Source organism: Pseudopipra pipra, chromosome 1 (genome assembly GCF_036250125.1).
Source record: "Pseudopipra pipra isolate bDixPip1 chromosome 1, bDixPip1.hap1, whole genome shotgun sequence".
NCBI classification, from domain to species: domain Eukaryota; kingdom Metazoa; phylum Chordata; class Aves; order Passeriformes; family Pipridae; genus Pseudopipra; species Pseudopipra pipra.
The window spans coordinates 42,398,871-42,642,663 of NC_087549.1; the positions used below are offsets into that span (position 1 = coordinate 42,398,871).

At 38.9% G+C, this 243,793-nt stretch overlaps 4 protein-coding genes and 5 non-coding genes across 13 annotated transcripts; 4 read left to right on the plus strand and 5 right to left on the minus strand.

Annotated features, from left to right (window-relative positions):
* Nucleotides 1-6,136: 6,136 nt before the first annotated feature.
* On the minus strand, nt 6,137-90,243 carry LOC135409016 (chloride channel protein D-like). Its single transcript, XM_064644396.1, is given in 22 exon segments — nt 6,137-6,398; nt 8,501-8,596; nt 9,644-9,684; nt 9,687-9,730; nt 28,798-28,977; nt 45,935-46,101; nt 63,732-63,903; nt 66,287-66,458; nt 66,922-67,022; nt 70,420-70,511; nt 75,686-75,880; nt 79,173-79,339; nt 79,342-79,513; nt 79,681-79,745; nt 81,503-81,675; nt 83,232-83,484; nt 83,487-83,532; nt 84,543-84,615; nt 87,534-87,671; nt 88,652-88,921; nt 89,914-90,108; nt 90,218-90,243. Coding segments are annotated over 22 exon segments (3,087 nt in total). The 3' UTR covers nt 6,137-6,149.
* An 8,658-nt stretch (nt 90,244-98,901) lies between these two features.
* UBE2V2 (ubiquitin conjugating enzyme E2 V2) lies at nt 98,902-133,052 on the minus strand. 4 transcript variants are annotated; one of them, XM_064653564.1, is made up of 4 exons: nt 133,031-133,052; nt 108,808-108,953; nt 105,427-105,552; nt 98,902-99,767 (listed from the first exon to the last, which is right to left on the minus strand). In XM_064653564.1, exons 1-4 carry the CDS (start codon nt 133,035-133,037, stop codon nt 99,621-99,623), a joined length of 426 nt encoding a protein of 141 aa, XP_064509634.1. In that variant the 5' UTR covers nt 133,038-133,052; the 3' UTR covers nt 98,902-99,620. The 4 variants fall into 4 exon arrangements, with proteins under 4 accessions (XP_064509634.1, XP_064509644.1, XP_064509620.1 ...); XM_064653574.1 differs by lacking the exon at nt 133,031-133,052 and adding an exon at nt 127,140-127,161; XM_064653550.1 differs by lacking the exon at nt 133,031-133,052 and adding an exon at nt 126,312-126,467.
* Nucleotides 128,836-128,908, minus strand: TRNAA-AGC (transfer RNA alanine (anticodon AGC)). The gene has a single exon. It is a non-coding gene; the product is annotated as a tRNA-Ala (tRNA).
* A 2,773-nt stretch (nt 133,053-135,825) lies between the features above and the next one.
* TRNAA-AGC (transfer RNA alanine (anticodon AGC)) lies at nt 135,826-135,898 on the plus strand. Its single transcript has one exon. It is a non-coding gene; the product is annotated as a tRNA-Ala (tRNA).
* Nucleotides 135,899-136,828: 930 nt separating this feature from the next.
* TRNAA-AGC (transfer RNA alanine (anticodon AGC)) lies at nt 136,829-136,901 on the minus strand. Its single transcript has one exon. It is a non-coding gene; the product is annotated as a tRNA-Ala (tRNA).
* Nucleotides 136,902-139,045: 2,144 nt separating this feature from the next.
* TRNAA-AGC (transfer RNA alanine (anticodon AGC)) lies at nt 139,046-139,118 on the plus strand. Its single transcript has one exon. It is a non-coding gene; the product is annotated as a tRNA-Ala (tRNA).
* A 408-nt stretch (nt 139,119-139,526) lies between these two features.
* On the plus strand, nt 139,527-139,599 carry TRNAA-AGC (transfer RNA alanine (anticodon AGC)). Its single transcript has one exon. It is a non-coding gene; the product is annotated as a tRNA-Ala (tRNA).
* A 5,219-nt stretch (nt 139,600-144,818) lies between these two features.
* Nucleotides 144,819-158,407, minus strand: MCM4 (minichromosome maintenance complex component 4). The gene is made up of 17 exons (XM_064653630.1): nt 158,264-158,407; nt 158,030-158,130; nt 157,716-157,874; nt 156,818-156,981; nt 156,632-156,730; nt 156,391-156,486; nt 156,213-156,308; nt 155,635-155,773; nt 154,966-155,186; nt 154,321-154,441; nt 152,633-152,892; nt 150,526-150,891; nt 150,193-150,320; nt 148,651-148,858; nt 147,887-148,115; nt 147,647-147,780; nt 144,819-147,280 (listed from the first exon to the last, which is right to left on the minus strand). The coding sequence occupies exons 2-17, from the start codon at nt 158,097-158,099 to the stop codon at nt 147,188-147,190; spliced, it is 2,583 nt and encodes an 860-aa protein (XP_064509700.1). The 5' UTR covers nt 158,100-158,130; nt 158,264-158,407; the 3' UTR covers nt 144,819-147,187.
* A 932-nt stretch (nt 158,408-159,339) lies between these two features.
* Nucleotides 159,340-243,424, plus strand: PRKDC (protein kinase, DNA-activated, catalytic subunit). 2 transcript variants are annotated; one of them, XM_064653585.1, is made up of 86 exons: nt 159,340-159,499; nt 160,033-160,109; nt 160,210-160,302; nt 161,100-161,174; nt 162,090-162,198; nt 163,857-163,969; nt 164,604-164,703; nt 165,228-165,283; nt 165,375-165,405; nt 166,405-166,562; nt 166,781-166,927; nt 169,030-169,194; nt 170,041-170,209; nt 171,249-171,298; nt 172,446-172,583; nt 172,870-173,019; nt 173,452-173,567; nt 174,299-174,458; nt 175,487-175,573; nt 175,956-176,075; nt 176,469-176,628; nt 177,131-177,237; nt 179,103-179,193; nt 180,225-180,388; nt 181,050-181,202; nt 182,349-182,456; nt 182,925-183,151; nt 183,575-183,669; nt 184,638-184,737; nt 185,711-185,844; nt 186,342-186,596; nt 187,618-187,844; nt 188,473-188,681; nt 188,822-188,954; nt 190,007-190,165; nt 190,470-190,673; nt 192,506-192,691; nt 193,602-193,706; nt 194,692-194,859; nt 195,135-195,262; nt 196,258-196,465; nt 197,494-197,672; nt 198,681-198,849; nt 199,387-199,452; nt 199,875-199,947; nt 200,170-200,318; nt 201,468-201,605; nt 201,806-201,925; nt 202,804-202,947; nt 203,166-203,317; nt 203,908-204,039; nt 204,459-204,570; nt 205,924-206,048; nt 206,142-206,291; nt 206,699-206,872; nt 207,754-207,852; nt 208,535-208,745; nt 209,305-209,494; nt 209,841-210,056; nt 211,309-211,421; nt 214,101-214,232; nt 215,395-215,574; nt 218,980-219,188; nt 219,649-219,787; nt 220,368-220,556; nt 221,066-221,290; nt 221,920-222,028; nt 222,674-222,785; nt 224,346-224,535; nt 225,643-225,817; nt 225,905-226,095; nt 227,053-227,233; nt 227,749-227,909; nt 229,283-229,494; nt 230,149-230,236; nt 230,965-231,108; nt 234,496-234,700; nt 235,245-235,312; nt 235,583-235,803; nt 236,106-236,198; nt 238,077-238,166; nt 238,638-238,709; nt 238,794-238,995; nt 239,415-239,603; nt 240,098-240,237; nt 241,276-243,424. In XM_064653585.1, the coding sequence occupies exons 1-86, from the start codon at nt 159,370-159,372 to the stop codon at nt 241,478-241,480; spliced, it is 12,399 nt and encodes a 4,132-aa protein (XP_064509655.1). In that variant the 5' UTR covers nt 159,340-159,369; the 3' UTR covers nt 241,481-243,424. The 2 variants fall into 2 exon arrangements, with proteins under 2 accessions (XP_064509655.1, XP_064509664.1); XM_064653594.1 differs by having other exon boundaries at nt 225,908-226,095.
* Nucleotides 243,425-243,793: the final 369 nt, after the last annotated feature.

The window sequence follows — 243,793 nt, forward strand, 5'->3', positions numbered from 1 at the left end:
AGTAGAATACACAAGGGGAGGCAACTACTCTGACCACACACCTGCAGTGCCAGGCAATGGAAATTCAGGTCCCTCTGTTCTAAAAGGAGAAACAGAAGAACTCAAAGCTTTGCAGAAGTCTGGAAAAATTACTTTGTAACAAGGAAAAACAAGGAGAGATCAAAAGTGATTCATTTTCTATGCTAATATCCTGGCTCTGAAAGTAAAGCAAGCAAAATTTCCTGACTTTCTGCAAACAAAACAATTGTCAAGCAAAACAGTCAGTAGCAAGGGTGAAGAAATAATGCCCAGCAGGGGAGGGCAGGGGAGGAGAGGGGAGGGGAGAAGATGGGAGGGGAGGGGACAGTACATTGCAGCTAATGCACGACTAATAGGAACTAAAAAGGTGCTGCATGAGAGAGAAACAGCAAATGCTCACAATACCAAAGAGAGAGCCACAAAGGAGCTATGAATTGATCAGATATAAAGGCATCTGGCCTACAGTACCTAAGAATAGTTTTAGCAACCTTCTCCATGCACCTATCTGAGCAATATCTCAACTCCATGAGATGGTATGTGAGCACCAACCCTACACAATCATTTGGACTCAGGAAGAGAAGGCAGACAGAGAGGCCAAAATGGCCCTGCAGAGCTCTTTGACCTGGCCTTCATCTATGCCAGTATCTTGCTTTTCAGAGAAAGGGCTTTACAGTATTCAGATGGAGCCATAGGTCTTCTTCCTCTTGAGGTGCTCTCTAAACTCTTCTTCTGGCTTGCAAAGCTGTTGTCACCCCACTGGAGATCTCCCTAAGGGTGCTTGCAACCTTATTTTCCATCCCACACACTGGATGGACCCCATTTTCAACATTCACTGTGGATCTCTTCTTTATTTTCTTTGGTCTTCCATCTCTGTTGCCACTAACATGCAAACAATTTAAGAGAATTCTTTCTGGCTGAGGGAAGCAACATAACAAAGCAGGGAATAATAGATACAAAATGAGCTTCTCTGGCTGAGAAGGGTTCCGTGTTGGGCAGACATAAAAACAGCAGCAAACAATTACAAAATCAATTAACCCGTACCAGAAAAATTACCAGGGACTAAATGAGAAACAAGATTCAGAGGTACAAAGCTCAGTTTGTCCTAAGAAAGCCAGTGAGGCTGTTGACAAGTAAGTTTATCATTCTGTGTCCCGCCAACCTCCTATTACAGCATCCAGCAACCATCAGCCCACCCAAGTCCTACTGTCAAAAGAGCTGTATGTTCTCACTGACAAATGTAAAGAGTTCTGGAAAAACATGTCCAAACCCCAAAGCCTCACACGCAGCACCTTACAGTTTTTAACTGTTATAAAACCACCCTGAGTAATTTCCAAAATCACGGCCAGACCCTAATGAATTACTTTTCATAACAATGTTGTGGATGTTTCTGTTAACATGTTGAGCATATAAATTTTAATTTCTTCATTTGGAGTTACTCTGTGCATAGACTTTATGTTCTTTTCAGGAGACAGCAGACAACAATGCGGCTGCACTCAGTCAGGGGGCATCTTCTGGATGGAGAAGGAAATTGTGCTTTTCCAAGAGCAGTTGAGCAACTTTTTGGGGAAAAGGTTTCTGGAGTGCAGAACAAGTCTGACAGAGTGGTGAAATGCACAAGAAGTAGAAGAGCAGAAAGATGCAGAAAGAAGAGCTCTGAGAGAGGCAGAGGAGACACACAACCAAGAGCCCAAGCTGATATAAATACTTCTCTCAGGATGCTGAGAGGGGGTTGTGAAGACTTCCTTACAGTGCAGGAAGCCACTGAAAACTGTGGGCTGAGAAAAAGACCAGAACATAAGGACACATTGCTTAATAGTAAGAAAGGCAGAAATGGGTTAAAAGCCTTAAATTTCCACTGTCTCCAAATATCTTCCTTTTAAAAAGTTAATGGTTCTGGCTTATCCTCTAATGAAATCATGTTCTTGTTGGCAGCATAATGCTAAAATTTGAATGATACAGAGAAGATTAGCGTGACTCTGCACAAGGTGGTTTGGGGATAGCAAGAAGGCTCCACAGTACAGTAAAAATATTGACAAGTCCAGCAAAAGGCCACCAGACTGGTCAGGGGGCTGGAGCACAGGCATGCGAGGAGGTGCTTAGAGAGGGAAGTTCATTCAGCTTGGAGAAGAGGAGGCTCAGAAGAGACCGGACTGCTGAAACTACCTATCCTTAGGCTACAGATAAGACAGAGCCAGATTACTCTTGTGTGTGCCCAATAATGGGCAGTGGATGTAAGGTGGAGCATGGGAAGTTCTAATTAGTCCTCCCTGTCCTCTCACAGTCCTCCCTGTTGCATGGGTGGCTTTACTCTGTATTCCAGGGACAGCCCTATCACACTAGAAACACTTCTCTCCTGTATAGCAAAGCTGATAAAATGCAGGAGGACACAACTTGCCATACCTTCCCTTACTGCTGGCTTTTGGGTTTACTTTACAAGAGATTAATATTGAGAAGAAAAGAAGTCAAGAGTCTGAAGTTCTTTTTGATCAGCCATTTAGATCACTTTTAGATCACTTTCCAGTCCTCAGTAGGCTACTTCATATCCACATCTTGGCTCCACCATAGATACGAAGGGCAATTATAGCAACACCATAGCAGAAGCTGTGGGACTTCACATCTACAGAGCTCTTTGCAAATATAAACTGCACAAAAACATAAATTCTTTTTTGTAACCGCTTCAAAAGAAAATATGCAGAAGCTGGTAACTCCTTACAGCTTCTCTGCTGGCATGGAGTAAGGAGTAGCATCAGTGGCAGAATGTTGAGTCTTTACATAGAATCTATGATCTCAGGCAAGCAAAATTTGTCAGTTTAATGAGATACTGCAAGTTAGTCAACTGTTTCATTGCTTTGGCCCCTCAGAAGTGTGTTAGGCATTGATTACAATCACATAGTGTAAATTATTCTAGTTTGTTCAGTACCTCAAGTAAGCAGCAGTAACTCCTCATGTGTTTGAACTCTGATGCTGGCATTCCCATGCCATACCTTGTTAGACATTCAGACAACTGTGCTGATCACATATTTCCTCTTACTTTAATAGGCCTTTCAGGAATGAACAAGCAATCCCTTGTATACTACTATGGTTCCCATCACTTGATGGTCACACTTAATTAAGCACTAGTTTAGTAGAGAGCTGGTTACACTTCATTTCATTAAGTGATTTCATGATCACCAGAGGTACACTGACAGCTCTGTTAGCTGAAGCTATGTGAAAAGGGGCAGCAGAGACAACAGTAACATTTTGCAGCACTTCCTCACCAGTGATTTTCCAGGCACTACTCTTGCAGAGCACATCAAGTTACATTTCCATTAGCATTTAGCTTTTTGGCTCAAAGCTATCTCAGACTTGAGGTATGATAGCCCGTATCGTATTACTGCTACCTTTAGCAATGTTGGTCACCAAATCCTTAAAGTCATCATTTTTATATAAAGTAGATACTAAGAATTTCTTCATCTCTCTTCCCTCCTTTAGGTATTTCCGTTCATGATCAGCAAATAAATGTGATTAAAGGACAACATCTCATTTTAAAAATGTAAGCAACAATCAATTGTGAAACAAGAAAATGTTGAAAGGTTCTCCAGTATGATAAACCAGGCAGTTTAAAAACACTGGGCAATTAACTCTAAAGTATATAAGTATCACATGACAGGAAAAACACAAGCAATGTTACATAATGGACATTGCAGGATATATGTAAAACCACATATTAAAGCTGTATGCAACAAAAAACTTCTCACAACAGTTCATGTTCATTCATAGGGATATATAATGCACAGATGCTTTAATGTTTCTAATGTGAAAGCATTTTTCCTAATTGAACAAGGAAATTGAAATTGAACAAAAAGGGGGGATTTTGCATGACTGTACTTCAAACCTAGATCTAAAGTTCAATCTGCCCGTGTTTTAAGACATATTTCTGTTTAAGAGGGAAAGAAGTATTAGGAAAACATCATCATAAGGGAGAACGAGATGAAAGAGGTACAGATGCATAGCAAAAGCCAAAAATAACGCCAAAGACTTGATTTTTGTTGTGAAGCCCTTTGTCACAGAGATTTGCATTCAAAAACTGTGAAAATTGATAAAGGTTATCTCATATAAAAATAGCATCTTTGTTCTATCTGGCCTTTAGTTCAAATTATGTGAAGACATAGCAGAACATTTATGATACACTATAAGCAGACAAGAAGAAAAATAAAAATACTTTGTGCTGAAGAGCCAAATGATATGACTTCTTGTTACTGTCATTCCTGTTCTATATGAGTCATGAGACTGACATACTAATGAAAAGCTTCCTACATATTTCATCTGTTTTCACTTTCCTATACGAATTACGCTATTATCATTTGTGATGAGATGGGTTTGTCACCGGAATCCAGAATATAAGGGAGCCACTCCATTCCTAGGTGGAATTCTGTTTTGTGTGTCTTCACAAACACACATACATCACATAAAAACAAATTAAAAACCAAACAAAAAAACCCCTCATCTAGCAATGAAACCACATAACAATGTATGGAAAAATGCACCATGCCATCCCCCACAATTTACAACACAGTTATGAGAGGTTTCATGTAAATTGTGTGAACTTTTGCTTAGAAATCACACTTGTACTAACATGGGGGGGAAAAAAAAACAAACCTGCACTGATTTTTATGACTGGACTACACAAACTATTGTTCTAAATAGTATATATTCTTATAACATCTTTCACACATGTAGTCTTCACAGTAACTATATCCCTGTTCCAAATTTCAAGGCAGAGTAAATGATATGCCAAGCATTTAAGTGACCTGTTTGAAGTTGTTTAATGAGTTAGAGTTATCCTGACTGTCTCAAGCTCTCATACTACGTAAAGCACACCCCAACTACAGTTTGTACTGAGTCATTTAGCCACAGATACTGTAAGCAAAAAGAAATTACATTACTTAAGTCTTAGAAAGGTGATATTTTGTACACTCAATAAATAAAGGAAAAGGAAATCAGCAATGGGCTTTGAACCAAAAATGCAAATTCATGGCAAGGTTACTCAGATTTGGTTATCAAGAAAAGATATTCTCACTGTCTTAAGAGGAAATCTCTAGATTAGATCTCTAGATTAGATCTCTTGTTCTGCTAGCACACAAAACCTAATTCCTTCAAGAAAAACTTTGCATTTTTCAGGTAGGTGAAGCATAGTTCAGTAATAACAATGACTTTACTAATGTACTAATGAACAAAAGATTACTAACTGTAACATAATCTAAATAAACATCCACCTCCATATCTCTTGAATGGATGACTTGCAGAGCATTTCTCACCCTTCATATCACATATTTTAACCCTACCATTTAACGAGCCTGTCTCATGTACCTTCATATGTTACTTGGCTGCCAGTTATATGCATTGACTGGACACCTCAGTTTTAAAGTGCTATGCATTCTCTGTGGTACTACAAAAGCAACATTATTGATAACAAAGACAAGTTCCAAAAGGGAAAACAGAAGAACATCCAACTATAAATCTTTGATTTACAGGAAACTCAAAGCTGCATGATTCAAATACCAGAAATTCACTTTCAGGAATTTTGGCAAGTTCGTATAACCAATAAATTGTTACTAGTTTTCCTTGGTATTCGTTATAACATTAATAGTAGTGGATTTCTTCATACATGTTTGATTTTAATATCCAGATCTGTGCGAATCCCTCTGCTATTTAACAGAACAAAATTAAACATCAATTACGAAGTCATAGAAGGAAATCTAAAACATTTTCCTTTTTATTAGGCAGATACTCAGAGGTTGAAGATTTAGTCTTCTCTGAAAGGCTTTGCCAGCATAACTGCCGTTAATGGTTATGACATTTTTTCTTTGAGTGGCATAGGCAGAGCACGACAAAAGCATTCTTGACATCCATCTTTCACATCTGATTTTATGTATATCTTCCACAAACTTGATATCTTGTCTCGCAAGCATTTAAATTAATGAATTTTGTAATCACCAAGCAGCTGAAGATACACAAACCTGGGCTACAATGCCACATGTTTAGATACTACAGCTTTTAAGTGTCTCTTCTCCAGAAAGGATCTGGAGAAGCAAAAGCTCTGATTATTTTTTCCTGAAGATGAACATGGGCTCAAAAAGAAGTGACAAAGCCTAAGAATACATGCGTGGCCTTGAATCTGGGGGCAGTTCATCAGCACAGGGGCTCTGTGGCACCAGCTGGAGCCTCAGCCTCTCCTCCAGTGGGAAAGACGTCAGGTCCTTCCTGGTGATCACCCTAACCACTCGGCTCTGCAGGTCGACAGTGAGGTGGCACAGCCCCAGGGTGTGAAAGATGACATAGCTGCACTGCAGTGAGAAATGAGCTCGGACTGACATTGAATATTTGTTTATGTGTGACTTCTGTAAGGCAAAGAGAGAAGACAAAAGTACAAGCACTCCCACTGCCACAAGGGTGGGAAGGAGAGGCAGAGGAAGGAGGCCAGGGAGACAGGTAGCAGGCTTGAGGGACAGGAGCCAATAAGAACATGGATTCTTCTCTCCCTGCTCCCCATCCCAAATTATGCCTAAAACATCAGGAAATACCATAGTAAAAAAGCACTTTCTTTTTTTGGTAAACCACCAGGTTCACTCTAAATAAACTATTACATCTGGAATGTACCCAAATTTCACAGGCTAGAAAAGCTGAGGTCCATTGATATGGTCTGAGTTTTTACTTGGAAACAGTCAGTGACCCCAAGGTTTATTAAGTCTCAAGATTTTTTTTATAGCTGCTATCTCATTACACAGCCATTTATGATATCCTATAATATTTCACAGTAAATGCTTATAAAAAAAATCAATTCACATAGAAACAGGCTGCAAGGAAGAGGACAAAGAGAACAATCACATGGCTCTGAGAAGAAGAGGTACTAAAGTCTGGTCACTGAAAACCATGAGGGCTATAATGGTTTCTTGATAGGAACAAAGCTAAAGACCATTTTATTGTTAACTAAGCTGGTCTGTATAGAGTATATAGTGGTTCAGTAAGTTTTTACTTTTTCCATAATTCCACAGTATCCTTCTTATGACTTGACCAGTTCTATCAAAGAAGGGGTATTATGCTTCCCAAGTGTATGCTTCCCTAGACAGAGTAAAACTGAAACAAAGACTTGACAAAATAATATAAATAAATGCAGAGAGTAGAAGGACACATCTCTTCTCCGTCTTTCATTTACAGGACAGACAAGACATTCAAAGACATAAGGAGGAAAACAAAAGTAAAAAGATTTTCTCTTTCCATACTGCATATAATTTTGCTGTGGAACTCACTGCCACAGGAAATCATTACATCCAAGAACTTCACAATGGATATTTATGTGGATATCAGAAACAGAGCTTTCATGAGTGATAGTAAAAAGCTGTTGAAAGGGACACTTAACTTTGTGCTTCAGGAATCACATCAGATACTAAAAAGTTAGGTATTAATATGAAACCTCATTGGGTTCCATAAGTTTCTCATAATAAAAAGTTGTGTGGCCCAATGGCGCAAGCACTGGACTGGGCCTCGGCTGAGCTGGCATCTACTCCCATGTATGACCTCCTCCTGAACTTCGGAAAATCATGTGTCCTCTCTCCACCTCAGTTTTCCCATCTATTAAAAGGAAACTCTTAATCCAAACTAGATAATGGATATTAGGAGCATTATTGGGTTTTGTAACTTTTCTCTCCTTCTAGCTATTCTCAAAGCAAGAGATTTAGACCAGATGGATCTTGAACTCAGTCCTATCTTATTTACACATAAGTAAACAGGAGCAGATTTTATATCTTTTTAAATAAAACCCATCTGAATTAGGCTTTCTGGCCTGGATTTCTCAGTATCCCCCCACCTCAGCTTCAGTGACTGGAAATTCACTGAGGCAGAAACTACATTTATTTTGTTTATAACATATTTATTTTAGGCCTTATTTAGTATACTAAAATATTATTGCTTTTGGACCCAGTATTTTAGTAGTGCATTTAGGAAATAAATGTGGCAATGTCATAGCAGGGATTTAAAAAAAAAAAAGAAAAAGGAAAGGGGAAAGAAATTTAGTTTTATTTATAATTTGATGTATAGGCACTGCACTGTAATGGAGTCTAAATCTCAAAAGTGTTGCTTTATATTTGCTTTATAGAACTATAAGAGCCAAATAATGACATTTAAATGATCTATTCCATTAACATTGTATCATTTTGTCAATCTGGAATGTATTTTAATCAAAAGCCCCCTTGAAATGGTCTCCTTTGTTGTATTTTCTTTTTGGCTCATTTTATCAACATCTGTTATGTTTATACAATATGAATTAAAACTTTGGAATGCTGTTTGTACTCAGCTACTTTTGCTGAGAATGTAACGTCGGAGGATTGGCAGTGTTTATGTAAATCAGTGCAGCTGACACAGCCATCATAAACAAATGAGAAAATATAACAAACACATTGTTCATGGAGGAAATGTTTGTTTTTAGAGTTGGCTGCAGTCTTACCAGATTGATGAAGAGTTGCTGATACCGGGGATCTGTAGTGAAGCGATTCAGCAGCATGGTTAGGCACGACAGATTGGGCAGCTTCTCCACTGTTATCTGGAACAGGCAAGAACTCATTTCTCTTTCCTTCTGTGCAGCATATTAGAACCTAGGGTTCAAAAGCTTCCCATTTTGACTCCTAACAAAAAGATTTCTAGCAGAGCTACACTGGCAGAGCTTGTCCAAACTTTATAAATTCTTTTGCCAATAAGGCTTAAATTAGCAATTTAAATTATAACACTCTTTAGTTACAAAAATATGTTTTTCCCTTACTGTAACTGTATCTCTATTAAGACATTGTAAGCTGTATTGGCTTAGGGGTGAGGTTTTTCCTGCTGTTAAAATTCACACACCAAGTGGTAATTATATGATAGCATAGGACAGGAAAATGCAGCAAAACTCGTATCAGCCATCAGCTGAGCTTCAACCATTTTCCATAGGAATACCTATTAGTGTCCTGGCACCTCATTGTACATAATTGCCATGCTCCTTCTTAACATTAATATGCCAGCCACATTCCCATGTGCAGACCAAGTTTCAGTAATACATGATGACTTTCCAGTCTGTATAAGTTGCTCAAAACTACATTGCTAGTCTTGCCTTAGTAACACATGATTTTCTTCCACCACGCTTAATGTTTACTATTCCTAAAAGTCCTTTGGTCATGTATCAAAGAGAAGAATGCTACATGCTTTTCAAGTTTGAAAGCTTTTATAAACACTCATCATTCAGAGAGGTGCTATCCCGTAGTGAATTAAATATTATAACAATTCTGCTATCCGTAGAGAAGTTGTGAAACAGAAGATTGGAACAGCCTATCTGAGCAAGGTAATTCTTTGCCAGCAGTCTTGTACAACTTCCAGTCTCTGAGTGGCAATACAGTTTATGAGAGCTGTCCCTGAAAGGTCTCTGGTCATCCTTAAATTTGAATTGTACCCATAAATTTAAATTTAAATGTAAATTTAAATTGTAAATTTAAATTGATCACTTCTTTATCTCAACCACATATATTACATAATTTCTTCGTTCATGGAGTACTCATCCTAAATTATCCAAACATGCATGCTTATTAGATAAGGAAAGAACAGAAAGAAAACAGATTACCTTCTCATTGGAGAGAGGATGAGAGGAGGAGAAGGACTCTCACCTTCTAAGATGTGCTCATTCTCCAGCAGCATGCACAGCTCTAACCTAAGGTTAGAGAAGATGACCATGTTCATTGTAATGGATGAATTTTAAAAAGAAAGTCCACAATGCTTTAGCATCAGAGATATGATGGCACCACAAGTACTGTGTGTGATCTGGGGCTCCTGATATTAGAAGGACATCAAACTATTAGTGTGTGTCCAGGGGAGTGCAACCAATGTAGTAAAAGGACAAGATGTAGGAGGAGTGGCTGAGGCCACTTGGTTAGTTCAGCTTGGAAAAGAGACAGCTGAGGGGTGACTCCATCACAGTTTACAACTTCTCCAAGGTGTGTAGCAGAGAGGGAGGTGCTGATCTCCTCTGATGACCAGTGATAGGACATGAGGAAAAGGAATGAAGCTGCATCAGAAGTTCAGGTTGGACATTAGGAAAAGGTTCTTCACTGAGAGGATGGTTGGTCACTGGAACAGGCTTCCAAGGGAAGTCATGATGGCTCTTAGCCATATGGTTTAGTTTTAGGTAGTCCTGCGAGGTACAGGGAGTTGGACTTGATAATCCTTATGGGTCCCTTACAACTTGACATATTCTCTTATTCTAAAGTATTAGTGGGATGACCACATATTTGACTTCCCAAAACTTCTATCAGCAATAGCAGCCTCACACAGGTGTTTTCTGATTTAGGTTCAGCTAATTAGATTAAAACCCATCACCTATCCTACATGTTCTTCCTGACCTTGATCAACCTGCTTGGCAGGACCAGCTCATACACTCTCTAGTTTGCACCCAACGAGACAATACCAGTAGTAAGCAAACACAATTATCTGGATAAAGGTAGATAGACTGTTGTTCCTTCCCTCATCCTTCTTCAGGAAAATCTACAGTAAAACAAGACTGCAAAAATTTAATATCGTATTTTAAATTATCTGTGAAACCTTCTCTCACAATACTGCACTCTACAGTTCACTAAGACATTTAATGTTATTGCTGACTGTCATGTGAAAATTGATATCTTTATCAATTATTATATCATTTCAAACCTTTCTTTAAAGTTCCAGCCTTCTGCATTGCACATATAAAGACCTGACAAACAATATACTTTAAATTACCATTTATATCTTAGTGTTTCCTTGCTACACTCACACACATACCCACACACTCCATCCTTATGATCCACTTCCAGACTCTCAACTTATATTTTGATAACAAACACCTTGGGGATCACCACAAATCTTTTTGGTTTTAACATACTTAACATCGTGTTAGCCCTATTCTAGGGCTAGGACCTACTACAGTAGTACAGAGCTGTTCAACACACTGAGGAATGATATGCCTGAGGAACCCAGAGGAGAGCAGATACATAATCTTTTTAGGGCATCAGAAAAATATAACTGACATAAAAAGTGGATTTTGTGACTGGAACAGCAAGTATAACCTGCGAATTTTTAAAAAAAATATTTCTGTATCCAAAAATATTGATTTGTTCAAAACAAAACTTGTTATAGGAATTTACTAGTTTTAACATAAATGTCTCCTAGGAAAGGTTAGTCTGCTTCAGGGTGCTATTAGCACTCCACAGCAGAGGACTTCCACTAAGGTCTTTTCCAACTTTAATGATTCTATGATTCTAAGACAACATGTTTGCCTGATCCAAAAGATCAAGGACAGGATACAGAAGAGCTAGGTTCAAGTCCCTTATTATGAAATGCCATTGAGCTCTCACACATGAAGAGGTAACATTAAACTAGTTTCCAATTACATTACTGCATTATTACCTTAAACTGCAGTTTCATCTTTTGTGTCTGTTATATAGTCCACCTTTTCTCCAGCTTAAAAACAAGATATTCTGCGAGAATCTTCCTCTGCATCTTAGTACAGATCTGGAACACACATATCTGAAGGAAACTATCCTATCACTTCTACCTCCTGTGATTTAGCATTGTAGACAGTCCCTTTTCTCCTGAAATAGTCCGCTGTTGCACTACGTAGTCTCAAAATCTGCATTTTGTCAATGCAAACTTGGCTTTGGTCTGTCATCTAAGGTTTTCATTGGGATTTTTATAAATAAGTATGCCTGTGGCTGGGATATAGGTATCATCATCTTACAAGTGAAGACCTGAGTGTGAGTATAACTTATGGAAAAACATCAGTTCTTAAGGAAATTAGTGGCACAGCCAGAAATACTAGGAGTCTGTCACCTGCTCCTACCTTTAAAGCACATCCCCTTCACAGGGCAAAGAAGGAATTCAGTATCTTTCCTAAATATTGAAGCTTTATTTGTCTCAATTTAATATCTGACTGGCTTTGGTTTTCACAAAATCTCTTTCAGATTACTAATGTGAGTGCAACACTGTAGCAGAGCTACCTGCTGAGAAAACTCCAGTGAGGAAATACTTTGTCCTGGGCTCACATCTCCCCTCCAGGGAAAGTCACCGACTTGCCCTGAGCCTCTTGCCATGTGCTTGCCAACACATGGGCATGTCGCTAAACAATTAATGGACTTGAGTTTGAGGACAATGATGAGAATAAACTAAAAGGAATAGTTATAGGCATGCTACAACAGGCAAGATCTATTCCCTTCAGGATATATTTGGAAGAGGAAAGGGAAGAAAACACAATATACTCATAATATATTCACTACAGCAGAGGATATAGAGAAGAAATTAATCCAGTCATGCCTTATGAATTATCTTTTGTGCATTACACACTTTGTTCTGCAGGACTCTCTAAAGGTTCACATTTTATGGTCTTTAACAAAAAGGTCTGTAATCATTCTAAGTGAGATATAAATACACAGATGTAAATTCTGCCCCCAGATCACCATGCACAGCTCCAAGAAATCTATTTCAAGAACGATCGCTGGGCCAGGAATACTCTCAAGACTTTAATCCTAACATGAATAAATAGACAGCAAGTGTGAAAGTTATGATCCACCCTGACCCTCAGACAGACTCTATTCTCAAGTCCAAAACACTGTTCAGGTCTGTCTGTTGTCCAGACTTCACCATTTTCCACTTGAATATGACATTGGAATTATGAAAACAGTAACATTCACCATGAGCTGAAAGAGCTCATCACCAGTGGTTTGTTGGCTGGTTTTGGCAGCTTGCAATTTGCTTGGCACTGCTCTTAACTTAACTCAGCAGAGAGTCACTTAACAGGACTTGGGGAAGTGTGAGAGAAATTTGGCTAGTCAAAGCACACGCAAACACAATGAAGGAAATCATTGGAACATTTCTGATAAGAATCCAAGCCTATTAAAAACTGCCATATTCAGGAGAAAAATGAACATACATTATTTCACTTGGACTTCCAGAAGTCATGCTTCAGAGGTATAACAACATCATTCTTTGATGTTACATACAACATCCTTCCTATCACATCATCAAGCCTTAGAAAGCAGACCAAACATGTTTCTTGCACTATTTTGTGAGGTTTAACAGGAAGTGCTAGGATTCAGACTTGGACTCTGCAATTGTTCGTTTACTCTTTATTTATTTAAGAAGGAAGAAAACTCTTAAGTAGGGAATCTCATTTCAAAGATACCCTGGCAAGGCATTGCAGTAGTTTCATATGCTCTATCTGTTATAAAGCATGTATCACGAAGATACACCTAATTAAGATAACACATTATTATCCCAATATCCACATGTCAGTTTTGGCATGGAAGTCAGGAATGAAAAGTATCTGACAGCTGATTGTGTCACTCTTCTTGTCAAGATGGCCAGCTATCTGAGGAAGCTATAAATTCTAAATATTGGGTGAGTGACATAAAAGGAACTGCAACTCCAAAGTAGCTGCAAATGAACAGAAGGGAGATTAAAAGGTGGTGTGACTGGCAAAAGCATTCGGGGCAGGACTGTCCTAAATTGAATGGACAAAATAACGACACAATAGGACAAGGGATGGAGGGAGGATTAAAGAACCTGAAGCATCATTTTTAGCTTACTTTAGAAAGCTGTAGGCTTATTTCTCCTGTATTAATCCACCAAAGGTACTCGCATTGTTTTTATTTTTGAGCTGATTATGTCTGATATTTTGGCCAATATCCAACTTAGTCATTTCCCTGGCCTCAAATAGTATCGTGCCTTTTTTTAACTTGTAAAAAAGAGTATTCTGCATGTGGTGAGCTAGAGAGTAGATAAGGACTAGATCATCACATATCAGGAACTGTTTTAAATCAACCAAGTCTTCATCTTACACAATAAAATGTCAGGGTTACAGGGTTGTTTCAGGTTAGGCAGCCTAAATCATTACTGTTTACTTAATATTTTGTTCCTCAGATGAAGAGGGAGCATTACATGAATTTTTGGCATTTTACCTAGAAGATGATATAAAGGTCATTATCAAGTACTAGACTGAGGTTTTCCAGAGCAAAGATCAAACCCTGTCCATGCCACAGTCTTTCAAAGGATGCTGAATAAACACTTAATCTCTGTACCTCTGTAGCATGTGACCCTTGTATAACAAGGAATAAGTGATGCTCCTCGTGCGGTGGTGAGACAAAGAGATTTTATTCGAACTCGCGCGCCCTTTTATCCTTACATATCATGTGACTTTCTTAACCAACCAGTTTACTAACTCTGGGGCATGCTCCTTGGGCTCTGTACCTGGCACATCCTCTGTGCCACCTTTGGCCCGCCCCTACACATCCCCTCTTTTAATTATATTAAGAAGTCACAAAAACAGTATGAACAAAAATGCAAACAACAATGCAAACAACAATTTTAACAATCAAAACATTATAAAACTACCAAGCTTCGCAGTGATCCGGCACATTGCTTGCTCAGTTGCTTAACTCTAATGTAAACCTTTTAAAACCTTCTTATATTCCTATAGGGTAGTGCAACTTGGATAATTACTTTATTAACTTGGGGCTTATCTTAACTGTCTATAAACTTATAACTTTTTAATCTGAGGGTTTTTATAACTGGGGATTTCAAACTTTATTTAAGAACAGGGTAATCTTAGCAAACTACAATTTCTCAAAAGCGACCTGTGGCTGAGGTAATGTTATTTGTGAGGTGTTTGGTTTTTATTATTTGACCAATCACACAACCATTTTCATTCACACACTCATATCATACATCGGTGGCCACCGCACTGAACACACACATGAACACACACACACACACACATTCCAGAGATTGCTTTTCACCACGTTGGTCATTTCCTAATGTAAACTTGAAAACATAACATAACTCTTTTCCAAACTTCTGCGTTGCTCTGGTTCCTGTTGCTGTGGTCACATATTTGAATAGGGTTTTACACACCTGGAAGAAACTTGCTTGAGTTCTTTTCTATAACTTTTAGGCATAGCTTTCTCTCCATGTCACAAACCTAGGTATCTCATCCATCGTCCTGAAATCAAATCTTACTATGATTAGCAACTTTGGAGAAACAAACGCCTGAGGTGTGTGCTGCTTATCAGACCTGCTTCTTTCAGCACTGTCACAACTCAAAAATTGATAACATACATAGCTTTTTCCAGATGTTCTTACAGGTTACACCAGTTCTCCCCCCTTTTGTTTAAACTTAGCACGTGTTTCAATATGTGTCTTTACTGTTTTATGGATTAGTGTGAAATACTTGACGTGAGAATTTTCCTATTTCATAGGAAGTTAACAGCTTATTATTAATGTTAATCCATTTTAGAGTACCAAAGGTTTGCTAAGCAACTAACTTATGTGTTTTACACCTTTGTGTTTTGTCTAGTGAATGTAGTGGCAGTTATGTTTTGTGAATGTATATCTATTTGCATGTACAATTTCAATACGTCCAATTCAAAATGTATATCTCTGATCGCCAAGCCTCATTTGCATTTAACTCTCTAGGGTGGTTTCCTGACAGTGTGGCATACTTTGATGATGTAGCTTTATTGATTGTTATTTTGAATGGTCTCTTAGAGAACCTGTATTCTGATGGAGAATGAATGAAGCAATTGCTTGCTTTAAAACTCTGGGTATAGTGTTAAACATTGCTGCTTTAGCAGCTTTCTAGTTTCTGTCAGTCATTGGCTGTGGCAGGTCAGGATGTGATTTTGCGTGCATTTGTGTACAAATCATACCTTTTGTAACTCACAGGAACCAATCAGAACGCATTTCAAAAAACAGGTAAGGGTTAACAATATCTCAAGGAAATTAACTTTCAAAACAGATTATCAACTTCATAGCATAATAAGCACAATTATAACATCAAAGGATTGTTTTAAAATTTTCCCAAGGTAATGACAATCAGTCCAGAACTATACAGAAGCTTAGTTCATGGCTTGAAGTTTTCTCACTGTTCTGTGGCAGGATTTATTTAAGTCTATTGCAGCATATTGTGTTTTCCTAGATGCATATGTGAAGGCCCTGAGGCCTTTCATTGGTTCAGTATTGCATCTGGTGTGGCCTTTAAAGGTAAACTGTTGAATTCTGCCACAATCTGTGTTTAAGGAGATGGATTAAATATTACCACCAAAACTTGCCAGGGCATCTTGAAATCCAGCGTCCTCAGCTGTCATCCTATCCAAATTGTCCTTTCAAGGCTGGAATGTTGGTAAAGGCAGGATTTCTTCCGTCCAGATCCTCAGTCGTGCTCTGCCCTAAATGACAAGCTTACAAACTCAATAGCAACTTACACAGATTTAGGTGGTGGGGTATGACTGAAAGAGCTGTTTTAGAACTAACAGCGGCTTCTCTCAGTTTGATCCCACTGAAACAAAGCTGCAATGCTTCATACCTGCTGGAAACAAAAACTAGGCAGATTTGCCTTTCAGGATCTCCCCTGTTTTGTTTGCTTTTCATTACCTCGGTATAATTCTCTAATTTTTGGTTTGCCTCTGTAATCAACAATTTGTCAGACTTTAAGTTGGAGTTCTCTCCTAGCAACACAAAGAGAGGTTGTAGGTCCCCTCTGTTTATGGCTAAAACCGGTTTTAAGCAACTGGTAGCCTTCTGAGGTTTCTGCAACTCGTGTAAATACAAGTGTTTTTTACTTCGAGCTGCGTCACTTGTGTAGAACTTTTTTGCTGTGTTGTCTTTTCCATGGCAAGTCCAGAATTGTGGTCGTTGGATCCTTCCTGAAACAAACTGAAGATCTGCACCTTGGGCAGTTTTAGTTAAAATAGTAGGAACAATTAGCAGTTCATTTCTCGTGGCATTGGTTATTAATGTGTCTTCTGCATAATGATGTATTATGGCTGTCTGATACTTCATTGAGGTATTTTGCATCTCCTGAGGAGGTACAGCCCAGCAGTGAGTTTGAATAGTTTGTGCACTGCTTAAAACCATGATGGGAAAGAGGGGTTTCTGGGCATCCTCAGGGTGACAGAGAATGGTAAAGGAATTGTTTTTTGAATCAGTTACCACTTGTGACAAATTTGCTAGAAACCCTTTAAATAGAGGCAGTCCAATCTGCAAGGCTTCTGCATGTGTTTTGACTGCGTGTTCCGCTGTTAGCATCTGTAATGTTTTCCACCTGTCACCCTTCTTTGGGGTACAGGGTACATGGTTATTTTGGGGGCTGGTTATTGGTGTGTGGCTTGCCTTAAGTAGTTTTCTCTTTTGCACATGAACAGTAGTGCTAAAAAAGAGTACAGCTAGCAATGCTATTACAAGCAATACAATACTTGTAGCATATCTTTTGTTTTGCGTATGGCACCCTTGGTACAACTGAGTCATTTCTCTGCTGCTAGGGTGTTTACGGAATGTTGCAATTAGGGGTTTCCAGGGACAATTCTCCTGATAGTGATTCACTTCTCCACAACTAAAACAACTAGTTGTGTGTCTGACTTCTTTGTGTGTTCTTATTTGGGCATCTAAAGCTGCAGCTAGAGAGGCAGGTAGCTGCTTCTCAGAGCTAGCTTTTTGATAGGGTTGCACTAGCTCAGTAAAGTCACAGTTCTCTCTTGCAGGAGAGCTCTGCAAAGCTCTTGCATTTTCTCTTTCAAAAGCTAAATGCTTGTACAGCATCTCTCTGGCTTCATTGTATTCAATTTGCTTATTTAAAGTCGACTGTAGCTGGTCCAAACATCTTAAATTCAACTCAGTATAACTTTGTAACCCTTCACTGATGGATAGATAATCATTTTGATCTGCAGTGATAATGTTTTTCATAGCTTTTAGGGCTTGCCTGGCTATCTCTTTATGGTATTTTGACTGTGAATCTAAATTATAATTTGCTTTCCCGCCTGATTGATGTGCCGTGGTGTCTGCCTGTAGGTATTTCCTATGAATAGAACAATTTTTCTGGAATTCAGCTAACCAGACTGTATATTGGGTGTCACTGAGAACTAGTTTTATCAGTTCTTTCCAGTCAGATGTAGTGAGTGGGTAGGTGTAACTCAATGCCTCCAAATATTTAAATATATTGGTTAAGGACAGACCAGATCCACTTATCAATTGCCTCAGGATTTCTGCAGCCTCACACAAGGCCTGACTCTGAGGGGGCTGGCTTAGGCTCATATCGCCTGGGCAAGCCTGAATAATATTCAGGTTTTCCTTTCGTATTGCCTCGTCCAGACATTGCTCCCACATGTTAGCTGAAATCTCCTCCTGTGCCCTATTGATCCCTCCCGTTGGAACTATGTTTAGCTCTTTCTCCCCCTCCTTCTCCCCTTCCTTCTCTCCCTCCCTCCATTCGTCCCATTCCTCCCCCCTTTTGGTTTCGGCAAAACCGGTTCCCTGTGGGGGGATGGTGGTCAGTGCAGGTGGCGAGTGGGGGGCGGGGCTGGGCTCTCGGCCGGAAAAGAAAGGTTGGAGTACAGTCTGTGTGGGGGAGGAAAATGGCTGCGGCCATGGCTGTGCACGTGTTCGCTGTTCATTCGCAGTGAAAAGGGATGAATACATTAAATTACTCTCCCCATCACTGTAACAGGACTGCCTTGTGTGGACCCGGGGGTCAGAAGTTCGCATGGCAGTGTCTGTCTCTTCCCAGCGACTTGTTTTACGTGGCTCACGTGTCTCCCGGTATGATCCCTGAGTTTGTATTATCATGTTGTGCTGTGCTTGCTTTCAGCAGTGTGTGTGGGGGGGGTGTGGTGTGGGTTGTTTGTCTTTCTCTGTGTGCCTCGTGCAGGCAGAGTTTATCAGAGTAAAACTGCTTTATGTTGCAAAGTTTAGCAAAGCTCTAGAGTCTGAGTTTTGTTTCAATGTATCAGAGGTTTCTATGGAAACAGGTGTCTTATGTTACCTTATTTCTAGCGGCTGGGAGCACACGTTTTGAGTCCCTTTGTAGCAGATTGGGCTAACTGCAGTCTTTTTTCTGCGGCTTTTGGGAGGTCCGGGCTGTGTCGGCTGCGGCGAGGGGGGTGCTGCTCCGGCGGCGTGGGCGGTTCTGCGCACGGCTGGAGGCGGCTGCAGCTCGGGGCAGGTCCCGGTGCGGGGGCAGGCTCGGCAGATGCTGGTTCGGCGATGGCAAACCGTGGGGCTCCGGCGCTGGCGGCTGGTGTCCCGGCGCAGACTGCAAGCTCGGGACAGCGGCGGCGGCGGCGGCGGCGGCGGGGGGGCTAGGACCCGCGGGGGCGGCTCCGGCGGCGTGCTCGGGGCCGCGCGGTCCTAGCGCCCGGGCCGGGGCCGCGCGGGGCGGTCCTAGCGCCGGGCCGGCGGCGAAAGGCGGCGAAAAACGGCAGAAAGTTCTTTTGGGGTTTCCGCGGTTTCTGAAAGGTTTTTCCTCAACTTGAAGGGTCTACACTATCGTCACTAACAGGCAGGGGCCGGCAGGAGTTTGGCCAAGTCTCCTCCGGTGCGCAAGACGCGCAGGGGCGGCCAGCACACGTGCTTGGCTCGGCCGCTTCTCGGGTACTTTCAAACTACGGGTTTAGTAGTTGCTAGGCAACAGGCACTAGGTGCCGGCCGGCGGTGCAGCGGCACGGAGTTCTGCGCTTTCCGCTGGGCAGAAAGGCAATGCGGGGGTCGCGCGGTGGGGCTGGGATGGTACGGGCGGCAGCGAAAGCTTCTCGCACATGATCCAGCAGCAGTCGGTAGCGGAATACCGCATTTACCAAATGACCGACACTTAGGGAATCAACAGGCTTTTCCCTGACGATCTTAAGGTGCTCCGCAGCTCGGGGCTCCGAGCTGCAGCCACGTCTCGCCCAGGGATCAGTCTTAGACATGCGGGTTCGCTCCAGACAAACTCACCGCCTTTGATGTTGCATGGACCCACTCCGCTCTCTCCGGCTGCCTGCTCTGACCTCTCGGCTTCTTCCTTAACTCTTTCTTCTCTTCTTCCGTGCACTACCTAATCTTTTTTGAGCTCGCTAACTAACTATCCGTCTCTTAGATGCCACTAAGACCACGGGGTTTACTGACGTCAAAGTTTTTTGCGGTAAAGACTCCCATCTCCGAAAAATCGAGACGATCCCGGAGTCACCGGCTAATCTCCTGATTCAGGATGAAATATCTCGCTTAATATAAGCTAAAATTGTCCCGTTCGAGCGCCATATGTAGCATGTGACCCTTGTATAACAAGGAATAAGTGATGCTCCTCGTGCGGTGGTGAGACAAAGAGATTTTATTCGAACTCGCGCGCCCTTTTATCCTTACATATCATGTGACTTTCTTAACCAACCAGTTTACTAACTCTGGGGCATGCTCCTTGGGCTCTGTACCTGGCACATCCTCTGTGCCACCTTTGGCCCGCCCCTACATACCTCAGTTTTCAAATCTACAAAACAGGGATTTCTTTCACCTCACAGCTATGTTTTGAGGTTACTATTCATTACTTAAGTTGCCAGCTGTTTGGTTTGATGGGCAACATCATTAGTGTGAGTGAGCAGACAGTAAGTCCGCAGCCTTAACATGAAAATGCAAAGGCAGCTGTTAATAAATTGCAAATGCAAACTTAGTTTTCAAATCTACAGAAAGGCTAGACTTTAGAAAAGAATTAAGATTTAAAATCAGATTTGTATTTCCCTATAATCTGGCTTGCAACTAGGCAGACTTTCAATTTCAGAGGAGCCTACCGCACATTTAAGCGACAGGACAAGTATGTGATCAGTCTTTCCATTCACACACCAGTTTTCCCCATGACTATATTTGATTTCGACATTTAACAACACTCTGCACTTGCCTAAAAGCCACCCACATGCTGCAGCATGGCTGCGTACGTTTTTAATTTGGCTTTTTGTGTTAGCACACAGCCTCTGCAACACTCCAGTTTTCCCTCCAAAGGGCTCCATCATGAAGTCCTACAGCACCTGCACAATTATTTGTAAGGCCAAACAGGTCTACTTATTTTAAAAGTATCATATAATGTTGTTTTTTGGAATAAACTTTTCGCACTTCAGATATGAAATAAAACCACTGCCACAGACTCTATAAACCTTCCTCCATCTGTGTTATTCATGAACTGCAGTGCCCCAGGATCCTGACAATACATGGGAGGATCATAACGTCAAGGGCTTTTGTTGAAAGTGCTGGATTCCATTTATTTTAATAGGCAAGATTACTGTATAGTGTATCATTGAAATTAACTAGATCAGCTTTTCAAAAGCAGGAGTCCAGACAGTAAAAGCAAACAATGTGCTGACATGCTCTACACTCTAATATGAAAATCAAGTAATCACAAAGGCACTTCGATATTGTCATCAGATATTGCCGTCAGCTCCCTAGTCTGCACACCTAAAAACAGTTTTCAAGTCCCCAGCGTGCTTCCCCTCCCCTTTTTTCTCCTTTGCTGGCTGAGTTCAGATGAAGCCATCAAACCACTGCCAAAGGTATTTCTAGCTTTGATCAGACCTGGTTGAATCACCATTGCCCAGAACTTACAGCAAAGGCACGGGGAGGAGGAAGGGGGAAAGCTGACCATGATCCTCTAGTAAGAAACAAAAGCTCGTTTTTATCTCCATTTATTGCATGAACTTTGCAGACTTCTGTGTTTGATTGAGTAAGTATGCATTCCTGTGATCTAAACTTAGCAATCTCTCCACGACAGTGCCAGAAGGAAAAGGCTCTCCAAAAATCTTTCAGATTCGTATCAGTTATTTTGAGAGTGCCAACAGCGAGGCTGTCACAATATTAAGGTAGATATCACTAAGCTCAGTAATTAACTTATGAATTAAATGTTTCAGGTCTCCATTCATCTTTAGCTTTCTTTTCCCTAAGAAAGCTAAACTACTGAAGGCAATCACTACTTGCATCACTACTGAAGGCAAGTACCTCTCCTCTTGCTAAGGAAAATAAAAGTATTACCTTATTAAAGCAGTGTGTGAGAACTCTCCACACACATGTGCACACACACGCCTTGAGAGTAGTGTTTCATTAGTCCCAACTGGGAGTGCAGATTAAAGAAAAATGCCAGAAACCATACCTACAGTCTGACATATCTATGATATGTTGCAATGCTTGATATGTGCTGTGGGAAAGGAGATCTATATGCTATGCTCAGTTTCACTGAAGTGCTTGGCAGAAAGCACTCTTCACTGGACTGACCAGAGGCGAGTCATACCTAATAAACTGCCATAAAATACACATACACACACCACTTTGAATCATTGATTTTGCTGCTAAAGGATGTTACTGTGTATTACAGCTTTAAGTTTTCAACTTTGTCATATTTTCTAAACTCTGATCTCTTCAATTTACTTTCAGTTATGTGACATTCCCCCTTAGTAGAGTGAAAGCATGCATTAGCTAAACAATGTGGTTTGGATTTAGCGTTCCCATGCATCATTGTGAAAATGTTTGTCTCAGCAATAGTGTCATTATTGTTACTGGGAACAGCTGCTCTACCATGTCTTCTGAAAGCAGAGTATCTCCCTTCCCATACCAATTTACAAGCAGGGAAATTAAAGCAGGACCATTGAGTAGAAGGTTCATGAGCACACTCTGTTCTGTACCTGGCTTCCTCCTACCACAAAGGAAACAGAAAGTGCAGCAGCGCAGCAAGAACAGCAGCAAAATAAATATTGCAAACAGAAATGTAGTTTGGCTCCCTCCTCTGGCAGTTCTTCTGGATCCAGACCAGAGACTAACCTGAGGCAGAAATCCTCCTCTCTCAGGTGCAGCTCTCTGGCAGTTCGGCTCCATTAGACATGACATCCTTGGAGCAAGAATTGGATCAGGGAGTTAGCTGCTGATCAAGCGGATGTTTAATATCTCCCTTGAGTTTCTGAAGTGGAAAGATGTAACCCTCAGCGTTCTTGCCAGTGCTCCCAGCCTAACTGAAGTCAGTTTCCACATCCAGCTCTACGTGAGCAATGGGGTCCCGCTGGGGTAGCTGGGAGCATCCCAGCAGCAATGCTGTGCTCTGCAGGCCCGTGCAGCTTGGCTCAGGCCAGCTGGACATTTTTAATGAAAACTGACAAAACACATTTGTGTGATTACACAGAGGAGCAGTCTTTAACCTACCTTTCAGAACAAGATCTTCAGAAGTAATTAGGTTTTATTTTAAGATGGATAAAATCTGTTTTCCAGGGTATTAAACCTTTTGAAATGTCTTTGGATGGGAAGCCATGTTTTCAGTCAGTAGGCGTTTTTGCAAGTCCAATCTTTTGGAACATTTTAGCTACATGAAGACCACAGCTTTTGGATATATTCTGTTTCTTGAAAGGATCTTATATTCCCAACTATGTTCTGAAAATGCAAATTAAGCACTGTGAACACTTCATTTGTATCAAACATACTTAATTTGAGTAAGGCAATTACATAGTCAATACAGTCTCACGTAGCATATCAATAATCTGCAATCATAGAATCATAGAATGGCACGGACATCTTCCATAGACCAAATTGCTCAAAGCCCCATCCAGCCTGGCCTTGAACACTTCCAGGGATGGGGCATGCACAGCTTTTTTGGACAACCTGTTCCAACCCTAATAAAACAGTTCAAACAAACATGGTAACCTACAAGGATTTTTGACAACTTTACCTACAATATTTTTATTAAAATTTCTTTTTGGCCCCAAAGTAACAATTTTGATCAACCCCAAATGCTGAAGTTTCAGTAAACTTGATGGGTGGGAAGAGATGGGGTTTTCTAGGTGACAAAATACACACAAAAATGCAGGCACAATGCCAAAAATGTCACATCCCATACACAACTAGCATAAAACCAAGTTTTACCCATTTCTGCTTAGACAGTTATAGTGTCTACAGTCTGCTTACCATCAGAGATATTGCAGTTTCTGCATAATTACTTTATCCCAATCAAATTAAATCAAGAAAAAAACATTCCTTCAGCTAAAAGATAGACAAACAGAATGCAGAGTAATGGCTAACAGCTGTGTAGGTAAGAGTGCAGAGGCAAACACAGGGAACCCAGCCCTCAGCCTTACAACAGGAGAGCTACGTAGGGTACAGATCTGAGAACTCCAGGTGTGAACAAAATGGCTTATTTCTTATGGTAAAATTCCCAAACAGGCTACTCAGTTGTATTTGTCAACCTAGTAGTTTCTCCAGGAAAATTGTCTCACGGCTGTGTTCAAGGCAGAAATTAAGGTTGCTGTGCAGCACTCCAGTTTCTGACTCTCTGCACTATTTCTCCTCAAAGGACATGGAAGGGACAGATCCTAGTCTAACAAGACATCAACATCCACCTGCTTTTCTTCAATGAATACCAGGAGGATTTAACCACAATACAGAAAAGCTGCTCTTTAATTTTCCTTGACAAAACGGAAGTAAAGGCAAAAAAAGCGACCAACACCAGTAGAGTCCCTGGGAAGGACATGGTATTCGTCAGTCACAAATATGCAGGAAACCTACATAAAATAAGGGACAAAGAGCATCTCAGAAAAAAAGCACCTACGTAGAGAGCATGATGTCATCCATTACACACACATGTGGAGGGAAGGGATCATGGATGGGAGGATGCACATCATGGCAGCAAAGGCATTGCTGCTGGCCATGGAGTACCATTGCCCTCCGTTATATCCCAAACATGTCCACAGCCAGGGAAAAGAAATTCATTACCTACAGACTCTCTCCTCAAATCCTCCATGTCTTCTGGTTTTATTGTGGTTTACATTATAAAGTATCCTCTGGCAAAGAAGTTGGAGCAGCAAAACACAAGAGATGTCTAATCTCTTCATCAGGTCAAAGAACCACTTCATTGCCCCACAATGGCCCTACACCAACACATTTTAACATATGTGGAAATGAAAATAAAAATAGCTCTTTTTTCGATTATGGTCTCACAGAAATTAGGCAGAAGCATAACTCTTATCTTTTCCCTCTGGAGGAGGATCTGGAGCTGCAGACTAGGGCAGTCAAGACAGAAGAGAGCCAAGGGACCTCCCAACAACTCCTCAATACACATTTACAGCCTCATGCCGTTTCTCTGGCAGAAAAATCCTCGGAAGGAAGGCAGTGGTCCTATCCTCAGGTCACTCTAAAGAATGAATTCCACCTAGCCAGGAGGGCATGCCATTTAGGGCATGACATTTATAGCTCTCAGTGGGCTCCAGGCTAACACATTCATAAAAGCCCTGCTCCCTTCCTGCAGTCACTGGGGGGCAACAGGGGAGGCATTTCAGCTGCAGTGAAAAAGAATAGCCTGGTTTATTCTAATGTGCAAGTATCATCACTACCGTGGGAGAAATGAAGGGGGTCAGCCAGTCCCTCAACCCTCTGTGCTGCACACAGTAAGTCAATCATCCCCATCAATGCCGAGCATCAAGTTCACCAGCCACACGTTCCTCATATTGAGCTCTGTGAAGGTTTCTCATACATGCACAGAGCTCTGCCTATGGCAAAGTGTCAAATGTATTACTCTAAGGAGATCTTTGTTTTGGAAACTTGCTTCTCAACTACAGTTTGCTTCCTCTTTAACAGTTTTAAAGCCAAGGAGTTTTCTTTAGTAGTTGCTTTTGTTTTTAGTTTCTACTGCTTGCTCAGCTGAGGAAGATAACAGCTTCAGATTTAGGTCACCCATAGAAAAACATGTCTGGTGATCTCATCTTGATCCCCAGTGGGTAGCCATCCAGATCACAAAGAGCAGGAGAAAAATTTGGCCCCACTAAGCAGATCTGGAAGACTGGGGCGGGGGGGCAGGTGTTTGTGTTTTCTTTAATAAAGTAGGAATATCTGGGTGTTTGCTACAGGCCAACACTAAGGTGCATTTGTAGGCTTGTGCAAGTTCCAGCCAACATTGCTTGGCCACAGTCCTTGCTTTTGTAAGAACTGACATTGACCTTTTCTCTTCAAAGGGTCATAATCATTCATTCGTATGTGTTACAAAACATAACAGCACTTTGTCCTTGTACAGCAACTCTCATCGCTACAGTTTCCAAGTGTGGGCAGGTACTGAATAACTTTTACATTTGAACCAAATTTACAGTGTTTCATCCATGCTTATTTCATGACAAAAAAATGGTACAGGAAAACACATAAATGAGAAACAGTATCAAAAAATTATGAGCTGCTGCTGCCTTCATGCAAGCTTGGCAGATTGTTTGCTTCTTTCCCTTCATTAGTTGGTTGCCCCATTCTTTCTAACCTAATAACAACATTTTTGCAGTAGAGGAAAAAGAAGGGGAAAAAAAGGGAAAAAAAACCAAACCAAACCAAACAAAAAAAAACCAAACCAAAACAAAAAAAAACCACACACACACTTGAGAATCAATAATTACGTCCAAGGCAACTCTCAAGAAAAAAATGGTGGCAATTATTTTTTGCATCTTCCCCAAGCTACCTTTTTAAAATACGCCAGTCAAGCCACATATCCTTCACTTTAACATTATTGATGTACAAGATGGAAAAATAACTTATCGTTGTTCTACCTGCAGTCATGTCACCTCCATATGGGATTTCATTGGATCCCATAGGGCAAGAGGTTGAACAGCACCCTTCTCCTTTAAGGACTTCACAGCATTTGTCATCTTGTTCTTAAGAGTTACATGCTGCAAGATCTGCAATTTTATGAGTAAGACAGAAAACCCAAACCCTAACTGCTTATGGTTATGAATACATTAATTCCATGACACATTACATTTCTGGAGGTTTGTTTCACAAGACGGCTGCAGAACATTCCCTTCCTAGTGTTGGTGAGAACAGCAGAACAGCGAAGTCACCTGTGGTCCCCTGCTGGGGAAAAGGCACTCAGAACTCATCATGCAAGTACTCAAGCCACTGAGCACACACTGGGGCAAGAGGAGGTGTTGTCAGAGCACCCAGAGTACAGTGTTTGCTCCCAGACAACTGTTCTGTATGGGTTTCACTGGAGTGAGCAACCGACCAGCCAAAAAAGCCATTTGCTGTTTCTTTGTAAACCATTTAAAATATTATTTTGGTTTTATTCAAAGTAATCTAACAACAACTCATTTATGCTGAGAGTGTTAGGGAAACAAAATTCTTCCTTCATCTCTTTTAAAAGGCTCTAACAGAATGTATCATAAAAGAGCTCTGAGGATTAAGCAAACCATAAGCCTGCCAGAATTGTCAAGGGAGCATCAACTTTTCTCTGAAGGCACATCTCTTTTGGATGTCCTAGTGATCAGCCTTCTGTTCCCCCTTTTTGCTTCCTTCCACAACACTTTGCTCTGCATTACAAAGCACAACAGCATTTTACATGAGCTCAGCACACTCAGCAGCAGCCTGGGACACTCAATGCAAGGGGATTTGGTGAATTAATAAGGAAATTATGAGACTGTAAATGGAATTTAAAAGAAACTTTGGCTGTATCAGTTGTTAGTGTGCTTTCTAGTTTTATTGCCATGGACGGCTGAGAACTAAAAAAGCATACTAGTTTATGTTCTATAATATCTTCAGATTGGTACACACTGCAGACTATCACTCAGAAATTTGGGGTTGAGTGCCTTAGCACATTTTGTATTAATTATGTTTATGATAGTATTACTGTGTAAGGGAATAAGTATACAATACTGCACTTATTGATGTCATTACCCATGCAGGCCACTGCAACCCAAAAAATTCCCACTGTACAATTCTCATTTGTCTTCCTAAAAGGTTTATACAAACTGCTTCACTTGTCACTGAAGCAAGTGCACAATTTTTATTAAATATTCACTCTTATTCACTATCTTCCCATCTCCATGGTCCAAAAGAGCAGCTGACCACATTGTTAATAGGTAAGGTAGTGTGAACCAGCTGCCAGTAGTTCATGCTTGGAAATTTTTTATAAAGCAGGTAAGCAGACAAGTCCTAACCAAATTTGCACTGATGATGCACAGATAGCTTTTTACACCATCCAGATCAATAGAAGAAAATACTTTTATCCTTGTTTGCTCGCAGGTAGGTCCCAAATGACATGTAGTTAAGACATTAAAACAGAAGTGGATAAAAAACAAACTGTATAAAAGAAAAGGTGTAAAGTACCAGCCATTCAGGATAAAAGACACTATGAAAATTATGGAAAATTATTATATTACGAAACAAAACCAGCCATGTGTTTTTATTACAAGTGGCCAGTTTTATTGTTGTTGGAAGCATAATTCATCGGGCTTTTGCTGTGTGAACTGCAATGCAGTAGGAGTTGCATATGCATCTTCTCCTTTCCTCCAGGATGCTCAAGGTGGAAATGAAGTCACTGCCTCTCCCACTCATGACCCTCCACTCAAAAGAACAGAGTTAATATACCTTTCTGAAAGGATGAATTCACTCTTGTAGTCGTATGAAATACAGTACCATAAATACTTCATTTATCAGGAGATTTTATATGCCTTTTGAGAGTGTCCCATATGGCAAAAATTCCTGTAGTCTAATTCTTGTTTACCCTAGCATGTTACTTCCAGTGACTTTGTTGCTTATCTTGTCTGTGATATGATTTATGTTAACTCATTTCCTGTAAAAGCATACACTAATAAAATGAAAAAAATGTGAAGAAAGAGCAGGCCAGCTTTGAATTGGCATGGGAAATTGTCATAAGTAACTGCATTCAAATCCTTTTAAATTACTGTTTCAGTGAACCTTTAAGGTTCTAAAGGGCATTTTTTCCCTTTTTGTACAGTTCCCAGAAGATCATTTCATTGGTGCTGTTTCAATAAACCCCTGATGCACTAGGCAACCTTGTACTAGAAAGGACCTTGGTCCTTTCTTTAAAGGACACCTGCTGTTCATGCTAAAGAAGGTAGGAACAAGTTTCATATACCTCCCAAATAATCTTCACAAATAGATGCTTAAAGAAAAAAACTCTGCCAGAAACATCCTGTGACAGCAATTTGATAACGTTTTTGCCTTTTAATAGTACCTTGGAACACCTCTACGTGCTCTGGCTTGGGACTGCAAACCTCTGGGGATCCGCCATGGCTTGTACTTGCATGAAGTCAAGCCAAGGAGGCAATGTTCTCCTTCAGGTGAAGGACTCTGACACCAGTCTCCATGACATCCCTAGCAGAGAACAATTCCAGGTTCAACCTGAAAGACACAAAGCAGACAGCCAGAAGATTATTTAGTAAACAGGAAATGAGGCGTACCATACCATGTTAGTGTTTGATGAGTTTATAATGTGTTAGTAAATTACTTCAAGATGGAAATCAATCTGCTTTATTTGCAAATGTAAAAAAAAAAAAATGTAATTACCCAATAAAACTGCTTATCAAGCATTGCCTTGCTTTGTGTGAGATATGTGATAAACTCTTATCCTGTGCATGACTTGGTCATCCTAGACAGGATATCATAAGACTCATTTATCAATTTACATGACTTTTCACATTAAAAAAAGATTTTTAATCTGAGCTGAAATCCTCTGGAATTCTGGATGATATCAAATAGTTTAAAGTTAAGTACTTTGGAGAAATTCAGGCTTATGCATATCATTGCAATAGGGGTTTTTTTTGCAGCATTAGCAGCTAGAAGGACAGACTTTTCAAAGACAGTTCACAAATCACATACGGATTTTTCCAGTATTTTCTAACACTTTTCAGGTTCTAGGCAAAGTTTCAGGAAATGTATATGTATAAAATTGAAAAACATGTACCCACTATTTCTGACACTGGTGAAATGAAAAATAAAGATACTTTCTGCAAAATTCAAGAATAATTTTATGGAACTCTAGTAGGCCAGAATCTTACAATTGAAATCAATGGACTGCTGTAGTTACAAGCTTGTTTTATAGTTTCTCTTTTTGAAAAAAACCCCGAACATTAATTATTCTGACTATGACCTGGACACACCATAAGCCAGAGTCTCCTGGTCAGACACAGGCTTACACAAACCACAGAGACAACTGGAGCATACATTTGCCCACATCCTGTTTTACCAATGTACCTTTCATCTCTGTGGTAAAAGTAACTCTTTCCATATGTTGTTAATTTTTGTCCTCCCTCCTGACATACAAAAGATTGTTTTTTCAAGCGAGTTACTCTGCTGGTTTTGTGATGTGACCACCTGACTAAGCGTAACTGAGCTGAAAAGACAATGCACTTCATGCATGGCACCTACACAGCTGTGAGACAAGTTTCTTCTTCTAAACTGGGATGGATTTAAATGAATCCCTAAAAAGAACAGTCATATGTGCACCAAAACACATCATACCCATCCCCAGTTATATGAAACAGACTGCAGGCAATGAAAATTTGGAACACCATCTTATTACAGATCCACGTTTCAGGGGACCAGAACACCAATTTATAGAAAAATTAGCCTCTCTGAACCGCTCTTTCCTTCTGAGTTGAAATGAGCAGTAATTTATCTTACAAATCAAAGTGGCTGAGTGCAGAATTTAGTATCGACTAGTGAAAACAAAACCTAAAAATCCCAGAGAGATGGATTTTTTCATTCTTAATCTCACTGAGTGCTACCACTTAATGAAGTACAAGCAATGGAACTCAGAGGGAACCACAGATCCTGCTCAGGACAAGCTGCTGTCAGAACTGTGCTGTTTGTTACGTAAAACACTCCAGCAGAGGAATTTTATTCTTCCTAAATGAGCAGATTCCTTTTCAACTCTGCCTCTTTTCCATCTTCATACATCAGATAAAAATCTGTATTTGCCTGCTTTAAGCTTTGTCTAGAAATACTACACACTGTACTACTATGAAAAATACTGTACCTAGCACAGTGGACCCAATGTGAAATTCATTTCACATGAATAATGATAATAGCTACTTCCTGAATTACATGAAATATGTGCAGACACCAAATAATTTTTGAATAAGGGTAACGTGAATGCTGTTGCATTCTGACAGATCCTCGAGTATATATCTTGAGTATATACAGCAGTACATAGGTTTTCAGTTTTTACAACTTCACAGTTTTGCTCTGTTGCATAGAAAGCAAATGTTCTACATTATTGCAGAAGCCTATGAAATATCCTTATGTTGTGTCAAATCAGCCATTTGTAAAAATGCAAGGCATAGCTCATTATATGCTTCTGTGATCTTGGCTTTGTCTGGGATAATTAAGTGTGTGCATTGTCTACATCCACTATATACCTTACATTATTATCAGTGACCTTCTTCACATGTAAGAACACACTAAAGGCTGCCCTGATTCCCTGCTCATCATCAGTGACATTTCTTTCAATGAGTCTTTTGTCTGTTGCTGTAAAGAATAACCTTGCTTTTGGGAGGTGGAGGAGACAGGCAAAAAAGTTGTTTTATGAAAGACTGTTATAAGGCCAAGGCATCTTTAAATAGAATTGGCTAAAGAAAGCCTTTATCAACATATTGCTTCTCAGGAAAACACCAAGCCAAACTGTAGTTGTATCTATGAGATCATAAGAATCAAGGATTGTTCAAGTCAGAAGGGATCTCAGCAGTTGTCTGGACCAGCCTCCTGCCGTGAGCTCAAACCACATGCTTGGGCATATCTCGAGTCAAGTCTTAAAAACCTCCAAGAATCAAGGCTGTGCAACCCCTCTGGACAGCCTGTGCCACTATCCCACTCTCCTCATGGTGAAAAGGTATTTCCTCATATTCAGTATGAATTCCCTTGTTTCAGCCTGTGCCAGTTGTTTCTTGTCCACCATGCACAGTTGTGAAGACCATGGCTCCATCTTCTCAATGATCTCCAGTAGTTATGGGGGGCAGGGAGGAAGGGGCACACTGTTAGGTGCCTCCAAAGTCATCTCATCTCCAGGATAAACAAGTCCCAGTTGTGCAGCCTCAAGCATGAGTGGTGATCATTCCAGTTTGTCAACATCTGCAATTCTGTTGAAAGTACACCCCATTGTGTCCTCCTGTCATTTATGGAAATGTTAAACAGGCTAGTTCTAGGGATAGACCCTGCAGTGCTCTCCTTTTTAAGCCTCCACCCTCCAAGGCCAACCACCCAAGGAGTTATTTTACCATCTTGTTGTTCAGCCTCTAAACTGTACCGTCTTATTTTAGATACAAGAACAAGATGAAAGACAGTGTCAAAAGCCTTGCTAGAGTCAAGGAAAATAGCATCCACTGCTCCCTCCTTAACCACAAACCCATGCATTTCTGCATAGAAGGCAATCAGGTCAGTCAGGCACAGTTTACTTCCAGTAAATCCATGCTAATATAACCACTTTTTCCTTCATGTGCCCAGAAATCTGTTCCAAGAGGACTCACTTCATGATTTTCCCAGTAACTGAAGTGAGGCTGACTGACCTGCAGCTCTATAAACTGAACTTTTGGGTTATCTTGAACATAGCTAAAATACTTGTAATTCTGACATCATGCGGGCATCATCCCCAAATCTTCACAGCCTTTCACAGATGAAAGACAGCAGCCTTGCAAAGACATTGGCCAGCTCTCTCAGCATTCTGAGACGCAGCCTATCTGTTTTCATAGACTTCTATGGTTCAAGTTTTCAGAAGTAATCCCTCACTCAGTCCTTGGCTATTGCTGGTGGTTCCCCTTGAATCTTTACACTAACTTTGGAGTCCTAGGAGTCCTTGTTTGTAGACAGTGAAGCAAACAAAGCATTTAATGTCTTACCTATGGTTGCTGTCACCAAATCTTGTGTCCTCCTCCACCTGCCTTCAGACCCCTAAACCTATTCTGCAGTCGCAGACCTGAGAGTGGAGGAGGAGAAATTGTTTTCTTACTGCCAGGACTCACAGGTCCCCAGCCTTCCCCATCACAGTCCCCTAGCACCCCTCCTCCTGTGTAGCTGGGGGCTCAAGCTGTTGTTAAAGGCATGTTTAACATAACTTTGTCAGGATCAGCCTTCTCAGAAGCATCCAAGATCCAAAGATGGCACAGGAAACCTGCAGAAGAGCCAGAAGGAGAGTACAAATGGTGAACAGGAGCCTGTAAACCATCCCAGGCACCTACATGTGCACTAGCCCACCAGCAGCCCTGCCAGCTGCCCAAGCAGTGCTCACAGCTCTCCAGGTTGTAGTGCTGCCCTTGGGGCAATTAGGCAGCAAATGTACACCATGCCCAGGCACCAGCCCCTGCAGGCACATCCCCAACATTGGTGGGTCCTCCCCTCCTGCACAACCATGAGCCTCCCCAAATGCCTCACAAAGACACTTTGTTAAGCTGGTGACTGCGACTGCTGCTGAATACTTGCGTTTATGCAACAAAGCCCTCGGTTTCAAAATGCAATTTCAAGCAAGGACATTCATTTACCATCTTGAAAATGCCTTTTAGTATGGAATAACACAGGTTGCTTACATTTGGATTTTATCAAGTAGATCTTTCTTACACTAATAGATTTACCTCAAGGAGAGACACAGAGCTGTAGCCACACTACAGAAATAGATCTAGCATAAATTTTTCTTTTATAGGGCATGTGAGAACATTTTCTCCCAAAACATAATTCATTATAGTAACATAATATGTTAAAATATTAAGGCTGTTTCACCAAAGTTATGATATCCAAGTTTCAGGTTCCTTTCAAGACCACATCCATGAGACTAGATATAACATGGAACAAAGACGATCTGCCTTATGATCTAAATAAGACAGTCATTTGGTAAAAAGCCAATATCCCTGAATGGTAATCTGTCTTGAAATGATTCATGGAAATGTAGTTCAGGCCCTGTTGCTATTAAATCCAGTGGAAGTTTTCCCACTGAAATAAATTGTTAAGGATCTAACCATAACAGATCTAATCATAACACAGAGGTTTTCATAGACAACACAGTACAAGAGAGCTTTTCTTCAAATAGTTTTACTCTGTATTTTATGTAAGTTTCAAATGACTGAAAGGACTTAGAGGCGGGTGGGAGAGAAGCATAGTCCTAATTCAAACACGCATGAGGGACCAAGGTGCATGAAAACACAGGCAATGTTGCTTGCTTGGATTTATTCACAGATTTGCCCTCTTCTGGTTTAGGTTGTTACTCTCATCTTTCCCTCTGTGCACTGAGAATGTTTACCCATCAACTCGCCACAGGCCATCTTGCTTGGGACAGCCCTAGGTTTTATTTGGGCTTCTTGTAAACCACTGTTTTACTACCCTGACTGACCACTGCATCTTGTATAAATAGTTCTCAGGAGGATGTTTTGGGGGTTGCTTAATGCTTGTGGTGTGGTTTTGTCTGAGCATAGTCAGGACTGAACAACTGGAAGGACAGGCTGGTTCGTTCACTGAGGGGAACATTAGAACATTGGAGGTCATTAAAACTACTTACCTGTGCTATAAACATTGGCAAGTATTAGAGCTATTCCATTCTAGTCTCTACTATTTATTCATTTACTGAGACTAAAGCATTCTTTTTTTTTCTGTACATTTCATTTAGCCAGAAAAATTGAACATATTTATTTTATAATATCCATTCTATTCCCAAATGAGCTGCACTGCTATGAAGAAATGTAGATGTTACTACATTATAAATACAGTTGATTTATATTAGCTTTTTTACTCTCTGTCATTGTTAAAGTTAACTCATCGTGATCAAACTCACAACATTGCAGGAAAGTGCTTACATTTAAATACAAATTCTTTTTTTTTGGTCTTAGAAAGTCAAAAAAGATTTCTGCATACTTGTCACAGGCCCACCAATTTTCTTTTCAACAAGACATTTGGTAAAAAAAAACATGAAAAAGCTTATCAACAAGTTACATGCCAATATTGATCCCACTATAGAACAGTACATATGTACTGCAGAAATGTTAATCATGTGCAGATGACCGAATTCAGTAGTTTTGCAAGTGAATTTTGAAGGGAAAAAAGTGTTCATAGAATATCACTGAGATCAATAAAGGGAAACAGGAAGGTCTATAAGACCTTCTTACACCGGAAAAGGATACCACTTAAATTAAATTAATTTTAAAATTGATTTGTTCCACTCAGTACTAACTCCTGAAATAGACACATTTAAACTGATTTAAAGTTAAATTAAACCTATAAAATCACTGTGAATTTGATGTAAGTGCATGCATGCTAGTGGTGTGCTTTTGTTCAATTAGCTCTTTTGAAAATCACTCTTCAGTGGAACTTTGCATGGCAGACCAGGCCTATGACTCCTTGCTGTCTCTATATTAGTTGAACACCAAACTGAGTAAGAAACCCTTATGGTTAAATCAGGAGCCAAAATTTTGCAGGGTTCAGACTCCCTTCAGTATATCTACAAATATTTACATTGACCGTAAGACAACAAGCTTCCCAGCATTCCCTGGTCCTGGCTCCCTCAATATCCTTAAATGAGAGGACATTTAGCTATTCAGTCTAAAGGCCTTTTGATAGTACAGAACTTCCTGGGGAATATGTTGCTTGGGTTAGTTGAATGTTAGCTCTGTTGCTTATTTCCCAGAGAGGATTTGAAAGTTATATATGTTTAGCAACTACTGTACACAAAAGAAAAATGGATTTCCATGAGGTCTCATAATCTGCTGGGAAACTGTCTCTAATGCTTGAAAAATTGCAGAACAAAAAAGAAACAAAGACAATAGATAAGAAAGCCTTTGTGTTTTGGAAAAGAGATGGATTGGGGCAAGGAGGGCAAGGAGAAACAGGGAACATGTGGAATGTTTGGTGGGTTTCTGCCAAGAGTTCACTTCTCTGTTCCTTCACCTTTCTGTTCCTTCATTCTTATTAAGTTTTTCCCACCATCATCATCAGTATAAAATACTATTAAGTTAGAAAAACAGCAGCTTCTACCCAGTTTATATAGATGCAGTTGTTTATTCAAGGGCATTTAGCTACAAATAAATGAATTAGGTTGTGCATGAGACCTTGGGGTAAACAGGTAAAGGATTGTGGAAGTGGATCTACACGCTTGAATTATACAAACAGTAATATAAACACCACAGCCTCAACTCACCACATGCAAAACCTGCTCTCAGCCCTTACACATATATCAACAGCACTTCAAGTCCAACACGAGGTGCTGCACCATGGCCTTGAAGATTGGTATCTGGAGGACATGACCTCTAAAAGACTACATATGGCGGAAACATGAGAGATCCGAAGTGGCTTCTCACCTCAGCCATGGGGATTCTGAACCTTCATCTAGGATCTTTAGCATCCCCTCCCTTTAGCATCCCGGGGGCCAGGAGCAAACGCCCTCCTGCCGAGGTTGCTCAGTTGAGTGGTCAGGAGAGGAGGATCCCTGCAAGCAACGCCTAGCCAGCTCTAGAGAGAATATATATAAATGTGTATAAATGTACACAGAGAGAAAGAGCCAACAACAGATTAGCTCTCTTGATATCTAACAGGCTAACCCTGGAACATACTACTAATTATTACTGTATTAAGAATGGCAATGATTCAGCTATCCTTGTATTTTCCAAATTATTATCTAAGCCTGTACTAATCTTTTGCAAAAACAAGTGTATTACATCTGCCCTGGCATTATAACCAACCAGAGGCAAAGAAGTAATTTCTCAAAATTACACCAGCACTATCTAAATTCAAGGAAACATTTCAAACAAACTTCCACAGGACTGGAGAAAAGGGAAGTGAGAAAAGGAAGTAAATTGAGCACTAAAATAAATGTCTTGTGATCTTGCTTATAACCAAACAGGAAAATGCATCTTCTCTGGATAGAGCATTGCAGAGCAATTTCCAAGGTAAATTCACAAACTCTTGCCATTTGAATGCAATGACATAATGAGTTTCTCCCAAATCGATGCCAAAAAATTTAATCCAAACTGGAAAAAAAAAAGAGAGGAAACCTCCTATGAGACAGCTTTTATAAAAGCTTCATTCAGAGCTCCACCCTTATGTACCGTACCAGCCACCTTAGCTTTTCCACTCTCTCTGGTCCAAGAAAACATTGACTAGTACATTAAAAATGTTTGGAAATGGACAGTGACAGCAGTATACATTTTAATAATCAGGCACAGATTATCAGATGACCTTTAAGTCAAAATGGGGTACAGAAATTTAGGTCTAATAGATTGCAAACCAAGTAAACTAAAGTAATACAGATGGAAAAAAATATGAAAAATATTTCAGATTTCTCAGTCCCTCCAAGAATCAGGCACTTTCTAGTGGAAAAGTGTATTTGGGTTATTAAAACATGACATTAGTTACTTGGAGATAGAGATTATAACCTGTTCCCAGTCCAGTAAATAGAGGCATTTGACACTTTTAACCAGGATTTCAAGCAAAAGCACTTCTCCTTCCAGCTGTACAATCATCTTCATTTGGAAAGGCATTTAATCCCTCAAACTTCAGTATTCCCCTTTCTATAATAAATCTATCCCTCTTCTTACAGGCCCAGGAATATCTTCTCACAGGCACATTTGGAACCATAATTAATTTTTCATAAAAATAACGTAAGCTACAAATTTCTACAAACATTCATAATTTTAAAAAAAATTTCTTTACCTAAGCCCCTTGCTTTCTACATACCATTCATGTGCAGCACGTGTTTTTTTCTCAGTTATGACTTATGGCAAGGACCCTCCACTACAAGTTCAGCATGTGTTAAAAATGAGACCATGAATGCTGGTATTACTTTCTGCTCTTACAGGCAATAAGTTGATGTCTCTCTGCACCTGACGGTGTATTTATAGTGAAATGCAGTCAATATATACACCCACAGCTGGGAATGAATTTTGGGGGTGTGTGACTTGCTCTTTCTTTCTCCTTTTTTCTTTCTCCCCAACACCAGGACTCAGCTTCCTCTGGTTTTTTCTGTCTAATGTCACTTTCATCTCCCATTCACCTACTGTCACAACTCCACATATTGAGTGGCACCAGCTAATAAAACTATGCTTGTTGCTTTATGGCTTTTTGGGTAACTACTCCACTGTAGCCTTTTTCTTTTTTTTGCCTTACTTCCACTGTGGCTCTGCATACACAATGTACTGAAGAAAAAAATCTCCCTTGTAATTGTGTGAAATAACATTTAACAGTTTCACAAAACTGATATTATTTCTAAAAAGGGATTTTCATTTCTCAAACATGCTGAAATTCATTGAAGTATTTGGTGCCATCTGTTTCTTCCTTTAAAATCATGGCAACCACTATGACAAGCTACCAATATTTATGAGGATGTAGCAACACTCACACGAACAGAAAAAGTGACATATATGTGAACAGCAAAGAGAATCCACTTCAGATTAAGGTGAACTTGGAAGGTGCCAGAATGAGGATGATATCCTTACATGTAACTCAGGAACACTGAGGTATAACTATTACATCAATGGATGTCTGTATTCCCACATCCAGCAAAGACCCTCAGGGGATTTCAGCCTGCTTAGAGTCAGACCCACCATTTCTTGAATGAGTTCAAACAGTTGTTCAATGACATCTTCATGAGATCAGCCGCACAGCTGGCTTTCTGGTGAGGTTGGCTGGCTTTAAGTGGAAACTGTCAGTATCTGCCAAATGGTGGCCAGACACCAGAACAGACTTTCTAATTAGTGGAATACCCCATCTGATGGCTGGATGTGATTTGTCTGTGTATGTATGTGCATGCTCCACCTGTGTGCTACCACATCTGAGGGCTGAGGTGATACCCATACAGGCAGCTTGTCGTCCCAGGTGAATGAGAAGGGAGTCAGTCAGTCTCCTTCTCACTGGGCCAGCAGAAGCCACTTCAAGTTTCTCACAGCTGAAAATCACTGTGTGCAGGTTTTACGTAAGGGCCTGTTGGAGCCGGAGCGGCTCGTTTGCTGCCCACCAGTGAGCTGTGAAACACAGGTTATTAGTTCCAGATGCTGCTTCAGCGCCTTTCCTTCTGCAGAAAATGTGCAGAAGTCACTTCTTTTGGTTTCACGGGACACCCCAGAAATGGAAAACACCACCAAAAGTCACTGTGGATTTATTATTCCTCCCTCAACATCAGGCAGAAAGTCTTGTCCGTGAGCTGAAGGGATCTCTGTTACACTCACTATGGATCTTACAGTTGATTCACAATGGACCTCACAGCAAGAACCAGAACCACATATTAAGTTCCAATCCGTTGTCACTGCATGTCCAATACATGTAACAGGTGTGCCAATCCCATGACAGTCCCATTCACACTCTAACAGGGACCTTGCTTTGGACAGGAAAGAGAAGTGCCTTGTGACAGAAACCAGAGGAACACAACAGCTGCTTCAAAACTCACTATATTTGATCTACCTGTTCATGTCTCCAAACTTTCACCCTAAGGTTTTGACCAACTGCACCAAACCTTTCAAACTTCTTATAAGTTTGTTTCTCTTAAAAATATCACTACAGGAAAGTAATTTTTCTTGCCGCTTCTGAATTATAATAAAAGCAAATCCTGTAGCTGCATCTATCTGACATTTATGGTACAATACTCGTAAATTCAAACCATTTTCTTCTTACCACACTGCAATTACAATCAGTACATAATCTTGGTAGAACTCACCATTTTCATTTTGCATATTTGGGGGCAGGGGCAATCCAGCTTTAATTGTTCATGAAACAAATGGGGCAACAGAGAAGCTGAGCCTGCAGTTTTCAGACATATCAGAAAATATAATTTCCTAGAGCCTGAACATTCCAGTGTAAAACGTTTTGGGCTCACGGAAAGGTAATTGTGAAAATATACAGGCCCTGTGTAAACATAAAGTATTTACGAGGTCCTTCAAGGATTTCTATCCGACAGATTTTTGGCTTGTCTTCACTATCCTAGTATTCATCCTTCTATTGTATATACTGGTAATGAGGACTGCAGTAACTACCAATACACTTCCAAGTGCAGTAGGTCAGCAGTGAGCTATTACTCAGCCTCCAGCCTTTTCTATCAAAGGAGAGTGGTGCTGGCCAGGTCTCCATGATCCCTCATCTTGGCCAGCTCCACACTTGCTCCTCATCCTGCAACTCCAAACCTGGAGAGCACAGCACCAGCTCCAGCTGTCATCCTGGATATTTTAGGAAAGGGACTGGTTAAGTTCGGGAAAGGTTTATTTTAGGTTAGAGGAAAGGTTATATCTGGTGGTATTTACTGTAGCATGGGAAAAGCAATTTATTTGTTCAGAATCTGATCTAAAAATAAACAGTAATGCAACCAGAATCTTGGTCTTCTTTGTATGGTTTCACCAATCTAAATAAATAAAGTCATTTTGATTCATGTAGTACCTTTAAGTAGTAGCTTCATTAAATAGGTAAAATTAGAGAAGGTAAAAAATTGTCTTCTAGGCTTCTCAAAAAATTTTGCATTTATATAAGGCATTTTGTTTAAGACATTGACAATACTTGGAAAGAGACTCTGAAAGCCACTTGAAGTATATAGGCACTTTTTTCTCTCCTGTAACTGAGAAGATTGAAAAATGAATTGGTCTGGCCAAAGCAACACAAGGAAATGGGGCAGATCTAAAACCAGAACTCCTCCTGCTTCCCTCCATCTAGTCTTCCTCTTCCTGTCTCCTCTGAATATTCATAATAATAAAGATTTGCATATGACTTTTTTTCCTAAGAGACATTATTCAGATTTGGACACTGAAATCACTTCATACTAAATTTGAAATTTTGGGTTGAAATTTAACAGTAGAAAAGTCTGAGAAAATAGTGTCTCTGGTCTCTGAGGATTAAGGCTGAAAAGGCCCATTAGTTCATCTTTGTAGATCATTCAGTGTCACTGAGTCTTGCTTTTCCCCAAAATCACATAAAGAGAGAGAATCAGATCTCCTGAAAACTACAAAGCAAGCTGGCATCAGCCTCCTGCTAGGTTGAGATCGTGAAGGGAAACAGGCTGGACTGTCCCAGAGAGAGCTGTGGGAGCTGCTTCAGGGACAGGAGGGAGCAATGAGTCTTTTTACCCATCCCGCGCAGGCACCACCAACACCACATTGAAAACAAGGCAAGGCTGTGCCACTGGTCTTCCATGTACATAAAGTGGCACCTGGCTCTGCCGTAGTATTTTTGTCAGTGACCGTTTCCACTGTTTATGGCTCCCACAGCTGCTTCTCAGCTAAAACTCAAAATCCAGCACAGGAGAATAGGCAAAAAAAGGGACTAAAAATGGTTCTTTGCCATGTTTTCTTAAACCTGACATAGAGGCAACTTAAAGCCCAAACTTGATTTTAATAAATCTAACCCACATCTCAACACCTTCCCTCCATCTTTTCTGTGGCAGCCAGGGTTTTCCCCATACAAAGCATGGCCTTGTTACAGCCCCTTTTTCCTTTGTACAGGCAGAACAGGATCCAGCTTCTACCACAAGCACTCTACAAAAGATGGGCTGGATGCCCTCTGATGCAAGTATATTGCCAAGTCCACCCTCTAATGATGTCTCTCGGGATGAAAGCGCCAAGCAGCCATGAAACACACTGGCTTCTCAAAGAGGCAAGACAGGATGTACCACATGGTGAGTTGTCTTTGAATGATCACTTGTGTCAGCAAGATGAGAAGGGAATCTTTTAGCATAGTAGTTGCTAGCCTAGGCCCAAACCAAAAGTACCATCCCCAAAGTCTGGTGATTTTCAAAATCCAAAGCCTCATCTAAAAAAAAAATCACTAATTACCCCCAAATTTAATTACAGGCCAAACCAGGACCTTGGAACCCAAATAACCCTCAAACTTGGGTTGGCTCAAATTCTGGATCCAATGTCTGCGGTGTGGGCTAAGGCAAAGCTAAAAGGGAGAAAGAAAAAAAAATTAGCCATGCTCCATGGATCTTTAATACAGGGCCACCTCTGATGCACTTTAGAAAAATATAATGAGACCACTATAATATATATTCCAGCCAAAATTCTTGGCTCCCAAAACCAGCTTTATATGGTATGCAATAGAGAAACACCCAGGAGACACTATAAGAACTTTGACAAGGCTAATATTAAGCTAGAACAAAACAGAACTACTGGCACCAACTCCACTCAGCTCTTAAGTAAACTTGTCCCATTAAAAAGTAGCCTCTAAGATATTTTCTCTCTGAAGTGTATAGTAGCTTATAAAAAGCAGGAAGGGTTGCCAAGTCATAGATGTGTTCAAGTACTCCTTACCCTCATTAAAGAACATTCCCTGGCAGCCAGCAGCTTTGAGTGTTCCAGAGAACCAGATTTTATAAGGGGGGTGTTTACAGTGGTGTGCAATGTAGCTGGAAATCACAGTCCACTGTAGCAGCCCTGTACTAGATACAGCTGTGTTTGGAGCCTTATCACCCAGAGCACAGAATAAAACAGGCAGGGTGATCAATGAGGTTCCAAAAACATAATGAGTATTAAGAAAATAAATCTCAAGCCTTCCTGCTCCATAGGAAGCAGAGCATCCAGAGATGCCAGTGCCTATATATAAATTAGGCAGTGAAATACCACTAAGGACCCAGGTCTCACTTCCACCAATTTTGTACATAACACTATTTACAGAGATGGCTTCAGAGTCAGTATGTACATAATGTAGCTTCTTAATGTACCCATTGAGTTAAATTCCTTTGTGGAGCTGGTCCTTAATGCAGCCCCCACCTTGTTCATCTAACATCTATTTTCACTTCTCCATTCAGTGTCTAACACATCTTATGCCTGGGGATGTTATCCAGCCATGTAACAGGAATCAACAAAATTATCATATACAGAAGGTCTTTCCATTCTTAATATCAATGAAGAACTGGGAAAGGGAAGATCCACACTTTCTCTCTAACAGTATAAGTGCTGAGGACATAAAAATATGTGTTCTCTTAAGTCTCTCCTTTTTCCTCTCTCATTTTTCCTCTCTGCACTGTTTTCCAAAGACTTCTCAGTTTCAGTTGAAGAAGGATCCCAATTTATGTGGCATTTCTATGGCATTTAAGCAAGCTGTTAGTTATCTGAATCTTTCATTCTGCATACACAAATAAAATTTATCACCTGTTTATAAATATATGCTAGCTACCAGTTCCCACACAGCTGACCCCTGTCCCTGTTATGATTTGGGGAATCCAGCAATGCACAGTTTATACATTTTGTGATCTTTCAGAATAATACTGAACAAAGGGGATGAAAAACCCAGCACAAACATAACTGTGTCACCTAATGCTTTCCCAGAGCAAACTCTCAACCAAGCTGACACAACAGAAAGAGGACAGTCTCTGCAAAACGATGTCTGGGTATAGGCATTTGAAGATAAAAATACTCCCAAAGTGTACCAAATAAGCGTAACATAAAAACAGCAGAGCCTTATATACACTGGGTGGTCACTCTGAGATAAAACAAAGACTAAAGAAGCAAACAGGCAGGCTCCCATAGCATCTTATTAGCTGCAGGATCAGAGAGGAAAAAAAAAAAGAAATCTTGGTTTGCAGGAAAAACACATGGAAAGAAAAGTCATTGCCAGGCACCTTTCTGTAGAATTTCTGCTGAAGAACTTCTGTTCAAGTTTCGAGGATGCTCAGAAAAGTGATGAGGAAAAAAAGGTAAGGAAACATGTAAAGAGACTAATTTTTTTTAACTGTCTTGTTTAATCTGTGTATTTCCCATGCTAGGTAAAGCAATAAGATCTTGGTTTGGGAATTCTTACAAAGACTGCATGTTAGGCTTCATAATTAATTTCAATTATGACAGTTTTTACTTTAAGAGGCAGACTGTAAATCCAGAGTTCCCTTGAGTCAATATTCAGGGTTTGAGATGCCCAATCTATAAGAGATCAAGGGATCGGTCCAAATCCCAGAAGTCTAAGATGGCTGAATGGTGACACTTCATTTGTTTAACAAATGAAGGATTAACAAATGTTTGGATAACAAGGTAACAGAGTATCCAAGAAGTGTGTTGAAGAGACAAGTGTCATAGAATCATAGAATCACAGAAGCTTTTGGGCCAGAAGGAACCTTAAAGATCATCTAGTTTCAACCCTTCTGCCATAGGCAGGGACACCTTTCACAAGACCGGGTTGCTCAAAGCCCCATCTGACCTGGCTCGGTTATGTCCAACCTAACCAATCATCTTTTAGTTTAAAACTGTTCCCGGTTATCATATCACTACAGGCTCTGATAAAAAGTCTTTCTCCATCTTTCCTATAAGCCCCTTTAAGTATTGAAAAGCTGTAATAAGGTCTCCCCAGAGTCTTTTTTTCCAGGTTGAACAACAACAACTGTTTCAGCATTTCTTCACAGGAGAGGTGTTCCAGCCATCTGATCATTTTTTTGGACCTCCTCTGACCCGCTCCAATAGATCCATGTCTTTCTTGTACTGAGGACCCCAGAGCTGGATACGGTGTGCCAGGTGGGGTCTCTCGGGGGCAGAGTAAAGGGAGAGAACCACTTTCCTCAACCTGTTGGTCACACTTCTTTTCATGCAGCCCCGGAAACAATTGGTTTTCTGGGCTGCAATTATACATTGCCAGCTCATATCTAATTTTTTTTGTCTACCAATATCCCCAGTTCTGGAGGGCTGCTCTTAGTCCATTCATTACCTTGTCTCTAGAGATCCCAGTGACTGCCCCAGTGCAGGGGCGGGACCTTGTGGAATTTCATGAGGTTCAAAATGGCCCACTCATCCAGCCTGTCAAGGTCCCTGTGGATGGCCTCCTTTCCCTCAAGCATATCAATGGCACTACTCAGCTTTGTGCCATCCACAAACTTGCTGAGGGTACAGTCTCACTGTCTATGTCATTAATAAGGATATGGAACAGTACCAGTCCCAGTATGGACTCCTGAGAGTTACCACTTGTTACTAATCTCCATTTGGACATTGGTCCGTTGTCTGCAACTCTTTGGATGCAGCCAAACAGCTAATTCCTTATGCATCAAACATTCCATCCAACAAATCCCTATCTCTCCAAATTAGTTAAAAGTCCCTTCAATACAGGATTGTATTGAAGACCTTGCAGAAGTCAGTAGATGATACCCATAGCTCTTCCCTTGTCCAGTAATGCAGTCACTCTATCGTAGAAGGCCACTAGATGAGTCAGGTGTAATTTCCCCTTTGTGAAGTCATATTGGGTGTCTCAAATCACTTCCCTATCTTCCAAATGCCTTGACACAGCTTCCAACAGGACCTGTTCCATGATCTTACTGGGCACAAAGGTGAGGCTGGGTGGTTGGTAGTTGCTGGGGTCTGCCATTTTATCCTTTTTAAAAAATGGGTGTGAAGTTTCCCTTTTTCCAGTCACTGAAGACTTCACCTGACTGTCATGACTTTTTAAATATAATGAAGAGCAGCTTAGCAACTACATCTGCTACTTCATATATGTATCAGCCTATTCAGACTATGTCTAAGCGGATTTAGACTGAACCTTGACAGTCTGTAAAGTATCTTAACCAAGTTGTGATACTACATTTTGCTTTAGAGTACTGGTATAGTCTGACCAAGTTATACAGAAACTTACTTTAATGAGTTTGGAGAGAAAAAATAAAGGAGTGGGAGGAAAACAAAATTATATATATATATGCCATATATATATATATTTGTAACAAACGTGGGTAGAGCCCTTCCCAAATCTTCGTTTGCGAAGCCTAGCCATGATGATAGATAGATAGATAGATAGATAGATGATAGATAGATAGATAGATAGATAGATAGATAGATAGATAGATAGATATGTCGTTGAAGTGAATAGGACCTCACTCTGAACTAGGAAAGCAGTTATAATTCTTTCCATGGGCTTGTCATCTAATTGGAATACCATGGGAAACTTTATGGCTTCTTCCCCTCTGTTTTATCTGCCATGGTACATATAGAAATCACCCATAATGCCACAGATTGTTTTTATTTCCTCCTACCACATCCTGGCAATTTTTCCTCTCATTATAAATACAGTTAGATTATACCTACCATTCAATGGGCCTGTTAAAAGCTTTCAGATACGGCCACATTTAGAAGAAAGTGTGGACAGTCACCAATATTTTGTTCTTCTAAAAGGTCATTTGAATCTGAGATTGTCCAGTAGACCTCAATACTGGGAGAAAAGACAGCTAAAGTGTTCTGCTTTGGCTGTGGATATATACTATTCAAATATAAATTTGAAGAGAAAGGGAGTCTCTTTTGTTCTACTTTTACAGCATATCACACCATGAGGAAGTTGTTCAGGATCCTTCTAGTCCTTTTTCCTCTAAGCTCCGCATTTCAGAGAACCCATACAGCCTCTGTGAAGAACATGAGAGAGAAAATTTGAGGATCAGCAACATGAGAGACCTCACCATTTGACTCTGTAATGAGAAAAAGATACCACATCCAAGTAGGGAATGCATTTCAGCTTCAGGAGGGAACTGTACAGGGATATGTTGAACAAGTCACTAACCACCTTGGCCACCATGACAGCCAGCATTTTCAGTAGCAAGGACTGGACATCATTTGTGATCTCTACCTAAGGAGAAAACAGAACAAAGGACTTTCCCTTTTTATTATTATACCTGCAGATGAAGGCAATGGTTGCACAGGACTGTATTCTTTCACAAGGGAATGGGAAGCAATTCAGTCCACTGAAAGGGGAAGAGTATTCCCCCTCCATCCTAGGGATAGGTAATCAGTCAACACTTCCACTAGAGAGTCTTGGCTGATGAAGTAACAGCTCCCCCTCCCATCCCTATCATCTTGAAGTGCAACATTTACATTAAAACTCACATCTGATTCCCATATTTCAGGTGGCTTGTGATAATTTTGATGTATCAGAGAAGGGTAAGTAGAGATGGAGTAGCCAGATTGCTTAAAATAGCTTGGCATTGTGACAAATACTAAAAAATGCAAACAAATCCAAATACTTTTTCTTTTTTGCTGAGGTCAGGAGATATAATATTGTTTTCCCATACTTCTGCTTCCTGACAGAACAAGCTCCTTGTACAAACACTGTCTTGAAGGATGCCAGAAAAGGGATGAAGCAGCTTTCAACAGAAGTCCAGCTCAGGAGATCAAGCAGCAGGAACATCAGTTACCATGCAGGGCAATGTTTGGCAGTACAAGGCATGGTGCAGGCATCCCTGTCCCTATCATCACAAATCCATGAACTGGCACTGGAGCACTAGTTTTAGAAAATAATAGGCACAAATGATGGTATCTCACCTAAAACATCTTTCCTGAGTATACTTGTCCTTTCTCCCTGTGTAGTGAGGGTATATTCAGATGAGTGGAAAAGTATGCAGCATGTTTTAGTACTTTATTCTCCTTGAGCTAATTGTTTTACCTCTGTGGTTGGCTACAACCACCACAACTAAGTGCAAAGGTAGACCAAGTTCACCTGACCTACTACTGCAAATATCTAACAGGTGTGGTAGCAATGACTTAACAAAGTACACCAGTACAATTGCCTTTGAATAAAGGATTCATAGTGAATTCTCCTACAAAAAACAGAGAGCAATGTGAATGCAGTTAATGTTGTTTATGCCCAACTCACAATAAAGTCAAATATTTTTCATGGTGAAAATGACTGCACAGAAATATTCCCTTTACGATACCTTACTAAGACTTTTTAGTAAAAACTGATGTCTCCTTTCACATCCCACTATTTCCTCTATCATTGCATCCTATTAAAAAGCTACATTCTTTAGCAATTACCCTGGGACTAAATGAAAATTTTCCTCATAAGACTAAGAGGCTTTTGAATAGAATTTTTTCTCCAATTCAGACAAAGTGAATCACAGCACATGGCCATTTAATAGACCTCATTAGTTTGAGATTGTTAAGTACTCCAAGTATCTACATTCAAAGAATGCCAATAAACACATTTCTTCATGATAAGCTGCAGCAAATGTATCCAGACTTACATTTTAACCCTCATTCTGTCTCTGTTCTGGGTTGGGAAAGATAACATTCAGGATGATTTACAGCATATCCCAACAAGGGACTAATATGGCATAGTTAGCCATGTACGACAGGGTCATGCAACTGTCCTTTCTGCTTAGACATAGTCAGGGATTTCTAATAACACAACAGCATTCTTTGAATGTCTCTTTAAACCTAGCATTCAACTGTTTTATTTAAAACAGGAACATGTCAGTTAAAAGGAAAACAGCAACTGTGGGATTTTAAGAATTACTTCATCATATCTGCTGCAACTCATTCACACAGACGGATACTCCTTTATTATGGATTCCTTCTAAGGTTTTTTAAAGTATCTTGCTACAGGGAACTCTTCCACAATAAAACCAATATTAAAAGTTAATATAAAAACACTCTAAAAAGCTATAAAAGCACTCTGAAACTTTAAATATAAAAACTTTTGAAACTTAAAAAACATTCTCTAAAACACACTCTGTCTAAAAAACACTCTCAAGTGATTGTTTTAACTATACAGAATATCTTTAGAACAGCAAAAAACAGCAAGAACCAGTCTTGCTTTCCAGTCACCTCTTCTTGGTTTTCATCCTATTTTATCCCTTCCTACTACCCTCCTATCCTCTAGGAGGAACAGTAAAGCTGACCTGGCCCAGATCGTCATTATTGTTGGAAACATTCAGCAGCATTTTACACCTGCAACTGAGAAACCTTCAGGCTTGTGCTGATTTTCCTCAGCCCTGCAGCCTTCCTGAGTGCTGGCATCTGGGGGCAGGATGGCTCCTCTTTACAACAGCCCACTGAATGCTCAGAGCAAGCGCCTCTGGGTTCAGCACTGGACTTCACTTCCTCCAAGAGTTAATGCCTGTTGAGCAGAAATGCTGTTTATCTTTGGCAGGCTAGTATGGCTGAGGTCATTTTAAAAAAGACAGGTTAAAAGCATTTTGAGCAATATCTTTTGTGTGTAAGTAAATTTAAACTTGGGCCAAAATAGAGCTGGTGGAGCTGGGCTGAACTCTCACTACAGATGGAAACTGGAGAGGCAACTTCTGTGAAAGGAAATTTTCTTGGAAATAGGCAATACTGGAGTGAAAACATGAAGCAAATTTGCAGATGACGTAGAAATCAACGATATATTTGAAGCGTAAGCATAAAAAAGAGATAAAATCATTTATAAAGTTCCAAGAAAACTTTCCATGAAAATTTAACTCATTATGTGATCTTAAAGTGAAGTTGTACACTAATTATAGATCAAGTTATTTAAAGCCAAGCCTAATGAGAAAGTCTTATTTAAAAATTAACTTGATTTTACATCTAGGTACTTAGAGAGCTAGAGAAAAATCTTATTTCCTTCTTACTGGGGGTTCTCAAGCTGTGAGGGAACATTTATTAGGCATAAAAGCATATCAAAAACTAGAATTAACTCGAGAGATCAAATAAGAAATGCTAGGGAAGGGAATTGCAACAAAGAAAGATTCACACACAAAAGATGCAGTCACTCATATATTGAAAAGAAAAAGTATGCTGCTCTTAGTGCTGAAGAAGAAGAAAGAATTCAACAAAACCTGCAGCTAAAACCTCATTCTATTAATGACAAGGATGATGGCAATTCAGCAGCAAAGTTCTCCTTAGGGTATCTTGACAAAAATCAAGAAAGAACAAGTTAATCCAAGAACTGTGATAGATTCAAGTCATCTTATATAAACATATGGACAGGCATGAACCTACACACACATATATGTGCTCTTCAGAGGGCTTTATTAGTATTCCGTGGTTAGAGAAGGGCCATCTGCTCCCTGCTGGGAGAGACAAAGTGCAGAGCCTCGGGACTCGGCTGCATGAGGAAGTTCATGCTTTGTGAGCTTGGGCGTGAATTTACTGCATATTAGCTACTCTGCACTAACTGTCCATTTGGGTACCCTTGGTGCCTGGAAAGTGAAAAACAGCATACTTTACCTTCAAAAAGGAGCCCACCTAACTCACACAAAAGTACTCTTAAAGCTAACCTGCACAAAAGCACTCTTAGTAAGTACTAGAATCATTCACCCAGGGAATTAATGCCAAGTAACTAGCAGGCTGTAAATTTACACTGAAGCTCCCTGCATGCTAATTCTCCCAGCAGACAGGTCCTTGTGAGCCCAGAACAGCAGCCAAGCAAGCTCAGCCACAGTCCAGCACCATCAGGAGCCCATGTGGTCCAGGGCTGCAAGCTTATGCAGCCTCTCCTTTAAAAATACCTATGTGTTCAAACCAGTTCCTAAAGAATCTCAGAAAGGAACAAGCTATACAGAGTATTACAGAGGGAGAGATAAAATATGGGTGGCAAAAGCAGAGAAAGAAGAGGGGGAAGTTAGGGGCAGCCATCAAATGCCTACAACTCTTCAGCCATTAAACGCAATGTTTCATTTATCGATACTCGTTCCAAGACTGAATTGCAGGGGCTGCTCTTTAGAATGCAGTTTACTCTCTGTGCATATTGCCAGATTTTTTTTCAGTTTCTTTTGGTCCTGTGGGTGAGGCAGGCTGTGCCAAAAATGTCTTTGCCCAGGGCACCCGCCTATGCAAAGCCAGCAGCACTAATAGGCACTGGAAGCACTTGGCGCTGACACTTCATACATCAGCAGCCTAGTAAACTGTACCTATTTTTTTCAATATTCTCTCTATATACAAAATCTAGAAAAATGTCATTTACACACAGAGAGACTACAATTTATTTATCAGCACAGTTATTCAAACCTCTTTAAACATCTTCTTTGTCACCAGAGGCACTTTTCAACAACCCCCATGGTCCTTAGTTTCTCAGGCCTCCACATCATTATACTCTATTAGGCACCTCCATGTTAGTTCTGTTTTATTATATAACACATAATTATGCATTTCATTAACAGCATCACCAGGCACAGTACATCAAAGGGAGAAAGGCAGCTGCCCAGGAAATTTAAAAAGATGCAATTTACCTAAAGCTCACTGTTAAAAAATCTCCCCCACTTTCAGTTAAATTTCAACACATTCCAAAGATTTTACTCCAGCTCAGAGAACAGTGTCCAAACAACCTCATTAGATACCAGGCTGCCGATACAGTGAATATTCCGTGAACCCTTGATATTTCCAATAATGTAAAAGAAAAAATCATCAATCAGCTACATAGTGCAAAACAATTTTCTTTCTTCTACTGCAGCCTACAGTGACAAATGCAGAAGTGTCTATCAAAAATAGAAAAAAATACATTTATTTCGTAATCTAATTAATTTCTCAAGATTTGTTTAAATAGAAGAGCTGTCTGAACAAAGAAAAAACCAAAATCTTCTTCCATCACATGGTATAAAAACCATCACCCTTGGAAGAAGCGAACTCCCCAGAAGAAATAATTTTGTCATTCTTCACAAGGTTATGCACACTAAACTGAAAGGCCTGGAATTAGGAAAAAAATTGGGAAAAAAAATGAAGTAGCTGCTGGACAAAGGTACAAGGCAGTACGCTTGAGAGTGAGTTTAAAAAGGAGGTGGATGGGAAGTGAAATCTTGGTATTAACAGTCATATCAAATAGTTTTGGAGTTGAGGCTGCAGCTGTCACAATACACCAGCTCTGAGCACAGTTTCTCAGTCTCCACGCCACCAGATTTTGTGGAAGAGTACACATGGCCCCAGGAAAGCACCTTTCATTTCTCTCACATGCAACTAGAACTTCCCTCAGTTGAAATTTTTGCTACTATTGATTAAAGACACCAAGAAAATATTGTTCACAGTCAACAGAACATTTCCAAAGAGTGGAGGGCAGAAAACTTTTGATCATTCTTTTCCTGGAGCAAATGTGCACAGGGTTGCAAGCTAATTACTTCATGTAAAGAATGGAAGGAGACAACAATTCCCTACTCACAGAAGTAAAAGAACTGTTCATGCAGCTTTCTTGAAAACAGGAGTTTATGAAAGTAATGTCTCTCAGAATTAAGTTACATATATTGTCACAGCCATTTCATAACAATGCAGATCTGCATTTCAATGTCTTTAATCTCTGGATTGTCATCTGCTAGGCCTCAGAAACCTGTGCTTTGGAACACTTAAGTCACTTTAATTGCCACTTAATAATGTCCTGACAAACTATGAATTGAAATGCCTTTATCGTGGTCCACTATTTCCATCTGGAATTATGCCAAAAGAGGCACCTTCAGCTGAATACTCCCTTCCTGAACTTGCATTAATCTCTCCCTTTAAAACTAAGTGAAAAATACTCTTTTCCTGTGCACTTCACCTTTAAACAAATTCTTTATAGTCCCAGAACTACATTCATTAACTCAACTCACTTTACTGTGTCTCCTTATCACTCACCACCATCACCGCTGGAAATTTTTGGAAAAGTGGGATGCTGCAATACAGTAAACATAAATCTCCTAAAAAGGCACGATTGTCATGCTAGCCCCAAAAAGTTATGCACTCAAGTTCCCTCACCCTGCTGAAAATGATTATTTCTTTCAGCCTGAGGCACATGAAGCTGTGCATCACACTCTACAAAGGGCGGCACACCCAGCATAGGTTCACTGTGAGGACATGCGTCCTGCCAAACCCCAGTGCCAGGAGAATTGCACAATTAGTGGGATTCTTCCTCTTCCAGAGCTCTACCCCGTTAACTATTCCATGCCTTCACAAGGAGTAGGCAGCCTCTAGTACCCTAGAGCTTAATTGCTGCCAAGACAGAGCATGAAAAAATCTTAGCACACGGCACATACTCTTTAAGCAAAGTAGCTCCAATTAATCGCACTGGTGCACTACTTCTTAATTTACCTTAATTCCTCATATTAAGTGAGCTTTTGTCATGGTTTTCTCTGATGTGAATTTAAATATTTTTCTGAATTTTTCTGAAGCCAACCTGTGAGTTTTTCTGAAGCATTATGTTGATGATTTCCTTGGTAGAAGAGAGAAGATTTTTTTCTAGTTCCAAGACCTACTACAGCAGCAGGACATTGATTACTATAGAGAACATAGAAATACCCAGCACAGCCAAGTAATCCCTGGAAACGTGTCAAATTCCTTTGAGCCCCAGTCCTTGGGAACTTGATGGAAAATGCTATGCAAATGTTTGATCTCTTGTTTTAGTCCCCCAAGGCCTATAAATACACCTGTTTTGACAGATCGCTGCAATGGATGAAAGTGATATCGGAAACAGTATTGGTGATACCAGTGACTCTTGCCAAGATCCCCTGGAAAGATATCTATCAGTGACTTTTTCTGTAATCTGGCTCTTCATCTTACATATACAGCAGACATGAAACACTGAAAGGAGGTTTCAAAGCTGTCTAAATCTGTCGGGAAGGTAACACTGGAGCGTGTTGTGTCAGGTGAACCTTCTATTAACAAAAAAAGCAGCATTGTGTATGTGTGTTGCTGAATATGCCCAAACATTCAGCAGGTTCACATATTACATCTTTTCAAAACAAGCACTGTACTGTATAATAACCCAGTCAAGCAACCTTGTACTTTTTTAACGCACAGTATTGCAGAATGCTTTAAATTATGATTCATGACATTTTTTAAAAGTAAGATAGACAACGGCAGTGAATCTGTCATATTAAGTGATGCTAAAACCAACACCTCCAGAATGACACAATTCTTGTGGTCCCAGCTCCTGAGGTCTATAAAAGGCTGGAGAAGAAAGAGCCACTTGAATACAGACAGCTGCAGACTGAAGCTATTTGATAAACACTATGCCACAGGCTGAGAACTTCATTTCAGGTCTAACTTCAGTAGGAGATTATACCTTGAATAACAGAACAGAAACCTTACAAAATCTTGCTGTTATTGAAACGAACATAGGTATTCATTCACTGAGCCACCAGTTTCTTAAAGAAGTGCATTACAAAATCTGAGGTTCTGAAACTGTTCCCCATCCCCTTCTCCATGAGAATAGTTTCACTTATTTCATTTTCCAGACAAGCTACTGCCAAAAAACACACAGTGCTCTTCCCCTAGTTGGCGTAAATTCAACAGAAAATAGTAGGATCTAATGTATTTAACAGTTTGCTGATTATGCATTGTTACTCCAATTATTTTGGGATTAATTTGAATAAGACTAGAATTAGTACAACACTACTCTGTATCTCTGCTTATTTGTAAAAAGGTTGCAATCAGGTTCTGAAATAATGTTAAACGTACAATTTGAACACATTAGCTCCTTCTGACAGGCAGTGGAAGCAGAGCGAACACTTACCCTGTTAAGTTAGCTTGAAGATTTTGAAAAACTGTTTTGACTAGGGTTTAAACGCTTCATTAGAAAAAAAATCAGGCAGTTTAGTAACAGAAAGTTAGGCCCTGTCAAAACAACTTCTGTGAACCATCTCAGGTGTAATCAAAAACGGTAAGTAAGCCCTAAACTATTTAAGTGTGACAGGCTGATGCATTAAAAAGCCTAGCACTGGGAAGAACCTGCCAAATTAATTTCCAAATAATTATGCACTTCCTCTGCCTGCTTTGAAGGAAACATGGTGCGAAAAATCTTGAATACTATACATTTTCCCCAGCTTCTGCAAAAGATTTTCCTTTCCCCACCAAAATCAGATAGAAAAGCAGCCATGTGGCATTCTCTCCTGGGGAGTTAAAATGAAGACTGTGGCCATGGGGAGAATCCAAAGGCTAAATTCAGTATTGAGTAATCCTGCTGGAATAACAGTACTTAAAGCATCTAATTTTAAACTATTTTTAAGCATCTAAGGAGAGAAGAATTTGAACTTGGCTGTTGGGTGGGCACATATGCCTTCCTGCCCTTTTGGTAAGGACTCCATAGCACATGCCTTATTTACCATCAGAGCAAAAAAAATGCTCCCTGATCCAGACCATGTACATGTGTACTCATTCTAAAGCAAGGGTCAAAATCTTCTCTCATCTATGCCAATGTATCACAAGAGATGCTGACATGATCTATCATGCATTTTCTGTACTACATTTTCACACAGCAGTGATTCTCTTGGCAGAGAGAATGCTGCTTATCATTTTCTCTCCATGTTTGCCCCAGGAACCCAATGTCCCTTTCACGCCCTTCCATCTTGAGCAAGTCAGAGGAAGGTACAATCAGTAATCTCTCAAGGTCTGCATTGCCAAAGTGTGCTGTGAGGATGTATTCATTTTTTACAGCCAGTTCTCTCCCTTGTCTTCGTCTGTTCCCTCCCAAGTATTGCATACACTCTGCTAAACAAGTGGGAGAAAGGGAAAAGTATGACTCAAGTCTTCCAAATAAATTCTCTTTACTTTGACAAAGGGTCAGGCTGAGGAACAGGGTGAAATGGGAGCAGTATAACCAGAGTAATCTGAGGTCAACCTTCATGCTCGTATGATCTGAAGTGCCAGACAACTCCACTCCAACTATTTGCACAGTCTATGCAATTTCATCCTTCCTAAAGTCAGACACTGCTGTTTCACAAGTTGCACCAGCAACTGCAGAAATCACATGCTGCTGCATAACTCACCAACGAACAACAGCCTGGATGGCCACTGCCAGTTTGGGGTGTTGGTGGGGTATTCCTTTAGAGATGCAAGAAAGCAGCTCAGGTCTGACTCTGCAAGCTTGCCTGAGGCACAGCCAATAAGGCACTGAAGAGTTTTTCTGTCATCACTCTCTCACATTTCAAAATGAGAGGAGAGCCATCATTATGACAGGTTCCACTGGGTACCATTTTTGCTCCACTTTTCTGCAATGCTTCTACTTCTTCATGTGCTTTCATTGCTTCCCCTTGGTGCCTTCCTCTGTTCAGTCTTGTTCACAAGAGCAGCACACCTTTCACCAGTGTTCACCGTCACCACCATGTATGTTCTGGATCCAGTCTTATTCCTCTTCCAAAAAAAAACGGAGGACATGTTGAAACTGAAGCAACAAAACATGTCATTCTGCCCATGTTAAGCAGAGGGCGGGCCATGGTCTTCCTTAGGGATTTACCTCTCTCAGGAGAGAGGTAAACCTACAGTAGGAGCCTCCTTCCCACCAACAGACCATGTCCAGCCCAGCAGCTGCTGGGTTGTGTAACCACTTGCTCCTGTTTCAGTAGGGTCCAATAATTAAATGGGGATCTCTGGCCCCAAGCCCCCATTCATTAGAACATCCGGTTACATGGAGTTTTAATTCAAAATGATTATAAAACCCTCAGACGGGGGGGGGGGGTGGGGAATAGAGAGATAGGCTTATTGTGGTAGCTTTCATCCCAGAGATAAATCATTTTCTCAAAATTTGGAAAAAAACCCACTATTGGCAGCATTAGGAAGGTTTTAAAGTTAAAAATATAACAAGAATTAATGGTTTTCATGACAATGTAACTGAAAAATGTCTTTAATTTAGAAACAAATTAAATTTGGCAAAGAATTAGTACATAAGACAGCCCTATTGCATTTTGTACTTTAAAAAAATTGAAAACAGATAAGATACTGTGAATTAAAAATAACTTCTGCAAATTAAATTCCCATGAACTTTCACTAAGGTTTGTGTTACATGTCCCAAATGTACAGTTGTATGTTGGAATACACTAGATCCCTTTATTTATAAAATACCTTTAAAGCTACTGAAAGCTAGAGCCAGAAAAATGACTATATAAAAATGCTATCTTCTCGAATTACAACTTAATTTCCAATGTGCGTATTTAAAACAGAGATGCAGTCTCAGTTTCAATATTTCAGATGCATAACTGAACTTTCTAAAAGTTCAATGCCAATTGAATCCATGTTGAATTCAGTCGTATCCGTTTATTTTACTGATAAAACCTGCTACCAAAGCTGACACAGCTATATTAGAGATAGAGCTGGATCTCTTCTAATTTAGGAATTACCTACAGGCTAACCAACCGTCCCACAGTTGTAGTTCTTCTTTAGAGATGATGAATACAGGAATCAGAGGGGACTTGTTTTGACTTTCTTGGGTTGGGTTCACAAGGCTACTATCCAGAAAGAAAAAAAGGGGTTTCTTTGGCTTTTCCCTACAAGCATACATTTCTTACGGAATGTTCCATTGACCTGACAAATTGCTTATCATCCCTACAGAGCAGTATCTTTTAGGTTAGAACCCAAGAAGCTTTCATTTGGAATGCTATATTGTCATCTCTTGCAAATTTTAAATTTGGATTTGCCTTGGCCTCTCAGATTAAACTACACCTCCCACGATGCACCTCCCCCTCCTTCCTTGAACATACCAAGAAAGTTTCTTTATTTTTTCATGGGAAACATTTCATTCCTTAAAGGAAAATGATAACATGAAACAACCAAGTTTTATAGCAAGACATTTTAAATATTTTTTATTTATTTCTGTTTTTCAGATGTTCAGTTTTTTGATGAAATGTTCAAGGTTTTTGTAAAAACAAATCTGAAGGCCTCATTTTCAGACAAAAATAGAGGAGAAGTAAACTTTTTGAAATCATTCTAGCCAGGGTGGTGGTGAGAAAACGAGCTCTTGCAGACTACCATGTTTATAGTCACTCCAACTACAAAGGTATTTTATTGTATTTGACCATAGAATCATATTAATCTTATTTGACCATAAGATCTTTCCTAAGAAGAAGAAATTCATGTATTTCAAATCAGCCTGTTCGGCCTGTTCTATGCCAAAAGCATACTCAGCACTCAGAGAAATATTCTCCTTACGCCACAGCAAACCATAATCCTTATCAAGGAAAGGATCACACTTTGGATGGCACTATGAGTTTGGAAGGGAACTCCCTTCTCTTCAAGTAGCCAGATCTAACACCATGTTTTATGGCCCGAAAACAAGACTGGTTTCTTTTAAGACCAGAAGGACCAATTAAATAATTTAATTTGACATCTTGCAAAATATCCTGCTTCCTGTAATCACTCATGCCGTAAGACCTGCCCTGAAAAGCTGTCATGGACCAAGACCCAATAGTCTCCATATTCTGAAGCTCACAGTACAACTATGCAGCAGCTCGAGCCCTGTCACTCTGGGGTCAGCTTCTACTCTATTTGGAAAGAACATCAGGTACACAAGCCCAGCTTTGTGCTAGCACTCACTTTTTTCACTTAATAATTTACCCAAAAAAAATATGACAAACTAGGTGGAAACTATGAATTACAGAAAGACACCTACAGTCTAGTTGGTGTTTTAAAGTCAGATATTTAAGGGGTACTTTTATTGCTTCCTTTATGGAATCACAGAATGGTTTCTGTTGGAAGGGACTTTAAAGATCACCTAGTTCCAACCCCCCCACCATGGGCAGGAAGACCTTCCACTAGACAGGATTGCTCAAATCCCCATCCAGCCTGGCCTTGGCCCTTCTCTTACCAGAGCAAGATCTAAGAAGACAGCAAGCACATGAATAAGTGTCACGTAAGGCATAGTTTGCACTGAAAACCTTTTGCACCTCTAAGTCCTGCCAGCTCTGCCAGAGCACCTCCTGGAGTAACATCCAGCTCCGTTTGCAGGCTCTCCTCATTGCCTACATAACAGTCACAGGCATTTATATACCAGAGGAGGACAAACCATTTCATACCATGGACAAACCATAGTGAGCTGCTTTAATCCTTAGTTTCCAGCTCAAGGAGAAGAGGGAAAAGCAGAAGGTCGAGGCAGCAGAAACAGCCACCACCCAAATGGACGTGGAGGCTGCTCGAGGCAAAAGGGCACTATGTGTCACATAGTGAGGAATAATGAGGTCTACCTTCTCAGGGAGACCTTCCCCTGCTAGCAGCCAAGTATAACAGCAACGTCATTCCTGTTCTGACAGAAATGCAAAATATCACAGGAAAAGCAGTTCACTGGGCAACCCAGCATTTCTACCAAAACAGTCTCTACTTCTAAAACAACCAAGACCCAAACACAGCAGCTGCCAATCCAGTCCATGGCTCTCCACCACTACAGAAGAGGAACCTGAAGAGAAAAACACTACTCTCAGCATGCTGAAAGGCACAGCTACACAGACTTCTGCTGGCATCCCACTAGTCAAGAAGAAATCATAGAATTTACACCCATTAACATTTACATTTAATTCAAGAGTGATACATATCACAATTTTGTTGCCCAGTTAATGTACAATTTATCCATCTTCACCTGCAGATTAGAGCTATCATCAATTAGATCAGGTCTCACTGAAAAGAAATTTGATTTAAATCAATGAGAATTCCTGCACCCCTTGCTCTTCAGCAGGAACAGAGAAAAGCAATGCCATGAGCAGCCAGGATTGTTTTCGCTGTTAGGTCTTCAATCACCAAGGAAAATTCAGAATTCATATTTGTGTCAGCATTTTCAAAAACATCCTTTGTGCTTGCATCATCCTTTCTGCAAATGGTTTCAAATGCAGCATCTTGTATCCTACAACCACTGAGGAACACAGCTCTCTTGTGAAAAACTTGCGCTGGTACCAGGCAGATTTGACATCTATTTAAGAAGTCTTGTGCTAATTTTCTAACATCTTGTATCACCATTCTGCTTTTCTTATAACTTCTCTCTAGTTATCTGGATTGAGTGGTTGTCTATGCTGTATTCTCACATCACATCTGTAAAACAACGTGTGTCTGTCACATCTACAGCCCCCATCTAAGGGCCCACAGCAAACGCTCTACTGAAATTTCCCGTGAAAGGACTTAAGTTTCTTGAGAGCCAGTTTCTCAGAGAAAATGAGAAGGGTAACCTCAGAATTTGCAACAATACATCCTGCCTATAATTTCAGGTAAGTACATTTCACCTAAAATAGAAGTACTGAAGGAATACACAGACAGAGAAGAGGTTAGGATTTAGTTGTTACTACCTGCTGACACAGCTATTTTATTGCACTTATTCAAGATGACCTGTAATATTGCTGTGAAGCATGTTAGAAGTATACATTACAAAATATTTGCAGATGACACTAAGCTGGGGGGGAGTGTCGATCAGCTGGAAGGCAGGAGGGCTCTGCAGAGGGACCTGGATAGGTTGGAGAGTTGGGCTGATTCCAACGAGATGAGGTTCAACAAGGCCAAGTGCCGGGTCCTGCACTTCGGCCACAACAACCCCCTGCAGCGCTGCAGGCTGGAGACAGAGTGGCTGGAGAGCAGCCAGGTAGAAAGGGACCTGGGAGTTTGGATTGACAGGAAGCTGAACAGGAGCCAGCAGTGTGCCCAGGTGGCCAAGAAGGCCAATGGCATCCTGGCCTGTATCAGGAACAGTGTGGTCAGCAGGTCCAAGGAAGTGATTCTTCCCCTGTACTCAGTGCTGGTGAGGCCACACCTGGAGTGCTGTGTCCAGTTCTGGGCCCCTCAGTTCAGGAAGGATATTGAGATGCTGGAGCAGGTCCAGAGGAGGGCAACTAGGCTGGTGAAGGGACTCAAGCACAAGTCCTATGAGGAGAAGCTGAGGGAGCTGGGGCTGTTCAGCCTGGAGAAGAGGAGGCTCAGGGGAGACCTCATCACTCTCTACAACTCCCTGAAAGGAGGTTGTAGCCAGGTGGGGGTTGGTCTCTTTTCCCAGGCAACTATCAGCAAGACAAAAGGGCATGGTCTCAAGTTGTGCCAGGGGAGGTTTAGGTTAGGTATTAGAAAGAATTTCTTTACAGAGAGAGGGGTCAGACATTGGAATGGGCTGCCCAGGGAAGTAGTTCTCCGTCCCTGGAGATTTTTAAAAAGAGACTGGATGTGGCACTTAGTGCCATGGTCTAGTAACCGCAGCAGTAGTGGATCAAGGGTTGGATTTAATGATCTCAGAGGTCCCTTCCAACCCACCTGATTCTACGATTCTATGATTCTATGATTCTAAGTGAGGTATTCAAATTATGGAAAAAAAAATGTTCATTTTTGTTTCTTAATGGAACGTGTATAACAAATATACTAGATTTCCTAACTATAGGACAGTGGTCACTTACAGCAGTGTAGTTTATTATATACAATGCTCTGCCAGCATACCTCTCTTGACTTAGGCATTAAAGAACAGAAAGCACAAACAAACCTCATGTCTGAGTCTTCAATGCCATCTTAAAAACCATTTTCCATACCGCTTGTTATTTCTGCCATATTGGAGACTCAGAAAGACATCAACAAGCAACTTTTCATTATGTTCTGAACCCCCATCAGATGGTCATATTAATTCAGGACTAACATCATGCCCATTAGCACAACCCATTCATTCACAGCAGCCACACCCACCATTAGCAAGAGACTCTGGGACAGACCTTGGGTGATTCAATCCCCTAAGAAGATTTCCCTTTGGTTTATATAATGACATTGCATTTCCCTTTCCAAATCCTAAGGAAAACTCTATTTTCTCCTTTAGTCTACATCTGTCAAAAGGCTGGTATTTCAGTGTTTCACACTCAAAGGAGTGTCGTGAGTTTAAACCTTTTCAGAATTAATTGCATTCCTCATGTCCATCAGAAGAGATTTCTTGAAGAAATAATTTAGGCCAATAAACTGATATTCTGCTTTAATTCTGTTTGAACAGAACGGGCAAGAAAGGAGGTGAGAGTCAGGGTTATTTTCTGTCATGTGTAATAGAAAGAAAGACAATTCATGGGACAAAGGATCCAAATTTGTGCAAATCAAGCTTCTTTCAGCTTGCACACAAGGGCATCAACAGTACTGTACAAGAACACTAATACTAGGCTAGCCTAGAACACTAATATATATATATTATATATATATTTTATATAGAACACTAATACTGAGCCAGCTTTCCTCTTTAACACTTGTGAGGCATTGTTATTGAGAATCAAAAATAAAAGAATGATAAAAATACAGAATTAGCCAGAGAGCAAACACACTGTAGGAAAATGCTATTCCTCTTCCACATCTAGAGCACCCCTAGTCCTGCAAGCTCAGGATACATGACACTTAAAAGACGTGGGAGACAGAAAGCTGTGGGAAGGCAAGTCATAAGGCTATTCCTTGTACTTGCCAAAGAAAATGTCACCACATCTACTGTTTGCCACAAAGAGCTGAGGATGAGGGTCAAATGTCAGCATGGGGGGTAGAAACTGGCAGCCAAGAAAGAAGAGGTGGGCAGATGCCTGTGGGGTCTGCCATGAGAAAAAAAAAGAATCTTACAAACCTGTTCACTACAAGTCCCACATTCATAACTGTTTCCAAATGGAAGGCTGTGAAAAGCCAAAGCAAACATTCTCAATTCTTTTTGAACCCATCACACAATATAGGAAAAATATGTGCATTTTATGGTTTGAGGGCACAACCTTTTAATTATGTGTTTGCATTGTCATGTCCAAGACCTTTTTTCTCCCCAAAAATTAATATTTCCTCAAGCAATGCAGCTATTTATCTTGGATGAACATGAATTGAAACAGAATCTGCCTCTGCAGAGAGAGGGACAGAAGAGTTAGAACATGACACCTAGGGGAATTCAGAACACACTGCAACACAATCCTCATCATTTTTCCAGCACCTTTTCAACTCAATTTCCTCCAGTTCTCTTAAGAGTTTCCAGCTATTGTTTTGCATATGCTGTATGTGCACGACCACAGAGGCACTTTGAAAACAGAGTATAAGTGCAGGTAATGGGGCAGGTAGGGAGAAACTGAAGCAAATAAAATGCAGGAATTTTCTCTGTACTAGAGCTGAATGAAAAGCAGTTCTGTCATCCAAGACCAGCAAGTGTTCTGGCACATAATCACCTCTCACTTCTCTGTGATAAAGCTCAGCCTCACAATCTAAGGAAGATGCCAATCAACTGCTTTTGCCACTAACAACTTATAGGTGCAGAAAGACCGCAAAGTAATGGTTCACAAATGATATTTAAATTAAACTATATTGAGCCATTGCAAGAAAATTCAGGCCTATTTTGGAAAAGACATTACATTTAGTCATAATTGGGGCTCTCAAAAAACTTACATCTAGTGTTCAAGCATCAACTTTCCCCCCCTTCAAGTCTTAAAGACTTGAAGGCCAACAATTGGCCAACAATTCATACAGTGACTTCCAAAAGATGCATAACACCAAGGACAGAAGCAGAAATACCAGAGTCCATTTTTACTTAATGGATAAGTAAGTGCTAAAGCACCAAGAAGATACTGAAGGAGGACTGTTTCCATAACCAATCTAATTATTATTTCACAATAGAGAAGTGAACATACAACACCTTTCAAGATAGAATGTAAAATAAAAAAAGAACCACACAACCAAAAAACACAAAACAAAACAAAAAAAAAAACCAAACAAAAAAAACCCAACAAAACAACAAAAAAAAAAAACCAAACCAAAAAAAAAACTTCCTAAGCAATTTACACAACCTACCACTAACATGGACCCAATTTGGCGTGAGTGCCAATAAACAGCTACTTAATCAAACACTGTGCAACAGTGTACTAGGAGGGAAAATCCAGGCTTAGTCACTCCGTGTGAATTCTGACATCTGCAAAGATTTTAATGAGATCCTTTTGGGCAAAGCCAGGTGGGTAGCCAAGTCTGGGTTTAGTCATGAGTGAAATTTCCACACACACTAATACTCACAGGCCTTGAATGTCCTGCCGTGGAAGAATGAAAACTTCCCCCTTGTGACCTCAACTTCACTTCTCTGTTGACTAAGCTGAATTGCAGCTGTGCCTTACAACTCACCATCCCCAGGTGTTGCAATCAAGGAGAGCAAAGAATATCCTCTCTAAGTATAAGAGTATTATGTGCAAATACTTTAGCTTCCGGAAGTTTGCCTGGGAAGTATTGTAGTGCAGACTCAAGATGCTCTGTTGCAAGAGGAGGGGACCAGGAAACAGAAATATTAAATGTGTTCCAAATGAATTTCAAAATTTTGAAATCTATGAGGCATAACTTGACCAGAGAGACCTGTGAGGCTTTCCATTAGATCACTTGCCTATACTACTGTAAGTCCTTCACTTACTCCATCCAGAAACCCATATTCAACCCCAGCATTAATAGGTACATTGTACAAGGCCCTCATACCTCATGGAAGTCAATTCACAAGGCAAGCAGTGTGATCTACTATTGTTTTCTAATCCAGAAGAAACATCCCTTTTCTTGTTTGTAAACCACTGATGGCATTATCATTTCTGTAACCTCAAAAAAATTAAAAATAGGAGAAAGAATTTCTCAGTCAAAGTCTTACTTTCAAACTTACACTTCACAGGTAAAAGTTCCAAAAAAAAACCAAAACAAAACAAAAAAACCTTTTCAGGCAAGCTTGAAACAGACAGGCCAACAATTTATTTCTCTCTGGTTCAATGTGCATGGGACAGTGGTGTTTTATTTAGCTCCAGCAGCAACTGCTCAACTCAATCTTGGCTACAAAAATACCTGAAAACTCAACATACTTACCATTATCACAGTGATGGAAATGGTAAGTCTTGACACTCCACTGAAAAAGGAGGCAGCTCCAATGGCAGTAAAGAAACCTAGATCAATCCACACTCCATGTTCATTGGTTTGAACACCAAAAATGGAAACAAGGATCAATCCCATTATCCTGCCATACAAAGCTCCTGTATACCTGTACATATGAAGAGCAATCCTCTTGGCAGTTTCCTAGAAATGCTTCTAATATTCTGCTGATCCCAGATTAATTTTGTCAACTTTTGTAGAGACTCCATCCCCACAACCTTCCTTAGTGTGGGCATTTACTTAGCACCAATCAGCTATCACAAAGCTGCCAGATTTACCATATTTTGAAGGAAAAAAGACTAATGGTATGTCTGCCTTAATGTCCTTCAAAGCCAAATGAGGATTGACCTTATAGCAATAGTCGAAACTATAGGTCACTGATATACACACTGGGCTATTTCAGTTTGTAAGGCCACACTTCTAGAGCTCCAGCCTCATATAATTTCTTAAAATTAAGTCTATCTGCACTCCATAAACCTGGCAAGTAAAATATAACAGCCATGTAACAAATGGGCGAAAAGAAGTAATAGGTATCAATGATCTGCCCAAAACTAACCAGGAATGAAGCTGTGAAGAGAACTCAGGAGTCCTCAAACCAACCAACACCACAGAGCTAAACCAAAATGTAGCACAGTTGAGCAGGTAATTGCTGATGTAATACACAAAATTTCATTCTATATGCAAGGAATTAAATATACATATTCAAGTGTCAGACAACAAACCAGACTTGTACATTCACTTTCCAGAAATGGTAAATTACTATTATTTATACAATAGCTATATACATGATATATATTATCTGATTTTTTTTTTTTGATTGTGCATGGGGGAATTACCTCAAACGGTAGAGTGCTCGCTTAGCATGCAAAAGGTAGCGGGATCTATGCCCGCATTCTCCAGTTTCATGTTTTGATGTATGTACTGGGGAATGAGACGCTGGAAAGCAGTGCCATGGAAAGGGACCTGGGGATCCTGGTTAATGGCGAGTTGAATATGAGTCAGCACCCAGGAGGGCCAACCATGTCTGGGGGGCATCAGGCAAAGCGTCGCCAGTTGGTCGAGGGAGGGGATTGTCCCGCTCTGCTCTGCACTGGTGAGGCCTCACCTTGAATATTGTGTGCAGTTTTGGGCACCACAAGATAAGAAAGATATTAAGCTGTTAGAGTGTATCTGAAGGAGGGCAACAAAGATGATGAAGGGCCTTGAGGGGAAGCTGTATGAGGAGCAGCTGAGGTCACTTGGTCTGTTCAGCCTGGAGAAGACTGAGGGGAGACCTCATTGCAGTTACAACTTCCTTGTGAGGGGAAGAGGAGGGGAAGGCACTGATCTTTTCTCTGTGGTGACCAGTGACAGGACCTGAGGGAATGGCCTGAAGCTGTGTCAGGGGAGTTTTAGGTCAGATAGTAGAAAAGGGTTTTTCAGCCAGCAGGTGGCTGGACCCTGGAACAGGCTCACTAGGAAAGTGGTGATGGCACCAAACTTGTCAGAGTTCAAGAAGCATTTGGACAATGCTCTCAGGCACATGGTGTGATTGTTGGTGTGATGCAGGGCCAGGAGGTGGACTTTGATGATCTTAGTGGATCCCTTTCAGTTCAGGATATTCTGTGACTCTATGATTTGAGGAGGATCGTCTTGCACCATTACACAACTTTTTCCAATTTATTCATACAATGGACCTATTTGATTGATGGATGCAGTTCTGGAACTGTTTTTAAAACTATATACAGTTCTACAACGGTTACAAAAATTAGGTTATCAGTTAAGAAACATGAGTGCTGGCAGATAGACTTGACCATATCTATTCAGCCAAGAATCCCATGTTTCAACAAACACTATATATTAAAAATTGACTTAGACAACATTTTGGGGAGGGCAGGAAGTGAATACACAGGGATAGGGCAATGGCAGAAAGCTGTGCACACAACTAATTCTTTTTAGACTTTTTTTCAGTATTTGAATTGCATTATGCACTCTTCAGCCATGACTCCTTGCTTGCTGAACATTAAGCCTCTCAGCATTACTGTAAGAACCTTGCTCTACTCTACAACAGCTTTCTAAAAACTACAACAAAAGACCCAACTGTAGTTTTCTCCAAAGTCTAGGGTGTTGATTTTCAAGATTAAGGTTCAGGCTATTACGTGCATAAGAAACAGATGAAGAGTCTGGATCTGAACCCGTATTTTTACAGTTACAGAGATGGAGCCAGAAACTGAGGCTCCTTCTGGGTCCCCAAAGGATTCAAATGCTCTATACTTGGAAAGACCACAGTCCTGGCTATGGTCCTTGCACAGCTATTCTCAGACTATATTTCTTCATTCTTTTCCACAATTTTAGCATCTCTTTCCAAGCAAACCATCCTATTCTACCTATACAGCCTCCTCCAAGCACTCATAGCTTTGCTATTGCCAAGCTTTCAACCTGCAACTCAGACTGTTACTATTCAACACAGGCCTTTTGTAGAGGAAGCGCAAACCAGGATGGGTGGAGCTTACAGCATAGGAATAATCAGGCCACTGGCAACTGCAGAACCTGCCATTCAACAGCTAAGGATGAAATAAAATGCCAAAGCACTGCACAGGGATATGTATCCAAATTTTTCGCGAGTCCCATGTTCAAAAAGGTATGTGATCCCTTACTTCCCATTTTCAACTGGAAGTGCAGCAGCTGCACAGACAAAGACATGTGCAGAGATACAAAATATTAAAAGGTTCCTTTACAAAAATGCAGTTTGTAGTAGTTCTCATTTGCCTAAACTTTATTAAAAAAGCAGAGTTTTCATTACAGCTTCAGCATCTGGGGCACTTCCAGGAAAATAAGGAATATATGTTCTCTCCAGTCTGGTTCTCTGTGATGTTAATCCTGATCTAAATAAAGAGAAACTACAGCCATTTAAGCCAAAGAAAAGCAATAGTACTACTTCAGCAGGGCTCTTTCCCCATTCCTTTCAGAGGCAGTAACTCAGGATCTTCCCAGCACATTTGGCTCAAATATGGAACTTAGTTCTGATATGTCAGAAGGGAGCACTACATTACTTTAAAGAAAACCTGTGTTATGAGCAAATATACCTTGATATCGCCTCAAGTTATTTCACTTTCTTCCCAGGTATCAATCACATAGCTCCCCTTACCTTGACTGAAGGTTTGATTAGAATATCTGACTTCATCTGGACCAATCCATGTGCTTGAGGAACAGCTATATTCTGAACTTTCCCTCTTGAGCTGATTTATGCTTAAATATTAAAAACAAACAAAAGAATTATTATGGATGAATATAACTTACCTTACTGCCTGTCCAGAATGTATCTACTAGAAATACATCTTATACAAGAAGCCACCTTTCCCTTATATTTCCCAATTAAGTTGTTTTGTTAACTAATAAATCTATTTTACTAGATCAGTTTATTAATTATTCTACTAATCTATCTGGTTTATTACATAAACTTCCTCATGCCAAAACTCAAAATTCCCCAAACAAGGAATCACTTTACGCTGCCTAAACCCAGAAAACAAGGGAAAAAAAATATTAAAATGCACAACCTGGCCTTGATCTCTTTGTCCACACAACATTGTAACACTATAAAACAGGATTATCCGACCAAAAATGAAGCATTGCTGACAGCAAACACTTTGGTGGGTAAGCTTAGCATCCCAAGCTGATAGAAGCATTTGCAGTTAGAAAGCTTTGCACTGGAGAGCGCCATGGAGAGCTGGAAGGACTTAGAGGTCTCCTCTTCCACAGCAGCACAGGCTATACTCAAACCACACCTAAAAGATGTTTGTCCAACATGTTCTTAAAGCTCTCCTTTGGTAAATACTGGCACCAGTTATTTCAACATTTTGCAACATAGACTGCCGGTTATCATGCTGACCACAACCAGCATTTCTGCACAGCACTACTATTCCTGGACACTTTCTCAATCTCTGTCATCTGGAACAATTGAACTCTCCAAGCAGGTATGACTTCCTTCTTCCAGTTTGGAAAGCCTCCAGCATGTTTCGGACATCACCACAACCTAAATAGTAAAAATATAAACTCTGTTCCTGGAACAAAGAGCAGGAGATCTCTGTTATTTGACCCACCTGATCCCCACTCAGAACTACAAGGAAAACTTAAAATGCAGCCAACATCTAGTGCTTAAAAATTTCTTCCAGACCCAAGATTGGCAACAAAAGGGACATAAGATACTTCCCAATCTTGTATTAGCTTTTTACATTATTCCAACCACTCAAACAAGAATATATTCCAAATTCATAATAGTCAATAAAAAACCAAAAACCTGATTACTTTGTCCTGCTTTAGAAGTCACATGACTGTGTAACTCACTTATATCAAAGACTCAAGTTCTATACATCTTTGCTACCAGTAAAGGATTGCATACACAAAAAACAGCACAACTGAGAAGCAATTTGAAGCTTGCAGCAATGCCAAAATAACAAAGAGAGAAACAATAGAAGAAAGGTTGTTTTACAATTAAAGTACAAATGGTTGAGCAAGAAGAACAAAGCACAGAGAATGGAGGTGTAGGACTTTAGTTTACACACGGGGGTTTGTACCACTAACTCTTTCTGTTCGAAATCAGTATATTTAGTAGAGACAGATTTCTCCCTGGTGGAGGACTGCACTGCCACACTGCAGGAATACATGTGCAGTACTGAGACTTGCTGATGGAAGAAGCCCACTGCTTCTCTACCTCCTTCTCTTGCCTTCCCATGACCTCTTAGTCCTCCTTCTCCAAGGAATCCAGGTGCTTCTCCAAGTGCTACAAAACGCTACTGAAAGAACTGTTCAGTTTAAATGTATGAGGATAAGCTATGATAGAAGTGCTGTCATACTGGCATAGCCATATACAGACCCATCTGGAGCTGCAGGTCTTTTACTATCACAGTTTAAGAGCAAAACCATACACTTGACTGAGTCGGATCACTACAAAAGACAAAATTCAGTATCTTACAATTATTTTTTTTGGTTATATAATTCTTATTGGATCTCTTAAAGTAGCAAGGGTGCTTATTACTAATCTGTTGGATCTCCGCTTCTGGAGCACTGACTATCTCACATCATGCTGAGATGAGCCAAATCTAAATGATCCTAACCAAACTCTTACAACTGCAATCATAATTCCCTTTTTCAACTCCTAAGAACAGGAGAGCAGTGAACAAGCTTCTTTTCCACATTTAGTCTTACTACAAACTTATTAGAGACATTGTCACTACTTTCAGCATTTGCATGGTCTTACAAAACCCAGAACAATTTGGTGCTTAATTCCTTTTCAGATCTATCCATTTTCAACAGGATATACTCTTTATAACTTGTAGCCACACCAAATAATAAATTGGCACTGAGACCATTCAGCCTCTAGGCTGCATCAGCATGACTATTTTTGATTCAGAAACAGAAAAAAAAAGCCATGAAATTATCGTGGTTTCAGATGTTTTTCCTTAAGAGCAAAAATAGTTTTGTTTTGAAAAATAACATTTTGCTAGCATTTAGTCCTTAAAATAAAAAAGGATGTCAGGGTGAGGAAAAAGGCTCTTCCCACAACAATCCAAATAGGCATAGACACCAAGTCCTGGTACCAAGTGACAAAGTTTGCTTTTATAAAGAATACGTAAATACATAATCTAGCAAACAATACTGAATCAGGTATTGCAAGTCAAATAACAGGCTAGAATTGCATGTCTGCTTTCTATAAACTTAAATAAGCTGTTAAGAGTCCAATCACCAATGGCAAGTTATTCAGTATTTAAAGTTTGTTTTAAGCAACATAGAAATGATGCTGTCCCCTTGGAAGGAGGAGTTCATAAATTTTCCAGATTTATGAACTTGTAAAACTACAAGTTGGTAGTGACAACTGTGAAATCAAGTCATTTAACCTCAAACTGAGCAATTCTTTTTCTACTTCCTCTGGATTCCTCATACATATTTTTCAAGAAAGATATTTGTACTGCAAAACCTGTATCAGATTCAAGGATCTCTTCAACAACACAACCTACAAAATCCTTAGCCATTCAGTCATATATTCCCTACCTGTTTATTAACACAGTATTTGCCATTTTAAGTCCCGGGATTACAGTTTCTGCTGTAGCCCCTGATGGGTTGCCTATTCATGTTCCTACAGAGAGGACTGATCAATTATGTCCCTCAGCCAATAGCAGCCAACAGGAGCTCAGAATAACAAAGGTTTTTCACCAGCTTCCAGTTCCAGTTTTCCAGTTCGAGCACAGCCTGTCTCCCATAGGCTAATATACCTATCTAAAAGGCCTATAAACCTTTAAAAGCAAAATCAGGATTCTAAATTGAAAAAGTGCTCATGTGATACATACAGCCATTTTTCAGGCTCTTTTCAATTTTTTAGCTCCCTTTTGTTTGTTTCTTTCTTTCTCTTTTTTTTTTCTTTAATTTGACATGATAGCAAATTCCTCTCACTGGAGAAGTTTAAGTGTGATTAAATTTCAATGATTAAAAGATAAGTATGACTTTTGTCTCTACGTGAATTCATTTTAAACACTCAGCTCTGACACACCTTTGGTTATTTTCCATCCCAAATCCTTGTAACAGCTAATTGGAAGAAACAGTTAATAACTGTATTCACATATATATGCTCATAGTGATCCTCCCCACTTACATTTCTGAGTTGTTTCTCATCTGGTAGCTTCTCACAACAGGAATGAAAGAAAAGAAATATAGTAAATACGCTGTAACAGTTGTCATACATACCTGCAGGCATTGTGAGATGTAAACTATTCTGAGATGTAAAAACAGACCAAAAAAAAAAAGTGAAGTGTCTAAACCGACTAATGCCAGCAGTTACCACAAGGACTCTGTCCTTTTGTCTTGCCCATGTATCCCAAAAGATCACCATTTGCTCATAAGCAATGAGTAAGCCTAGATTCATTCAGTCTAACTTCAGGGACTCAGCTGTTGCAACTGGATAATCGGTCTCCGACTCTGTGGCCATCAGAGACCACCGCTACCTCCAGAAGGACTTGAAGCATGTGGAATCCTCTACAAATGGACAGCCTCCCCACCATGCCCCACAGCAGGCAGTGGAAACACAGCCAGACAGAGTTCCTTGCAGGCTGCTGGCCCCTGACTGCAACTTGAGCACAGCAAGGGCTCGGGATCTGTGTCTTTCATTAAGGACCTGTTTTTCTGGTTGGTACTTAAAATTATGCTGTGTGTCAGAAACGGTCCACTGTTTCAATTTAAATTCCTCCCTACTCATGCAGATTTGAAGTCCCTGGTCAGTATGAACAGCTAAATACTTGTTTCTAACTTGCCAACTTATTACTTCCCTTCTCTCATAGGGAAGATGTTATGAAAGGACTAATATTTAGTTAATCAATGGAAAGAAGTTCCTAGACATCCTAGCAATATTAGACAGCTACAAAGCCTAATGTTGATTAGATGCTAAACAGTAGAGACACAGACATTGCAATCCAAATGGATGAAGACACTTTATCAGGTCCTTCTAGTTTTCCACATATCCATTTTGAAGGAAGCATGAATGAAACCAAAAACATTTGAAATAGAGCACAGCAGAAGGTGTTTTCAATGGCCACTTTGCATTCACCAAAAGCAAAGGGAATTCTTTCATGAGATGACTACATTTCAGTGATGCTTATTTTTCAGTGCAACATAGTTCAATATAACACAGTTATATTTCATTAAAAACTAATGTTCATTTTTTTATCTTAATTGAGGTTAATTTACATTTCTGTATAAATGAAGATATACCCAAAGTTTTAAAAAAAAAATTAAAATTAGAATATATTTAAGAAGACATCTGCAGAAAAAGTACTGGAACACACAACCGTAGTAGTAATATATTTTCCAAGCACAAAGTTTCATGCACTCTGTGGATCACTATAAAACAGCTCAGATAGCACATTTATAGAAACCTTCAAGCTGAGATTCAGCTCTGTGCAGTTGTGATGAATTGTCAGACAATTCTACTTCAAGCCTTTGTTTTCCTGTATCTCAAAGATTATAAGCTTATGGGCAGAACACATCAGATAGATGTAACTGGGAGTAGTTCAGCCTTCACAAAGCTCAGGTCAGGTTTTATTTCTGAAAACTTGACTCTGGGACAGTTCAAACCCAGGTCAATTTTTTGCCAAAGCTTCGAAGTCCAAAGAGAGCTAGGAGGACAGATAGCCTGGAGCCAGTGGCTACATATTTAAAGCAGTAGCCTATCTTCACAGCTAGGTAGAAAAGAAAATAATCCTCTCAAGTATCCTTTTAAAGTTTTGACAGCTTATATATTAAGTATATATGCATATATTCTTAAATTGTCCACCCTGCCCATGGAAACACTGAGCTTTTGGAACAGAAGCATTAGTCAACGTGATTAAAAAAAATAGAGAAGAAAGATAGCTCTGCCAGATTCTTGGCAAAACATTATCTACATCGTGATTTCCTCACAGAGAGAAAGGTGATGAACTGAGGAGAAGCAAATAAAGGCCAAGGAGCAGAAGGGCACTTAGGAAGACAGCTTTGTCTAATCTATGGGCTGAAGATTAGATATTCAATTCCAGTCAAAGGAATGGTACTCCGGGTTATGTTGTGGGTGTGGAAGATACCATGATGGGTTCTTTCCAAGTTTAAATGCAAACTGGTTTAAACAAGATTATTTTTGGTTAAAGTCACTGTGACATAGTTTCTTTCAGTTGCTTGATTATGTGAGTTTATTTTTAAAAAAAAAAAAAGTATGGTTCTCTCAGATCAAACAGTTTCTTTCCTGCCTTTTTCTGCCAAGTTATAATAAAATAAGGACTGTGACCTGAGTAGGATCTTCTAGAGCTAAGAAAAAAAGGAAAAACAGTCTGAATAAGAGTTCATGCTACAAAGTTAAGGTAAAAAAACAGTATTAAAAAAAATACAGGATTAAGGTAAAAATATATAAACAGAAGAGCTCTTGTACGCACTACAACCCTACAAAACACATGCTGTTCTCCCAGTTTCAGGTATGATCTGGCAAGGTGCTAATGGCCCCATGAACTTTTGGAGTCAGTAAGACACCACTCTTAAACAACATAAAATAACTCTTAGGAGGTGCTTTCTTTATATGTGACACTAAATCTTTGCTAGCTGATCTTACATTTAATCCTATAGTGTCTTCTAACATACTGGCTCTTACTGGCTTCTGTTGATGCATGTTTTGGTTTTCATTCCAAAGAGTAATGAGTGTTTTTTACATGCTTAACCAGTTTAGCAACGTCTTTGTAATGTACGATGAGAAAGCCAAAGCTTTCCCAATAGTCGGGGAAACAGCTGTCAAACACAGCACTCCGGCTCCAAACTGTTAAAATAAAAATTGTTACAAAGCCAACCTCTTGCAAATAGAGGTACTTTGGAAACTATGGCTTTTCTACAGGACTAATGGGAGTCACACGTGGGACTCTGCACCTCGTCCTGCTGGTTTGAAAACTGGATTTGGGTTAGGATGTCTCTTTGCAGTGTTCAACAGCACAAAGCCACAAACTCTTTGCAAGACCTGGGATTAAAGCTGTAGCACAATGTGAGAAGGCTGGTCAGGGGAAAGGTTCTCCCTGGAGCCGAGAAATCCTATTTTTCCTACAGTCCTTACTCACTCCTTCAAACATGGAAACAAAAAGCTTGAAGTTAGCTTCCTTGGGGTGTCTTGCCTCAGCAGATGCTGAGCCAACACAGCTGCCAACATCCTGCCGCTAAGAGGAGCTGAAATTCAGCTGTCATCGACAGCACAGGCATGCTCCAGCACAGTCCTTTCACCAGGATTCCTCCTTCTTCTTTTCTTCCTACCTGAGGTCAGATTTCACCTCTGATGTGCCAACAGAGAACCCAACAAGTAAGGTTGCTGTTCTGAGCAAGGAGCAGGACTAGGCAGAGGAGGAGGCAGACTGCCAGAGCACATACAGAACTCTTCTGACCCTATGTATGGAGAGGCAAACCAATGGGAAACAGTCTGTGGAGAGCTTACAGAGACTTAGCCATGCGCCTCGACCTATGGTTATTTACGCTTTTAGCTCCAACAGTTTCCCCTCTCATATTTAAAATACTAATTGTTTTCTTCCCAGTATCATCCATGTTGTTAATGCAAGTCAAGATGATTGCCTTTCCCTGAAATTTACATCTTTTTGCTGGCTTGGAGTAGAAGCTGCTGAAGGAATCCCTAGGGCTGACAGGAGAAGAGCATCTACATGGCCAACTCACTGGTTTACAATCAAGCAGCCCTCTCTCCAGGAGAGAGGGAAGAGAAAGTACACAACAGTATTTACAGAAAACATATGTGAATACATAATACACACTGGCAAGTCTGCCTAAAAGAGGGCAGAAGAAAGGGGTTTCAGTGTGCATCAATTTCGCTAAAGATATGTCATCTCAACACTTCAAAGGATCAGAAAACTCCTCAGAAGCACTTCATCAAAAATACTGGAAATAAAGGAAACTTACGACAACCAGGTATTCATTGGAAAAACTTGCAGAGAAGCTCAAATTCACACAATTTACTAAAAGTGCAGTAGAAAAGTTCTGAAGGTTTCCTTACTTCAAATTTAATCATAGGATAGTTTGCACTGAAAGGGACCTTCAGGATCATCTAATTCCAATACCTCTGCCATGGGCAGGGACATCTTCCACTAAACAAGGTTGTTCAAAGCCCCATCCAACTTGGTCTTGAGCACTTCCAGGGATGGGGAGTCCACAACTTCTCTGGGCAACCTGGCTCTACAACCTTCACAGTAAAGAATTTCTTCTCAATATCTAATCTAAACCTACTCTCTTTCAGTTTGAAGCCACTGTCACTTGTCTATTACTAAATGCTCTTGTAAAAGTCCCTCTCCAGGCTTCCTGCAGGTCCTCTTTAGGTACTGGAAAGCTACAAGTTCTCCTCAGAGCCTTCTTGTCTCCAGGCTGAACAATCCCAACTCTCTCAGCCTGTCTTTAAAGGACTATTAAGTTCATAATGTTCTTCATAACAAAATACTTAAGTTATAACCAAAGCATAAAATTGAAAAGTATGAAAATGATAAAAATATGGGAACCTTCTGTGTAAGATAAAACATAGGCAGGTATTCTTCCCAAGAATGCCAAGGCAGTGGAAGGATTAAAAAAAAAGGTTTATTTCAGATGCGAGGACCATTTCTCAATGATGCTATGCAGCTGGCCTCCAGAGAAAAAAGGTAATGCTCTGCCTTCTCCAGGCCTTTTGTATCTTCTTTCTCTCCTCCCCCCTCCCTCTCTGGCCCAAGGAGGCCTTAAACATGTCTGCAAACATGTTATCTCTGTGCATACTCGGGAGAGAGAGAGCTTGCTCACAGCTTTGCCCTGGGACTTTCTCTGAAATGCAGAAGGAAGGAAAAAAAAAAAAATCTAACCCATTTGAGAACGCATTTTGCAGTCTTCCTAAGCAAAACCAGTTCTAGTTTTGCGTCAGAAATTCTTCCTAAATTCCACCTATTCCTTATATTTTGCCTATACCCTTCTTCTTCCAACAGCATGACCCTCCCCAGAGCCATACAACACTAAACAGAAACTCCAAAGCCTAGATGTAAAGTTTTATCAGGACATTTGAGCCTTCCATAGACTGCAAATAAATGGAAAAGCACACCAACATAACTGCTGCATATCACTAAGCTGATGTAGTATCATCAGAGTGAAACAGCAGTGAGGTAAAATAATTCAAGCATGAAAACCAAACTAAAACAAACAAACAAAAAATATCTTCTCCATTCTCATATAACCACCAACATTAAATACACGTATGTATTTTGGAAATCTATATGTTTGCTGTACTTTGTTGCAATTATCAAGTACCAGCAGGTGAGATTCACTTTTCAATCCAGCAATTAATGACCTACATTAGCCACCGTAAATATTGTAGAATCAAGAGAAACATATTATTTACTTACTAGGATAAGCACAGCCTCCAACAGCTTGCTTGTTTTTCTAGGGGATAATTTTGGAATTGAATTAAAGAACTGCATATGTAGTTTATTAACCTTTATATTTAGGGAAACAAAGAAAGCTCCTAGAAGACCTCCAAACACACCAAGGAGGATGGTCAGAATGAAGGCCAAGATGTTCATGTCCAGTAAGTTCTTAACCTGAGTCAAAGAAAGGAGAAAAAATGTCCTGAGCATCCTGCCAGTGACACGAACTATTGCACCCTCTCTCACAAAACCCGATACTTCAAAGTAATTTCTATACAGGAAATAAATCTCTCCTTGTGGTTTAGGTAATTCAGCTAATTAATTTGAAGCTGATCCCTTCTTGCACACCTCATAGGAGTGGAAACAAGCAGGTGTGCACTGGTGCTGGCAGACATAGCAGAAACCTCTGTGATGTAGTTCACTTACCACTAGCACTCAGCACTCAAGTTACATCCAAATAACATGACATGATGGCCTTAATGACCACTTCAAAAGACTTTGATGAACCCGAGCTTTGCTGAATGTTCACTTATTAAGTGTCAACTTGCATCCATGTGCATTGAGATAATTTATAAGTAAATTTATATAAGTAAAACTGTGGAAATTGATGCCAAGCTAGAACAACTTGCAGAACAACAAATCACAAGCACAGAACATAATCTGGCAGCAGTAATAGTAATTGAATTTTCTGCTTGACTCCTCAACAAGCAGCAAGGATGAAAGCAATATCATGTTTTAATTTTATCTTCCAGCCAACAAAAAGGGGTCAACAGGTTGGTGGCAATCTATTAAAAGCTGTGATGATATTATTTCCCTAGCCCAAGCTTAGGGTTACACAGCTTTTTGTTATGATTGGGATCTGGACAACGTAAGAGATCATAAAATGCATAAAAATCTACATGGCAAGAAGCAGGAAGGGCACATGTCAAGGGTTGCCTGCAATAAAACCCCCTAAACTGGTATAATCTTGGGGGTAGGGGATAGGAGAAACTGTCAGGTGTCAGTCTGCCTTGAATTGCTTCACCTTGAGCTCCTCTTACTGTTCAAACTCTTTTTTCTTCTTCCTTCTCTTCTTCTTGAACCTTAATCTTATTCTTGGTCTTGCTACAGCTAGCCTAGAGTTTAACAAATTCACCAGGTCTCTGTACTAAACACGGGTGGTATTTCCTGAGAGGAGAAATGCCAGGGTCAAAACCCACCCAGGCTTCAAGGGGGGGTTCACAGGGTGCTGCAGAAACTGGGTCTGGAAGAGGGAGAATCCCAGTAGCCATTCCTAGTCACCAGAAGATCAACACCTGCAGGCTACACTTGCAGGGACTACAACAGGACTACAACAATCATATGTGTAGGTACTCCGTGTACTAAGAAAAACATTAATAATGCTATTTTTAACAATAGCTGTAACAATATCCATGTTTTTCCAAAGAATTTAAAGGGATCTAATGTTTAAGGCGTTGAAATTCCGAGAGAAGTAGCCTAATTTGAAGTAGAAAAACATCTGTTTTATTTACTGCAGGATCGAAATATCTTGCATTATATTCTTTCTAATTCCAATCCTTCACTAAAACTAAAAATAGACAGCGTGATTTTATTATTTTTTCTCCCTACCTCCATTTTTCCAAAGGAAAAGATATACTGAGGTATTTCCTTTAAGGTAATATATGCACATTTCACTGCATGTGTGTGGCAATAAAAGTAAAGTCAAGACAGCCAGCATGTTCTACATGCTGGGAATGAAAGGTGGCACAGTATACTGTTTGTTTTTGTTGTAATATCAACCATGAGCTTTGGCCAGTCATCAAGAAAAAACTGGTATCTACAGAGCAAATTTCACCTTTAGAATTAATCCAATGGTCTAAGTAAAAATAAAGTGAAGTTTCCTGAAAATCTCCTGCTCTGGAGTACAATAAAATCCCCTTGTAACATTATCCTAGGTAGAATGAAACTAAAAAAAAATAAAATAAAAAAAAATCATTTTCTTGAGAAACATAACCCACAAGCTTTAAACTCAGAGTTTATCTACTGTAAACTGTGTTTGCTTAATGCCACAAAATATACAAGAAGTAAAATTTCCCCTGAGCCCCATGCCCAAATATTTCTGGTTATCTGTACCACATTGAGAGCCAAAAACTACTGAACCCTGACAGAAGTTATGTTGTTAATAATTTTAGCTAACTTTTCCCTCTAAGATAGAAGGAAAGAGAATCCACTGCTCTTTCCAGAAAACATCCTGAACTGAGTGTTAAAAGAGCAATGCTTATTGTAAAACAGCAACTGAAGTGAATCCACTTTCCCCTGGGTGTGCAGCTGTTAATTACAAAACGCTTTGGCTTCAGCAATGAATCTGGCTTCAGAATGCCTGACCTCTTTCCTGCCCACATAGTCTCACCTTTCTGCCACAAACTTTTATCTTCTTGGTGTGTAACTGCAGCTGTTCGGGGGCTACACTATGAGTTGGTTCACAAAAAGGATTTGGGCTGAAAACCCATGTCTTCTCTATTTTCCCCTGCTAAACTAGTGGTAAAGCAAATATTTCAGGGAGCATGCACACAAAAAATATTGCCCATTTTCCCAACCAAGGTATAGTTACAGTGAGAAATGCCATAATCTTTTTAGTTTCTGCATTGCTAGAGATATACAAGCCAGAAGAAATTCAGAGATAATTGAAAGTGCTCAGGCAATTGCCATAGGAAAAATTTATATAGTAGCAAAAAGTGAATTAGGATTCAGAATACCAGAGTTTATTTCTAGCTCTCTAATTGATCTCCAAGTCAAATACAAAGAAGAATATTTAGGCAACAAGAAGGGAAGATCATGATACTTGCACATCACTATTGAATATTGCTATCTTGCAATGAAAATGAGTGAAAGACATGATAATAAAAGCAACTACTTTCAGGTGGACATAAGGTAAAATCCAAAGATAAGGTTGTGTCGTGCTGGAAGGAATAAAGCAAAGGTAGGTGAGGCTGAAGGTCACCTCCGTTTTGCAACCAGGAACAAACAGTGATTACAGTTTTTCAAATGTTTAATCTGGGAGCACCAAGGAACAGGGGCACAGTACAGCACTGTCTGCAGCAACAGCTGAGAGCCAGATCCAGCCACAGGAGAGGACAGCCTATTTAAGAGCTTCTCTGCCTTTTCCTTTACTTCGAAGTATCCCTCCTCTATCCAGCACCAACACAGAAAGTTATCTTAATAACCAATATGATTGGTTAATAAGCAAACAGTAGATGCTTTGTCTACTTGCTTGCTATAATTTAGAACAAAACAAATCTTTCTCGTATTTAAGTGGTCACCAGATGTAAAGTGTGAAGACATCCATATCCACTGATCTGATAACTGTACATATCCCAGCCTTTCCCCTTCTCAGTCCCCCTTTCCTGCTTCTCCCCCAACAATAATGCTGAAGGAGACAAGTCTAAACTCCTGCATCTATTTTCTCCCACATCCACACAATATGTACCCAAAATAGAATTCTTTTCTCTGCCTCAAAAAATTCAAAATGGCCCCTGTAAACAAACCCATAGAGTTAAGAGGACACTACACCCGTGGTGAAGGTGGCCATCAAGCAGCAGAATAAGCCTTGCCAGACCAGCCTTATGTCCCCGAACGAAGCCATCCTTCTCAAGCAAACAAGAGCCCACCAATGGGGGCATGAAATACCAAAGTTATGCCTGCTTCTGCAGCAGCCATAGTAAAACTGCATCTGCAACAGGTAGAAGAGTCAAAATTTGGGTAACAGACGTAAAAAAGAGAAAGAAAAAAACATAACCATAATTTCCTGTCAAAGCTGGGTTTACGTGGCTGAATTTAAACACACGATGGTTTATTATAGGGTCATTAAAGTGCCTTGCCTCTCTACAACATGAGTTCAGATGTGTCTTGACCTCTGACTTTGACAAAATCTCAACCCTGTAACATCATTTGGAGACCACTGTGCCATGACAGTGAGCTGCTGAACTAGCACCAACCATACTAAGGCCAGGAAGATGTTCCACTTCACATCCTGCAACAGTGCAGTCACAGGAGTGAAACACTGCAGTGAAAAAAAAGGTAAGAAAGCTTACAATTCACTAGAGAATAAGAGTACATCCCTGGAGCCTGCAGGCTCAACATGCTGCCTCAATTTATAAATGTCTGATAAATCCACAGGGAACACTATACCTTGTCTTCCTCCCTGCAAAGATATGGAGCCCACATATGTCCCAACTTCTGTTGCTGTAAGCAGCACAAGGAGTTCAAATGCTGGAGATCTGCACTATGAGCCACTGCCAGTAAAGAAAAAAAGGAGGAAAAAGAAGGAGAAAAAAGAGGGGGGAAAATAATTACACTATTATAAAAAGGCACGAGAACAATCTTCCTTTATACATCTATATTATATATTTTCCCATACACAACATAATTTGCTTTCCAAAATACCTATTTCATTCTATTAAAACAACATCCTGAATCAGACAAATGTTACATTTTTAATGGAGGACACAGTGTACAAAACAGAGAGAGAGATTTAGAAAGAGGAAATAAAATTATGCTTGAATTCTGTCTTAGAAAAATAGAATCAAGACCAGCCATTGCAGGAGTTACTGCAGTAATACTGATACATCTAATGCACTAATCAATAGTGCTCACAAGATTATAAAACTTGTATCCTCTGGATGTGCTACCTGAGACCTCAGGGGTAATTTATAGACATGCTGAGCACTCAGTACTATCTGTAGTCAACAAGTATACAGAACACTTGAACCTACTTTAACACCAAAAGACACTAGGGGAGTGGGAGTATGTCATCCTGGTCTTTGTGAAGAAGTGAGGTCTCAGACTGAAATTTGTCTCTGCTGCTCACCAACAACCCTCTCCATGAAGGGGACATCCATACAACCTGTCTCTCCCAGGATGGTTCCTGACTGTAAGCTAATGCTTCTTTCTAATTATACTGTAACTGGATTCTGCACAGAAAAACAAACATTTTCTATACTTTTCTGACTGCAATTGCTGATTTCTTCCATGAGTAACATTTTGTTTAATCATCACATCGCAGGTTTATTTAAATGACTGATCTTAAAAGCCTAAAGGCAACGGAGATCCCACATCATCCCTTTGGTGCTTTTTGATTTACTTTTAACCTACAGATAGTTCACAAGTGACTGTTCATTTGAATTCTTTCTATTTCTTTAGAAAATTAACACTCAGGAGTCTTTCTTTTTATCTTTACTTTAAAAAAATAAACAACATTGTATAGAGTTTTATATGTCAACATGACAAAAAATACCATCCAGATGACATAAACTGGTTGCAGTTTCTTTTTCTGGAAACTAATCTCATTAATTTCAGTAGAATTGTTCACATGAGAGAGTTTACCAGCATTATCTCACAGACATGCATGAGCAGAGAAGAGCCAGACTAAAAAAGTGTCACAAACAATTTACTTTTTCCAAACTTGAAAAATAAAGCAAGGCCCACCCATGCACATTGTGCAATTCCCATCATCTCTTTTTTCCTGGGACAGCATCATTAATTTAAGGGTAAAGTCCATGTGTAAAAATCTTTCATTTTTCTCCCTCCTTACATAACCCAGAAGGCAATGGGAAAAAAAAGTCTTCTGTATTAATGTATTAAACAACCTGTGAACTTTGTTTTAATTAAAGAACTCTTGTTTAATTAATCAACTTTCTTTTGATTAGAGTGGGTGGCTTTTTCCCTATTCCAAAATGACAAGGAGCAGAAAGATTTAAAGATTGCAAGTGCAGCATCTCTGTTTCCCTTCCAGCTGCAATGGGCTCACTGATGACTCACCCGACACTCTGGGGCACTGAAGACATGTGGCAGGGCGGCCCTTGCGGAGCCCAGGGCCACAAAACCAGGAGAGCACTAAAAGTGATGTCATACAATTGAAGGCACTCTTTGGTAAATCAGACGCAGCTAAAGGCAGAGGAGGACAGAGCCTCAACCTTCGTGCAGCAGCAGAGCTAGATTGGTTTCAACAGATTTAAACATGGAATATGCTGAGCATGTCTTTTAAATATGCGAAGTACTGTTGACATAAAGGAGGAAGCTACTAAAGACTTTCAGATTCCTGACTCAGAGACTTAAATGTCTCTTCTGCAAGGGGTATTATGATGATAGTCCCTGAAATGCCTTTGAATGTTAATGTCTGCCCAAGCGTGGTGACATATCAGACTACAGCTTATCACTTCAATCATCTGTTCCCAGGTTAATGACCACAGCAGCCAGAACAGCCCTACTGCTAACAAAAGATGTGTAATGATTTAAATATTACAGTGTGTTCCCAGGCAGCACTTCAAACTGCATTTAAATGGGGTAAAAAAAATCCAAACCCTTAGTGAAATGAAAAATCTATTCATTGTATAATCTTGGAAGACTTTTCTACAAGACTTAAATTTGGAGCCTTTACAAATCTCTCAGAGGCTTTTAGCAACTTACGTGTGTTTATGTTTAATAAAAATGGTGGAGGGTTCCAACTAAATTAAATTAAACTAGCTCTTAATTCCTATGTTTTGAAAAGGCATCACGTTGATACTGTGATGACTTTATTCACGGAAAAATGATTCAGCTCTTTGGCTCATGCATCATTGTTACCAACCCAGCACAAAGGAAAAAAAGAAATCACAGCTGCAGTCTCTGAGCTCCTGGAGACAAATGTCTGAAAGCAAAGAAAACAAAAGAAACCAAAAGGGAGAGATAAACCTTGTTAAGCATTGTCTAGAAGGTTTGTGGTCACTGCTGACTAACCATGCATTCCTATTTTTGAACATCTGAGTCATCCTCTACGGCGCTACACCTCTGTGCAAATAAATAAATAAATAAATATAAACCCACTGAGCAACAGAAAATGTGAATGGATGGTCAGGAGAGTAGCTTTGGTCAGGGTGGTGAAGAGGGAGAGAACAAACCTCAAGGATGAATACTTTCCAAAACCAAAACGGATCAGAAATAAAACAGTAAAACAGCCAACAAACAGTCTACATCCTATTAGCAGAGATCAATTTTACCATCTCTACTCAAGATATGGTTCCAAATAGGTAATAAAGTGCAGCAGGATTCTCCTCTAAATGATGAATAAAGGAAATTACGTCACTTTCCAAAACAAAAAAGCCCAAAATCTGGCTTGCAGTTTCCAAGTTTGGTTATACTGCAACATAGTAAATTTTAAGATCTGCTCTGACCTAAAGAGCTGGAATGGGCAACCCTCCTCTGCCCCCTCACAAGGCTCTGACCACAACAGGGTGATGGGATTCTCTTCCTTTGTACATAAAAAGGCATAAAAACATTATCCTTCAAAAAGACTATGAAGTCTACTTTTCCCCATATAGAAACCTAGTATTACATTACTCCATGAACAACAAGCAGCTTCAACCCAACTTGCAATCTGCCACCTGCAGAGCAGCGCCTGGTTCCTGCGGTTGCCCTCAGCTGGCATTGGTGTCTGCTGCATTTGCAAGCTGGAAATACAGACCCCAGAGGCCTGGCTGTCCATCACTGCATGCCTTGCACAGCCACTTACAGTATTTCTGCAGGTGTATGCAAAACTATTGCTGCTGTTGTGTGCAGCCACTTGAGATTGGCTACAAACTTTGCACAATTAAAAGCAGTCACACGAGATGTAAAGCAACCAGCAGGCCATAGCTGTGGGACAGATGGCTTGTCAGAAACAAAACTGACTGCAGTTGTCCAGATAACTGCTTGCTGAGCATCACGGGGAATTGTGCTTAAAAAGACTGTGTTAAACAGATGTTGAATAGAAGTGCCATTCAAACACCAATAATTTTGGGCAAGCCAGATGATGAACATGCTGAGCAAAACGACTGCAAAGAAAAAAAAAAAAAGAAAAAAAAGAAGACAGAAATAGAATCAACAATTATTAGATGTTGATGTGCTAGATGCATCTATGGACAGTTTTGCAGTCTGGCCCTCACCTTGCTCTGTTCACAAAAAAACTTCCCAGAATTAACAGAAAACATAGGTACACATATAACTTCTGGCTATGCACAAAAATTCAAGCTCCCCACAGTGTTGCTACACACATATTGAGGGTAATGAGAGAGGAAAACAACTGACAAGGGCCTCTCTCCCAGACCCAGAACCCTGCCAGCCCTCCATGATGCCTGAAGCCAACTAGACTCTTATCTTGGCACAAACTAAGAGGCAGGGTGTACATGTGAACTTGTGTGATCTGTTCAGTCAGTTCAGACTTTGGAAAGCTTAAACCTGGTTAGTTATCGTATGTATAACAGCAAACTCTGTTTTCCTGTTGCTGAATTTCAGGGTAAGTCCAGTAAAACATTCACTTTTTCTCTCACCTATGCTGTTAATTGCCTGTCTATAATTAAATTGAACACAGTAGGATAGTAAATGACAGAACAGCTCAATGTTTTAGCCTTGCTGCCTCATAAAAGTACTAAACTGAGCTACATGCAATATCCACATAGTACAGCTAAATGAACAATCTAAAACCAACAGGAACTTTTATATGGACTGATGGTCTTTGGCTTAGGCCCCTTCCAAACACTTCAGTTTTCATGAGTTACACCAGCTGCCACTTATATTTATTTTATAAACACCACATGCTAAGTGTAAATTGCATCGCCACCACCGCTGATTTCACCCCAGACACCTTTATACAAGTTACGGGTGGTGGAATCCAGCTTTAGGCTGAAGTCCAAGAAAGACCCTTCCAATGGGGTTGTATAACTGACGGGGGAGGGAATGGAGGGGTGTGTTAAATAAAATACTGAATCAACCAGTATATGGAAGAGCAAAAGATTCAGTTTATCACCGTGTTATTGATTTGTTGCATAGGAGATCTAACGCTCACCAGCACTGAGCCTGAAGAGAGAACCACCAAGGCCAGCCCTGACCAAAGCACACACAGCCAGGTCATGTGGGTGGACAAACAGATTACTACATCAGCACTCACAGACCAGGTCCTGCTTTTCAATCATCTTTTGTTCCACAGATTTCTGCGGGAAGAAGGTGTATGATAGGGAAAAAATCAAAACAAGCAGCACAGGCTCTTTAGAAGGATGGGAGTGAGTAAGGGTGAGGTGAATGATGACTTTCAGAGTCAAGTAATTTTTTTTTTTCCAGGATTTCTTGCCCATCTCTAAAAACATTATAAAGGATACGTTGTTACTCATCAAGACCTTTTTCAGGTCAAAAGCAGAGTTCAAGGACTTTAAGAACACACACAAGAAAACAGAACGAATTTTGCCTGAATGGAGGCTTCAAAGTCTTACATCAGTAATAATCTTCATGAATTTGCAGCTATATTCTGTAGACAGAATATACGTGAGCAAGCTCTTTCCTGGTTTATTTTAGCCAAAAGGATAGCTCTCATACTGGGCATTCCAACATTCAAAAAACACGTCCTGGTCATCCTGGGGTTTCGGTTGGTTTGTTTGTTTGTGTTTGGGCTGACCGCAGCAGTGCTGTCTCCAGAACTCCTCAACTCCCACGTACTTCACTGTGATACATTGCGGGTGCAGTTCAAGCACATCCCTTGCATTTCTGAGGTCACCGTGTCATACCCAGACACCGCAGCCTTCCCAGCAGCATCTGCCATCAAGTGTTTTGTAAATGCATTGTGCAGCACAGCCAAACAGCAAAGTGAAGTGCACAAAAAAGAGGTTTGCTCATCCGCAGCTGAAGGCAGTATTTAGATGGGAATATGTTCCAGAGCAGGAATTACATTTTGTAGTTACGTCAGAGCTCAGCTCCTGTCTCTCTGTATTAGCATAATACAATAGGACAAATTTTATAATACAATAGGACCAACAGTGTGTGTGTAACAGTGGTTCTGATGCCCTGGAGTCAAATTGTGGTTTCTTTCTATATATTATTTATTTATACTTTGGTGTGTATATATACATACATACATGTATATACATACAAATGCATATATACACATTTGCACGTGTATTTATTCCACTGTTTATATATTTTATAAACATACACATAGTTTGTATAGAAAAAAAATCAGGGAAATAATATTCCAAAAGCATTATATATGCTTTCCCCATGTAAAACCTAAACTTGTTCATTTCTTGAATATTCCTGCTGATATATTCAGCTTCCATCTGCTGCACAGAATAACCCTTCCCTTGCATTTCTGTGAAGTGATTGAGATCTGTCCTTCAGCAGTTGGCAGCAGTATTCCATTTTCTTGATTTCACAGAATACTGGAGGACACATCCACATAACCACTGCACTGGAGAGCCCAAAACTGGACCCAGTACTTCAGATGTGGCCTCACCGGTGCTGAAGAGAGGAGAAGAATCACTTCCCTCAACCTGCTGGCAATACTCCTAATGCAGCCCAGGATGCTGTTGGTACCACAGCCTTGTGGTCTATCAAGCACTGCTTCCTTCCAGTTTTGCTTTTGCCCACAAGTTTGCTGAGGGTGCACCACAACATTGTCCCACCATCCAGGTCACTAGTGAAAATATCCAACAGCATTTGGCCCCAGTACTGACCTCTGGGGCACACCCATGATGACCAGCCTCCAGATGGACTTTGTGCCACTGATCATAATGCTTTGAGCCTAGGAGTTCTGCCAGCTAAATCCATCTCACTGTCCACTTATCTAACCCTTACACCATTAGTTTGTCCATGACAGTATTATGGCAGACACTGATGAAAGCCTTGCTAAAGCTGAAATGAAAACATCCACTGTTCCAGTCATCACATTGTAGAAGGTTGCTATCCACTGTAAATCCATGCCGACTACTTCTTGTCCTTCATACAACTCCCGCTCCTAACTATGGTATGTTCTCCCTAAAGACCCTCTATCCAGCTACTGCAGTGCTACAGAAGTGTCAGCTATCCCACCACATCTGTGCAGACAAGGAGCTCATCTGCCATGCTCCACACTCAGTGAGAGACCCCAAGCACTGCCCAGAGCCACAAATCTGCAGACCTACACTCTCCCTCAGCAGCTTGCTCTGGGCTGTAGCCTTCGCTGAGTCGGGGCAATTTCTCTGCTGGCTGCTGGGGACCCCCAGCAGCTCCCTGCCGCTGCTGCTGAGCAGAAAAGCACTGTCAGCCCAAACCCTGGCCTCCTTCTGCACAAATTGCTGGCTGCATTCTGTGCTTGATGGTTATACAGGGTTCCCCCAGCACCCACCGATGGGATTCCTGACCCTCCCTGGTTAGGATTCAGCTGGAACAAAAGCTCAAAGCCCCTTTCTCATAAGAAGCATTTTGGTATTTATACCATCTACCATAGATATTACAAGCTAAGTGAAAATTTTACCACCTGCTTCTCTCTACAGGTGAGAAAAGCAAGCAGTCAGAGTCAGTGATGCCTTAACATGTACATCTGGTTTACCCATTCAGTGATTTTTACTATCACCATTATAATTATCACAGAGACAATGGTATCCATCAAGGACAAATTAATAATTCCACAATATTCTATTACTGAAAATACAGCGTCCCCAGACATAGAAAGAAATAACATATCTGATACCAGGTCCACAGTCACTAAGTACCTTTATGAATCTTAATCCATTCCCTTGGATATCAACCATACCTAAAGCAGCATGTGCCTCTTGCGTACAAGCAGAAGGAGGAAGGCCACAGTATTTTAAAGTCTACTTTTATCAATCTCATAACAGGAACACCATCAGACATTACACTGTACTGGAGGCCAAGCTGTAGCAAAGGACACCAACGTGTGTGTACACAAAGGACTGCAGGGTATCTGATCTCCGCAGTCACCTAGACTGGCAGCACCTTTGTGTAGTTACAACTTTACACTGTTGATTTTCTAATAAACAAACACAGAAAACGTCTCTCTGACTTTTTCTTGCTCACCTGCAGGTAATTTTCCACCAGGTTCCATTTCGATTTGATGAGTAAGTCAATTACCTGATGAATCAAAAACCCCGGCACCCCCACTGCTGTTCCAATTAGCTCCATCAGCAGCCATCGATCCCACTCTGTTCTAGAAACAGGAAAACACAGTTCTCTCTCAGATCATAACACAGGACTATTTGCAATGCTACCTCTCACAAACACGCAAGCTCCATTTTTAGAGCACTTTGATTATTAACTGTGACTGCCTGATCAAGAGGCTGTTCATGCCAATCTCTCTTTTAAAAGTGTACACTCAACAAAGTCCTACCTTCAGGTGAAAGCCATTTTCATTTGGGTAAGGAACATTGTTCGATTTCTTGGGTTTGGATTTGTTTTTTTAATATACATGTAGCAGTGCAATCTGCTTTCAGATGCTGTTTGATGTCATGTCAAAATCTTTACATGACTCAGTAATTAAGCATTCTGTAGAGCACTCTGAATACGTTTCAAAGTAATCCCTGTTTTCAACTGCAAGTAATGCACTGAGCACCTATCATGTAAATGTGCAAACCTTTACTTCCAGTTTCTATCTTTCCTAACTTCCACTTCTAATAAAAATCATGCACCAATAATAACAACTGATTTATTTCTAGTATCATCTAGAACTAGAGCAGGCCTACTGAGATTCAAACACTATGGTTCCTCCGATTATACTAAATTTTTTTTTTTTACAAACTCCATTAAAATTAAAAAATTAATTACTTTTTAATTTTAATTTAAAAATTAATTGTATTTTTACCATTAATTGCAATTAACTTCAAGAAAAGTCTCAGTAAGAAAACGTTCTCGCAAAGCTCTGCAAAGTCTCTTCCTCTTAAGCTGTATACATTGAGAAGTTAATGATTTATTTTTTTTTTGCATATTCAATAATCTGTGAAGAGCAAAGACATAAGCACTTACAAAAATGCTTTAAATTTCTTGGGCCCCTTCTACATTCAAAATATTTTCCTGTGTACAGAAACAATAAATAACATTTTCTTAATTCCTTCTGCTATTAGGCATCTCCCTGGAATGTCCAAATTACACATAGCTTTAGAGGCAACTTGACAGTACTTAAGGTAAGTTTACCTGTATTTTTTTTGTTGTAGCCACTTTTTATTAAGTTTACTGTGTGAAGGCAAATAATCCAAACTCCCGTGAGCTATCAGGTGTTCTCTCTTGTCCTCCTTGCAGTGATAATATGCTAACCTGCTTCTGCTGATGCTGCATTGACTCCTAAAATCATGAGAATTAATCAAATCAGGCCCATGACCTTTCGCTATTAACACCTCCTCGTCACCATTTCCCATGTGTGTCCTATGGGAAAAAAGTGATGATATTACGGTGGCCTCCAAGAATCTTTGGGATGCCAACAAGAATTATGTGAGCCCAAGATCAGTCTCCTTGAGACTGAGAGAGGGAGGAACAGGAAATCACGTGAAGATGGAGTAGTTGTGGTGTAGTGATTGGCTGCTTTGTGTTTGGTGTTGCCTTGCTGTGGCTGTTCATGAACACAGCATTGTCAAAGCAATGAAAACCTGCCCGAGCCAGTGCTCTCTGGTGAAGAAGTCATTCTAAGTACAGACCAACCACTGCAGCAACATTATTGCACCAGCTTCTTGCTGACTGTTCAAAGGACAGGGACATTTAAGCCATAGGGGCTTTGTCTGTTTCAAAGAGATGTTTACTTGCTGTGCTTTGGGCTGTCCGTAGCTTTTGATCCACTAATCTAATCACACAATTAAATAAAACAAAATCTAGACTGCAGTGACGTTCAGTTAAACCCTGGATTTTCAGTTTGTTGCATAGGCAATCTAGAAAAGTTTATGCTCTAACATGTCAAATTTCTTTTTAGATAGACAAACCCAATCTGCTAGACTACCAAATATACTACAGCTTGGATACTTTACTCCGGTACTTTGTAAATTGGCAGTTCAATCAGAGCAGAAAAAGACTTGATGAATGTCAAGTATTTACTATAAAGAAAAATCAGTAACATGCTGTGTGTTTGCCACCTCCAAGGCGTGGCTTTCGTTACCAAAGATAGAATAAAAAGGATTTCTGCTGCTCTCCACTAACTGGCATTTGGAGCAATTTGAAAAGGTCTCATCTCAAATAATCATAGAATCACAGGACCATAGAATGGTTTCGGTAGGAAGGGATCTTAAAGATCATCTAGTCCTACCCCCTGTGCCATGGGCAGGGACACCTTCCACTAGACCATGTTGCTCAGAGCTCAATTCAACCTGGCCTTGAATACTGCTATGAACAGGGCATCCACAACTTCTCCAGGTAACCTGTTCCAGTGCCTCACCACCCTCACAGGGAAGAATTTTTTCCTAATATCTGACCTAACCCCACTCTCTTTCAGTTTGAAGCCATTTCCCCTTGTCCTGTCACTCCAGGCCCTTGTAAATAGTCTCTCTCCATCTTTCTTGTAGGCTCCCTTCAGGTACTGGAAGGCCACAATTAGGTCTCCCCAAAGCCATCTCTTCTTCAGGCAATGAGGGAACATAAGTAACTCCCGATTGACATTTTTGTGAGTACTGAATGAAAAGAGGGAAGAAAAATCTTCATGCAAATTACCCAAAACCAAGTCTTTTGGACCTACGGTTTTGCAATGCTGAAAATTTCCTTGTGGCCCACTACTCACACTTCTCAAATGTAAGAAAACACGCCATGAAGGCAACACTGCCCAGGGCAGGGAAGCACCTCCATGTCAGGATATAGTAATGGCCTAAATCCAATTTCTTATACCATGACTGGTGTTTTTTTGCCAGCTCAATCAGGCATTTCATTCTAGAGATTTCAAAAATACTATGCAAACTGCAGACCTGGTAAAAATCAGTCTCAGAAAAAAGAGAAAGAGTTAAGAAAAAAATTGATCTAGGTGGAAACCAAAGACTTCAGGAAAAAATTGTTGCTGGAAACTGTGTGAATGGCTATGAGTGACAGTAAATGCCTTAGAAAAGTTAATGTTACTTTCCTCAGATATAGGGAAATAAATGTATCTTTGCGACCTGTACACCATAGTGACCTTATCTGACAACAAATACACATTGTGTCATCAATTAAATCCCTCCAGTCAAAGGTGAATTGAGGAGTACTAGCAGGATTCTGACCGATTATGTACATATGTTATGCAAAAAGTGATAACTGCTTCACAAACTGCTTCACATAGAAGCTCAGACCTCAAGTTTTGGGTTATACAAAAGTTGGGTTTAACTAGTCCTATTCCAAGTTTAAAATGGAGCAAAAAAAAGCAGAGCCCAAACAAGAAAAGCAGGCAACTGAGCAGAGCTCCTGGCTGGCACCCCACCACTGCTTCATTCAGGGATGCCCAGACTGGCTACCCTCAGGTCTCCATTTAGCCCACTTCTTTATTTCTGGAACATGAGATTTGTATGATGTTATTTTCTAGTTGTGTTAGATCAAACTGTTATATGTGAATAGATCTGGGTATTACAAAAATTGCAGCATAAACAGAAATACAAAATCCACTCAACAATATAGATGGAGGTAGGGGAGAAACCTTGAAACTAAAGCTACATCTCTAGGGGAAACAGATGAGGCCAAGTCACACTTCTCACAGACCACACTCATGCCATGTCACGATGCTCTCTTATGTAAGCAGGATGGCTGTTTTTCCTCAAACACGAATACCATTCCCATCCATAACAGCATAAATGAGCATTTGCCTTTGCTGTCCCTCACTGCCAGAAAACCGAAGCTAACTCCTCTTCCATGAGACAGGAATCCAACTCAGTCTCTGCAGCAGCAGCTCAGCTGTACTGCAAATTCTCACAATCACCCACTCATGCATTCAAATTTTAAAAACCAAAATGGAGTAAGAATGTGTTTTCGAACTTTGACCCCTGATTTTTTCCCCATGGACTCCTCTATAGTCCACTTAAACCCACCAGTACAGTCACGTATCTGAAATATATTTCACAAACCTCTGAGAAGCAGTGCACAAATGGTCAGGCTCCAAAAGCTAGATGGTAAAAAACAAGGAAAGATTTGAGATACAGATTGAGACAACTCTACAGAGGACAGACAAGGCCTTAGAAATTACATATACAAACAGGGCTTCGTTCATTATCTTACAATGAAACCTGAAGACATTATCAGAATACTTAGATGAAGAAGGCAAATGCAGACTGGGGTTGTAAAAGAATTCTGTACCACAAATTCTTCTGCTTAATTGTCCTGTCAGAATATAACCCAAAACCTATGCATTTTGGCTGTCACTGTTAAATACACTCCTCCAAAGACACACCCTAACACCTCCCAGTGCAGAACATGAGTTTTCGTCTTTCTTTTGTAAAGTATTTTCAGTGGTGTATTACCACTTCTGTAAAGTCTGCATAAGGATTGTCCTGATTTCTGAAATGTTTTTATCTGCAAACATCACACAAAGATCTTTCTGCTTATTCAAGAGCTTCTGCAACTCAAGTTTTGCCACAGATAAAGACAATCAGAGGCAATGATGAAAAAATATCTTCTCAGTACTGAAAGATAAAATGCCCCCACCCATGCAAGGACAGCAGAGTCCAGACTATGACCAGTTCCCAGGTTTTCCATTAACTTCTGACTTCTGCAAGGCTTACTACCCTACTTGAGTGTTCTTACCTCACCACAGCCTAACTGGGCACAGCTGCCTTGGAAACAAGGAGGGAAAGGAGTAATATGCATTCATCACCACAAAAAGCTAGTAGTACACACTTCTTTGTGTTAAATGCTTAAAGGAGTCAAGTTATAAATTGAATTTTACTTAGCTGAGAAAGAGTTATGAAATACTATTATGGGGAAAAAAATCATGCTTTCAAGCTGCAAGACCCCATTTGGGAAGCCACAGAGCGCCTTGCTCAACTCCCAAGCAGCTGCCATGCAGACCATGGAACTCCTCGCAGAACGGCAAGGGCAGAATAAGGAGGGTGGACAGATACCAGCACAGCTCTCTCCTCCTTGGTAAGCCTAAGCAGGCTGAGCTAGACTGCCTCCAGTTAGGACATGGAAAACAGCTCCCTTGAAACTAGAAAGATCAAGGATTGGATCACTGTTACTTGCTGACCTGGATTACAGGCAAGGTGTGTTGTACAGCAGAAATGCAGCTACCACATGATTATCTGTAGCTGGCCATTCCAACATAAAGCTTTGGGCCAGCCCAACTAACTCACAAATAACCAGGAAGAAGGAACAAAACAATTTTATTTGCCTAAATGCTTTGTGAGAGTATGTGCATGCATGCACACCCGTGTTCTTTATCCCTCAGAAGACCAGGGTGGAATAACCCCAACCAATACTACAAAAATACAAAATAAGAGTTGCTAAGTTACAAGCCAGACCAAGTAAGAACTACCTACCAAACAGCAGTAGAGGTACAGCATGAATTTAATACCAAAACATTTGCCACTTTTCTTGAAATAGTACAGACATCAGATTTCAGCTATTACACATAAAAGCACCTACAACAGAACTCTAATTCTTGGTATGGTTGCACTACCTGAGCACAAATTACTGGTCACCCCTGTATCTAGCTAGCTACATAATGTAATTTCAGCTGTTTAGTGGCAAGCATGTAAAACCAGGCAAATACTTAGCTGGCATCTCAGTTTTAAGTAGACAGAAAACCATGTATTTTTTGAATGGTGTCAGCAGTTGTACATACTTAAATTACATTAATTCCTTCCCTCTCCACTGCCCTCCTGTCTTCAGCTACAGGCTTGTTAGTGCAGCACATGTGATCTGTCCATCTGTCAAGTAAAACAATGCACCATTTTTGTTGGCTTCTGTTTTAATACTCGAATTAGACAGATATTACAGGATCATACAATCACAAAAATACAATAAAGCATTAGAGACTGAGAGTTAATGTTGTTAACACTGCATGAATAACACACCGATTCCATACAAATCTGAAGGTCAACGTGAAGAATATTTGAAATGCCAGAAGAAACAGTTTCTACTCTAAGGAACATGAGTAGTTCAGAATATATTATTCAACAGACTGAGAACAGGGTGGTAAAATGAAGAGCTTCCAAAGCAGTACTCTGTTCACAGCACCCCACTCTGAAGATCAAAACCATTTCACTACTAACTGAGGTGACACTCAAAGAGTTCAAATAATGAGTGTTTAATGCATAATCTGAATGACAACTCAAGGAAGCAAATAATTATCATAGTCATTGAACAAAGATATAAAGATATCACTAACTAGAAATGTCATGGCTATAAACTTTCATATTAGTTCAGTATTTCAAAGTTACAGCATTTAAGCAGTGAAAATATAGTACTAACTTAGTGTGAGAATTTTGCTATAAATGCACTGACTCATACATGTGATGCTGACTGTTTTCTGATAAGGCTGTAACAAATCTAATATATTGACAGGTTGGTAGTATCATACAATACAGTAGATGTATTCTGCAAATCTTCAGATAGAAAAAAAATGTACACATAAGAGGAAATGGTTTCAGAAAACACAAACCAAGATGACTATGACCATCTCCGTGAATCCTCAAACTGTGATGTCGTGGCAAGGAGTTATTTTAGATTTCTCAGAATCAGATGGTCCCAGAGCTCGAAACGCAACACATCACTCAGAGATGAGAAATAATGTTCTCTCACAAAACTGCAATTGAGCAAACAACAAACACTGGAGGAATCTGTCAGCCAGAAAAGGCAGGGGTCAGGGTTGCTGGCAATTCGCCTGATACTGTTACAAAAGCAGAGCTTTCAGTATAGACTTTTCTCATTAATAGTATTGACTCTATTAACTACACACATACATCTAAATCCAAAACTGCTGATCACCAAACACTTAGATTAATGTGGGAACTAAAGAGCCAGCCATCAGCATCACACACTTCCATGCTTTTGGTTTACACAGCTCCTCATGGGGGCAAGTTTTGCCAAAACCTAAGAGAAACAAAGCCATCTCAACCTGCTGTACTTCACCACAATGTTTAACAATTGTAAATGCAGGAATATTCCACCTTAAAAAAGTGAGAGACAAACAGAATTGGGTTATGTCCTGTCAGGCTGACTTAAAAGAGTTTCAAATGCTACATCATTTCCCAAAGTCATTCTGTGAAGCTCAACTCTCTCTCCCATATTAAACCAATTTTCACAACGCTGGAAAGATCTGCTAGAAACAGTCTCTTCCATATCTTCATGACAACTTCACAGCTCTACTATTTAAGCTGCTCTCATCCTAATTGAAACAGCTTTTATTTCTGTGACAATTGGAAAAATACAGCATTTTTTTCACGATCTATTCTCAAGTCAGTGAGACGTGTTTACCAAGTTTCTTCTCTTGATAATTTTTTATCAGTAGAAACCTCAGAGGGAAATCAAACCCCTTCCCCCCCCTTCCCATTCCTGCATGCTTAAAAATAATAATAGGATATAATAATAGTAATTAAAACAGCCAATCTGTTAAATCAGCATACCTACACATCTATAACAATCAACAGGGAGCAGAATAGGAACAAGCACAAATCAGCTTAAAAAAACCTTCTTTGTAGTATGTCTGCACAGCCATTTGTTCAGTACTTCTGATTTAACAAATACAGAGTTTGGGGTTTTTTTAACCCAGACTCTATAGTTTATACATTATAAAACCATGTTTACATTTTATCCATACTGTAGATATTAAAAGCAGAAGGTTGGGATGCCGCTGTTAAGAAATGGTGCAAAGTCATAAATTAGTACAGAAAACATGAATTATATCAAGAGATCCAAAGCATTCTTCCATTAAGTTATCCATTTATACAGTTTGGCACTAGTATAAATAATAAGAGGGTTTTTTATATTTATCACTATTTTAAAATGGTAAAGACTGAAAAACTTCATGGAACTGTTTGAATATGGAAATGCTACTTGAGAGTCCGCATATGATGCGTATTTTATAGAATGGAACTCACTGTACATTCACTAACAACTTTTCACAAATTGAGCTGAAGGTATACATTCATTTAGTAAAAAAAAGCCAACAACAAAGTTACAAACCACAATAACACTAAGGTAATGTAAAAACTTGGTATTTTAGCCACTGAATGGAGAAATCATACCTATGGAAGTTGAGAACAGCTAGTGAAAGTTCTTTTGTGGTTTTTTTTTTTAAAGCAGCATGTTATTTTCATATTGCCAGTATTACAGGCAATATACCCTTCACACTTTAACCCACAATCAGTTGGGTCTGCAACAGAAAAGGTATAGCACATTGTTTCAGGGAATAAGGCCATCACCAGAACAGGGAACAGAGAAAGCCATCTACCACACTTGTTTCAAGAGAGAGTTAACACAGATGGATTAACAAGTTTTAAAGCTTTCTTTTTAATTTATTATTAAATAAAAACTACAGACATTCATCATGTTCCTCCAATACCTCCCCATCTCAGAAATCTTTCAAGGCTTCACAAAAGAGTTCTGAACATATTATTTAAAACATTTATGAAAAATGTACTTTGTCTCACTGCTTCAGATCTATCTGGAATTTTACTCACATAAAAGACCAACAGTAGTTTTAAGTCACCTTTTTCTGGTACAGTAACACATATTCAGACTTGCTTAGTACCAATTTACTCTTCCTCTAGCAGTTGAGACTAGCCACACTGGGGCAATCTGGCTGAGTTTTCAAAAACAAGAGGTCAGTATAAAAACAAGTAGTAGTCAGACATCCTGCCTCTGTCTACTGAATGAGCCCTCTGCATCAAAAGATAGCATGAGAGAAGTGAATCAATATTTTTAGGCCTTGAATTATTGTCCCAAAAGCTACTAAATAGGAAATATATCTCCACAAACTCACCATATAAGTAACCACGTAAAACACAAATACTTGTCCAAATTATACAGTTGTTATTATTATAGTTGATCAACTGCCATAAGATGCACTAAAATTTTCCTTTAGGTAATGCCCTATACAATAAAAAACATTTAGGAGGAATGTGCATTATGCATTTATTTCATAATAGTTGAGGGATTCATTCCTGGCTCTGTCTTGCTGGGTGACAAGTATTCTCAGCTTGCTTTCAGGAAGAGGAGCGTAATCAAGGCCGTTGGTACATTCACACCTTGCAACACTTTCTGTACTTTATTATCCATGAGTAAGGCACATTATTTGTAATGTGGCTATTTCCATAAGCTTGCTCATTGTATTTTAACGTTTAACAAAGCATGAATCATACCGTCTTTGGTTTTTTTCTTTGCTTCATAGAAAACATATCCCTCCCTCGAACAACCAAAACATAAGAACTTTGGCAATGCTCCAGAGCACAAAGCTAGTTTAAATCCCAGTCAGTGACCACCAACATGAAAAGAATTATATATTTAGAGCTTTTGCATTTTGTCCTTCACACAACTGTATTCAAATGGTGCTCTGCTTTGCAAGTTATACAATTATGGGTTTGAGAAGAAAAAAAAAATACACATTTAGTAACAATAGTAAATTCAAATCTTTCCAAAAGAATGTAACATAATTTAAATACTCATGAGAGGAAAATTAAAATTCTGACATCTCAGTGGGTTACCTAAGAGAAACCACAAGAACATGAGAAAGCAAATTACTAAGTAAAGGTTGATCAGACATGGATACCTGCAAAACAACGTAACCTGTCTGAAGGAGAGTAAGCAGCAGTGCTTCAAAATCATCTTCAGGTAGTGTAAGAGTTTCGAGGATGCTCTCAACTTTATGCAGTAGTTGAAGACATTTTAAAAATTTCATAATTAATTACACTTAGACTTGTTCCAAGTGTGAGCAAAATGGAAAACCAACACACCTAAAATCACTGCAGGAATATTTTTATAGTGATCCTTGTATTACATACTCCAGTGTCAGACATCAGGTCAACTCCATTCACGACTGTTTTATCTTTCTGCAAAATGTATCTGCTTGCAGCTGGATATGCAGATTTTCACCAATACAAATGGTTAGACTGTTACAGGATCAATTTGCACCACACACAACCAAGCCAACAACGAGCCCTTTTTGACGTTCTGCGAATAAGTCAGTCTCTTTAATTATGTTACCAACCATATAATAACCTATGAGTATTTCTCATTCTCTCAGTAGTTTATGTTCCCAAAAATTCACATCTCAGAACTGTACTGTTCCATTATTTTAATTGATTAAATATAGATTAGCAGTGTTAGTGTAAGCAAAAAGATTTAATGGCATCAATATCATTCAAATTAAATCAAGAAAGAAAATGTTGCAATGTATGTCAGCCAAACGGTCACAACTGATATGTTATATAAATACAGACATGAGGTAGCTGGCAGCTCTAAATCCACCAATCCTGGAAATGCCCAATTTGTCTAAAAAGCGTAAACAAATATTAAATAAACCTTTCCAAAAAAAAGGACCACCTAGTTTATTGCTTTTAAAGGTTCACTGTTTACATCAGAAATAGGCAAAGGCTTATCAAAGAAAGTTAGCTGGCTGTTGATGGCTTTTGATTATATCAATTTTTTCAAAAGAACCACGAAATAAAACTCTGGATGCAAACTGATGACTCACTCCCAATGATACATATTCTCATCAAAATGAACAAAGGCTTGCATTCTCGAAGTTGGGGGGACAGAGAAAGAAGGCATAATATCCAAAAGAACAGCATTAACTACTTGCTTATGAGAAATCGGTAACAGAACTAAAACCAGTGTTCCCACCAGACAGAATACATTGAAAACAACTGCAGGAGAGGCAGAAAGCATTCTAGCTGTGAAAACAGTGGCATCACGGCATATGAATCATGGAATGCACATGAAAATATGATGATCTGTACCACAGGTGTAGTTTTTTTTTAGTAAAGCTTCCTGAAGTTTCTTTCTTGTGTGTTTCAGAAAAGGCAAAAGTGGAACAGACAAGAAGAAAAGGCAAGAAACATAAAAGAGGAAAAGATGCAAGAAAGCAAGACAAAGGACCTAGAACAGACTTCAGCAATGTGGTCTGAAAACTGCCTAGAGGTTAAGGAAGCAGAGTGAAAGTTATGCTCATTTCTCAAAAGAATATGGAGGGGAACTAAAGGGGACGTGCGTAGGCAAGGGGGTTTTCCTTGTTTTTATTTTTAGTTTGGTTTGGGGTTTTTTTTGAAATAACATATATACACACACACACAGAGCGCAAGTTTGTCTAAAGAAGTGATACTACAGATGACAGAACTTACTCCCCTGCAACAAATGGAATTTCTTGACCTCTCAAGCAAACTAAACATACAAAAGTGATAAGGACAAAAGGTGCATGTAACACCAGCAGCAATATTATGTTTGGCTTTCCACTACTTCTGCAAGTTACTGTACATATATTACATCACTATTATAGAAATGGCACAGCCTCAGACACTTTCCACATTTTATTTACATTTTAAGACTAACTTTAATCTCAATCACATATCCATACATTTCCTTTGTTTCACTAAAACTTAAATGCATGGTTTATTAGAACAAAGACTGTAAACAAATATTTGTCATGTCCGATACATGTAACACAGGAGCTGCTTAACAGAAATTAATCCCCCCACTTTATAAATACAGGTATCAAAACAATCCTGAACATACTTTGTGACACTACTAGTAGTCGGCACCCACACCCTTGCAAAATTAAAACAAGATGAGCAACGGTATTCACTGTACCTGCTACCTTAAAACAAATTTAATTGCAGCTCTTTTACTAAGCAAGATGGATAAAGCATGCCATTTATATTTTGCCTTCTCCAGAGATTATTTTCAGTAACATATATTATTCCACAGCAATCTGACACTTTCTGTCATGCTTTCATCTTGTAAAACCTGAATTCCAATTTTAGGCTATTTCAGGCTTATGCTTAAATGACAGTGCCTCGATAAGAGAAAAAAAATAATTGTGCTGCCTTTTTCTCCCATAGTGCCTGAAAACATATTGGGCATACATATATTATATATTCTTACAAATGTCCAGGTCATGTATACCAGCTGAAATTCATTAATGTGTGGGTGTTTGCATTGTGAGATTTAATCAAGACATTAACATGAGTAGAAGGTTGTTGTTTTAAGACAGAAGTTTGAGAATCAGCTAAAATTAATTATTGTAAGTTTGTCCCTCTGGAGGTTGTGGAAGCTTCATATTTTCTTTGGACATCATTAGACGTCTTAGCTCTTGAAGTACAACTTTAATGCTATATGAATTTTGCCATTTTGCTAACACTGGTATGCTCCGTGCATCCACCTGGGAAAAGAAGAAAGAAATCTAAGTTATGATGGAACATAAAATCTCTACATAAATAACTGTTGTTGACCTAATTGCTCTAAGAAACATTCTAAGCATTCCCTGACACTTTCTCTGTGGCATAAAGTCCCTGTGTTCATACAGTATTTTAAGGAAAACAATCACGTACTTACACACAAATACAGATTCTGTAATGAAATCCATGCAGGTGGACCCTTCCATCTGTGCTGCTACTAATATTAGTGAGAAGGAAAGTAGGGAGGGAGGAGGGCATCAGCAACCGGTTCACTGCAAAACTGGAGTTGCTATTTAGTATAAGTTATAGAGTTTTTTTCCAATTACCCCCAAAAAAGAAACAAGTAATCACCTTCACTATGCTAATACAAGCACCTGGGTATTCCTCAGTTCTTTAAAAGAACCTGCCACGCAAGAGTCCGTAGAACACTTTTGTAAAGGTACGTTTCCCTTGTTTTTTCCTCGCTACAAGTATTGTTAGTGATTTATTTCACATCGCTATTACATGGTGCTTCTGACACATCTAGAGTCACTACACTTACTAAGAAATGTCTTTAAATACTGAAATAACTGATCCATAATGTTTGGACATTTCTTAGTTCTTTGCATCCTTCTTACAGTAAGTCATCTTACGGAGCCGTGAAGATTACTGTACATCACTTACCAATTTGAATATGAACTGAAAGGAAAGGACATGGGACTTCTCCTATGCGTTTATAAAACCTGTGGGACAATTTACACAATTATATTATAACAGGGAGGTTTCCATAGGAAAGTCAGCAATTGAAAGTCATCCTGGGAATTGTTTTGGCAGCAGGTTAAGTCCCAGCCTCTGCACAGAGGAACTTAACAACACAGAGGGGTCTACAGTCGTGCAATTGCAAAGCAGGCCCATGGGCAGGAACAGGGCTACTGAATTCCACTGGCAGAGTAGCATGGGCAGCCCACATGGCTATAAAAGTAAGGGAAACCACTGCTTTGTGATTTAGACAGTATAAAACATCAACAAGTTTCTTATTCCATCTTAAGTGCAAGCTGAAAGAAAAAACACTTGTAATCAGAAATAAGAACGTTAATACAGATGTCTTATTTCTAGATTATTCGAAGTGAGGTTATTTTCAGAACACTGGATGAGACTAAACCTTTTTGTAGGAGGAAGCTGGGTCCAAGGTTTAACAATGTGCTGGCCTGGGCAGCAATATTAACCCAAGAAACTTCTGCTCCCTCTCACTAGTCACTTTTAATTTAACTGTGCTACTTCCTATCAGCTCAGGTGAACCATTTAATGTACGAGGAGCTACTTTCTGAACTGAACTGACGGAACCAATCCAGTTTAAAAAAACCACCTTGGAAAGAAGTCCCTAAGTAGGATCCTTGATCTTGTTCACAGCTCAGTACTAAAAAGCATTTATTTTCACACAAATAATGTTCTGCTCAGAATCTGGAACCCCTTACAGTCAGTAGAGTTGCCTAAGACAGCATGTCATCAAACTAGAGTATGAAAGGCAGACAGATTACTTAATAATTATTGCAAACATTTACTAAATTAGGAAGAAAAACAGCATCAAAAGAAAAGCACTATTTTGGAGAAGCATCATGCCATTTTAAAATACACAGGTGTATGAGCTAATACAGAAAGGTTTCGAAAGTTAACACTAGTGAAACCATCACTGTAATTCCTGTACTATTACTACTTTTTTAAAGGAGTATTTGGTTTAGTGTAGTAGACAAGAGTCAAAATGGCTGGAAAGGTAGTTGTTCTGGGACTACAGAAATGAACATCAATCTTCAGTCTGGTCATTCTGTTTCAACACCATCTTCCTTCTCCTTGCTTCTCTTCAACTTTGCCTTTGTAGGCTCCCTCAAATCTGTATATCTGCCTCAATTACTGCACACAGCAGTCAGTCACTACTGCTATTCAATCAATACAATACTACATAGACTGGAACATGAGAGCTGACCACTTATAAGTTCCTCCTGCTTTTCTTTCTTGACTGGGAATTTGTAACAACAAACTCACAGACTGCAAATTCTGCTTTAACATTGTTATGGTTGTTTTCTGACTAAAGACTGCTCCAACATGACATTTTCGTTGCTATTTATCTCAAGTCTCTTTTCTGCAAGTCACCAACTTCTCTTATAACATCTTGCAGCAGTGAAGATTTTGGCTCAGATTCTGTTTTCTCTGTTGCAGAATTGATTTCCAAGCTGATTCACAATAAACTCACTTTATGAAGAACAATGATAAGACATTTAAAAGAGTGACACAAACTGTGTTCAAATCACACAAAAGCATTAGGTAATATTCAAATACATGCCCTGGGACATAGTGGGAGACATTTCAAAGTTACATAAAGCTGATAAAGCTGCAAACTGCAATCTGAAGACTACTTTATTCTGGGGGTAGACCGCTGTGAAACCTTAAACAATAGCAGGAGAAGCAATATGTATAATGCATCATTCTTTTCTAAACAGTTGAAAATAAAACAAACTATTTTACACAGTGATGCAAAGTATTCAGTGTTTATAATGTTCCAAATAACTTCAACAAGTAGCAAATGGTAACAAATGTCTACAATAAACATACTCAAAGCAGTAACTGGACAGCAGCTTACAGAGTTGTAGCTGACAGTGTCCCAAGTGATTTTAAAGGAAACAAGTATTTCCAGCTGTAAATGGTATCTAAATGAACAGAAGTGATTGCAAGTCCTGCAAGACAGACTGCTGAAGAGCGCTCTCAAAGATGGAAAAATCAGGCAACCTCAAAAGACAATGGAAAATAAACAGCACATCAGAATGCAATCTGTGTTTTATCAGTATGGGATACATAAGACTCCAAGAGAAAAGACCCTACAGCATTACGAATGATAACTTAGTTTTACAACAGTAATGCCATTAATACATAAAGGCATTTTGTCCAGCTCTACACAAGTACTTGGATTAGCTTTTCTGACCTTAGTAATATAATTCTGAATACAAATGCAGCAGTTCCATAAGCAAACTGAAAAGAAAACCACAAAAAACTTGCAGATAAGAAAGATAATTTAACAGGGTGCCTTAGAACACCTAAGTTAAGTCTTTTGAGATAAAATACTCCTGAACTAGTCCTCTCCTTTCCTGCACTAAATTTATCAAACAGCGATCGCTGAAGATATGCTGCTGACAGAAAAGTTACTTACAAGCAAAACTCCTCTCTCAGAGAATAATCAATCAAAAAGTCAATAAAGTTGGACCTGTCAGTATTAATAAATTCATTACACACACATACTTTTCATGCAAAGTGTAAAAGGGATTTGTAAGTCAAGAAGGTTGAGAACCACTGCCAACAAGGCAGTATGAGACTACTTTCCTTAGAGCCCCAGTGACTAGCACTTGTCCACCTTTCCCCTCCACCACTCACACTCTAACTCAACAGAAATTATCACCTTCTAAACTCACAGGGGGGGCCCTACTTTTCCTCAGGTGTTAATTGGCACACATCTCCCGTAAAGCCTACCTTAACAACATTACAAATGTTTTGAGCATGATCTGCTAAGACACACAATTACAGCTGCCATTTCTCTCAGGTCTCTTTTCTGCAAGTCACCAACTTCTTCGTGACATCTATAAGCAATGTGATCAAAAGCTGGCCACATATCAAAAACCAGGGTGCACGCAGAAGCACAGATAGTAGAATATGTCTGAAGATGAAAGCCTGCCATTCATTCAAAGAATGCAGCAAACGACTTGTGATCTAATAAATGAAAAACGACCAGAAAGTGGGAGAACAATTTGAAAGAAACAAGAAGAAACTATCAGGAAGCAGCAACATGAACTGTTTCAGGATGCTGAACCCCGTTTACCTCACAGTTTCTCTAATGAGCACAAAGGCAAAATAAGATAAAATGCAAGACACTGGGACAATTGGCACATTAAGGATTAGGTAATATATGTGTTTTAGATTCATTACTTATGAAAACTTTTCATTAAAAATATTATTTAGTCCTATTTAAATTCATTTTTTAAAAAAAGTTATGCATTTGCATAGCAAATCCTTCATATGATACACAAGTTTATAGAACTGTTGAGGGAAAAATGAACGAAGGTTTTGTATAAGGTTTGAACTTATTAAAATCAAATTTTCCTGTACCGATGACTCAATTTTTACAGTGCTTTCACAATGACCAGGCGGATCTCCTGTCACAGTATTCACCCTCAGCAAGCTGAGGAGTGTAGACTTCTCCAAACAAAAGCTCAAGTCAACTGGCTTGGCAAACATGAGCCTTCAGGCTCTACAAGTCTGAGATCCTGCTTCCAAAAACCAACACCTACACTCTGAGGCAGGCAGAGATGAAGAAAGAAGGGCATGCTTCTCTACCAATTCAGAGTAATCCATGTTACTAGGAAGAGGTACAAAACCCACATATTCTAAACACACCAAAAGCTCTGCTGCATTCCAAATTGGCAGTTTCTGCTAATGACAACGCAATAAATACATAAACTTAGGTAACAAGCCACAGCTGTGATGAAAGGCATCCATTGACAGATAGCAATTTTGATAAGATCTTCAGGTAGAGTAACATTGTTGGCTACATAAAAGTACTTTCAAAGTAATTTTACATTATTTCTGAAGTGTTAGTGCACTGGCTTTGGATGATCAACCAGAACACTACCATAGATCAAAAGAACCCTTGAGAACCTCTCCCTCCACTACAGTCATTTAGAAACTTAAAGTTTCCCATTTCAGTACTATTAATTACAGCAATCAAAGTCCACCTTTCTTTTAGATTTTGCAAATTATTTAAAATCCAAAGATGGTCTTTGACTCATCTCTAACGTAACCTTAACCCAGTTACTTTGCATCCACTGAAGACAAATGTACACACAGACAAGTGTGATATATTATTGCATTTCCTGCTGATATATGTATATACCACTGTAAAGGCAAGACAGCTCACACCTCCTTTCTTTGAGTAATGGGGTACCTCAGGCTTACTCACAGGATTAAAGTACTTAGTGAATAGCTGAGTAACAAACTTATTTGAGCTGCTGCCATTGCTCATGTATATGAACTCCTCCCATCCTAAGTGTAAGATCAGTGCAACTAACTTATTGCAAACTGATCTTTAAAATGAAAGTGATTACCATCTATACCAAAAGGTCTTAAGACTGAAGCTCAGAATCACCTTGGATCTGAACAAAGTCAGTATAAAGAAAACAAGTATATAAATACACCAGTTCATTAAAGGTGAGTTAATACATCGAGATTGAGTCTCATCAGAAACAACTTCCATTTTTAATTAATGGAAAAATCTGAAAAAGTTTGTAATATTCCTGTTATAAATCCCCTTTTGTAAGAGTATTACAAGGGAAACATCTACACATAGCTTAAACACTAATTGTTTTCCCATTCAAAACTTTCATCTCCATTTAAAAGAAAAAACTGTCTCAGTACTATAAATAATGCTTGTCTCATTGATAAGCCACTAAGAGCCACAAAGATTTGAAGTAGTAGGCCACAAAAATTCAATTTAAAACAGTACTTATATTATAAAAATTAAATATGAAAACTCTGTCCAACATGCATATTCCTCACCTGAATTTTTCAAAGAAATACTTTATAATATAAATTAAGAACATGGTTGATCTTACCATTTCAACTTACCATTCCATTGGAATTATTTATTCCATTCATATTAATTTTAGTTACAAATCTAACTGTAGGAGGTGCTTCTGGATATTTAGGTCCACACTCTACTTTCAGACTGTATATTCTGTTTTCATAGTTTGTCTAGAAGGCAAAAAAACAGACTAATGCACTTTACTGAACGCTAAATATTACTGATTTTTTAAAAAGCAGAGTAAAGGCGAGAAGAATAAAGCTCAAGAAATATGAAATAAATATAAATTTGTTAATACTGTGTACAAACTGAAGGTCTTGGATTACTGACTGATACTCCACTGTTTTGGTTACATTGATTACTTCAGGATTATGTGTAAATTATACTACCTATTGACTATTCCACACACAAGTTTTAACACAATACAATTCTTTCTTTAAATCACATTTGCTCTCATCCTTTCTACCCACCTGCATTCTCAAAACAACATTGGAATAGTCCAGGGCTGAGAGAAATCAATAATCTTTAGGAAAACTACCACTTTCTCCTGCAATGAAATATCTAACACTGCAAAAAAACTGGAAATGGAGAAAGATGGATAACTCAAGTTAAGATATAACCAAGAACAAGATAAAAAAAGGATCTGCAATAGAAACATATTCTGCAAGTAATTAACACTATGGAAAATATATAAGATGCTTGGTTTATTGGAGGATTTATGAACTTTGGACAATAAAGTGACTGCTAGCTTGCAGATGTCATTCCCAAGTGATTAGAGAGCAGATAGTTCTAAATGCAAGTATATTTTGAGAAAGTCACATTAAAATTAGGTATGGTTCTATCTTTTTTAATCTTTTCAGTGGCTTTGCTGGTCACTGATGCACACACCTCTGTGCTCTAAAAGGAAGATAAAGCCACTTTCTACACCTGTCTTTCTATTGGCACAACAGATACAGCCAACATGAACCAAAAGCAGCAACATGCCTCTGAACTTTCCAAAAGCAGCATCTTTAAGCTGTTCTGCATCAGCCAGCTGTCACTCCAAGCAGAAGTATCAACCATGAAGCCAAGTTACCAAACGACAGTCCACTCTGTGGTCAATTAAAAGGCAGAATGGAAACAGGACTACTAAAGCACCCTAACTAAAGCACCCTGTGTACCATAATTTTGAGAAGGCATAGAAACTGAGCAGCGAGTCAGAAAGAAACAAGGCAATACAAAAGGTTTTCTATGATTCTTTCCCATTACTGTGAGGGTGGTGAGACACTGGAACAGGTTACCCAGGGAGGTTGTGGATGTCTCAACCCTGGCAGTGTTCAAGGCCAGGCTGGATAAGGCCTTGGCAGGATTGGGGGGGGGCAGAGGGGGCGCTGGGACTAGATGATCTTTAAGGTCCCTTCCAACCCTTAACATTCTCATTTTATGATTAAAAGCTAAAGGCCCAATACAAGTCATCTTGTCCTGCTACAGGTAACATAGCTGGTAGCACAGCAAGAAAATATTAACAAAAATTCTCATTATTCACTCAGCTAAAACAATTTACTTTCCCATAGAGGGATAGTGGAAGCAGGTCAAAATGTATATATACTGCTCAAAACTCTGAAAAATTCCAAGAACAGCACTCATTCTCATTCCCTTATTCGTATCCAGGTGGCTTCTCAATTTTGCTGAGTTTATCAAGTCGTTGTTTTACTGCGAGCCAAGCATCCCTTGCCAGCTTCCCAAAAAGCATAAAGCTCCATTTTCTGGAGGTCAGAAAAATGTTTCCTTCAATCCAAAACAATCTTACCCTCCTCCATCCATGCCGGTCACCTTTCAAATGAAGCAAGAAAAAAAACCTGATAAGCAATTTTTGCACAGCTCTAGAGAAGCCACCTATGAGAAGTTCATGCTGTGGACAGTATTAATAACTTTCTCTGTGTTTTGCCTTACTGCACCATCTATATAACTCAGCCAATTCAAAAACCCACCTATCTTTTACAAACACTGAAAGCAGATATGCAATTCCTCTCAAGATGCCACCACTGGCTTGGGAACTGGTGGCTTCCACTTTCTACAATCACTGCGTACTGCCAGTCATTCTATCAGCAAGATTGCAAGTCCCTGATATGGCACAAGATATTATCTGCATGCATTCTTTCTCATAAAAAAAATAAAATGACAAAATACAAACTGACCAGAATTAACAGCGCATACCAGGCTCAGTTAAGTTCACTATTTTTTTAAAACAAATGGGATGCTCTATAATAATCACTCCCTTCAAAGATATGGAGTAGTCTACCTTAGGTCGAATAAGAAACCAGTCACAGGCAGTTCTGGAGGCTTTTTGGAGAGGGAGACACTACTTCAGCTAGCTCAAATTTGAGAGTTCTTATCCAAATCCATAACACTACAAAGTTTCTTCAAAAGGTACTCAAACACTGATTCCACAGAAGTCAGCATCCAAAGCATACAATCATTATGCTTATATTTTAAATTTGTCCTCTCCCAAATGCACTCAAATCTTAGGAGCTCACAACAATTATTCAAGTGTTCATTACAGTCTGCTGCAAGTTGGAACTGACTTCCAAAAGGAGCTTGAATTACACTGAATCTAATTCTGGAACTCTGTTACTCTGCAAGGCACTGTCTTCACTGAGGTTAAGTTCTGATCCTGGTTCTTGTCCTGGACAGTTGCTTCAACAAGCATCCACAGATAGTAAGGTCCTGCTAGCAGTGAAAGACATATGCTACTTAGTCATTTAAAAGTCTCATTTACACATTGAACTTTTGTGTCATATTGTAACTCATGAGAAAGTGCGCACATAAGTAAAGGTGTCTCCACTTGCATCTCATGAGGCAGATACTCAGATACAAGAGATGATTTACTTCTCTTGCAGGTTTTATCAATCTAAATGACATTCTACAGAACTTCAAAGGTCAGAAGGATTTGAGCTTTGTGCATATACTTTAACTATCAGAGGTAATTAAAAGCTGCTTAGTCTTTAGGCATGATTCAACTGAAACACTGACACTGCTATACTGAAAGACTATTTGATAAAACTTGTAAAAGTTGAAAATATATTGCCAGTTTACTATAAAATTGAAACTACCAGGCACATATGACAAACTGTGGAAAGACAGCTATCTGTTTATTGTATTATTGCTGTACACTTCTGTGCAGTAATAGTGGAAATACAGAATGAATATATTCCTAACAGTAAAATAAGTCTTCAAATCACAAGTGGCTTTTACAGCCAGCTGCAGGAACAGGGAAGGCTAGATTGAAAACACTAACATGCCTGAAAGTGAAGAATTCTAACAGGAATATATAGCATTTCTACAATTTCATACATTGAATTTCAACTAATTCCTTTATGGTGTAGAAAAGTAACATGTTTTTGCATTTTGTATTGCCTACAAACTTATTAATTCATCACACTTACCCTTGGTGGCCCAATAATCATTCCTGTCCATCTGGTGAGTGTCATATCTTCATCATCTTCAAGGCCCCAGCTTACTGTACCATCACCTACTCCCTTCTGCCCTTCTTCAAGTTCTTCCAACAAGCGAAAATTACGAGGTACTTTAACTGGAGAAAAGGGGAAAATGTAATTCTCCTCACATTAAGGAAAAAGGAAACAATTTCATTGCTTTTATATATTACACACTGGCAACTGCTGAATATACTTTCAAAGTCAAACAAATACTGCCTGCATGAGTTCATTTAGCACTCAGATTGCTTTGAAGCAACTAACTGCTTCACTGGAAGGTAGTTACTACCAATATAAGCCATAAAAGAGAAAATAAGAGAGCTTTCTTTAGTTTGAGATGGCTTAATTCAGATCTTCTTTCCCAAGCACAGTACCATTTAGAAACAGTACATTTCAAAATCAATTCACTGTCTGTCAAGTTCTAATCAACTAGAATCCACATAAAATTGATATGGCAATTCTACTCAAAAAAAAATAATTACAGAATGCAACATTTAACACAGATTAGCTTAATAAATGTAAACTGTAAGAGAAAGATTGAAACATTTTCACTGGAGTTATTTTTTAAAAACCCAACAAAACACTCTAATATCTGCAAACAAACTGAAAATCAAGCCTTTTTTAATCTAGTGATTAATATTGTCACTTACCAGAGGAAAAAAAATAAGCACAGAAACATTGATTAAGTTGTTAGAGAGAGATAATGACACATTCACAAAAGAATGTGAAGATGTACTGCCTTAAAAGAGAGAAAACTAATATACTCACCAAACTATAGTTACTGGATTTTTATTATAATACATGAAAACAGGCAGATACTAATCGGTGTTAAACAACTGGATGCTTAATTGCTTTACATCACAGAAGCTAAAATGGTACTTCAGCACTGATGTAGGGAAAAAAGCTAATTAACACTTGTGCATGCAATCATGGAATGCTTTCACTTTCAAATAAAATATGCACAATGAGGTAGTAGCCATATTATAATACCATAAGACTTCCATTTTCTCATAGTTGCTTATAACTCTGTAATCTTTCTTACAGCTACTTACAGCTGAAGTTCTTTCCATGATTTTTACTAGAGATCTTTTCTAGTACTGGAAGAATCCAGGTGCTCTATAAAACTAAAACTTAAGCCTGGGCACTGGGATTTCAGGTTCTACATTACCTAGTCTGTATTCCAAGCAGTCTCTATGAAAAAAAAACTAAGAGCAAAAGTATACATTATTTAGTCAATATGCAGTATATGGACCAGGACGGATACACATACCTTTCAGCAACTATTCAAATAGCTTATCTTGCTTAACTGTGATTTCTCTTCTATTATGTTTAAAACTTTTTTTTTTTTTTTTTAGTAACACAGACTAGGGAGATGCTCCTAAAAATTTCAGAAACTATTGTCTCCAGGTTCTCCAAATTCCCATCAGAAAGCATTAAAAGTATATTGTCAAGACAGTGCAAGGAAATTAAGTCATTCATGTACGGCCTCACCTTCCTGCTTTGGTATTGCCGCTCACTTGAGCCCATAATGAGCTACTTCTGCTTGCTAACTGAGCAGAAAATTATACATTGTGGTTAGTTTTCTAACAGCTTAACAAATCAGCCCAGCTCAGGGAGAGATCTGTCAAGTACTAGCATTAAAGTGCAGTCATGGCAGCAAAAACTCAGACAACCTCAATGTAAAAATATATAGAAGCTTATTTTTACAGATAACAGCTCACGTTCTACTGCAAGCACTAGCACAGTACATCAAGGAGCAGATCACTTCTCAGTACTTTGACACAGATCCTTTTAAAAAGCTTCATTTAAATTCATTTGCCCATTCCTCTGGTCCCATCCTGACTTCTGATTAACGTTATGTCTGTACACTTACGTATCTAATTCAGATCAGAGATGACAACTGAGAATCATGCTTCTATCACACTATAAAGCACAAAGTTTTTACTTTTGCTCCAGATTCATACATTCTCTAGAGTTGAGTCTGCCAGCATGATAAAATTCTACTAAACTTCTTGTTTTGCATCACATGACTGAACAGCTCCTGATTGGTATGTGGAACCTCAAAAAACACCCACAACAACCCCTGCCCCCAAACCCCATGTACTTTAGCATCCAATCATTACCTTAAACTTCTCCAGTGGCTGCTCAGACTGCAGAACTTCTGATTTACAGTTTAGCTCTTTAAAAACCACATAAAAGATGGTACCAAACAATTTCTTTCTGATCACCTGTTATCACCTTTCAGTACAGCTGAGAGGACCCAACAGCTCATTGCCTGGAGGTTCCATGCCTTCTCTCAGAACTCTGTCGTTCTTGCACTAACTAGACTCCTCTATTAGCCAAATTGTCACACTAATTTAGCAAAAAGCTGTTTTTCCTTCAGGCAAAAATCAAATCCAGCCAGTTAATCAATGGAATTGACTCAGGAAGAAAGATCAACAAATACCAGAGGTGACTGCTGTGTCTCCTCAGTGCCATCCTTTGCAACACCATGGGTCCACGTGGGGATGAAGAAGCTTTTTGTGACAAAAAGCCACTGGACTGAGTCAGTTGTTCCATAAAATTGTACTCAACATACCAAACTGTAGGAGATGACACTTGCAAGAAAATAAGAACCCCTTATGGCTAACTGATCTGTGTTAATCACATTTTTTCCACTACACTATCTGTGCTCACTAGTTCCCCTAATTGCCCAAGGGGAGAAGGGAAGGACTTGGGAAATCTCCAGAGCATCTCCAGAAAATAATTTAGATCTAACTGAAAAGAGACAAACATCTTAGAGCAAGTGCCAGGCTCCTCAAACTAACATTCTTATCAGTGCTTAAACTAGGTAGTAAAACACTGTTCTGAAGTTAAAAATAAGAGTAAAACCATCTAGTGTTAAAAAAATACACCAAAAAAAGCCCCATCAACAATAACAAAACATATCACCCTAATGAGATTCCAACTCACTAAAAAACTCCCAGAAAAAAGAATCTTAGTTATCAACTATAACTGGACCAAAGATATGTTCAAAAAGGTTCTCTTTCAGAAATTTACACATTTGAGTAACTACTACATTTGAGTCAATGGTGCATACACAACTTGCAGTTTTGTCTCTAATCCAGCACTGCTTCTAGCACAGCTATTTGCAATGACAGACTAAAGCTCTCCATTTGAAAATACAGATGGGCTCATCCAGATGAGGAAACAAAAAAAAGCAACACACCCCTAGCCTTCCTTCCCTTTATCTGCAAAGCTCACCTCACTGTGGATTTTACTGACAAATAACCTCCTGACTCACCTGCCCCCAAATTGTCTCAGGAACTGTCAAACAACTTTTACCAAATTTTCACAAACAGTTGAAGTAAACATATTTCACTTACACAAACAAAATAAACAACATTCACTCACGCTTACCTATACCAATGGTTTTTAATTTAAACATTTCATCTTGAAACTGGACTATAGAAACAGGTACCCATTAGAACTCCATGGAATTATCAGTGAATTTAATATTTTGGACCAGTAAGAAGAGAATAAAAGCAATAAAGGTAAATAAAGACCTTAATTTAAGCATGAGGGCCTATTTTCATACATATGGAGCTACTTCAGATATTACATTGTAAACTACCAAATTAATAGAAGCAGGAAACACATTATCACAAAGCACAAGTCAGAAAAGAAGTTAGAGCTCTGCTTTTATCCAGAAACTGTATAAATGGGGAAAAAAAAATCAGGACAAAAAAAAAAGGAATCTTTAGTATCCATTAGCAGGACCAAGAACTTTCACTGGAGCAATAAAGGTGAATTGCCTGAACGGACCTGTTCTTGCTAGTATGTCAGGCCACAGTTCCACAGTTGGTAATGTCACATCACCCATTAGTACAGAGCATCAAGACACAACACGCAATCGCACTTATGTCAAATCTGACAGAACACACTGGATATGCTAATCACATTTTTAAACAATTCACACGGACACACTCCTTCAAATACAGTTGAGAGTCCGAGCTCCCCACACATCAAATGATTCCTTGCTGTATAACAGGCAGGAGTGGAATAACCTACACTCTTCTCCCAGCAGCTTATAAAAGGGGAAAATAACCCTCATTATTCATAGACTGGGTCACAGCCTAAAGTGCGAGGTCTTCTGTTACAACCAAATCTATTTTTTTAGAATAACTGTCTATTACAATATCCATACCAACATTCAGTTTATCTTAAAATCTCCCTTAGCTCTTGTTTTCAATCACTCCTGAAAATTACATCAGTACCAGGACTCTTTTACCATAGTTAAATCAGCATACTCCATACTACCAACACTCCCCAAGACAGTTATAAAAACAAATCCTAATACAGATGCAAGAGCAAGCTATATCAGGAAATTATATGTTAACACAGCTAGGATACTGTCAGGGATGATATTCTTCCTGATTGAGATAGCTATGTCAGGAAAAGACTGTAGTGTGAACAGTTTTGAATATGAGTTAGCTCTTGCCCACTGTCTTCCAGCTAACAGAAACTGAAAATGTATATCTAGCTTGGTAACAAAGAGAAAAACTCTCAAACACCATTTATCAGCTTCAGGTTGGCAAAAAGTATTTCTTAAGGGTAGGGAAATGGGGGAAGGATGTCAGCCTTGCAAATCCTAAGCCATAATATTTTATCTCCTGGGGCAGGGGGAGGAAGAAAAAAATCACAAAGAGAAACAGAGAGAATAACAGGTTCCTTTCAGCCTCTGAACAATTCATCTTGCTCTGGACAAAATAAAGCAAGAAAAAGAAATATTGTACTAACAACACCACCACACCACACACCCACAAAAAGAACATAAAACCAGAGCCTTAAAAAGGTACTGAAATGAGCAATACACAAAGAGAGGAAAGAGAACCCAGGCATGTAACATACTAACATATTCTATTATGGCTGCAAAAGATATTTCTGTGAAAATAAATTTTTGAAAGACATCCTTCTCTAGGAAAAAAAAAAAACCTTTATAAAAAACTTGATCTATATTTTTATTTCATCAGTTACATCACATACTCTTTTGCCTAGTAAAGTGTTCTGTGAATACACTAAAAAAAGCTTCTTACTATCAGGAACGTCCTATCAAGAAGTAGTACCAGGTGTAGTGTAATGACATTGCAATTTATCTGAGGTTGATCACAGTAATCAGACTCCAAAGCCCTGAAATATTTCTAGTAACTTGCCTATTAACCAAGCTGCACATGGGAGTTTAGTCTTTAAAAGAACTCCACTGCTGCCATTAGTAGCAGAATGCGGCAATTCAATAGTGAACTTTGTTGTTGTCATTGCTGTAGTTTTAAATCAAGTATGTTCTACACACATAGTAAAGCACTGTTTCCAATAACCAAGGCAACAACATGATTCTTGTTCAAGGTAAATAGACATTTCCAATTAAAAGCAATACATTTTTTCCATTAACTACAAAAACATCCAGTCAAAACATTGCTGCTGCACCTGGAATCAACCCAACCATGCACTACCAAATACACAGTGAACTTGCACTGAAAAAGCTGTCGTCATTATATGAGTTTGATACATCTTGATATTTCTGTTAATTGAAACTTCTGCTTTCTCAGAATTACAGGCACACCCCACTTCCTTGAACTGCTTTCCAAGAAAGTTTCAATATATTTCAGTAAAATTCAAAGTCATAATCCTGTATATCGGTCGTATTCATAAAGCTGCGTTTACTCTATGCTATTTTTCTCTACTTTCCTTCAGCAAATGTGTCCCAAAGCAATGAAATTCAAGCAACAGAATATTCTGCATTAACAGTTTTGAGTTTAAATTGGGGAAATCCTATACTATGTTATCTTAAATATCTTTGGTAAAATGAAGGTATTTAGCAGCAACACGTGGTCCACGTGCATCAATCAGGATCGTGAATAAGATATTAATCAATTCTAGCATGTATGGATGAAATATCCCTATAATGCAAGTATAATTTTTTCCAAAGAACATTCAGATATCATTGATTTTGACACATAAAACCAAATAGATGCATTTCTACCAACAAAAACATAAGGACTTAAAGCCATTCTGTACTGACAGATGATATAAAAAGAAAAGAGATTACAGAGACCCCTTTGTGCTACCAAAACTGATCCTGGGCAATCCTTCAAAACCAACAATGATCTTGGATGCTTTCTTCTCCATTTTGCTAGTGTCTGAAGTATGCACTACATCAGATCAATTGAACAGTGTCATTACTGTCTGCAACTGGCAAAGCTGTAAGCAACACCAGTTCAGATCTGCAGAATCATGAAGACCAACCTAACTACGCTTACTTGTGGAAGTCTCCTAGGAATAGAAGTTCAAGAGGAAAAACAACTCTGACATAATCAGATAAAAATTTGTTTCCATGTAAAAAGAAATTATTCATCCTAAGAGGAAGGAACAAACGAGACAGCTAATGTGAAGAATTAATAAGAGATGAGTAGCAGGTAAGTTTTCACAGCTCAAGTGAACAGATGTACATCAGTGAACACCATAGAGCACACAGGCATTTATTCAATGAGTTCAATGTTCACTGCAACACTGACCATAAGAAAACTGCCATCTTGCAAGAATTAAAGAAATCACCTGTACTCAACAGGACTGGTAAGAACTGAATGGGCTATTGCACTTCTTTGCAGGACTAAAACATATACATACATATATAAAAAACATGACTATGTAGCAGCCCTGTAACTGGTTAACTTCTTTTTCCTTTTATAATATTTGAAATTAAATAAACTGAAAGCACCCAGGCTGAAAGAACTTCAAGGAAGATGTGAGAATCTAGGAACTACCTTGAAGTTTAAGTATGCATTTCATCAGTTTTTGGGTTCTGTTTTTTTCATACGAAGATATGTTACTTCCTAAGAAACATTTCCCAGCATGAGCCAAGAAAGAGCCAGAGCAGTGTGAAGGCCTTCATCTTAAAACCTAATTTTTGGTTAAAGCTAACCAAAGTATTAATCATTTTTAGAATCACACTGGTGATAATTTCTATTTATTTCACTTAAGTGAAATCTTACATTTGTTAGTATCTTTCTTAACAGACACAGTCCAGAAATAAAGTTAGGCAGCATGAAAATAACTTTCATAGGAATTTCCTTTATATTTGAGTCTAGCCACAGCCAGAAACATTCTTATGCCTTATATTAAGAAGGCAGCTAATGAGAAACTATGTTAATACAGCAGAAGTCTCAGTCATTTACTGCAAACCTGCATTCATGTTTTGGTGGAGGGGAAAAGGGCTGAAGGGATATAGGGATATTTATTTCTTTAGGGTAAGGCAAAAACACTAGTGTTAAAAAAACAAACAAACAGTAAAGACAAAACAGATTTACAGAATCAGATTTTTTTCACCTTGCTTTCCATTTCAAATGCACATTCATAATATTGAGACACTATTACTTATCTACTAGCAATAATAATTGAAAATTATAAATTCTAAACAGAATGATATTTGCATGTTTCAGTAGTAGTTTTAGTTGCACTGTGTTAAAATTTGCACTTAATGCAACCTAAGATGCTCCACCTCACACTTTGAGCTGAGCTGCCAAATATAGAACAGGTCTTCAAAGGAAAACAGAACTTACTTTATATTTGCACAGTTAGGGGAAGGCAGAATATCAACTCTGAATGAAAAGTCTGTAAGCACACATATGGTCCACTACCTGTCAGCTCCCACTTTCATGACTGAGCTCACCTCAAAAGCAACTTGTGGTATTGATATGGTTTGAAGCTGGCTCCCTGCCAAGTCTCCAAACCTTACCACAAGAAGTCGTGTCCCCCCCCCCAAACCTCAGGGAGAAGAGGGAGAAAAACAACCAAGAAAACTGAAAACGAGAGAGAGACAGCTCAAGCAATATATATAAATATATTTACACTTATGTTAGAGTTATATACAATTGCAATATATATACAATTTCACAAGGGAAAAGGAAGGGGGAAGGGAAAAGGAACAAAACCAAAATAAAATATATATATATCCCGATTAGTAGCCCAATAGCTAGCAACTAAAAGAATTGGCAAAAAACTATCTCACTACTCTCCTTGGGACAACAGAGGGTCACACTGGAACGATCGCCAGCAACCTCCGTCTCCCAAGGTCAACAAGGCCTTACCAGGCCTCACTCCCCAACACGACAGACTCAACAGCAGGGAACCTGCACCTCCAAGCCGCTGGAAGGAAAGAGAGCGAAGGCCTCTCCTCCTTTCTTCTTATAGCCCAGCTTACGTAAAAATCGTAGGGAATACTGGGTAAATCTGGGCTCTTCCTTGGTTTCAAACTGGTCACCAAGGAAGGCCTAGACCAAACTACCGCAGTATCCAGTTATCTCATTTACCTTTCACATACATCTTATCAGCTGCACTCACAAAATAAAGAACATAGTATAAAATGATGGATGGCCTTACAAGAATGGAGAGATGGTAACAGCAATTTGCTTTACAAATTTAATTCTTAATTAAAAATTACATTTTTAATTTAATGCTTACATTTAATTAAAAAAAAAGTGTATTTAGGCAATTTATTTAGTCTGGGGGGTGGGAAGGGAAGAAATTAATTTCTACAGATCTAGCCATTAGTAGCTGGGTTGTCATAAACATGAACCTGATTTACAAACACACGTTAAAATGGCTTAAACCACAAATCTTGATGCTGGGGTAAGACATCTCAGCATATCAAAACCATAAAAGCAACATCAGTTTATTCAGTGTGTTTCAGTCGCTGTTGGTTTCGCACTAAGATTAACGAGACCTCAAACTACACTTCTCCAGCAGAGTGAGCATTCCAAATGTGCAACATTTTAGGAAAAATTTTGTGCAGGTTTAGGTTTTATTAATTATGTTTTTAAGTGTGAGAAACTATTAGTAAAACAAATAGCTCCATTATCAAGGCATCTTCACCTAACTCCTCTCGTCTTTTATCTTGCCTCAGTAACTAGAAGGAAGTGAGCAAAGTTCTCCTAGTAACTTTGAGTTCTACCAATTCTGTCCCATAATTCATCAGACTATTTACTGACAGCAGCCTTGTAACAGCATTCTTCCTGAGATGGTCACTGTGCCCCAGGAAAACACATAGTATCTGTTTATTTTTCATTCACTTCTAACCATGCTCATGGCCACTCCTCACCCCTCCTTCCCCGCTCCCCCACTATCACCCCTTTTCCCTTACCTTTCTGAAAAAAGCAGCAGATGGAGAAGTAGCTGCCATTAACTACCTGATCAGAGCTGTGCCACTTTCTGGCCAGCAACCATGGAGAAGCCAATCTCCCAAAAACTCCAGCAAGATTTTCCCATTCCCATTTTCCCATCTCTCCTTACCAAGACTCGTATCTCACTGAAAACCTCTAATCCCCAACTTCTGCAGTCCAACTTTCACATGCCTTCTTCACCCTCCTGGCTTTTTTATGTAACAATACCCTACACACCCTAAAGTTGCACAAGGTACATCAGCAAATAAGCATAAGAGTCATCATTTGTACACCAGGGAGCAGATGCACAGAGTACTTAAGGCTGGATATGTGCATACAGAATATAGTCCAGATCTGAGAGAAACCTTGCTTTTTTAGCAAGGATGCAACAACTGCTGCTGGCATGGAATGACTAATGGAGCTCATAAAAATTACACTAATGAAGAAGCTCGCTCCACTACAGATACGAATGTTGTAAGACTACAAAACAGAAGGCATGAGCAAACTCTTAGCAAAAAAGGAGAGGGGAAAAAACCCCAAAACCAAACAACCTTCATAAGTTCCCACACAATGTATTTTAAGTAATTAAAATATATCATCCAAAAAAACTATCAAAAAAAGGTACCACACCAACAGAAAACTATAGTATAAAACCCACTAAACGGGATTGTAGTCCCCAAAGATAATTGGTATAAATTGCTTAAAAGTTATTTTAAATATCTGCACTAATATTAGTGGCATTCATTCTATGTGGCATCAGTCTATATTACATCTAAGTGCAAGTTTTTTGCTATAAATAAGACCATTGTTATAAATAAGATCACTCACACACTGCATGTCCAGTGGCGTCTAACTATAAGAAAAACCACACAGGTATTAAACAGTTAAAGTCACAAAATAACTCATGAATTGACATCAAGGCTGTTTTGGTGAAGGGTGGAAATGCACAGGCTAAACTCCAAACTTGTTTAATACAAATCACCCCACTATTAAAAGCACAAAGCCATCTAATGGCAAAAAAGGCTAAAGGAAATGTAAAACAGCAAATAGGCTCAATTTTTGAAAGTTTCATCTTAAACCTGACACTGTGTTGGCAGAGAGAAAAAGGGATTTAAAATACAGATTTCTTTAAGCTATCTTTTAAAGTATGATGTCAAAAAAACTTTTTTTTTTCAGATAAAGGTGCAGAAGGAGTGGGAGACTAGAGGAACCCAGCAGAGGCCAATATCTCATGAAACGGCTTTCCCAGGGTCTGCTTTAATAGTTAAGAATATAATGTGTGACCCAGATAACATGAGTAGCATCAGGGATTAAGTTTAGCAAAGCTGTAAAGCTGTCTAAAACAGGTTACAAGTCACTGACCAGCAAATAGTTGTTCTAAGACTTGCATGAAGGTCCTCTCCAACATGACTCAGCACCTACCCACAGTCCGAAATATAAAGATTTTTTATCTACGTAAAACTAATAATATGATCCATTGTTATTCTTTCAGTTATACACATAAGCATACACTTATGTATACAATCAGCAAATGTACCAATCACCACATATTTAGTACAAAGAACTACCATTATTTTCCTACATTATTTTTGTGAGTCATATTTCAGCCTGCTGTTTTCTATATGCTGTGGTACTCAAAAGTTCAAATTATTTAGTGTTTACATGATCACACATTCCACTTCAGTGAGAAAAAAGAAAACTTGTAATTCCTTCTTTGGAAAAGTTATTAGTTATATGAATAAAACTGGACATTTTAGTAAGACTATACTGGTATCATAAATAAAGGACACTACTTTTACATGTATTGGGCAAACTGTTTCTGATTTACTCAAGCAAACTGCAAATTCACTTAACTATCCAGTTTATGAATAGTTACAAATGCAGTGAAAGGAGGTGATTTTTTCTTTGTGCTGTTTCAGTGTCTAATAGAACAATTTTTAAAAAGGGAATACCAAGTCTATCTAGACATTTGACAATTTTTTTAATCTAGTTGAAGCGTCTCATCCTTCTGAAATAAAGGATTTAAAACTATGAAGTTCTAAGTGTTGAAGGTTTCACTCATTCCAAAATGCTAACTATAAATAGTTTAAAATCGCACACTTAAATCATCACACATTCTTGAAAAGGCTGTAAAACAGAAGCTCATGTTATTCAGAACCAGTCTGACAGCTTCACAGTCAGTAATTCAAAATATTGTTTGAATTATATCTCATTAGTGTATTCCAAATGAAAAATACAAAGAAAAACATTCTTTTGGACAGAATAGCATACAGCAAAACCCTTCCAAGTACAGCTTCAATCAAGACTACTTTGAATGCTTTCTGCATAGCACATTCTTGTCTTTCCATGATCTGAGGATTCCCATAGGATAGCTGAGACAGCAAGGCAACAAAACCTTGCTGTAGTAGCTAAAGCTGATGCAGTACTTTACATTAAGTTTCAGTAAGGATGAAGTACAAGCTATAGTAAAAAAGAGATAATAGTCTAGAGAAATAAAAAATAATAGATAGAAGAGATAATAGTGGAGATAAAAAGAGTAGGGGGAGAGAGAGGAAGAAGGGTCTGTCAACAAAATGAAGCTGAACAGTTTCACAGCATGTATTTAACACTGCCTCTGGAAAAATCTTCCATAAGGCAAAACACAAACACTAGCAAATATTTATGTAATTCAATTCTACCAGCTACTCACAAGACTTGGAAATCTAATTCTTATATGAGAAGCCTTCTCATGCGTGCTTAAACTTATAGTACTGGACCATCTGCCTCCAGTCGCTGAAAGGCATATCTTCCTGAAACTCTGTGTGTTGTACCTTTATCCAGGCTAAAATTTTCCAGGACTGTACAGAAGAGTTTAGATAATGGGCTTCAATACTGTGTCTGATAGCATCCTTGAATTTCAAACAAGCTCTTAAACAAATAGAAGATTACAAAGTAGGCCACTTTTTTATCACAGGAGTAAGGTGCTTTGCCTGATCAGCAGACTCTTACATAGCTATCGTGGCAAGAAGACATAAGTGGGTTTGTATTTAAAGACAGAGTTATGAAACACCAGGAACAAAGACAGGAAAATGATACAGGCAAAGCTCTGAGAAGAAACAAGAGCACCTTGCCTATATATGCCCCAAAGTTGGAAAGAACTGATGGTCTATACATAGTTTAAAAGCCATTTGCAACCTAGACTGTTCTCAACCCAGCCGAAGCACATCAAAACTATTTGTGGCTTGCCAAGATGTTTTTAAGCAGTAAAATAATCACAGTTTCAATTCCTTGTGCATAGGACAGGACGGAAAAATGCTCCACACAGAGTGCTTGCTGTCTCAGAGAACACAGTATTTTACTTCTTTTGTTTTGTCTGATTACTTACAGCTTCAAGAAGTCTGTGCTTACAGAGCTCACATTGTAAATTCACAGAACAAACTTTGAGGACTTTAAAATTCTAAAAAGCTCTTAAACTGACTTCTTGGACAGGTTTTGGGTAAATGAACAATGTCGTGGAGGCATAAAAGACAAAAAGGAAGGGAATAATAGATCCTTGAAGGTAAAACATACTAGAGAGAAAATAGACAACTATTTCCTCCGTAAGAAAAAAAAGAGGGAGGAAACAAACATTGAACAGGTCAGAGGGAAAGAGAAAACCACCTGTGCAGAGTTCAACACACAAGTTTTCTGAATACAAAGCTTAAATTATACCACATCTCCATGGAAAAAATAGTCTTCAAAACATTGCTTCTACATCCCACTTACGTATCATCATGGCCAGTCTTCGCGAACGAAGATTTGGGAAAGGTCATTACCCTTCGAGCCTGCGCAGTGGATTTTTTAGGTGAGACACAGTGTGCGCTGAACTGAGTCCACCCTTTAATCCTAAGGTTCATCTGCCGGGGCCGAGCGAGCTTGGACAGTGGCAGCGAAGTCCTCAGGACGTAGGTTTGTTTAGAGTGACCTTCTCTTAGATGGATGGCCTTACAGGGCTGACGAGCTCTATCTGCCCAGGGAAGTCCCCTGACCGGGAATCGAACCCGGGCTGCGGTGGTGAGAGCGCCGCATCCTAACCACCAGACCTCCAGGGGGCCCCCAGTTACGTATACATCCCTTTATTACTCCTCTGAATGGCTCTTTAATATGTAGGTGTATCCAAACAGGGTATGGTGTTCCATCAATCCATTCTACCAAGCACAGAACAGGCAGACATCAGCTTGATTTGGAATGGAGAAGAGTTTCAAAGGATTTAAGAGAAAGTATTGCAAAACCCTATCTCATATTATGGAATATTTTTCAATAGAGGATTTCATGGATGAGGGGGAGGAAAGCTTTCAAAACAAAACCAAACCAACAACAACCACAAACCCCTCAATCATCAGGAAAGATACACTCAGTCCTTGCCTCACAGTTCAGGGAATTAGATTGAATGCACTCAAGACCACTTCCAGCCCTTCAGTTTTAAGTTCACTTTTGCTGTAGTCATGCACACTTAGAACTTCTTCCACCACCATTAAATGTTTGCAAACAGAAGTAAAAAACAAAATAAGGCACTGATATTGTGCATTGTGCCATGTCTACTCAGAGAATCAATCATCTATAAATTCAAAAGGAAATACATTTTTGCATGGGCAACATAAGTTACACAAAGAAACTGATTCATCTTTAACGATTAGAATAACTGGAAATGAGAAGTATGGATTTTACAGAAAAAATACTTCATTGGGATCTAGCCGTACACTTTCAAAGACATTAAGCACACTTTCAAAAAAGATTGTTTGTGACTACATACTAGAAGTAAATCAGGAATCTGACATGTAATTCTCACCGCAGATCAGTCGATTTTTTCTTCCCCGAGTACACAGTTTCAGCAAACCAAGGAGAATTTTCAGTAACTCAGCCCTATTCCCCCTCCCCCAAGCTAGTGAAGCTCTTGGTTGAAGGGAAAGGAGACAAAAGCTATAGCAGCCAATAGTTACAGCACAGTATTTGACACCGCTACCTTAATTCTCATCTTTTCACACCTAAGTTCTAACCACTTAGTGGCACAATTACTGCTCTTAGGAAACATTCACATTTTAGATACATATATACACACATATCCTATACACATAAGGTAATATTAAGTGAAACCCAAATTATGGAAATGATGAAATTAACTCTTGAATTAACTCCTTTTAATTATGTTTTTTTATCTGTTTCTTTTTCTCAAGAGACACAAGAGATGTTTAAATGGTATGCTTTAGTGAATTACGGAACTTGAACCCAGTTCAATCTCTTCGTATTTTCAAAGAGATTAACAGAATGTATCTCCAGCTAACTGATATGAAACTGGCTGATTATATCAACAATAGCTGCTCTTTTCTTTAATAAATTGACTTGTTTTAGCAGACCTCCAGCAGTACCCGCACAAACAACCTAGATCCAGCTTCAAGTAGAAGGCGTTGCAATAACAGAAGATCAAACTACAGCTTATAAATATCCATTTCTAGTACGTGCAGTATCTATGTGTAAAATTACTCATTGTAAGTGATTTTAGAAAGCAGGTAAGATACTTATTTGACGGCAACATAACATTGATATATAAAGTTTCTTTACCACACATTAAAGAACAGCTATTTTCAAACTAATTTACCTGCTGTTAAAGGCACATAACTTTTTAATTCTTAATTTTTACTTAATTCAAAGAACTAGTGAGCCCAGGAAAGGAATTTCTGGGATAAAACTAAGACAGTTGATCTTACTAAAAGTTTTGCTGTTGACTTCCTTGGGGCTAGAATTTCATTCCTGGACTTCATGCAATCAAAACAGTCTTTTTTTTTTTTCTGAAATAAAGAAGGATGAAGTTGAACTTTATAGTAAGAGCAGATTAAAGTCACAGAGAACCTAGAGTAAAATTTTAAGTCTACACCAAAGTTAAGTCCATGGCAAAACATTCCCTTCCCTCCTCCACAGCTTCCTGGCAAGAGCGGTTCTGGGTGAAGCCTTAAAAATCTGAATTTTTGCATGCTGTGTGGAAAGAACAAAACAAACATCCCTCCCACCTCTCATCTATGAGTATACCAATAAACAGTCACAGTATTTTCTCCACTAGAACAAGTACTTTGTTTCAGAAGCCCTGACTAATTTTCTTAGGAGTTTCGTTGATAATTTGGTCTGCCCACTTCATTTTACCAAAACGGGTTAGTTTAATTTAATTTCTTGAACAATGAGTACATGCAGTACTAGCACTTTATTGTTTGGAGCAGACACGTGTATAAAGAGTTTCCTACATCTCCCACTTTTTATAAACTTTGAGTGTGGCTAATTCAAAACCAACCCCAGTAAGTGTACACAGATTTTAAAATAACACTTGTAAGACTGTGAAGAGCATTTGCAGCAGTAAAACTATCAAAGTTCAGTTAAAAAATATTTATTCTTTTAGAGCTGAAGTATGACAAAACCAGCTTCTTTCACTATACAAATTTTTAGTGACTTATATTTTACACCAGCCAGATTGAATGGATGCCAAATACCAGTAATCAATACACATGACCTAAACCAATTTTGCTTCCTGGTGTATTACAGGAAATTTCAGGCCAAACCTATACACTAGCTGAAGTTTTTCAGTGTTGCTCCATAATAAAACTAGTAATAAAACGCTTTTAAACTTAAGACACCGGGAAAAAAGTAAAAAAAAAAATTAATAAAATGCAGTAATTCACAGATGAGCAAATCCTTAAGTTTCTGTAATATATCCCTTCTGGCTCAGTTTATCATAGGCAATATCTATGACTTTGGACTGCTCATTCACAGAGTTGCAAAAGCTACTCCATGCCCCAAAGTGATGCCCCAAACCTTAACAAATACCACTCTGGAAATCTCACATCCCCAAAGTCTTATTACCAAGTGGAGAAAACACTCCGAGCCCTAAAAACAAAAATAATCTGCCCAAGCTTTCTTTGCAGAACCAACAGTAAGGTACCAAGACCAGTTGAACCACACAGATGTTTCTTCTCTATTTTCTTATAGTCCCAATCCCTCAATGATCCAGTGGACCAGCAGAAATAAATTAGGGGCCAACATTCACCCTAGACTGACTGCTGAGGTCAATTCATTCCTCTGTCCTGAGCTCTGTCAATCCTACTTATAAAGTCTCAGGGGTGACAGCAGAGAAAATGAGGCCCTGAAGACTTCAGGTTTTAGCTCTGGGGGAAAGGCATTGTTGTATTTCAAGGTTCTCATGAAATGAAACTGAAACACTACAGTTGTGCTTGAAGTAATATTCTTGTCCCTTTCTTTGCCATCACCTCCCACAATAATCCTCCACGCAAATGCTCAGCACATGTTATCCTGGTTACTGGTATGGGCTTCCTGGGATGACTTTCAGCTCTTTGCCCTTACACTTGCCTACGAGAGACCCTTTGGCTCCAATGGCCCTCTAGGGGAAGAGAGCAAGGTGCTCCACTCCTCCTTCCCACCATGCTGCAGTAACCACCAAAGTGAAGTATCTTTGCCCCAAAACACCAGACAGGCCTGACCCCTTTTCACTTGCACCAAGAGGGGAAAGAGACAATGCTTTATTTTAGATACTGCTATACCACAGCTTCTATATTCACCCAGTGGTACACCGGGACAAACCTTTCATACAAATCTTTCTTTCCTACAGCATTTTTACCAAGCTACCGACATCTCCTCCATTCCCCATGCGCACAGGCGTTCCGTCCATTCCTGCCTCTCGGCAGGTAAAGTCTTCCCTCCCCCGACACCTCACGACGTTCATTACACAGCCCGGAGCCCTTTCTCCCATCTCTCGTCCCCCTTGCCGGGCTCTCACAAGGATGTCCCCGCCCTAACGACTGGAGGGATCGGGCCCAGGGCATAACTGAATTAGAAGGAATTTCTTCACAGATTAGACACTGGAATGGTCTGTCCAGGGAGGTGGTGGAGTCACCGTCCCTGGAGGTGTTTAAGGAAAGGCTGGACGTGGCACTGAGTGCCATGGTCTAGTTGACATGGAGGTGTTCGGTCACAGGTTGGACTCGATGATCTCGGAGGTCTTTTCCAACCTAACTGATCCTGTGATTCTGTGATAACCTGGCCCGGCGCCCCTGCAGCTTTCCTTTTCCCCCTGTCAGAAGAAAACTCCTCCCCACTCGGGTCTCTCCCGTCGGAGGCAGCTTCCCCCCCCGCCCCTCCATCCCGGAGAAAGGAGACCCCCCCACGGGCCCTTGCGGGGGCGCCTCCCAAGCGCGATCCCAGCGCGGCGCTCTGCCGGGCCCGCCGACCCCCCCTCTCACAGACCTGTGGATCCGGCCATCTTGTCCGAGCCCCCCCCAACACCGCTCCGGGCCCGCACGCCACGCGCGTCACTTCCTCCCGGAGCGGCCCCGTCACTTCCCGCCAGGAAGGACGAGCCGCATCCCCGGAGCACGGGAGCGCGCGGAGAGGGCGGGGCGCAGGGGAGGCGCCGGTACCCACTGCGCGCCCCCGGCCCGGGACCCGTCCTGGATCTGGTAGCCCCCGGGAGGCCGCAGCCAGGACCTTTCCAGGGTTGCTCTCCCGTTTGTATCCTGCTCGCCAGACCCTGTCTGGACATGTCTCTCTCTGCTACGTCTCTTCCCTTGCAGACTGTTACACCTGTGGAAGCAAACCCCTGTGGCTGCATCTCCACCCAGCCACCCACACTTCTCCCCCTCAGCCTAAATTCCAGGCTCCAGTAATAAGAAATTCAGTACACAGCAGTGAAGCTTCACTCCCAACTTTGTTCTTTAGCTTGCTCCTAACAAGGCACTTACATTCAGAAGAGTCTTTGGAGCAAAAAAAAAAAAACCAACAAAAAAAAAAAAGGCAGAAAAGGAAAGAATACGTGGCAAAATTAAAAAGCCACAGAAATACTAAGAGAAATATATTAAAGAGGTGGCAATTAGATCTAGTTCCTCAGAATAATGTTACAGTTTCAAAGGCAAAAATACTCAACATTCAGTAGCATAAGAACTAGTGGAAAATTAACTCCAATAACGTCTAGCCATGAAGCCAAATGTTTCTTCACCTGTAGAAGTTAACTACAAGAAAAAGTTCCAAGGGCACCACAGAAGCCAGTGCCGACTTCTGCTGCCAGTAGCATCCTACCTGGGAACCACAACCTGGCTCTGTGTTTGGGTCCAGGATGCTAGAGAGGAGCAGCAGGCTCGGGAAGGGCAGCATCTGAGAGGGCCCTGTCGGCGTTCACACGGACGGGAGGGACAGGCTCACCAAAGCTACATGCAGGCAAACGCATCTGAAACAGGACACATCCCTAAACCTGTGCCAGAGGTCACCAGAGAGGTCACTGTGGTGAGGAACTTCCAGGAGGACTCACAGCCTGAGCACAGGGCTTCTGCCAGCAGCATTTCTTGCAAAAAAAAGCCTGTCCCTTGCACACCTCGCTAACCAGTGACAGCACCCACGTGCTGTTCTTGGCACCCTATTTTATAAATACACTTAGCTATTTCTTTTACAGCTTATAAAGAGAGAGTCTTAAACTCATTTACCGATTCTTCTGGTAGAGATCAAAAAACAAGGATGCAAAACGTTTTTCCTCCAGCTAACCTGAAACCTCTTCACCAACAAGGACTTGCTACTATCCTTACACATACAGTGCTCTGCTTCCCTTCATTTTTCCTTTGTTCATCTTAGCCCAAACACTGTGGTTGCTATCTGTGCATACATAAAAATTATAAATCTACAGCAGCTTTTAGTTCTTCCATTGATTTCTATTTCCTTTCATCAAGTTACTAGTTTTGACCAGTTTTTTGTAACAGGAATAAGCAGGAGTTTCAATATTTACAACAAAAGAATTATAATTAAGCTTTTCCAGTACACTGAAACTGTTCCTAAAGCTGCATTTCAATGATCTGTGGAGCCTTCCGTTGTCACAACAAGCTGATTGTAGGGATTCTCTTGTGTAGCCTATTTCAATATTTTTGTGGAAACAGCAAGGATACTGAAAAAAGTCACAATATTTTTTAAAAAATTCTTCTCTATTATAACATCACTGTAGAAAATATTGTGGCCTTGAACAGAAAAAAAGGTGCCACGAGTTACCCTTCTTCTATTCTTTGGAATCAAGAGAAGGTGCAGTAGGGCTGCTGGAGACCACTATACATGCCCTGCCCACCGTGGTCATCCTGAATGTAACCAGCCTGTGTTCCTGCTTGCATTAAGATAAAACCTGCCCAAGGTCAGAAAGAAGCACAATGCCCACCCCATGCCTGTCTGCTTATTTTTTCAGGGTTAATACTTCTTTTTTAGGCAATCCTATGCCAATGGTGAACAGCACACCTGTGTCTTCTGACAAAAGGACACAATCTTGCTACCAGATGCAAAAGAGCTATAGAATAGTCTAGCACACTCTTTCTAATAAGCAGCCTACACAACCAAAATAGAACAAAAGTAATGAGTCTTACAGCATGAATACAAAATTTTGTTCAGTATGCCCTAAACTATAATATCAAATTTAAAGTTAACTAATGAATGAAATCATTAACCAAAGACTTGCATACCAATCAAAAAATGTCTCCTTTACTTTTCTCAATAATTTGTTGATGTCATTTATTATTACATTAAAATGTCAGTAAGTTTTGTTATTTCATGCAAAGATTGTATTTTTTCCTCCCTGTAGGCAAGAGAACAAACACAGAATTTTGAAATGAAAAAATGAAATATTTAAAACAATGTTAACTTTTTTCTACATTACAGTTCTTTCATGTGTCTTTACACCACTATGCAAGAAAAATATTTTGAAATGCTGCTACCTAGTTTACAAGGAAATCAATACTGAAAACACTGGAGAATGCGGGCATCGATCCCGCTACCTCTCGCATGCTAAGCGAGCGCTCTACCATTTGAGCTAATTCCCCATCTGAAAAAAAAAATCTTTGGGACTTGGAGACACACACTCTAAACTTACCAAAAACCACAATACAACTACATTTGATTATAAATTTGTTGTTTCTTACTTAGTCATTCTTTCCACTTACCAAAAACTGACTGCAGCTCACAGCTGGAGTCATAGGACACATCTTTCAGCAATTACACTACCAGAATACTCTTATTCATCCTTTTATAACACAAGTCTTTGTTATTTCTTTGTTTTCATACAAGAAGCTCTCCAAAACATTGAGTTACTTAAAAGAAACCAAATGTGTCATTGAAAAAAAAGCCTAACTTTTATTGAACAACTGTTCCGAATTCAACAATGAAACCCATGTTTTTTCCAATTTTCAGGGCATGCACATGTAAAGCCAGGTTCGGGAAACATTTAATGAATAGAAAAAATATATGCTTCATTGAAACAGAGTTTTACAGTCAAAGCTTTTACGTATGTGTGTGTGCATATATATACGTATGCACACACACATCTTTTATGTAAGAGTACATATAAGTATGCACACACACATATCTTTTGGAAGGTATCTGGCTTCTCTGGGGTGGGAGAGTCAAGTGAAAACAAAACACATCTGTATTTTCCTTATTTATTACCTGATTTTTCTTAGTTATTACCCCACCAAATGCACTTCCCTGTAATTAATACGTTACTTGTAACAGCCTTAAAACACTGACTTTTTGAAAAATGAACACACCCGTGTTCCCATGACTTGACACAGAGCATAAACCCTTTATCGTAGGCAGGGAACATGACGATGAACAGCTCCCCACGAAACTGCACTCACAGCCCCCTGGGGCCCGGCCTCCCCCTCCAGGGAGCCGTGGTGCCTAGGCTGAAGGGGCCGCTCTTTGCCCCCGGGGCTTCTGTCGTCACCCTTGCAGCTCACCTCATGAACCACCCCCAGGGCTTCTTCTCCTTGCATCTGCTTCCCTGGTTCCTCAGGACAGCCCTCTCCCCTTCCACAAAGCCTTTCCCTTCTCATTCTACAATCCCCCGTCACCTGCTCTGTTCTCTTCCTTCCCCCAGCCTTCTTGCTGCTGCTTAATAGAATCACACAGAATCAATTAGGCTGGAAAAGACCTCTGAGATCATCGAGTCCAACCTATGACCGAACACCACCATGTCAATTAGACCACAACACAAAGTGCCATGTCTAGTCATTTCTTGAACACCTCCAGGGATAATGACTTCCCTGAGCTGTCCATTCTAATGTTTAACAGCCCTTTCCAGGAAGAAATTCCTCCTGATGTTCAACTTGAACCTCCTCTGGCACAGCAAGAGGCTATGTTGTCTTATTGTGTCACTAGTTGTATGGGAGAAGAGACCAACCCCCACCTGGCTATAACCTCCTTTTCTCCAAGCTTAAACAACTCCAGCTCCCTCAGCCACTCCTCGTATGACTTATCCTCTAGACCCTTCACCAGCTTCATTGCCTTTCTCTGGACATACTCCAGCACCTCAATGTCCTTCTTGTAGTGAGGGGCCCAAAACTGGACACAGCCCTTGAGGTGCAGCCTCAGCAGTGCCAAGTAGAGGGGGGACACTTACTTTCTTAGTCCTGCTGGCCACAGCTATTACTGATTTAAAAATTATGTGAAAGCACTTCTAACAACTTCTACATACATGTTGGTCAACCCAGGTGTTTTGAGCTCAACCAAACCGAGGTTGAGCTCCGCTTTACATCTTCCCCCCTACTTATTTTAACAACAGAAGTCTTTCAGGTATCTCTTTGAAACACAAAGGGATGTACCAAGCAAGAGAGCTGGTTCTGGCTCTGGTTCTCTGAAGGTGAGAAGAGTTTGCAAACTCCACTGGATATGTCATGGCAGTGCGCCTTTCTGCTCTTTTCTGTAAGCTCTATGTGTTCTTGAACACACAGCCAAATTATACAGCCCATAATCTACCACATGGTGACTTTCTCACTGTTGGTTGAACATCTTTATTTACAGAGTAGATTGTTCCTGTGCTGTGTTGGCACACAGACAATGGCTCTGTGCAAAATTAAGCAGCATTTCTCACTCCACAGCACAATGGGAGAAGTTACTCATCCATCAAGTTTAAGTCAGGCTAAGGGGAAATCAAATTAGAGTATGAGTGCAGGTAAGATCACCACCGGATGGGTTTCTAACTAGCCTGGCTTGTTTTTACATCATCTTACTGGCTTCTGGTGATGCTGAATCATATTACGTACATTAGCCCTGACATGTGATGGATGGCTTGGAGCTGCTGGACATGCCCATCCAGTTGTTCCTGGAGGTGGATTCTTTGACAGGTGGCAACACAGAGTAGGAATAACTGAAAGTAACCTACTGTCTCATCTCTATCTGGCAGTGTTCACTTGGTGCTTGACAAGCTTCAGCACTGATTTGCTGACAGTGCCAACCACAAAGAAATAGGAAGGGGAAGAAGGAATAATGATATTCAGAAAAAATATAGTTTTCAGTTCTAAGTGCTACTGAGAGTAATAATCAGATATAAAACTGCTGTGGATTTATTGCCAGCTGTAAGTTTAAGCTATACTAGATTTTGTTGTTTGGGGGTTTTTTTTCTTTTTTTTTAAATATTAAAGCTAGTCTTGTCTGAGATTTTATTTTTTTTTTGGCGGCAGGGGTATGTAATTGATTGTGTATAGTTTTTCAATGTTTGTAGCATGTTTTAAAGATTAAACCCAGCATGATAATGATGTAGTTGTAACACTTGGGTAGTAAGGAGTGATCTTTGCCATGTAAATGGCAAATTCAATTATCTATGGCAGCTACTTGAACATACTCAGGCACTTCAGCAGGTTTTCTGTTGAAAACACTAGGTGGAAAACTGTGATACAAAATCCAGCTGAAGTAAAGCACTTTTTTTTTTCATATGATCTTATTTATGCAGTATCAACCACCTGATGTGGATGCTCATCAGGACCTAAAAGCACCTGTATACTTGATCATCTCTAGGACTTTAAAGCTAGTTAGCTAATCAACACTCATTATTCCACGGTAAACATCAATCATTTTTAGCAGTGATGACAAGGAATCTATTTAGACCAGGCACTCCTGAGTAACTTCCTGGTTGAGTACAGGGATTTTTTAAAAAACCCCTCACTTTATTTTTGTCTTTACCTTCAGAGAACATAAAGCTTTCTTTGTGGGAAGGTGTTAAGAGATGGCTACTATTAACTCAAATACTGCTATAATCCTGAATAACTGGTAAGCAACTCAGAGTCTGCATTGGATTTTGTTTTAGGTTGTCTAACACCATTAACATTTTTCCGTAACTTTTTATTCATTTGAGAAGTATTGAGGTAGCTGTAATTTTATTAACAACTTTTAGCAGGAGAAGCATTCATAAGCTACATAAAAGTAGCTCAGCTAATGCTAAAAGAAATCTATGAATTCCTGGGGTTTCCTTGTTTTACTTTTTCAGGAAAAATATGTAGCAATAGGCAAAGATAACAAGGTTACAAATGCATAGGAGATGTATTATTTCCAAAACTTCAGAGACTGCAAGGAGCTAAGGAAGAAGGGTGTAAGCTGGAGCATCTTAGCCTACCCAGTTTCACCAAGCCTGCTGGCTGGGTAAAGCAAAGATGGGCTTTCCCATCTACTAATAAAACTGCTTTTTCTTCCTAGTAGTTAACCTGATGTTTGGTGTCAATGGTTCAGAGGCCAAGATTTTTTTAAAAGACAGAAATAGCTTCTACGTTTGCAAACAACCCTTATGTTTTATAATCTCCTTAAGAAAAAAAAGGAAGTGACAAAGAAAGATATTACATATCAAAATTATTTAGAAGTCATGCTCTCAAGTATTAGAAACTACCAGGAATGTGGTTGGAAGATAAGAATTAAATTCATATTGATATACATTTTTTTCAATTATGTTTTCCAGCCTCCACCCTCAAAGCAATGCCTAGGAAAATCCATGAGCATAAACCAAATTATGAATTTACATTATGAAAAAAACATTTAGGTTCATGTAAAGGCATACACACTTGGCTGTTATTCCTGCAAACTTACCACCAGCACATTGGGAAGAATTAGGATAAAAATACACTCTTTCCAACATTACCTTCTCCCACAGGTTGGTGGCTTTTCTTTTGAAGACTTACCTGCCATCCCCACAGCTGCCTCAAGCATTAGGAGGAGACGCAGCTACAGCATTTCCCTATTCACACGGTGACAAACCTCCCAGCACAACCTGTTCGCCATACCATCTGTAAAGGGAAAAAAAAGAGGGCAGCAGCTGCCCAGGGGGAGTCAGTTGCCACTGGAGTGGGTGGAAGCATGTGCATCTACAGAAAGTTCTGGAACAGGACAGGGTGTGCTTGGTGCCTGGGAAGGGCGGAGCAAAGGCTGGGTCCTGAGGGAGTGGGAATGTGGGAACAGGCAGGGTGTCTCTGTTGGGGTTCTTGTGACCCTGAGTAAGTCCAGGCTGAGACCATCGAAAGACAGAGCAGGCAGAGGAGGTTTGTGCACAGTCTTTTTACTCGGGGGCTTTCTGGTCGTGATGGTTAAGTGGGTCTCATGAAATCCAGTTTTGCAGTCATGGGAGTGCTTGTTTGAAGGAGGAGATGCAGTGGGCAGTGCTGCTTCTCAGCAGAGGGGGTGGTTTGGTGGGTTCTTGTGGGGTTCTTACCGCTCCTGTGCTGCGCTGCCATGACTCAGGCTCCAGCTCTTCTTCAGCGGCTCTCAACAGCTGCAACCACGCTAGTCTGTTGTTTTCTTTCTCTTCTGCTACTGCTCATCCAGAGTTCTCTCAGAGTATAACACTGAGCCTAAGTGCGAAGTGGAAGAATCAAATCAGACGGTAATATGGATTGAAGAACTTGTTTAAGTGGGTGCTATCTTAAACTTGGGTGTGATGTTTTTGTGCTATACTTGTGTTTTGAGTACATTGTAAGCATGTATCCTTATCAGTGAATGCAGCTCTTCTACTGACAGGTCTCATTTCCCTGTTCTAGTTCTAAAATGGCTGAATGGTGATGTATAAGATCTTGTAATTGTTTTACAACATAGGTGTTTTTAAGCCTTAGGTTCGTTTTGTTCAGAAGGAATACTAAGAAAAATTTAGAAAAAAAAATGACCAAGCACAAATTAAGAACTTGAGGATTATAGTTGTTTGGGTTTGATGGTTTTGTTGGTTTTGTTTGTTTGTGGTATTTTTTTTTAACTGCTTTGAAACAATTATAGCAAAGAGGTACATATTCCTAAAGGAGAAAAGTAGTGATTTTTGTCTGTGAGTGATTTTAGAGTACTTAGTTTTGTCAGTCATACTGAGAGCAGAAGGTATTATGGCTAAAACAAGGTAAAATATTGAGTGGAATTTTTAGGTATCAAGTCAACTCATTTACAGCTACAGCTGTAGTGTACTGAAATGTATAGTGCCAAACCATGGCATAACTCTGAGTCACTTCTGAAAGTGGGATTTAGTTATGATGAAAACATTCCAGAGCACCATAGTGTCTTAAGTGCTGTGTTTCTAGTCACTGTATGACTAAGCAAAGGAACTGCTGAATATTTTGGAGCCCTGGGCACAAAATCCTACTGGGCGTGTGAGACATCCTAGAGTAGAAGTAGCAGTGAGCTTCCTTACTTTGCCAGATGTACTGACTTGTGGGGATTTGGGTCAGCCATTTCTTTAAATGTCAGTGGTATCTGTAGAACAATGCGAGCTGTAAGAACTGTTTCCTGTAAATTAATTTCAGATGCTTCTTTCCACATTGATTAGGTTTTAATAGGAGAGTGAGAAACATTTTTTTTTCCCCAAGCCAGCTCTTTCAATCAGAGTGAGGGAGCAGGTAGCGAGATACTGGAGTTTTGTTAATGCGAGAGTCAGTACAGGACTTTAGGTCCAGGGCTTTAGGGTTAGACCAAAGTTTGAAATTTGGTCGTTGTGCTGTCTGAAATCACTAAGCCATTGGAGAGGAAAGACTTGAAAAATTTTGTATGTCAGTGTGATTCACATGTCTTAAAGGATCTTGGGCAAACCAAGAGTTGTTTCTGTAATTTAATTTCAGGTACTCTTTTTTTCCAGAAAGGCCAATTATTTAATTTTGTAAGTGTAGTAAAATTTCACAACTTTGTCTTGCTTTTTTGCTGAAATCAAAACATTGAACAGAGTTTTCACTGCTCTTTCATTATAGTAATGCTTTATTATTTTTACATTTTAATTGCGTATTCTTGATTTTTACATGTATGTGTGCATGTCTATCTGGTGATAAAGTCACAATGTAAAAATTTCTAAGAGATGTAAATAAATAATGTGAACTATTTCTTTGTTTCCCAGGGTTCTATTTGCCTGGGTGCTTTTTTTTTTTTTTACCTCCTTTTTATAATATGAGCCCAGACTCTATTACCAGAAGAGAAAGAACTGGAAGAACTCTCTACCTATTCTGTCATACATATATAATATTGTAAAATGTGGAGATGGGTAAAATCACTTAGCTGATTGTCTTCCACCTAGGAAAAATCTGTTTTGAAAATACACTACTTAAATATATCCAGATTTCTCTTAGCAGCAGTTATTGTTTGGTGTGAACGTAAATCTGCAATTGCCTGGAAACACAGACTGTATGTTATCCACATGCAGCTCACATGCTGTTACTTCAAGGAGTCCAGATTTCACGTTAGCCGAAATTCCCATTAAGGCTGTCAAAAGCAGTGCGCTTTAAGGGAGACTTAATTGTTTCTGCGTTTCACTGGAAGGCTGGGTTCTGTTATCGCCTACCAGGAACTTCAGTAGGGGATTAGAGGGGCTCTGACTGCCCAGCTGCTGTGATCTTGGGGGGAAGGTTTTCTTTGTACTTGAGACAGCGGTTCAAATGCCGGAATGTTTTGTAGTGGTAGCCCGTCAGTGGGAAAAGTGAAAGTAGGAATTGTCAGTAAAAAGTCCCGGTAGTCACCCGGGGAATTAGCTCAAATGGTAGAGCGCTCGCTTAGCATGCGAGAGGTAGCGGGATCGATGCCCGCATTCTCCAGTTTTTCGTCTCTCCGGTCTTACTTTTTCATCGGTACTGCGAGCATTTCTCCAATTACCAGTCGGTATTTTCTTTTCTGCTTTGGAAAAGAGAGGCTTGTAAACTTCTATTTCATCGAAAATTAGAGTATCTTCTAGCACAAAAAAAGAAATAAATGCCTGTTAGTGGGTTCTGAAGAATGAAACAGAAACATGCTGACGTATGACTGTTCCTTATGATTTTTGGTGATAACATTCACCGTTTATACCACCTTATATTGTGAGGCTATTTTAAATTTAAATGTATTTTCCTTTAGCAGTTTTGTAAGGATTAGAATGAATCAATTTTAAGAAGCATATGCACAGTATGAAATAAATTTGTTTACGCTGTCAGAGTTAAGCTTTTTTTTTTTTTTTTAAGTGCAAATTAGTTTCTTGTCATGGCTTGGGGAAGAAATTGAGTGAGACTGAATAATGTCCCTTGGAATTGCGGTTAGGAATAAGTGTGCCCTGCCCATCCTAGCTGCAGAGGGTGCAAGGTTGCTGTAGAGAGAGTAATTCTATGGCGAGCTGATGATTGTAGAGGTGATTATAGACATTGCATCTTCTCATGGACAATTCCACTAACTTTTCGTATTATTAAAAAAATATTACTAATAAAAAAGTTCACATTAAAACTCAATGTAATCATAAGGGACAGACGTTATTGAGGTTCTGTGCTGTACTGCAGAAGAACAACTTCAGTATTAGATACTTCTGCGAAGGAATTGTTTTTCAGGGAGCATGCAAGTGTAATTCATTTGTTAATTGAAATTTCTTCTCCTGTTTTTTTTTTATTTGCCTCATGAAATGGTCTGTTTTTTATCACCGGCTAAGGATTTTCTTTCACGAACCTGAAGAGTTTGTGCAAGAAAACCTTCGACTCCCATTAATCTGCAGTCGGTCAAAACACTGGAGAATGCGGGCATCGATCCCGCTACCTCTCGCATGCTAAGCGAGCGCTCTACCATTTGAGCTAATTCCCCTCCTTCTGGTACCGCTGGGCGGGTTCACTTCTGCTGATTCATAGTTTGTCTGCCTCAGTCAGAACTACCTTTTTGAGTCAATTTGTTTAATAACACCGAATAGTCACTGTATTTATGTGGAAAGCCTGATAGCTGAAAAGTCAGAATATTCACTTGACATATGAGAAGCGTTTACTGCTATGTTGCTTTGATAAAACAACTTATTTTCCTAAACAATTCCTCCTTAGTGTTTATTCAGGAAGGAGAGATAACTAATTTTTTTTACATCTCTTACAAGTCTTTTTGTGTTTGCACTGTAAATATAGGAAGTCTGCAATTAAAAGTCACTGAGGCATAGTAAGACTTTTCTTCTCCTTGTTTTTCAAGTCTTTAGTTGCTTTTCCAGCTTTATTCTCTAACTAGCTGTACATAAACGATAAATACAATGGTGTAAAAGTTCATGTTTGTCACAGTTTACGGAGAGAAAGAATTAATATATATATTCCTATGCTACATTCTAGATATTTCTACCTTTAGGTATTGACTTTGATGATTCTAATAAAATAGTATTGCATCTTAAATGCATGGGGTTACTAAGAACATTTCAGAAATATAAAAATTAATGTCTAGTCATACTAACTGATTTTTCAGTAGAAGCATGTTGGTAAAGCTCTATTCCCAGGTTATTAAATCAAAGAATGCTTTCTGGATTTAAAGAACAAAAATGTAGTTTACAGTGAGATTGGATACACTGATATACTCTGTTTAAATGCAGAGGAGTAAGTTCTGCTAGTAAACTAAAGTCTGTGCAGTAATCCCACAATACATGTGCTTGTGGTTTTCTCTAATGAATTTAACTTACTGGATGACAGCATCCAGTGAGAAGAAAATAAATTATGAAACTGAGCATCAGCTAGTTACAACTTATCTGAAGTAAGGTAGTAATTCAAATCTGTCACAATTTAGATTCAGGCCAAGAGGTGCAACTAAAACTTATCAGTATTGCTGCAAACATTCTCCTAGAAGTTAAATATTCTCCTGCCTTACTTCAGTCTTTGCACAACAAAAAATAAAAATTTGCTTTTAATATTTCTTGCAGTGTATTGTTACTGACTTTATCTACCTTACTTGAGTAAACTTGAGGGGGGAGCAAATAATGCAAAAGCAGTTTCAGTCCTTCTCACAGACATGTACATATCTTAGGCTCATTGATGGCCCACTGCACGCCTGTGGCTGGGATCTCTCCCATATCATGTTTCACAAGGTTAAGCTCTGTGTGAAGTTTTCTTTATCTACCCTGTGCAGTTTGAGTCATTATGAAAATGGCAGATTGCATCTCCCTGTTTTTCACCACCACATGTCACTCTGCTGCCACTGAAAAGGCCTAAAGCTTCACCCATTCAGCTCAAAGAAAAACAGTTTATTTAATGCCAAAATCAGATCAAGGTGAGGAAAGACCTCTGCAATAGTACTATTTTCAGTGATTAGAATGTGCATTTCATGTAATTCACAGCCAAGATCACGTTGTGATCTTGAATTTGTTGTGATTACTCCTAAGTTTTTATGTAAAATGGTGAGTAAAACATTCTGATTTCTTAACTTCCTTACCTACTGTGTCTGAAAATAACCTTTCTTAATTCTATTTAAAAAATTTTCTTAGGGTATTTCAGCTGTGAAGGCTTTGTGTCCCACATGCTTTCATTTAACACAGATCACTTCAGTGCGTCTCTTTCTCAATATTAATGTAAACTGATACGAGCTAATTTAACCAGGTTTGAGTTTTGCTTTCTAGATGGTCTTAGGGGATATCAGGGCAAATGCAAGTTGTGTGCTATCTTCAAGCTGCTCCACTGCATTGTCTGTGATGTGACTTCCCTCAGTGTGGAAGGATAAATCTAGTGTGAGTTGGGTGGCACTGAGAGGCTGCAGGGCATGAGTTTGTCGTGCAAGTTAGCACGAAGTGCCTCGTCACGTTACTCTGCCTTATCAAATTGCTTTTTCTGTCATCTTGGGCAGAAACATAGGTAAGCTCAAGGTAGAGTGGTGGTTAGGTGCTCTGAATGGCTGCCCCGGGGTTACTACTCCTCGTAAAGAAGCAGAAGCGAAGGGAAAGTAGTTTGCAGCCATTAAAGTCTATAGTTACAAGGTCGGGGGCGTTGCGACAGGGGGAATTAGCTCAAATGGTAGAGCGCTCGCTTAGCATGCGAGAGGTAGCGGGATCGATGCCCGCATTCTCCACTCGTAATTTTGTTTGCAGAGGGCATAAAACCGCTTCACCTACGAATATTAAAAAAAAAAAAAAACCAACCAAAAAATAAAACACTTTTATAGCGAGAAAACCAAATGTCAGAACGTACTATCTTTCAGAAATGGCAAGTAAGCCCCCTTTTTTTTTAATATATACACACCTGGAAACATGTCTTTCGTGCTTTGCCTTGGTTTCTTACTAGTGGATTTGGAAATGCTAAATGAATCATTGCAAACTTATTATTTGACACTTGTTTTGGAATGGGCGTTGAATGTGTTTTCGTTTGTGAATAGAGAGGCCAGAGCAAGAGAGAAAACTGCATTGTGTACCCTTGGAAGAGCAGTTTCGGATTCGCGCTGAAGATCAGGGCCCTGTGGTCCCGACTCCCCCCACGGGGCGGGGAATTAGCTCAAATGGTAGAGCGCTCGCTTAGCATGCGAGAGGTAGCGGGATCGATGCCCGCATTCTCCAGTGTTTTATTAACCTGGAATTGTTACACCTAGACGTAGAAATTACCAAACAAAATGTGTGCCCAGATCGGCGAAACGACAGTTTTGTTTCTAAACGGAGTAAAATTCACGTCTTTCCTTCTTCCTTCCCTTCCTCTGCGTGCTTTACTACCAAAATCAGGCTTGCAAAACTGTGTATGTCAATTCTGTTGTGACTGTTGACTCTTCCAGGAGATTATAAGTCAAATTTAGCAGGAAGAGAATTCTGCAGTATAACATTTTCACAGGCTTTATGAAAAACAATGTGTCGTGGTTTAACCCTAGCCAGCCACCAAGCCCCACGCAGCTGCTCGCTCACTCCACCAGAGGGCTTGGGGAGAGGATCGGAAGGGTAAAAGCCAGAAAACTCGTGGGTTGAGATAAAGACAGCTTGATAGGGAAAGCAAAAGCCTTGCACACAAGCAAAGCAAAACAAGGAATTAATTCACTGCTTCTCGTGGGCAGGCAGGTGTTCAGCCATCTCCAGGAGAGCAGAGCGCTATCGTGTATAATGTTTACTTGGGAAGATGGATGTCATCACTGCAAATGTTCCCCCTTTCCTCCTTCTTCCCACTTTATATACTGAGCATGATGTCATATGGTATGGAATATCCATTTGGTCAGTTTGGGTCCCCTGCCCCAGCTGTGTCTCCTCCCAGCCTCCCATGCACCCCCAACTTCCTTGCCAGTGTGGCAGTACAAAAGCAGAAAAGGCCTTGGTGTGAGCACCACTCAACAATAACAAAAACGTCTATGTTGTCAACCCTGTGATTTCTTATCAACTGTTGAAAGAAGTGTGGACAAAGGTAATTTAGATATCTGTCTCAGGAATATCTAATGATGAGTCTTTTCAGAGGTAAAAAAAGATTCACCATCTTTTTACAATGGCCACTGGGTATATTCCAAGATCACTTCAAATAAGTGAATAGAGTAATTATTTTTTTTCCTCTTCATGAAGTGAAGGCAGGGTACAGTTTGGAATATTTCTCAGTAACGTCCACCTTCAAGTTTTGCTGAAACAGTTATGCAAGGATTCTAACCTGCTTGTTGCACTTGAAATAGACCATATAAAGCTGCTTTGTACAGCTGAGGAAGGTCAGCATAGCATTGTACTTTTCTATTAAAAAATCACCAATACCACGCACTTGGGAATATTATCCCAGGGGAAATAGCTTACCTATTGGGGTTATTCTCATATATGCAGTTTAAACACTGTTGAGCTTGCTTAGCTTTCTGATCAGCTTGGAGCTTCTCTTTTCAATTTTTGAGAGGACATCAAGAACAATAAGGAGGTATTTAGGTGGATTTCTACAGCTAGCCCCTGTATTGCTGAAAAGCTGGATCATGCCCAGAACAAAGTTTACTTCGTATGCATTTGTTTATATTGATTTCGGTTTGGATGTAGTGTTTATGTGTCATATAGATTTCGTGAGACTCTCCTAACAAGGGTCACTGAGGCAAATACTTTTTTAAAATGGCAGAAACTATGTGATGCTGGTATTTAGGTCTTATACAGAGGTGGAATTTGAGTGGAACTGTCAACCAAGCAGATATTGACAGGACTATTTACAAAGACACTGTAAGGAGATGCCCAGAAAGGGAAAAAAAATCTGTCTATATAAATGTTCTTTGAGCTTTATTGTTACCAAGTGCAAGCTTAAGAGCTTGTTCTTTGCATTCCGAAAGATAGACTAAGAACTAGCTGAATGATGGGGGCACCTCCCGTTTCTTCATTTTCCCACCCACACATACATGTACAGAAAAGCAAAGATCACATACTATGTGACTAAAACTGAGACAAGGACATAAATACCAATGCAGGTAGCCAGCCTAACCTTACTATATTATTGGAGCTCAGCTCACTTGATGGACATTTTGTACATGGATATGTAGGCTCAATTCTCTCTTAATTCTCTCTGGCTTTAAATAATGGATGTAGTAACATGCAGTTATATTCTGGAATGGTATTTGCATTCTCCTGGTTCAAGTCAGGATCTGGTGCTGCTGGAAAAGACTGGTGACTGGAAAAAACTGGCTAAGAACTAGAACCAGGAAGAAAATATTCCCTGGCTTCTAATTCAGTAAGCTTGTGCCAACCATTTCTTCATTGGTGAGTGGTCTGTTGTGGTTACAACTTTGGGGATTGGGGGAAGAAATTACATTTGAGCACTACAGCACTGGGCACTATGAAAGACTATTAGAAGGAAAAACAGCTTTTTAGTATCTCTAAGAATTGGACAGCTGAAGTCAGAAAACAACGTGCACCGGAACTGTACTAAAGTCAACTTCTTAAAATTGAGGGAGGGTAAAAGCTCCTCTACTTCTAACATTTCTTTTAGGGGCCATTAGATATACTCTCTGATCTATCTTCTGCATAAGAAAGTTTAGTAGCTGTCATACACCAAGTTATTTGTATTTTTAAGAGTTTAGATACTATTTGACCTGGTTATCTTCAATAAACAAGGCTACCAAAGACTGCATCACTTTTGCTTCAGAGCTAGGAAAGGTTTTAATTATTAGAAGAAACCTCTAATATCAAGCATTTGATACTCGGTCAACAGTGACAAAGAGGTCTTAGGTAGATGCATAGGAAATTTGATACAAATTGGTCAGTAAGTTGCACCAATTAAAAGCCTGCTTCACACTAGAAAGAAGTTTGTATGATAATAGTTAAGAAATAGTTGCACCACAAAACCCAATCAAAAATATGGGGGGTTTTTAATCGTGTTTATAAAAGAAACAATTTAACCTGAAGATGTAGCAAGACTACCAAAACAGTTTATACAGGCATTACAGTAGTTCCCCGGTGTGATTTGCGCTCATGAAATATGGTAATTGGAATTTTATGCTTCATTAGAAAAGAGCCTCACATTCAGGAAAAGCAGTCCAAACCTAATCCTACCCTATTGAGTTGAAATGTGGGGCATGATCAGGAATCACTGAACAAACCAAGTGAGTATTTTCTCTGCAATCAAACTATAGGACACAGAAAGCTTTAAGGTTCTGCAGAATAATTACACAGCAATTACATAAATATAATTAGTAGGTCTTCTGCTCAGATTTCATGAATTACTATTTTTCATTGTAGCAAATACAATGCTCTTATTTTCCTTATTAATTTGGAGTCCAAAGATGCCAGTCACAAGGGGATTCTGGGAGTGCTTATTGCATAGAAAAACTGCATTCTCAAAGCCTTACAACCCACAAGTAACTAAGTTTTTTGGTTTTGAGAATTAAATAGTTCAAGCTGGTGTCAGGCTGCCTATAAACATTGTCGTAACGTGGCCATGCAAACCTGAGAATTAGGTGACAGCTTCCATATTGACTGTCAGTTTACCTCACAGATGATGAATTCCATGCTTTTAAAGTAAATTATAAATGTATTTTTGCAAGACTACATGTGATCTTGCTGAGCCAGAAAAAAAATGCAAAATGCTTATTTTCTTCAGTCCATATTGCTGTATCCAGACAGCAAGTTACAAAGCAGCTCTAGTTATAAAATTAGATAAATACAGTGCAAAAGTGGGATAGAATCACTTCCCTGACCAGCTATTTGACATGCAGTCTTCAGCGCACTTTCCTGAGATTCCTGAGATTTTCTTCTCCTGAGATTCCTAAAGTCCTAGGGCCTTCTAGGAAGATAATACTGCAATTCCAAAGTGACTACCAAAAATAAGACTGAAGTTTGATGAGGCTGAACATAGTCTTATGGATTACACTATCTCAGTTACGATGTGCATGTGATAACCTTGTCAGGTGTTTATCACTTATATGACATCTGTTCCTGAAGTGCCTAACAAAACTAGGGATGACTAGAGTCACTTTCCAGTCAAATCTGTGCTTGCAGAGAAATGAAATACCAGCTTTGAAACCAGTAACAGTGGTAGCAAATGACATTCTTCAGTTTTATCTTGTGCTGGTCACTTCGACTGGTTCTTTTGGAGCCAGTCCAGTTTAATATGTTTATCCATGATCTGGATGAGGGGATCAAGTGCATGCTCGGTCAGTTCGCAGACAACACCAAATTGGGCAGGAGTGTGGATCTGCTGGAGAGCAGAAAGGCTGTGCAGAGGGATCTTGATAGGCTGGATCAATGGGCCAAGGCCAATGGTATGAGGTTCAACCAGGTCAAGTGCCAGGTCCTTGCACTTGAGTCACAACAAGCCCAGGCAGCACTGTGGGCTGGGGAAAGAGCGGCTGGAAAGCTGCCTATCAGAAAAGGCCTTCTGGGTTCTGGCCGACAGCCACCTGAACATGAGCCAGCAGTGTGCCCAGGTGGTCAAGAAGGCCAATGGCATCCTGGCCTGCATCAGCAATAGTGTGGCCAGCAGGACCAGGGCAGTGATTGTTTCCCTATACTGGGCACTGGTGAGGCTGCACCTCATTTCAGTTCTGGGCCCCTCACTATAAGAGGGACATTGAGGTGCTGGAGCATGTCCAGAGAAGGGCAGTGGAGCTGGAGAAGAGTCTGGAGCATAAATCCTACAAGGAGCAGCTGAGGGAGCTGGAGTTGTTTAGCCTGGAGAAAAGAGGGGAGACCATATTGCCCTCTACCAACTACCTGAAAGGAGGTTGTAGTAAGGTGAGAATCAGCCTCTTCTCCCAGGCAACTAGCAACAGGACAAGAGGAAATGGCCTCAACTTGCAACAGAGGAGGTTCAAGTTGGATATTAGGAAAAATTTCTACACTGAAAGAGTGGTTAAGCATTGGAACAGGCTCTAGGGAACTGGTGGGAGTCACCATCCCTGAAATTGTTCAAACAAACTTTACAATATGGTTTAGTGAGCAGGGTGGAATTAGGTCAAAGGTTAGGTGTTATGGTCTTGGAGGTCTTTTCCAACCTTTGTGGCTCTATGATTCTCAAAGTGACTTACTACAAATAACTTCTGCCAGAAGGCTTATAAGTTTTTTTAATACCTTTTGTAGAATGTGTAAGACTTTAATGCCTTTCTTATGTGTTGTTTCTGGTGTTAAGAATATCAAGTTTCTGGCAGGAGTGCTTTCCCCTGGTTGCATATTCCAGTCTTTAAATGACTTGAGTTTTTTAAATAAGCTTAATTGTAACTACTAAAAGTATAGGGTAAATACAGCAGTAAATTATGATACAGAGTTTAACACTATTGCATAAAGTAAGGACACTCAGCTTAAGTAAATTTCATCTTCCTTTTGCTTTGTGTACATTTCAAATTAGGATATGGATGTTTAAGATCTTGTAATTGGTTTTTTTTTTCAAGAAAAGACTGTTTACAAACATTTCCATTCTATCTACCTAATTACAGAGTGACACTTGAAGTTCTTGATTATTAAAAAAACCAACTAAACAAAAACCCACTACAGACAAAATAAATCAACTCTAGCAACTACTATACACAGGCTTTAAGAGCCATCTAGTGGGATTATTCTGCAAGTAACCCTGTAAACACTGAATAGAGCAATTCCTAATGAGCATTTTACTTAAAAAATAAGAGGCAACCAAAAAACCAATCAAATTATTAGAATATGGTGAGTTAAGAGTCATGTTAACTCAAAAGGGAGCTGAAATTTGTTTTACACACAACACTTCTTTCCATTTCCCATAACACTTGATTGTGGCTACACAATTCAATATGCATTAAAAATTTGCAAGTAGATGAACAACCAATTTGTGTCTTACAGTAATAGTTTCCATATTGACAGACACTTTTAAGGAATGTTGCTGTAGTCAGATGCATTACATTTATTTTTTTTAAACACCATATCAACTTTCTTCAGCTCAAAAACATGTTTAAGAAACTTTGTTGGTGCTGTTTTGTCTGACAAGAGAAGGTACCAGGTAGTTCAGAAGGACAGTCTTATAGCTTATGAGAGTAGAAAAACAGGGGACAGAAAGGTTTATGAACTGAGGTAGTACTTTAGGGACCAGTGTCAATGAAAAAAGTATGCAAGTGATGTTTTCAAAAAGTAAAAAACTTAGAACAGTATCAGTCTCACCTAAAAGGCAGATAGTAACTGAACTAAAGATTTGGTACAATGGGGAAGGAAGGAAGACATCATTAGACTGTTGTATTCTAAGCAAAATACATAAATAACATAGCAGAGAGGAAAATAAGATCTCACAAGGCAAGTGCCACTAGAGCATTTATGATCCTGGAATTTCAGGGAGTTTGGAATTTTATTTCACAGACGTCTTTTGAAGAGAAGTGTCAAGCTCCTGGGATCTAAGCTTACTTGTATCAAACTTTTAAGACTTGAGTCAGGGAACCTAGACTTCCTCTACAGAAAAGCACAAGAAGAACTACATCCTTCCAGTCCCTAAAACCCAAGAAGATGAGGTGATAGTGACTTGCATACTAATAAATAAGACGGGGGAGAGATGGCTGTGGATTAACTTGATCATTCCAACATATGCTGTATTTTTACTGTAGGTCAGACTGTTTCTTCCTTCTACTAAAAAGGAAATCAGTGAAAATTCAACTAAAGGTAAACAGTATCTTGATCAAATAATAAGCCAGCAGCAAGAAAAAATTGGTTTTAAGGGCCCCTCCTTTTTTGGGGAAAATTGCTTCCATTCTGTTAGAAGCAGTAGCACAGACCACAGGAATAACTTAGCTTAAAAGAGCTAAGTGAGCTGGTGAGATGAGCCTGGTGTTGTGTTGTCTGTACCAAAGTGAATTTGGGAACTCCTGCTAATGCAGCTGTGAAAATAGCACCTACTGATGTGCCATAGCTGAGAGAATCTACCCTGGATACTGTGTGGCAAGATTTTCCAGTCATGCTACTGGTATGTTCTTTCAGAACTGATCATATACCATTACACCAAAGGTGGGCATCCAAATTTATCCAGTCATACTTCAAATTGAAGCAAGGAAATGTGGTTTCAGGTAGAATCTGTCTTTTTTACGTTGAGGATACTTCCACAGTACACTCAAGTCAAACAAAGCAAACAAAAAAACCAAACAAAACCACAAACAAACAAAAAAGGAAAAAAGCAAAGCTCCTTTTATGCTGTCACAAAGAACTTCTGAAAAATTTGAGAATTCTAGACTGAAAAGTGCTCAGCACAGGATATGCTAATTTTTACTTGAAATGAATGCTAAAGAGCCCTTTTAAGTCAAATAACTTTATTTCAGATTACAGCAATACTAATAGTCAAACTATTTACTAAAAAGTCACTTAGAGGAATTTTTACAATTCACTTGGAAATACACGCAACATGGTTATAGCACGTTCTAAAAAACCTCAAAAAAACACATAGCACTTGACATATTAGTAATTACATTTAGCTAAAATGTAAATAGCATTATTCAGATGAGGATTTTTTAGGTCCTCAGGTCCTCTGTCATCTTGAAATGACAGAAGTGCCACTTAATTGTCACTACTCTTGTCATAGCAAATGATAGCCCTAATCTTGAAAATTTTGCAGACTGGCAATATAGTAAGGCAAAGTAAAGCCATGACAGTTGGCTGGCAAGGAAAGGCTATGCCTGTCATAGCAAATGATAGTCCCAATCTCAAAGATCTTGCAGACTGACACTATCTTAAGTAAGGCGAAGTAGAAGTCGTGACAGCGGCCTTCCACAGATAGGTTAACTCACAGCAGTCTCACAGTCTTTCCAGTCACAGTCAAGAAGTCATCATCAGCCAAGGCACGAAGTGCTTCTTCAAACATTTCCTTCGTGACAGCCTTGAAGAAAAGAAGTAAATCAAATAAAGATGGGGTAATATTTCAAAGACAGTAAAAATTCCTTACTTTCTACCAATTTTCTTTTATTTTATTTTCTTAAATTTTTTATTTGTTCTTTTTGCAATTGGAAACCTGACCTGGAACCCTGAAGCTGAGTTTGCTAATTCAGAAGCCAGAATAAACTTAAGATAAATATTTGAGTTGAATTTGCTGTATCTGTAGTAGAACTGGCTTTCTAGTCACGCGGACAGAAAAAGTTCATGTTTCCCTTTCCCTCCATAATGTGATTTGAGGACAAGAATGTTCATTTGGAAAAACATGCTTTTAAAAATTAATGAAAAGGTAAAAACAAAGCGGGAAACTTACTGTATCAGACTGGGCTCGGAGATCATCGAAAAGCTGTTGGTACTTCAAAGATGGTGATTTACCCTTTGACTGGATAAGCTTCCTTAAGGCTTGAGCCAATTCCTCTTTCCGCTTACGAGCTGTTGCGCTCATTCCTTATAAAAGGAAAGAAAATGCCTTTTAGTAATCAACTGAGGACAGGTTAAGTTACATTCTGAAAATTACAAAAGCCCAATAACAGCCCACTGTGAAAACACAAACCTGTAGTGAGAATGGATATGTCCACAATTCCAGTCCTTGGATCAGTAGCAGACTGTTTCAGTGCTTCCCGATGGAGGCGTCTTGCTTCTTCTACATCAATTGTTTCAACTTTCTCTGAAAAGCGCACCTTGGCGTGCGCCTCTGCCAGCCGGATCAGGGACTCAAGCTGTCGAGGATATGCAGAAACCATTCCCCTGCCACTACCAATCTTCCTCATGTCCACGTATGCCTGAAAAGGAGACAGTTGTTAAATACTTCAGTAAATCTTGTTATATTCAGTCTTTTTCAGAGTCCACTTCATCCCACACCTCTTATTTCAGAACATGAACAATTCTGGTAACCCGTTCCAAGTCCTGCATTTCACCTTCACAATTCTTCTGTAGTGACGGATAACCACATCACGTTACTTCTTTCTGTTATAAAGCAATTAGGCCATGGTAACAAATCAAGTTTTGAATCACTTTAAGAATGCAGGACTAGTCTTACATAGCAGTACTTCTGTCTGTAATGACACATTTATTTTGTTTCAGTAGAATTTAATGCGTTTTATGTGATGGAACAAAACCAACACCTCTGAAAGCTAAACATGGGAGTGCAGAATGAGTTCTAATCTGATCCCTTTTTCCTTTTAAATGCTGTTGGATTTCAAAAACTTTTCAGGATCTTACAGAAAAGTTGTATGTAGATAAGAGTATACACGCTATGGAATTTCACTTCTGACCAGTCAGGAAAGACTCTGAACATTCTATTAGCAACTCCTTTACCTCAATAAGGGCTTGGCTTGCTTCTTCACTTAATCTGGGATTTACATAACTACGAGCATATGCAATGTAATCCCTCAATATTGCCATATCCATGTATTCCTCCTCCATCTTCTCTTCACTTTGGTAGTACAGTGAAACCAAATGGCGAGCAAGACGTCTGTCGTAAGCTTCATCACGTGGATCCAACATCAAAAAGATCAAGTCAAATCTGAATGGGATAAGTAACCAGCATTAGTGTGCAGACCTTCTTGTCATTTAGGTAACTTGGTTTTTACAGGGGTTGACTTAACAAATACAGGTAGGAGTTACCAGATTCCTAATTCCTCCTCTAAATAAAAGCTGTTCTATTAAACTGAAAAGAAATTTTTCCATGAATTCTCAAAGTATAGAACAGCACAATGGATTTGCTTTCATCTTAAGGACTTGAAATTTTTAAAGTGAGATACATTCCGAAAAATTCAGATTCCATGTTCAAGGCTGACAGTTTTATTTTCTTAAAAAGAAACCCACACACCAAAAAAGTACCCCTGCCACAAGCAAAAAATCCCCCCACATAACAAATGCACAGAACAAACTGCTACTAAAGAAACTGTCCTGAAAGGCAACAGCAAAGATGGCACGTACCTAATTATTTTATGCATATAAACCCCCCTAAGTAAATAAATAATGTATAAATAAAAAAGCACTTGTAGTTTAGTCCTGAAGAAAATGGTTTATAATTTTGCAAACAATATATTCAACTAGTCTCAACTATAAGCAGACATGAATAATGTATTTTTAGCCAGCCAATAAATTTATTTTTGTAAGATTAAATCCAGTAAGAGGTGGAATTGAGATGCTGCTCAAGCCTAGTTTCATCCAGTACATCTGCACTAAGGTACCATCTGTTATTAAGTGGTTAAATTAAGTAGCTCTTAATTGAAATCTAAGCCGTGTGTACTTGGGATATCCCGTATACTATCAGTGTACTTCAAATTTGCAGTTAGTGTGGGAATTCCTAACAAGATAAAATTGCAGAACATAGTTATAGTTTCTGTCAGCAGACACTAAATGTGGCTCCAGCAGCTATGCCCAAATGACTAGCTAGCATTGCCACTTCCCCAGCTAAGTTTACAGAGCAGTATGAAGCAGGCACAGATCTTCAGATTCTACCACCTCTGCTGCAACTTCCCTGATCATCAGTGTTTCACTTTAAAAGCTTTATGAAGCTAAGAAAAGCATCCTGAGTTTTTGTGGAAGTTATCAATACCTTAAGATTCAGAACAGCTCTTTTCTAGGAGATGATTATGAAACAATATAGAATTAAAGAGAGAGATCCTACAGATCTTCTCACCCCGATGTTCAAAGTCAGCATGCAAAGACCAAAAAGCAGTTCCCTGCTCATACAGAAGCTGTAAGAATAGCATTTAAAATAGGTGTTATAAAAGTTTTCCACTATGCTGCAAGCAACAGAGTTGTTCTGTTCTACTATATTTAACCATTTTCACAAGAGGAAGTAAAACATCTCCTAAAAATGAGACATGCAAGGCAGGAGTTCAGTACCTTGACAACAGTGTATGAGGAAGCTGAATGTTTTCAATAGTAGTCTTTTTCGGATTCCACTGTGATTCTATAGGGTTAGCTGCTGCCAGGATAGACGTACGGGCGTTCAGTTGGCAAATAATTCCAGCCTGTCAAAATGAAAAAAACACTTCTGAAACCAGCTGCATCTATGTGCCACCAAAACCTTTTTCCCCCCAACTTCATGAGATCACCAATGTTCTTAGATGGGTTCTGCAGTAAAAAACTGCACTGCAAAAGCCTTTGAGTAAAGCAAGAGCAAAAGCCTCTAGGGATACTTCAGTCTGCTCTGAAAGATTTAAACAAAATATTTACCTTTGCAATGGAGAGTGTCTGTTGTTCCATTACTTCATGTAGAACTGATCTTGTGCTTTCACTCATTTTGTCAAACTCATCGATGCAGCAAATGCCATTGTCACTAAGGACTAGAGCACCTGTCTGAAGAACCAGTTGCCGTGTTTCTGGATCCTTCATCACATATGCAGTAAGACCAACTGCACTTGAGCCTTTGCCAGAAGTATACTGGCCCCGAGGAACCAGGTTATACACATACTGGAGCAGCTGTGATTTGCTAGTACCAGGATCACCACAGAGAAGAATGTTGATCTCTGCACGAAAATTGCCTCTTCCTGTGTGAGTAAAATCCTTTCTTGATCCCCCAAAAAGCTGAAGCAGGATACCCTATAAAAATCAAAACATGTCTTGGATTTGCTCTGTTAGCTATTCAACTCTTCAACTGAAACATCTAATAAACCAAAATAGTACTAAAATTACCACAACTCAGACATGAAACGAAACACTTGAAACTGGTTTTAGATATCTTTTAAAAGGGTTCATTCTTTATAGACATCCTCAATTCCAGTTCATTGCAAACATATAGTTAAACTGCTAGGTCCTACAAACTCAGCCTCTAATAGAAGTCTGAAATTAGATTAGTTCCAAATCTGTTCCAAAACTTAGGTAATCAAAAAATCTGACAAGAAATTCTTCTGACAATACAAAAGGCAGAATAGACTATTGTTTTCCCTAAGGCTGTGTTTAATCTAGGACCAAAGTACTATTTCAAATCATTAGAAAAGTTCCATTTATCATTTTCTTTTCAGGCAAACTACTTTACTGCCATTCACAACATCAGAGTTCTTTTCTTGCTCATAAAGGTGTAGTCTAAGGTCTCTTTATTTCATGGGACTTTACCAACACTTCCTCCTTTATATTTCCTAAAGTAAGCTTATACTTCCAGTGTTAGTAAAGAAATTAAAGTAACTACCTTCCAGTATTTTGAAAGTACTGGAATTATTAGTATAAATACATGCTTGTAATTTTATTAGCCAGAATTATTAAGAAGGATTTGTTTTTTCCTTTTCAACTTTACTAGATTAAAATTTCACAATTTCCCAGTATTCTTTCTGCATTTTTTTTCCTCTAGCAGGATATATATGCTAGAAAGTCAATGAAAAGAAGTGCTAATCAGTGACAATGATGGCTGGAAACAGCAAGGAAAACCCTACACTATTTCATTTAAAGCCTCTGCACAACGTCTTACAGCAGAGAAACCTTGTGGAGGCATGGAGTGAGCATTAGTTCTGCTCTCATTCACTTAAAGCAACTTGAAGCAGTCAGTAAAACATGATCAGTAATTATAAAGAACCTTCAGGTTGCAACCTAAAGAATCTCCCTTGATGAAGGGTCCTCAACTCCACCAGTCACTAGACTTGATGTGCCTTATTAGTGTGTCAAGAAGGTATCAACAAATGGAATAATCATTACTGTATTTCCATTCCAGCAGAATATTATAGTATGGTTTTGAATTCAACTTTCAGAAACCTGTGAACTATGATAATGTATAAATCTATAAAAAAATCCCAAAGAAATATACTTGAAAAGGATTGTTTGATGTCTGATAATGCCTTGAGACCTGCTACTAATTGCAGTTTTTGCAATGATGTTGTAGTACCTCAGTTGAACACTTTATTAGAACAGTCCATTCTTGGATATATCTAAGTAAATGTTTTGATACCCCATAATTCAATCAAATGTCATTTTAAAGCTAGTGTTCTCTTGTGAGCAAGCACTTACTGTGTTACAGCTACTTATTTTTCTTTGATCATCAGTAATCTGAATATTTATGAAATGTCCAAGATGCATCCTGCAATTAAGTTTTCCCCATTCTGTTGCCTTCCTACCTTTTCAATATCTTTCCTCTAATTAGCACTCCTTAATACCATGGAAAGAATTAAAATACACTTAGAATCAACCTCTAATCCTGACAAGACCATAACATTTTAAGACTGCTCAAGACACAGTTTTCTGAATTTTTAAGCTTCAGGGTATTTTTAGAACAAACAATAATTACAAATATACTCACATACAAAATACTGACATACAAATACATGTCTTACAAGAGAAAAATAAATTCTTTTACCTTTTTGATATCTTCGTGCTCATAGATACTTGGAGCCAATGCTAAAGAAAGTCTCTCATATATGTCTGCTTTTTTAGAAAGCTCTTTGAGAATTTTCACACGTTCCTCTGTAAACATTTTTTGCTCCGTTTCCTCATCGACACCATGCAGGCGTTTTGAATCTGTCTTGCGGTAGTGTATGACATCAATGTGGGTCTTATACACGGATTGTACACTGCTGACACGTGGATTAACTCGAATTGGGACTGCCCGGTAGATACCTAAAACAATTTTTAATCGCAGCATTAGATATGGAGAAATATGATAATCCTAACCCCAACAAATTTTATAAGTTCCCTTGAAGAGTAGAGGTTTTCAAAACAGCCTAAATACTTTGGTCAGTTTATTTCTCAGTATAAGTCATACAGAAGGCAATGGAACATATTTAAGTCATCTAGACCCTGTATTTGCAGGTACACGTATGTGTTTAACATTCGTACCAAAAGTGTTCTCAACAATAAAAACACTTAAGCATTTTTTGAAAGAAAATTAAGGCTTGATGCATTCAAAATTCCTGTTCCAGTGTCTAGTCAGCCTTTCCCCCGTTTTGAAGGGTTTTTTAGCAGCTTTCTAATACATCTCAAGCAGCTAGCAGTACAGCAGTTCTTTTAAAGCAAAGTGGTTTATAAAATGTGGTTGCAGTATCACAAGACCTACTCTACACTATCAATCTCCTGACTGCAGACACTATTTAAGATACTGCCTCTTCTTCACCTACAGTTTCAGAATGACTGAATTATCAAGGTCAGAAAAGCTGGAGACTGTCTCATACAACCATGGACTCAAACTGGAGTCAACTGCAACAGGTGCCAAAGGCTGTGTCCAGTCAGATTTTCGGTACCTCTAAGGATGGAGACTCCACACAGCCTCTCTAGGCAACGCGTGCCAGGGCGTGACCACCCAAACAGTAAAAAAGTTCTTATTTTTACCTTTTTAAACTGGAATTTCCTGTATTTCACCTTGTGCCCTCTGCATGCCACTGGGCATCGCTAAGAAGAGTGTGGCTTTGCCTTCTTGACACTACCACCCTCCCACCCACACCAATCAGGTACTTAAAAACACACTCCTAAAATCCCCGAGCCTTCTATTCTCCAGGCTTAGCAGTCCCAGCTTTCTCAGCCTTTCCGTGTACGACAGAGGTTCCTGTCATGATCACAGCCCTTTGCGAATTCACTCCTGTATGTTCATGTCTCCCTTGCACTAGGAGACCCCACAGCTGGACCCAGTACTCCCCCAACCTGCTGGCAGTACTCCTAATGCAGCCCAGGAGGCTCTTGGGACCACAGCCATGTGGTCTATATCAAGCACTGCTTCCTTCCAGTTTTGCTTCTGTCTACAAGTTTGCTGATGGTGCACCACAACACTGTCCCAGTTAGAAAAAGTTTCCAGGATTATTAGCTCTGTCACATTCCCCAGGGGTCAAGATGAGGCTGACTGACTTGCAGTTCCCCAGGTCTCCTCCTTACTCTAGGGAGTGACATTGGCTTTTTTCCAGGATCTCAGCCAGTCATCATGACTTTTCAAAGATTGAGTGGCCTTACAAAGAAAGTGTCCAGCTCCCAGCTCTTGCAGGTGCATCCCATCAGGTCCCTTTAGATATAGTTATGATCATGAAAAAGAAGGATGCAAATACTCAAACCAAATTTTACCTGTGACATTAACTCTGTCACCTGGCTGCACTTTATCAACAAGGTCATTGTGAGCAAACAGCACAACTGTATGTGGGGTCTGCCCAGCTGGCATATCTTCAGGAGACTCCTGCAGTTTGATCTAGCAAAAGAAAAAGAAAAACCACTTAAGTTTCAGTTTCAAAAACCCAAAGCTTTTCCACAGAGCAGACCAAAGATTTTTGTATTAGCACAGTCTTCAGCATCATTTGAATGAGGAACATTGCTGAAGAACAACATATCCCCACCCAAACTGCAAAACTGATTACTGATTAAAAGACATGATGAAAATGAGAATTCTGCTGATTGCTGGTGTGGCTCAAATGCTGTTACATACAAGGCTCATCTAGTCTAGACAAAAAAGGACATACTATATATAAAAGGGCTTCCATGTACAAGCATTAAGAAGTGTACATACTTCATTTAATCGTTTTAATGCATTTCTTCTCCAAAGCAGATTTACCATTTCACTAAGTTTTTTCACCCACTTTCATGTTCCAAAACACTTTCGCTTTCCAAAACATTCAGTCACAAGATACATAATTAACACTACTGAGGATTTTAGGAGGGTGGAGGAGAAAAAAAAAACCAAAACTGTTTCATTTAGCCACTACTAAGCCAACATACCATCTGTTTGTCAGAGAACATGGATCGATTGTGGATCAATGCCATACTGTGCGTTGTGTTACAGTTCTTGCACACTGATGGTTCAGCAATCCTGCCACGATCGATTTCTACTCTGGTGGTGAAAGCGCAAACCTGGCATTTAAAGAATGCTTCCTGCATCTCAGGAATTAACTGAGAGCTTCTGATGACCATGCCACTGATGGTGATGAGTTGATCAATGTCTACAAAATTATAGAGACTCTTGTCATGACTTCATACTCCTAAAATTTAAATAACCTTCAAAATTTCATGTTAGATTAGTTTTTAGGCAGGAGGTAGACATTCAGTTAGGTACTTGTATTTTGTTTCAGAAAAAGCAAAAAGAATCATAAATGCATAGTACAAATATTCTAATTTACATGAGTATTTACACAAAAGAAAGAATTCTTTGCACTTGCAGAACTAAGAACTTGAGTAGCTGATGATAGGAAAGATTTCCTTTATGAATAGATCATTCTGCATACAGGCTCTAAAGTATTTGTTTCTGAAACAGAAATATGAACAGAAGACACTGGTCTGCATGGACCACAAGTAGTTTTATATGGTCTTAATGTAATTCTAGGCTAGCATTCATTAAGAATATATAAATCTTTTAAGATCCTTTTCTGACATGGTAAGCAAAGAGTTTACCTTCAGGGTTTAGACTTCTCATATTCCTAGTCTTCAATGCATTATATGGCCTTACTTGAATTTGATGTTCTAGTATTGAATCAGGGTAACGATCAAAAAATATCTCATTGGCAGCCATGTCAAATGTTGGGATAACTTCCTGTATAAAATTGTTAAAAACAGTTAAGCTTACAAATTAAAAAAAAATAATCACAGAGTGAAGTAATTTTGCATAAAGCATTTTATGTGCTGCTGATCAGCCACAAATTACTAAAAAGTTACGCCATCTGAGCATTTTCCTGTGTAACAGAAAACCTGCTGTTCAGACTGGATTTATTAATTTACTTCAGTATTGCAAGGGGAAGGAGGGAAGCACAAGACTAGATATTGCAGATCACTGGTTAACTTTGCATGCATGAGGCACCCACTGTATCCATGATCAACTACTATGATACGAGACATTTTATATTAAGTAAAATAAAGAAGCCACTGAGATGGCACTGAACATACAAAGTTCACATTGCATTTTAACAAACATATTAAGTCCCAAAAATATGAAAGGGCCACTTGAAAGCCAGAAAACAAGTGCACTACTTCACCTGAGGGTAGCAGATCAGTTGCCTGTAGAGATTTTCATCAAATGATCTTAGATGATCACAGTTTACGTTCAGGAATGGTTCCCCAACAATATTAATCTGCAAGGGAGTTTAGAAATCTTTAGCTCAATGGCATGCAAGACTGAAAAAGAAAAGTTAGATTTCAGTGCCTTACAAGTACCTCTTGAAGTCGCTGCATATAGCGTGGCTCATTAAGATCCAAGCCAATGTCTTCATCCTCTTTATCTAGTGGATCGATAAAGCGCTGAAGAAATCTCTAAATGTTAGGGGTAGCAGGGAGACAGACAGGAAAGATAAGCAGAATAAGTAGTAGAAACGCTTACTTTATATCAGATTCAACTAATATTTAAGTCAAACTAGCTTTTTATTTAAAAAAAAAGAAAAGCAGGTTGTTAACCTACCTGGAATTTTTCTTTGCATGAGGCTACATTAACATCAGTTCCCCAAATAACAAGCCTTTGTCCAAGAGATTGCTTGGTTGCCACTATATCCTCAGCCAGCTGCATGGAAACAAATTGAGCATATGCAAATATGGGTACGTCTTTAAAAAGAAGTTGTCAGATACAAGATCAGAGACATATACCTACCCCGTCTGAGTGTAAATCAACTTGTCTGGCTTTACGGGCAGACCCAAGATCTGGCCTCTGCCTAACGGGAGTTCCTCGGACACCACTTCGTGGAGTACCCTCTACCCTGGAGCTGGGTGTGCCGTAAGTCAAAGGTGAACTGATATCGAAGTCAAGAGGAATAGCTATAAAGGGAAGTGTTTTGTAATGATTATCAAGACATGTTACACTGAGAGAAGACTAAAATTCAGCCTCTGCATTTGTCACATAGTTCTTTTAAGTCTACTGTCATAAAATGAGTGGCATCAATTCCAGTGTTTTGTCAAAACAAACAATAAAGGTGTTGCAAGTCTATCTAGAACTTCTCTTTGCATTAACATCTCAAAGATCCCAAGTGCTAGTAAAGCTTCACTAGAAAACTTTTGAGCAGTACTGCAATTTAAAACTACATTGGTGTTCAAGCATAAAAACATACAGCATTTTAGATGAAACACATTTTTCAGTATTTTGGAGGCTGTAAAGCAAGTGACACAATTAAAAGCTACTGGAATTGAAAACGATCCTATATATAAAAGCAAGTAATGCTTTTTATGGCTAGCAACCTAATTCTTTCTGCAGCAATAGCTTTATTATTTCTAAAAATACATGGGAGAAAAAAATTAAGGTATAATCGCCAATACATACTCCCATGATAACTGGAAGCTACAATAGCGATCTGCACCCCTGACGCTGACTGAGCTTCTGTAGTGTCTAACACGCTAAAGTCAAATGAGAAACTTCAGACAACACTAATTTTCTCCGCAAGTATTTTCCAGCCAGGTCCATTCTGTATACCAGCTCGCCACAGAGCAGCGCAGGCAGCTCCCAGGCTGCATCCCGGCGGCCAGCACAGCCCCAGAGCGGCCCCAGCCCAGCGTACCGGAGTGGCGGAACTGAGGGGGGCTGGAGAACAGCGCGTCGGCGGCGCCGGGGCTCTGCACGTCGGCGGCCGGCGACGTGGGCAGGGGCTGCAGGTCCCCGGTGGAGGTGGAGTCGTCCGCCCGACGCTTCTGGGAAGGAGGAGAGCGAACATCTTGCGCTGCAAGACACAAGCGGACCCGGGGCCGGCATTACAATGGCCGGGCCGCCGCACCAGGCGGACCGAAGCGGAGGCGCCGGGAAAACGCTCCCGGGGCGCGGCGGGCAGCCCGCTCCCCGCGGCCCCCGCCCCGCCAGCCCCTTCCCACCACTTACGAGTCGGGGGGTTGCTGCCCCGGCCGCGCTTGCCGCGGCGGCGGCTGGGGGTGGAGGCCGGAGACGACATGGCGCTGCTGCGGCTCCCGCGGCGCTCCTACCTGCGGGGAGTCGGCGAGAAGGATGAGCGCGGCGGGCGCCCCGCCACCCGCCGAACCCCGATCCCAGACCGACGGGTTTCCCTCCCTGTCCCTCCCTCGCCGGCAGCGCCCCCCGCCCAGCGCCCCCTCCCACCTCAGCGGGCACAGAGACACCGAGACCCTCCGCGCCGAACCCAGCGGTGTGCGCGGCTCTCGCGGGCTTTCTGGCCAATGGCGAGGCGCGATCGCAACAGGAGCACCCAACGGAGGCAGAAAGGGGGGATGCGGGCGGGAGAAGGAAAGGAGGAAGGAGATAAACCCTCCGAACCCGCGAGGTAAGGGCCGCGCCTTGCTTGACCTGCAACAGTAGAGAGAGAAGTATAAGGCAGGATACTATTTGTGCTACGATAGGGAGGCTGCCCTCAGGACTGCCACATCGCCCACCCCCCTCAGTCTAGAGTGGAACTGCCCGCACCGGGCCGAATTTCGCGGCAAAACTAGCGCTGCAGGGAGGCGCGGGGAGGTCGGAGCGGCCCATTCTGAGCAGAGGGGGAACCACCACTGTATCTGATATTACCGTATCCCGTTCTGGGCTCCTCAGTACGAGGTACCGGGAGCTCCTGGAGCGGATCCAGCGGAGGGCGACTGAGATGCTTAAGGGACTGTAGCATCTCTCTTACGAGGAAAGGCTGAGGGAGCTGGGCCTGTTCAGCCTTGAGAAGAAATGACTTGAGAGGTGTCAAGAGGGTGGAGCCAGGCCATTCTCGGCGGTGCCAAGCAGTAGGATAAGGCAACGGGCAGAAACTGATGCACATGAAGTTCCACCTGAATATGAGGAGGAACTTGTTTATTGTGTGAGATACTGTGCACTGCAACAGATTGCCCAGAGAGGTTGTGGAGTGTCCCTCCCTAGAGATCCTCAGCAACTGTCTAGACACAATCCTATGCTTTGGGATAACCCTGCTTGAGCAGAGGGGTTGGACCAGATGACCCACTGTGGTTCCCCCCAGCCTTACCCATTCTGTGGTGTTAAATGTCCGTCTCCTGAGTCCATCCTGCGACGAGATACACAAAGATGCCCCGAAACGCCCTTCCCTGCCACCACCCCTCATTCCTCCCTCCCGGAATGCTCTAGCTGAGGATTCTCCTGCCCCCCGCGCTCAGCAGTCCGTGTCCCCCCTCTTGGCTGCGTTGGATGCTCCCGGGGGCGGGTCCCTCCCGCCCGCTTCCGCGCCGCGCTGCGGGAGCTGCCGGGTCGGCATGGCCGGGGTGCGGCAGTGCCTGCTCCAGCTGCACCGCTGCCTGCAGCCCGGCGATGCCCTGCACGGGTACAGCCTGCTCCGCAGCCTGACCGAGACCTGCCTCACCAGCCTGGACAGCGGCGAGCAGGGTGCGCCCGCGGGCCCGGCCCCTCGGGGGGTGGCGGCGAGGGGGTTTGAGTGGGGCTTGGGGCGGCCGCCCCCGCGCTGGAGTCGGACAGCGAGTGCTCGGCTTGGGGGGGCTCGTGGTGCCGGGGACACACGCACCGGGGCGGCGGAGCCACGGCGCTTCACTCCACACTTCGTGTTACTGCTGTGGCAAAAAAGGTGTATTCCGAGGGAGGGACGGTCTCTTGCCCCAGATAACTATTTACCCGAGTAAAAGCACTTCATGCGCGCCCCTCTCTGAGCTGCCCCCAGGTCGGCTTCCCCTCGGCCCCTAGCAGGGGCAGGCTCAAGTGCGAGGGCACTGGCACAAGCCCTGGATCCGAGGCCATGGGGAGGTCGGTGACACTCGCACTGTGTTGCGGTTTTTTTGGTGACAAGCATCAGTCGTGCCCGAGGCGTTAAGGCACCTGCAGCCCCCGGGGATGGGCTGGGTGTTGTGCAGCCCTCCCTGCCCCAGCAAGGAAACCAGCCACTTGATGCTTCCTTTGTTTTGTAGCGCTGCACCTGTCCCTGGTGTTCTCCCAAGAGCATGGCTTGCTCGTCTTTATCCACAGATCCCTCAGCATCGAGGAGGTGAGTTGGTAAACTTTAATTGTTAAAGCAGTGTTGAGATAGTGCTAAGTGAACAACTTATTATATGCTTTAATTTTTTTGTTTTGTTTTAAACTGTCAGTTTCGAGATTGCAGGGAAGAAGCGTTGAAGTTTCTTTGCGTCTTTATGGAAAAAGCTGGTGACAAAGTTCATCCCTATGCCTGTAATATTAAGGTAGGTAAAGGAAAGTTGTTTCATAAAGGCCTTTGCCTGGTGATTGAAACAATTCAGGTGGGGCTCATACCATAAGAGATTCCTAGCTATCTTGCGCACCTCCCATCTCTACTGTTCTTGTTAGACCTGAAATAACTTGGTTGACATGAAGTGTAATTCATACCACAGAAAAGTGTGGAATTGTTTCTTTAATTATAGACTTAATTTTATTAACTTTTTTTAATAGAACTTAATAGGTGTTGAGTCTGAAAATTACTTATTGACATTGAAAGTAATAGTTATAACTTTTAGTTTATACAAACTAAGCTTGTTTCTAGAGGTGATGGTTAATTTTAAATATCAATTTTTTAAAAATTTCTCCTGCAAAGTTGTTATGCACAAATTAGTGGTAATCGCAATAACTCTAAAAATGAGGTTCATTGAGTCTGGAGTGCTGAAGAGTTCTGTGTTGCTTCGCACAGAAATGCTTGACCACAGCACTGAAGTTTCTGATCTCAAATTAATAGCTACTTACTGTAAGAAATAACAGTACATTAGAGGGGGAGAATGTGCTATGTTTGCCTTTTACTTCAGAAACTGCAATTTCTTTGCTGGAGTTGGGATTTGTTATTATGTCAGACAGTGCTGCACTGTTGTCAGTCAGGCCACTTTGGGGACTAGATACTGTTTTAGTTTTTTTTAAAAAACCATGAACTTGTGAGGAACAGATACTTTAGAGAGGTAGATGAATATGCATTATCTTTGAATTTTCTTCTTTACTTACAAGTAATTTAGTCTCCATTTTCTTTCCTATGTAGCAAACTTGTCTTAGTGTCTATACAAAAGAGAGAGCAGCAAAATGTAAAGTCGCAGCACTGGAACTTCTGACGAAGGTAAAATGCATTTTTTAAACCTCTCTTGTTTCTAGAAAACAGTAGAAAATCTGTTGTATTGCTACAGTTATCCTACATCATGCAGAAAATCCGTAATCTGCAGTAGCAAGAGAATAGTGATAGTGTAATATTTAGATGTTAGAAAGAGATATGCCTTGACAACGGATTGTCTTCAGTATTCTCCAGTAGGTTGCTTAGGATGTAAGCGCATCATTCCTTCATCTGCTAGAGCAAGACACAGTTGTTTTGGGGGCAGTTGCAGATCTCTCAGTTAATTACAGTTATTTAAGGAGAAATTTTGCAATTCAATTGTATTCTTACTTTAAAATATATATTATATGTAATATTTTAATAGAGTATGTGAAAGGTGTGGAGAAGACAGACTTTTTTTTTAGAAGTTTAGTTACTGCATAATTTTACAATGTGCTTCCTTGGAATGCATTAGACCCTTGTTTTGCAAATGCTTTTGCTCTTACTTAGTTTTTTTTATGAGAAAAAACCCATCCCTTCTGAGTTATTCGGAGTCAGTTCTGTGAATTTGATTGGCTTTATACCAGCGGGGAGATAAATACAATATGATAAAAGATATTGCAGACTTGCTAAGCCTGTGCTCTTGTGAGGTGCATGTGTATATATATATATATATATATATAAATAAAAATAAATTATATTTTAAAGTTAAAAATTTTATATTTATGCATATTTAGGAAGGTAGTTTATTGTTAAAGTAGATTTCGTACTGTTAATCTTACCTGGCTCGATCACCTTAAATCTCTTTCATTGACTAGCATACTTGCATTCTTAAGCTGAAGGAACGTGTATGAACTGTATTTTTATTTAGACCAAGTAGTATTGTGTTAGTGATATTAATGCTTCTCCTGAATTTTCTTTTTTTCCTTTTTTTTTCTGTCTTAGTTGCTCCAAACTTTACGATGTTCCTGTCTGATGGAAGAAATGAAGGTTGAGGAGATATTTAATAAATTTTATGGGGAGCTTGGTACAAAAAGTAAAATTCCCGATACAGGTAGGCTTTAGTTTTTCTGTCAGTTTTCTGTGTTTTATTTACATTCAGTTTTTGTTGGATTATACCCCATGGAAATGTATAGTTGTTATTCCTATGGCAAGTGTGTTAAAAAATGTAAAAAGGTAGTAGTGAAATTTGTTCAGGTCTTCTGATCATGGCCAAGGAGTTAGCTGCTTCTTAGCAGACCTGTATATATGTATGACCTAACATTAGGAAGAAATCATATAGTTGCATTCAGTGGTGGCAGTTCATACTGAATTTAAGCATAGATCTGGCTTAGGATTCCCAACAAAAAGTATTTTCATGTCTTACCTATTATAATTAGATTCTGAATGCCTAAATCCTGAAAGTAATTCCAGCTTTCTTGTCAGTAACCAACTTAGCTTTGCTAGATTCTTAGATTTAATTTTTTTCCCAGGTTCAGTGCTAACCTGGTGTAGCTGAACCTTTGAAGTTACTCTTGTGCCTGGTTTATAAGTATACACACACACAGACACATACCCTTATAACTTTGAGCCTTAAGAGTAGTGCTGGTTCCTCCAGTGGGTGCTCTTAGCAAAAGCAGGGACTGCCCATTCCTGTAGAAGTTCATGTCAGCTCCAGCTCAGTTGCTCAGGGTGCTGACTGACAGCTGGCTGAGGGAACTGGGGTTGTTTAGCCTGAAGAAAAGGAAGCTCAGGGAGGACCTTATCACTCTACAACTATCTGAATGGAGGTTGTAGGAAGGTAGGGGTCGGTCTCTTCTTCCAGGCAACTAACGGGAGGACAAGAGGAAATGGCCGTGAGTTGCACCACGGGAGGTTTAGATTGGATATTAGGAAAAATTAATTCGCAGAAGGGGTGGTCAGGCATTGGAACAGGCTGCCCAGGAAAGTGGTGGAGTCACCATCCCTGGAGATGTTTGAAAGATATGGAGATGTGGTGTTTAGGGACACGGTTTAGTGGTAGGCTTGGCAGTGCTGGGTTAGTGGTTGGACTTCATGATCTTAGAGGTACATTGCTACTTAAATGTTTGTATGACTCTAAAACTCTTTGTAACCATGTTCTAACCCTGGCCAGTCTTGTCCTCAAAGCTGCAGTTTTAGTGTGATAGTTCCTGCGTTGGTCACCCCTAATGTGAACTCATGACTTCCTGCCTTGCTTAATTATGTTATTTATGATCTTGGGCAGACTACTATGAGCTCTAGTTTGATTGTCTTGGCTAGTTACAGCTGAAATCTTGACACAAAACTTGCTGTGCCTATGTAGAATCCTCCAGTCTGATTTCAAGTGTAGAAATTTCTGCTTGCTGTTGGCCTTAACCCCATGGTACTTAAAAGTCACAGTAAAACTTCAAGGCCAGCAGCAGACTTGGATTAGTAGCAAATGCTTCCTCGGTGGATATGGCCTTTATTAATCAGTTTTCTGAGCTATGTTTAAAAATAGTAGATGTGTTTAACTTATTGATGGGAGAGGAGGATACATCTCACATTGTAGTGTGTATATATATGTATGTATGTATGTATGTATGTATGTTATAATGACCTGTCTTTACCGCACAAAAATCTTCAATTAAACCATCAGGGATGGTTTCCTCATAGTTGCAAGTTACATAGGAATTTTGAGGGAAATGTCAGAGTAATTATTTTAGTACTTAATAATTATAAATTACTTTCTAGTACTGGAGAAGATTTATGAGCTTTTGGGAGTTTTGGGAGAAGTCCAGCCTAGTGACATGATTAACAACTCTGATAAACTGTTCCGAGCTTATTTGGGAGAGCTTAAAACACAGGTATGACTGGATTTTCTTTTCAGACTCTTGCGTTGCTTTGGGTTTTTTTCCTGTATGTTGAAATACTGTTGTGATATATGATATACTGTCGTACACTAGTACAATTTGTGGGGATTTTACTGGACAATCAAACATGCTTTCTCAAGGACTGTTAAAGTTTGTAGTTTCTGGTTCTGAGGAGCTTTCAAAGTAAAATTTCAAGGCCATCAGTAACAACAAGTTAACCAGTTTACTGTGAGAAAAGATGGCACGTGGTGATCATTCCTGAAGAAATGTTATATTGCCATGCATTGATAGTTTCTGATTTGTTCTCTACTAGCTACAAAGTCCTTGCACATGAGGTAAATTTCACAGTTTTGCTGACTTTTACTTTCTACTATTCTGGAGTTTTAAGTACTTCTAAGACATTAGTGTGTGTTATCTACGTTTTGCTATGGTTGGTCTTGGTGGAACATATTACATGCTTTTCAAAGGATTTCTTATGCTTCCTTCCAAATTATATGAAACTTTTGGGTAGGAGATGTTTCTGTGGTGTTGTGTTTGTAGAGTTGGGTGCTTATAAAGTTATTTTATCTGCACTTCTTGGTGTAAATTAATATTAGCTTGAGGATATTTTTTTTTATATTTTTTTCAGATGACATCTGCTACAAGGGGACCCAAGCTACCTGTTGTAGCAGGATGTCTGAGGGGACTGGTTGCACTCATGTGCAACTTCACCAAATCTGTGGACGAAGGTATGTTCTTTTTCTGTAAGAAAGACAGTTACACATTTTGGTACAGTTGTACAGACAGTTATACTTCCAATTGCTATACAGCCAAAAAGTAGCACCATTTCTCAGTGTAAATACCAAGTGAAAATTTCCCTACTGGTAGATGTTTTATGCACAATACGTGGTCCCTGTCGTTGTAGGAAGTGGCTTCATTGATATGTTTCTATACATTAAATGTTTGCAGTGCTATTTTCTGACCAGATATTGGGCAGCCTTGAGAGGCACATTGAAGCTGGAATGCAGTTTACATAAAGATGTGTTTCTGTTACAAGAGACATGTCTGTTATAATATGGGTATTCAAAAAATCAGTTAATAGAGATGCACAATTTTTTATCAAATTTAAGGAGCGTTTCAGGAATGTCTCTTAAAATGAGTTATGTAAGGCTTTCCAATATTGCTTCTTCATACCAAGCTTTGGATAAAAATATCTTTGTCTTTACTTCTTGTATGTCAGTAGTGCAATACTCACCATTGGATTGTTTCACAGATCCTCAGACTGCAAAGGAGATTTTTGATTTTGCAATGAAAGCAATCAACCCACAGGTAAATCTGCCATGTACTAATTGTTCAGCGTAAATGAATTAGCCCTGATGAAGAGTAAATCATATATGACAAACCTTTTCTGATGTTACAGATTGATCAGAGGCGATACGCAGTACCTCTAGGTAAGACTGTAAATTATTTCAATTTGTGCTGAGGTGGATACATGCAATGGTGTCTTCTGTCTGGAATTGTTTATTCTTTACTGGCTCTGTTCAGGTGGCTCTAGTATTCAATCTCCTAAGCTGGTCGCAGAGGAACACCAGAGTACTTTAAGTTGAAATTTAAAGAATTTAACAAGAGGTTAAACTAGGCAAGGTCTCATCAGCTTATAAATAGAACCATTGCATTTGGTGCCATTTGCCCCTCTGGAGTAATGCAAAACTGTGATATGAGAAAGGAATCATGGTAGGAGTAGAAATAAGAGAAGTATGGGTAATTAGAAGAAAAGAAGAGACAGGGGATTGGGTTAAAACTAAAAAGAGGAAGAAAAATTTCACTGGAAGAAGGAGAAAAAGAGTGGGGAAAAAAATTTGGAAGAAGATTAGAAATTGGCCTGTGAAATGTGAGTGGCTTATACAGAAATTGCAAAAATGTAAGGTTTGAGTACTAGGCCCATGGTAACTGTGAATAGTAAAACTCCCTTTAAAGATAGTCTGCCCCCAATTAATTCATTAAGGATCTTGAAATTTCATTTATGGTTGTATTTGGGGTAGTGAAATTACCTGTAATCTGAATTCCTTATTTATCTGCATCACAGTTTGGCAGAGGAGCAGACTTGTGCAAATGTCCTTACAACAGAAACCACATCCTTCTGAATTGTGCAATCAAGTATTATCATTTATAACCAATAAAATCCCTTTATTTTCACTGTTAATGTAAATTACTTCAGAACACAGCTGTACTTTGCCTAATGGTGTAGAGGATTTTGGAGAGTTGTTTTTATGCTTAAATTCTTAATGTTTGGATACTGATACTATAGTGGCTAGAGGAATACGTTTTATATCCTCCAGCCATGTTGGTTGTAGCTACCTGAAATCCTATCATGGACTTTATAGCCTGTGCTGGTTTTGTAAAGGAGAATGTAAGTCTGTTTTTTAATGAGAACTGTTTTTAAATTGCAGCTGGTTTACAGCTGTTCAGCTGGCATGCTGCTCAGTTTGGTGCCTTGCTCCTGGACAACTATGTCTCCCTCTATGAAGTGATGTGTAAATGGTGTGGGCACACACATCAGGAACTGAAGAAAGCCAGTCATTCTGCACTGGATTCGTTCCTCAATCAGGTGTTGTAACTTCACTGGGTTCTCTGAGTCTAAAGCAAACTCAAATTTGTTTAAGTAGTGGGAATATTTGGTGCTCGAAAGTTCAACAAATCTGTCTAATAAATAATTATTTTGTTTGAAGTGCTTTGTGCTACAATATCTTGTAAGACTTACTGTACATTTTTGTGAGTTTTTGTAATATTTCTGGAAGTGCTGAAATGTTTGTATCTGCTTTACAGATTTCTTTAATGGTAGCTAAAGATGCAGAGCTACACAAGGACAAATTGCAGTTCTTCATGGAGCAGTTCTACGGAATCATCAGAAGAATGGATTCGAGCAGCAAAGAATTGTCCATTGCCATTCGTGGATATGGGCTTTTTGCAGCAGTATGTGCAGAAAAGTTATTCTGATGAAGGAGCTTACTGAATGTACTTGAAGTTAGGATTCATAGACATTCTTTCACAATTTTACACAGCTCATTTAGTAGGGAATGCTGCTGTTTCTGGACAAAGTGTTGAGCTTAGTTAACGACATTTTAAAATACCTTGTGGTTGAAAGTTACTGGAACACATACTGAATTTAGTGGGAGCACTTAGCAGTGAGGGTTATAGTTACTTCTTGTGCACAATTTCTGAAGTGGAAAAACAGGAGCTTCCTGTACAACTGTCACAAAACTTAAGGATGTGCTTAATTGCTTAGGTACAGACAATACTTCTTTATCTCTATCTGCTTTTAAATGATGGAGTCCAGGCCAGCTTTGCTCTGAAAGTAATTTGGATGTTTCCTACAGAGCAGGAATCAGTCAAATAGCCAAAATGTGCTGCTGGCTGCAGGACACTAGGAGGCAGTTTGTGAAACACCCATAAATTAAAAAAAAAAAGCAAAACACAAACCCAATCGAAAAACAACAAACAAAACCATGCTTACATACGTATGTAGAGGGCAGGTATGTTTGTCAGAGAGCACCATTAGGAACCAACTTCCAATTTTTGTCAACAGTCAGTTGAAATGGGAATATAACGATGAAGTCAAAATTCGATAAAGGAAGGGTGTTATTCATGTGCCTGCGACCTCTGTACTTGATGGTGGTACCCCAACTTTCATATAACATTGTTCTGGACACTTTTTTTTTCTCTCTCAAAGCAAAAATTATGTTAAATAATCTCAAGTATTATTTAGAGAAGGTTAGGAAATGTGATGAAATGGCTGGTTACTGGCTGAATCCTTTCTATTTTACTACCTTTTGAGCAGAATACGTTTGTTTTGTAGAATTTTTCATGTACTTTGTTCAAACCTAGTCTTCCTCTTCTGTGATATGAGATAGAAAGGAATTGAGTTCAAGGTATTGTTTCCAGAAAAAATGAAGAATTTCAAATGACTGAGTTGAAAGAACCCTATTAAAAAAACCTATTACTGAACTAAAGAATTTAAAATTGCATAATGTAAAAACAATCATAGAATAATACTGCAATTTTTAACAAATTTAATGCTCCAATACCTATAAATCTTTAATATGTTAAGACTCACTAATAGTTGCTAGCGTGTTTAGGTTAAGTCTTGGCCAAGCATCGGATACTAGGTTGTGAGGAAGCAGAGTCTTGGTGCTACTGCAAGCAGTGACTGTATCACTAAACTTGTGTTCAAGCTTGATTCAGTTTCAAGGCAGAATATTTCTTTTATTGTCTAATTGCTAAAATAATCTTGAAGTTCTACAAGTGATAAATGGATAGCCTTAATTTTGTCAGCATGTTTTTAGACAGACTAGATTCAACCTTTAAGCTAACTCACATATTCGGCTGTTACCTAAATCAGTCCATTCTTTTTCCATGGTAAATTCCCTAGCACAGTTCTTGCTTGTAACCTGGTTCCTGGTTCCTTTCCACAAAGGCTGCTTTTTGAGCTAGCTCATGCTGTGATTTACAAATCATTCTATAGAAATGTGTAAGCTTTATTACATAGCCTCTAATATTGTTTGGGATGCTTTCCACTTATCCATTAGTTAGGAGTTGTCTTTAGCCTCTGTAGAAACCCTATAACAATGAAAGTTCAGAATTTTGACTGCTGGGTTAAATGTTAAATAGTAGTAGCCTGTCAATGATAATTGGTTAAGCCACATTAAGGTAAGCCACTTACTACATTAGTGCAGCAAGTTCAAAATATAAGTAAGTATTAGCATCCATAATGCTGTATTTAAGGTATTTACAGCCAAGCTTCAGATATTTCATGCTGAATTTGAAATTCTAGTCACTGGACGTTCAAATACTTTTACAGTAAATTGCACTGCATTAGTGAACTATTATTTTAGTTCTTTGCAAGTACAGTGTTGCTCATGTGTAGCAAGTAGAATAAAGTTAATTTATTCAGATGTGTTGAGTTCCTGGAAAAATTTAAAATATTGTTCTTATTATGGTTCAGGAAAGACTTGGCTGGGTTTTTTGGTGCTACAGCATATATTTGCTGAATCAATATTTTATTTCCTCTCTATAAGCCCTGTAAAGCTATACATTCTAAGGACGTGGACAACATGTATGTGGAGCTCCTTCAGCGTTGTAAGCAAATGTACCTCACTGAAGCAGAAACAATAGATGACCATCTGTATCAGCTACCAAGTTTCCTCCAATCCATTGCAAGTGTGATATTCCATATAGATACAGTAAGTGGAGTGTTTAAAATACCTGTCAATTCCTTTATGCAATTACAGTTGTATAAGGAGATAGTAGCTGTGAGCTTACCTACAGTAAAAGGTATCTGAAATGCAATGACTTTTATCCCGTAGAGTACGGGAAGAATATCAGGAGAATATTTTATTGGATTTTATTTGAATAAAGAAAATGCACCGAATATACTAAATAAAATGCGACAATGCATTGTAATGAAAAACATGATAGCCAAATGTGAATACGTTTTTTTTATTTTAAGCTATTTATTTGAACATAGCCATACCCTTTATGTGTTTATACCACTCTGTTGCTGCTTTGTCTTTTGGTGCTGATACTCTGTTCTCTGAGGCTGATACTTTGGTTCTTCTATGATGTTATGCTGTCTGTTCAAATGAGGGCTTTCTGGATCCTACTGGAGCTGGGAAGTAAGGTTGGGTCATACATTCTGTATTCAGAGGGTTAAGGATGAAGAGATTATACTGCTGATATTGTTTAATTAAATTGATACTTTTATAATAAGCTAAAGACTCGTTTCACTGAAGCACTAATCTACTGAGCAGCTACTTTCCATAGGATGTTCCCAGAAACTTTCTTATTCTGTTTGTTTAGTTTTATTTTGGGGGGATCTTTTTGTTGTTTTTTGTTTGTTTCTTTGTCTGGGGTTTTCTATGTCTAAGATTAATTCACTTGCCAAGTCTCTCTTGTTCTAAGAGCAGATCATGAGGCAAATTCCTGTAACAAAGTATCTTGCTGAAATATTTTAGCATAATTCTTCATGTTCATAATGACTAATAGCCATTGTCTTTGCGTGATGGGTGTTGTGTTTTTATTTATTCTAGGTTCCTGAAGTGTACACTCCAGTTCTTGAACATCTAGTTGTGCTGCAGATCAACAGCTTTCCACAGTACAGTGAAAAAATGCAGCACATGTGTTGCAGATCTATCATAAAGGTGTTTTTAGCCCTCTCAGGAAAAGGTCCAGTTCTCTGGAGCTTTATTAGCACTGTAGGTGAGTCTGTGATACTAACTTGGTTGGAGTTTTTGGGGGATTGTGGGTTTTTTGATTTGGATTTTTTTTCCCTTTTCCTAAATCGATTAACCAATTCTAAGAGAGATATATGGAATAGCCATTTAGAATCAAAAATGAAGCCTTTCCTATTCTCTAAGGATGGAGGTTTAGCATTCTTATCATGTTATTTTTCAATATCTGTTGTTAAATCACTTCAGGAATGCATTTAACAACTGTTTTAGATAACAGGGTGGTTACGATTAAGGGCAGGAGAATGTATTTTTGTGATAAGACTTCCATTCCTGCTCTGGGGATTTTGAGAATAAAGGAATTTTGTAGAAAAATGTGCAGAAACCTATTCAATACTCTCTCAATTAACCCTACAAAATATTACAAAAAGTAGGGTATGTCATCTCTATTAGAAATGTGCTCTTTTCATGCTCTGGAACTTCTACATAGTAAAAGTAAAATTCCAAATGTTAGTCAGGTACAGTCCTGTGAACGTAATATTGAATTGTGTCAGCGTTGGTAACTGACAGTTCTAGTAGCCTCCAGCATGCTGACGTTTCTTTGTAATTATATGTAGAAAATATTTTTAATTTCTTTAAATTATTTATAATGTATTTTCTCTATTGCTCTGGCATTTCTGTTGTTTCCCATGGTCTTGATTTGGGAAGTGGTGCACCCAAGCACCATGCCTGTGAGAGTCATTGGGAATTGTTGCCTTTTCAAAGAGGGCATTATGGGCAATGCCTTGGGCATCACTGCATTCAGAGACAGGAAAAAGTCAAAGCAGTATTAAGAAAAAGTAGTCACAAGTAAGTTCAAAACTGGTTCCCTGTGAAACATCCTACAGTTAAGGCTTTGGTTTGGGCTATTTCATCCTTAAAGAAAAAATCTGTGTTCCTTTGCCTCTCCCTTATCCTGACAGAATATAAAAAATAGAAGACTGTTTTATTTCATTGTTAATGTAATGAGTGATATGGATGCTGTGCCTTTTTAAGTCAGTTCAGGCAATTTGGTTTTTTGTTTGTTTCAGTGCATCAGGGATTAATCAGAATTTTCTCCAAGCCGATCACATTTTCAAAGGTAAAGTAACCGTTTAAACATCTTTCTTTCATCTAGATTCCTGGATTATACATTCCAGTTCTTGACAATCTAACCCAGTAAACAGGAGAAGGCCAAAAAATGCAAAAATAGTACTATCCATTTTGTTATTAGTCCATTATTGCTATTACTTATTGGCTCAGTTTTTACTAGTCTCTCATCTCCACATCTGCTCAGCATAAATATGGATGTGCCTCTTGTACTGAATGGGAAAAATGACAGGAAATAGACTTTTGGCTGGTTGTGTTGTCTTTGTAAAGTCATCCGGCTTTCTTCCAGGTTAACAAATGTTGGACATTTTACAAGTTTTATTGAATGCTTACGTTAAGGGAGGATTTTAAAGCTTTTTAATTCTGTGCAGCAGGATAACTGTAGATTCTCTCAAATACGGAGCACTAGGAGAAGAGCTTCAGAGATTTTTTTGGAAGGAGATTGTTGTTTTATGTTCTTTTCAGATGGATCAGGTGAGAAAGCTAATGTTTCTACCTGTAACAGTAATTTTAAATTGTGTCTTAGCGTGGGTCAGGTAGTTACATATGTAGTTGTGTTGACATTTGACTGAGACAGAGTTAATTTTTCTACAGCAGCCCTCATAGTGGTGTGCTTGTATTTGCAGCTGGAAACATGTTGATAACACACCAGTGTTTTGGGGACTGCTGAGCAGTGTTCTCACAGCATCAGCACTGTCTCCCAACATTCCCCCCTCACCAGTAGGCTGGGGGGATGTAGCCAGGATAGCTGACCCAAACAGACCAAAGGGATATTCCACACCATATGGCATCTGCTCAGCAGTGAAAGCTAGGAGAAAGGAGGAGGTGGGAGTCATTCATTATTAAGACGTTTGTCTTTTGGAGCGTCTGCTACATCACCAAAGGCCTATTTCGCAGGAAGTGGCTGGACATTCTCTGCTGAAAGGACATAGAGAATAAATCTTTTGTCATCCTTTGCTTCTGCATATGACCTTTGCATTATTACTCTTCTTTACCTTGACCTACAAGTTAATCCATCTTATTTCCCCCCTCCCCATCCTGGTGAAGAGGGGATGATAGAGTGGCTTGGTGGGCACCTGGCATCCAGCCAAGCTTAAACCACCACAGCAGTGTATCTGAAAAATATTGTGTCCCTTTAGGATTTTTTTGGAAAAGAAACTTCTGGATCAACAGAACCCTCTGAAGCTGGAGAGGTTGGGACAGGGAGATGGAAAGTACCAACTTATAAGGACTATCTGTATCTCTTTAGAAGTCTACTGAACTGTGACACAATGAAGGTAAAAGCACAGTTAACATGGAAATACGAAAGGAAGCACAATTCCGAGTCTTATTGCTGGTTTTCAACCTTAGACTTTCTTTAAATGTCATAAGTGTAGAAGGACTGTTTCTTGATTTTAGTTGGATTTTATATTGATAAATGAATTAAACAGGGGTTAATTTGTGCTTTCATAGTTGAGAAACATCTAAAACTGCATTCTCTGGATCATTCAAATGTTAGTTTATAAGTTAAAGAATTAATTTTCATTTGTGTTTTGAAATGCAAACTTTTTTCCTCCTACAAAGGAATGTGTTTTTGAAGATGCAAACTTTCTTACTGAAAATTCACCACTGCAATCTCTGAATCGCTTGCTGTATGATGAACTTATAAAATCTGTTTTGAAGATTATTGAGAAATTGGACCTGACTGTTCAGAAACTGGATGATAATGAACAGGTGAGAGCCGAGGACTTGTCCATTAATTGCTGCTGTTGTAGGGGAAACAAAATCACATCCCCTGTTTTGTTTTTGTTATGCTTAGATAGCACCTAACAATAGCAATAACGTTCATACTGGGCAAGATGTTTTACTTCATATTTCTGAATATTGCATGGCAGTGTTAGGGGATGGAAATATCAGATTCAGTAGAAGTTCACAGAATCTGTTATTTTAGACTTTCTGCTTTGGCATCTACTGGTTTTGATTTTTCTTCTCAGAAACAAGCATCCCTTACTACTTTAAATTGTTGATGTGTCAATTAAAAGTCCTTTGTGTCAGAATAGCTAATAGCAGCTAGAAAAAGAGACAGACTGTTTATCTGGCAAAAAACGGTGTAAATGCTTTCTGTGTTGTCAGATCTGGTGTTCTTGCTTCAATATTTGTTTTCAGGATGAAAATGAAAGTGACAGGGCTTTGGTTGGACCTACTTCTGACCCTGCTTCAAATCTTCAGCCAACGAAGCCAACAGACTTTATTGCCTTTCTAAATCTAGTGCAATTCTGCAGGTATTGATATGTTTTTATGTAATCTGGAAGTTACAAAGTGGTTGGAAGAAGTTTGAGGTCAGATTTATTTAAGATGCATGTTTCTGAGTTAGTTTTATAGATTATATTTCAAAATGCACAAGATTATTAGCAGGGAGACAGTAAGGGGTTTTCAGTTGTCTGGGTCATAGGTAAAAACATACTCAGTAAAAACATATAGGTAAAAACATGGGTCATAGGTAAAAACATCAGCTCAGGTGTTTTTGAAGAGTACAGGAGACAAGTCATTCACTTTCATTATTTGGGTGTAATTGTCTTTCCGTATATGTTGTAACTTTTAGTATTATACTGAGCATATATCCTAAATACTTCAGAGACCAGAAATACAGTCTTCATAGAGTAGTAAGGGGCATTAAGTGAAAGGTACAGCATTAGTTGCCTGTGGAGGTCTAGTTGATTTTCCCTAAGGATACTATGGTCTCAGTAATGAAATGTGATATGTGAGGATATAAATTCAGTTACAAGGTATAATAAGGAAGAAGTAACTTTGCACTCTAAAGCAAAATGAAAATCTTCCTGTGCTTGCCTCAGAAGGCAGCATGCAATTATTCCCTCACTGTCTTTGGAGCTGCTCTGTTTTAGCAGTATTTCCATTCTTTTGCTGAGATAAAAGTTTAAAAAAACATATTTTATTTGGTTTCTTTTTTTTTCTTTTCCCCTCCACCCCTATGTTTTCTGTGCCTCTATTTTAGAGAGATACTTCCAGAGAAACATGTGGAATACTTTAACCCTTGGATGTATTCATTTAGTTATGAGCTTATTATGCATTCAACAAGACTACCTCTTATTAGTGGATTCTACAAGCTGCTTTCTGTTACAATGAAAATTGCCAAGAGGATAAAATACTTTGAGGTGAGAGGAGGGGTAACTTTGCATTAGCGATTGTGCAGTTCTTTATGTATAGTATTTTATGCACTATGGAAAATAGTTCACTGAAACTGTTACTTGTTTGTTTCAAATATTTATAGCCTCCTATGCCTCTAGTTACAAGCACATAGCAAGTCAAAATTTAGACTAGAAACCCACTTTGTGAAGAGACACCAGTCATGCGTAATGCTATTTCCAAAATCCTGAGCTGGGTGAATGGAGATAGGAAGTACCCTTGCAGTGCAGGCAGTACAAAAGATAGCTTGGACATCAGAAGCAATCTAACCAGAACAGCAGAGACATGTATGGGTTTATTTTTCATCTTCTGGAGTATTCTTCTATTCCACTCATTGATTTCCACAGGAAATAAGATGCTCTGGTGGTGGATGCACTATTTGTGGCATGGAAGCTATGTTAAAGTGATGGGGTGTGTACCTGCTGTGTGTAGCCCATCACAGAGCCCACAGCCGTTCCTGGCACTGCTGCTGATGGCACCAGTTGAAGAAAATTTGGGAACTCGTTGTAGATGCTCGTACTGTGGATGCTGTTGTAAATTGCTGTTTTCTTATTCCATCATCATTCTTGCCACCTGGATATCTGCTGTTAGGGAAATTTGGGGTTCTTGTAGTTTGTTAGATGGGCTGACAAGGAGGAAATTAAGCCATGGAAAAGTTAGTTACTTTTCAATCATGTCTTTTGCTTATTGGCATTAAGTGTGTTCAAAAAAGTCGCCCCTCGGTGCACTCTGTTAATGTTAGTTTCTAACCTTTGAAAGATCAAAGGTACATTTCAAGTTCTCACTGATGCCAGTTTTGTATTGAACAATGATGTATGTATTCTGAGTTGATCTTGTGTTTCATATTTGTACTGTGTCATCATCATGGCCAGGCTTCACGAACGAAGATTTGGGAAGGGCTCTACCCACGTTTGTTGCAAGCACGTTGGTGGCTAAAAAGGCCAACTGTGTACTACATGTGTTTTAATACTGTTCATGTGTGGTTTGTGTTTTGTAGGGTGTCAGTCCGATGAGTCTCAGAAAATGTCCTGAAGACCCAGAAAAGAGGTCTTGCTTTGCACTGTTTGTAAAGTTTGGAAAAGAGGTAAGTAATTTTGCTCACTAAGTTTCTTAGTCTGAATATTGAATTGAATATACATGATTCAATCAAAATTGTATCTTCTGAGAAATCTTACATGTATGATAGAAGTATTCCTGCTCTTTGGGCTATGCAACTTAGAGGCTTTTTAAGATCTTTTTCTGCCTGTTTTTTACTTAATGTCAGAAGAGATGTATTGGTCACCTATTCATATAAAATTGAGAAATAACTGTATACTTGTGTATTAATTACTTTCTGGTAACTGTCTGCAAGTGAATGAGATTCCAGTGTTGGTTTTGACTTGTTTATTTTACATGGGTATTGATACAGCTAAGTTAAGATTTTAAAAGGTTTATGATTGTTCTTGACCTATTTATCTGAATTTTAGGTTTCGGCAAAAATGAAACAGTACAAGGATGAGTTATTGGCATCCTGTCTTATTTTTTTGCTCTCTTTACCACATGACATCATCATGCTTGATATCAAAGCTTATATTCCTGCACTGCAGGTGGGTCAAAGTTATGTACAGCTAGCACTTTTTTTTTTTACTAAAATACATGCAAACATTCTGGAGGAAAGTTAGTATCTGCTAAGCTATTAAGATAACTATTAAGCTTTATACTGTCTTCAGTGAGATATATTATACAAATGACTTGACTTTTTGGATAAACAAATAAATTGTTGGAATTGGCTTTTGACCTAAGCTGACCCTCTTAGTGCCCGTGTTGCAATATAATATGTATCTCCTGTGCTGATCTTGAGTGAGATGTTAAGCAGGCAAAAGTTATTACAAAAGGATATGTATTGTATGCTAAATGCTTTCAAACTTGGGGTTTTTTTATCTTTAAATAATAGTAGTCAATAAAAATGAAAGGCTGATAGTTTTATGTTTGACACACAGACTGCATTTAAGCTGGGCCTTAGCTGTATCCCAATGGCCGATCTGGGACTGGATGCTTTGGAAGACTGGTCAGCTCACATCCCCAGACATATGATGCAACCTTACTACAAGGACGTTCTACCTCTTCTTGATGGTTATTTGAAAAGCTCTACATCTATAGGTACATACATGCAAAAAATTGGTAGTCTTAAGGGAGCGGAAAATAATTTTTTATAGTTAATGCCTAAAGAAGTGGATGTGACATACCTTTGGTCTATATTTCATACTTCCTCTGCTTGGAACAATACAGCTTCCCTTACACCCCAAAATTTACCTCTTTTTTTAAACTAGTATTTACTTCCTTCTGCTAAACAATCATTAATTATAATCATTTTATATGTCACTTCTCTGTGGTATGTCCTTTGTATGCATAAATCAGCTTAGTTTTCGCTAATAGAGACTTATTAAAATATTATGTTTTCCTTAATAAATGAAAGAATGAAAGAATAATTTAATAATTTAATAATTTAATAATTTAATAATTTAAATGAAAGAATAATTGTCACATCTTAAAAATAAAAATGGGCAAAACCAGAGTGTTGTGTTTTTTAATGAAATTATGGGTAGGTGCATGAGTTGCTGTTACAATAAACTGATTGATATGCTCTTTTTTTGTTCATCAGTTGAATCCCAGAATAACTGGGAAGTAAGGAAACTTTCTCGAGCAGCCCAGAAGGGATATAATAAAGTTGTGATACAGCGTATAAGAAAAGCAAAGACATTTTCAGTGGTAAGAATCCTCTGTCTTTTTAGAGTTAAATGTTAATTGCTTCCCACTGTTTCTGTTCCTTTCTTGTATGCCTACATGTTTGGTTTGGATTTTTTGGTGAGGGTTATTTCTACCTTAGATGAGTTTAATAAATCCCATTCTATAGAGTAGTTCAAAAAACTGTAACACCAGCGTGTCTGGAAAGATTCCTGTTCTAGGGTGAGAATGGAAATGAAGCAAGGAAAGGGAACTGAAGAAATCCTGTAAGTCAGTATCACTTCCAGACTGATATATTATGGCAACAAAAATTTAGCTCCAACACCCAAAATTAGGTACCAGCTTAGCAGTGGTGCACTATGCACATAGAATTTTGTGAATGTGTAAGTTTTTGGCTTTTTTTTTAAATTATCTTGTGTGGATAGGTTTATTGTCTTTAGAGGCCAACATATGCATCACTTTGACTAGTGACCAGTAGTTCAAAATTAGTGTAGCTTTATTTGTATATTCCAGTGCACAAGCTAACTTGGAATAAACTTCTTCTTAGGTGTGAAACTATTATTTAGTCCTATATATAGAATTCTTTCCAACCTAGTGGTGTTTAAACATAGAGCTCCTGGAGCAAGTCCAGTGGAGAGCTACAAAGATGATGAGGGGACTGGAGCATCTCTTATGAGGAAAGGCTGAGGGAGCTGGGCCTGTTTAACCTGGAGAAATGAAGACTGAGAGGGGACCTCATCAATATCTATAAGTATCTGAAGGGAAGATGTCAGAAGGATGGAACCAGGCTCTTCTTGATGGTGCTGAGCAATAGGACAAGAGGCAATGGGCAGAAACTGATGCACAGGAGGTTCTACCTGAACATGAGGAAGAACTTCTTTACTGTGCGGGTGACCAAGCACCAGAACAGATTGCCCAGAGAGGTTGTGAGGTGATCTTCTCTGAAGGTATTCAAAAGTTATCTGGACACAGTCTTGTACCATATGCTCTAGGGACCCTGCTTAAGCAGGAAGGTTTGACTATATGACGTGCAGTGGTCCCTTCCAACCTTAATCATTCTGTGATTCTGTGAAGCAAAATGGGTACATTTTATATCCCATACAGGCTGCTTATAAAAATAAGTTGGCTGAGGGAGCTGCCATTGTTTACCCTGGAGAAAAGGAGTCTCGGGGGGACATTCTTCTTTTACAACTACCTGAAAAGAGGTTGTAGCAAGGTGAGGGTTGGTCTTCCAGGAAACAAGTGACAGGACAAAAGGAAATGGCCTCAAATTGCGCAAGGAGAGGTTTAGATTAGATATTTGGGAAAGGTTACCAAGCATTGGAACAGGCTGACCAGGGAAGTGGCAGAAGCACCATCCCTGGAAGCATTCAAAAAGCAAAGCATGGATGTGGCTCTTGTGGACATGGTTTACTGGTGAACGTGGCAGTGCTGGGTAAATGATTGGTCTCTATGACCTTTACTAACCTAAATGATTCTGTAATTCTATATAGATACAGTATCTAAATTTTGTGTTCTGGAATTAAAGCAAATGAAAAGAGTAATTTTTGCTTCAATTTGTTTCTACTTTTTAGATTGTTATGTTATTCTGTAGGTATATGTTATCTGTGGTAATAAAATTTTACTAAAATTTCAACGTTTATTTGAAAAGTTGCAATTGAATGCTTACAAAATGAGATGAGAATGCTTTCCAGTCTTGGCCTCTTTTGCTTATTAAACCAAAACTGTTCTCTTGTTTGATGCAGTTCTTCTCCCCTTGGGTTCTTCATTTTACTTTCTAATCGTTATGCTAACGAGAGCCATGAAACCTTCATTTACTCTGTAAACTGAATTACTTCTGTACAGAAGTAACTTTTCTTTCAATAATATTAATCAGTTGAATTTTTTAGGAAGACAGTCCCTCCTTGGAAGCAGTAAGGACTAGAGTGGCACGCCTTCTTGGATCTTTGGGAGGGCAGATTAACCACAACTTAATTACAGGTGAGTACACTATCAATGTAAATAAAAATATTTATATGCCTCTGCTGTCTCTCTTGAAAGAAGATTTCAATAAGGTCTCAGCATCACTTTATGGGAATGCATGAGCTTTTCAAGGATACCTATATTTTGTTGCTCTTGTTTAAACAAAATTGCTTTTATTCAGTTCTGGGGCTTAGTAGAGCAAAGTATTCACCAACTTACTATGGAATGCAGAAAGTACGTAGAAAAATACAATTAAAGGCAAAAAATTATATATGCATCTGAGTATATGGTTTTATTTATTCCCCCCCTTCACCCTCTGGCTGCAAAGCCATTTTAAAACTTTGCCTCAGTTTGTAACTCCTGAGTACCTGTTTCACCTTTTAACTACAGTTCTCACTTTAGTCAGTGCAAAATTTAGATAGTCTAGAAACTAATGTAGTTGTATAGAAATTTTATTCCTTTCTTTTTATGTTTACATTTGTTTTTTCTGCCTTTACAATCAAATTTCTTTCTGCCATGTACTTCTCTATTACTTACTCATAAATACTGTTGGAAAGTAGCCTTATTCCCTGGAAATTAAATACAAAGTGTGGTCAGCTTTGTTAACCAAATTAGCAAATATGAAAATATAGGGAGAGAAGGGAGTAAGTATGCCAGTTTTCCTTGGAAGAGATAGCCAGGGATGTAGTCATGTTCTGTGCAATTGCAGGAGTCTGTATGTTGGATCTTGTCTGATTGACCTTCAAGAATTTTCTATAACATTAGAAGACAAAAGTTGGATGTCTTAAGAAGTATTTTAAATCAAGTGTGATTCAATGTCTGCTGGATTTATAATTGTCTCCAAACTTAATCTATATTGAAACTGGAGACTGCTGGAGCTCTCTTCTGAAATGCTGGCTACAGTTTTTACAGTACTTTATAAAGAATTAACATTGCATGGCAATCTAACTGAAGTTGAAAGGTTACAGATTGTTTTGACTGAGCTATGTAAATACTCACTCTATGTGTATGATATAAAGCTTGTTTTGATCTTTTTTCAAATGCATTAGCTACCTCTGCAGAAGAGATGATGAAGAAATGTGTATCCTGGGACACTGAAAAGCGTCTGAGCTTTGCTGTACCATTTGCAGATATGAAGCCTGTCATCTATTTGGATTTATTTTTGCCTCGTGTGACTGAACTGGCTCTTTCTGCAAGTGACAGACAAACAAAAGTATTGATGTTTTCTCTACATTTTGTTTTGTGCTAGCTGATAAATATTACATAAAATAATGTCTTCCTTGTGACTAAAAACCTATTTTAATTAATTCACAGGTAGCAATGTACTTCTTTGCTCTTTCATGATGATGTTATTCTGAGTGTTTAAAAACTGAAGAGCAGAGGTTGCACTAAGCTCTGTCAGACAGCATTGTGCTTTAAGAGTTAGACTTAACATAAAAATGAATATTTTAAACTAGTGGATCTTCATTGTTGTTTGGCCTTCTTCTCATGCCTAGCCTATGAACTTGCGGGCCTAATCCAGCAGAGCACTTAAGCAAATATTTTCTCACTGTCCTGGATTGGGATGGTGATATCCAAAGAGGGTCAAGAATGGAAGTATCCTTGAAAACATAATGATGGGTGACTTTTCTAGTGATTAGTTTTCTCTAGCTGAAATGTGACTGCCCATGACAGAGACTAAAATATTAGGAAAAAGGCCAGTATGTGCGTAAATTAATTCCATGGTCACAATCTGTTCCTGAAACAATGATTTAGTATAGATTGGAGTGATTTCTCAAGTACACTATTTCTTGTGACTTACTCTCTTCTGGCCACAGTTTTGTCTTCTCTGTGAAAGTAATGGATGCATAACCAAAGGGATTTTTAAATTTCAGGTTGCAGCGTGTGAGCTCCTACACAGCATAGTCACATATATGTTGGGGAAAGCGACTCAGATGCCAGAAGGACATCAGGGTCCCCCACCTATGTATCATTTACATAAGCGAGTATTTCCAGTATTGCTTCGTCTTGCTTGTGACATAGACCAGGTAAGTAGATTTATTTTTAAGCATTTTAATACCTTTAAATGTGGGAATTAATTAGTAGTTTTATTTAGAAGTTTTCCTGTCAGAAGTTTTCCTAACACGTTGCCTTTTTTTTTTCCTCAAATGTAATGTATTTTTTAAGCTGAAATTCTGTTTTAGTTTGGGAATGGGGTGGAGGCCTTTTCAAAGACTTCTATAATGCAGTGTAGTTCAGAGTTACTCAGAGAAATGCACAAGAGAGATTTGAGTTTCAAGCTTCATTCAGCGAGTTTGTGGCAATAGCACTCTTCAGCACCGTATTTAATTTCTATAGTTGTTTTCCAATAAATTATTTTGAGGTGACATTGATTGTTTCAATACTGAATGAGTGCAAAGCTGCAATCACAGAAAAACCATTTGGGAGAGAATTTGCAACTGCCTCTTTGACATCTCAGGATGATATATTTAATTCAAACATCTGAACTTGGTATTTCTCCTTTGTTGCACAGAACAGACACGTAAGTTCAGCTTTGCTGAAATTACAAGTCTTGTGGCTTTTGAGACTACTGTTTGGACCCTGGCACCCAGATCTATTTTTAGACCAAAGGGACTTCATGTTCTGTGTTACCAGTTTAGGTGAAACCTCTTCTACTGGCGTGTGGCTCAGTGTAAGCCATAGGAAAATAATGTCTGGATTGGTCCAAACTGATGCATACACACTGCATTATAATCATGTATACATGCATATATAAGCATATTTAGTGTTTTTCCCTTCATGTTTCAGTAGAACATTATTCAGTCAGATTGATTTACAGAATAATGTATGTGGTAAAGACCGATTTTTAGATGTAAATACAGATTAAGAAACAAACTTCCCTGTTTACCTGACTGTGTCTTGGCATATCAATCTGTGGCATGCAATGTGCTTTGTCTCAGAGGATCTTACTGAAAGTAAGTTTGGAGGTCATTGAAACCAATGGAATAGAAAACAGGTAACCAGTTTTAACTATCTGTTTTTTTTAATCCCTGATACAGGAATGTAATATGCTCTTTTTTAATTTTATAGACCCTTTTTCAAAGTACTGGGTTTTATTCTTACATATTTTGAATAGCAAAATAGCATAGAAATGTATTAATCCTAGAAATGTAGTTGATATTTACTCTTTTCAGGTAACGAGACAGTTATACGAGCCTTTAGTCATGCAACTCATTCACTGGTTTACCAACAACAAAAAGTTTGAGAGTCAAGATACAGTGGCATTCCTGGAAGCTATCTTGGTAGGTCGTAAGTCTTTCCTCACTTTTTTCTGTGCCATTTTTAACTAGCATCATTTTACTACTGAAGGAACTAGGAACACATGAACAGATATAATGGCCCCTTAATTGTCTGAAAGAAAGAAAGTGGTTTTTAATGACCATTTAATGCTTCTTAACTGAGATTTTGATGATGGATTTCTCTTTCTTTGTCATTCTCAAAATACAGCTATATGATCTTTAGAATCGTTATAGGATTAATGAAACACCCTTTATCCTCAGTGTATACTAGGAACTCCTGAAGTACATTCACCCCTCATCCCCCTGAATGGACGTTGCTTTTGTTGTGTGCTTAATTTTTCTCTAAGTATCTAATGCTTTCACCAGGTGCAAAAGCTTTAAATTTCAAACTAGCTTTTGCACTGAACTGAAGTGGTTGGAGGCAAAGTAGGTCAAGAGGTCTTGCAGTGCTCTTTTTAAATGTAATTTCAGAGTGGCATAGTGGATCCAGTTGACAGCACTTTGAGAGATTTCTGTGGTCAGTGCATACGAGAATTTTTGAAATGGTCTATTAAGCAGACAACACCGAGACAGCAGGAGAAAAGCCCAGCAAACACAAAGTCTCTCTTTAAAAGGTTGTATAGTCTTGCTCTTCACCCCAGCGCTTTCAAGAGACTGGGTGCAGCACTCGCTTTTAACAGTATCTACAGAGAATTTAGGTGAGTAAACAGAACTTGAAACAGTAACTGGCTTGGACTAAAGGTTCAGTGAGCTAAAAAGAATTGAAGAACTCAGTCATCCACTGACACTCATTCTGTTAATGCATATAGTAGCTGTAAAATTGAGTTACTTAGCCTAATAATTTTTATTATAATTTAATTATAATTTTGTAGTTTCTGCCAGTGGGGAATATATAAATCTAAGTTTTTTATCACAAATTTATTGGAAATTATTTATGCCTTTTCAGGATGGTCAGCAAATGTCACTGCTAGTTTTTAAGCTGGTTTAGATGTACTTTTTTGTGAAAACATCTTGTGCAGTTTATCTCTACGGTATTTAATCCGGTGATCTTTAGTTAGAATTTCACGCTTAGTGCTTCTTCTGCTCATGTTTCTTGTTAATTTTTTTCCGGATTTTTAAAGGGAAGAAAATTCTCTGGTGGAGCAGTTTGTGTTTGAAGCCCTGGTTGTTTTTCTGGAAAGTCTGGCCTTAGCCCATACAGATGAGAAATCCTTAGGTGAGCTATAGTTAATGAACTATGGAATGAAGAAAAAAGTCATCCTGTTGAATCTTGGGTTAAAAAAGAAAAACTGTAACTGTAAGAAAAGTAAATGTGCTTCCCTTTGCAACAAAGAAAGAATTATTTTTCATTACTGGTAGAGAGGTCATTTGATATCTAGTTAGGAACTCTTTGAATCAACTCCTTGCAATGTATAAAGGTGGAATATTTTGAGCTCAGGATAAAGAACCTTATCATATGTATTATGATTTACAATTTTGTAATAACACTAAAAATGCTACTAGTCCTTCAGATTTGAGTCCTGGTTTTGCACTTACACAATGTAAAATGTAGCTTGATGAGAATCTTAGTCTACTCTTTTATAACAAACAAAATGCTCCAAAAATTGACATTTCTTTGTATTTTGTGAAAGATTTCCCCCATTTTGTAATACCCTTTCGTGGTTGCTTTGTCATTACTCTGTTTAACAGTATGAAGATGTGTGAAGAATCTATGACCTCTTACACAGTACTAGCGATTCTTCAATAAATCTACTCTTCTTTCTTTTTTTTTTTTTTAAATGCTCTAACTTTCATCAGTTAATAGTAATTAGAACATAAACCCAAGAACTGGTGTAACAAAGCTTCATGTCTTTCAGAGGAATAGTTCAGGCTGTGATAGAAGTGGCCCTAAAAGAAATTCTCATATGGGAAATTTTTAGTTTCTCTAAGCACAATCACGGAAAGTAGAATACATATTCATACTGGAGGCTCCAGGGCTGGCTAAGGCCATGCTGACCTGTCTGCTATTTCATCATTTTGCTCTGCACTCTTGAAAAATTTACTGTAGAAGCACAGAGTAGTGGAGCTGATAGACATTATCCTCTCTGTAAGTCTCTTGCACTGCGTCTATAGTGCTAATATCTCGATTCATTTAACCAGATTACTGGAATTTACTTATAGATGGTAATTCTCTCTTTCTAACAGGTACTGCACAACAATGTTGTGATGCTATTAATCACCTGAAGCGCATCATCAAGCATAAAGCCCCTTCTCTGAACAAGGAAGGAAAACGACGAGTACCACGGTCAGCAATTTGCCTCTTCCTTTTTTTAATATTACATTTTAATGAATTATGTCAGTAGTTCCATTAAATGCTTGGGATTCTGAATGAGGAATTCGTCCTATGGCAGTTGCTGATACAGATGTCCTGGTATATCTGTTGAACCACTGGTGGGAAAATGCTGGACATAATATGAGAGGATCATGATGGTCATTCTTTATTGCAGCATGGTGAATTTGCTGTAGTTTAGCAAGGACAGGCAGAAAAGAAAAGCATGTTTCCCTCACAGCAGTGTTCATAATAACATTAGCAATGGTGCTACAAAGCAGCACTTGCAGGAAACTCCTCCAAAGCCTTTCTTACTGCTGTTAAGTGTTAGCAGAAGCAGAACAAGCTGCAACAGGATGATCAGCAATTAAAGAGCAGTAACTAAAAAGGTGGAAGAAGAAAAAATGGATCCAGTATCAGGCTGGATGAAGCTCTGAGTCGCCTGGTCTGATCACATAGCTGACCCTGCTTTGAGTAAGAGGTTGGACTAGAGATCTCCCGAGGTCCCTTTTTACCCAAATTATTGTGTGATCTTAAAAAATTGGCAAGTTGGGTCTAGATTTGGGTCACTGATGTTGTTTTTGATAAGTTAAGAGACTGGATAATTAGGGGAATGGAGAAAAACTGTGCAGGCTTATTTAAACTTTAATCTCCATTTTTGCATCTCTGAGTTACAAAGAGAAGCGAAGATACTTGATTCTGCATTGTAAATTGTTTCTACAAGGACTATGCTCTGGGGATCCAAAGTAGAGTCTGGGGATCCAAAGCAGAGTGAGGAGAAGAGAAAGACGTGCTTGTAGAAGAGCTCTTCCTTGTAGTGCAAATGGGTTGTGGTTAGACAGATAAAATGCCGTGGTGCTCATGGAACATTTTGATCTCTTTCAACTGGAAGACTGTGGCTTCTTGGTAGATGTCAAGAGGATTGTTAATCCCTAATACTTCTTTGCAGAGGATTTCCAGCTACTAAGTCAGTGTGTCTTCTGGATGTTGTGATGTGGCTCTTAGTGCAGTGTGGACGACCTCAGACAGAGTGCCGACATAAAGCCATGGAGCTCTTCTATGAATTTGTTCCTTTATTACCAGGTATTTTAAATCACAGTGCACTATTATCTTTGCTTTTTAAGTATTGTGCATGCCTTTCCTTCGTGTTTTCCATGCAAGAAAAATTATTTTTGAAGTAAATATCTCTTCATTCAGTGTTGTTAAATAGAAAGTGAGTAGTTGCTTATAGTGCAAGTCAGGTATTGTGGGAACCTCAGGGTTTGTGGGCATAGAAGAGGGTTTTGTGGTGGACTTCCTCCCAGGCAGGACAGAGAACTTCCAAGCCCAAAACTGCTGTAGTATCCAGCTAAAAAGGCAGAATTTGCTGATGGGGGACCAGTGGAAACATCTTACAAATTGGCCTATTCCTTATGGGTAATTTTAACAATATGACCAAGGCTAAAGCAGAACTAATACCTTTTCTGCTAGGAGACCCACTTTAAAACACAAAGTTTGTGTGTGTTAGTCCGTTTGCCTCTAATTCCTTGCTAGTTTGAAATGCATTTTTCCTAGAGAATTTATATTTCTGTTTCTATCAGGAAACAAGTCTCCGTCTTCTTGGCTGGCTGATATTCTAAAAACCAGAGATGTTTCTTTCCTTATTAATAAATTTGAAGGAGGTGGCACTAATGCCAGAAATCCATCTGGGATCCTTTCTCAGCCAACTCTCCATGGTATGCAGCAACCCTTCAGTTTACAGGCTGTCATGCAGTGGATGGATATGTTCTTAGCAGCACTGGATTGCTACAATACATTCTTTGACCTGCGAATGATCAAACCTTGTGAAATACTGGGTGAGTGATTATCTATTGCATGAGGTTCATTCATGTGTGTTACACAGAGTCCATCCAAGATGAGTACTTAACTTGGACTTGAAGTTTTTTTTGTAAATGTGGGAAGTTTTCAATGACAGTTGTAGTGGGATGTTTTTTTATGAAGTACTTTGTATCTTAAAAATGTTTCTTTTTAGTCCTAGAAATATGTCTTTGCATTTCTATCTCTGAGACATCTACTTACCAGCAACTTCTTTTACTCTATCCCATCCTCAAAAATTATTTTCTGGAGCTAATTTCCCACTGCTGGGAAGAGCAATAGATCTTTTTTTTTTTTTTTTTTAAATCCTTCCGAAGCTTTTTACCTGCTCCTTAATAATGTCTGGAGACAGCTATCAGAAAACAATGAAAGAAGTCACCTTTTCACTTCAAGCCCTGTGCATGTTACTTTTCTTCAGTTCCTGATGCATCAACAGCATCAGGTCCAAAAGCCTTGTATTTGAATTTTGATGACGTACCTAATAATATGTTGTGTAGCCATTGAGCCTCCCAAAAGGTTTTTCTTTTAATTATTCTTGCAGGTCAGTCTAAACAAAATAGTTTTGATCACTGATAGTACAGTTGCATAGCTACTTTATATGTGAAGTCTTGTACAAGTTTCAGGTGGTCTGTCAGTGTCATCTCTGTCTTGGTTTAAAACAGTACTGTAAGATCATTGTTGGATGCAGTTAGCATAGGGCTAAGTCATTCAAAACGAGGGATTTAAAATTTTTACCCATTTTTTTACATTTGCCCAAGTCATCATCATTAATAAGTGCTTGTACTGATCAGTGCTTGTAGTGATCATTAAATAGAGCACTGCCCTTTATTGCCCACAATATTAATATTTAGAACCAATATAGGACTTTCAGAAAACATTGGTGTGAGATGCAATGCCTTTCTGTTTGTTACCTCAGCCTGACTGTTTTCTTCCAAGCACAAAACAATATATTTAGAAGTTCAGAGCGGCTGTATCATTTCAACTTAGTGTGATTCTTCTTAGGTGTAAATGAAACTTCCTCATTCTTGGAAGCTGGGCAGTTCTTCCTTGAAACTATTGCTTTGCACGATATCCACGCAGCAGAGCAGTGCTTTGATTGCAGTTCGAAAGGCAGCATGTTCAGTCCCCAGGAGAGAGACGTGTACAATTACAGCAAGTGTACCATTATAGTCCGAATCATGGAGTTTGTCACCACGATCCTGGAACTGTGCCAGCAGGATTTCTGGAAGGTAGGCACTGAAATCTGTAGTGAATGCAAGATACAAATTTTACATGTAGCTAAATATGTGTGTTCTATAGATGGAGTACTTGCAATGGATATTTCCTGTGTGATTCCTGATGGCATTAAATGTGTGGAGGTGGTAGCTGCTTGAAAGGCAGATTGTCCAATTCTTCCTTTAATTGCTTAGCTTTGATGCAGTATAAACCATATTTAACTATATAAAATATAACAATTATGATTCTCTTAGGAAATTTACACTGCAAAGTTTAGTTCTGAGACTGCGATTGTTTCTTGTTTGCAGTAAGTCTCTAAGAGTGTGCACAGAGGTGTACATCAGGATTTACAGGTGTATATTCAAGACAGAAACAGGCCTGTGTTGACTTAAAAGATCTTACATGCAGTTTGATGAGATAGCATATATCCTATGTCTATTTTTATAGATACCAAATTTCTGTGCATTCCCGTAATTGATTGAAAGTCAGACATTTCAAAAGAGAAAGTCAGTGAGAATAGTTACTGTTTCATGTTTGGTTTCATTTTAGATAGATGGATTAATGATAAGTTATGAAGAATAAAACAGGGAAATCAATGAATTTTTAAAGGTTTATTTAATGTTGGGGTTTTTTTCCTTTTAGCTACTTGAGAAGGAACTGCTTAATGCAACCTTCACAGAGCTTGTGGTGATGACTGTGTGTGATCCATCACACATAGGCTTTAATACAGCTGATGTGCAAGTCATGAAAAATCTCCCAGATGTCTCAGTAAGACTCTTGAAAGCTCTGATGAAAACTCCCTATGAGGAATCTTTGAAACTGTGCATAAAAAAAAGAATCACACCTCAGAGGTAAGTGGGTACTTTCTAGTGGGCATGAATCCAGAAAAAATGCCACTGGCCGTGAAAAATGGGGAAGTAAACATTGTTGTCTACGGATGCACATGGATCTCCCAACCAATGTAATGTTACTGCTTCTCTTTTCTCTTTAGCCTTGAGGACCTTTGTTCTGTTGATCTGTTTAATTCAGATGCACGTTTTGATGAAGTTAGGTTTAGTGCTGTCCTTTCTGCCTGCAAGCAACTCCAGAAATCTGGCCTGCTTCATTCTGTTCTTCATAGTCAGGTAATTATTTATCCAGAAAATACTGTTGAATATTTGTATACAGGGAAGAGCTTTTCCTGTGTAAAAGGCCAGGATGAAAACAGAGAACAGATCAGATGAAGTTGTTTAAAGTGAGATTAATAGCGAAGAGCTGGTATTGAATGGGATCAGAAATAAATGTGTTATGGTTATTCCACAAATCTTGAGTAGCAGAATACTAAGGTTTGAACAATCTTCATAACAGTTGTTCTTTTTCTGGTTGGCTCCAGACCCTGGAAATCAGAATGTAGATTCTAAAACTTACTTTTAGTGAGTTTCACAGGACTGAAAACTCAAAAACTCAGGATTAACTGTCCTACAAAGGAGGCATTTTTTCAACAACTTTTAAACAGAGACCATTCAAAATTATAAGGGAAATTAGAAAAGGAGTATTTTCTGACAATAATAAAGAAGCAGTGTAGTGGGTCTGAATTACAGGAAAACAGGATAGAGAGCAGCTGAGGGGTGGAGCTGTAGGCTATATTATTCAAATTCCTTCTGCTAAGTTTCTCATTGTAGTAAATCTCTATTTTACTTTGGGTTGAAGGGAATCAGGTTATGCAACAGCCACAAAGGCTGAGAATTTGTGAGCAAGGCTGTATTTAATAATTATTTAATTTCTGTCAGGTGTTGCCATCCATCTTCTATGTCTTAGCAAAATCTAGATTTGTGATTGTAGTATAGTGATAATCAAGGAGCTGCATGGTTTACCATTTGTGTACCACCCATTTTGACTAAGCTGTTCATTTTACTTCTGTAATCTAGTAAACCTGAAAAAGTGGAGGAGGATCAAAATATTTTGAAGATTTCCAAATTACTGTTAGTTTGTTCTGAACTTTGTATGCAATAGGTTTGTCTCATTTCAAATCTTGCTTCTCATATAGAAAGGTGTCTTGTCATGGTATATTTGCATTGCCTTATAAGAAAATTATCTGGAGTTCGTGTGTTTTCATCAGCTATACAGATGGATTGGAAGGCCTTATGGTATTTTTTTCAGTTTATATTAATTGTCGTTTGTTTGTTTGTTTCCATAGGATGAAAGGCCTCATTTCTCGGTTGGCTCCAAGCTTCTTTCAGTTGTTTATAAAGGCATTGCACGTGGGGGTGAAAGGATATCTCTTCCATCATTAGACATTAACAGTAAGCGATTAGCTGATAAACTCCTGCAGCTGGCCTTTGCTGTTGATGACCAGGTAGGATATGGTTCTCCAGTTTTAATACTCAACATAATTTAATACTCATCGAAAGTCTTCTCTCCATATTTTTAGTAGGTTATTCATACTCCTGCAGAGGAGCTGTAACAATTCACCGGCTTAATTGAGGGACAGTTGTGGATAACAAGCATTTCAGCATTCTGTTAGTGCTTTATGTTGTGCTTTCTAATAAAATAAAGAAGTTTGGAATGGAAGCTTAAAAAAACCATGCTTTTCTAGGAAGTTTCCAAATGAAATGTAATTTCCTTGAGATAACTCTGTCTCTGTGCCTTGATTTTCACAGTGTGAGGAGCTAGTAAGTCTGCTGTTGAACACAGTAGTGTTATCTGTGCCGCTATCAGGAGCATCCCAGAACCACCTGATCAATTTCTCTCATGGGCAGTATTTCTACAGCCTCTTCTCAGAAACCATCAATCAACAACTGCTGAAAAACCTGGATGTGATCATAATCCAGCTTATGGAGTCATGTGTCAGCAATCCCCAAATGGTATTGGACTTCTTTAAAAGGTCAAAATCGAAAGGGAATGTTAGAAGTAACGCTTTTAATATTGTTGTTGTTGGAAGTGGGTGTAACTGAGTGTGTAGTGGGGGAAGAAGTGCCTTGGGTTGAATTTCAGACAGCAAATGGATTGATAGGTTTTATTTGGGGTTGTGTTTCTTTGGTTGGTTGCGGGGGCTGGGGGGTTGGGTGTTTGTTCGTTGGTTTTTTTGTTTGTTTTGTCTTGTCTTACTGTGCTATCTTCATGATCTCTGGCAACCTGACATTATTTAGGCACTCTGTCATCTCAAATCAAACTGAGTGGAAAGTGCTTACCTATTACCTCTCCTGAATCTATGAATCAGGATGTCTTTGCATACTACTTCAAATCATGAATGTCCTTTCAAAGCAAGGACCCATTTACTGTGCTTAGATTTTCATTGCAGAGCGGTCCCAGAGCATGTGGACTGGATTTGTTCTGGATAAAACTAAACTGGAAAACGAACTCCAACCACTAGTGGGCATTTAGTCCACAGGACAGGAGTAGAGATAGATGAGAGTATTAAAAAGAGAGAGAGACACACACAACCCTCCTGACCTGAAACAAATATGGGGTACTTGTCATGTACTCAGTGTCAGCTCCACTTGTTGTGCTGAACAGATTTTCTCCTGTTGGTTGGCAGTTACTTACTGATGTAGAGCTCACTTTCAGGTCTGGGAAGGAAACATGTTATAGTTGAGAAGCTCTTCCTTCAGTGCTTCTGATAAAGTGTCAAAAAGACCAAAAGTCCGCTCTCGTTTTTGCTTAAAAAGATTCTCAGGAAAGTAGAATAGGAAAGTAGAATCACCTTTTTAAAAATAATGGGATCCTTTTTAATCCAAAGTATTATGCTTAAAGGTATTACTTGAAAGTAACAGTTTAAAACACTTGGAGCATAATTTTTTATGCTACCAAAAATTGTTTAATTAGATTGTAGAGAGATGTATATGTTTTAAAAGGCTATTTCTTATGATGACTTTGTAGTGTTTCCTGTACAGAGCATGCCATTAACTTTTTTAACTGTGATAAATGATACGCTACTAATTTCCACTGGCTCCATGTGGCAATAGTGTGAAAAGTCCCCGTTAGCTTAATTGAGGTAAATAGCCAAATTGGGTCAAACATTTTATTGTTGTCTGCTGGTTTTGACTACTTTTTTTAAAAAAATGTGTTATTGATTACATTTGATATCTCTTCTTTAGTTTTATGCATTTGTGACATAAGGAAGAAGAAAATAATTTATTTTACTCTGCCATCCACATCTGGTGAAATTACAAGGTTGATAACATTAATCCAGTTTGTAAGTGGTTGCCAGCTATTCAAGAGGAGAGAGAATGCAGCATTCAGATTTGGAAGTCACTAACCATTATTTTTGGAAGAAAAGAGATTTCAAACATATTTATTTAATATTTGCTATGCCAGGGTTGGGTTTTTTTTCCAAAATGAATGCAAATAAGTTAGCATATGTGCTGTTTCTCAGTTCATACTAAAATTTTCAAGTACTGATCTTTAGAGGTATTCTGGCTTATCATTTATTCCTCCATATTCACACAAAAGGTATGGGAAGGAATTGCTGCATTGAACTCTGATTGAAACAGGAGTAAATTAGACAGAAATCTCTTTTTTTAAGAAGAATATTCTTCTAATTTCTTGCAGAGAGCTTCTTCTATATCCTTTTGAGATTTAAATCTAGCATTGCTTTTGATGGTTTTTTTTTTTAATGATTGCCCATACTAATGAAGTGATCTTATCATCTTTTAATTTGGGATGCAAGAATCTACCTGTTGTTTTTTCCTTCCAGGTTGGTAGCATTTTGAATGGCATGTTAGATCAGAGTTTTAGGGAGCGTGCTGTACGCAAGCAGCAAGGAGCAAAACTGGTGACAGCTGTACTAAGAAACTGGGAGAAACTGGACAGCTGGTGGGCCAAAGGTTCAACTCCTGAGAGCAAAATGGCAGTCTTGACCCTGCTGGCAAAAGTTCTGCAGGTATGCACTGCTTTATAAAATCCAGATAACCTTTCTAATTCTGTAGGAATTGTATCTTTCTTTCAAGAAATGCTGTTTCATTCTAATGCTTTGTGTTTGGGAAAAAAAAAAGTAGTTGGAGAATATCAGAATTTTTTTTATCAATGTAGTACAAAATACATTTGGACAGGCAGAAATTACTAGATTTTGCTCTTCTCCCTCTCTTTTTTGTTTTTTAAATTGTTCTCATGTTTTGGCTACCTCTTTTGGAGAATTGGTGCAAGTGCAGAGAGTGAACTTTGAAACTGAGCAGCCTCTGATAACATTCTTTGTCATGTTGGTGTTCAGAAAGTCACAATGTAGGAGTGCTACCCATATCAACAGAATGCAGAAAGATCTTTATTTTAAAAATCCTTAATTTCCCATTACATTGGGATTTTGGTCTCAGTTTTTTTCTTTCTCTATTCTGAAAACATAATTATCTGCATATCCTATTGGGGTTTTTCAGGAACTTGTAAAAGTAGCTGTACACAAATATATGAGAATTATTTTTCTTTTTGATAATTAGTTATTTTAAACTTGAATTGGTTTAAAGGTATATGTTAGGATACAGAATGCGAACTGTATTGCTGTGTTATCTGGCAGTGAAGTGACTAGTAAGAAATTTGTCTTTGAGAGGGAGCTTAATGGTTTTTTAACTGAAAAATATCCAACATTATGATTTTATTTGTACTGTGTAGGAGTTTTCAGAATTCTTATTGAGTGTCCTTTTAAAACCAAAATCAGTCTTTATGTACTTTCTGTTAATTCAGTATATTTTTGGAAATAAACAATTCTATAGCTCACGGGCTTTTTATTGTTCATTAATACAAATCTCTTTGATTAGTTAAAAAAAAAACCACAAATATTTTTATTTCTTCTTTCTTTCCAGATAGACTCTTCGGTTTCTTTCAATACCAATCATGAAGCATTTACAGCTGTTTTTAATACCTATACCAGTCTACTCACTGATCAGAGTTTAGGCTTAAATCTTAAGGTAAATTGCTCACTTCAATGGCTTCCCTACCCTCCCCAGATTAGAATGATAGTTGTTCATGGAATTCCCTGTTCTTCGGCTTAAATTACAGCACAGACACCACTTCTATTTTTTATTCTTCTGTTCAACATACTAAAACTTGTACATCATCCTTTTTGTCCTTCAGACAGTATTACAGTAGGACAGTATCTCAGATACCATGTTTTGGTTTAAAGTGGGCTTTTTTTTTCCCTTGCTCAGATGAAAGGCCTGTAATTTTTAGGAAAAAAATTACTGTCAGCAAATTGTTTAGAACTCCGAAGTGTTCATTTGAGAAATGATGGTTAATCAGACTTTTAGTAAGAAGTGGCATTTCCTACAGGTCAAATTATGAACATCTGTCATTATTTAATGTTCATGTCTGCAAGTATGAGACCAGTACTAATGGATTAGCTGCTATATGTGGCTTGGTCGGGAGAGGGAGATAAAGTACTGCATACTGAAAGCGGAAGTTATAAAAGATGCTGGAACATAAGGGTTGGAGTAGAATATTAAAAAATTTTGTACTTTATGAAGCAGCTTTGCGTAGTTGCTTCTCAGCCAGCCTACCTTTAATTAGACAGAGTTTTGTACTTTCCCATGCATTTGAAATAAATAAAGTTTGGGATCTTGTTTCGGCTGTGAGGTGGTGCATTAAATCAGCGACTTGTGTGAGAATGAGTGCTTGCTTAAAAGAACAATGGGATATTATTCCTAGCCATTTCAGCTGTGAGATATTAATTAGCTTTTAACTCCCACTCAACAGTGACCAAAGCTGTTTTCTATACAGCTGGAAAGATGAGCAGCTACATAACATATTTTTATCAGTACACCAAGCCATTGAATTAGTAAACACGGCCACTGGTGCTGTTTTGTGGTCCTATTCAGCTGGCTTCATAGTTAGGGATTAACTTTTTTTTTAAATGTGAAACAGTTGTTTGATTTTGGTTTGTTTTTTCCCCTTCAGGGCCAAGCAGTGATAATTCTCCCGTTCTTCACTAATTTGACAGGAGAAAAACTTAATGACCTTAAGAATGCTCTTGATCAACTTGTAGCTTTCAATTTTCCCATGAGGTCTGATGAATTTCCCAAAGGAACCTTGAAGCACAATAACTACGTAGACTGCATTAAGAAGGTCAGTATTTTTAACGAATACATAATTAGAAGCCAAAGTGAACTACATCTAGAAACAGGATCTGGAATTAAAGAGAGAGATTCTCAGTTCACATAAGGCAATCAGCTTTTTGTTTATGAGTTATGTCTTTATCCAGAAGATTAATCTACAGATGCACATTAAATAAACACTTCTGTGCATTTGCTTCTGCTCAGTATTAAAAAATAATTACTTCATTAGATTGATTTGATTTTATCCAGTGTGGCTCTCTAAGTTATACATTATTTCTTTTTCAGTTGTTAGATGCATTAGAATTGTCTCAGAGTCCAATGTTGTTGCAACTGATGACAGAAATCCTCTGTAGGGACCACAGACATTTCATGGAGGACTTATTTCAAGCCAGCTTCAAAAAAATTTCGAGAAGGTGAGTTTAGTCTATTGGATTTTGCTCTTGTTCTCATTGAATTTTTGCTGAAGCAAATGTGCTTCCTGAATTTTATTGTCCTTGTAGTAGTGATGATTTACACTATTATTTACATAATAGTTTTAATTCAGACTTTGATTTTGTCTTCACATTTTTGAAGTATTTCTGAAGTATGAAAAAGTGACACCAGTTTCCAGATTACACTTCCAGTGCCTGTGCAAATTTGAAAAGCCTTCTGTAAATTAGGTGGTTCACAATTCAACTGACTGTAGTAATTGTGTGTTACATATTTACTATCCCTGTATAACCATATGATCACTTAAGTTGATAGCACTTAATGATGACAGTGAATTACTTTGTTCAGCCTCTTTGGAAAAACAACAGCACATTTAATTGAATGTTTCCAGGCTGCCACATCATAGACACAAACATGCTCTGTCTGCAGAAGAGCTCTTCAGTCTGTTCTAAACCAAACATTTCTGTTCCTGATTGGCTGTTAAGTAATGACTGTATATTTTCCTGGACCTTATGCCCAAATCCAATTTTTCAAATTTTAGCCCTAGTAAAATTTTTCAGAACAACAGTTCATCTAGTAGTGGAACACTCGAATAGGCCACTGGACAACCTTATAACAGTGAAGTGTCCTCCTTTTTTCCTTCGTTTGCCTACATTCGTCACATATACCAGATAAATTATTTGTTTATGTTGTTCGGTAAAAAGGAGCTGAGAAAGCTGATGTTTGCTTTGGGATGAAATTATTATAGATGCACAAAGTTTACCATCTGTTGCAGACTAAGAAGCTGAGGGCTGTGGCTTTTTTGGTTTTTTTGAGATCTCCACAATAAGTGGTGATTCAGCCTGATCTTGCATGTCTTGCAAGATAATCCAAGAGGGGTATGAATGCAGATAGTAAAAAATTCAAATGTCGCAAGGATTTGAGACATAAATGAAGTCTGGTGAAAGAGTTTTCATTTTGAGATTTCCATCTTGTTTAGGAGCACCACTGCCCAACAAGTGATACTGTTGGACACCATTCACAAAATGTTCCAGAGTGAAGAACTTCTTTCAAATACTACTCGTCAAGCATTTATGGATCGCTCCCTGCTTACTCTCTTGTGGCACTGCAGCTTGGATGCACTGAGAGAATTCTTTGGCAAAATTATAGTACAGGCTATGGATACACTTAATTCCAGGTTTACAAAGGTATGAATTAGTTTTTTTTTTTTAGGATTAGGGAAGATCTAATAAAATGCAGGTGTTGATACGTATGTCTTGCTTTTGAATGAAACACTAATGGAAACCACTTGCTTTCCAGTTTTCTGTATCTTGAAATGGAAGTTTGTGCCAGTTACATAGTTTGATTGTTACTGAGAAACTTTTCCTTATTCCCCAACACACTTTTCCATTGAAGTTAGTGCAGGTTTGCATATCTACTGTGTATAAAAACTGGAGTTAGAATGTTATCTGTATATATCTAAAGGGATCTGAAATTCTGTCAAAAGCAAAAACACATTCTAACTTTGAAATATAAAAACTGTATAAAATTGTAACCTGTTATTACATTGTAGGATTGAGATATTCAAGCTCCGTAATGAAAGCTCTGAAATTAGGTACATTACTTCTAGAGAAATAAATACATCTCTAGTCATTGCAAAGATTCTTCAGCAAGGATCACATATCTTCCTGTCTCTATTTACAGCCTGTCTTCCAATTTAACAGTACATGCAAAGATTTTGTTGCCAGTGAAGGTTTCTGCTCTTGCTTTAGTTCTTCCCTCTCATGGTTTTGCTGGTACACCTGTTTAAAGGCAGCAGGACAAACAAGATGCTGAAATGATCCAAGTTGAGTAACAGTTAAAGCCAAAACGTCTATAAAGTCATCTCCACCATGTTTCCATGGCTGTAAATGCTGGCACCAGTGAGGTGCATAAAGAAACTCATGAATAGTACCCAGTATGGTGCTTATTTTCCTCCACTATCCTTATAATAATTTAGGCCAATTGTAGGTAAGACAGCTCACCTGATAAACACAGGTCAACACAGTTTTAATAACTGTACTACACAGAAGCTCAGAATTTGTCAGTCTTTTATTATCATCAGTTCTTTTCTCTGTTTTGAAATGTAGAAGTAAGCTAAAGGCTGTCTAATAGAAACCTGAAGTAACTGTGGAGCTACTTAAAAAGGGCAGGATCCAGGAAATCTCTTTCTGAGGTTTTACTTGTTTGTTTCTAGTCCAATGAATATAATTTCGATACACAAGTCACCAAGAAAATGGGGTATTACAAGCTGCTAGAAGTGATGTATGTGCGTCTTTCAAAAGAAGATGTTTACTCCAAGGACTCTAAAATTAACCAAGCTTACCGTGGCTCCATGAGCGTAGAAGGAAATGAACTTACCAAGACACTTATAAAGTAAGACTATTATTTATTTTATTTACTTGTAACTTTCTAATTAGGTTTTGGCCAGACACACTTTTTTAAGTAGACCATGTGAAACAAAAGATGGATTTGTTCAAGGGAAAATGAAATACACAATACTGAATTTGCATTGATAGAATGATCTCTAGCATATGTCAGGATAACTTTTGCCTCCTGTTTTTGTCCTTTTTTTTCCTATTTGTTAATCTTGTGCATTTATTTTACCTTTTCAGTACGATTCTTGGCCTTTAATTTGTGTTTTCATAATTTTAGTTTCGGTATACTTACAATTCTATGTGGAGTATGGTTCTGTGTTGTAAAATTGGTATTTATATGATTGATGAGAAGATGGATTGTCCATTACATTTCATAATGCAGCAGCACACTCAGTAGGTGTAATTTGACTTAATCACCACTGCAGAGGGGGACAAAAGAGAAATACTGAATATGTATGCTAATTAGTATTATTTAATTGGTTTACTATTCGGAGAAATATTTAAGATATCTGAATTGCTTTTTGCTTTGATTTTATTTTATTTTACAACACTGTGTCCTATGAGGACTTCAAATAATTTCTTGGCTATGATTTGCAGAGCTATAAATGGCTTTGGGCCAAAGACCTATAAAAATCACATCTAAACTAGTTTTTATCCTGCTGATGTGTAGCATAGTTTAACATGCACATCCATTCACAGTTTTGTGGCAAGGGACCATAAGAGAAATTTATGTAGGCATCAAAACATATCTCCATCTTACCTGAACATTATCTGTCATCAAATTCCTGATGACAGTTGTGTAAATACTTGGGGAAGGCATCTTTGTCATTGATGGATGGTTCCATTTTAGGGCAGTATACTTGTGGAGAATTTGAACAAGTCTGAGGTGGCTTAATCTGATACTGCTGTCTTGAAACTCTGTTGATTCACTGGTCTCTGGTTGGGACCCTTCCCATGTTTCTTAAAACACTTCTGATGGTGTTTTCTTGCCTGTTTGTATTTTAAGGTCATGCTATGATGCATTTACAGAAAACATGGCAGGAGAGAGTCAGCTGTTGGAGAAGAGGAGACAGTATCACTGTGCAGCATATAATTGTGCTATTGCTGTCATCAGTTGTGTCTTCACTGAAAGTAAATTTTATCAAGGCTTTCTTTTTACAGAAAAATCAGAAAAGGTAAGGAGCAGTCGTTGCTGTTAGAAGGCTTCCAGAGCATGAAACACAAAGTGATGTTGCCTGATAGCAATAAATCAAAGAATGAAACCTGAATGACATGAAATTATACTAACAAACTACCCAGTGAGGCAATAGAAGGGAGTGCTAGCTGACTGTCTTGAATCCTTGCTGCAGTTTGAATTGCTGATGGAAGTTTTACCATCCTTTTTTATGGGTGAAGTAGTGATACTTGCCCTGTTTTCCTTCTACTCTCAATCAGTTTTCTAAAATGTGAAGTTAAAAACCCTGTTGTCCAAGTTTTCCAGTGCTTGGAATATACTTGAATAAGAGACACTCTTTTTACAGAGCACATTCTGTGCTGTGAATTCTTGAGGAGCTGAATAGCAAAATTTTCTTTGAAGTATTGATCTAGAGGAGAAAACATGCTGTATTTTCTACATTGTACATTTTTTAAGAAGAAATAAAATCCACTCAAAGCAATTGTTATTGTGTGCAGCATTATAATTTTGCTATTTCCTTACATGCTTTGGTTTGCAGAACTTGCTGATTTTTGAAAACTTGATAGACTTGAAGCGTCAATATACATTTCCTGTAGAAATTGAGGTGAGTGAAATTTCTGGCCTTTAGTGGTCCTAATTAAAAAAGGGTTATGACTTTAACAGTGAAGACCAGGTCAATTCTCACATATGGAGAAAAAGGATAAAAGAATGGACTATTCCTCTAATGTTTTAAAATACACTTTTGTGAGAGAAAGCCATACTTGAAATTTAGAACATAGCCACCATACACGTAACTTTAACATACTTTTTAGCATACTTACTCTGGTAATGAACAGCTGTAGGAATAAGTAATTTAGCTGTTGTTCTGCAGCATTAATTATGATAATTTACAACATGGGATTTTGTTCATGTTAAATGGTTTTGATAATGTTTTGGGAGTTCTATAAATAAATAATCTGTAACTTTTAAAAAAAATTAATTTAAAGAATTAATTAAGTAATTTCAACTTTATTTCTTGCTGTTTAGGTGCCTCTGGAAAGGAAGAAGCGGTACATTGCTATAAGAAAGGAGGCCAGGGATGCAGGGAATAGCAGTCAGGGTATGAGAGTCATTTATGACTTTGAAAAAATGCTTTCTTAGCTTTCATACAGTGTTTGTTGTTGTGTTGCTAATTGGCTTCTACACTAGCAGAAACAAATAAAAGCAATCAATGTATTTCATCTAACGATCAATTCACAGCCACCCTCAAGTTTTAGTGGCCAAAAAAGACTTGTTTCATGTAATTATGTTGATTAATGGTCTACTGTTTTTTCCTATCTAGATGAACCCAAGTATTTAGCTTCTTCATCATACATGATGGATAGCAGTTTGAGTGAGGAAATGAGTCAATTTGATTTTTCAACTGGAGTCCAAGGTTTTTCTTATAGCTCCCAAGATGCTACAGCTAGCAGCACTCATTTCAGGAGAAAGGTAATTTAGTGACTTATATGCTGTGAGGAAGAAAAGTTTTATGCTTTCTTGTAATTGCGTGTACTTATTGGTGTTGAGAAAGAGAAGCCTCTAGTCTCCTGTATTTGTTCTATCTGACTGAAAATGGGTTCCTTCAGAAGATGAGGGAGGGGACTTGCACTATTTTCTGTCAGTCACTTTTCTTTTTGCCTCTCTCCAGTGTCTACAGCTGGAAAAAAACAGTGCCTTACCTTGAGTTTCTAAAGCTGAGTAGTGTGAGCGAAGTCCAGCCTGAGTTGTAAAAAGGTGTCTCGTGACTGCTCTCAGGCATAGCTGCTGATGATTGCATGCATTTGATAATAATAATAATAATAATAATAATAATCAAGTGCTTCATTATTTTTGTTGTGGCACCTTGTATTTAACTATTGATCTTGGGAGATATTAAATGCTGTTCCTCCCAGACTTGAAGTTGTGTTTCTTCTGCAATCAAAAGATGTGTCATCAACAGTAATTACTGATAGGATAGATGTTTGATATGAAACATAAAGCTTGTAAAAGTATCATAGACACTGAAGATTTAATCTGTCAAAATAACTGTTAACATTGGTAAACATAAACTCTTCCCATGTTTTGGAACGAGGAGGTGTTTTAGCTGCAGAAAAGTTAAGCAGATAGAAAGTACGCTTCTGTTTTGTGTAGTAGTGTTGTAATTTCTAACTAAACAATTTTCTTTTGTGATTTACTCTGTGTGGCAGAAGAAGGCTGCTGTGGATGCTAGTCAGTGTGAAAAAAAACATCCATAAGAATAAGGCTTTTCCCTCTTTGGAATGTATTCTTTGAGCTATGAAATGAAATAATTTCTGTGAGGTTCAGCTTAGCTCTTCCTCCTTTCAGCATTTGCCACACCTGTTCTGGCAGGTAGTAAAGTCGGATTAACATAAAGTTAACCTCTGTTGGCACAAAAAGTCAAAGATGTGCAGATCCGGTACGAATATCTGGGAGGTGTCCGTTTGAGCAACCCATTTGATGTATTATTCCCTGTTGCGCACGCTGAGAGTATAGTCAAATCAGTAAGCACAGATAAGATCAGAATGACTTATGGCAGGATTATCATTCAAAAGGAAATACAGTGTTGTTATTATTCGTAGTAACATTTTTTTTTTTCAGGAGCCCACAGAATACATGGTTTTAAATGATGAGATGGAATTGGAAATGGACGAATTCAACCAGCATGAATGTATGGCTTCTATGACCACTCTGATTAAACATATGCAGAGGAACCAGATCACGCCCAAAGTGGAAGAGGCCAGTATTAACCAAAAAGCTGGCATTTTTCCACTGATGATACCAGGAAAAGGGAGTCATGATTGAATCTCTTAATTTATTAATTTTCTTGGCTGTATTATAGTGCAATCTGTGTGGTTTGAGCTGGGGGCTTTTTGGCTTGATATTCCTGTTTGGTGCAAAAAGTTATTTGATTTTTGCTCATCTCTCTTAAATATCAGGGGACAGTTCCAGTAGATCTTCCTCTTTGGATGAAATTTCTGCATGGCAAATTAGGAAACCCATCAGTACCATTAAATATTCGCCTCTTCATAGCAAAACTTATTGTTAATACTGAGGATGTGAGTAATTTTTGGTAATTTTTTTTCTGTTAACGTAAGAGGTTGTATTATAATATCAACTGTGTAACTCTTGCAGAGTAAAATACTTCATCAGCTGAGACCTTTAGGGCATTCAAATTAAGCAGTTTGTCCTGATAAAAGGGAGCACGTATATAGGCCAAAATTCAAGATAGTGCCAGTATTTTGAATGTAATATTAATACTTCTTCTCCCAAACTCTACTGCTATAAGTAGAGGGTGTCCACAATGCATGTCTTCTGTAAACTACAAGTAATTTATTCATTGATACAGGCAAGAAGTATTGGCTGATTGTACTTGCCATCTTTGCAGGAGCAAATATAATGTTTTATTAATGGTCACAGTTGAGTCTTATGGAAACACTTTGAGCTAAATGATGTTCTTGTTGCAGAAAGATAATAAGATAGCATAATATGTTTTCTAACTCTCATTCTTGGGTAAAACATTCTCAATCTATTTCATACAGTGATAACCTCTTTCATACAGTGATTTTAAAGTATAATATTTCTGTCTGAAGTATTCCAAACCCAAAAATGCTGAATTTCAGAATTAATTCAAGAAACTTTATACCTATTTAATGCTAGTTTCTTAGTAAGCTGTCTGAAATGTCATTCTCTCTCAAGTCCTTTAGAGACAGAGTTTTTGGTGTGTGAGCCATATTGTCTGGGCCCTAGTGAAATAATTAACTTTCTGTGAATAATTGGTTAAAGGTTTCTAAGCAAGTGAGAAATGTAGTTATGGATATTTTTTACTTAAAAGTTTTTGTGGTTGTTGCTCTGTAGGTTAAGCAAAGTGCTAAGAGGTTGGTTTAGCAGTCTTACCTGTAGTGTTTACTGAATAAGAGATTACTGTTTTCCATAGGTATTCCGGCCTTATGCGAAGCAGTGGCTTGGTCCATTGCTGCAGCTTGTTGTTTCTGGAAATAATGGAGGTGAAGGGATTCATTACATGGTGGTGGAAATAGTGGTTACAATCCTTTCCTGGACAAGTGTAGCCACCCCCAAAGTAAGGAAATGTGAAATTCATTTTTATTATTATTGTGACCATTTGGTAATGAAAGAGTGAGTTTGTTACTGTGCGCTTACAATCATTTTATACATCAGTCCGCTGTTTCTTTTACGTATTAACTTCAAACATAACTTGTTTACTTGTTTGCTTTCACAAAACAATATATGTCTTTGTGTTGGAGTCCCTATGTTTATTTTTGGTGGTGTTCTTTGTAGGGGAATATTAAGGATGAGATTTTAGCTAACAGACTGCTTGAATTCTTGATGAAGAATGCCTTTCACCAGAAAAGAGCTGTGTTCAGACACAATCTGGAAATCATAAAGACAGTTATAGAGTGTTGGAAGAACTGTCTCTCCATACCCTACAGGTAAGCGTTTGGACAATTGCTTTCTTTTGTCAATATTTAAAAAATAAAAATGAATATTATCAGAGGAGATGAAAATGTAAATTCAGCTGCAATAGTTAACTTTTTGTCCCTAGAGTTGACATTAGAACTTCAGAACCAAACTTTCCAAAGATTGTAAATTAATTTGAAAAACAACAAGGAGAGAGACAGGGAAAACATACAAAGGATGACAAAAGCAGCAACAAAAGCAGGAATAATCTCTACAAAGATGTTTTATTTGACATTTTGGGTATTATCGCTGAATATTGGTGCACTCTTAGTAAGATCTTTGCTGTCTGCCATGCTCCTGAACTTGTTGAGCATTTGTATGGGTTTACAATCTCTTTTTGGTTGTTGTGGGATGGGGTTTGAGGATTTTTTTTTTTTTTTAGAGGGGCTGGGTTTTATTTGCAAAGACTTCTTCATTGAAGCTACGTATTTACTACTTTATACCGGTTTTGCTAGGTTGTATATATGTACATGTCCACATATACACAGACAACAAGTGATTTGTGGTGTGTCTGTTTTGGTGTTTTCGTCTATATAATTGCTTTTATGTTTTTATCCAACAGTTTATTATTTGAGAAGTTTTCTAGTGGAGACCCTGATACCAAGGACAATTCAGTGGGAATTCAGCTGCTGGGAATTGTTCTTGCTAACAATTTGCCACCCTTTGACCCAAAGTGTGAAATAGATCGTGTCAGGTGAGAAATGCAAGTTTTTTTGAATGATTTTGAAAAAAACTTAAGCCAAAGGAAGCAAGTCTAATTTGTCAGCATGAAGTGTGGGAGCTGGATTCCTTATCATCCCTTTGCTGTTGTCTATCAGAGGTAATGCTTTTCTAGCTGCAAATTGCAGACTACATTTATTTTGGTAAATATCTAGAAATATGTAAAGTTTTTTTATAGTGGGCCCCAGGATTGCAATTTCATGGGAATTAACAAAGTCAGGAATTGCCAAAGCAGGGATTTGAGACATTGCAAGTGGAAAATCCATCTTGTGCTGTATTCAGCTCTTCTAAAAGCAATCACTATTCCCCTAGGCAGCTCAGGTGAGTTTTTTTGTTTCAGTTTAAATTTGCAGTAGTAGTAATGGCTTACAGCAGGTCTGCCTTTTGTGTTAGGTATTTTCAAGCCTTGACCAGCAACATGGGCTTACTAAAGTATAAAGAAGTTTATGCAGCTGCAGCAGAAGTGTTGGGACTTGCTCTTCAATACATTGCTGAGAGAGAAAATGTAAGTGAACTGTGTTGTGTGTTTGACCATCCCTATCTTAATTTTATGTTCATCTTTTATATGACTTCTCATTTCAGCTCCAAAAATGAATGCATTTAAAACTCAACAGTCTTTGTCCAACAGATTGAGCTAAAGGTTTAAACTGCTAACTGAAGAGTAAAAGAATATGGGAGTGGACTAAGTGCAAAGTTTTTGACTTGCTCTTTTGTAACTGACAGTGATTGATCTCTTTCTGAGACTTTTGCCAACCAGGAGCACTAACATGGTTCGTTTTAAAGTTGGGGTTTCTTTAAGAGAAAAAAAAAGGCAAGTTTGAAGTTTGGAATTACGTTTTGAGTATCTGTGTCTGGGGATGTTTAATAACTTGCAAGTTTTGATATAAAATTTAAAGGTTAAACTGTATTTAATTTTTAATCCAGTTATTTTATAGGTAGTGGATAAGGTGAATGCAAAACTGTTACTCATCAAATCCTACAGTACTAGAATTTGTGGATAGTTCTTGATGATTACAAAAATCAGTTTGAGACATATGCTAGAAATACTTCTTCACACAACAGTTCATGAACTTCTGGAATTTGTTGCCAGAAGAGGTTTTAGGGGTGAGTAGCATTAGCAGGTTCAAAGAGAAATTAGGCAAACTGATGCACAAAAAAGTGTCATGAACAGGTTCTGAAAGCAACAGACAGCAATGTAAGCTCCAAGATCCCTAATCTAAGGACAAATGCATGTTGGGTTGTATGAGTGAAAAGGAGGACAAAATGCAGCCAGGATCATCACTTCTCTCCCCACTATTCTTATTTCTTTCCCTACCTAATTCCATTCTGTTCTTTCACAGTTTGTAGAGCATATTTCATTAATATTCATAAGTCTTTTCTTTCACGGTCTTCCAAGTTCCCTTATAAGCAGTATTTTGAATAAATGAACAAAGATGGTGCAAATTTTATCCTTATCCACGGCTTATTTCTTTGGCGTTGATTAAAGGTTGTTGGTTACTTTTCCCCTTTTCACTAAAAGTCTGTTTTTTGTGTTCATTAATTGGACATCTTCTATACTGAATGAGAAGCTGCTTAATATTTATATAGGCACATTAAGCTACTTGTGTTTCAAAATTAAGGCATGGGTTCCAAACCAATTGAAGGAAGCTTACAAACTATTATTTAAGCAGCAGTCGTGTGTTTCAGTCAGGCAGAGCTGTACAGGAACCATTAAGCACCATAAATGTTATGATGAGTCAGATGGATCTTGCCTAGCAAAATCCAGTAGAATTAAACAGTACAGCAGAAGAATTGTGTGTCACTAAGGTGGTTATGAGTTTCATGGGTATCCTTGATTTACTGCCTTTCTCATTTTCAGGTACTTGAAGATCCAGTTTATGATTGTGTCCTAAGACAATTAAAACAACATCAGAACACCCAACATGATAAGTTTATTCAATGCTTGAATAAAGTTGTCAAGAATTTTCCACCTCTTGCCGACAGGTATGTCATGATTTACGTAGTATGTTGATTATAGATCTAGAGGAATAATAGAAAATTACTTGCTCTTCTTTGTGGGCTTCTGTTTTTGTTAAGGTTTATGAATGCAGTATTCTTTTTGATACCCAAACTTCATGGTGTGATGAAAACCTATTGTCTTGAAGTAATAATGTGCCGGGCTGAAGAAGTTCCTGATCTCCACTTGCAGTTAAAGAGTAAAGACTTTATCCAGATCATGAATCATAGGTAAGTGGTCATGTGATTACAATGCATGGTCCAAATTTCTTGATAATATTTTCTGTGCTGACCACAACATTTTTACATTCAGAAGCATTTATAATTCACATTCACTTTTGGGTCACTGCTCTTTAATTTGATCTAATGTAATCTGGGAGTTAAGATGGTTAGCTCACTGTGAAAAAACAACAAAAGCTCCTAAATAGCTTTGTGGTGAAACACCACTGGGATGTAAATTTCTGTAGTATGTATTTGTTTAGTTCTATTCTTACTCTCAGGTTGAACTCAAAAGTATTTACCTAAAGCCCTTTATGCAAAACCAAATATCACTGCTAAATGTAAGCTGATCTTCTGGTTCTGTGCGTGGCATTGAAGAGAAAAGCAATGTACCTATTCTTTTTTCCCTCTCCTTTTAGGGATGATGAAAGACAAAGGGTTTGTTTGGATATAGTGTACAAGATGCTGGCTAAACTAAAACCACTAGAACTTAAAGAACTTCTCCCTGGAGTAACAGGATTTATTTCTCACCCTTCTGTAATATGTCGCCAGCGCATGTATGATATTCTGATGTGGATTTATGACAATTATAGGTGTGTATTCACTGCAGATGTTGTCTTTCAGTGGTTCGTCGCAGGCAGAGTGAAAGTGTTTGTAACAGTCTTCCAACTTCATGTCAGTGCAGGATATTTTTCTTAAAATAGAGCCTTGGATTTGCCTAAGTGGCTTTGGCCTTTGGTGGCAATTTTGTCACTTCCACTAAGGGATAAATACTTGGACCTGAACTTTAGCCCAGGACTAGGAGGTTGTATCACCACAGCATGACGGCGTAAGGGATCTTAGCTTTGATACTCCCACTTTTTTCTTGTCGCCAGAATTTGTAACCAATAAAAATTATACACTAAAGAAATTTGCTTGTAGATAGAAAGTGTATTGAGGTACCTTGGCATGATCTCAGTCCCTTCAATCTAGTAGTGTAAAGATGTCTTTCTGTTTTACCCCTTAGAATAGGGAATAGGCATGTTCTCAGTTTGACAAGCAGATTGCTGTTGAATCAGCTGACTTAGTTGGGTTTTATTATGTGCTTTTTCCCAAGGTAACTATTTGAATGGACAGTTACAGTGAAGGAAAAGTACAGGCAATTTTTACTCCATCATCACTTCAGAAAAGCAAATTCTCTGCCTTTTTTTAGTTTCAACCTTGCAAACTCAGAATTACTTCTGTTTGGCCTTCATAATAAATACCCAACATATTATTTAGCTTTCTGATTATTTCTTTTGTAAGTAATGGAGATACAAGGAATTTAAGGCAACGAAGACCTCGTGTTATGAAAAAATTGCAGTGTTGTCATGCCAAGTTGAGATTTTTATGAGAAGGGCATATTCCTCCTTTTTTCCACACCATCGTCATTCTCTTATTTTGCTATGGATTGTTTAAGAGAAGTCACTAAGAGATATTTTTCTCCTACTATCAGTGATCCAGAAAGTCAAGCAGATGATGATTCTAAGGAAATACTCAAAGTGGCAAAAGAAATGCTGCTACAAGGACTAATTGATGAGAACACTGAACTGCAGTGAGTAAAATGCTGTGTTAACTGTCTGAAATAACAAATACCTACCTTGTTCTTACTTTGTTTAAGCAAAGAGTTAATCCTTGGAGTTTTTTTAAGTATTTCAGTATTAAAGAGTAACAGTGAGATAACACTGTTTCCATTTCTTCCAATAAGTTAATTTATAAAATATCATCCCATAGTGTTATACCAAATAAGTGAAGCACAGAGCATTTGAACAAATTTCTAAGCCATGAGGAAGTTGTTTCACTATGTCAAACCTATTTCTGCATTAATGTTCTAGAGTTTTTGGACAAGGAGGACCTTGCTAAACACAAACACACAACAGTAGATTAAATGTTGAAGGATGCTGGATTTTTAGAATTTCTTTTGGTGAAACAAAAGACAGGATATATGTGTGCTTATCCACCCATAGCACTTCTCAAGAGGAAAACAACTTGACAGAAATAATTTTTTCAGAGTAAACCTTTAATATCGGGCATGAAGCATGGTAGATAAAAGAGGAATTTGGTGTAATTCAATGAAAGATCCATGGTATGAAAGTGTTAGTTGAAGGCTTTAAAACCTTATTATGTTGGGGTTTATGTTTGGTGGTTGTTGTTGTTTTTAATTTGGCTTTTTTAGAAGTGTTGGTTTTTTTCTGTTTGCAGATAACCAAGAATAACTTTATTCCTTGCCTTTACAGATTAATAGTTAGGAATTTTTGGAGTGAGGAGACAAGGTTACCAACAAATACTCTTGATCGCATGCTGTCATTGTTAAATTCTTTATATTCCACCAAAATTGAAACACAGTACTTGAGTCTAATCACAAATTTTCTGCTTGAAATGACTAGCAAGAGCCCAGATTATTCCAGAAAAATATTTGAGCATCCACTGTCTGAATGCAAATTTCAGGTGAGTTGTAATGTTTTGTCCTGTGTGCAACCATGTGACAAATTCTGTTCTTTAATGTAGTTACCACTTGGATGAGAATGACATAATGAAGGAGATTTTTGAAAGTGTTTTATTCTCCCTAGTTAACAGCTGCAACAGTCATGAGTTATGTGCAGTATCAGAAGTCTGATGATTTTGTTGGGGAAATAATTTTTCTTTCAAAAAAGAGCTATTTAATTAAAATAATTATATATACCAAGTATAGCTGATGAGTACTGAAATAGCTAAAAAAGAGAGTGGTGGAGAGAAGCAGCATCAGCTGGAGAGATATTGTGAAGAAACAGGAATACTAGCACAAGAACTGTAAATCAGTCCTCAGCTGACAAGTCCAAATTAGTCAACTTTTTTGCTGAGCTATGGAGAACTTCTGTGTGTTTGCAGTTTTTATTTTTATTGTCAAATTCTGCTCCTGTACCTGGGATGACGTTTTAAATTCTGTGCTGTCATTTCTGCTGTCCTGACTCAGTGGACGAATGCCAAAAGCCTCCATCTTTACCGTGCTACTTTTCTTTGTTCGTAGGACTTTGTAATTGATTCCAGCTGGCGCTACCGAAGTACTGTGCTCACACCTATGTTTGTGGGGACTCAAGCTTCTCAGAGCATCCACAAGAATTTATCACAAGAAAGATCCCTTTCTGCTTCTGGGTCAGTCGGTGGTCCAGTGAGGGCTACCCAACGGCAATATGAATTTACACCTACACAGCACGTCAGTAAGTCCAGACCAGTGTCTTCTGAAATTTTCTTGTTTGCTATAGGAATGATTTAATTTATGTCGCATATGGATTTTTAATGTAAAAGTGTAAATACATTTAATATTGTGTTTTCAAGGACTTCTTCTGTGTGTTATGAGAAAAAAAATCACTTTTTTTTTGTCTCATACGTATTTATATTCTGCCTAATGTAAAAGAAATTTGTTTCTTACCTAACAGTTTGAAATCTGTTCTGCCCAAAAACACTGGGAATTATATTTTTGGGAGAGAAAAATTACCTGCTTCATAGATGTTTTCACTTTATATGTGAGTATGTTACAGCTTTTTTGCAATTTTTTTCTTGTAGGTGGTAGAAGTTCTTTTAATTGGCTAACTGGAAGTAGCATTGACACATTGGCAGAGTATGCAGTTTCTTCATCCCCTGAATCCTTATCTTCATCCATGCTGTTGGTTAGCAAACGGAGTGAAAAATTTAAACAAGCAACTTTTAAACCAGTGGGGCCGGATTTTGGGAAAAAAAAGTTGAATTTGCCTGGAGTTGAGGTGGACAGCAAAACTAAAGGTCTGTAAGCCTTATCTAAGTGCAATTTCTATATAACTAGTACATTTCTATAAACCATCTTTGTCAGTTGTTTGGCTGACAGTCTATTATCTTTGAGACATTCTCATGGAGGTTCATGTTGAGAGATTTTGTTTCCAAATATAGTCTATTGCAAAAAGCTAGGATTGTGCTAGGAATTGTAAAATTGTATGTTGCTAGAACCGAGAGGATATGAAACTAGTCAGTGTGATCTCTGCATTCCTATCTCTCCCTAAGATGATCATAGCATGAATGTCAGATAATTCTGTCCCTTCTGTTTTAAATTTAACTGCATATCTCTTTCAAGATGACATCTCTTTAAACATATTTTTCCAAACCATTTCAGATGCATGCAAACATGATCTACAACATACTGCAATCTGTCATTAGAATTACTTGGGTTTTTTCTGAGAATGCTCCTTTATCCGCCCAGCCAATAACTGAAAATTTTCAGTGCTGTTTTGAAGTGGCTTAGGCTCTTTCTTCCTGTTGAACCTTTCAGTACTTTGTCATTAAAATTTTGACCGAAAGGATGGGATTAGGAGTTCAGGCAAAGATCTATAAAGATCAACCTTTTCAATACCTGAGAGGTGTTTCCGGGCAGTTCGGAATGGACCATGCTGAACTACAGAAACAGAGAGATCAGTCTACCTTCCAGTCAGTTCCTGGTCTTCTACCAGGAAAATACTAGTTCTAGTGGTATATTTTTGTTTGCTCATTCTGCTTTACTAGAAAATGGACTGAAGTGAACAGTCTTTTAAGTGGCCTTTCTCCATGACTGTCCTGAGCAGGAGTTGATCCAGTGTCAGTTCTATAATCATAACTTAAAAAATATTGTATGATGTTATTATTACCCAATCTTTGAATATATTTAGCACCTCTTTTATGTAGGGAGGTACATACTTTATGGAATATAGTGCAAATGCCATACTTGCTTTTGAGAGCTTAAAATAAATCTCTTGTATGGGGCATATTTGTTCATGAGTTTTAGTGTCTTTCCCAGTGCAATAGTTTGACCTTTATACTTCACCTATGTGCTTGAAGTTTCTATTACCTCTTCTCCTCAGAGCAACTTAATTTGCTTTCATTTGCTATCTTTGTGAAAGGCCTTACATAGAATTGTTGGATAGGAAACTTAGGAGACTAGTTGGTAAGCTAACAAATGTTGTTATATGGTGCTCTTGCCTTAAATCAGAAGTTTGCTTGAGAAAGGACATGATCATATGTTCTCTAGGTATAGAAGAACGAGCTGAAATTCTAAGACTCCGGAGACGTTTCTTGAAGGACCAAGACAAACTCAGTCTGATTTATGCTAGAAGAAGTCTGGCTGAACAGAAAAGAGAAAAGGTTTGTCAATCCAAATAAGTTTAAAACTTTAGGTCTCAATGCTGTCTGCAGTCTTTTACTTCATCTCTAGTGGTAACTTTGTGAAGAAAGGGTAGATGTAAGGTGCTGGTTGCTGTTTTAAGAGCTTTAGAAGGTTTAATTTGGAAATCATGCTACATACATGCTTAAAACTAAATGATGTTACTTAGCATGAGTGAGAAAAGAGGTGAATGGTCTACTCATTAATGTGCATGAAGTGATTTTATGTGATGGAGTCCCTAATAGCTGTTGGAAACCCTTTACAGTTGTCAGTCTGGAAACTGTGGATCTTGAAGCTACAATACACTGCAGAAATACTTGGGGAACATTATCTAGAGTCTGAACACAAACTCGAAAATGTGGTACAGCTGATGGACTGACCGGAACTGTTTTGAACTTTTAACCTAAAGGAATGTCAGTAATAATCATTTGCTGTGGGTTTATGAAGGCCAGAAACTTACTACTTTGTGAGTTTCCTGGTTGTGCTATGTACTTACAATAAATCTAAGTATTTTTAAGCTCTGTAACAGTTTTTCAGAGGTTCCTGTTACTAAAAATAATATACATTATTGTCCAAAAATGATAGCAGTTAGACCAAAAGCAAAGGAACCCAGGATAGGAAGCTACCAGTTTGAGACACTCTTGTAATTCTTTGCAGATGCAGACAACTGTGTAAACAGAACTTATGTCTGGAAGAACCACACAAACACCTATTTTAGCCAATTTGTGTTTATTTGCAGGCTAAAGCTACAGTTTCCTCCCACCATGCAATAGAGGACCTGTAAATGCATTCTGTATGGCAGTCCAAAATACAGCCAACAAAACCACCTGTGATATTCCATAGCAAAAGGCCAGAGGAGACTATGAATGCTCTCAGGATCCCTTAAACTTTTCAAGAGACTTGTACATAAACACACATGGAACTCTATGGTTTGCATTAATACTGTATAGGACAAGCCAGGAAAAATTAGATCCTGAGCAAGAGAGGATTTGGAAATAGCTTTAGCAAAGTCCTGATTTCTCAATAGCAATTTTCTCTTGAAAGGTTTCTTAAAATTATCCCTTTAAAGTTCTGTAGCAGAAAAATTACTTCAAACAGCAAAATTATGAGGAGTTTACAGAAGAGAAAAAAAAACTTTCAAGTTTCCTTCTGGTTTTGTCTTCCATTTTACCAATGTTTATATCCACCCATTGCCTACTGATTTAGTTGGTAATGGCAGTAGTTAAAAATAAAAACCCAGCCTCTAAACTTACTGATTATTTCCTTATAATGTGCTATGAAAAAGAAGAAAAGCAGAGGAAGAAATGGGTTTTGTTTGTATTTGGTAGTAGCTCTTGTTCAATTTAAAAATGATTCCTTTAAGCCCTAGCAAAAGGCAGGACAGCTATTTAAGAACTGCAGTTTGCAACAGTTTTGCTACAGTTTGGTTTAGGTTTTACTAGAATCATAGAATTATTAAGGTTTGAAAAGACCTCTAGGATCATCGAGTCCAACCATTAACCCAGCACCACCATGTTTGCCACTAAACCATGTCGCCAAGTGCTACATGCACGTCTTTTAAACACTTCCAATGGTGGTGTTTCTACCACTTCCCTGGGCAGCTTGTTCCAATGCCTGACCACCCTTTCAGTAAAAAATTTTTCCATTATATCTAATACCTCTTCTGGGACAGCTTGTCCTGTTGATTGTTACTTGGGAAAAGACACCGACCGCCACCTTGCTACAACCTCCCCTCAGGTAGTTGTAGAGAATGATAAGGTCTCCCCTGAGCCTTCTTTTCTCCAGTCTAAACAGTCCCAGCTTCCTCAGCTGTTCCTCATGAAACTTGTGCTCCAGTCTCTTCACCAGCTCTGTTGTTCTTCTTTGGACACGCTCCAGCACCTCAATGTCTTTCTTGGAGTGCAGAGCCCAAAACTGAACAAAGGATTCAAGGTGCTACCTCACCAGTCCTCATCACAGGGGAACAATCACTTCCCTAGTCCTGCTGGCCACACAATTTCTGATATAAACTGGGATGCCATTGGCCTTCTTGGCCACCTGGGCACACTGTTGGCTCATGTTCGGCCAGCTGTTGACCAGCACCCCCAGGTCACTTTCTGCTGGGCAGCTTCTCAGGGGCACTCTTCCTCCAGCCTGTAGGGCTGCATGGGATTGTTGTGACCTAAAGGAATCAACTTTGTTCATTCTTCTTCCCCGCCCCATCCCACTGTATAAAACAAAACACACAAGCTTTAGGAACCTCATTTTACTTTGCACCTGGGCCAGGCTGAGAATCATCATATTATGTATACTACTGTGGCTCAGCTAACAGGCAGTAACTTCCTAAACCATAGCAGCTCACTAGCTGTCAGTCATAATCATTCTATTTGAAACTAGCTTAAGTACTATCTGTATGGAAGCAGAATCTACAAGGCATTAATATTAAAAGTTAATGGCTGAAGGAAGTCTATGAACAAGTGTTGTGGTTTGACATTTTTAATTGACTAAGATAATTTTGAGTTTAACCTTATTACAGCTTTATAGAAAATGTATTTGTCTATTAAGCATGGCAAAAGTTTATAAAACACTTCAGAAATGCTCTTGCTTATTTTGTCTTATCTTGATACTGCTCTTTCTAAGTAATATGATTATTATTTTTTAACATGAGAAATGCATTTCAGGAGATGAAATCTGAGCTGAAGATGAAGTATGATGCACAGGTTACTTTGTACAGAAGTTACCGAGTAGGAGACCTTCCCGACATCCAGATTGAATACCGCAGTCTCATTGCCCCTCTGCAGGGCCTTGCCCAGGTCTGTCTGCTGTTCAAAGGTCATTTGTGAAGTTTTCTGTTCCTGTAGGGAAAATGGCATATACTTGGGCAACTGCTTCTAAAATTGATTTGTTGTTTTGTAGTCAACCAGTAAGATACACATTTCAAGAGTCTGTTTTGAGGGAGTGTTTCTCCTACCCCTGTGCTGGTTCAGTGATGACAGAAGAGGCCTTCTAGCTTGCCACAGCTGAGTCGAACACTGAGGACCTGATACATCAGGTCTTGTCCATTGCCCCTGGGTTCCTCTACTTGAGAAACAGTTGGTGGTGGTCTTTACAGGCATTATTGCAGAGGGCATCTCACTGTACAGTAACATAACAGCCATTTCTCTTCTATTATATGGCTGTAACAGACTTGTAAAAATACAAATGAACTTGCTGCGACTAAGACTGGACTCAGACTACTCAGTAAAGCTGATCCAATATTCCTTTTCCTGCCTGAGAGCAGTAGAAACTGTAGACTGAACTGAGCAGTAGACTGAATCCCATTTTACAGTTGTTGGGAAGTCACAGTCTTCCTGATTACCTTTGTATTTAATTTCTTTTGATGTCCCCTTATCACTGTGTAAAGGAGGAAGTAGCACACTCATGAGTTATCTGAATAGCACTAGATAAAAAGTTAGACCAAATTCCAGGCCCATGGTAGACCAGGATGCATAGGATTATATTACACACACGAATGTGGTTCTAGGTGGAAAAAATGCCTTTAAATCTCAGATGGAACTGTCTGCCTGTACTGGCAATCTGTTAGCTGCCTCAATGTTAGGTCCAGGTCTCCTCACACATCAATATCTTCTGTTATTTCCTGAAACCCTCTTGGCAGACTGTGGTGTCTGTATCATGATATTGATTGTCTGGTTCCTGTAATGGGAATTGTGAGTATGTGAAAATTGTAAATTCTACCCTCTCCACCATTGGCCTGAAACCTATATTGTCTTGGAGTTTCTTTATGTAAAAGAATTAAGATGTGATTTTAATGGGTAGTACAGTAATTGTCAGCATAGATGAGATGCATGCCAGACTAACTAGTCCACACCCAAAGAGTATCCATATAGGGATTAGGTATGGGGTGGTTCATATCTTTTATGTCTATTGTGTCACAGCAAAATTCAGTGACCTTTCTGCTTTTGTTGTAATTTACAGAAAGATCCAACATTTGCCAAGCAGCTTTTCAGCAGTTTGTTTAGTGGAATTTTTCATGAGGTAGAAAAATCTAAAAATTCTTCTGAGAAAAACGCCATTGTCCAGAAGCTGCTGAATGACTTCAATAATTTCCTCAGTACAAGCCTGTCATACTTTCCACCATTCGTTGCATGCATCCAGGTAAACCCTGCTGTATGGCATGAAAGTAACTGAATGTAATGTCTTTGTCTGTGTGTGTGATAAACCCAGTGGTAGTGAAGGTCAAATACTGTCACTGAAGTTTAGACAGAGATGGGAAGAGAATTGTTAACCAGATGGATATTTCAAGTGACACTTGTTAAGGTAATTTGTGCCTCTGGACTGATTTTTCAAGTATCTGTAGAGTTTGAGTCACCTTTTAATGTTTTAATTGCATCAGTAACAAGAAGAGATTTGATTTTAAATGAAAGCCATTTCAATTGAAATGAGAATTGAGAACAATTGAAAGGGCTATGTGGGTGTCACATGCTTATCTTCCTGTTTCTGGGAAGTGCTTACTGAGGAATTCTTTGATGTCTTGAGGATGTCAGTAGCTGTCTCGACTGTTTGTTGTTAGCCTCTCTTGCATATTTTTTCCAATTAGTGCCCTGAAGTAATTGCCTGGGAATTTTCGGTAAAGAGGGAAGGACTCACTCCCACCAAAGGGTGAGTGGGTGCACCAGGGTTATTTCACTGGAAAAGAAACACAAGCCCTTCTGCTATGAGAATATACTGACCTGGAATAGACTGTGAATTTCATCTTTTAACCCAGTTTTCAGGGAGATAAAAGAACTTGTCCAAGCACCTGTTACATACTCATTGTCACTGTATTTAATGGTTCTTGTCAACTGTGTTGATCTTAATATTGCATCTGATTCCTAGCTCTCAAAAGAATCTTTTTTGGGGGGGCAGCTAATGGCTCCTTTTTTGTTATGGAAATTTAAATACTCTGTGACAGTAGATGTCATTGTAATACAGGAGAAACTAGTTTAGAGTAGCTTAGTGAACAGTGACAAACTTTGCTTCTTAGTACTTGTATTTACACATCTGAAAAAATGTAATTTCGTGTTTACTTTTTTTTCTGTGCAGCTGCATAAAAGGTCAAATGCTATGGGGATTTTTCTGGGCTGTCTTGGTATGTTTCGAGCCAGCGTCTCACAATAGCAGTCTGTTAATATTCCCTCTTGACATTGTGTTTGTTGGTTCTCTGTCTTGATGATCTTATTTGTGTTGAATTATGCTGTCTATTAGACCCTATTAATAACACTGTTGCATTAGGCTACTTTTTTTCTGAAAAGTCATAGAATGAAGACTCAAAAATTGGTAAGTTAAAAATTCATCAAAAATATGAGCAATAAGAGCATCTCCTTGCCGTCCTCATCAATAACAAAAGAACAACAGCATGAAGGCAAGCCTCAGCCTGTGAACTTGAGTGTCCTGCCATAACAGTGAGAGGAAGTCTTTTCCTCAGTAAGGAATAGAATTCATATTGATCAAGAGAGCGAGCTACAAGAGTGTGAGCAAGAGCACAAGTGTGTCAAGGCTATCATTTGGCTCACAAAGACTCTCCTAGTGGCTTGGACGTTTGAAAATACAAACATATACTGTTTCCTGTATACCAACAGTGTAATGAATACTGGCTGGTTTCAGAAAGGCTTCTACTTCACTGCTGTTTCCTTCTGGCTGTTCGACTTTTTAGTCTTCTCCAGGTTCACATTCCATCAGGAGAATAACTTGGTGGTAAAAAGAGCTGGGTTTGTCTACACATATGATCTTAAAATTGATTTTGAAGCTCTGGAATTCACTTTCAGGACAGATTAAGAACCAGCTGAAATACTAAAAGAATTTAACTCCATGACAAATGTTTATGTAGCCTTTATAGAGATACTTGGCCTCTGAAGATCATATAATTGCCTTGTAAATATTTTAGCTGTCAGGCCAACTTCGATGCCATTCACCCTGATCTTTGAACATGTGGTGCAAGGAAAGACAAAGCATGTTGCATATGGAGCAGAGAGTATTCCCTCTGCTTTCAGAAGATAAGTGATCAGATAGTCACCAAAATGCAATAAATAGAAAGATAACTCCTTTGATGTGGGACAATGTCTGTAAATTTTGAGTTTGGGAGGGTATTTATTCTTTGGACATACCGTTATATTTGCATGGTTCTTACACTTTTTCCTATGCTAAGAGAAAGGGCTTAGCAAAGTTGTTTTTAAGTTTTCAGATTGTGCAGTTGACACTGTGTTCCTGACATAGCCCCTAAATTCTGGCAGTCAAGGGATGTGTGCCTCTACACAGGAGTGTCGTGGGCTTGTGTGCAGCTAATTGAAATTGCCTGAATCGTAGGTGAAATATATATGCTAACTCCTCTTTGGGATCTGCCTGGTCTGTAACTCAGGAAGCCACAAGAAGCTGTGTTTTTTTAGTTTTTTTTATTGAGTACAAATTTGTTCATGTGAGAGTCTCAACTATACAAATTGTGTCAAGAATTTACTTATGCCAGGTGCCTATTCTGTAGTTTTTGTGGTTGTCATTTATCAAAGAAGTGTAGCCTGGTTATTCTCAGTCTCCTGTTGCAATTTCCAAATATTGTTTTCCTTTCACATAGTATTCTTGAACGTGCTATGTTGCAAGAATCAAACTTTAATTTTTGTTTTAAAACTTAGTTCTGTTTCTTGTAATGGAAGTTATACTCCCTCTCTTCCGTGTTGTGGATTTTTTTCTTCCTGTTTGTTTAAGATATTATTGCAACTTTACATTATTAAGTGGAGAAATGAAAAAGAAAAAGCCCAACTCTGGCTTTAATAACACACTACTTTCTCAATATTTTATGTGTATTTAGAATAGTGATTTAAGTATTTTAAAAAAACTTCAAGTAAACAAAAATGTTTATCCCTGACAATGAGGTTAGTCTGTAGTTGGACTAATGTTAAATACAATAAAGATGTGCTAGAAATATTGTCATGCCTTTAAATCAGGCGGGAGTAAATGAGTACAGTACTCTATGAGACTAACAGGAAGCTGTGATATGCTAAAACTGGCTAAGTGTGTGGATAGAAAGCCTCCAGCTCAGAGAAGACAGTGTGGTTAATCGTGCCTTTGGCTTACGGCAGGAATGCACCACTGAGTAGGTTAAGTGAAACACAGCTGCTGTGTAGCAGGCACAATCCTGCCAACAAATAGAGGGAAAAATTCAGGCTGTCAATGTGTCCATCTACCTCTCCCCCGCTTTCCTTGTGATTCTGTCCAGAGAGTTTCAGAATCACAGAATATTCTGAGTTGGAAGGAGCCCAAAGGGATCATCTAGTCCAACTCTTAAGTGAATGGCCTGTAGTTGTCCCATGTCCTGGAGGCAAAGTATATGGAGTTATTCTGTCCTGTTCTCTGTCCAAAGAGCAACAGCACAAAAGAGAAAGATTTTCCAGATTTGGGAACTTCTGGAGATCTAATGGCTTATTTCTAAAGCTTGCATTATAAGAAAAGGGATACCAAATAAGTGATCTGTAAAAGGTCACAATCAGTATAGTTTTACACCAAATAGACACCTGTTGTTTTGTTTTACAGGAAATGAGTTACCAGCACAGAGCACTACTAGAACTGGATTCAGCTAATGTGAGCACAAGCTGCCTTGCAAGTTTGCAGCAGCCTGTGGGCATCCTCCTTCTGGAGCATGCCCTGATGGCTCTGTCCCCTGCGGAGGAGCCCCCATCCAAACGGATGCGCGGAAGGACAGAGCTTCCCCCAGATGTGATCAGATGGATTGAACTTGCTAAGTAAATTCTTGTTTGAGACAAGTTATTCCCATTCAGATTTGCCTTTTGAAGAACTCTGCCTTTATGGCTTACGTGATTTCTTTTTTAGTCTCAGTAACCCAACTTTTTTAGAATTAGATATGCTTTTAATTTCTTTTCAGTTAATTACTATTTTTCAGTGAGAGCAGTTACACTTAACAGCTGTGCACTCTGATGATGCTATCAGACTGCTGAAAAACATCTTGTTCATAGCTTTTCAGCTGCAGGAGTTTCCACAGTTCAGATATTAACCTACAAGGTGAAGTTTATGTAGTTAAGTATATATTTCAGATCTTATATAACAAATTATCTTTTTAAAATTTTCTATTACCACCTAGTAGTATTACGACTTATCAAATTATTATTTTTTCAAATAGCTTCTGTTTGCATTGTTATACATCTGTTCAACTAATTAAAAGATTTCTCTCTTCAATTTTACTAGGCTCTACCGATCTCTTGGGGATTATGATGTCCTTCGTGGCATTTTCAGTGGTAAGATTGGGACTAAGGAAATAACACGGAAAGCATTGTTGGCAGAAGCAAGGAGTGATTATGCTGAAGCAGCTCGATGTTACGATGAGGTAAAACGACAGCAAGATTCTTTTGTTTCATGAATCTCTCATGACTTAAAACTAATAAGCCACAATTAAACATTTTGAGAAGCAACATATATTGTTTAAAATGTCCTTGTGTTTTATTTGATTAGTGGTTCAGTCTGTAAAGATATTGGGAACAGATGAGCAGTCACAACAGAGCAGTACACATGATGCTTTTCTTAGTGTTTGTTACAAAGCTGCACATGTGCAATTATCTAGGCAGACAAGTAAAACACCATGGGCAAACTACAACCCCAAGAGAGGAAATTGCATGTGTTCATGGCATGAGTTATAGTGGGTAAAAAGGAAGGAGCGTCTCTAACTTTCTTTTAAAGTGTTCACTCTTTAAAAAAAGCAGGTTTACTAGAGACATCTACCTAAAAATGATTTATATATGAATATTGACAATCTTGAATTTTCTTCATCTAATGCTGCTGTCGCACTCAGTTAAATGGATAGATATTTTTGAGACAATGAATTACAGTTAAGTTCCTGGTGACTTAGAATTGAAACAAGTGCCAGAATCCTGTTAAGAACCCTTTTTCCCTGCAAATTCATTCCCTAGGCACTCTCTAAAGAAGACTGGCAAGACGGAGAGCCAGCAGAAGCGGAAAAGGACTTCTGGGAACTTGCATCTCTGGAATGCTATGACCACCTAACAGATTGGAAGGCTCTGGAGTATTGTGCTACTGTTAATATCGACAGTGGAAAACCTCCAGACCTAAGCAAAACATGGAATGATCCATTTTTCCAGGTTTTTAGAAGTCACTTCATTGATACTGCACCATTTTTTATCTCTGCAGGAATGTCTGACAGTACTGAGATTGTGGGTGAAAATCAACTGCATTATATGGGTTACTCTAGTATGGAAATTAGCAGAGAGTCTGATACATGAAAATAATTGAAGCAGTTACTTTTAATTTTATCTTGAGTCTGTGGCTGATTATATACGACCAGCTTTATCATCACCTTTTTGTTTTGGCAGTCTTTTTGTTGCATTTTTTGCTTTTATTTGATTCCTGTTTTAAGAGTTACCAAACACTGGTTTTGAAACTAGTAGAAACTAGTTGTTTGCTAACAACTTCTTGAGCTATCAGAAAAGGCTGCTGTGATTTGTTAGCAGATGGAAATTTGTCTAAAGAAAAAACATTTAAGAAAACCATTCAAAATATTTTTGTATTTATTTGATCTGCCGCTGATAACATAAAAATTGATCATTTAATGTTCATTCCTGGAAATAAGGACTGTATTTTCACCTTGTAGGAGACATATCTACCCTATATAATACGCAGTAAGTTGAAGTTACTGCTCAGTGGGGAAAATGACCAGACTTTGCTAACGTTTATTGATGAGGCAATGAAGACAGAACAGAAGAAAGCCATTCTAGAAATGCATCACAGCCAAGAGCTTAGTCTCCTTTACATCCTGCAAGATGATTTTGACAGAGCCAAATATTACATTAGCAATGGAATGCAGATCTTCATGCAGGTAGCAGTCTCTTCTATCTCTGGTATGATTTTTCTGTGTAAACTCCTGGAACAATTAAAGTGTTGTTGCTGTTGCTGCTGCTAGATTATACTCTCAAGAGAAACAGTTGCTCAAGTAGAATGACATGTAGGTGCCTTCCATATCGTATGACAGAACTTCTTTTGAATTCACTGCTTGCAATGATGAGAGATTAGTGAGCCAGTGGAGTGCGTCTTACCATTTTAATTTGTTTTGTTTTGCTGATTTCATCTTTTAGACTTTTTCAGAATAATTGTTTGTGCAGATAATAAACATTTTATTTCATTCACCTTTTCAGAAGACTCCTGTCCCCAGAACAAACTTGCAAAGAGAGTACTGCAATCAAAAGTTACAAGTTCCGTTCGTTACCAAGTTTTAATTAGACTGTAGGGCTTTGATAAAACCTAGGATAGGAATTGCAGCTAGAATATGCCTCTACACTTGTGTAAAGCAGAGTTGCTCTCTGATTACAGGCTATTAAATTACTTCTAAGAGGTTGGATTCTAAAGCATAATATATAGCAGCATCAGATCAATAGTTTGTAGAGACTGAATAGAACCATGTTGTAAATTCTGTCTATGAAATCTTTCATTATCTCCCTCTCTTTGCAGAGCTATTCCAGTATTGATTCTCTGTTATATCAAAGTCGAATGACCAAACTGCAGTCTGTACAAGCTTTGACAGAAATACAGGATTTCATCAATTTTATGACTAAGAGAAGTAAAGATTGTTTTTTTCTCAAGCGATTTTTCCTTTCATTGTGTTAAATAGTCATGGTTTTCTGAACTTTGAATGTCTGAACTCCTGTTTGAAAAAGGATAAGTCTGGAATTACTTCTTATTGTCTTCTTGACAGTAAGAACTGTGCAGTTCTGTAAGATAGGCTTGAAGATAATTCTGTTTTCTATTGCAAAGTTTTATTAGCATAGCTCTTGTGATAAGAGTCGTTTTAAACTAAATTTTTTTTTGTTGGAGTAACTTTTAGCAGAGATAAAAGATGGATGTGGTAAATAAGTTATAGCTACTGAGGTAGGCATGAAGTACAAATTTATGCGCATAAACCAAATTATATATTAAATTTAGTTAACAATTCCACTACATTCCAGCATGTTCCTTTGTGGAAAGGAAGCTACCCAGTGGTAATTCCCAATGACAGTTGACAGTGTTGTCCTTATTGAATCTCTGTGCTCCAGCAATAAACAAAAGCAATATGATCACTAAGTAGTGTATTTAGTGCAAGCCCAGAAATGCAAGTGGATTGTTTAATTGCAGTTTTCTGGTTTGAATGTTAGACTATGTTTTATTTAACCCTTTTTCATGCTGTTTGGCTTTAGATGCATCTAAAGTGTTCTGAATTGATTTCTAGGTAACTTAGCTTCAGAGGCTTCCCTTAAGAGACTTCTCCGAATTTGGACAAGCAGATATCCAGATGCTAAAATGGATCCTATGAACATCTGGGATGATATCATTACAAATCGGTAAAACTGCATTCTTGGGTTAGCTTAAGTTCTGTCTGCCTGCTGAGTTCCAAGAAGTGCTTTTTCTAATGCTGCTTGTTTTCATAGTAGAGCGAGGGGGTTGGTCCAGTATATTACTCTTTTTTTCCAAGCATTTTAATACCTTTGTCAGTATAACTGGGGGGGTTCTGTGACTGACTTGTAGTGAGGAGCAAAAGGAGGTTGAGAAGTGGCCAGGGAATAAACCATATTTTTGTAGGGAAAGACAGACGTTAGTTTAGGCATTTTCTTGCATCGGTGACAACATGCACTGTGCAAGCTAGCCCACTTCAGCAGCCCTTAAACATACCCATTTGTAATTGAGTAGATTAGCAGCATTTAGCTCAATGAAACACTACCCAAAAGGCCAGTCTGTTATCAATAAAAATACTTGCCTATTCTATTTTGCAACTAAAAAATAGTTGCCAAATGAGGGAGCATACAAAATAAGCCCTGTCACTGTCACTACTTCACCTGTGCTCTAACTGGAGACTTCTGCTGTGCAACTGTTGCTAGAAAGAAAAGAGACTCTCTGGAGGCTCCTTTGGATTAGCTCCGAAGAAGCTGGAATGCTTTTTCAAATTTGAAAGTTTTCTGTCCTTACTGTGGTGTCTGTCTTCATCTTAATTCATTCTTCCAGTGCAAATCTAGATTAATTCTTCTTTCCTGGGCAACAACTTCTTCCACACCTCTGATACATACTCTGCTCTGTAGTTTATTTTATTATCTCTTGGTATCAGGAAAGCGTGGCTACAGAAGAGCTTATTACAGTTCAGTATTAGACAGAACACATGACATAACTTACTTCTTCACAAAGTCTCAAACGTTTATGGCATGAAGGATTGTCAGGGTCTTAAACATTTTATATGCTTTTAGAAAACCTTTCTCTTGTCTTGAATTAGTAACAAAGAATGTGCCAAGTGCTGCTTCAGACTGTAGTGCTGTCCTCTGCTTCGAGTAACAGTCTACATAATGAGATGTGCTATTAAATTAGGTAGGACTAGTTGTGGAATGAAGAGGATTCAGCATTCATTCATGGCAACTCACTTTCAAAAGCTGAGTATGGTTGCTGGTCTTTTCTACAACACAGATTTCAATGGTGGCATGTGTTGATGTGATATACATTTGAATAGCAGGTAGACATAAAATACAGCCTGGCACTTTCACTGAATAATTGAGACTCCTTTTTATTTGCACCTCTGTCAAGTTGGAATGTGAGTTATGGCTTGGTGAACTTAGAGATTGTAGAGATTGTAGAGAAACTTAGAGATTGATTTTAAAAGAAGTAACTAACAAAAAATCCCACTTCGTTGTGGACATTTTCTAATATTAATCTTGTCAGTTCTTGATCCAGGATCAACCTGTCCCTAGTTACAAGTCTCCAGACTCTGAGGACTGTGTTTAGCACTTGCCAAAGGTGATCACTATATAGTTTGCCGTTTTTCCTTAGCTTTGTTTATTGCTAGGCAGATCAACACTTTTGAACATTCATTTCCCTGAATGTATACCAGAGTGACTTGTACCCCTGTTGTCATTGTGCAGGTGTTTCTTTCTGGACAAACTGCAGGAGAAACTTCCCTCTTATCAGGCCAATGATAGTATGGAGGTGGATGAAGAATACAGTGCTGGTGACCCAATGGAAGTGGATCAACAGGGTGAAGATATTTACTCAATGATTAAAAGCTGCAAATTTAATATGAAAATGAAGATGATAGAAAGTGCCAGGAAACAGGTGACTGTACTGTCTGTTAGCTTTCAGTTTGGTGAGAAAATATACAGAAACTACAGCTAGAAAAGCCTTTTAGGTGGTCTTGGGCACCCTTTTGCCAGGCATACTATCTTTCTTTTTGACCCTACTGTCCAGGACATTTTGAAAGCTTAAGAAATTCACTTCCATAGTGAAAGAAAACAAATGGATAAATGTTAATTACAAAATTGATGATAATTTGTCATTACTGGAAATGTGCCTGAAGGCCCCTTTGATCCGCAGATGGTTTCTGGCACTCTGAAGGGCAGATAAATAACGTATCTGAAATACTTCAGTCTTTAATGTAAGGGATGCTTGCAACCAAATATTAGGCTTTCTCATTTACGAATAATCTCTTCTGTACAAGAAAACAAATTAAATTCTGATTGAATCAGTATCATTTACTTCAATCAGCAATGCTGAAGTTCCTTTTTTGTCACAGTTTTCATTAATGCTGTTAGTTAACACTTAGATAAAGTAAAGCTAAGTGACTTTGAAATTTTGATTTGGATCTGACTGTTGAAATGACTGAAACATAGCGTCTTTGATGATGGGCCCATGGTGTTTCAAGCTTGAGATAAGATGAATAATATTTGAGTCGAGGTCTCTCCTCTTCTGAGTTGCTGCAGAAATCTGCAGTCATTGACAAGAGTTTATTTTAAGCAATGTGATAAGCAAATATAATATAGCACTGTTGTGTTGACTCTACACTCTCGAAGGAGTAAGTGAAAAATAATATTTCCTTTAATGTTACTTACATGAAACTTTTCATCAAAACACAAACATAAGTGATCTTCTTAATGGTGTTATAAACCAAGTTACATTTCCCATATGCGTTTGTACTGCAGAGCAATTAATGCCTGTTTAGTCATGTAGCTGAAATTATTTTTTTCAGTTTGTTAAACCTCTGTTCTTCTCTTTTCAAATTTATCCACAAATAAGTTTTTGAATATGAGACTTGTCAAGCAGTGGACATCTCTTTGTCTTACTATAACTTTACTTAAATCTTGTCATCCCTTAGTTGGGTTGCAGACCGGTTTTAGTTCCTCTGCAGATATTTTGTCTGAAAATTCTGTCTTATTCTGAATACAGAACAGCTTTGCAGTTGCCACGAAGCTTCTGAAAGACCTACGCAAGGAAGCCAAAACAAGGGAAGATTGGCTGGTGAGGTGGAATTACGCTTATTGCCGCTTTATGCATAGTAGCAGCCGGAACCTGAGCTCTCCAGAACGCGTGCTCTCAGTGTTAAAGACCATCTCCCTGCTTGGTAACAGCCTTCTCTTTGCTTCACGCTGCTTATTATACAAAGCTGCTTTGTTGTCCAGTTACCAACTTTGTTTTTGAATTCCAACAGAAGATACCAAATCTGACTATCTTAGCAAGAACATAAGGGCCTTACGAAACCAGAATCTTCTTCTGGGTACTACCTATCACATCATGGCCAATGCTCTTATTCAGAATCCAAGATGTCTTGAGCAAATTGAGGAAGAAAAGGCTGAGAAAATATCACTAATATCTGGAGAAAGTCTTGAGAATCCTGAAAAGGTAAATGAGAGGAGAAAATCTTTTCATTGTTTCAGTATCGTAATTACTACTTCAAATTACTACTTCAGTAGGTAGTGATGGGTATGGGTAGATAAAGAGCATGTGAAACCTGTCTGCTATTAGCAGAGGTTTGTCCAGCAACACCAGCTAAAGAAAAAAGAAAAATAAAAAAGCTGTGGTTGCTAGGTTTTTCCTGGTTTTTGCTCTCCTCAAGTTGCACCAGGGGAGGTTCAGGTTGGACATTAGAAAGTTTGGTTTTTTTACTGAAAGAGTGGTTAGGCCTTGGAATAAGTTGCCCAGGGAGGTAGTGGAGTCACTGTCTCTGGAAGCATCCAAGAGGCATCTGGATGGGGATATGGTTTAGGGGTTGATTATGTTGGTGCTGGGTTCACGGTTGAACAGATGATCTTGAAGGTATCTTCCAGCCTTGATTCTGTAAAGAATCTTGTCAATTCCCAAGATTGCATAAGCTACATTAGAAATGTATCAGTATTACTGTGTTTATAATAGGGAAAAAGACATGAGATTCATAATAGTTTGATGCATTCTTTTTTAACACAAATTCCAAGTGTAGCTGTTATGCAGATGTTGCAGATATGTCTTAATAGGAAAAAAACTCCAAAGTTTTATTTTGTTTTCTGTTAACTGTTTCCAAAAACTCTAGTAACATTAATTTTTTTTCAGTTATAAAAATTCCACTTAACATGTCCAAAGACTAATTCAAATTAAAAGTGTGGTTTGTTTATTTCCATTGAAAATTGTGGACTTTAAAGTTCTGTAAATTACTGCTAGAAATAACACCCTTATTTTTTCCCCTTTTATCAGCTGCTCAAAACATCTTAGAACAGTTAAAGTGTTATCTACTCAAGACTTACAATGAGGCTCCAGTTTTAGAGAGAGAGTTGTTCGGTGCTACTTGTTAATGTGTGTTTTTTTGCTCTTGTGATTGAATTTCAGGTATTGGCAGGTCTGAACAAGAAGGCTTTTCAGTGTTTCAGCTATGCTGTGAGGAAGTCTGAAGAGGAGTTGCAGTCCCACTCCATGGAACACGTAGATGTGGTGGGAGTTATCGATGCATATATGACACTGATCGGTTTCTGTGACCAGTATCTGCGAAGGGAAGAAGAAGGCTCGCTTGGTTAGTCAGGGTTTTTACTAAGCTTGCGAGGTGTATTTATCTGTGATACGAGAGCTTTTGTGATACCCAGAAGTTCTGCCTAGGCAACACAGCTTGAATTTAGATGGAACAGTTTGTCCTTCAATTCAGCAGTATTTATATTCCTTTTTTCACCTCTGCTACTGCTGCTACCTTTGGTACTAGTGAATCACTTGTAGTCTCCCTCTCACTTGTGGGAAATGTATCATATCCAGCAGATGCTTCCCGTGTTCCTTCCCAGACCACAGCAGCCTTGTATTTAAAGCAGGCAAGATACCAGCAGTGATGCATCTTCCTGATAAAGCTAATCCTTTCAGTCCCCAAGTACATGTGTTGCAGATGTGTGCAGTTCAAACAGATGGGAAGGAGAACAAAGTAAAAATACAAAATACACTTAAAAAAAACCCTCGAATTGCAAAGATGAATGTTTCAGATGATCAAACACATGGAACAAGTGATGGTGTTTCTGATAATTCTTGTTTAATGTCTCTTGGCAGAAAGTAACACTGTGAATCTGCAGCAATTCCCAGCTATTATGGTGGAGAAAATGATAAAAGCTTTAAAACTGAATTCCAGAGAAGCCAGGCTGAGATTTCCTAGACTGCTACAAATAATTGAAAGATATCCAGCAGAGACATTGGGTCTAGTGACACGAGAGGTTAGTTGCTTCCATTTTTCTGGCAGCAAATGTTGCTATAAATCAAATTTAAAAGGTGGGGGTGGAGTTTGGATGGACAGAGAGGTTAGACTGGTAAGTTTTGCTTCAGGTAAATCAGATAAAATTTATCCCGTCATTGTTCCTTGTCTTTTCTCTAACTTCCTGAGTCTGATTCATATGGACAGAAACCTTTTTCTTAAAAGTTTAACTTTTTATCATTATCCTGATTCCAAATGTTAATTTGAGAGTTGCTGGAGAAAAACTATGGTGTGTTTTGCCTTTTTTTTTCCTTTGGAAGAATCTAAATGGGCTGACAAAGGTGGTTAGAGTTAGGGAGAGGAATGTGTCTAATTCCTGAGTTTCTTGCATGCAGAAAGCCAGCAGCTTTTCCAGACTCCTTCCATGTCTGCCACCTTTCTTCATCCTTCACTTCAAAGGTTACTACAGCTTTGCCATCCTTTGTATTTCCCACTTCCTTTGTTCCTTCCTTCCTCCTACAACCTGTCCCTCCATTGCCATTCCATGGCATGATATCATGAGCCTTCCCTTCTGTCATGGGGCAGATAAGCTGAGACCTTCTCCCTTCTCTGTGACTCATGCCTGTTCCTGCCTTGACCTGCCTGCCTTTTCAAGCCTGTGTCATTGTGCTCACAGAGCAACTGGGCCTGTCAGAGGAAGAACTGGAGTGAGACAGAAACAGGAATTAGTTATCCCAAGGAACTGAGAAAGTAGCAGAGGTGGGTGAGGTGTACAAGGTGTGGCTACAGTTAAACACTGGTGGTTCAAACAGCACCTGACAACTGATCCAGTTGAAAAATCACACCCAGAAAGGGAGTTCACCAGGCATTTATTTATCCTATCACCTGTCTTTCTGTGATATAAATACTGGCAATCTGATCTTAAATTCTATTAGAGGTTTTTAAAGTTTAATGAAGGACAAAACTGTGGTAGGAGCTCCAGTGTTCCCCTTCCTGGTGTTTTTTACTCAAATCAAGACTTCAGTCCAATGGTGTTTGAGCTGAATTCCTTCAGATTTTTGAGTTGCTTGTATGGGATAATCAAAAATTATTATATTACATCCAGACAGAAAAGGCACAAGTTTGAGTGTAAAACCTTATACTTATCAAACAAGCTGCAAATCTTTATAACGGAAAACCTATTAAGCAGCAGTGGTGGTGCTAGTAGTAGTAGCAGTAATAATAATAATTAAATTTGTGCTTTGTTGGGGAATGTTTTGAGCAACCTAATTGACATTCGCTGTTTCCTTTCCATGCGTTTCTCTGTCAGGCTGTGGCATGAAGCAGTTTTGCTTGCTATGTTTGGTATTTTCAAGGAGGACCAAAGTTGAAAGCAGTGTGTCTGTGTTTTTGCAGCTTTCTTCAGTTCCCTGTTGGCAGTTCATTGGTTGGATTAGCCAGATGATGGCACTACTTGACAAGGATGAAGCAGTAGCCATACAACATACTGTTGAAGAGATTGCGAACACCTATCCCCAGGCAATCGTCTACCCTTTCATGATCAGCAGTGAAAGTTACTGCTTCAAAGATACTGCAACTGGTTGTAAGAACAGGGAGTTTGTAGAAAGGTGAATTTGCAATTCGAGTAGCTCTTTTGTATGTTTTTTATTCAGGAGTGGACACCTAAGCAAACTCTTTTCTTTAGCGAGCATAAGGGTAGTCCTATACACACTAAGTTTTCATTTAAAGGCACAGAGAAATGGAGTACATCAGTTCTATCAGTGTTAGACATACTCAGGTTGGGGGCCTGCATACTTTATGAAGTTGTTGGGTCCCCCCCAGTCTGTGGGAAGTTAGAAGTTTTCCGAAGGTGTCTTTTTGCCTATTTCTTTTTTTCAAATCTGAAATTCTTTTACTTAAAATAGAAGATAAAGTCTTGTGCTTCACAGACAGTATCACCCTTCAATAATTGTCACAACAGGATGTGTAGTCTGGTTAGTGCCTGTTTCTGTTTCAAGCATGCTCTCCACTTACCCACCAAAATCCTATTTTCATAGTGGGACACTTAATTAAAAAATTGGGAGTTGTGTGGCATGTTCACTCAACACATAAACAGTCATGCAGCCAAAGAGAGAATTCTGAGAGCGTTGTACCTACCTACACATAAATTATTTTACCAGATTCTTGTGTATAGCAGACAGTCTAGATCATTGCTTATCTGCAAGCTAGGTGATGATGGTAGTTCCTGTTGTGTTGTAATGCATTTTTTTCTTCTTGTAAAGGATCAAGAATAAGTTGGATAGAGGAGGAGTCATTCAAGATTTTGTTCGCTCGCTGGAGCAGCTCTCTAATCCTGTAATGCTTTTTAAGGTAAAGTGTATTTTTTTTTATTTCTCCCCTTCCCCTTCATTCCTCACCCTCTTTAGAAGGGTTTAGAAGAGCAAGTGCTGAGCAGAGCCTGACACAGTTCAGTTGACACCACAGCCACAGGAAGTGGTTCAACCCAGAATCAACTCATCACGATGATGTTGGGGTGCTGTCAGCAGCTTTCACTGGCAGTGGTCTCCCTCCCTTGTGCCAACTGGCTGTTCTGCACTACGCTTTTTCAGCTTTCTCCTTTGGGGTCTATGCCCTGTCCCACAGTCAGTCTTCCTTAATTGTTCTGAAACCATTACAGAAATATCATTTGTGGCCATCTCTATAATTTTGGACTACTTGTGTTTGACCACTTGTGTTCTTATGCCCTTTTCCTGCTCCCTGCTGGGCATTCTTGTTTATGTTCTGACCCCTTTATCCAAAGGATTCTTGTCTTGTGTTTGGTAGTCCTGGCCCCCTAGAGGCCTTCTTAGTTTGTAGTAGAGACTATGGTAGTAAACATAATTATCCTAATAAAATAAAAGCATTTTATCAAGACAAAGAATGCAAGGGAAATATTTCCATAGTCTTTGGATTGCTCTTTTGGTTCTCAAAAGAAAGACACATAATAATGATGGACTTATTAGTAAGTACAGTAACCCCAGTGCAATCTGAGTGGCTTGCTGAAGAGCAAGGGTCACTAAAACTCTTCTCAGTACTCATCTGTTTCCTTCTGTTTGCAGGATTGGGTTGAGGATGTCAAAAATGAGTTGGCAAAAGCTCAGAGAAACAAAAAGAAGCTTAAGGAAATGTATGAAGGAATGTACAAGAATTTGGGAAATTTGGAGGCTCCTGGCCTTGGATTGCTGAGGAAAAGGTTTATTCAGGTTTGTGTGATTGCTGAGTAGTGTTGGCGTCATGTACTTTTTAGAAGACGTTAAAAGATCAAAAGAGGGAACCAGATCACAGATTTTACAGGTGCTGCAGGACTTGATGAGACTTGATCAAGTCAGGAGTACAGGACTGGGATTTCTTTGCTAGAAGCCATGGACTTAACATAGTTCAGTTTCCACTTCTGACTGCCCTGCAGGGCTAAATGTTCCCTCTTACTCAGCTTCTGCCTCCTCTGTCCTACATGCTGCCAGATTCATAGGACCTGAGCCTCTCTGATCATCCGTGGGAATCTGGCCTTGTTTTTTATTCCCTGCTGCCAAAAATTTATGAGCACCTTAGGGAGTTTTGCTATATTGTGCTACTCAAATTTGCTGCTGATACTAAGTTACTTAGGGTAAGTAATACAGAAGAGTTACAACTATGAAGAATTACAGAAAGGACTTCACAAAATTGACTGACTTCTAAAATAGTGAAAATTAGTGTAGAAAATGAAGTGATACATGTGGCAAAAAACCATAAGTACCCTAGTTTCATATATAAATTCTTCAGGTTTGAGCTGACTATTGCAATTCAAGAACAAAATCTTGGTTTGTGATAGTTCTTTAAAAACATCAGATGTGCATACTCAAGGGCAGTCAAGAAAGAAAAGTGATTGTCATTATTAAGAATAGAGAATTAAACATGGATTTTTACATTGGCATAGCAATGACTGACTCTTGCTTCTTGAACACTGTAGTCCTCATCTGCATTTCTCAGCACAGATACAATAAAATTGGATGAGGTTCAGAGTGGCAAGAATAATCAGAGGTACAGAGTAACCTCTGTACAATCAACATTAGCATTCCTCCAATTGCAAAAGGCACAATGATTCCAGATGCAATAAAGCTCTTAACATCATTCCCAACACCAGTGGTGCTAGGTTGACTGAGGGTTGGACTTGATGAACTGAAAGGTCTTTTCCAACCTTAACGATTCCATGATTCTATCAGGAGTGCCAAGCATGAAGTAAATATTCTATGGAAGTGGCAGGTTCAAAACAGTGAGAGGTGTTTCCTCATTCATTACACACTTGAGCGCTGAACTCTTGCTGCAGGGTGTTATGGATGCTTTCATGGGTTCAAATAGCAAGTAGGCAACAGCACAGGAGGGGGAAAGTGCTTTGGGAGCTTTTACATACAAATGCACACTTCTGGGTCCAGAAATCCCTGAGCTGCAAATTGCTGGAGGCCAGGAGAGTGATACTCCTGTAGAAAGAGCACCCCAACTGTATGCTTGTACTATATGTGCATAGCCCTGTGGCCAGGGTGGATCCAGCTCTCTCCCATGTGGCCATTCTTATGTCACATTAGCATTAGATAAACTAACCTGGGTGTCTCTAGGGAGATTCCTTCCCCATGAGCAGGGAAAGGTGGAGGATGAGAGTGAGGTGCAGTTGGAGGAGGTGAGGTGATACAGCAGTAGAAAGCAATTGGGAGTTTAGGGGCACACTAGCCCTTTGAATCTGTTGCTGTGAGATAAGCTGGGTCTTTGATGATAATGACTTTAAACTTAAGAATAGGGGAAAAGAATGTGCAGGATGTGCTGCTGTCAGGGGTGGGGATAGATAGAGGGCAGCAGCTTTATGTTGAGCTATCTCTACAGGGTACACAAGCACAGCAAGGGGCCTAGCAGGCATGAGCACAAAGGCTGACTTAAACCAAAACAGTCTCTGGCTCTTTAAAAAGCCGAAATGTGCGGTATTAGAGGATGCTGCAAGTAGTTGTGTGCTGTGGGAGAGAAGCACAAGGGAGGTGTTGAAGAAGGGTAGCAGAGTTGTTCCCCTCTGTTAAAGAGAAGAGAGAGCAGCATTCCCACAGACAGCAACTGCAGAGGAGGGTCAGGGTGATGGTGCGCAGACTCTGAATTCATTGCTCTCGTGATGCATTATTATGAAGAAACAAAGTATACTATGAGAATAACTGTATCATTTTTAACATCCTGGCTGGGGGAAAAACAAGTTGTCTCTTGACTGACACATAAAATTACTCTGCTGTGTGGAGTACTTCAGGCTCATAATCTTCATGTCTATGATTTATGTATAATTTCAGTTGCAACTAAACAATAACAATCTTGCTTTTTTTTAATATGAAATTCCAGTCATGCATAAATTAAACACTGATGATGGATTGTATTAATTAAAATACAGTGTTAAGGCCATGGACTATTTGCTGCCTTGAATTTTAAAAGAAGTCAAAGAACAGAACAGAGAAAGCAATCAGGTGTTGATGTGGAAATAGATTTAGTAATAAAGATGTTGTTGACTGTAGTAGTCTCTTCAGAAGGATGATGGGTTTTGTATTTTCATTTACTTCAGTGAAAGAACTGTGTCCTTCATAGTTTGGGAGAAAAATGATCAGGTATTTTAAAAAACAAGTGAGCTTACATATCTTTCCAAGCCATTAATACCAGGTCTAAGAGGGAACATCTGGTTTTTCTAAACCTTCAGTGTGAACACAAGGATTCAGTTAACTACTTGTAGATAATACTTTGTTTATTAAATGGCTCAGTGTGAAATGTCTTTGCACTTTATCAAGATATTTAAAATACTTTAAAATATGGTTCTATGCACTTTATGTCCAAATTATTGCAAAGCAGATCATTAATAATAAATCTGATAGTAAATAAAACATTCAAACATTTCACAGAATGGTTTGGGTTGGAAGGGACCTTAAAGATCATCTAATTCCATGCCCCCTGCCTGCCATTCACTAGACCAGGTTGCTCAGAGCCCCATCCAGCCTGGCCTTGCACACTTCTAGGGATGGGGCATTCACAACTTCTCCGAACAAACCTGTTCCAGTGTCTCACCACCCTCACAGTGAAGAGTTTCCTCCTAATATCTAATCTAAACCTGCCCTCTTTCAGTTTAAAGCCATTGCCCCTTATCCTGTCATTGCATGCCCTTGTAAAAACTCCCTCTCCAGTTTTCTTGTGGGTCCTCTTTAGGTATTTTATATTAATGTTCACTAGTTGATCCTAAATTTTTGTAAGCAGTTGAGGTACATGTATTAAGTTTAATGAGCAGCATTATTAGTATGGTCCATCAGAATCCAACTGCAGCTAGAAGAGGTAAAAAGCGATAAGCTTCTAGTTTTGACATGATGTTACTGAGTTGATAAAATATAGATATTTCTGTTGATGGTAGTTGGTGGGTCTACCAAACAGGCAGTGAAAAAGTTCTGTCAAACTAGAAATAACAGAGAAAAAAAAGAACTGGAGTGGAAGGACTATTGATATATTTCAGAACCTCAGATGAAGCTGTGTGTTTGATAGGAAGGTACTCTTTTGATGTTCTCGTGTAGTGTCTAGCACTGTGTAAACTTCCTATAAATGATTCATAGGCTTTTGGGAAGGACTTCGATCACCATTTTGGCAGAGGGGGTTCACAACTGTTGGATATGAAGACTAGTGACTTTGATGCGATTGCAACTTCTCTCCTCTCAAAAATGTACAAAACCCATAAAGAACCTGGAAACCTGAAAGAATGTTCACCGTGGATGAGTGACTTCAAAGCTGAGTTCTTGAGGAATGAATTAGAGGTTCCTGGTACGTTCCCCTTCAGTGTCGATAGTGAACTGTCCCTCACAAGAAAGTTGTGACTCTTGAGCTCTACTCCTTATGTTGACTATAAGGCCCTTCTTTCTGGCCTTATGCCTTATCTGGCCTTATATGAAATAGCTCAGTTCACTCTCTTAAATCTGTTCTTAAGCCGTAGTCCTGATTTTTAAAATTGTATCTAAAATTGTATCTCTTACCTAAGAACTTAGTATTTTTCTAAAGGCCTAACTCGAGAAGATCTGATATATGAATCTAATATATGTTTAAATCTAGTTCAGAAAAGGTTGTGCCCTCTAAAACTATTAAGAGCTGCAATTCTAACAGCTAAATGAGGAAAAAGTATTAGTTATTCACAGATAAAATCATACTATGTATATGTTGGATTTTTATGCATTTTTAAATATTCATAGTTATCATTATATGAATTTGACAAAATATCTGTGTGTTCTGTTCTTATACACACTTTAAAATAGAAATAAAAAACAGTTTATGTAATTTTACTCTAACATTTTTTTCTCCACTACCACTGCAGGTCAATACGACGGAAAAGGGAAACCACTACCGGAGTACCATGCAAAAATCTCCGGATTTGATGAACGAGTATGTTTTTAAGACTGAGTCAAAATCCTGTGTGGTATAAATCTGTGTTCATATTCCATTTAGAGAATGTGACAGTAGCGAGGTCCCTGCTTGTGAATGCATCTTGCAGCACATAAAGGAAGGTCTATAAGTGGGCAGTGTTTTTCTGGTAGTAGTTGAGTAACTTGATTATGTCATCTAGGAATGACCAATATGCTTGATTTCAGTGATGATTCTGTAAAAGCAATTCTTCCATCACAAATATTTTGCTTTTTCCTGTCTTTTTCCAAGATAAGTGTAATGGAATCCTTGAGGAAGCCAAAACGTATAACAATCCGAGGCAGCGATGAGCAGGAGTATCCTTTTCTTGTCAAAGGCGGTGAAGACCTGCGGCAAGACCAACGTATCGAGCAGCTGTTTGATGTAATGAACATTATCCTTTCCCAAGATGCTGCATGTAGCCAAAGAAATATGCAGTTAAAAACTTACCAGGTCATTCCCATGACAACAAGGTAGGCCTTTATCTTGAAGGGACAGAAATCCTTATGTTAATGTATATTACTGTTGAGATGTTTGAAAGTGAGATTTTTGTTTGCCAGATTCAGGTTCAGAGTGTTTTCTGTCTTGGCTTAATTTATTTTTTTTTTCCTTTTCCTTTTAAACAACATTGAAATTGCTTTGTCTGGAAACTGTTTTTCAGAGTATATTTAAATTGGTAGCTTTTAACCTTCTTTTAGCAGGCACTAGAACATGGTGTTCTTCTAAGGTTCATCTTTGAGCTGCTTGTTCACATCTCTGACTTGTTTTGTTCTAGACTGGGACTCATCAAGTGGCTGGAAAATACTTGTACCTTAAAAGAATTCCTGAAAAACAGCATGTCTGAAGAGGAAGATATCAGTTATAACAGGTGATGCTTGGTTTAGCTGTCTGCTCTAATAGAGACGACTACTAATGGGTTTTTGGATAACTGACAGTCTTGTGGCAGCATTTTCTTTTTTTTTTTTTTTTTAATTAAATAATGAAATAAAAGCACCTATGAGCAAGGAGGCAGTTTGTACTTCCTGACCCAAATTAGTAATTGGCAACTGCTTGTTTAATGAGTGCCATTGTACCTGGAATATCCTCCACCCAACTTGTTTAAACAAGAAGCTTATAATTATAATCATGTGTGACGTCATTATCATCACCATTTCCTTATCAGCAGATTGATTTTACAAGCCAAGGATTTTGAGCTCTTGATTTGATCAGGCAGGAAATGGACTTAGGTCAGTGGGGGGCAGGGGAAGGGAGCAGAGACAGAGCAATTCAGAATCTGGGTTCAGCAGTGAGTCAGTGGTGTGGGGGGGTGCAAATTGGCAGCAAATGCACAAAACACAACTGTAAAAGAGCACTCTCTCTGACTTTATACAAATGCTGGGTTTGAATAAATTATGTTGCTTTCTTATGATTGTAATTGGAGGTTGAATTGTAAAATTGATTTAATTCTTGCATTTCAGCCTATTTCTGTCCTGGAATTTAGAAATGTGGTTTAACTTACAAGCGTTGTTCTTAGTTGCATAATCTCTGAGTTTGTCAAAGTGTTGTTGTCACCGTTTATTTTTACTACTTAAGGTTTATGGGGCAGGCTGGAGGAACTTCCAGCGTGGAGGTTGGACTCCAAAGAGTCTTTATTTCTACAGCTATTTGATTTGTGAGCAGTTTAGTTTCTTCGTTGCTGCTGCCGGGTTCGCTTTTGTGAACAGCAGTGGTGTTATGTTGATCTCAGTTCACCGACTGGGAAAGTGGAGAGGACTCACATGGGACCATCTCATGAAGGGAGGACATTTCTAATATGGAAGATCAGTGTCTTTCTAAAAATAGGTCATAGTTTATAAAAACAAAAAAAGCTTTATTGTTGTATGTAGACTTTAAATATTTTCCCATGTATTATTCAGTCAAGAGAAATAAGACATTTTATGTTGAGCTATGTTTAAATCAGAGCGCTCGCAAAGGAAAATCCTGATGCATTTTCTGGCAATATTTTGGTTGAGGTAGGGGGAACAACTTTCTGAAGTTTTGAAATCCTTTTCTTTGTCCCCAAGTGATGGGCTATGCAGTCTATAAATGACAAATGCTTCTTAAATGGTAAAAATTTCTCTATCTCAAAACATGCTTTGGAAGGAAGAGAGAAGACGGGTGCTCTGCTAAGTTGCTGCCTCTCTGGAATAGAAGTTTAATGTCTGATGTACTTAGTTAAGATGGGAGAAAGTTATTCTATAAGCAGTGCAACTAATGAATACTGGCTTCTTATGGATTAATACCCTAAGTTCAAGCCCCCATTCCTGCCTCTTGTACACAGTGAGGAGATAAACTGCCTTCCTGCATTTCGTACCATTTTGAATGGACAAGCAGTAGCGTGTACATAATGCCTCTCAAGTGGCTATGAGACTCTGTTAAAAATATCTTTTCCTCCCCGGAGGAATTATTTTGGGTCTTTCTTCTCAAGGCAGCATCTAATTTTCACAGTCCTTATTGACAAATTAGCAGCTTTGAGGTGTCTGATCTTCCATCAGATATGACTGAAGTGTGTTCAAAGCTGGGGGGAAGGAGATGGATGCATATTCACTGACTGCTTAAGCTTCATTTCTGGAGCAAGGTTAAAATTAATGTAGACTGTAGCTTCCTGACTCCTCCTTTGCATAAAAATCTCATGGGTCAGAGCAGCACACAGCCTGCAGATATTCCAGTACAGAGTGGTAAGATCATCAAGGAATCATCAGTGCTTTTTTTCTTTTTTTGTTCCTAGCAAAAAAGGACCTCGCGCTACCTATTCTGAGTGGCTGTCCAAGATGAGTGGGAAAGCACAAGGCATCTCTCGATACCATGCTATGTACAGGTAGGATTTAAAAGAGGACTTCATGTAAAATAACAGAAGCTAGAGTGTACACACACACAGAGTTGTAGAAATTCCAGGAAAAAACATTATCTGTGTTATAATATGATGGCTAGAGTTGATTTTTGCTCATTTTACTGCTCTGTCTTACTGGAGATGCTCTGCAGGAGGAGGTTAGAACTGCCAAAAATCCCACCAGAGTACAGGAATGCTTCCACAAGCTTGCTCACTTCCTTAAGAAAGCGTCTTGAAGCAGATGCTGCTCTTCAACTTTATTTTCTAGGTGTCTTGTTCCTAATTATGCAGTGAGGTAGGCTGCCTCAGAGCCCAAGCATCTGCTCAAGTTGGATAGAGAAAATCCCTGTGATTCACCAAGAACGGAAGAATATTTGATGATTTCGGTCCCAACTTAACATTTCACATGCAGTGGGCTGTTATTTCTGTGGCTAACATTATTCCTTCATTTATTTGCAGTAATGCAAGCCGTAGAGAAGCAGTTATGTCTTTCAAAAGCAGGGAGAGCAGTGTTCCAGAAGACCTGCTGCGGTAGGTGCACTGTCAGTGACTGCACGTTGTGAAACGAATGTTGGTGTTTATCTGTGTTCAACAAACAAGTTCTGTTTCATTCAGGCGAGCCTTTGTGAAAATGAGCACATCTCCTGAAGCCTTCCTGTCCCTGCGGTCCCATTTTGCCAGCTCCCATGCACTGATGTGCATCAGCCACTGGATACTTGGTATTGGAGACAGACATCTGTCCAACTTCATGATTAACAAGGAGACAGGTGGCATGGTGGGAATAGACTTCGGATATGCATTTGGTGCGGCCACACAGGTATTTGTTTTCTAATTAATTTGTTACAGCTCTTGCATTTATTCTATGCATTTATACGTGTATTCTCAGTACTAAATTTGATGCTTTTCAGTTGCCATCATTCTGGTGCAAAATGGTGCAATCTTTACAAGTTATTTCTAGTTGATTGAATAAAATCTGTGTCAGATATTCTCAGACAAGCCCAAAGGTGTAGAGTTTCACAGCTGATATGGTGGTGTTTTGCAACCGCTATCACTAAATATTCGTGACTAGAGTTTGGTGTCACAACTTGGTCCGGTTCTACTGTATTGCACCTTATTTTCAGTTAAGTGACAAAGAGGGTTCCAAAGCTTAAAAAGAACAAAATACTCCTTTCTAATCCTTCTGTTCCAAGGCTTCTTATTTCTTGTTTTGTTTTGACTGTCCTTCCCCTTTGCTAGTTTTTGGGTGTGCCAGAGTTGATGCCTTTTCGACTGACTCGACAGTTTGTTAATCTGATGATGCCAGTGAAAGAGTGGGGACTCATTTACAGTGTGATGGTGCATGCCCTAAGGGCTTATCGTTCAGATCCAGATCTCCTCATCAGCACAATGGATGTATTTGTAAAGGAGCCTTCTTTGGACTGGAAGGTGGGGTTTTTCCTCTTTTTTCTTCGTGTGAATATTCTTAAACTGTACTAAGAATAAAACTGATCAAAAAGGAAGTATTTCTAGATGTACACTCACAGTGCTCCTTTTATCTTTCTTTGGTTTTTTAAGTTCTCAGAGAAACTGAACGTAAAGTATTTAAAATGACAATTCTATATTGATGCTACTAAAGAATAGTAGCATATGGCAGCAGCATAAATATTTTCAACTGTTTGCATTGAGGCTCTTAAATTTACATCAGCACTGTATATATCAAATTAATAATTACAGAGAAAACTGAAGGTAGTTGCACTTCAATAACTTCAGTTGTAAATTAAATTTAAGTCATAGACAAGCTAAATATTATCTCGTTACTTTGTCCTCCACTGCATATACAGTTAAGAGTTACTGGCTTGACTTGCTATGATCTGGCAGCTTAAAAGTCTTTTTTAAGTGTATGATTTATGACAAATAGGGCAAATTTGTTTTCTCTTTAGAACTTTGAAGAAAGACAGCTGAAAAAAGGAGGCACGTGGATTAAGGAAATAAACACATCTGAAGTAAACTGGTACCCTTTGCAAAAAGTCAACTATGTCAGAAGAAAGCTTACAGGTGCCAATCCAGCAATAATCACCTGGTAAGATGCTCTCCTTTTGCTTTAAACTGCTCTACTAAGAGCTTTGGCAGGCTCCTGTGTCAGATTTTGTTCTCTTTGGATAGAATAGTGGCTAGGAAAAAAAAAAGAGACAGGACAAAATTTCAACAAACCTTCTGTCAGAATCATTTTGGTCTGTATACAAGCTCTCTGAATCACCTTGCCAGCCAAAACACCAGATATCGCCCCACAAGTTTTCTTGCTCCAGCTCAGGCCTCTGAGCAGTTTTACTGCTCCTGGCAAGAAACATCTCCCCACCCTGTCAGCCTGCTTAATCTCACACTGCTCAGCCTACTTTTCCTCATTTTTGTCTCCATGGCTTTTAGACTAGGGGTAAGATTTAAATCAATAGGGGTAAGATTTAAATCAATATATGCTTCTGCTGAAGGATTACTTGAAATGGAACCTGAACCAGCTGTAGGGGAGGCATGGAGGTAAGCTGCTTCCCAAAAACATCACATTCAAATCTGATGGCATTTTCAGGTTATTTATGTCAGTCTGGCTCAAGTGAGAATGTCTTTAAAGTTCAGTTAAAAGTACAATTAATCCCTTCTATCCTCTTTTAAAAAGACATTTTGGATTAATCAAGGGAAAGACAAAAAAGCAAAGAAAGCAAGCCTGTTTTAAAACCATACAAATACTGAAAAGTGCAGGACTTGGGAGGAGTCCCCTTTGCGGTCAAGGCTGAACTGGAAGAGGGAGCAAAATACTTGTTACAGGCACAAATCAGAAGAGGAGGTGAGGAGATCAACAGCTTGGATGTGAACTTCTGCATCCCTCTTTCACCTAGAGACCTCTGACAAGATTGACATATTCATGGTAAATACCCACTAGTAAAAGACACCTGAAATCACCAGTCTTTGCTGGCCAAGCCTTCTGCAGCTCTTGCACAGTCTCCACATCTTAAATCTCAATTCAGGCAGCTTTATTTTTCAAGTGCTGTTTTGTATTTAAAAGTCCATCTCAGATTTTTTGCTTGTTTCCTTTAGTAAGAGTTTATTTTTGTGTTCTCAATTTCAGTGATGAACTACGCCTGGGCCATGAGAAGTTACCTTGTTATAAAGATTTTGCAGCTGTGGCTCGTGGTAATGCCAGTCATGATATCAGAGCCAAAGAGCCAGAGGATGGACTTTCAGAGGAGACCCAAGTGAGATGCCTCATCGATCAAGCGACAGACCCCAATATTCTTGGCAGAGTCTGGGAAGGATGGGAACCCTGGATGTGAGGACCTCCTCTCTAAAGCCCAATCTGCCAAGGGACCTGTATCCTAATACATAGCTGCAACTAGATCAGAATTTTAAGGCAAAAAAGGAAAAAAACCTCTTAACTGCTTTTATCATCAGTTAACTTGATTAATAGAGAGTATAAATTTTTTGTATTAAAGCTGTATTCAAACAGTGAATTTTTTTCTTAATTATTTTTCTTGTATGTAGTTCTGTAACAAAGCAGCTTTATTGCGTTCATGTTAAAATCAATGTAGAAAGAACTGGAGAGGCTATAGAACTTAAAGATTTATTTGAAAGGCACTGAGACCCCTCAGCAGAAAGCACAAATTCATACCCTGCAAGCTTGTGGGCATCCATGTAGTGATGTAGTGAAAGTCTGTACTTTTCTTTTACAGAGACCTTGATGACAATCAACTAAAACCATTCTGCAGGCACATATTATTTGTAATTAAAACTAGAAGATTTTTGTATTAGTAGTACCAGTGAAACACATGGGGAAATTAAACAGAAAATGCCTTTAACCTCTAAATAACAATTTATCTGAACAGCTGTTTCATTACTGGATGATGTATAGATGAGGCTGTTCCAGCAGATTTTTTTTTTTAGCAATTAGAGGTTTGTACTCTGTTATCTTTGTCCTTTGGAAGTATGCACTTGTCATGTATTAATTCCAAATTATTTGTTTGACTAAAGCCAAAAATAGTCAATGCCACTACAGCAGAGTGCTGGAAGCTTCTTGCCATAACTGCAGCACAGCACAGGCATGGCTACTACACTTGGAATTTGCTTATGCCGAAGTGTGGAGGTTGTGCCAGGTGTAGCTCTTTCTCTTTGACAGCCAGTTCTCGGGTATGCTGGGTTTGGCTGGGGTTGAGTTAGTTTCCTTCAGAGTAGCTAGACTGAGGCTGTGGTTTGGCTTTATGCTGGAAACACAGGGATACTTTATTGTTGCTGAGCAGGGCTTGCACAGAGACAAGGCCTCTTCTGCCTCTCACACCCTGAGGAGTGCCATGGAGTTGGGAGGCGCACAGCCAGGATACATGACTCCAGCTGACCCAAGGGATATCACATACCATGCAGTGTCTTGCTCAGCATATAGAGCTGGGGGAAGAAGGAGAAAGGGAGAGATGTTCAGAGTGATGGTGTTTGTCTTCCCAAGTCACTGTTAGCCTGGCTTTCCTAGGGATGGCTTAACACCTGCCTGCCCATGGGAAGTGGTGAATGAGTTGCTTTGCTTGTGTGCACAGCTTTTGCACAGCTTACCTGGTAAGCTGTCTTTATCTCAAACCATGAGTTTTCTCACTTTTCCAGTTCTCACTGCAGGGGAGTGAGGAGTAGCTGTGTGGGGCTGAGTTGCCATCCAGGGTTAAACCGTGGCATCAGGTAACCTTGGGGGCAAGTGCAGCACAGACAGCAAGAGAGAAAGAGAGTTCTCTCAAATACTACATTGTATTTTACCCAGAATTCACTGTAGGATATAGATTCCATTGAGGCTTTTAATAATTATCATAAAAGGTGTAATAAAAATGAGTCTTTGCCCTTTCACTGCCTAGAAGCTTTCCCTCCTGCCTCCATGGTGGTGGAGCAGTTCTGTTTTTGCTGAGGGCCATGTCTCCTGCTGGCACCAGTCTCAAATGAATCTTGTCAGCTGGAGAGCAGAGCCTCTTGGATACAGTTTCATGAGAAACTCAGAATGGGGAAGATTGCTGAGGCCTACTGGACAGGGAGAGGATTTTTCCATTTCAAATACTTTCCAGCAACAACTGCTATTTGTCCTGCTTCTGTCTTAATAAATATACTCAATTGTTTGTGTCAATAGTGTTATAAATTGAGAAATTCAGAATATTTTTATCCGACTTTATTAACAAAAAATACTGTTTAGGTGTATTTTTGTAGAGGAAATATATTTAGAAATAAAAATAAACTTTCAGCTGTATACCTCATTTCAAAAGTTAATTTAGCGCACTTCAATTGCAGAAAGCTTCCATGTTTATCCATTTGCAGACATGATAATTGGTGGACAGTAATGTGGGGCTTTTTTTCATAAAAGTGTTTGATGTAATCTATTTTTATATACACTTCAGTAAGATGTCTTGGTGTATTTTATTCTTTTAATCTCTGCTATCAATTAAGACAGCAGCCTTATGACTAAAGCTTAGTCAGGTGAGGTGCTCTAGCTTTCATGCTGTCACTCTAAAATATAAGAAAGTTTAAAGCACAATAAAATAACAACATGAAAAGGCAAGGGGACATTTAGAAATCAAGTGGCTGATCCTAAGAGGTGTTAAATGGCACTTTTGGCACATACCTTA

Coding starts and splice junctions, on each gene's coding strand:
- UBE2V2 (XM_064653550.1), bottom strand. Junction 105,553..108,807: donor TGATTATTGGGCCACCAAGG/GTAAGTGTGATG, acceptor TTTGCCTTCTAG/ACAAACTATGAAAACAGAAT. Junction 99,768..105,426: donor TAAATAATTCCAATGGAATG/GTAAGTTGAAAT, acceptor TTCTTTTCCCAG/GTGGATGCACGGAGCATACC.
- MCM4 (XM_064653630.1), bottom strand. CDS start 158,099: ATGTCGTCTCCGGCCTCCACCCCCAGCCGCCGCCGCGGCAAGCGCGGC. Junction 154,442..154,965: donor TGTTCTCTGACAAACAGATG/GTATGTTGGCTT, acceptor TTCTTTTGCTAG/ATCAAACTGCAGGAGTCTCC. Junction 150,321..150,525: donor AGACACTCTCCATTGCAAAG/GTAAATATTTTG, acceptor TCATTTTGACAG/GCTGGAATTATTTGCCAACT.
- PRKDC (XM_064653585.1), top strand. CDS start 159,370: ATGGCCGGGGTGCGGCAGTGCCTGCTCCAGCTGCACCGCTGCCTGCAG. Junction 198,850..199,386: donor TTACAGAAAAATCAGAAAAG/GTAAGGAGCAGT, acceptor TTTGGTTTGCAG/AACTTGCTGATTTTTGAAAA. Junction 199,948..200,169: donor TGCAGGGAATAGCAGTCAGG/GTATGAGAGTCA, acceptor TTTCCTATCTAG/ATGAACCCAAGTATTTAGCT.